Below are 288358 nucleotides of genomic sequence, written 5' to 3' on the forward strand. Positions count from 1 at the left end.
GTCCCACTATTTTTACTTCATCCTTCTCCCTTCTTTTTGTTTTCATCTATAGCTGAATTTCCTTTCTTTTTCGTTCCGCACGTGTTCTTTTTCTCTCATGGCCCCAGATACAAATTTGCTCACTGTGCATATTTTATTATATCTTTTCTTGATGTCACTGAAAAAATATCCAAAACTGAAAGGCATCTGAATCTCTCTCTCTCTCTCTCTCTCTCTCTCTCTCTCTCTCTCTCTCTCTCTCCGTGGTGATGGATGGAGTGAGGTGCTATGTGGCCACCAGTCCAAAACAGCCTCCTTCCCAGAATGCATTGCAAAGAGAGAGACAGAGCAAATGTGTGTGTGTGAGAGAGAGAGGCGTATGAAGGCGAGGGGGAGCTCAGCTGAGAGCTGCAGACTTAATTCTATGCATCATTAAGCAGTCTCACTCAATGCAACATCCCCTATACATCATCCATGCTCAGTAAACACAACGATGACATTACATTAGCAACTGCAAATGAATTTTCTTTTTATAGGGAAATTGAGAATTCTCTTTCACACACAGACACATGCACACTCGCAAAATTCAAACATAGCACATAAAACCAAAAGACATTTAAGCAAAACAAAAACACTGGCAATCATCACTTCTTCCCTTGCTTTCGTGTTCTCTCCTCTGTTTGTTTTTCATTTATATATATTCAAACACTAAAAACATAAACAACCATGATTTCCTAAGTCTCGCTCTCTCCCTTTCTCCCTGTATTCAATTATATATAGACATGCTGAGCTAGAGTCACAGTTCTCAGTGTAATAGTACATCACTAATATAGCTATTTACACTAACCATATCTAGGAAGCAGTTTATTTCAAGATGGTGCAAAACATTTCTATTAAATAAAATACAATAACATGCACATTGATTTGAATGAAGTGTTTAAAGTATATAGATAGATGTATAATATTATGAGTGCATAATGCAGTTTTCCAAAATATGTAGTGTGACTAGAAAATATGCAACCCATGACATTTCCTTTGAATTTAAGAAACAAATCTAGAAACAAAATGATCACATTTTTTGGGATTCTTTTTAATAAAGTTCTGTAAAAAAACATTTTGCTTAATTTGTTACAGTTGAACACAAATTTCATTGTGGTAATTCTGAACCTCGGCACAAGTCACCAGAGAACATAAAGGCACAGCTCAAGATTTTGCCATCTATATGTATTAAAGTGGGCTAATTTGTAAATACTGTATTGAGTCTGTTATAGTGTAGTAAGCTCTTGAATTGAATAAAATGTAATGACCATCCTTACCATGCATTTGTGTGTAACTATCACTAAAAGCTGTCATGAATGATGCTGGTCCTTCTTGTAACACAAAGTCTAACAGTAACATGAAGAAAGGCAGGCAGACAGACAGACAGCAAGAGCCAGGATAGAAAGTGGGGAGTGGGGAGAGGGTGATAGACAGATAGAGAGGGAGGGGGATTGGAAAAGATCAGTCAAGAAATGAGGACAATAAATCAGTCATTGAAGCACACTCCTTTCGGCGTTATAGAGGACTGGGATGCCCTATTCCATCACCATCATCTGTGTCTGCCACGAGTGTGACACAGTGCAGTCTGGGGTTGAGGGGTCAGAGGGGGGTCAAGAAGCAAAGACTTACAACCTCTCCGCAGCTGAGCTCCTAGATCTCCCAGAGACCCCAAATCCCAGAGTCGTCATGATTCCCCCAGTGAGTCCCGACCTCTGACCTGCCTGTGTGCATCCACTGAGAAAGTAATCCACCTTGAGTACCATCGTGTAGCCCAGTTGTTACAGTAATCATGTCAAAAGGTCACGGATTGTGTTAAGTGTTAAACAAACGCTATTCGTTTCTCAACAAAGGGGTGTTTTTTTGTTCTACTGTACTTTCTTAGTGAACTGTATAAATAGTACTTTTCTTTTTTAATTTAACTTTTTATTTTTAATTTTTATAGAGGATAGGTTGACTGAGCACACATGCTCATTTATTGCAAAGCCCTGTTAATGTCCCACCCCCAAGTAGTCTAACCTGCATGTCTTTGGATTGTGGGAGGAAATACCTGGAGAGAACCCGGAGTAGCAGGAGAACGCAGAATAGCCCCGGCTGGCAACAGTGCTAACTTCATCAATGCATATAATGTACCTCAGCACACAATTCATCCTAATAATCCCACAATTCTTCTTATTATTATTATTACTACTACTGCTACTACTAGTAGTTGTAGTAGGTATTATTAGTACTAGTAGTATGCCATTGAGTAGAAACAGACTTTCAGTACAAACGTATAACTATTCTGAGGGGAAATGCATGAAAATCACAATTTGAGGCACAACATCCATGAAAGTCATTTGGTGCACTCCTTACATTGATTGTCCAATATCATGCAATGGCACCGATGTTGAAGCTGCCATGTGTTTTAGAGAATGCTGCTGGTTGAGCACCGTTTACAATGGGTAATCCCCCCAACCCCAGAAACCTTTCATTCCAGAATTGCTGTAGCTGCCAGAAATGAGAAGGCCATAGGCATAGATGGTGTAACTGTCAGTCAGTATAAAGAAGTAGCAGACACATTGGTATACCATGATCACTACTTCATATCTACAAAATGTAATATATGCAATCATATTTAATCCAGGACATTCTGAATCATGTAAATTGGAGATACATAGGAGGGTCTGTGACATACTGCCAACAGCTCTTTTTGTAAATTGAACATGATTCCACAGAAGACATCTACATTCAAGGGGGATATGGATAGCTGTTATTACCAGATGAAAATAAACAGCTGTCCAAACTATTGCACACACCATGTATGATTAATATTGGAATATAATTTATATTTCAATAACTTGCCTAATAGTAATCAAATCCCTTAAAGAGTTCCACTGGGGAAGTGCACTGTATCCTTGAAAATAATGGTTTCTCTTATATATATATATATATATATATATATATGTGTGTGTGTGTGTGTGTGTGTGTGTGTGTGTGTGTGTGTGCGTGTGCGTGTGTGTGTGTGTGTTTGTGTGTATGTACTGTGCCTAACTGTACTGCTGTTGACATTGGCTGGAAGGCCTGCTAGGTGGTGAATAATTTGAGTAAGAATTACCCAAGGGACTTCTATCATCAAATCTCTACAATAGTAATTCCTCTGGTTGATTGCGTGCCTGCAGCCTGCCTGCACTGGCAATACATGAAGTCTTTGCACAATGACTACAAAGCTCAGCAGGTGGACTGGAGTGAAATGTCATCAGCGTATTAGTTTATATTACATAACATTTAGACATCACATAAAATTTTATGTTGAAATAGTTTAGGTTCTTTAAAATGTCCATTTATAGAAATGTCGTGCATTACAGTTATTAGGTCCTCCCTTTTCTTTGTCTATCCTCAAATGGGAAAGCTTCTCCTCCTCAGCCTGTCCCATCAGCTTTCACTGACCCCCCCCCCCCCCCCCCCAATTCTGATGTTAACCCATGGAAGTGTGAAATCATGTCTTTGCTACAGCATACAACTCCCTGCCTGCACCCCCTGCCATGGTTTACTGTGTCTCTCACTTTATTGTCCCCACCCCCCTTGCTATCACAGCTGGCCTCAAGTCCACCACAACACTTCCAGCGATCACATTCAGAGCCGTAAAGGCTGAAGTGCTGATTGACAGCGAGATAAACCTCAAAGCAGCAATGGGAGGAATGCACACTGGCCCATCCACATTATCACCCCAATGTGAATACAGTTAAAAGAGCTCAGTTTGACTAATGAGACACAGTGTCACCAAAGACCAAACAAACAGCTGGGTTCCCTAAACAGATCCAAACATCATAGAGGCATGCAGTGGCCACTAATTGGCATAACATTTTATAGATTTTTGCCTGTTTTTCCACTTTGCATATTTTACTCAATTGCATAACAGAGCATGCATACCATCCAGAAATATAATATATAGTACTTGATCATTTATGTCATCAGCTTAGCCCCAGATGACCTGGCTGTCATTGAAAACAAAACCATGGCTCTTTTAGAGACAACAAAACATTTTTGTAAAAATTATTGTTGTATATCGTACATCACAAAGACCTAAAGGTAAAAATGTATAATATGAATGGTCCATACATATAACATTACATTACATTACATTCATTTGGCAGACGCTTTTATCCAAAGCAACGTACAAAAAGTGCATTTTCATGATCGTAGACAACTGCTGAACACGGGTTCAGTAAGGTACAATTACTTATTTTGTACAGCTATTTCTAGCCGAGAACAATGAACACTATCCTGGTCAAACATCTGCAAAGCCAACTAGGCAGAAGAATAAGCTACAGTATTAGGACAAATACAATTTACCAAGAAGTGCAGGGATGGGGCAACATGCAACAAGTGACAGGAAAAAGGGTTTTTTTATTTATTTTATTTTTTTTATATTTATACAGTGTGGTGGTGGTTAGTCTAGGAATAGTCTGAAGAGATGAGTCTTCAGGCCACAGCGGAAGATGGATAGTGAGGGGGAGGTTCGGCAGGGGACGGGGAGTTCGTTCCACCACTGGGGAGCTAGGGTGGAGAAGCTCTGTGATCCCTTTGGGTGGGTGGGAGGGGTTACAAGACGCCCTGCTGCCGCAGAGCGGAGTGGTCGAGCAGGCACTTGTGTATATAATTCGTGTAACTTGTGTATTTAATTCAAACTGGCACCATTCATCAAAATTTTAATTTTAACTGGAGAGTTCTCTAGCTGTAACATGCTATCTATACATTGGAAACCTTTTCTTTTCGGTACCAGACAGCTGTGATCGAGAAAGTTAAAATCTAATATTAATAAATGGGTTAACAATTATTAGTGAGACTAATAGTGTGTGGAGAAAGTTTTAAGATAAGTTTTTAAGATTTTTAAGATAAACTATACCTGTGACTAGAGAACTACAGTAACAGGACTGCATTTTCCAATATATTGAAAATATAATACACCATCTATGACAAGCATTTTAAATATTACTTGAAAAGAATATAACCTGTATATATACCATTATGAGTAGACAAGGCACTGTTGTTCGAAAATACCAGAGACAAATTAGAATTGTTCATTATCTCTAACAGCAACCTGGAGATCACCTTAGCATGCAGTACCTCAAGCAGATCACCTCAGTGCTGACCATCTGAAAAAGATATTCTGTCACAGATTTAAAATAATTTGCCAATGTCTTATAAGGACAAACAACCAACCTCTTTCCCCTTCAGGCATGTTCAACAGATAAGGCAAGCTCATGATCTGTTAAACTAAGGTCAGTTTTACCAGAAAGTATTTGCACACTGTCCTCAAGAAGAAAAAAAAAATCTGAATCAAAAATCTGAAAAAAGTACCCCAGATTTTGTTTTTCTTTCCCTCTCTTTTTTGGCCAGATAGACATTAGTTCATTCTAATTCTAAAATATATGATACACACATGATACACAGGATTTGATAAGTGACCTACAGTATAGTGAATTGAAGTGAAAGGTGATAACCTGCTCCTTTAATTTGTGCAGGTCATCTAATTTTGGCATGCCTCATTTGTTTCATTAGCTTTACAACATTAAGCAATTAACAGCAAATTACGACTGCCTACATATGCTAATGTCAGCAGCTGCAGAGGTGTATGGCAGGTTATAGTATGGGAAAATGAAGGGAGCTGGGGTAGTGAGATTCACCTGTGGGCGATGGACAAGTAGATGGGTGGAAGGTGGGGAACAAAGTGGGAGAAGACATCCAGAAGTGAGTACCGTTCTTTTTGTGTTTGGTGCTTTCAAATGCAGGAGTGTTTTTTTCCCTTTCTTTTTAGTTGTATCTTGTGCTGTACCCAGGGGTGGACAATAACGAAGTACATTTACTTGAGTGCAGTACTTAAGTACATTTTTCGAGTATCTGTACTTTACTTGAGTATTTATTTTTTTGGAAACTTATGACTTTTACTCCACTACATTTGAAAGATAAATATTGTACTTTTGACTCCACTACATTTCTATGAAGGTTGTCGTTACTCGTTACTTTGAAGCATAGCTTTGAAGTCAACAGTTGAATTTTTTATTTATTTTCTAAAATACGATTGGCCACATGCTGTGTTCCTCACAGGAGAAAAACCAATCGCAGTAGCTTACTCCTAATACACTGTCGGTCAAGTTCAAAGTGCTTGCTTGTTGCACCAGTGGTTGAACAGTTCAATTTGAACTTGGCGGCGGTAATTATGGCGATGGCAGAAAATAAGGATGATTCTTCGCCACCAGAGCGTCCATGGCCATATCTCAAGTCCATGTTTGAGATTTGTGAAATTCAAAAAGATTCATATTGTTTTAAATGTTTTCTCTGCTTACCGTGCACAAACTACATCTCTGCATTCAAAAACTCACCGTCCAACCTGAAAAAGCATGTTGAGGTATGTAAACGTTAGCTAACGGTAGCCCGTTTGCTAATTATGAAGTTGTCTGAGCTTGTAGTGGATGCAGTTTTTACGCTAGGATTGGCCAGATGAAATTTCATGGAATTTGAACGAAGGGTCATCCAACAGTTTCACATTTCAGGCAATGCTATCTATCATCAGGGGTTAAATTGGGGGTGGACGCGGGTGGACAGCGTCCACCCACCTTTGGTAAATAAATAAATAATTTTGACAGGCAGTTTTACAAATAACTATGACAATCCAGTCCATTTAGGCTCCAGTCCATGTGTTCCCTCTAGCCAGTTACTCGCTCAACCAATCAAAAATCCGAAGAAAAAAAAAACTCAGGAGGAACAGTCGTTTATATAGACAGCACAGAAAGAAAAATATCGTTGATTGTCTTGATTGATTGGAAGCGGACACGGTAGGTAATTTCATTAACATGTAATTTCATCTATGCAACATTTTAAAGAGAGATGAATAAACAGCCCCCATGAACGCCGGCTATTATTAACGGCAACTTTGATTGCTTAAAAGCAAAATCAGCACGTTGCTGGTCAGCAGCTAAGCTAGGATTGAATATTTCCCACATACATGACGTTTTATTCAGCGGCGACTGGTGAGCTGAAAATTGGTGGGGCGCAAAACTTTACTTTAAACTAATCATCGATCTCAACCTGTTTTCATTAGTAATTTTCCTTTATAATCAAGTGTGCCAACGATCTTATTAATCAAATGACAAGTAGCCTAACACACAGCATCTTCATACCGTGTTAGGGGGATTAAATCATAAATTCAATTTATCCGTTAAAAATCCGTTTTAATCACCAAGTAGTAGTCTACAGTCTTATCTTAAATAAGATACACCAGTTTGTTATCTACTATGTTAGCTCTCAGAATAACCAGCAAAAACAAAACCTGCACTTCAATTGTGTTTACAATCTAGCCTACGCATTGCAGATATTTGCCATGAATACGAGTGCGGAGAAAGAAGTGTATCCACAAATAATGTTGATTAAAAATGTGCACAATTTTGTACTGCAAATGAACATAAATGTAGGCTATACGGCCTAGGCTACTCGCTAAAACTGCCTATTTGAGGAGAGCTGGCTATATATGATAGTATTGAGTATCCTATTTTGTGGATTAATTGTATTGATACTCAAGGAAAATCATAGGAAGAGTCCGCCACTGCTTAGCGATTAAAACAGATTTTTCTAAATCGCATTTAAAATTTAATCTCCGCAACACAATGCGAAGAAGCTGTGTCCCTTTCCATCCGATTAGTCAGATGTGTGCATGCTTGTTAATCACTGAAAATGAATTAAAACAGTTTCAGATCAATGATTAGTTTAAAGGAAAGTTTTGCGCCTCACCAGTTTAAGAAAGACGGATAAAGGAGGAAAAAGTGAGGACAAGAGGAGGATGACCGATTATTTTCGTGGGTAAAAAAAATTCTCAGCATTAATGACACTCAAACTTGAAATATATTATGTAAAAGTTTGCATCAATAGTATACATTCTTTTTAAAACATTGTTTTCCTTAAGCACAATTATGTGCACAATACATTAAAGATACAACTATTTTGAGCTGAGACATTCATTGGTTTGTACCTTTTTTCACCCACCTCCCACAGTGTCTCAGTGTCAGGGTGGGGCGCGGGAATGGACCCAAGCGCAGAGTGCAGGGAAAAACTCAAAAACTCCAAAAGTAGGGAGAACAAAGACTTTACTGAAAAATAACGGGGAACAAAGGGAACAGAAAGCCTCGCAGGGCGGTTATAACAAACACAAAGAAAAACCTCAAAAAAAAAAACGGGAAAACAAAAATACAAAAATCCCAAAAACGTAGAGAGCAGAGCAGGCGAGGAACAGGCAACAGGCAACGAGCAGGCAAGGAACAGGCAACAGGCAACGAGCAGGCAAGGAACAGGCAACAGGCAGGCAAGGGGCAAGGAGCATAAGGCAAGCAAGGGACAGGCAACAAGCAAGCAAGGATCCAGCACCTGAGTCAGGGAAAAGGGAGACTTAAATAGACCTGACGCAGACGAGACACAGGAGGGCACAATGAACAATCAGGCCACAGAGAGGGAAGGGAACACGAGACAATAAGCAACCAATAATGGGATAATAGAACCAATAAAACAATTAACCAAGACACAAAGCAGAGGTGCCGCCATCTGGCGGCCCAACCAGGAATAACAGGGGGAAGACACAGAACCCTGACACTCAGGGTCCACCCACCTTCCAAATCCCAATTTAACCCCTGACTATCATGTGTTGCTATCTAATAACAGTAAAAATGCATCTGTAAATGAGCTTCTGTAAATGCATCGTAGAAACAATACAACAGTGCGTTGGCATTAAAAATAAAATGTACTTTTGAATACTTAAGTATTTTTAATAGCAAGTACTCCAGTACTTTAACTGAAGTAAAAATCTGACTGAACAACTTTCACTTGTAGTGGAATAATATTTGACCAGGGGTATCTATACTTTGACTCAAGTAATGAAAGTTGTGTACTTTGTCCACCACTGGCTGTACCCAGCATGTGTATGTGCTGCACAAGGTGTGATGGTGACTTTCCTGAACTGAACAGTTTGGCGGGAATCCCAGTCTGGAATGGAGGGAAATCCAGGGAGATCCATCAGAGGGGTGAGCAAGGCTGAAAACGTGGAGCAAAGACAGCGGAGTGGCACCTAGAAGGGACCTAGCCCTACCACTTGACGTGGCTACTAGTTACAGTGCCGCCCTGCTGGACTGAAGGAATCCAGCAGCTACATAGCTGGGCTGCTGCGTGTTTTCTCATTTTAATCTTTATTTTGGGGTGTACATGAAGTCTAGCACAGTGGCATATGCAGGTACCTCATTTTGTGCATTGTACCCAAGTTATTGTACCTCCCCAGTAGAGTGGGGTTAGAGGAGGATTTCCAGTGTAGTATGGGAGGGAACTCTTAAGAGGTGTGGAAGTGAGGGTTTGCATGTCACAGATGTTACTAGAGAACTGGTTGAAGGGTCAGGTCAAAGCTCGGGTCTACGGCGTGAAGCTGACAAATGTGTCCTAAGCCCTTCCGTTCATCACAAGGCCTTGTTTAGGAGGCGGCTTATATTTTGACAGCTTTAGGAGTCATTGTGAATTATATCCCAGGGAGGCCAAAAACATGGACCTCTGAATGCCTTTTGTCACAAAAAAATGTGAGGGCAGTGGAACTTTTAATGAAAAGCCAGGATTTGTGGTCATTCTATAATGGCAGGTCAAGAAGAGATTTGTGCTTAGGCCACTATGTTTTTGCCAAGGGGCAGAGAGAATGTTGGTCAGGAACTGCATGGCCAGTACCAGAGTGGGGAAGTGAAGAGTAGGATACCCCCAGACTGGTTCAGTATGCTGTTGGTGTGGTGATTCGTTAGCAATGTTAATGTTTTGCTCTGGATTCACTGTACTTGCATAATTGACTGTCTAAACTGTATTTTCCGATATTCTGTAAGTTGCTGTGGACAAGGGCATCTACAAAATGAATACATCATAGTGTGAATATGATGAGCAGGTGAGATGCAAGCATACACACACACATGCACACACACACACACGCACACACACACATACACTCACGCACGCACGCGCGTGCACACACACGGTTGTAATTGAGAGATAAGCAGACTGTGGACCATCTGGGTTTTGGGGCCAGAGTTCTGTGCCACAAAGAGCTTTAATTAAGACAGAGGTACTTATATTCTCTCCGTCCCTCTCTGTCAGTCTGTCTTGTGTTTTTGCTGTGTGGGAGGAAAGGGTGCTGGGGTGAGAGCTGGGAAACTCCCATAATTTATGGCTTTCTGCAGGCCTGGCTGCCTCTCTGTTCTGAGAAGGAGGGTGGAGGGACATGAAAGTAGTTAGGGCTGATTCTTTTACTGACTTGAATAATTCATGCATCGTTTACTTTACTTGGTTTTATATCCCTTTCACTGTTTGATCTAATCATTTTAACAAGCTCTTCTTTAAAAGAAAATGCCTAAGCTTAATGAGTTTTCATGAATCTATGGTAATTGTGTAGAGCTGATTTGCTTTATTGCATTCAGGGGATCAGATGTTAATGATTAAGTAATATGAGAGTGGGCGATGTATAGTGGGAGATCTTATTACTTGTCTCGCATGGTAGCCTTCAGTTTCCCTTCCTTATATCATAGGTAGCATTATGTCAGCACTGATGTTGAAAGAATCATATTTCCTCCCATTTTAATTATCTCAACTCACACATTCTCCTATTCTTGTCATCATCATGGCATGAATTCATGTGTGATACAGATTTTAAAACGAGATGCTGCTACATTATTACATTGCTTTTTACATATCAAAACATTTTCAGCACATAAAATGTAATGAATGGTAGTAGGATCCTATGAATACATCTAACAGTTACATACAAATTCCACACAAAATAACTCATTAAATTGTTTCAATTATTTGTTATATTTATTGCTTAACATACATTGGGCCATCAAAAATGTCATAATAATGGATTCACTAAGGGAACTTAGATTTCTGACTTATGGACCTACTTAAGCATTTTTTTTCCTGAAGTCAAAGTTACACTTTGACAGATATTCACACTCACCTTGCACACCTGCTTATCTCCACTATTGAGAGGTGCTTCTTTGTGGGCATTGGAATTTCATTACAATACGTTATGCCTGGTGCACACTACAGGACTTCTAAAATGTTTTGTCTTTCATTCATCAGAATGCACATAACCAATTATTGGTCATGGCATTTGTTTAAAATTTTATTATTTTTCTTTTGTTTGTTGTACCTTATCCTATATTTAGCATATAATATTTCTTATTTATTTATGCTCTATCTATTTTTGTATGTTTTTGTTGAGTTGTCATTTTATTTAGGGTGAGGCCATGTATAAGCCCCTTGGGTTTCTTGCCTCTCCCTGCACTATTTCACAGTTTTTTAAATCTCTTCTGTTTCTGGTTTATATTTTAATTGTGCTAAATAAAATCAAAAATTTGCACCAATCATTGGTTGTGTTATCAGTTTTCTATGTGCTAATTGTCTGAGTAAATCAGGCCCTACGTAAGTATCAAATTAAAGTACTAATGAAATCAAAAGGCAGTGTCTGCACATCTGTGGTAAAATATCACCACACGTTGCCGCCGTTTCACCTTGAAGCTGAAAGTTGTTTACAAAGAATAAAAGACTAAAAAGCAACAATGGTGAAAAAAACATTCAGTGAATAAGAAAGTCCATATTTAAGATTGATTTACATGGGTTCATTTGAAATCTGTTGCATATTAAACAAGTAGCGTCAATAGCTGCTCTGTTCATATATTGATCCATCCATTATCTATACTCACTTATCCTGAGCAGGGTCGTGAGGGGTGCTGGAGCTGATCCCAGCGTGCAATGAGAGAGGCAGGAATACACCTTGGACAGGCCGCCAATCTGTCACAGGGCACACACACCACTCGCTCACCATTCGCTCACTCTCTCAAACCTGTGGGCAATTTGGTGTCTCCAATCAGCCTACCTGCATGTCTTTGGACTGTAAAAGAAAACTGGAGTGCCCGGAGGAAACCCACACAGACACAGGGAGAACATGCAAACTCCACACAGAAAGGCCCCAAGCCAACATTCAAACTCATGATCTTCTTGCTGTAAGGCAATAGTGCTACCCACTGCACCACCGTGCACCATGAGAATGCATTCTTCTGGCTCTCCCTGTGGAAGGCTTGTGTGTTCTTGATGAAGGGAAAATTAACCAGTTTAATAATGAAGCTGTAAGTCAGCTCAGAAAAGTTTATCTCCCTCTACTTTACATTCTGAATGCAAAAATGGGTGAAGGAGACTACAAATTATCAGGAGATAAACTTGAATTATGTGTAACTCAACAACATTTGAATTAGGTAATTTGACTGGTCATGATTATGATCTAACAAATTTCCTTTGCTTTAATAGCTGTGCCAGCAGCAGGTAGTGCTTCAAATGTGCAAGTGGCAGAGATAATGGAGGTTAAAAACTCAGGCCTAATTTTAGTGAGGAGCTGAGTTTATGTGGCATTTCTAGTGACAATTCATTAATCATAAATTGAAAAAACACTTAAAAAACAGTTAAACAGATTTGAGATCAATCATTATTAATTCCAAATGCAATAGGCCTAATATTGGATTTAATTCATTTTGTACTTTAACAATGGCAATATAATAATGTATTTTAATACATAATTAGAAACATATGTAACTCATTAAGCATTCTACATGAAAACAATTTAACCAAATTGTAGTTATGCAGCATTCCATAATGGAGTACACAAAGTATTCCACCTTTTTTGTGAACAAAGGTTGCATGAAAAATTAGATAAAAATTGACCAAACACAAGCGCCTACACCAATATAGTTATCTCGACATCGACAATACTGGTATTTTGTTATTGCAATTTTAATATAAAAGAATACAAGAAAGTGCATCTACAGAGCTTCAACATAGAAGTTATTAAATGATTGTAAGCACATAATATTATGTTCACATAATACTCAATACCATTGGATAGGCCTATAGCCTATTTTAGTTAGGCCATTGGGCAAATTTTTGAATTATTTTTCTTTGCATCACAAAATTGTGCGCATTTTATCAACATAATTTAAATAGATTATTCATGGCAAAGATCCGCAATGCACAGATTTTGCTATATTTACATTTGCAAAGTTATGCTAGTGTGCACCCTCTAGCCTTCCCAATGGGGTTTTTCTGGTGCTGCGAGACAACCATGACCATTGCTCTCCTTCTCTTCTGGATTGCCAAATTTCAACAATTACAATAGATAATCTGCTGTTACATTGTTCCAGCCAGCCAATGGATGGTGAAACAGAAGGGTTGCGATGCTAAGTATTGTCGCCCTGGCATTTGAATCATTCACTGTCCTTATCCACATCAGGTCCCAGTGATATGTTTCAAGGTAAAACTCCCGACTGAGGAGGTTATACCTATACCGTAAGATGTCCAAAATACATTTAATGTCCAGGCACTCCTGCTCGATAGGTGAATACCTGGTCTCTTTGGGAAGCTGCTAATGACTGAGGTAGGGGATAAATTGTTCTCCCCCTCCTTGCCTTGTGTGAGTACTGCTCTAATCCCCATGGCTTGGATCAGAAACCTGGCACTGAAATCTGGGCTCTTCAGGACTGGTTTAAAACAGAGATGCTCCCTCAGGGTGGTGAAGGCTCCCTCACATGCTGCAGACAGCCTGACAGGGTTATAGCTGTCTTAGTGGTATGTTCAATTAATGGGGGTGGCAAATTGAGGAATGAATTGGTGGTACCTCATAATGAAAGACCTCACTTCTTCTTAGTGTATGAGCATGGGCTACTCTTGATGGCTTTGACTGTATCCACCTTTGGTTGAATCAGTCCCTTCCCAAGCTGGTACCCCAGGAATTGAGCTTCCTCTCTTGCCCACTCGCATTTGCCCAGGTTACTTTTATTTGCCCAGGTTGAGGGTCAGCTCTGCTCTGGCAATCTTCCCCAAGATTATGTCAACATGGTGAAGATGTTAGGACTGAAGATTTTTAACCGTAACTCTGGTTGTCAGTTCAATGGTTGCCTCCACAATATTTCAATATGATGCTGCCAGCATGATTTATGAAACCCCTTAGATGTCCTCTCAAACAAACTGTCACATACTGTATATTTGGCAATGTTTCAATCCCAGATTTGACTTGGGCCGAGTGACCCCAGGACAGGATACAGTACCATTAGCGACAGAGTTCTCAAAGTCAGCCTGAGCCCATCAGGACTTGAACCCGACCCGACTCTCGGGTCAATTTTGGGCTGAGAATCTATGATAATTGATTTGGGTCGGGCTCAGGCTTAACAGTGCCTGTGTGCATTTCACTCACATTTTTACATATGAGCGCTATCCATTGTGCTGATTGCTACTTTTTGAGTCAAACACTCAGACTGTCCATATTTGTAAAAATGTATCTATTTTGATCACTCAACAACTGTAACTGTAACTAAGTACAAGGTGAACATGCAGCTTTAGCGCTAATTTCTTTTTGCACACTGTAAATTGCTTTGTGCTCCCTTTGTGTCCAACAAAGCACAGTCAGTACCCCTAGCCAGCCCTGTCCCTTGGGACAAAACAATAGCTAGATAGTTTAGGTTTTATTAGTGGACAGACAGACAATTTATGCCCTGGCTGCTGACAGGAAAAACAGGTTAATGGGTCTTTAGCAGTAGTAACAGACTGTTTGTCACTTCTACTTTCAGCATCTTTGGCCCTCAGACCACTGCCTCCTAACACCTCACCCCCCCCCCCCCCCCCCCCCCCCCCCACAAGAGTTAACTCCGAATACTTTATCCCTGTTCTCTCTGGACATCAATGGATGTCACTTAACAGTGCCCCGCCTGGTGTTGAGGTACTGCTCGGCTAGCTGTGCTGATTACTTCTAGTCCATCCCCTGGGTGGTGTTGCTTGACCTAGGTGCAGATATCAGCAAGGAGTGAGTGCAGTAGCTGTTCCAGTATGATAATCTTTCTCCTTTGTGTGTGTCTCTGGCTTTGTCTATTGCCAGTAGAGGCCTTTGAGTCTTTCCTTTGCATTCTGGAGGTATACTGCCTCTCTTTAAGAACTTTTAATTGTAGGCTAGATTCCTCACAACTTTTCAAATGATATGAAGAATGGGCATATTGTACTTTTTCCTGTAAATAATGAAAGCTAGCCAATATTGCATTTTAGTGACAAGCTCTTATTTTATTATTGCACATTCATAGCCAAAAATATAAAGCACAAATAAAGCACTTCACCACAGGCTAGGGATAGCTAGGAACCATAGCAAGGTCATTGTGGCTTCAGAAAGTACCTGTCTACGTTAGACTACTATCGAATTACTGAGTAACAGACCACCTTTCTATTTATTTCAGAAGTCACCTGTCTATCTTCTTATCTAGTTCTTAAAAACTAAGCAGCTACAATAACACAGGTTGACAGTGCAGGATACTTAGAGTGTAGGTTTTCAATCAGTCCGAAGTTGTGGCTAGCCTGCTAGCTAGCTATAATTACTCATATTACAACTGAGTGCCACCAAATGTTTGGAAAAGTTAGTTAGCTAGATACACTTATAACTTCTGTCAACTAGTTGGCTAGTTGTAGCTAGGCAGTTAGACAGCTCGATAGCTTGTCAAACATAATAGTCATTTAGTTAGCTAGCTAATCACAACTTGCAGTAAAATTAGAAATCACATTAGAAATGTCCTTGTCACAATGAGTCACTTGTTTCCTTCCATAAAATCCTGCTACTAGATACGAAACAAGCATTGTTTCTCCTGAATATTTTTTCCATTGAGTTCAACAGGAAAATTAATCAGGAGAAACTATGCTTGTAGTATCTACTGCATATCTGGCAGCAGCACGGTAGTTTGAGGCTCATTTGATACCTTGGACCCTTGATGACTTAAAGCCATTTAGTCAACAAATGTGTTCCATACTGTATCAACATAATTTACAGCTGAATCTAGTCCCACCCCCCAATTCCCATAGAGATCCATTCAAATGCAAAGAGTTTTTGTATCGCTTATAGGACAACCTGAAAATAAGATATTCAGACTCTGATGATGTTGATAGGTCACAGACATCAGGAAGTCATGGCATGCAAATGATATGCAACCAAATACAAAACATGACTCTTTTATTTGACGTTATGTTAATTTCTCTACTGTATAAGTGAATTTCCATGTTTCTAGCTTTTCCCTGAACAGTTCACTGCAGCAAAAGTAAACGAGTAAATGGTGACACAGGAGGCCTCAGGAGTGCATTTGTTTAATTCTTGCTAATTTTCTGACCAATGATTAGTGGTTAAGACCATTAAAAGTGGTTAAGACCATTTTTTGCCATTTTGGGCTTGGCCCATTTTTTTTGCTCTGGAGTGCAGACCAGGGGGATTAGTGAGTTAGCTGGATAACTGTGCTGAGTAAAACCCGGAACCCCTCTTTTTACTTAAGTCCATGTTCCTTTTTTGGGAGGGTTCTGGGTTTTACTCAGTGCAGTTATCCAGCTAAATCAGTAATCCTCCTTCATAAAGCAGGACCTTAGTGTGTACAGTCTTATCCAAAAAGGGCAGATGTGGGTACTGGTTTTGTTTATAGTACAAAGACTTCAGATTATACTTATCAAAGTCTTGATCGAAGACTATGATTAGATAATTAAGCCCCTTTCACATATGCATCCTATCCTCCTGCAATTTTCTGTGTCGCCATCAATTTTCTATGCAAGATGTTCTCCAGTTTGCTGGGTGAGCACCTAATAAGTTTTGTGGAAATCTTCCACCATGGCTCTAGAGTGAACTAAAGCAGAGATATGTCTGGATAAAGCACGCAAAAGGCTGCAGTGTTCTTATGTAAAACCTTTTGTTTTTGGCACAGATTGGCTTCGGTTGCGCCGGCTGGCGGAGAGCACACGCACCTGGACTGTGTTAGCTAATCAGCCCAGGTGCTTAAAGGTGTGCTGCTCTCCACAGTTTGGGGCCGAGACCGGGAGCTAACACCGAGAGCGAGTTTCTTTATTTGAGTTTTGATTAATTTCAGTTTTGTTTCTTTTAACAAGACAGGGAAAAAGTATACCCCCCCTGAAAAGTTGGAGGAGCTGGTCTGCTGGAAAGTAGTCCAGCTACAGAGCGAGGAACTGAAATAGTTGTCGCTCTGTTTTACTTTCTTTTGTCTTTGTTATTTTAGCTTGTTGTTTTAGTTTAGTGTTTTTGCCTGGAACCCGTGAGGGGGGAGGGTGAAGGTGTCTGTTTATTTTATTTCATGTTTGTGGGGGTGCGCTCTCTCTTTCTTCATGCGACAGACAATGGTGTTCCCCGGCACTTCCACATCTTTCTCCCACACTGGCATGTGACAACATATTTAAAGTATTTTAATTATTTTTAAATACTTATTTAGAAATTATTTGAAATTCAGCATTTACAAATACTGAGTATTTAAATTACAAAATGTATTTGAAAATACATTTAAGGAGCATTTGCATGTATTTACAGTTACTTTCAAATATTTCTTAAAAAACATTTAAAATACTAAATTTTCAAATACAGCACGTTTAATTTAATGGAGTTATTTGTAAATACTTTCACAACATAAGGCCAGTGGTGCAGCATGCGCAATTGCACCAAGCTGTTGAAAGACTTGAAAATCACTGGATATGTAGGAACCTATCAGCCCTGAAAGTTGAGCATTTTGTCTAATTAGAGGACAGTATTTTGATGAGAACGCAGTCCAATTGTACCGATTTCCATTGTTAATTGGTAGTGAATATGCACGACGGAATTCTATTGGTGTCTAACCTTACAAAATGTAAAAGATGGAACTGTACATTGCATGGGTACAAATAAACTTTGTACCCATGCAAAGACATGTACGGGCATTTAGGCTACTGTATATTAGAAGCAGTGCATGTGTTGTTTTAAATCACCAGCATAGGCTACCCTTGCCCATAATCTAAATTCAGCCCCTAGCCCCTAGTATAGTTCCCCTGGAGTGCCCTCAGTATTATAACTCGCTGACATCACATCGAGGGCCACTCACAAAGATTGTACAAAGAACTCTGGGATACCCCATTCAGTATGAAGCCTAAATGTATTGTATTTTAATTTCTTTTTAAAAGGCTCTAAATACTGTTTGAAAAAGTATTTGGTTTCTCAGGAAAGTATTTATTTAAAGGAATGCATTTTTTAAATACTATTTGGGAATGTATTTGGTTTTTGGTTAGCTATTTTGGATCATATAATTGAGCTATACTGTATTGGCGAAAGACGTTATCACAAGTTTTCTTGAAACTATCACTGTTCAACTGTGTTGTGTTGGTAGAATTTACATTGTTGCTAAAAAGTGATATTCAGCTAAATAATCTGGCTGAACAAACATAACCTTAACATTTGTCCTGCATTGCTTCGGATGGTAGATGTCCTGTCTTATCTAATCTATCCGGAACAATAATGTCATTTGTGAACTGACTCAACACAGAATTTTTCTGCATAGAAGACATAAACCAGATGACTAAACCTGTCAACGTTGCGGGTTCCATGTGTGAAAGGAGCTTTAGTTGAATCACGTGACTTGCATGTAGTTATGGGCTGAGACAAAAACCTGTGCCCACACCGGCCTTTTTCAGTTAAGATAGGACATCCCTGTTCTAGACTCACCAAATTTGGCATTTACGTGCTTCTCTTCATAGGAACATATTTCTTCAAGAATTGAAGGTTGAACAAAAATTCAACCTCCCCATTGACAGTTTGACTATGGAAGTGCAAAATTTTGCTTATAGTTGTAGTTACAAACTTTACTTATGGTCCAGACAACGTCTAAACCAGGGTGTCCAATTTTATCCCAAAAGGGGTGGTGTGGGTGTATGTTTTTGTTTTAGCCCAGTACTATTACATCTTGTCTGGACCCTAAGTAAAGTTTGTAACTACAGCAATCCGGCAGAGAAGCTTAGTATTTACATTGAACACGTCCTCAAGAATCCATCAGACCAATTGAAATACAAAAAAGGTGCTACAGAGCTCCAAATGTGGAAGAATTTAAGTAAATTCATAAAACATCTGCAGAGATTTCAAACTTGCTGCTCTGACTAATCACATCAATAAGAACATTTATGTGTGCCTTATGGGTCACCGCCATATTGAGCCAGGGATTGCTACCTTGCATCCCCAACACTGTTCAATATTCTTTACATTTTATTATTCTGTTATCATTTTCTCTGACACACATAGCACTTTGTGGCAATTTCTTTGTGAAAACATCCTATATCATACTATGTAATTCCACTTTTATATAATTGTACAACATACATACATTTTAATATCAAAGGCATAATAATGTTATAGACTGTTTCCATGTTAAACTTTAATTAAATAAGCATGCCTATTTCAGTATATGTTATACCAACATTCTGGGGAAATAAATGGTAAAACATATTTAGTCCAATACTGGACTGGGGCCTTTCTGTTTGGAATTTTCATGTTCTCCCTGTGCCTGCGTGGGGTTTCTCCAGCTATTCTGGGTTCCTCCCAGAGTTCAGGTTAGACATGCAGGTTAGGCTAAATGGAGAGTCTAAATTGCCCATAGGTATGAGTGTGTGACTGGTGTGAGCGATGGACTGACGAACTGTCCAGTGTGTATTCCTGCCTCTCACCCAATGTATGCTGGGATAGGCTCCAGCCCCTCCTGCAACCCGGACCAGGAATAAGAGGGTATTGAAAATACTCCATACCTATTTAGGGCCTGGAGTTAATCCCAGGCATGTGATTAAATTTCAGCAGTTATACTCCACATACACTGGACTAATTATACAATGAGGGGCTAATTATGAGGTATTTATCAATACAAAACAATAAAATACTGTTAAAGGTAAGTGTAGAGGTAGTGAGGTAGTGAATACTGACATGAATAGCATCAAGACTAATGACAGAATAAAACAATAGCCTTGTGAGACAGATGCAGGAGAGGGCAAAACTGCTGAAAAAGAACTATGCAGAGAGCAGAGAGATACAGCATGATTTAATGCATGATTTAACGGAGGCATTTATAGGTGCAGATATGCCTATTGACAGAGTGGAACACACAAATTACATGCATTTGCAAAAAAAGAAGAAGTTTCAAAAAGATGGGCAATTCCAAAATATGGTAAACTACACAAGAAATATCTACCACAGACTGCTGATTTGCATAAAAATAGAATCAAAGAACCTGTTTCAGGAAGCAGGATTACAGAGTTAGCTCAATAATTGAGTAAAACCTGGAACCTTCCCAAATCTGGAACATGTGCTGAAGTAAAAAGAGCTGTTCTGGGCTTTGCTCAGCATAGTTATCCAGCTAGCTCAGTGATCCTACTTTCTGAAAGATCAGGCAGGTCAAAACAGCTGAGAATGTGTTTGCTGTCACTGATGAATCCACAGATTCAAAATAGCACTGTTATGATTGCTAGTACAATCAATAATGAACTGAGAGTGATTCTAGCAGATACAGTTTATCTAAACACCATTAATTACACCTCAGTGGCAGAGGGCATAGTAACATTTTTTGTGCATTTGAATTTGATTTTAGGAAACTGGTTGCATTTGACTCAGACATGGCTTAAATGTCATGCATTTGATTCATCTTGCAATGATGATTAAATCCCTGTTTATATTTACATGCCCCTGCTGAAAAAAAATTGTTTTGTTTATTCACATCATAATATTTGTAAGACTGAAAAGCAGGATGGTCATTTGGAAACAACATTTCTCCTCCTCAAAGAAAAACAATTTTGTTCGCTCTTGACATTTTTAATTGATTGCTGCGTTGCGTAATACAGTAAATTGAGTCTATCATGGGATGAATGTCAATAGACATAAACATTGCATGGTCATTCTTATTTGTCTGATTACATACTAAATAATTAATTAAATACTTTAATTATTGAGGCTATTAATTGATTGTTTGAAACACGGCTGGGAATATAGGGCATGTGGACTACTTGATGATGCAGGACTGAAACACATGGAAGACAATAACCTCAGATTTTAACTGGGCCCTAATTATCGTATTGAAGTCATTTTTTAAATGAAACAAAAATCTTCTTAAGTATGATAAACCACAGACAAAGCATTATCACACAGTCCCCCATCACTAAAGACTAGCAAAGGCTTGTGCTTGATCCACTAACCAGAATATCAGCCTGGATCCAGAGAGTGAATCCATTGCATCTTCTTCCTGGCATCACCTTGGGGTTGTTGGAATGATGAAAATGCCATTAAGCTGGCCATTTAAGAGCTGTTAAGCAGGGTCTGAAATCTATTTATTGTCAAGACTCAGTGCGAACTCACGCTGGAAACCCTCACTTGAGTGAATATTTAAAGTGAAGGCCATAAACATTTTGTTTTATTGTCACTAATATCCATAAGCATGTTTGTGTGATGAGGACTATATGGATTCCACTTGTGTCAAGAATCCCATTAAATAAAGAGACTATGCACGTACCATAGATTTAGGTAGTCCCTTAGTATAGAGGACTGGCTCAAAGAAAGGAGGAAAAAATGTAATTGCTTTCGCGATGAACAAGGTGGAGATTCTCGTAACTGAATGGTAGGGCATTTTAAGGGATTTATTATATGCAAGAATGTCAGATGTTAGCATTATCTCTTTGAATGTGCATTTAGAGGTATAATTTCTGGTAAAAGCAATCATTTCGCATTTATTTAAATTAGCCAGTCAGTGGTGGGTATTCAGATACTGACTCAAGGGGAAAATGTATACACACAAATGAAAAACAGCACCAACAACCATTTTTTTTTTTTGTGTTGAAAGGCCATTATAGCATGGAAATAGCTTGCTTTTACAAACCTGCAGAGGAATGATAATCTTCTCAGACTCTGTACTGTGAAATACTGAACAAACCTTTCTAATTGTTATATATACCATCAAATCTGTTAGAATCCACCAATTGCTAAATCACATAATCACATCTTCCTCAGTCTCGTTACTTGGCCAACTGCTTGCTGTGAGAGAATTTTTTTAGGGGAATAATGGAAATTTGGTGCCCTCTAGTGGCTTTTAAGAAGAGTTATATTTTCCAAACAGAATCATATCATGGATGGGATAGCCTTTTGTATGAGGGATGGAAATAAAAAAATTATTAAATGAATGCTGAATCAATTAAATCGTAATCAAATAATATTGCATCAAAAAAAATGCAACCAAATTAAACGTTGCATGAGATAAAATGCAATTAAATATTTAAGTGTTAACGCTAGCTATCAAGTTAAATAACCCCTCGTGATAAAAAAAGTTATTTACAGATCATTTTATCATTGTATCTGATCTTGACATTTATTCTCTAGTAGTTTAATCAATTCAATTCACTGTAATTCCAATTACTACCGCTTTTGCCAGTTCACTGCTGCTGTCACTACCACGGTTCAATTCGATGCAGCTTTGAACAACACTTTTATAAATTTCAGTTAATTTTCACCATGTGTCAATCAAATCACCCCATTCACCAACGAAGCCTACGTCTATGCACTTGACAATCGACTGTTCTCGTTAGGATTATCTAGCGGGTTTTTTCTGCAGTCAGTGTACCAAGACCGCCGCCCTCCGCAAAAAAGTGACTGGACCTAGGAAGATCTATTACATTACATTACATTACAGGCATTTGGCAGACGCTCTTATCCAGAGCGACGTACAACAAAGTGTATAACCATAACCAGGAACAAGTATGACGAAACCCCTAGAGAGAAGTACCGGTCCAAGTACAGGGAACAACCGCATAGTTCAACTTGGACCCTGATGGTTAAACTGATCAACACTAACAACGAGAACGGCAACAACGCAATCTATGGAAAAAAAAAAAAAAAAAAAAATATAAGTAGTCGTTAAGACAGGCGCATCAACTAAGTCACCTATGAGACAGCTGCCTAGTTACAACCCTAAGTTTAGTCATTTACAGGGGGGAAGGGAGGGATGGGGAGAGGTGCAGCCTGAAGAGGTGGGAATTTACCTATTCCCTATTTACCTATCAGATTCTCGTTTAGTGAGAAAAATCAATCCAAAACGTTCCCTTTTCCATTAGGTTAATTTTTAAATAGATTACAGTTTTTTACGATTGCTTTGACTCATTTTGCACAACAGAGTTTCAATGTGCAAAACTCTTAACACAGAATGCTATACTGCTCATTTTGGGTTCAAAATGTAATAAAGCATGCAAAATAAAAATACCAGTGTCAAATCAGGGAATATTATATGCAAAAGTTTATCACAGCACCAGAACATTAGATATTTCAAACAATGAAGTTAAATCATTGCTGCATTTTCAATATACAACAATCATCATCAAATAATGCTGCCAAACACAAAATCCTTCTGATCAAAAAAGAGTTTGAAAGTATTCTTTGGTCATAACGCAAAATGCTATACTCCTAATCTTGGGCTCAAAATCATATATAGCATGCACAATAGAAACAACTGAACCAAATTAGATTGTATTTCATGCTAAAGTTTATCATAGTGTCAGAACAGTGGATATGTTCATCGTTGAAGTTTAATTATCGGTGCATTTTCAAATACAACGGCCATTATCAAATAATGCGGTCAAACACAACATACTTGTTAGCAAAAAAGACTATGCAATGGTCATTTCCTCATAAGTACTTGACATTATGTACAGAAAGCATCCCCTGTGATCCCCTGTGCAGTATAACACTTGTGTTTTATGAAAGACAAACAAAATATTAGATTAGATTATATGAAGTTTAACCATTAAAGAAAAATCATACAGTAATGCAGTACTGTAAACTCAACTGTATTGTACAATAAAAACAAAAGCAACAGTAAAAGCAAAAACAGTTACAGTAACAACAAACTCTACTGTAAAGTTAAAAAAAAACAACTGCTTCTCGGTGCTTAAGCAGCATTTTGCCTCTCCGCTGCATTTGGCCACAGAATTTTGTCGACGTCGCATGTGATGTCTTCGTTGGCAAGATAGCGCTGGTAAAATCTTTTAGAGTGCCTTATCCACCCCTGGAACTGCTTGGCTGTAATGTCATCACATGCCTCATTTATGGCCTGAAGGAGCGTTGCATGCTTATATGGACGCCTATTGTATACTTTCCACCTCCAGGCCGACGTGGAAGGCCGAGGTGGAAGGTATACGAAAAACTCCTCGATGGGGTTCAGAAAGGGGGAGTAAGGTGGAAGGAATTTTGATAGGAACTCTGGATGGGCTGTAAACCAGTCTCGCACAGCCAATGCACGATGGGAGTTTACATTGTCCCAGACAATGATGAACACCATCTGAGCAGTTGGCTGTACGAGACAGTTGTACAGCCCATCCAGAAAATGAATGAGGCACACGGAGTTGTATGCCCCCAGCAGAGGGTCACGACCCTGTCCTTCGTTACCAACCTCAGCCTCACCGGCCTGCTCCATGTTGTCAGAAACTGCCATTCAGGTTTCTACGCAGCCTTTTATGTAGTGGTGAAGAGATTATCAATTGTGTTGCAATGCTACTCACCTGGGCAAGGTTGTTGGAAGTACTGAGACATGACTACAAACACCTGTTGAATTGATTTAGTGATCTGCATTTGTAGTAATAAGCATTTGAACATTGTTGTAATATTAGGTGGCTGTTTTCTGAGAATGGAGCATATGATTTAGAGTTTGGCACATTGTAGTTTTGCACTTTGTATGTCAGCATAGGATGTAGCGTCTTAGAGTATGAATTTTGAAAGTCAGTTCGGCACTTTGCATTTTGAGTTTTGTACATTGAAATTCTGATGTGCAAAATGAGTCAAAGCAATCGTAAAAAAAAAACTGTGATTGAAAAAGTGATTGCTTTTTTGGAGTTTTGGACAACTTTTTCCCACTAAAACATAATTGTCTAAAATATGATACTTTTGCATGTCAGAACAGATCCCCAATTATTAAATGGAGAGAGAACTTAACTGTAGCCTAGACTAACAGACTTCACATAGATGAGTTTGCTAGCAAAACAAATTGGGGACAAGGCTGCTACAGTTATGTTTTATTAAGTTTTTACTGCCGTTTCTGAAGTGATTAAGTTTTCTTTTAAGAAACGTAGTCTAATTATCTGTCCTTCATTGCGCAAAACTGGGCCAATTTAAAATGCAGCAGCTAAACTGAAATCTTTTGTGAAATATAAGCTACATTTGAAGGTAACCATCACTTAAGCACACGAGGAATTTGGATAAGAAGGCAGTTTGCTATCTAAGTTCAGATTTGTCTTAAAATTCGGATGTAAAGTATAACCAAAACAGAGTCTCGCTAATTAGTTGTCGCTTTACATGTATGTGTAACGTGAGGTCAAAAAATCCAATAGCTAGTTACAATGTTCACAACTTCAACTGCTGGCTGCCCTCCAATGGCAGTTTAGCTAACTTAGTTGCTAACCAGCTCGTTAGATTGCTAACATTAGCTAGCTAGCAACAAACTCGGGGTGTGTTCATAGCCTTATCAAGGAAGGAAGGAAGGGAGCTAGCTAGCTAGCTTTTTTGTGTGGAAAACATGTAGGTACTGTAAAAGTAAGAATAAAGTGAATAATTTTATTTGATTTGTAGCAGTATATCAGTCGCAGTTTTGTGGACCTGAACCCAGGAAAGATGTCGGAGAAGACGCTACGACCTATTTTCTATCTGCTTTACACAGGGATGTGTCTGGTACAGGTAAACGGGGGCATCGCTTTCGGGGTCGGGTACAGTGAACATTTCAGCCCGTGGTTCACAGTTGTAAGAAGGCCCGCTAGTGTCTGTTTTGTTTTGAAATCGCCGGGATAAAGTCATGGCTAGCTAGCATAACTTCAGTTATCCTGCGTCTAACAACTAACTGGTTGTCGAATTATTTAAAGTAATGTTAATGCTTACTTAACGTTATTTAGCTACTTACAATGTTTCCAACTACCGGTTTCCGTAATTTATTTTTTATCCTAGCTAGCTAGCTAAGTATTGAGTTATGTTACCTAGCATATGCAGTTTTTTTTAGGTGGAAGTAATCTGTTGTTATAGCTATCGATATGTAGCTATATTAGCTCGCTAGCTAGTCTAGTTAGTTTTCTTGCTTAACGTTAGCTCTACCTGACAACGATAGCCTAACGTTTTTGCTAGCTTCATTTTCTGCTCACTTAGCTACCAGTTTTTATTTATAGGCGTTACCATTATTTGCTACCGCTTTTCATATAGTGTATGATTACGTCTACTTCATGGCTGAAAATAAGTGGTAGCCTACTTGTGGTATATTGGTACTTGAAGCGGAAAATGAGCTCCCTATAGTTAGTCTAGCTAAATCAGAGTAATAATTCTGGCGCACATTGATCGTTTAACACTACAGCACAACGAATTGAATCATATCAAATAGGTACATGAATAAAATGAACGTTACACACAGCTACGTTAAACCTCTAACATACGTGCTACAAAAGTTTCATTTTTATTATTAGGCTACGTCTTGCGGTTCCGAGTCAATTTCTAACTGCCGTACTTTCGCCCCTTACATTTCATTTTGTTTCTGTTTCCAGGGGAAAGAGTTATGCTTTGGAGTGAACAATGAGAAATATCGATGTGAAATGGGCTACTGCTGCGGAGAGATGGAGTGCTGCACTTACTACTATGAGCTGTGGTGTACGTTCTCTCTCTCGCTTTTTCTGCAAAGTTGACTTTATCAGTAATGTGCGCCCAACTAATGATCATGTTTGATTTATTTTTTAAACATAGAATAACACTATTATTGCTTCATGCACAAATGAATGGCCACTAATTTAGCATCTGGTATGTTACTTTATATCTGATTGTGAATATGGCACATATACATATCTACTGTGTTCTTATAGAGACTGTTGTAGGTTTAGACTTGTGTCAGCCTTTGTTTCTGAGTGAAGATAGTCACTATTTCTTAGGCAGTTTTAACCAGGATTTGGAGTAACATGACTGGTCCCCAATCAGTGCATAAGGGCACTATCCACTTGGAGCTTTTCTGCATTTCAGGGTTCTGGCTGGTATGGACCCTAATCATTATGCTCAGCTGCTGCTGTGCATACCGCCACCGGCGGGTGAAGATGCGTCTGCAGCAGGAGCAACGGCAGAGAGAGATAAGCCTCATGGCCTACCAGGGTGCCTCAAGCTCCTTCATTTTGCCCCCACCCCATAATCCCCGTGAGTGACTCTTTCCCCCCACATGCTGACTCCACCTCCTTACCTGTGTTTGAGACAAAGGCATTAAGCTGGGCGTATACTTGCTGTGGAACCGAACTTCGGCTATTTTTTTTTTGCCTGCAAGTGCTCCTCCTTAGCTTCCACTTTCAAGTTCAGAAGTTGTAATTACGACATCACGCATCCAACTGCTGTTGATCGGAAATTTGAACAAAAATTGGATGCACTATGGAAGCAAGGTTTTTATTGCTAGTATTTTATTTATGAAAGCAGGCAGCACAGTACATGTTTTTTTCAATCAACGTCTCATGCATTTGGGCTTGCTAAAATGTGAGGACTGCATAGAGAGCCTTCGGAAAGTATTCAGACCCCTTCACTTTTTTCCACATTTTGTTACATTACAGCCTTATTCTAAAATTGATTAAATTCATTTTTATTTTCATCAATCTACACACAATACCCCATAATGACAAAGCGGAAACAGGTTTTTAGAATTTTCCGAAATTTTTCCAAATTTATTAAAAATAAAAAACTGAAATATCACATTTACATAAATATTCAGACTCTTTGCTATGACACTCAAAATTTAGCTCTGGTGCACCCTGTTTCCATTAATCATACTTGAGATGTTTCTACAACTTGATTGGAGTCCACCTGTGGTAAATTCAGTCTCATAAAAAACACATTTTCAACATACAAAAATGCCAAGTTGCTCACACAAAGCACTGTCTATAACTCATTCATTCAAACTGGCAAAATCTAGGCCTGCCATTAAAAGTATTGATATCAAAATGACGCCAATTACTGTACTACAAACAATATAGGCTATCTTGCCTCACTTAAATTAAAGAAGCTGGAGTGTCACTAAACGGACAGTTGTAAAGCTGCAGTGAGTATGCACACAGTTATATGCGGCACCGTGTTTTGCTGTGGTTCGATTTCGGCTGAGTTTGTCTTCGTATCAAGTACACAACCAGCTTTCTCATCAGGTGGACAGAACTGTTTGGAATGCCTAATCACTGTAACCCCGTCCTGTCACTGTACTGACCTTTGTACTTTGGTAGTGTGTGCACTAGAATGCATCATCTTCTGAGATGCTTCTGTCCTATTTTGCAGTTTGCCAGCTAAGCAACAGCTTCTGTATGCTCTAATTAGCACTTAAAGTAAAATTGGATTAATGTTGTGTAAAGTTTGTGAATTCTGGCATATTATTCAGACAAATAATGAATCTTGCTGCTTGTATTTTGAAATGTGTGGCATCCAACAGGTTTAAAAAAATTTTATTAGCAAGGAATTCTCTTTTTCTGCTTCCTCATCATTAGGATTGTGGACAGACTTCAAACTCCCAGATTATGAAGAGGTTGCTGATCACCCCCCGACTCCTCCCCCGCCTTATTCTGAGGCTCCAACTGTGACTCTTCCCGCAATCCTGCTGCCGGCTGCCTTCCCTGCGGCGGGCGTGATAATGGAAACGCCCATGGAGGAAGAGCCAGGGGCGGAGCAGACCTCGGGTTCACCGGCAGTAGCGGCTGGAGCGTGCCAGTCAGAGGTGGGGGCCAGGCGGCCCGAAGCGCCTGCGGGGGATGAGCGAGGAGAACAGGATGAGCCCGGGCCCCGGCGGAGGCACGTTACGGGCGACTCAGGGATCGAGGTGTGCGTGTGCCGGCTGGACATGGACGAGGAGGACGGAGAGCAGGGAACACCGGGCCAGGGAGCTTGTGGGGACTGCTGCTCCGAGCGCCATGCCAACGGGCACAAAGTGCAGCCCTCTCAGCCCTCTCAGCCCCATCCTACTGGCAGTAACCATGCAGGAGGCCTGGTCTGAGGAACACCACCTGTGGCTTCAGCATCTGCGCTTGAGGAAGGCGAAGGAAAGGTGCTTCCGTCATTGTTTTCGTTACTTATCACTCTGTGACGATAGCTGAGCCGCGCAGTCCATCAGCCTATCAGATGGCTGTATCGCTTCATTATGATACTCGTTGGAACGATGGTGAAAATGCAAATGCTGTTGCTGGTGTATTTAATTGCAATGTTTTTTCTGCATTTTCCCTGGGGCTCAGTAGCTGTTGAGTCTCAAATATGGTCACCTTGGTTTTATCCGGTGTGAACCTGAGTGAAAAGCCATAGGTGAAATACTCAGTGGAATCGTGTGGTTGGAGAGAGGCGAGGAGTGACTTTGTGAAAGAGATGCTGTGGACGAGCAGGTGGGCAGGGGATGTAGGATTAAGACACTGAGGAAAGGACTGAACTCTTTTTTTGCACTATACACCCATGCTTACACTTGGGCAAGCTTCATTCTGAAAATACGACTCATTCCACTCCCAATCCACATTTGATGTTAATAACCAAAAACACAAGCTAAGCTTGAATTTAAAATGGAGAGGAGTTTTTTAAAATTTATTTTCCTTTGTAATTTTATAAACCTTGTCAGTGAGCGTCACTAATTGGTAGGTTTTGTTTTTTGTTGGGGTGAAATGGGGCACAGATGTCAGTGCTGGAGGCTTGGTTTGCTGCACCTGTTTTCCATGATGTGAATTGCTGTTTGGGTTTGCAAAATGTCACCCCCCCCAGTGCAGTTAAAACTCTCCTTATATTTTGCACTCAGACACTGGGCATGTGACATTATGCGAAAGAAACCAGCCCCCACCCAGGTGGTTGTGTGTAATGGAGCCTGCAAATGAGGTGGCCTACGGTGTCAACCTACAGTTGGTGTAAGCCTATAATTTCAAAATTCCGTATCTCAAATGAGTGCCTAGACTGTTGGACTTCTGTGTACCGATGGAGACGAGTTTTATAGGGAGAGTAGGATTCAGGGGTCTAATGGAAAGAATATTATTATTCTAGTTATTCTTGTACTTTTAGTTGGTGAAATGAACTCAAGTTGGGTTCACAAATTAAAGTGCTTTATGATATCAGATTAGAGGTTTTTTTTTTGCTGCATGAGGCATTGCTGCTTTATCACTGTATGCCTTATTATTACTATTGTTTTCTCTGCCTTGACTGATACTGATATAATGGTCTTTTCAAGCAACAATGCCCTTGTCTGGGCTGCTGTGAATTTTTTTTTTTTTTTTTAAGGAAAAAAAGGTTTGTTTTTTTGGTTCCGATGTGTTTTCCATTCTGAGCAGGTTTTCCCAAAGCTCAAGGGATTTTTCTTGGTTGTGCGTGCAGTGTGACCATGTTGCTTTTTCCATGGACACTTCTGGATAGCTCAGCCTGTTAAGGCTGTCGTGTGACCAGGCTACACAGGCGGGCATTTGATACGGTTTCTACCGGTGCAGGTTTCGGCTGGCACAACTGACCAGAGTGTTGTTGGGAAGGCGGGGATCACAGCCTGTGGGACATGCTCGTCTCATCACACACCAATGAATCCCACCCACCTCCTGCTGGGATTGGTGCCTACAATATGCCTGTCAAATGTCCTCCTTGGACAAAATGTGTGTACTAGCTGGAGAACTGCAGTTAAATTAAGAAGCGGCTTGGCATCGCATGTTTGGGAGGAGAGCTCATATATTTGCCAGTGTTGCGGCATAGAACACAGACTCACAGAAATTGGCTTTCCTAAACGGGAGGGCCTCAGAAATTCAGGGGATATCTGAATTTCTGAGGCCACCATTTAACAACCCCAGGACTGTACAAATATAATTTAATACCACTTTTAAGGTGACAGACCAGAGGGGTGAAACCCAAAGCATGGAGGAGATTGGGTGCATTGAGGGTGGAAAGATTTGCTTGGGGGAACCGGCCGAATCTCATCTCGGACATTAGAGTCCGAACACCTGTAGCGTAAACCACCGAGCCGCGGCCAGGGCTTGACCACTATGGTTGCCCCTTTGTTTTCCGTGCATGAGCTTCAAATCAACCACGCTTCAAATATTCAGGTTACTCCCGTTGGTTCTACAGTGCACTGGTGATGCAATATGCACTGGGCCTGTGATGCGTACGTACGTGACTACTGACAGGTGATTGTGAGAAACGAGAGAACAGTACAAGTTGCGGCTTGTAGTGTGGTGGCTGCGAAGACCAGCCTGTCAGCTGCATGCTGCAGAGCAGGCTTAGGAAGCCCTACTTCAGGGGAGTGCCGCTGCATTGTAGGTTTCTCAGTTCTCTCTGAAGGCTGCTACTCAGCTGTGATACTCGGGACTGTGGTCGTCTGGCTCTGCAGCAGAGCAGATCAGTAGAGCTGGCTGGTGGGAAAATGAAAGTGCTGTGCTGTGAAAATATGTAGTGCTTGGAATAAGCTCAGCATTCTAGTTGTTTGAAAAAATAACTGCGGCTTTGTCACCGAGTTAGCATTTACTTGTGTTTATGTTGTGGTGGCTTGTCTTCGTTTCATTTTCAAATGAGGAAAAAAGGTGAATTACATTGGGCAAAACCCGAGACATGCTCAGCCAGAAACTCATAGAATTCATGAAAATGAAACTGGGCGGCTTCCATTTTCTACAGGCACGTTTATTGTCAATCATGAGGCACTGTGCTGTCTTTGAGGGTTCCTGGAAAACATGTAGCGGCCACATATTTATATTGACTTGCAAAAATATCCAGGCAAAAGTTCTGGCTGCTGCATCCGCGATCAAAGGTCCCTTTACAAAGGTTAGGTTGATGATTATAAAAATCACCCAAGGTTTGAGGGGAGAGGTTGAAACCCAAACAGTAAACTGGTGGATAAACAGACTCGGTGAGATTTTCTCTTTCCGTTGGTTTGACAATGTGGCCCCATAGCTATATGTTCACAGAAGAAGAGTAGACGTGTTCACATGCAGTTGGTGGTGGTTCCATGTTAAGAACAGCTTTGTCCTAACCTGTGCCCATAAATATGATGCACCAGGACCTTTGACAGCATGCATCCTCAGTTCTGTCTCTTTAAGATCAACACCTGTCCCTTTACGAGAGGATTTCAGTCTGTGCAGCAATAACTCCAGCTTTAAACGATTAAGCCTAATGGCAGATCACTGGGACAATGTGTCTTCCAGTAGTTTTATTTTACTTCAGGACAATTCGACCAAACTGGTTATGCTTCAACTATGATCATCCAGAAATCACCATTTCCTGTTTTGTTGAATATTTTGCGCATTTGGCAATGGTGAAAAAAACTTTATTTCATGATCAGTGCATTTGGTTTTTGTGAAGTTGGTTTGATTGTGCTTAGACAGTGTGGCTGGATTAAGCTATTTGGTTATTGAAAATAAATGGTTAGTATAGTCAGAAACATTGAAATGTCTTCTGGCCTAAACATGTTCCACCAGCAAAAAAAAAAAAAAAAGGAAAACTAAGGGCTATTTAGCGCAAATGAAATTGTTATTTTATTTTTCTCTAAAACTGTAAATGTCAATATAACATTGAGACACGCAAGTGATGAATGTCTTTTTTTGTACTAAAGCGAGAGTGATTTTTGTTATGTGAGTGTCAGTTTCCTTATTTGTTGATGTGATATGATTTAGTGTACGTGTGGTTCAGTCCCCTCTCCTGTGCTCTGTTGAACCATTGCCCCATAGTCCCATGTGTTTGTTCTCAGGAATCCCATCTTACAAAAAGTTCAGGCAGCCGTAGAGGGGAGGGGGGCAGTGTCCTTCTACATTCATTATCTGTCTTGGCCCTTCTTTTCCCCTGAGCTTTAGTTTCAGCTTTTCACGTATGTAAATTTCTGTGGTGAATTTATCAGCTCACTGTGGGCAGGATAATTGTCAGTTTAGTCACTGTAAAATTAACCTCAACCCTGGGGTCCTCAAGACACACTTACCACTGGCCCCTAATTCCTCTCTGCCCTTACGCCCTGAGGACAGCATCCAGTCTCATATGACCCATCCACCCTGTCTTCTTGACCACTTATCTGGGTTGTTGCATTATATTCCTCAGTACTGTATCATACTTAGCTATGCAACAACTTTGATCCTTTGGTGTATGCTGCAGTGATGTCCTCTTTTTATGTAACGGTTTTCACTAGTTGTCAGCAGAAGCAATACTATTCTCAATGCAGTTGGTAAACTGCACTGTCGGGGTGTGCACTCCTTTTTTTCAAAGAAAGTGCTAAGCTTACCTGTTAAATAAAACTACCTATTTCCATAATTCTGTTCTGTGTGCTTCGTAAATGTTTGACTAAAAAATAGTTCTTTTGTATCCTGAGTGGGGAGAACAGTGAAAGCCAGAATGTTGTTGATGTTCTTTTGTGGGAATTACATTCTATCCCTTGCCTTGTTTGTCAGGTTTGGAGCTTCTATTTTCAATTTAGCGTATGACAAAGCTGGAAACATCCAAGCAGACAATCATGTTTTCGACTGGCTTCCACCAAATAATGATCCTTATAAGGACTGATAGTGTGGCTATCCACTATATAGCTAAATGACTGTAACTTTGTTGTAACAAGTTGTAAAAAGCATGTCGCTGTACAGCAACCTGTGTCCCACAGTTTCCTTTTCTAGGGGCGTGTATATGTCTGCTCTTAGTCGAAATCTTGGTTATGAATGCACCCATCTTAGTGAGCTAAAACAACTTTGGAAAGTCTTATGAGGTCCCGTAACAAAGCCAAATACACAATTAAAACAGCTGTTATACTCTGGTGTCCCCTGTACAGTGACTGAGATCTGAATGAAATGCACCAGGGATAGGAACTGGACCTGGGCTGTTTTCAGTAGGCCCTAACAATTTTGTGTGCAATGAAATACATTTTACAACAGTCGGACAACCTGCAGACTTCAAAGTTTTTGCAAGAGCATTCGAGGGTTTGTGATGTAAAGCAAGAAAATACACTTAAAATAACTAGGCTTGTGCTTTGACATTATGTCTCCAGAGGTTGTATATGTCTAAAGAAACAAAGAATATGTTCAATTTTACCTTCTGTTGGAACCATTTCCTGTAGCGCATGCAACTTGCAAGGAAAGAAATGCTAGGACAATATGAACACTGATATTTATGTTTATAATTGTGAATAAATGCTATAAAATTAATCTGTGCCTATGTACATCCTCTGGAAATATAACACTGGTACAAGCTGCTCTTGAGTTGTTTGTAGTGTATTTTCTTGTGCTAGACCACAGTTCTCTATATGCCAGCCATTGGAAAGGCAGCTGGTTGTCAGAAACCTATGTTGGTATCTAAAGAGTCCTTCACTGCACAAAAAATGGTCTGGGCAAATAAAAAATGTGCAATAAAACTGAAATACCATTCAAAACCCCCAGGAAGTTCTCTTTAAGGAGGGTGCTGGTCTGTACCTAGCAGATGGCAATCTCTGTAGTCTTTCACTTGTAACCAGTCTCTGAGCATTTGTTTGCAATTCAAAGCATAGTATAATTGTTTATGTGCTTATTAAGGACTGTTTTAATTGAAGTGATATATTTTTCTATGCTCTTTGTTTAAAAAAATCCAAAAACAGATGTTAAACCTCATTGGAAAAGGACAAAGTGTATCTTAGTCCAATACTACAGTTCAGAATTCTGCTCTTTACCCATCTTCATTTGTATTTTATTTTTATAATAAAATGTATGGACAAATGCATATATTACTAGTTGAAGTATTCTGTTGTCTGTGGTGTCGTTTTTTGACTGTTTGTTACATCTCAGTGGACCTCATAAAATAAGAGGATTAAACCTTGAATTGAAGTAATCTGTTCTCAGTCCTGAGTCACAGCAATAAAAGAAAAATTGTGAAGTGTAAAACTCAAAGGACCACTGCCAATTTGGACTAGTGCACCTCTTCCAAAAAGACAGGGAACAAGTTATATACTGGACAGTTCTGGAGGCTTTTATATTTTGGGATGCATATGGACAAATGATCAATCACTCTAGGTGTAGGCTGTGCAGTACAAATTAATATTTAGGTATTCAGGGTTTTCTCTAGGTTTTCAGAGGGCTTAGGCGCTCTCAACTATATTTTGGAACAGCGTTTTTTAATATATGAAAAAACGCTTTGACTAGCGGTTTTCGCCAGAAAAAGATGTTACGTGTGAACACAACCTAACTTTGTTTATCTACCAAGCCACGTTACATACTAACGTTAGTTCAATCGAGATATCTTTTCGCTATATTCTGTAAATGCATTGAACCTACCATGCATAAAAACGCTTGTCAATCACCCACTTCTATTTATAATGCCATCATAGCGCAGTGTTTAAAACCATAAAGCCACCTCTCCGTTTTTTTTTTTGTTTTTTGTCAGCGCATCACCATACATTCATTCTGATACGTCGCCTAAATGCCTTTTTACGTTCATTCGGCTTAAGGCGCTCCGCAAAATCACTTAGGCGCTGCGCCTAAGCCTTTCTATGGTAGGGAAAACCCTGGTATGTATGCATTCTTGTGCAAGAAACTGTAGCACGACAAAGTCCAGTTTGCCGATCATGAGCCCACTTCGTAAAAGCTCATTATTGTGTCTCATGAAGGCAACATACTTGTGGCTGCTTTTAGAAAAATAAATCAAGAGAAGGGATACCACTTATTCAACAGCTGTATTTAATTATTATGCAATTGTAAGAACTGGAACTAATATAGACTTTGCAATCACAAATGGCACAAATCTATGAAGGCTTCAGAATTAGTCACCGCTCAAAAACACAGGGCATTACCATTTACATCGTGGGTGTGTGTACAAATGTTTCCATCCAGGCTCATAGTAATTAAAGCTGTACAACAAATGACTAACAACACAAACATGACAGACAATTAGTACAATGATATGTCTTTACACAGGTATAAATGTTTAGTAGATGTCTCCGGTTTTCTTCCAAGCCAGTGTCTGGGATGGCTTCTACAAAATAATCATACATCCATGTTGATTTAGACTATAAACTTAAAGTCACACATTGAATCAGCATCCTAAAAATATTTAACCGCTACTAGAATTTTATAATTACTTTCTATTCAAACATTTATGAACCGCCTGCTAACAGTTACACTCCCCCTGCGAAAAAAATAAGCATGTACACAACCCTACTGCGTGTATTGTCCTTTAGATTCCAAAGAATTTTATCCTTTTCAGAATAAATAGAGAAAATGTTGCACCCTGTTGACATGACTTAAAGTGGTGTCTTCTTGTGGTTTTAAAATGTATATTCCTGCAGACAAAAACTTCCTGAGTATCACTGTGCAATTTGTGCTTTTTTATTTGGAAAAAAAATCACATTTCTCAAAATCACGTTTCTTATTTCCTCATTCATTGTAATAAAATGAATCATAAATAGTTTAGCAGAGTTTTGACCAGGCATAGTGCTCTTTTGGGGCAGTGGTAGACTGCAATTGAGCTCATTTGTAGAACTCAACAAATATCAAGAAGGCAACTTGAGTACAAAAATATGACAGCCTTCTTAACTGCGGAGTTTCATTTGGCTATGTAAATTCCAGAGGTGTTTCTCCTTGAAAATGTCTTTCTAATGATGTGAATCCTCTGATAAACTGCACAAGAGAATTCACTTCAAGATTTATAGGGTACATTTTCTAGTTTTCATGAAACATGCATTCAAAAATGCTCAAAAACAAAAGCTAAGCATTAACAATCACAAGAATATCACATGGTCAAAACTCAGACATTGTAGATCAAACTCAACTTATTTTTACACCCATTTTAGGTTTAATCTTGGTGAACAATTCATCCCTGTTTACCTGTTTAGCTGAATTCACTCAATTATGCATGGTTTTAGTAAGCAACTACATCAACAGTTTCATTCTAAAAAAAAATGGTTAAGCAGCATCCATGTGTCAGAAAAGATTAGCAGGTTTAGGCGTGACGCTCAAGACTGGTCAAAGAAAAAATAGTTCTTTAGGGATCTGGTTTTGTTCTACTTTTCACCAAAACAAAACCCAACTTAAATGAAGTGACCACAACGGAAGCAGGAAGGCAAGTAGGAGTTGATTCTATGGTGAGTTTCCTGTATTCAGGGAATACATAGTGGTATACCCAATGCGTGCACACGTACACACGTGCACACGCACACGACAGCAAGGAGCAGTTCTCACTTCTACCCCAATCTGCAGCAGAAACCTGTGCTGGTCTTTGCCTGAAATGAAACTGATGAAATCACTATAGGATTATTTTTCTATAACATTACCTTTCTCTTTTGTAGCTTATATATTACTGAGAGTTTTACAAAAGAAAATCTCTTAAAATCATGTTTTGTGGATACAGTGCCCTCCAGAATTACTGGTACCCTTGGTAAAAATGAGCAAAAAAAAGAGAAAATGTCTTGTTTATCACCGTGACTGTACACTGAAAACATGAGAAATCTAAAAATTTGAGGTAAAATTATTCAATTAAAAAAAAAATCTTTATGAAAAAATAAACATTTTCTCAAAAGCATGTGTCACAATTTTTGGCACCCCTAGAAATGGGGGAGGGGCTCTGGATCCCAGGCTGTTCCCTCCTGTTTCCATACTTCCTGCTTTCCATCACTTTGGAAAAGGTTTATTTTGGTCTCATTTGTCCAGAAAAACTTTGGCTAATTCTAATCTGGCCTTTCAATTCTTGCAATATTTTCACACTGGCCCTCTGGAGACTGCTCACTGACTAATGGTTTAAGGTTTTTCTTCACAGCTCTTAGGATCTGTCTGTGATCAACTGTAGTTGTCCTCCATTGCCTACCAGTATGGTATTTATTTCCTACTCCACCAGAGGTTTCTTTCTTTTTCAAGACTTTCCAAACCACTGTACTTAATATACCCAGTTTCTGTGCTATCCTTCCTCTCAGTTTACAGATTAGTCGATATTCAGCCACTCAGTTCTTTAAGATGGTGTATACCTCTGACTCCAAATTAAATCTTCAGAGATGAAAACAAAGGCTAAATCTAGGACTAGACACTGGCTGCTCTTTTATATGTGATAAATCCATGCAAAAGGAAACACCTGAGCAACAGTTAACACCTTCCAGTCATCTGTTCATTTTGCACAGCTGAAAATGGGGGGGACTCAACACAAAAACAGCTGTTTCCGTAAAATGGTAAAACATACTTGCATGTAAATACCATGAAATAAAAGCAGATAATCTACTTTTCTCTCATATTTGCCTCTCTTGATCTCAAATCAAAATGCCTTAAGTATATAGCAAAAATAACATTTCACTCCACCACTACCGTACTTTTGGAGGGCACTATATTATTTATATTCATGAAAGAACCCACTTCCGGTATATAAAAAATAATAATCTTGTAATGGTGTAGATTTAAACTACAAACTTTTGGAAAACATAGCCTACTACTTCATACTACTCCATAGCTGCTTTTTCAGATGCCACTTATGGAACCAAGGACCACCTGCATTTGGTGGTTAGCAAGGATTTAAATCTTTTGATTAAATTCCAGCCTGGATGCATTTTGCAACAAGCGTTTAATCTGGCTTGACTGCACCTTAAACACTATATATACACTACACTTCACAATGGCTACTGGTAAACATTACAGGGTTCAATGCAGCTGAATTTATAGTGAAGTTTACCAGATCGGAAGGCCCCTGTAGTCTCCCCAAAAAAATTAAACATGAAATACAAGAGGAGCTATTGTCATTTCACACTCAGCTTTAGTACACACAGCATCAAACCCTCTCCTTCACAATCACCTAAGATTATTATTTGATCAACTGCAAAGGACACTGATGCTGAAATTTCCCATTCACCAACACACAATTTCACAGGAATCATGTTACACAGGACATACAACCACGTTGAATGTAACCACTGTTACATAAAAAAATAAAAAAAAGATTATGATTCCAGGATTTCCAGTTACATTTAAAAAGGAGAGACAGTTCTATGTGAATCTGATGGCTTTTATAATACACATGGTTTCACACAGGATGAACTCTAGGAGAGATATGAGTTAAGATTATGATTCTGCCAGACCAAATGAGGTGGCCCTGTTCAGCAAAGAACATTCAGTTTAAAGTGGTGTATGTCAATATGGAAGCTCTCAGAATAAGCACACTTCTATGTTAGTATCACCAGTAAATGAAAAAGACTGTCTTAAAAAGGGCATTGAATTATGCGTTTGTTGTACCTCCCCACTATTTAAGACGAAACAGAGTGTCTTTCTGACATGTTAATTTTGTGAAAATGGACAGTGCAAAGGGGAAATAAAGGGAATTAATGTGGCAATAACATTAATTTCTACAGTAGTCCTTTGAAAAAAATGCAGTCACGTACTTATGCCAAAACATGAAAATGAAAAAAAAAAAATCCAGCATGGTATTTGCAACCAGAAAAAATTAGTATGTTAAAGAAGAAACCAAATGACTGGAAAAATGCCATGGGTCTTGGCTATTCAGTATGTATCAGTGCAGATCCACCCTGGCACATCCCACCCTGTAAAAAATCAACAGTAACCAGAAGAACTGGATGACAGCAAATGATACAGACATAGCAGAGAATAACCAAGGCACTTATTCTGTGGTGGCTTTACTCTCATTTGGAATAAAATGCACTAGTATGGCTGGCCAAGCAGGGTAGGGAAGAGAGCTCCCCCCTAGCTCCACCCCCAACTCTAGCATTTAAAGGCAATTAAAGGCAGGGATTAAAGGGTGCAGATTACAAATGGGGGGGGGGGGGGGGTTAGGGTGTCAGTTCTCGTGGTGAGGTTGGTGAGAGCAGTATTGCTTGTCGTGTCTCAGTGCTTCGGTCAGAGGTTTCACATTTTCTTTCGTGCCGTAGAACAATTCAAATGTTTTTCCCTCCCTCAATAGAAGCGCTTGCGACGGTTCTCTTTCCAGCGGCTGTAGAGGACGATGGAAATGACCCCCAGCACAAAGCAGCCCAGAACAGAGAAGAGGATAGTGAAGAACAACGTGACTCCACTCATTCCTTCATCCTCAACCTTGACTGAAAGACAAAAAGAGGGGACCATGAAACATAAACACTATGATCTTTCACAAAGTTGATTTACTCTTGTTTTTACATCTACCATAATTCACTACCTAGCAAATAATGACATTTTTACTGTAACTACAAGTACTTACAGAGATACTGCTGGTCCTATGGTGACCAAATTAAGAAAAAGGATCAAATAATACCTAATGTGTGTACAACTGATGATATTACGGCATCGTTGATGAAAATTCAGTGATTAAATGTCCAAATTTAATTAAACCGGGCGGTCTTGTGTGACTGCCCCATTGACATTTTAGAAAGCCTACAGCAGGTGGCATAGGATGCCTTAAATATGATGATGGATGTCTGACTAGTTAAAAGAGAAGAATGCAAGTTGCTAATAAAAGAGGCCAGTCTAACGTGTTTGCACATTGACAGCACAATAACTTATCCTCAATGTCCAGGTCAAATTAACTTAGTGTTACATTAGCTAACTAGATATAGTAACAAGCAAGCCAATAAGTTTTAATATAACTATATTAGAGGTTATAGCAAACATAAGCTAGAATTGTTGGAGTTTTGAGTTTATTTGGAGTTTTGATTTGATTTGCTAATTTTATAGTAAGTAACCAAGTTAATTAACTAGCCAGTTCAAAATAAACAAACACCTTGGCCATTTCATTTACTGAAATAGTGCATGTGTGTGTGGGTGTGTGTGTGCATAGACACGTGTGTATGTGGTTAACAGACTGCCTTACCACTGCGTACCACCATGTTGTCCACACTGGGAACTGTGAACTCCTCTTCCTCCTCCTGCTCACTGTGTGGCACTGTCAGTTGGTACAGCTTCAATGAGATCAAGTCATGGTTGTCTAGAGCAAGACAGAAGGAGCATGAAAATGATAAGAACAATGGTGAGCAGAGAAACATGGAAACAGTGCCAAATTAAGAAGCTATCGCTAAATGATGCAGAAAAGCGTATTCATGCCTCTGTATGTTCAAGGTGAGACTACAGCAATGCATTTTATCTGGCAAACTATATTTTGTTCCCCCTTCAGCTGGTCCAGAGCTTTGTTTGACATTAGAAGTATACTCTGTGCCCAGCCAAGGACAGATCACAAACGAACTGTTCCACCAGGATCAGCTCTCTCAGTTGTAATACAAACCCTAACAATTTTGAAAAGAATGTGGATTCAGAATGGCTCAAGCTGCAACGGTGAATGAGAGTCCAGTTGAACTCCTTCGGATATAAAATGCATCGCTATCAATGAAAACAGTGACATGTATCGACAGGGATGGACAGAGTCATGAATACTAAACCATACTTTTCCAGAAAAGGAGGTTGCCAGGTAGCAGGGTATGCTATGCCTCATCTGCTGGATGTGTGAGTCAGTGTGTGCTCTCCTGAACTGGGAGGAGATGCTGCAGCCGGGACGCTAGTGGGAGTGGGACGCTACCTGAAAGGTCTCCAGTGATGGCCGAGGCACCGAAGTAGTAGCCCAGAGGCAAGTGCACTCCCGGCCTGTCCAGGCAGTCCCGCCACTCCTGCTTCCCATCAATGTTAGTCATGACCTGGAAGATCATTGGAAGACTAAGCTGGAACATCTCACAAACAACTGATCAACACACATGAATGAATAAATCTGCCTTATTCCTCCTGCTCTGATATGCTGGAAATCTGTAAATAGTGGTTACTAAATTTAAAAACAATTCAAGTTTTAGCATTTCATTTAGTATTTACGTGGCTAGAGTTGTCAATCAGAGCACATAACTGCAAGTGTTTTTTTTTTTATCTAAAAAATGTATTAGTGTTTTCATTTTCCCTAAAAAAATGTATTTAGGGTCAGACCGTTATTATGAAAGTATCAATACAGAGCCTACAGTGCCCTCCAAAATTAATCCCATCCTTGATAAAAAAAAGAGAAAAAAGCAAGGTATAAAAAAAAATACATAATGGTGTATTGCATGCAAAATATGAAAATTACATTTAATTATCCTAATACAATTACTCAGAGAGTAATAATTGAATTAATAATTCAATTATTTGATTTCCTAAAAATATAAGCCTAAAAATGTTTGCATTTTCAATACTTTGAGCACCCTCCCTCCCAAAGATAACACTACAGAGATAACAATTACAATATCTCAAAACCAACCAGGATGTGACCTCTATATTATTGTTTTACAATGGCCAGCTCAGTCTCCAAATTTGATCCTGATTTGAATTAAAGAGGACAGTCCACAAATACAGACCAAACAATCTTGACAAATGCTCTACGCAGGAATGGTTAAAGATCCCCTAATATGTTCATCAACTTCATAAAACACTCTAGTAAAAGCACACAGTACTTAAGTACTGAAAATAGGGCACCAATAATTTTGACACATATTTTTGAGAAAGAAAATTATAGTTTAAAAATGAATAAGAAATTTTTTTTTTTTCTGAGAGCAACATTATTTCATGATTACAGTGGGCGGGTGGATATGTCCTAAACCAGTGTTTCTCAACCCTGGTCCTGGGGACCCACTGCCCTGCAGGTTTTAGATGTTTCCGTGCTCCAACACACCTGATTCAAATGAATGGGTCATCATCAAGCTCTGCAGAAGCCTGATAACAACCCATTCATTTGAATCAGGTGTGTTGGAGCAGGGAGACATAAAACATGCAGGGCAGTGGGTCCCCAGGTCCAGGGTTGAGAAACACTGTCCTAAACCACTCAGTCAGAAGTTACTAGCCACATTGCGTTAGTGTGTGCGATCTGTCCCCCCCAGTGACAATACGTGTAGCCCAGCCACTCTCACCGTCAGTCTGTGCTGCACATATCGCACCAAAATGAAGGTGTCGTGATCCACGTTGCGCAAGATGGCGGTGCAGCCCCCGAGCTCTGTGGGGCGCCCATCGTGTTCGTGATCGTATTTCACACTGCCGTTGCCCACCATTGCCGACACGTATGGGAAGACCCGCTATGAGACAAGAGGAGAGGCAGATGCAGAGAACAATAGCAAGATTTGACTGCGGGCCATTAATTGGTTCAACCAGTGCAGCCGTGGCGTTCATATCAAGTTCAGCCAGTGCAGCCATGATGCAAATTGCAGCACAACCACAATATTAGCAAGGCAAACACAACCGTAATACACCAATGGCTGCCGAGCACCTATCTAGAGGCAGCTTGTGATATGGACCTGAACAAAATTAACAGCCATGTTAACACTAGATGAAGAAGAAAACAGATGTTGGATGCCACCTCCAATATAATGGTAGGGATGGTAGAGGTGGTGATGCTCCTGATTGTGGACTGGTCAGAGGAGGGATACCTGCGTGTGAGAGATATACCTCGTCTCCTGCGCCTGTGTCCACATTGATGCACAAAACAAGAGGAACATATGCAGGACGATCCTTTTAAACTGCACTGAGATCTATGACATCCTCATAATGGAAACTACACTGTGGTACACATTACTTCACATCCTCAAAATGTAAACTGCACATAAACACAGGACTTCACATCCTCAATGTAAACTACAGAGACACACAGGACTTCACATCCTCAATGTAAACTACAGAGACACACAGGACTTCACATCCTCACAATGTAAACTACACTAAGACACACAGGACTTCACATCTTCACAATGTAAACTACACTGAGACCCACAGGACATCATATCCTAACAATGTAAACTACACTGAGACACACAGGACTTCACATCCTCAGTGTAAACTACAGAGATACACAGGACTTCACATCCTCAGTGTTAACTTCACTGAGACATGATGCACCTTCAGATAGGTCATAAAATACAAATAAAGTACACTACAATAAAGAAACAGTGTCCTAACAAGAAGCAGTCCAAAACCCAAAACTTTCTGTTTGTTGCTTATTTTTTCTGCCGTGTAAAAAAGGGCATCATGCAGAAAGGGATGGCTGATAGTTATGACCCATCTCCACTAACCACGGGAGTCCCAGTGGAGGCACAAAACTTTCCTTTTAACCAAACAGAACACATACACTTGCCAACAATGAAACATGCTTTAATCGATTTGTATCAACTTCCACATAATCAAGCTCAAACTTTAAAATGAGTAAAAAAATGGTTCTCACCATAAACACATTGAAGTTTGAGACATTTCATGAAGTGGATGCTGACATTTTATCATCATTCCTATCTTAAATATGTCCTACGTACATATAGTCCTATATTATAAACAACAGTAATCAGCAAAATATTCTTCTGTTTTTTAAAAAATGGTAAGCTACTTTTGAAGGCATATTACATCACATTGCTGAAAATATACATCACATGTATTCCAATGGTACTTCCAAATAAAGCATTCTGTTAGCCCTGTTGGCTAAATAGCAAACTAGCCACTAATGACGAGCGGGCTTCTCCGTTTACCATATACAAAAAACGGTAATATTTGATGGTCCCTGGGTCAACCTCCATTGTCAAAATCCATGCTATCTGATAACGGTGAAAACATTCACCGACATAAGTAATTTAGTAAGTGTACACTTACTGAATTTGTTTTGCACACGGGCATATCCTGAGAGGCAAAGTTTATTGCCTTTCCAATGCAAAACATTCCAGCTCAGTAAGCACAGTACGTTTTCCCAGCTGGAATGACACACCTTTCCACCCCCCTCTGTCTCAGTAAGTCAATAAGGTAGTCTGCTAGCTAATCAGGCAAGTTGGCTTTCTTGACTGTCACTGTGTTGCATATTGACATATTAAGTATAATTACTGCTATTGTTCTATTGTCCCAAATGATCACACTTTGTAATACACACATTTTAATATCCAACATATGAGCAAATATGGCAAATATGATATTCTATTCAGTCAGATACCCATTTATTAAAATTGCTGTCCCAAAAAAGGACAGGAAGGAATATGCTTACAAAAACAAAATTAGTGCTGGACCATTTAAGTAATTAATAAAAATAATGAACTTAAATGTTCTTTGGCTGACGTAAATTTCACAAATTAAACAAAACTGAATGAATCCTCTCTTTTTGCACCGAAATGACATTCACTGATTTGGCAATAGTAATGGCTGAGCCCATCTTGGTAGTACATAGTGGGGTTGGGAAAGATATACTGCCTGGTGCAATGCACACAGAGTGAATGGAAAGTGTCCATACCTCCTGGTGCTTGTTGTCATTGGGGTACGTGTCCAAAAACAGCCCAAGTCCAGTAAAGAGGTCCATATTACCAAACACTGGACCTGCAAACACACATAGTGCACAGAGGCATACAACTTCATAGGCAAGTACTATTTAAGTAAGCACCTGTTCTGATTTAATGTCAATTTACTAAATTATATCACTGTCCTTATATTGAAGACAGCGTTTCAGCTATAACTACCAAACTGTGTGCTGCTTAGCTCAGAAAGTTCACAGGGCTAGATCAGAAAGAGGCACATCTCTGCAATGAGAATAAAAACCACTACAGCAAGAGTACCTTATCTCTTAACTGCAACACTGCTGTTCAAAAGTGGTACAATACATTAATTACAGGCCAAAAGTATTAGGCCTCCGGTGGTTTTTCAAATAAAATTTAAAAAAAACTTAGGTAGAGAAGATTTCTGTTAATATATGCTCATTTATTGAATAACAAAGTTTTGAGGGGTTTTACCAATCTGCATGCGTTCCTTTGTGAACCACACTGCCAGACCATCTCCATTCAGGTTCTTCTTCCCCTGCCCATGAATCCTGAAGTGAATTTGGAGCTCCCAGTGCCGCAGATAGCAGGGCTGTGCACACACAGGCCCACACAGGCACACAAAACAAAAAGGAAAAACAGTTAAGGACAGCAGAATAGAAGAGTGGGCAACCTGTTGCCCACTCCCAAAGTACTTGACCTCAATTGTTTCAGTAAATATTCAGCCGTACAAACTGTGAGCCCAAAAGAACATGTTGCCTAAGAATCCATCTACATAAGAACACCTACTAAATACCAAAATAGAATTTATAGAAAACAAGGGCATACAGTGATAAATTTGCATGCCATGTAACCTGAAAAAAACAGTGCTTTTGCATTTAAAATAGGGCTCTGAATCATTCCACATATTGCATGACTTGGTAAATGATCTGTCTCACACAAATACAACTAAAAATGTTAACATTTACAAATGAGTTGACCTGCTTTGTGGGACCTAATTCAGTGTCACATTTAAACATTTTAAAGCTTCAAAAGATGGCAACATAAGCACACTGATATTTCATTAAAAACTGGTTCTTGAAGTTCTTGAAGATGGCATATATTTAGCTGTTCTGGTCCTATATTCCCCATTCAGTATAGACCCGTACTAATGTCCTGGACTTCAGGATTAATGAGGTCAACCTTGCATAAAGGCTTCTGTGGAACCTAAAGCCTCAAGCACTTTGAAAACTTTGTTCAAGAATCTCATCAGTAAATCTAAACATCATTGAACCATGGGAAGTTCTGGAATGCAGGATTCTAGTGTAAACTTTCACCTTGATACGATGTGATTTAAATTCTTCAGATAATTTGACGGTACAACAAATATTCTTCAACATGTGACAATGTCACAAATTCTGGGCATATAGGGTACAACGGCAATGTCCTATCGGGGTATCAAATCTGTGACCTTTAGGTTACAAGACCATCTCCTTACACGTTATACTACACTGCCGCCCGGGGTCAGGTTAAACAAGAAATATTGCAAATGGAATGCATTTCGACTCATTATCTAAAAAGGATTAATGACAAAATGACAAAAATGTGGTTATGAGTAGCGATATAGCCTAATCCATAGATAAAAGTTCTACCTTACCTTCTGATCCCATAACTTTGCAGTCTTACATATGAGACACTAAAAAATTGCATCTCCCTGCTCCCCACTCATAAAAAGAAGCTTTTTGAATCTTGGGTCTAAGGCAGATGCTGTATTCCCACATACCATTCTGGCCATAGCCTGCTTCATCTCTTACCAAAGTGGAGTCTTCCTCTGACCTACAGAAATGCTCCAACAATTTAGTTCACAGTAGCGCAAAGATAAACAAAGTGGGCTGCTTCTCCTTGCACGTGATGTTAGTGGTGGTTTTCACAGTGATTTCACAATAGCGATGTCACTTTCGTTGAGTGTATACATGTTGCCCCTTTCCTTAGTTTTTTGTCCAGGAGTGAAGAATGCACTGCAACTTGAATCTTCAAAAACTCTTCCAAAATGTAAAAAAAAAACCTTTAAACGAGTGATCGCACTCATCAGAAAACCTCTCCAAAAAAGAATAAAATTCTTTTTGTCCATTATAAAGCATTTACATTTGCTTTACATTTTTAACCAGAGTCCCATTTGGAACAGGAACAAATTGCATAATCAAGCAGTTCCCCAAGTGCTGGCTGTTGGATAAATGGCTTTTATTTGGGTTTTCAGTAAAAATTATAAGAACAAATTGTCTCTCCGCCATAAACAGTCCTAGCTGGCTACTTTTCTCAACTGGCTGGTGACAAAAAAATTTGGGGAACCCCCAGCATAATCCAAAAGCATAACACACTTTGTTACATAGACCTGAATACTGTTTCCATAAAACACCACTTTTTCTGTACTCTACAGTATGTAATCTTTTGTTGAATGCCCAGGGGTGACTCTTTCACTGTAGTGTTTCACAAATGTTGCTATTTATACTCAGTCAATGGGAAATTTTACATTGATCCAGCACATACCAGCACAGAGTAAATTTGAATAAGTACTTTCCATGCCCATGGGGAAACTAATACCCCATAGTCTACCTGATATGCAATAAAAAGATAACATTCCACCATCTGAAAATGCTGGCAATGTTGTAGCTTCAGGGCAAATCAGTGCATCAAACATAACATATGACTGAAGCACCCACGAATGCTTACACTACAGTATGTGAAATGTTCTCATTAGAGAATATTGCTAACCTCTTGAAAGACACTCAATTTCATGGTGAGTGGTATTCATTCTGACAAAGCTGCCAAAACAAGCCACTACGCTAACTCTGCCACTACACTAACTAGCTAGCCCCTGCATCTTGTGTATACTTAATGCACTCATTTACTTCCTTGTGTAAAACGCACATGTACATTAAGCACATGTATATTTCTCAGTATTGGACTGAGAAATAGCCAGTTAGATTCTGTGCTCTGTTGTGTCAGATATGCATTATGAGCTACAAGTTGGGTATAAATGGAGCGTGCAGTCAGCGTTCGCGGGCCTGAATTCTGCCAGTTCTGCTCTTCTTGTGCAAATGAGTGTAATCTCAAAAGCACAATTCACCTGGTTGGTCACTTGTAGAAATTGCTACAGTATGTATCCTCCTCGCAAGAATCAACGGCATCGGGCTCAGAGGTGCCTCCCTCACTCTCCACTTCAGTCTCACTCCCCCAAATCCATATCAGCTACACGAGTCTTTTGTCATGCTGAGAAGTCCTCAAGATTAATGATATTCTCCGCAAAATAGAAGGAAAGCAACAATTACGCCTCACCAGATGTGTCTTTTCCAGCATGGCTGAAAATGCGTAAAGCTGTGACGATGTGACCAAACTTGCTGTTACGCTTGGCCCTAGATTTTGCTGTTCCAAATGTCCAATTAGACACGTCATACATTGTTGGAAAGTTCATACGGTCCTCTACAGGATAAAACAATCGTCGAACAAACCTGAGAAGGGCCACAATGGCATAGACAACATGTACAGGCGTTGCAAATGTGTGTATATTTCACAAACGAGTCATCCAAGACAATGAATGACCACTGAATTTTGAAAGGGAAATCTGTACGTGTAAAAACAATGGTAGATTGTGTATTTTTTCCATATTCGGTAGCTGATATTGATTTGTACAAGTACTTCACTTGTTTAGTTTGCTATTTTGTGAGCAGAATTTTTCACCGCTACACCGCATTTTTCATTTTTCGGCCTATTGTTGGATTTATCTTGTTGTTATTACGGAATACCAATTCTTGGTGGTGAAAGATTGTCCATTTGGCCATGCTTGGTCAGTATCGTTGCAGATGACACTAAGCTGGGGGTGCTCATTAAATAAACAAGCTACATGACAATGCAACTTAGAAACTCTGTATCTGGCTTTGTGCACTAATAAAGCTATTACACAGAGTTTGTTGTTTCCACTCATAGGCTGCAGGAGCAATGATTGTTAGAGTTGAGTAATCGCTGGACACTGGCGTCACGGCCACTAGAGGGTTTACATGCAGGGGTTAAATATAAAATGCCTTATTTAACTTCTGGTCGGAGTCAGCAGGCGAACTGCAATTTGAGATCAATGCTGCCACCGGTCCACACGTTGTAATAACTTTAGTTTGCGTTGTCGTAATTCCACTACAATATAAAAAGACAATAATATCGATTATCACCATATCTCTTAAAGGTATATCAACAAGGACAATCCTAGTCAGCACAGAACATGACTAGCTCTTCAGCCTTGTATTTGTATACCAGCCATTGGTGACACTTAGTTATCGTTAAGCTCCCACTTCTCATTAAAATAGTCGTTTTTAACCTTATTTTGTTAGTCTTCGACATTATCATTTGTCTTCTTATCATTTTCCGCATCTTTTGATAGCTTATTTTAGATCATTTTGGCAATGATTTTCACAAAAATGGCTAATGTTTAGGTTACCACTTGATACCACCTTACTGGCACGACTGGCAACGAAAGCAGACCACATACACATCCAATAGGAGTGGCCTAATGAACAGGAGGATTTGTGGGACATGAAGTCTCGTATTCTGAAGCTTGTGACGCCAGGAAGGGAATTTGGGTGCTGTGCACCAGGGGGCAGCACTGGCCCACTTACAGTTATGGCCGCAATTGCGGTTCATTGTAATCATATCAGCGACGGCAAATTACCTAATCATTGGGTTTAATAAAAGGCCTGGTGGTGAGTCATAGTATGAAGGGTTTTTAGACTGTGTGGCTGTCTTCTTGGACCATTCTTACATTTTTATGGCTCTTTTCCTTTTGTGATTTAGTATTTTCGCCTGCCTTTGCCTCTGAAGTTTTGGTTGCCAGAGTTTTGGTTGTGGCCCTTATTTTCAAAAGGCACTCTATTATTTTCAGTTAGAGGCTTAAATAAATGGCAAAAAGCCAATTATCCCCTTTTTGTATTTCTGTCTGTTCACCCTGTGATATGGTAACCCCCAGCACTGTATCACAAGCTATGCTTGTGACTGTTGTAACCGCGTGAACTTTAATGTATGTTTTGGGGATTTTCTCAGCAGCTTGATTTCTACACGGCAATGTGTTTGGTAAATAGGTCCTGTTTAATATAACATAATCTACCTGCATTTGGCCGATGGTCAGGTGCTAGTTTCCCTGTGTTTGCATGTGGCACGTGTTTTGTCTGCTGTCCCGTCATTCTTAAAAAATCGTAAATATTTCCACACTGTGGATTTATGCCCAAGGGGTGAGTAAAATAGAAATGCCTTCATTCTTCTCTTTGTCTTGCAACTGCTCGTTATCCATGCTGCTTGGGGACAAAAGACTTGTGCAGCACACCAGGTTGATGTTGACAGCAACAGTGCTTTGGGTTTTCATTTCACAAAAAAGTTTTTTCTTTTTACAGAATAAAAGTGTTTTGCAATACAATAACAATCTGAACCGATATTTTTGCTTTGCACTGATTAGATTGGATCCTGCCAGTTGAATTGATCCAGATTAATGGATTGTTACACTTCTAGAAGAGACCCACCTCATTCGTCATTCAAAGAACTGGAGGCCTTCCTTCTTGAAGATTGGTGCAACTACATCCCACTACAGACAGTTCAGAACTTGTATAACAGCATTCCAAGAAGGTTTAAAGCTGTTTTGAAGGCAAAAAGTGGCCCTACTACATATCACTATTTTGTCAATTGTTAGGTGTTTACATTATTTTGTCCAATGTCTGTATTTACAATGCAATGTTTACTTAACAGTACAATGACATAAAATGCATTAGGCAATGCAATCTATGATTGCTTGTGATCTGCTATGGTGTTTATGTACACAAAGTTTACACAGGGCTTGAATTCTGCCATTTTTAAAGCAAGGCCAAAACTACCAAAAGCCTCCACAAGTAAGCTCCATAATGTCAGGGACAGATAGCCTACTTTATTATTTTTTATTTTTTGGCTCTGTAGTTCACAATTGTGTATTTGTAATCAAACAATTCATATGTGGTTAAAATGCAGATTCTCACATTAAAAGGTATATTTTATACATTTTGGTTTCCCCATGTAGAAATTACAGTACTTTTTAAACATAGTTCCCCCATTTCAGGGCACCATAACGTTTTGGACAAATGGCTTGACAGGTTTTTCTGATCAGTTCAATTGCTTCCTTAATGCAGGTACAGTATAAGACGGCATTCTGTATCTAGTCTTGATTCTAGGTTTTTGATTGCCTTTGAAGCCCGTTATTGGGCAACAAATTGATGAAATTAGGTGAAACGATGCAGGTCTGTTATGGTACAGTTGACGCCAAAAGTTTACATACACCTAGGCTAAAGACATTCAAACTCAACTCCACACATTTCATGTTACCGTACATTTCCTGTGTTAAGTCAATTAGGGTATGTACTTTATTTCCATAAGAGGTAGGCCTAATTTCAAAATAATAGCTAAGAGACATAGGCTATTTATTTAAGCTTTTATGTACAATATCAGATTTTCAGGGGATAAAAAGTTTACATACACTGTTAGTATTTGGTGGCATTGCCTTTTAATTGCTTAACTTGAATCAAACACTTAGGGTAGCCTTCCACAAGCTTCTCACAATATTTTGCTGCAATTTTTGCCCATTCCTCCTGACTGAACTGGTGTAACTCAGTCAGGTTTGTGGGCCTCCTTGCTCAGACACGCTTTTTCAGTTCAATCCACAAATTTTTTATGGGATTCAGGTCAGGGCTTTGTAAAGGCCCCTCCAATACTTTCACTTTGTTGCCATTTTGTTCTAACTTAGGATCATTGTCCTGCTGGAAGACCCAGTTGCGACCAAGTTTTAACTTTCTAGCTGATGGCTCAATCCGACCTGTCTGCCTACCAGTCTATGCTAGCTACATTTTCTACTGCTGTAACCTCTGCCAAAATTAATTATTATCAAACAAAAATTCATAAATCTGCCTCTAACCCTCATCAACTGTTCTCCATTTTCTCCTCTCTCCTCAGCACTCCTTCCCCACCTCAGTCCTCCCGCGCTGCAGATGACTTTGCAGTTTTCTTCGATGAGAAAATTGCAGACATCCGCAGCTCCTTCACGTCCACCACCACCCTTTCCCACTCCCCCATCTCTGTTCCCTCCCCTTGTTTCTCCACTTTCTCTCCCCTCACTGACTCTGATGTTTCCCAGCTCCTACTCTCCCACCGCTCTACCACCTGTGCTCTTGACCCCATCCCTTCCTCTCTCCTCCAGACTATCACACCTGACATCCTCCCGTTTGTCACCTCCCTTGTGAACTCCTCCTTGTCTTCTGGATGTTTCCCCTCTTCTTTCAAGCTGGCCCACATCACCCCACTGCTGAAAAAGCCCACTCTGGATCCCTCTGTCATCCAGAACTACCGTCCTGTCTCCCTTCTCCCTTTCCTATCCAAAACAATTGAACGAGCTGCTTCTAACCAACTCTCCTCTTTTCTCTTACTAAACAACCTCCTGGACCCCCACCAGTCCGGCTTCAGACCTGGCCACTCGACAGAGACCGCACTCCTCTCGGTCAGTGAGTCGCTTCACGCCGCACAAGCAGCCTCCCATTCATCTGTCCTGATCCTCCTAGACCTTTCTGCTGCCTTTGACACAGTCAACCACCCTATCCTCCTGTCCTCCCTGTTAGCTATGGGGATCTGTGGCACAGCACTAGACTGGGTCGAGTCCTACCTCTCCGGTCGCTCCTTCCAAGTCGCCTGGGCTGGTGCAGTATCGGCACCTCGCCCCCTTGCCACAGGAGTTCCCCAGGGCTCAGTCCTTGGTCCCCTCCTATTCTCCCTGTACACCCAATCTCTTGGTCCTGTAATCTCTGCCCATGGGTTGTCTTATCATTGTTATGCCGATGACACCCAACTCTTTCTCTCCTTCCCCCCCTCTGACACTCAGGTCTCTGCTCGCATCTCTGCTTGCCTGAGGGACATCCAGAGCTGGATGGATAACCACCATCTTAAGCTGAACCCAGGTAAGACAGAGATGATCTTCATCCCTGCTCCATCCTCTAACCTTCTTGACTTTTCTATTTCCCTAGGGGACACCGTGGTGTCATCATCACCCACCGCAAAAAACCTTGGAGTGGTGATGGACAACAGACTGTCCCTCTCCCAGAACATCACAGCGTTGAGTCGAACGTGCAGGTTCTTCCTGTACAACATCCGGAGAATCCACCCCTTCCTCACCACCTACGCAACCCAGCTCCTGGTTCAAGCGATGGTCCTGTCCCGCCTGGACTACTGCAACTCGCTGGTGGCTGGTCTGCCAGCATCCGCCATCAGACCCCTGCAGCTCATCCAGAATGCTGCAGCGCGTCTGGTCTACAACCTCCCCAGACATTCCCATGTCACCCCCCTGCTCACTGACCTCCACTGGCTGCCTGTTATGGCTCGCATCAAATTTAAGACCTTGGTGCTTGCATACCAGGCAGCTAAGGGGTCAGCACCAGGGTACATCCAGAGGATCATCAGACCCTACACACCAGCCAGACCTCTCCGTTCTGCCACCTCTGGACGCTTGGCACCTCCCCCTCTTCGCGTCTGTACTTCCCGCTCTTGTCTGCTGTCTTTCCTGGCCCCTCGCTGGTGGAATGACCTCCCCGTGGCGGTCAGAACAGCAGAGAATCTTACCACCTTCAAACGCAGACTGAAGACTCATCTCTTCAGGCTGCACCTCTCCCCACCCCTCCCTAGCCTATAGTTTAGCTCAATGTACCTAGTTAGGATAATACGATTACGTTAGTTTATTTGGCAGGATTGTTGTTGTTGTTGTTTTTTGTCTGATTAGGCAAATGTGATTCCAGTGCTAGTTTGTACTTGGTAGGATTGTTGTTTGCTGAACAGGTTACTCTACAGGGTTGGAGTCCTGATCGATGTGGTCACTTCTGGCACTACGATCCTTACTTCACTCTAGTGTGTTTCTTTTGCACCTCTGCACCGTGAACTAATGCACTTGTTGTACGTCGCTCTGGATAAGAGCGTCTGCTAAATGCCTGTAATGTAATGTAATGTAAATGATGTCTTGAGGTGTTGCTTCAGTATTTCTAAATAATCCTCCTTCCTCATGATGCCATCCATTTTCTGAAGTGCACCAGTCCCTTTTCCAGCAAAACAGGCTGCTGCCATCCCCATGCTTCAGAGTTGGGATGGTGTTCTTTGGATTAAAACCTCACCCGTTTTCCACAATTTTCTAAAAAGTCATTACATCAATTTCTGGAATCTTCCAGACTGTTTAAAGAGACAGTCAACTTGGTGTATGTAAACATTTGACCCACTGGAATTCTGATATAGTGATTAGAGCTGAAATAAATCAGTCTCTCATTAATTGTTTTAAAATGACCTCTGATGTGAACAAAGCAGATGCCCTAATTGACTTGCCAAAAGAAATGCATGGCAACATGAAATGTACAGAGTTGTGAAAAACTGAGTTTGAATATCTTTAGCCTAGGTAGCCTATATGTAAACCTTTGGCCTCAACTGTATGTTAACCAAAACATTTTTCCTGTCACGTTCATTGTATGAATTAAAATAATTAGTTATTAACTCCTCCACGCAAGCCCCCTAATGGGCTATACTGAGACTGTTCCAAACATTTAGCACTCCTGCAAACAAACTACGAGTGGAAACAACAAACTATGTGTTCTAGCTTTATTAGTAGACAACACACAACAACTATGTAAATACAGAGTTTCTAAGTGCCACCACTGTCATGTAGTTTGTCCATTTAACAATCACCCCGTCCCTGCAGTCTCATCTGTAACTATATCCCCCATGCATAACACCGCTATCTGGGAGTTCATAAAAATATTGTTCCACCACCAAAAGAATTCTCTCATACCAACAAGATAAAGCAAATAGCCCAACGTGGTACATGCCAATACAGCAATGAAAAAGGCAGTTCACAGTATTCTTTTGTAACTATACCACACCATTCTACTGTCAATATCAATATCTATTTTTAAGCAAGGTGTGGAATTCGGTCCGCCAGAGAGGCGGATTGGTCTCGGCTGCGCTGGCTCTTGGATAGAGCGCACGCAGCCCAGGTGCTTAAAGGTGTGCTGCTCTCCACAATTCGTGGGCCGAGACCGGGAGCCCACTCGAGAGCGAGTTTCATTATTTGAGTTGCGTTTAATTTCAGATTTGTTTCTTTTAACAAGACGGGGAAAAATGAACCCCTGCTGAAAAGTGGGAGCAGCTGGCCAGGTAAAAATCTGGCCAGCTACGAGCAGGGAACTGAAAAGTTTTGCTTTGCTTGCTTTGTTATTTTAGTTTGTTGTTTTAGTTAATTGTTTTTGTCTGGAACCCATGAGGGGCGAAGGGTGAAGATAGTGTTTATTTTATTTCTTTATATTTTATTTTATTTATGTTTGTGCAGGTGGGCGCGCTCTCTCTCTCTCTTCAAAGCAGTTAATCGCAACATCCCAAATCATATTAAAAATCGTGATATTGCCAAATACCAAACTGTTGCCTCACAAACTGAAATCATATCCTATCGTGGTGTAGCCTGAGATTTACACACCTATTGTTGAGCAAACATAAAACCAGACTATCATGTCATAACATACAGTTAAATTCATGTATTGCAGTCTAGTTCATTGGGATGGCAGGTATGCCCCATACCTATACAGCACCGAGAGTTTGGCACTTTTCAGGGTTCCCCACAGAAATAACCACAACAGCCACAGACACTCAGCCCTTAAAAACATTAAATTCTGTACATTCTGACCCCATTTCAACAGACAGAATTCATAAACAACTTCACATGTCCACACAATAAATGGACTGCATTTATATAGCCCCAAACTAAGGGGATTTTGCGTTTTCTCCTTCTTCTTCTTCTCTTTCTTCTTCTTCTTCTTTTTCTCATTCTTATTTTTCCTGCCGCCTATCCCACTAACAACATGTCTCCCCATTGGACATTTCACTGACACCAGCCAAATCTTCACCTACACGACCCAATCAAAAACTCGCATACACACGCAAAATACCCATACCTTTTTACTCTGAAACATTTCCAGTTTAAACAGCTAGTCCGCCTGTGGCCTAGTGGGCAAGGTTACAGTCTTGGGAACACGGGATCGTAGGTTCAAGCCCAGCTAGGAACACGTTTCTTTAACCTGCTTCGACCCTCACTAATAATTGTCTACTACTTATCAATTATTGCTTTTGCACCATATCTACCCGCCGTTCACCGAATGTATACACTGCATTATGACGTACCGTCTGTACGTTCAGTTATTAACCGGCTACAATATTGCTAAGCCATATGGATTCAACGGGAGCTCTTCTGTGCTTACTGGCCTGTGTTCTTCTTTAAAACCACGGACAGGTTTGCTAATGATATTTCACGCATTGCATAGCTATGTCATGGTGCTGCACTAACGAAGTCACAGACTGGTAAACCTCCGGTTTAAGGCTTGAATCCCGCCTCGCCCTCAGGCAGATCATTTCCTCTTTTACACTAACGTTTTCTTACGCTTATATTTGCTTTACCAAAACTCACTCACGGCCACCCATATGCATTTCATGACGGCAGATGTATTCTTTTTATTAAAAAGTTACACCAGTTCACCACTGTGCCATTTCTACTAACTATATTTCTTCACTTGGCTACCGTACAAAACCTTCTTATCAGCAAACGCCACGTTTCTACATTCATGTTACCTCGCCCTGTTCTCCATCTAGCCACATACAAACAATTACTACGTATGTACGTTCTGCAACTCCGCATTAAAACATTACATTTAAAATCATGATTCACTCATAATTAGCCTATAAATACTAGCACTGAACATGAGAAAAACACAGCAGTGCAATAGATTTCACATGTTATTTAACCCTCCACTTTAACAACTAACGTTTAATACAGACTGTTATATATAGCCTAGGCCTACCATTTAATAAGGAAACTAAGCTCGCTCATGGTCACTTCATTTACTTCGCACTATAGTCTGTCATCATGTCAACCTTCACCTACATGCCCATTCTGCTAAAAACATATTGTTTCAACTACGCAATTTCATCATTTCGCCTAATTTATCTCACACTGTTGTTATTTTCTCATATGCAAAGCCTGCTGGGACATATGCGTCTGCTCCTATTCTCCACTATCAACTTTTCCGGTTCTAGCTTAACAAAACAGCAAAGAGGATTCCTACCTGCAGATAAGCCTATCAAAATGCCTTATAAATCTTACAAACACTAAAAGTGCATCTTCACGAAAAACAGACAACGGAGCAGGACAGAAGGGTACACAAGTTCCGACCTAGGCAGCTCTAATTCTACGGGCTTGCTGATTCTTTTGTCAATCAAGGCTCGTTGGATGCCCGTCAAATCCGTGAGTAGCCTACATACACTGGCCATATTTCACCTTTTCTGATGCGTTTACATTTACGCCACCACACCCTTTGTCACAGCCACTGTTTTACATATATAGCAAACTGAAACTGCTAAACGGTACACGCTCATCAGACTGTACAAATTCACACAAGGATAGCCATAATCCACAACCGTTTCTTACAGGGTCACTTCACATTTCTCACTCTCATAATAAAACGCTTTGCAAAAATAAATGATCTCTCATAAAAAACACGTTTTCAACGTACAAAAATGCCAAGTTAATATAGGCTATCTTGCCTCACCGAAATTACATAAGATGTATTTCAAAGCAATGCTACCCAATATTTCCTCAATTCTTTCAAGTCACTTGGCCCTGTGTTTTGTAATCTTACCATTTCACAATGTCATGCACACTTTGTGTCAGATCAAAGTGTCGAATATTTCGAATTGCCTCATGGAACACATTGAAATTCATGTGGGAAACTGCTGGTCAGTAACTTCAGGAAGCATATTTCTCCGGAAAACATATGTTTACACTTGCTTCTGAACTGAATTTCAGTAAATGTACAAGTGATTGTATATTTGTTACGTACAATAAATAATGCATGTAAAATACATATTGTACATACATACATACATACATAGAGAACTTATTTATCCCCATGGGGACATTTCCCTCACAGCATGTTACATTCACATTTACGAGCAGACATTTATACCAAGAAACATACAATTATTCACGCAACAGAAAGGCTGGGCAGCGAAATACATAGCCTACATACCAATATAAATTGGACATATAGATGCCTATTCAATCAATCTTGACTTTGAGAAAGCCGTCCACACATATGTTTGGCCTGTCCATGTACTGCATGCTTATACACACAGGGCCAAGTAACTTGAAAGAATTGAGGAAATATTGGGTAGCATTGCTTTGAAATACATCTTATGTAATTTTGGTGTGGCAAGATAGCCTATATTGTTTGTAGTACCGTAACTTGGCGTCATTTTGATATCAATACTTTTGAGTAACTTGGCATTTGTGTACGTTGAAAACGTGTTTTTTATGAGATGTATTTTACATTGTCAAGAAAAGTCATGATAAACAGTTCTGTTAAATGTGGCAGCCTGAATTAGCAACATCCTGTCAAAGATGACATGAATTAGAGGTAGGCTAAGTGCTGCAGTTTTTTTTGTTTACAATGTTCACTGCTCAGGAAAAACCATGCTGTGTGAACAGAAGGGCCAGAGCACAGGGCATGTAGAAAGCAAGGGGTGTATCAAAAGCAAAAGATGTGTGTAAAAAGCATGTTTATATTGGTTGATAATGCACTAGGTTGCACATTCTACCCAATCCAATGAATTCTCCAGAGAAGTAAGGCGTATCAAAAGCATTTTTGTGAGCATATCGAAACCATGTCTTAGAACCGTTGCAATCATAGCAAACCACTATATTCATACCAAACAAAAGCTGTTCAGCAAGCAGTAATTTTAGCTGAGTGTTAATAAAGTGCTTGAATGTTTTACATTATTTAGGCTAAATTGTTGTTACTGTTGTTGTAAAGCCTAGAAATAGCATGAAATGATGACTGCACACCAACCAGCCAACTTACACTACATGACCAAAGGTATGAGGACACCTGACATCCAAAATCTCATCCAAAAATATGGACATTAATATAGAGTTGGTCCACTCTTAGCTGCTATAGCAAACTCCTCTCTTCTGGGAAGGCTTTATACTAGATGTTAGGGATTTACTTCCATTCAGCCATTAATGAGGTCAAGCACCATTAGGCCTGGCTCATAGTTTCCAATTGATCCCAAAGGTGTTGGACAGGGTTGAGTTCTGGGCTCTGTGCAGGCTAAGGCTGTCAAAAGTGCCATGAAATTGAGTTTGAATATTAGCTTTTGTAATTAGTTAGAGTTTGAATATATTCAAATAGCATTTGCCTATAATTCACAAAAATAAGCTGCTTATTGTCGGGTGCAATATGCACGTGACGCTCCCTCTAAACTGGCCTGCGCGTTATTTTCCACAAGCGGGCAGTAGAATAGAGGACATCGGTGAACTTTAATACTAGGTTACTACATCTGGGGCCTCATTTATAAAACGTATAGGCTATTAGATCAACTGTGTGGCGCGTGCGTAGAAAAACACGTCAAAGTAGTGATTTATAAAATTTCAACATGACTCGATTTGACCGTGGAAACGGTCGTGGCTCTACATCAGGTCTTCACTTGACGTATGCATGCAAGTTCATTTTATAAATGAGCCCCCTGCACTACAGCCTAATGCGCAAATGAATAAAGCACTTTCTTGTGGATGTAATTTGCCACAAATCGGCATTTAATAATCATGGGGAAATGATTGTTTATAGGAAATCGCTGTTTATTTCTTAACACAAAAACTATTAAAACGGCTAATACCTATAGCCTAAAACAACATAAATTACTTACTCTGTTTAGTTTGTTTAACTTCTTTCATCATCCAATTTTATCAAAATCTTCAGAAAAGAAAGGAAACATAGCCTGCCATGGGAATATTATTTAGCCTAAATTATTAGCTGACCAGATCTGTTGAACGAATTGAAAAGAGAGACTGGCTCGCGAGACTAGCTGACCAGTAACGTTCGGTGTCCATGGAGCTGAAAGTATCACCGGAGGTTATTGGCAAGGAAAACCAGACGATCCACTTGCTCTGGGTCCAGGGCAGAACGTTTTTTGTTGACAGAGGAAGTAACGTTAGCACAGGAAATGAACTTTGCGTGCATGAACATGATTCGCCGCATGAAATTAAAGCCTGCATGTTAATTACAATACGTGGGATCCAAAACTAATATTCGAATTCTCAAATTTAGGCTCGAACTTTAAAAAAAAGTAAGATTTTTGAATAGTTTTCGAACTTCGAATATTTTTTGACAGCCCTAATGCAGGCCAGTCAAGTTCTTCCACACCGTTCTCGACGAAACCATTCTTGTAAGAACCTCGGTGTGGGCCCTAGGGCATTGTCATGCTGAAACAGGAAAGGGCCTTCCCCAAACTGTTGCGGAAGCACAGAATCATATAGAATGTCATTACATGCTGTAGCATTAAGATTTGCCTTTACTGAAACTAAGGGGCCCAGCCCAAACTATGAAAAACAGCCGCAGATGAAGGGATGTCCAGATACTCTTGGTCATACAATGTATCTTTTGTTCATACAATGATTCTTTTGTTGAGTAACTGCACATGTATTTTCTTTCAATATTGCTTTTTATTTTGAGCCTATTTATATAAAGACATAGCCATGAGACCAATAATATAAACTGACTTGTGGATGACATCATTCATATTACCATATAACCACATTACCCCAGCAGCAAACATTTTGGCAAGTTCAACATTATATTCCAAGCATGAAATTACTGGAGCTTTCTTACAAAGTACAGCCATGACTGCACTTTCTTTATAATGTTGATGGTCTCCTCTTTCCTGTTTATTATGAATTTCTTTGGTTTGATGATGCTGATAAAAATTAATTTGATGTCTGAAACTTAAGCATTAATCAAATAGGCCTAATACGACGCATTGTTCAGAATAAAATGTGCATTGTCGCCTGCACCTATTGCTCACACCTGTGAGTACCCCCTGCAAGTGTACAACTAGTTGCATGGATTACTAAAGGAAAGCTTCAAAAGAAATGTATAGTATAGCACGTAAAAACAACTAATCCATTTGTTCATCATTATGAAAACCCAGGTCCTCATGACTTGTAAACCAGTATATTCATTTTAACAGATTTTATAACCTTGGTGTTTCATTCATGATCTATGTAACTTACTTGTTTAGTTAATCTTAATAGCCTAGGTATGTAGGATACACCCTAGTGTAATTACAGCAAGTATTGCATTCGTTGTGTGAGCCCACTGGCCATTACATAATGACACTGTTGAGGAAACAACAGGGTACTTTGTCCCAGAGCCCAAGGCCATCTTTTAGATAAAGGCATGCCTTACAGGTCTTATTGTTTTAGCATCATGATTTAAAGACAATGATTGGCCCCGTTTGACTCTCTGTCCACCCCTTCTATCCTTTCCTAGCATTCCAAAATCAGTTGCGGCTGTCACGTTGAACAGATGGATCATGTTGACTTAAGAGCAAATGGAAGTAAGCTGGATCAATAAGATAATATTGTAATATTTCCTTTTTTTTTTATCAAAGTAAATGTGAACCTGAAGAACATGATACAGCCTAAAACGTACAAATCAAATACAGTAACTAGCTAATCCCTGCTCTTGTTTCAGAATCAATGTTGAGATTTACTTGTGCATCTGAATGAAAATGAACATACGCTGAATATAAAATTGAATAAAAGAATACCAAAACAAAACAAAACAAAACAATCTTTGCAGTAGTATGCCTCCAGTGGCCTGTACCACAAAGCAGGGGGTATTTGACAAAGCAGAATTACAGAGTTAGCTGGATGAGTAAAACCCGGAACGGCTCATTATTTCAGTCCATGTTTCAGATTTGGGACAGGTTCTGGGTTTAACTCAGTGCAGTTATCAAGCTAGCTCAGCAATCCTGCTTCGTAAAACAGGTCCCTGATGGCTTCAAATTCTTCCCACACTGGGAGAGTAAACTAATAGTCTACTGATTCAATGCATTCTGTAAGAATAGCAGCTCCAGAAATGACCAGCCATCCTGGTGTGTCAACAATGTGCGCCTCTGCTCTGGCTAGGCTGATCATTGGACAAAATGAGCAAGCGGTACCACCAAAGCAGAGTTTGTGTCAATTGTAACTGGTCTTGACGTTGAACTGTAATGTGTCTCTATCAATGAAAATAACAAGAGTAACGTTTCATTAACAAATAATCCCTTAATAATTTAAGATAAACGGAATGTGCCATTTAATTTTTCTCATGCTGATTTATCGATCCCTGTAAGCTAGCTTGCTCATATTAGTCAGCTAACGCATTGCCTGAGTTTCAATACAGTTTTGACTTTGCTACAATGAGTAAAAAAACACATACCGTATCATTTACTTATGATCAAACTGAATTTTCAAATAATAGCCTAAACGTTGGCACAAATACTGACATGTTTTCCAGCTTGCATGACAAGGAGTGCATGGGTGGGCTTCCTCATTCATAAACGTTTGAACGCTTTTGATATACCTTGTTTTTTAGAAAATGCCTTTGATTGGATAATGCGTGAAATCAACAGAATTCTAAACCAATAGAAATATGCTTTCAACATGCTCATTTTGCTTCTGACACGCCCCTTGCTTTCAACACGTCCAACCTTATTGGTTAGTAGCACCCTGCTAAACAAGCACGAAACCGTCCAGACCCATGGCGCAACTTGGCAAACTAGCCTATATTTTTTGGTTGATTTTACACGCTCATTTATGGCAGTTGGTTCTCTCAGAATTCTGAGTGACAGGCAGGTCAATATTTTCACTGGAGACTTGATACATCCTGCCTTATAACTTCAAAGTCCCAGGTCATTTGTGAATGGTTTAAATGGATTTTGAAAATAGACACTTCATGCTACAATCATGATAACGGCAATGTATGTTATGAGTGCTCACAATGTATGTTCACAATGCTGTGAAGTTTAGGTAGCAAACAACAAGGCTGAATCCTTTTGACGTAATTTACATAGAAACTATACACTCAGATAGCCTAGTTTCCACTCACTGTGGCCAATCAGAATCGATAACGTTTCAGAAAATATATAACTTTAAAAGATTTAATTCAATCTTCTACTGGGACTTTTGCCGTTTATTGAGGGTGTGACAGTTACTTTACATTAACCTTGTATGGCGATCAATAAAGGCTAACAGCACAGTACCACTTACTTCTTGTCACTTCCATCACCATTGTAATGAACTAAAAAAAGGCTACAAACTACCTTTTCTATGAGAAATGTGTTGTCAAGCTCACGCGCATACACTGTTGGCGACATTCTAAAGCTCCGTTTTGCCCGCCGTACTATATAGCTAGCTAGCTAGCTATGGCACGTCCTCACCTCTGTAACGTTATTTGTTGTCCTCCGTGTGTCCATACATCTGTATCGGTGGTTGTAGCTGTGTGTCCTTAGCTCCTACTCATGCGTGCAGGATAGCATCCGTACTCACGAACTAGGTTAACTGAAGTAGGCGATCCATACGCGCCAACTAGGTTAACCTAGTTAGCGTGACACCTTTATCTGTCTGCATCTCCCGAAATCACCACTTCGAACGGCACAACATTTTTAAGCACAGCTTTATCACCTAACGTTACTTTAGGTAACCCTAACATGTTCACGTTTCGCCTACTCCTACAAAACGAAGCACTACCTGCGCATGCGTCCCGTTTCGCCTACTCCTACTAAACAAAGCACCACCTGCGCATGCGTCCTACTAAAGGTCCCTCTCAGATTGTCCGTGAGTGAGTGAGTGAGTGAGTGACCACAATTTCCCATGCATAGCCCACGGCAGCAGTTCCTGCGCGCCTTGGGAAAAACAGCGGTCAGAAATAGCTAGCGAACTCATAGCAACTGCTTTGAAACAAGCTTTCTGATTAAACTCCAGAACAGCTAAACAATAGCTGGGTAAATTAGCAGATTACCAGCACAACAGAACCGTAACTAGCGAGCTCAGCTCGCTACGTAACAAGCAGACTCACTACGTACCATGATCAATTTATAATGTTTGTGTAGCATTATCTAGCTTTTCTTTAGGAAACAGGTGTTGAATTTAGGAATTTTTGTCATTTATTCTTGACAGGAATGTACTATTTAATACGCAATGAATTGTGGGAAAAACTTTGATGTGAGAGAAGTTTACCCAACAAAGAGCAATTTTTTTTGTACCTGAACTCAAATTGCTTGCCATAATTCAAGCCAACACAATAAATGACCGATGCTGTAGCACTGGTTAATACATCATAGTACCAACCAGACCGCAGTATTTTTGCATAAACCAATTTCAGACTGTGCCTATCCCTTTTCTAGACATTCTACAGTTTCTAGGGATGAGATTTGACAGAAAGTGGAGGAGGGGATGCAGTTGACTGTGGCAATCTCAGTGCATGACATTTCAAAAGGATTAAGAAAAGCAAGGCCCTATGAGCCAGCAGCTAAGAAAGGAGTGTTTTACTCACAATGCGGCTCCATACCGCCCCCTGCCTGCTCTGCAAGTCTGGTGTCAGACGCACATGCTCTGTAGTTATCATGGCAGTACCCAATAGGTCCCAATGAGAAGAGCTTGAAGAGCCCAGACCTAAAAACATGCAGTAGAGGTATCAAATGTAGTCACAAGCAAGAAAAACATTAATATCGTACAAGGCAGTGAAGATGTGAAAGTGAAAAAGGTGCACAATTTTAGGAAGCTGCATGCTTTTTCACATGATGAAAATTATAGGGTTAGTACATAAATTTCTCCTCCACTTTTCTACCCTTTCGACAATCGTTTCTATTTGTGATTTTGTGAAGAAACATTTACAACCAAGAGTTTATCTAATGTCATATTATAACTGCCATTTTAAAAAAGCGTTAAAGTGATGAAACACAAAAGCAACTAATCAGCTCTTAATTAGTTATCTAAACCCAGGGTGCAGTGTGTTTAGCTGGAGTTTAAACTCAGATTTAAACCTCTACACCACAGAACTTCATTTAAACTGGAAGCTAATCCTTATGCCAGTGTTGGATAGCTGGCCCAGTCGTTATGCAGTTCTGTAGCCCAGAGGTTAAACGAATTGACTCTAAGGTTTTGCGTAGCCAACCCGCAAGTGATTAACGTTAGGTGGGTGTAAGTTAACTGACTTGTCAACAGTGACTGGCACTGAAATGCTAACTGTCATCCAGCGTTAGTTTTGCAATCTGATGAACAAACACTAACGTAACGTTAAGTTAACGTAATTAACTAAGTTTTACAGATGCAGACCAATGTGGGAAATAGCGGATAAAGTAACTTGATAATTAATAAGTTCATGTAGTGCTAATTTAAACCCTCCACATTAGGCACAAAATAGAATTAACTACAGCACAGTAACATTTCGACAGGTACTTGGCTGCTAGACTAAGCTAATTACCAAAGATAACGTTATAAAAGTGTGAATGCAAGCGGGAAAACCGTACAAAAAGCAAAGGTCCGGGGTTAGCACTAGTTAGCTGCCTAATAATAGATAGTCTAGCTCAAGTCAAGCAACCGGCTCAAGTCAAGAAACCGCTCAGGCTACCTTGGTAAGGCTTCATCAGCGAGTATTCCCTCTTTAGAAATTCTTCCCTCTCGTAACCTTCATCACTCCAACATTGGCTCGCTGTGAAAAAGAGAAAAAAAAATACCCAGCGTATTTGACTAAACATGCCGCAACAGTAAACGGTGTCGGAAAACAATGTACTACTCCAAACTAAATCTTTCTTGGTCATGGTGGCAGCCATTTTACTCCTCCCACTGTTGAGAGTAACCTCCCCTTTGACCAATGAGTTTCTTGGTTCAAGGCCTCTGCTCATTTGTTCAATCGACTATCGAGCAAGTTTTATTTCTGGGCTCCACCAACAGATATTTCCATATACTTAAAGAAGAAGTAAGTGGATTTAAATTGCGACTAGATCTGATAAAATAATAAATAAAGAATACATACATTTTTTTTAAATTAATAAATGCCTCAGTAACTATGCCTACATAAATAATGAACTATGTTCAAAGAAATGTAAAAATAAATAAATATACAAAGAGTTGCCTGTATATATATATATATATATATATATATATATATATATATATCAAAGTGTCAAATTAAAGGAAAAACCAACACAAAGTGTTTTATTAAATTTCTGGGCCACCACGAGCCGCCAGAACAGCTTCAGTACGCTTTGGCATAGATTCTACAAGTCTCTGGAACTCTACTGGAGGGATGGAATACCATTCTTCCAAAAGATGTCCACTCATTTGGTGTTTTGATGATGGTGGTGGTGAGCGCTGTTTAACACATCGGTCCAAAATCTCCCATCAGTGTTCAATTGGGTTGAGATCTGGTGACTGCGAAGGCCATAGCATAAGATTCATATCATTTTCATACATCAAACCATTCAGTGACCCCTTATGCCCTGTGGATGGGGGCATTGTCATCCTGGAAGAGACCACTCCCATCAGGATAGAAATGTTTCCACATAGAGGTGATCATTCCAAATAACTTTGTATTGATTTGCAGAAATACTGATTTTTAGGAGTAGCTTTTAGATGAGCTTTATGACTTTAGAATGTGTCATAAATTAAAAATGGGGAATTCTGCAGAGCAGGCCACCTTGCTCAAATGTATGTGGGAAAACAGGTAGGGTAGCATTGCTTTGGAGGTTTGGACCGGTCATTCAGCATTATGATTACAGTGAAATTTCAGTTTAACAAAGAAAAATGTATATGTGTCATTCCTGACTCATTTAATGGGTCTATTGTTGGAGTGTTGCTCTAGTTCTCTAAAACAGTATGACATGATTACATCATACCCAAATCATGTCATAAGCACATGATGACAGGGGTTGCTGGATGGCTCATCGTAGGCACCGCACAGTCTCGGCTCAAATCCAGATTGTGACAGTGCCGACAAAGGCCAACAGCAATCCTCAGTTTTATCTGGCTACCCAGCGAGGTGATTGGGTGCCCATAGTCTGCACACTAGCTGCATATGGGTGGTCTTCCTTTGACTCTGCTCTCTGCGAGTTTGGCAGCGGTACAAGGGGCTGAGCCACGCGTTTTGGAGGAAGGTTGTGGGCCTACACTCTCTCGTGAGTCCGATGCAATCGGGTTCGCATATGAATGCAGCTGGGATTAATTGTACATTTCATATTGGGGCTGGAATTGGACATACACTGAGCAAAATTCCCCACTAAACACACGCGCTGCTTTACGAGCGCCCTTTTTGATCTCGGCACATGTGCGCTTCTACTTGAGTTTGCTGGTTATTGTCTATGGTGTTACATGTTTTCTGGGTTCTTGGTAGGAAGAAGTGTAGCACGGAGTGTAGCACAGTGGGTAAGGAACTAGACTTGTAACCGAAAGGTCGTAGGTTCGATTCCCGGGTAAGGACACTGCCGTTGTACCCTTGAGCAAGGTACTTAACCGAAATTGCTTCAGTATATATCCAGCTGTATAAATGGATACAATGTAAAAAGTTGTGTAAGTCGCTCTGGATAAGAGCGTCTGCTAAATGCCTGTAATGTAATGTAAAAGAATGTGGATAATACTGTTTATATTCTGTGTTACTGTGCGTACCTGACAAAGTGAGTTACCAAAATCAACTTCTGACAGATCAGAAGCACTCTTCAGGATGCAGGCATGGATGTGTCAGTGACTACTGTTTGCAGACGACTTCACATAGAACTACAGAGGCTACACTGCAAGATGCAATCCCCTAGTTCGCTGCGAATATGGCCAGGTTACGTTTTGCTAGGAAGTACATAAAAGAGCTCTGCAAAGAGGTCTTGTCGACAGATGAGACCAAAATTCAATTGTATCAGAGTGATAGCAAGAGCAAAGTGTGAACTGCCGAAGATCCAGAGCAAGCAGGAGGTGAAGATGGCTGCAGTACAGGCCTGGCTGAGTCTCACCAGTGAAAATATTCACCACCTGATGATGTCTATGGGTGACAGACTTCAAGCAGTCATTGCACAGGAGTACTAAACATGACTACTTTCATTTGTATGACATTGATATGTCCCAAACTTTATGATGACCTGGATTGGGGGGGGGGGTGCATGTATAAAAAGTGCTGTAGTTTCTACATGATGAAACAAAATGTATAAAATACCCTTAAGTAAAAGACTGTCCCAAACATTATGGAGCTCACTGTATATTATTTTGGGCAATATGCCTCTGGGGGGATATTTCAATGCTAACAGGGCCATGATCCAAAACTTATGATGTCAAGATCACAGGACTTTTTTCACAGGACTCAGATTTTTTTTTCTTTTCAGGTTGGATCATGATGGTTTTTGATCAATGACTGGATTAAGAACACAATTATGATCCCCATTAAGGGCTGAAGAAGGTCTACAGAAGAGAGATATTTCTTTTAACAGTTGATCATAAAAGGAACCTGAAAAATATTTGGTGCACAGACTGATCCCAACATGAAAGAAAGCTATTGAAAAACTGTTATAAAAATAAATTTTATAAACAGGTTATCTTGCGGCCGCCTAAGCAGGAAGAATATTATTTAGGGATGAAATTTATGAATTAATACTTGAATGACAACTATGAGAAATAAAATACAACACAGTTTAAACACCAATCACAAAATGAAAAGGAATTATTAGTTCATATACAGAAAAAAATTTCTTTAAAAGTTCAAAAGATGATGAATGAACATGGTCACATGACATGAAAAGAATTAGAATCACCAAAAGACAACATGGCGGCCTTACATGCTTATCATTTCTACACACAGAAAAGAAATTAAGAGAACCACAGCCAAATCTTGAGCTGGTTTCACAGATGGTCCACAGGTGTAATGTGGGTGCCACTCTTTGGGGGTGGGTTAGATGAGTTCTTCCCAGTGTTCCACCTGTTCTACTGTTGTTGATAAACTTTGATGTTCCTCCAGGACCTGCTTGACCGTGTTTATTATCCTCCAGATGCTGGAGCTCTATGGTCTTACACCTCTCGCTTGGGGGACACTCTCAGCAGTCAGGGAGGACCGTGGCAGCAACCTGTTTAGGGAGACAGAGGAGATTGACTAGACCAGGGTGCCCCTGGCTGTACAGAAGTTTTCTAACACCTTGTTAGCAGTGGTGATATTCTGTGCTGAGGATGGTGATATCATCCATATATGGCATCACCCCAATTCGGCCTCCTTGGGCACCCTGAAGAGGATGAACAGCGATACCTGGGTTAATCCTGATGGCCTGGAGAAACGGCTCAAGATAAATGACATACAAGATGGTCACTAGAGGGAATCTTTGCATTGCACTATATCTTTAAAGGGGGTAGAGAGGTGATTGTTAATTATCACTCTGCTCAAGATGTCTGTCATACAAAGCCGTGTTCAATGCAGGAGGGAGCCAGGGACCTTGATTCTCTCCAGCACCCTCTCCAAGTGCACGTGACACCCAGAGGAGTAATGAAAAAGCCTGTCTGTAACAGTACGGGTGCTAGGACCCAGGCGCAGAGTGGAAAAAAAAAAAACACGAAACTCAAAAAGGGGAAAATTAACAAAGACTTTACTATAGACAGGCAAACAATCAGGGAACAGACAAGGCCACGATGGGCAAAAACACAAACTCAAAAAAAATCTAATGAAACAGAAAACAAGAGGAACTCACAAACACGGGCAGGGCAGAACACGGTCAGGGCAGAACACAGGCAGGCAGAGCACAAGGGCATTACAAACAAACACTTATCAGGAACAAACACAAACAGGTAAAAAACGCAGGCAGGTACAATGGGTCTGAACAAACGCAAGTCGGGAACAAACACAAGGAACCAGCACCCGAGTCAAGGGGACAAAGAACTTAAATAGACAGGGGGTAACAAGACACAGGTGAACTCAAAAAACAATCAAACCAGAAGGAGGGGATAACAAGACACAGGTGGGAACAATGATGGGATAACGAGACAATTGAAAACAATCATACAATTAACAGGGGGGGAGCAGGACACAAAACAGAAGTGCCGCCATCTGGCGGCCCAACAAGGGAAACACAGACAGGAAAACAGGACCATGACACTGTCATATGCAGGTGACCACTAAGGGGGGTTTCACTGTATTTATGTATGACCGACACCCATTTCTGACGGCTAACCTCTACCCATGTGATCCCATGTACGGTTAGATGCACATGGCAATACATGCAAAGCAACAAGGGATAGCTATGACACAAGCGAGCATCAACAAACATGCTGGTGCACAGAACTTTAGCCAGCCTATGGCTAACTTTCAAGAAAGTGCTGAAACCTCAAGGATAAAAAAGGATTAAGGTGTTTCTCAGAAATGGCAAATGACTTGAGGCACACTAAGACACCTGATTCTACTTATCATGGTCTTGATTAAAGACCATGATTAGTTAATCCAAAAAAATCAAAATCCACACCAGTCCTGTCTAATAAGGTATTAAAACAATAATTTTTTTGAGAAACCAGCTATTTGTGTATCGTTTTTCAGCACACATAAACACACACACATATTTAGAAAAGTACTCCCTTTCAAATTTCAATTCTATGGTTTTACTTTGTCATTATTTATTCAACCAAAAGTAAAGCAGTATGCAATTGTAAACCAGCATGCAAATGCAAAGAACCATTCGCTTGTTGTTGTTGGAAGGTTGATGGCCCCCCCTTCAGGCTAAACAGAATGACACTGAAATGGTAGCCTATGTTGCATGAAGACAGTTTGCTCTGTGACTCTCAACCATTATAATGAAGGGAACTAAAAAGTATATTTCTGTGCCAGCTGTCAAAGATATTATTCATCATTAGGAATGTGTTTGTGGTGGTGACCACATTCAATATGTAGTAATAAACTAATTATCATGCTAAGTAGCTCCATAGTATGATGAAATTCCCAGCTTGTGAAAATGTGCATTCTGGATTAAAAATGTATGCAAATGCAAAACAGCAATTACTTTACCCAAAATTGTAAAATAACAATGTCTAATGTCAAAGTCTTCGTTCTTTCCCTTGTGTTTGTTTAGGTGCTGAGCTGGGTAGGTTTGAAAGCTGTACTTGCCGTGAGCTTTCACAGTATTCTAACATTTTCTTTTACTGGCAACAGCAAGCTGTTTTGAATATGTGAAATATTATACTTGATTTTGTAGGAAGGGTACTTGGGAGAGGTGAGGCATACTTGTAACACCATTTGGCAAATCTGAGTGTATTATATACACATGCTTGTATTATGTTTGGCATAACAGTATAATTGGATTGCACTGACAGTGTATTCTATCTCAATTGAGTAGTAGCTGATTTATAGTGTCACTGTGCAGCTAAATTCAATTAGTGAACAGGGGTTCACATCCATCTTGAGGTAGGTGTTTCTTGGCCACCACCAGTAGTCCCTCCTCTTCTGAGTGCAAGAATTTAATTGGCATGTACAATTTATGGAGGCTCTTTCCCATTTAAGGCCTTATAAATGATAGCTACCTCACAATATATGCACTATATAACAGACAGCCAATACAGAAATCCTAAAACAGGCATAATGTGTTCAGTCCTTCTGGTATGAGTCAACAGTCAGGCAGCTGTGTTTTGGACAAGCTGTAACTCCTTTAGTTTACTGTCCAGTAAGGAATTACAGTAGGCCATAATAAAGGAGTGGACCAACATTTCTACAACTTTCCTGCTCAGACACAAGATGTTCACAAATAATAAATAGCTGTTGTAATACCTGATTGTGCCAAATGACATCTCAGAGTATAGAACAACACCCACATTGTTCATCTGTGAGGCAAATGAGATTGAATTTTTTAAAAAAAGCAATATTTTAGGCCCTTCAAATTTTGATAGGTGACTTTTTGATCCAGTGAGGAGTATTCCCACTTTATCAGGGATTGTCTTAAATTAAATTGTTGCCTTCCATGTTTAAATTTCAATAAAGGCATTATACGTGCAGATACTGCTAAGTCGGGTTTGGCTGGAAGAGACACAAATCCGTTTGTCAACAGTAATGAAATGGACAACAAAATTATACTTTTGTACATTTCCCCCCCCATTTTCGGGCAACAAAAATATTGGACAGTTTAACATAATGTAGAATAGAGTAATCATTTTAAATATTTGGTTGCATATCCTTTGCATGCAATGACTGCTTGAAGTCTGCGATGCATAGACATCACCAGACGCTGGGCATCTTCCCTGGTGATGCTCTGCCAGGCCTGTACTGCAGCCAGCTTCAATTCCTGCTTGTTTCGGGGACTTTTTGCCTTCAGTCTCCTCTTCAGCATGGAAAATGCATGTTCAATTGAATTCAGATCCGGTGATTGACTCGGCTAGTCAAGGATTTTCCACTTTTTGGCCGTCAAAAATGCCTTTGTTGCTCTAGCAGTATGTTTTGGGTCATTGTCTTGTTGCATGATGAAGTACCGTTCAATGAGTTTGGAGGCATTTGGTTTTATCTGAGCAGGTAAAATGTTACTGTAGACTTCAGAATTCATTGTTCTACTTCTGTCTGCAGTCACATCATCGATGAAGACAAGTGAGCCTGTTCCACTGGCAGCCATACACCCCCTCCACCATGTTTCACGAATGAGGTGGTATGCTTTGGATCATGGGCATTTCCTTTTTTTCTCCACAGTTTCCTCTTTCCATCACTCTGGTACATGTTAATCTTTGTCTCATCTGTTCACAAGACTTTCATCCAGAACTCTTGGGGCTCTTTTAGGTGCTTTTTAGCAAACTGTAATCTCGCCTTTCTGTTCTTCAGGCTTATCAGTGGTTTGCATCTTGTAGTGTACCCTCTGTAGTCCTGCTGGTGTAGTCTTCTACGTATGGTAGACTTTGACACATCTACATCTGCATCCAGGAGAGTGTTTTTGATCTGTTGGGCTGTTGTCAGGGGGGTTTTCTTCACCATAGAGAGTATTCTCCGGTCATCCACTACAGTGGTCTTTCTCGGTCTACCGGGTCTTTTGACATAATTGAGTTCATCAGTTGTTTTTTTCTGTTGACTTGGGCATGCCCAGGGTTTTTGCAATGTTCCTGATTGATTGATTTTCATTTCTGAGCTGTATGACGGCCAGCTTAATTTGCATTGACATTGCTGTCTTCCTCATGTTGTCACACCCCAACAACAGTCTCCAAAGGGTATTGCAAAGTCTAGAATCAAGACTAGACATCAACAGCTCTCTTCTGCATTCACTAACGACACAAATGAATACACCTGCCTAACGAAACGCATCTGTGAAGCCAATTCAACAAATACTTGTAGTACCTTAAAATGGGGGGACCATGTACAAAAGGTGCTGTCATTTCTAACCAGTTCATCCGATATGGATGAAAATACCCTCGAATTAAAGCTGACAGTCTGCACTTCAACCTTGTTGTCATTGTATCCTTTCAAACTCAAAGTGCTGGAGTACAGAACCAAAATAACAAAAAAACTTGTCAATGAATTATGGTGCTCACTGTAGTATATACTATAAGTTGACTGCACATCTTATATCTTTATTAAAGCATTAAAGCCATCACACAGTTTCTGTGGTCCTTACATCTTTCATGTTCTGAAACATCACTGAGTAATTCCTCAACATACACACTTGTATGGATGAAAAGCAGTAGATATTTCCCTTGGATGGGAAGCAAAGCAAAAAAGCCCCTCACAGGATGTACTTTTGGAGACATTTTTGTGGAGAATTGCTTTATTTTAGAAAGCTAATGAGCCTCTTTAAATGAATGAACATCTTTAATGGTTGTTGGTGTCATCTCATAGAGTAGGGTCACTAAAAATGTACTGCTGGACCTGGTTGTTTTTTACCTCCTCCATAATTTCTGTCTTTGTTGTCATTTCCCATAGGCAGCCATTGTTCCTCCGGGCCTTCTCCCTGATCACTCTCTTGTGTGCAAGCAGCTAGGAGGCCTGTGGCGTGCTAATTAAGATCCATATGATGCAATGCTCTTCTCACTGTGTCAAAGACCTGCAGTCTCCTTATGAACTTTTCCTATTAAGCAGTTGTAATTAGATTGGACTTTTTGTAAAAGTGATGATTGTTCAGCTTCTCTTAAGATGCCTACTCAATCAATGCTTACAGTTAACCAACAGGGCTTTAAAATTCATGAGTACTATGCATTTGTTGGCTGCAACAGTAATAAGCCTGTTTATTGAAAAAAGATTCTCTTACAATTGAACTAGTCTAAACAGACAGATTAGCTATTTGGTATCACATCCATGATGATCTAAGTAAAAAATTATAGATTAATGTTGCAATATATTCTTTCACTATCTTTGTGTGCAGCAAAGGCTGAAATCCTGGACAGGCCCTGTCCTCACATGCCAAGTAAACCAGGCCTTATATTTGACCCTAAATGACTACCATCTACCTACAGCTACAACCTAAGGGCATAATAATTTGACCCTGACCTCATGTACTGAATTTTATGCAATGGAAATGATGCATAAATAAAGAATAAAGAATAAGGACAAGCAAACAGGTGTATCACTTGGAGTCCTTCCACAGAAACAGACTGCCCACAATATACTACAGAATACAATACTTGGGGAGCAACCCTCTCACCTAAGCTGTTGATTCCACTAACTCATCTGTAAGCCTTGAATCAAAACTTGAAGAAAATGTTACAAAAGTATATGTCAGAACAGCCGTGCAAAAATTTCCCCACTCTTGATTTCTTTCCACTTCCAGTTCCCACCATTTTGAGCACCCCTGAGAGAGAAGAATCTATATCATGCAGCCACATGTCAAATCAAAGAGTAATAACCAAATATGTCTAAATTGAGTGTATACTTGACTGTACACCAGTAGGAGATTCAAATATTAAGTGTGTATTTTTTTCTACCAGAAAAGTTCTTTTTTTTTTTTAAATATTGAAATGTTTCAACTCATCAACTACCTCAAGGTCTAGCTGGGTAAAAGCAGCTAGCCAGGTTTTTTCTAAGATCTCTAACTAGTTAATACTAGGTAACACAAATATTTTGAAAGATAAGCCTATGCATGGGATAGATTTATGCATTAGAAATGTTCCCTATTTTGCTTTGTGCTATGAGATTTTAAGATTCTCAATCTTAAATTACAGTAAATTACAATTATCCCACACTTTGTACTGCGACACCCATGTCAACAATCAGCATCAGGTAAACAGTTCAAATCAGTGATCAGTTCGGGTCCTAAAACAGGGTAATTCATTTTATTTGATAGGATTAAGGTTGGTAAATAAATGCAATGCACTCTGACAAAATGCAATACATGCGACTTGCATTGAGTTTGAGCACATTTCACATTTTTCATGATGTGGATTGTTTCAAAGTGGCATTAAGAAAACATACTGCAAAAATTAACACTTTCTTAGAAAAACTGCATGAATACACATTTCAGTTAAAAGTGCATGTTATTTATAAGGTGCAATAATATGCATCTCTGTGGAAAACAATGCAATAATTTGCATTGCATTTAATTATATTTCATTGCTTGTATTTCATACATTTAATTTAGCCATGTTTAATCTACCATAAAATACATTATGTGATGAGATAGATGTCTTACACTTGCTTGCTAAATACCAGTGATGTTACTTCCTACACAGTGGGCCAATTTCACTTCAGTTAAATAAAAAAATTAAAAAAAATGTGCATTCCCTCCCATTGTAGTCAGAAGGCCTACTGTTTTCCATACTGACTCTATTTCCAAGCAACCATTTGCTGTGAAATCATGAGCATGGTTTGATTTTTGTCATCTCACTTGGCAATTTACAGTTACAATTTAGTATGTTACAATTTAGTATGATTAATATCCATTTATCTCTATTTTTGTTCATACCTGCACATGTGTTTGCATTACTTGTATGCATGATTTATGACTTGAATTAAATATATATTTGCATCCTTCTTTCTTAACACATGAAATTAACTTTAAAAGTGAGACGAAATGTATACTGTAATGTATACTGGATTTAGCCATGTTTTTGAGATTAATATGAACATTTAATGAAATGTCCACAAGAGGGCCCCACGTGCCACACTGTGTGAGCATTAGCACATTCTTACATGCTGCTCAGATATCAACAAATGAGAGAAAGAAACTGTAAAGAATCTTGGTGTGAGTTTGTTCTTTTTAGAGGTGCTGGAGCCTATTCCAGCATGTATTGGACGAGAGGCAGGAATACACCCTGGACATATAGTCAATCCATCACAGGGCACACACACCATTCACTCACACACTTTTTCTGTACTATACAGTATGTGATGTTTTGTTGCATTGGGAAGGGATGACATTACAACAATACTCCACTGTCAGAAAATAGTTGGCGATGTTGCAGCTTCACATCAAATCAGTGCAGGAAACATAACACGACTGAGCCACCTACAAATGCATAGGCTACAGTGGGAACTGCCCTCATTAGAAAATAGCACAAACCTATTGAAAGATACTCAATTTGAAAAATAACACATAAAAACCAGCATATTATGAACAGTTTTACTTTACATTACTTTACTTTACATATTGAGGAGGAAATATTATCCTTATTCATAGGCATTCACCTCCTCCAGAAAATCAATACTAAATGCCTGTAATGTAATGGTTTATTTTGTTGCTACGATGGAATACAAAATTTTTGTGGTGAAATATTTTTTTAATAAACTCCCAAATACAGCAAAAGCTCCTGTCCAGTGTGTCGTAATTTGGGGGTAGTTACAGAAGAGACTGCAGGGAGGGGGTGCTTAAATGGACATCCTACACGACAATGGTGACACTTCGAAATTCTGTACTTATCATAGTTGTCCTGTATCATCAACTAATAAAGTGAAAATACAGAGCTTGTTGTCTGCAATTATAGTTTGATTGCAGAAACACTGATGTCTCAAAGTCTGAGTTTAGCAATCTCATGACGCCAGCATCCTGGTCACTAGGGGGCTTACACAAAGGGGTTAAAGGGTGTAAAAGGGGTTGTATGTGTTCGACTGAGTCATTTCTCTTATGAAGTAGGAGAAAATGGTCTGTGCAACAATCAGCATAGAAACAAGATTGCTAGAAATAAATCTTGCGCACAGTAATACAAGCCTGATTAGTTATGTGATTCAGAGAATAATCGATGCTTTAGGCAGGTGTCCTGTATCCAGAAAGCCCCACTTTAAAGTCCTCAATGGCCTAAATAACCAGGGACAGAGCAGCGGGTGCATATCCACCACCTGGCCGCGCCCATCATCTGAGCCACAATTTGATCGATGTAAACACTGACTGACTGGCCATGTTGGTCACCAATCTACACCCTAAGCCGACCAGAGGAGGATGGGTTTTCCCCTTGAGCCTGGTTCCTTCCGAGGTTTCTTCCCACCTGCCACAGGGAGTTTTTCCTTGCCACTGTTGCTCCTGTGGGGATTTCGGCCAGGGTTGTCTGTGAAGTGTATTGTGACAATTGCTGTGGAATGCGCTTTACAAATAAAATTTGATTGATGAGATTGATTGATTAACAGGGAAAGCTTTTCCTGACACTAGCAGGTCCAGGGGGCCCCTAGAGGTGTTCCTCAGGTGGCATTCAATTTGCATCAGTGAAAATACTGAAGGAATCTGGCAAAGGCATTTCAGGGATGTTCAACCGTGTACCACGAAATGTCATATTTGGACATACACAGGAATTGGAAGGAGCCAGTGAAATGGAATTACAGTAGATGGTATCCCTTCTATTATCATTTCATTCCCACATATTACCTCTTAGTCTCTATAAGCCTAGCTCCCCCTCCTTTAACACTACTAAGGATACCTTTTTCCTCATTAGAATAATTGGAATCCTGCAACTGTGCACAGAATGGCTAAAGTGAAGCTTGACTGAGGCTGTTCAGTACCATTTTAATTTTGTTGTAAGGAGGCAGCCCCATAATCAAATACAGACTATCTATTAGGAGGTTCCCGTGAGTGATATCAGGCTGCATTAGGAGGCCCGAGGAAGCACAAGGCTGATGAATTGAATTAATCTGGTGGCCTGATGATGGATGGGGTGTTTGGAGGGGGCTGGGAAAATAGGGACATTGTTCATTTGTCACATCAATGGCCACGTCCATCCTTGACCCACGCCTTGTACTGAAGGCCACAAGTACATGAGCAGGACACCCACCCCCCCATACACACACACACACAAAACATTATGTCCTATAAATACACACATACAGCTCTGTTTATATGGGGTTACTGCTTAATAGCCTAGTTCATGCTGAGGTACGTACGCAGTGAGTTTTCCTGTCTGGTTAGATCATAAATCAAAAAAGGTTTTATTTGCATCACAAATGTGTACACACCAAAAAAAATCCTCTTGACATGATGCGATTGTGAAACTAGATGGAAAAAAATAAACAAGGCAACATTTATGAAATAAGGTGATAAGACTGATAAGAAGCATGATTGCCTAAAGCATTGCAAAATCTTTCACGTTCTGGTTCATGTTACAGGTGTGCTGCACCACAACAGGACCTGTCAGTGTCTCCAGCTGACTCAGCTGTTTCACTGATATGAGCACCATTGATGTGCACACAAAACTCTGTTGCTAATTAATCACTGCTTCAGGTGAAATTTCCCTGTACAGTAATGTGGTATTAGACAACCTGTTATGAGAAGCACAAGCCAGCTGCCTTTCAAGTGCTGGCTCATATGCTCCAGACTGTAATGCTTTGTGGATTGCTGGCATGTACCTCCTGCTGTCATTTTCTGGGGTGTTGGGAGGAGCTTGATTGATGGGCCCATTACAATGTAGACCATCTATCCCTTACAAACCAACTCTCCATTCTGCAAGAAACAGCCAAGCCCACCCTGCCCCCTTGCAGACTGCAATGGGTGGGATTGCTGACAGAGACAACTGAAGGAGGGACACCCTGTGGACATAGTCATGTCTCCACATACTGTACTACTGTGATCTATTTGACACAAGAAACAGAATAAATCTGCTTTTTCTACGTGTTGCTTGCTGACTGAGGCATACAACAAGAAAATATTCTGTAAAATTGTTTTCATTTCCCTACAGGATGTTTATGAAAGGCATAAAATTGGTACTGTCATTTAAAATGTCTGAAGTGATATACATTTCTATGAAGCCTAATTCAAATGGTGTAACCAGTTGACAACTAAATATGTCAAGGTTTTGTGTGCACATTCAATACTAGAGCAGACACAAGATGGCACATCTGTCATTCGTACTTGTGAAGCTGTTCGTAGGTAGGCAACAGTAGGCCAATTGCAACTTTGTGGAATTATAGAAACAAACTTAGTTTTTTTTTTTACATGATCACAACACGTAAGACACTGAAAAAAACTCAAATGAAATTAAAAGGCCACAAAGAACACTAATGTTATGCTATACTAGCTAGCTAAACTGCTTTGTCATCCAGATTATGCTTATACATTACTTTAGTGCTTCCAGGTCGTAACAAATGCAAGAAGTCCGGAGTTCAAATCCCAGATGAACCCCCAATCTGTTACAACCTTAAAATCCACCAGTATTTCAATAACTGACCCCGCGTTCACACAGTGAGAAACACGGTTGACCAGTTGCCAGAAGTCCATTCATTCTCTATGTAGCTGAGCAATGTCCAGCAACCCGAGCCACTGGACAACTGAGCAACCAAAGTTTCCTGAAAAAATGTTGCCCACAACATAACTTTTTGCAAACATTGCCCGTCAACAGAATTAGAGTTTCAGGCTTCCTATTTCTTCAACCAATATCATACCATTTTGTGAATTATTGTTCCGCTCAGTGAGGAAAAATGGTGGAACAACTTATCATTATGGTACAATCACACCTGGTGTTATACAATGTTGTTTAAAAAAGAGTACAGGGACAAGCATCTAAAACATGCCTGGACAGCAGCAGGCCTGGGTCAAATACATATTTAAAGTATTGTATTACTGTCATTTGCATCATTCAAAAGTAAAATTTATTGACCTTTGACAGTTTTTTTATTTTGAAGATATGTGCCTGATGTACAAATTAATTAATGATCTTGCGCCACCACCACTTAAACAATGTGTGTCATTCTGCAGGAACAATGCTAGGGAGACCAGAGCATCAGTCAGAGGTGACTGCTCAGTTAAATTTAGGAAAACCTGTTTTCAGACAATTAGCATGTTCAGTCAGAACAGCAGATAAATGGAACTCAATTCCCACCCATATCAGAGAATGCACAAGCTTCAGTATTTTTAAAACAACACTCAAAACATGGCTCAAGACAAACCAATCAAGCAATCACTGATCTAAACCTTTGTATGGAACCAACCGTTTTCCAACATGAGGAGTATGTAATGTATATTTTGTATGATGTCGTCTTATATGTGATGTACTGTTTGTAAATTTTGCTAATTGTATTGTTTTTAATATCTTCCTGCCCAGGGACCGCAGATGTAAATTAGCTATATAGCTAACTCTGGCCCAACGGTTGTGTTGTGCATGGCCCCTGTTAAATAAACGAATAAACTAAACTAAACTATTACTTTTAAATACTTTTAAATAAATTATTTGAAACTGAGTATTTAAATTACAAAATGCATTTGAAAATATATTTAAGGAGCATGTTAATTTGCATGTATTTGGAATTACTTTTAAATATGTCTTAAAAAGACATTTAAAATACAGAATTTTCAAATACAAAGTGTTTGATTTAAAGAAATTATTTGAAAATACTTTCACAACATGAGGCCAGCGGGGTAACATGCGCAATTGCACCAAGCTCTTGAAAGAGTTTAAAAGCACTGGATATGCGAGAACCTATCAGCTCTGAAAGTTGAGAATTTTGTCTAATTAGAGGACAGTATTTTGATGAGAACACATCAAGTGACTGCTGACGGTCCCCGTCCAATTGTATAGATTTCCATTGCTAATTGGTAGTGAATATTCCCGGGTGAATTCTAGTTTATCAGTGCCTAACCTTACAAAATGTAAAAGATGGATGTGTACATGTGGCTGTTGAATGATCTGACAACAGAAAAAAGAGTAAAAGGCTCCTAACTTTAAAAATATTGCATGTGTACAAATAAACTGGCAAGTAGCTTATCAAGAAATCACAGTTTGCCATCCCCCCATGCAAAGATATGTATGCGCATTTAGGCTACTGTCCGTTAGAGGTTGTTTAAAATTGCCAATGTAGGCTACCACTACCCATAATCCAAATTCAACCTCTAGCCTCTAGTAGTTGCCCTCAGTATTATACCTCGCTGACATCAAATTGAGAGTCACTCATAAAGATTGTACAAAGAACTCTGGGATACCCCAAACAATCAATAAGTTTCAGACATCAATTTGATTTTATCAATATCAAACCAAAGAAAATCATTATAAACTTTACAGGAAAGAGGACATACAGTCATGACTCTACTTTGAAAGACAGCTTGAGTAATTACATGTTTGCAATTGTAGGGTGGTTTACAAACGTGTGCCCCTTATCAGACCCTCAAAGGGCATATGTTTACAGTGCTGACAGGGTGTCAGCAGGTTATGATGAAGAGACAGTGCTCGGTTGAAAAATATCCTGCTAGATCAGCATTATGTAAACCTTAGGTTCTCCGTAATACAGTGCAAACATGTTTGGTATTGTTGCAAAGCTGATGAAAGTTGATGTCATAAGGAACAAGGAGGTGTCTTTGGTAGTGTGGTACAGTGGGCCCTGACTAAAGATCTTGATACCTATGGGTGGGCACCCAGCCACCTGCAAAGGTTAATCTGGTGTGATAGGGTTACAGAGATGGCACAGGATCATTGATATACTGTTTTGTTATGATTGTGTCTTCATTTGATGACTTAGGGTTTTTCTTTGATCCTTGGGTATGTAAGGGGAAAAGTGGAATGATTTGAAGAGACTCATTAGCATGGTCTCCTTTGTGCCATTTGTGTATAGTCATTCCACTACACACACAGTTTTGCACCACTGCATATTGTCATTATTAACATACTGTACAATAAATTGCATTCACTTTAACCTTTTTGACTCTTACCCATTGTGCATTCTCTGGTGCCAGAGAACCCCAGTCAAACATGGCAGCCTCCATGAGTTGGCTTCATGTGCTAATGAGCAGCTCCCGTAGGAATCCATGGAACCGGTAAGTAGAAGCTGTCTCCAGTTCTTGTATATCTCGATGGCATCCTGTGCCAATGAGAAGTGCCCATAGGAATCCATGGAACCGGTAAGCGTAACTGATCGTATAATCGATCAATAGAAACACTTTTGACACGCCTCTTTACTTTTGACACGTCATATACTCCGGCCTGCAGATAGCTATTCCGGGAGCATTCCCAACTCGGAGGAGATTACTAAGAAAATAAGTATTTTGTGAAATTCATACTACCATGAACCTGGAAGTCATCTGCTGTATATCACACAACTTTACCTTTTTTATGTATACCCATTAATGCAGGAATTTAACAACAACTGCTGTACACTTTCACTGTGCTTATTATAAATGTCTATGATCTGCTGGATGTTTCTTTTCCATTAATCATTTGGAGCATTCAGAAGATGATGCTATGACAACGCAGCAAGCAAATTAGCTGAACACATTTAACATTAAGAACTGAACTAGCTTAAAAAATAAAACATGTTGATGAGTAAAATGAACTTTAATAAATATTAACCACCATTTAAAATGCCTGAAATATCCCAAAAGGACATTACATGTAGATGGTTTTCAACACCATTTAGTGTTCCTAATCTCCAAATCTGAAACCCTCTCCATGACCTCCTTGGGTATAAACCCTCTTGTTTTTCCTTTAGATGTCATTTTGTAAACATATAACAGCAAAAAAGGACATTGTTATTGTTTGCAACTCAGAGGTGGGATAACTGTAACAGCTCTCACATTTATACAGATGGCGCATTGTTTTTTTGAAACTAAAGACTACTGACACATCAAAGCTGTTCAAAATTAAATTTCGTAGCGCTAGGCTAAATATATTCTGAGTAAATGAGGAAAATTCAAAAACTGTTACATTTAGACAAACTCTCAGATATTTGCTGTGATTTTGCAGTTGCAGACAAGTTTTCAATATTGAAGAGAAATCTTCACAGTTATAGGTTGATCTGGATGCTGAAGGATCAGTGATTTAGAAAAGACTGTTATCAAATGTAGTAGTGTATCTACATTAATTTTCTGAATCATGTGCACAGTATGGGAGGCATTAGAAAGCCTTAAATATTGCTTAATTGAATGCAAAATAGCTTGTCCGGTTTGACTGAAATGCATATTCCCTTAAACTGTTTCATTGTGTGATTGATTGATTTTTGCCTCTGGTGTGTGGTAATGTAGTTCACGTATTGCATTGCCTAAATAAAAGCAGTTTGTGAGCATCATCTGATGCATATTTGTCATAATTTCTTCAGCAAATGTGATACACCATGTTTATTTCTTATTTCAAGTTCTTTCAGTTCCAAAGAATATATCTATATATATTGAACAAGGTGAAAAGCTCAAACCTGTTCTTCGAATACAAGGAACAATAGTTGGCTGCTCTTCATCATAGGGGTCATCAAGCCTGGTCCTGTTTTTTGACCAGGGAATGTGGATGAAAATGAGCTCAAAACAAATAGCATAAAGTTAGTGAACACAAAATAAAATTAATAAAATCCAGCTTTCCTAGTTATTGTGGTGAGTGCTGACAGCGAAACAAGTAGCCATATTGTAACGGTACGGGTGCTGGGACCCAGGCGCAGAGTGGAAAAAAAAACATGACTCAAAAAGGGGAAAATTAACAAAGACTTTACTTACAGGGCAAACAAACAGGGAACAGAAAAGGACACGAAGGGCAAAAACACCAACTCAAACAATATCTACATAAAACAGAAAACAAGAGGAACTCACAAACATGGGCAGGGCAGAACACAGGCAGGTAGAGGACAAGGGCAGGTCAAACAGAGCACAAGGACAGGTCAAACAAAAACACAGGCAGGTATATTCGGTCTGAAACAAAACATAAGTCAGAACAAACACAAGGAACCAGCACCCGAGTCAAGGGAACAGAGAACTTAAATAGACAGGGGGTAACAAGACACAGGTGAACTCAAAAACAATCAAACCAGAAGGAGGGGATAACAAGACACAGGTGGGAACAATGATAGAATAACGAGACAGACAATAATACAATTAACAGGGGGGAACAGGACACAAAACAAAAGTGCCGCCATCTGGCGGCCCAACAAGGGAAACACAGACAGAAAAACAGGACCATGACACATATTGGCATTTGCAGTTTGTGTATGTCCAGCAATCAGTGATCTAAGCACTTTCATGGCCAGCTACTTGTCACTATGATTTACTTGTGAGTAGCAGAAACAATTTCAATATCTGATATCAGATAATAAGTTAAATATTATTAGGTCTTCATGTACTCCATGTTACAGGTAAATTTTGCCATATCTGGCTAAACATAAATTTTGTTTGAGCAAGTAGATTTCTTACCAACTCCCAGTCTACCTTCGTTACTCGCTATAAAATAAACTAAGACAAAACATTTGCATAGTCTACAAATATAGCTTTGTGGAGTGAGAAAATTAAGCACATAAAGCTAACAAACGACCAGAGACTGGTTCCTAGTCGTACGACCACCACCAGCACACCAGCCACAGTATTGGTCATTCTGTCTGGGTGCCGTCATGTTTAATTATGCAAAGTGAGGAGTGTTACCATGTCTGATTATAAAATGCGACTTTGGGCTTTTTTTCTGAAGTGGACTAAATAAATAAATACATAAATAAAAAATCAGCAGTCACAGGTTGTGCTGTTCTGGACTTATTTAAAAATCTGGGCACTTGTTTTGAAGTGTAAAATGAGTCTCAGTTTAAAATTTTTTTTTTTATAATCACATTCGTTGTTACTGTTGCTTAATGGCAAATGCTAACTTGTGGCCAAATACCAGATAATTTAAGACTTTTACTAGTTGTCACGGGTTGGTGAGGGAATGGACCCAAATTCAGAGTGAAAAAAAACCCCAAGAACTCCAAAAGGGGAATACAGACTTTAATACAAAAACTCAAAAACAGAAAACAGAAAATCCAAAGGGAAGCTAAATGGGCAGGGCAGAAACAGGTGGACAAAAACAGGCACGGGGAAAACCGGGCAAACGCTCAGGCAAGACACAAGGAAACACAGGCGAAAACACAAGGAACCAGCACCCGAGTCAGGGAAGAAGAAGACTTAAATAGACTAGACCCTAACAAGACACAGGAGGGCACAATGCACAATCAGACCACAGAGGGAAGGGATAACTAGACACAACTGAAAAACAATAGAATAATTGGAACCAATAAAACAATTAAGCAGGGAAAAGGAACAAGACTACCACCATCTGGCGGCCCAAAAAAGGAAAAAGAGAAACAAAGACAGAACCATGACACTAGTAGTACTGGTAGGTAGTACTGTAATTAGTGACTTTCACTTTCTTGAGTAGTTGTCCAGTAAGGAATCGGTATTTTTATTTAAGAAAAAATTTTGATTACTTTGTACACCACATTGGTGAACCCTGTAAACAGTAAATTTACCTCACCAGTGACCTGGAATTTGTGTGGATTTCACACCAAATGTGAGAATGCAACCACTTCCTAAATTCGGCATATGTGATTTATAAAATGAGCATTACATTTAAAAAGTTGGATGAGTGACATAGTAATATGCTTCTTTTCATAAATCATGAAATCCCCCAAATATTGCCTGTATGAATGAGCTTTACATTACTGTACAATCATACTGATTCATTTACATTGTCTTATTTGTACACAATTTATGTTATTCTAATATTACACCTGAGACACCCCCTGAGAGATTGGTAAAATGTTTCTTGCCAGTCTGCAGTACAGCTTCACTGCCACAAGGAACAATTTATGCACTTATTGTACGTCACTTTGGATAACAGTGTCTGCCAAATAAATGTCATGTTAATGTAATGTTTATGTCAATTTCCATGTAAACACAACTAATGATCTCATATTTATATGTATTTATTTAATAAATGAGACCCTGGGTTTCTTAATTTGTTTCTGATTTTTAAACAATGACAAAAATCAGCATACAGTGCTGTCCTCTAGGCTAGAAGTTCTCAGAACTGGTCTTGTACGCTTTCATGTGTTCGTTTTTTTTCCAACCACAATTGGAACCCCTAAATTATAACAAGCTGTTTGTTGTTTAATGTCTATTGAGGTCACACTGAAGGTGACTTCATGTCAGAAAAATGTATGCATACCATATTACATGTACCACATTCACCTCTGGATTTTTAATCAGTAAGATCAACTAATGCTTTCTTTTCTGAAGTGTGGAAAATTATTCCTTTATAAAGATGATACTATGTTTTGTGATAGACTGATCAGTGAAATCAGTGGGGTCCTATTTGCTGAAAGTGTGGATAACTGAAACAAAACCATGTTTGGAGTTCAAAGCTAGTAATGGCAACAAGTTAAACTTGCATTTTGTAAATAAGTAAGGTGAAAAATATAGAACGTATATTCAGTATGTGTTATCACATGAGGATGCCCGGGACCACGTTTGAGAACCTCTGCTGTTGCACCCGTCCACAGCTGAGGACTCCAGCACTTCAGGCAATGACAGTTGTAAACATTTTCTGAGAAACTTTTAAATATAAAGATATTCTAGTACTGTCACAGCTGACAAAATGCAATATATTTTTTGAAAATGCTTGTCAAGCATTACATATAGTAGATTTCACTACAAAACCCACTCCACACACATTTCTGAGAAGGCATAGATATGTATGGCCTCTAAGGCTGTGAGTCAAAAATGGTGCTCCTCCCAAAATATTAATTTTGCATATAATTAAAAAAAATTTCACATATGACTTTATGGGTGTACGGCATAAAATGGTTGATTTATTTTCAGGAATTAATTGTTCATCTTTCTGTTGACAGAAATGGTATGTACACGAGAAATAGGATAACGTAATTAGAATTTATTTCACAATGAAAGCAATGCAATATTGTAATAATGCCTTGTAATTATTTAGTACACAGGAAGGCGGTTAAAAACAATACTATCTTGCGAGGATAATGGTGACTGGTAGTGAGTGTGAGCGCCTGTAGAAACTCGCGTGTCAGATGTACTGAAATACTGCGGATGTAATCCTTTGCTTTGATCACGTGAGCCCTCTGTGCCGAACGGGAAAGTGAGTCTCTCGGAAGCCAGCCGCCATTACATTGCTGTGCGTGGTGGGCTGCAGGAGTTAGGTTGCTGTGGGCGCAGGCTGTCACACACAGTGGGAATCACACATACACACACGCACACACATTCACTTACGAATGTAACAGTAAAGACACTTAGACAAAAACAATGCCTGAAAAAGGAGACGAGGCTTCCCACAGAAGCCCGTTGGTTACGTTAAATAACCAGTATCAGCGCTTTCTTTCATTTTAAAAGACCACTTCATAAAGGGCATATGTTTTTTCATATTCTTGGTACATTTTGAAGGGCACATAGACGTAATTCTGCGAGCTTGCCGTTTCATGTTTTTTTAAACGCCTATTATGTATTTATTAATCACGATATCAGACAGGGATAACTGGCGTCATTGTTGAGATGATTGTTAGCTAGCGTAATTAGCTACCAACGGCAACATTGGGTTCATATTGCTGGAGTAGGACGTTTCGTCATGATATAAAACAGAAAGGAAGGAAGGATTTTTTTAGCCCTCGTCTGTTGTAGTCTACTGCCGTTTTCCTGATGATGGTCTGGATACTTTTTCGTTTGAGGAAGAAACAAGATGTGAGGACATTTTAAATCGAAACTGAAATTTTAACTTTAGCCTATCTTGTACGAAATCCATCGCTCATTTTGTACAGTTGGAAACAACCTTCGATATATAGCCTAGCTACTTTAGTATGCAGTCTTATTTTAAAAACGAGGATGGAAACATTGCTGTTCTCCGTTGCCTCTTGTGTGCTACACACTGTCAGAGTATGGCGGTGGTAAGAAAGAAATACTATAAATAACCATTACAATTCGCAAACTATCACAACTGGTGCATAAGGTTGTGGTGCAAGCGGTTTTGATTTTTTAACTCTTTCTTGTATTTAAGAAACATCAGTACGTATCCGTATCCGTTTTATATAGATATTTAGACTATAACTCTACCATTCTATCTATTGAATAACATCGTTCACCTCTGACTGACTCCAGTCATTTGACACTTGTCGTATGTGTTAATTTTCAATATAATGATGAGAATCATTTCCATATTGCCAGACTAAAACTGCGCTTTCGTACATTAAGTTCTGGAATCCGGGCGATTCCACGTTCATTATCGATACATTTTTAATTAAAATTGATTTTCGCATTAGAAGAAAGGAATACATCGTTTGGATTAAACTGTTATTTAATCAATATAATAACCGAAGAGACTGGCGTGGCTACAGTGTGACATTTTCTGCTGGATGCAGCCTATTAAACCGAGGATCTGTTTTCTTTTTGTGCGTGTTTAGTAGGCTAATGATTTGATTCGGACACCCATGACCTGGATTCCATGATTATTCGCATCTCCTAATAGCCTACGTTTGGATTTACAACATAACATCACAGTTTTCTTTGGAGTTCATGTCGTAAACGTTGAAGACAAAGGTTGTAAGTGATAGCTCGTTATTTTAAGCCCTCCATCACAGTTTGGATTCAGCGCGTCTTGGGGTAACATTTAATCGTCCCGCAAAATCAATTCATTATTGATACATTTTCCTTGGGGAGCAGGGGTGGGGGATTTAATTTTAAATCGCGCCCCTGTTCTTGCTGTCAGTAATTTGAGTATTGTCAGCGTATGGCGTGGATTTCTTGAAAAGGAACTTTACAACGGCACGGTCTTGGTACCGACCCAGGATTTCGACATGCCCAGCACTGACGACCCCGGACGATTATGACTGCAGCAGCGAATTGGGTGGCTAACGGGGCGAGCCTTGAAGACTGCCACTCCAACCTCTTCTCCCTGGTACAGTAACACGAATTAGTACTTAAAGCGAATGAACTATGCAAATTCAAAATCACGAGAAGCCTCTTGAACAATTATCCGATGAGGTACCCTAAGCTTATAGGCGAGTATGTGGTCATAGTACAAAGGTGAACTAATTACTGGTACCGCGATTCGCTAATAATTCACATTCATAAGGCAGTAGGCTACAGCAATTCAAAGAAAGGGGTTTGTTAAGCCGTGTTTAGAAAGCATAGACCTACTCAAATTTACGATGCCTAATGCATTCATGAATTTTCCAGCAATATGTGCATGGACCAGACATAAGGTGTAAAGAGACACTATTGTCTTTATGGTCGGCCTACATATCAATTGCATTTGTGATTCTTAATTTACATAACAGGGACAGTTTGTGAATTCTGTGTGCAGTATGTTTGTACATTCGCGTGTGGAAAAAAATTGTTAAATATAGAAGTTGAGACACAAGATAGTGGGTTGAAAAGACTTTACTGTCTTCTGATTTGAAGACAGTAAAGCTATAAAGCAGTAACATTCTGATGCTTTAAGGGTAAAGGGTGCTAATTTTCAGAAACACAATGCTAATGTGGAAGTAAAAAATGTCTTTCTTATTTCTTTCATTTTGTCAAATTAAGATCATTTTATCGTGACAGATGTAGCTCACACTAAAGAAATGAGACTTTTCAAGTGACAACATTCTTTTATAGTAGGTTATTGGTCATTTGTGTAAGTCATTTTACACTACTGGCACCTAAGAACAGTATGTGGGCTCAGTTTTTAAGTGCGTCCTTTTGTGACTTTGCAATACTTAGGCTGAGACATAATGAGACTCATAGTATGCTTGTAGGCAGTAATGATACCTAGGGGCTTGTGAGAAGCTATTAAGATCTGGTGTAATATGAAAATAATTGAGAAGTATCAAAAAGCAATTTTCCCAGCACTTTACACTGGGGACGTAATCATGGAGTGAAAATAAAGTGATTCAGATGGAGAAAGAGTATGAATCCTCTCTGGTGGCTGAGTTCAGTTCAGAAGAGATGGGCATACCACAGTGCAACTTAAATCATTGAGAGATCGGCCATTGCCCTTGTGTTATGAATCACAGTGAGAATTCTTTGGGGGAATATTATTCATTGTTGCGAACGGAGGTGAAGAGGCTTACAGGTAGCTGTCTGACCTACATGCTAGCCTTTTCAGGGTTGTCTTCAGATAGTTTGTCATGGATTGCACATGGTAAACTTGTTGGCCATTGGATTTCACATGTTAGTTATATTCAAAGAATCCAGCAATAAGCACAATAGCAAGCAGTCAAGTCAGCTGACTTTTACTTTATTTCTTTTTATTTAAGTGTCAATGTCATGGTCACTCACCTGAATTTACAATGGATGTAAGCTGGCTCCAAAGGAAAAAATTAGTATCATGAAATTATCGGTGTATTACGGTTTATTACGATTTTTTGTTTACATGCACTTTTTTGTGTACAAGTGTTTATTTCTCTTTCCACCTTTTTCGAGGTGCTCAAAAGGGGACAGAATTTGGTAAATGCCAGGGTTCTTGATGTCCTTGTAAGCCTCCCAAAATGCCATGGCCTCCCTCAGAAAGACGGTCTCATTCACAGAAGGCAGAGCAGGACCAACTGGCAAACTTCCATTCTTCTTTCACCGAACAGCTTCATCTCTACGGGGTGAATGGCTTTCTCTGGCTGTGAATATTTATAAGTGGAGTCACTTCACAGCCAGCATTTGCAAACTTTTAAATGCTGTCTGAAAGGGAATCAAAGCAGAGTAAAATATAACTGCAAACAAGAATCCAAGGGAACAAGCATCTATGGCCAAAACGCCACAGTCAAAAATGGACTGCATGACATACATTATAAAAGGAGCAAACAGTGGAGAGATTCTGTGAATAATGTACAGTCAGGTCCATAAGTATTTGGACAGTGACACAATTTTCATCATTTTGTCTCTGTACGGCACCACAATGGATTTGAAATGAAACAATCAAGATGTGATTTAAGTGTAGACTTTCAGCTTCAGTTTAAGGGTTTTGTCAAAAATATTGTATGAACAATGTAGGAATTACAACCATTTTTATACATAGGGGCTCAAAAGTAATTGGACAAACTAGCATAATCATAAATTAAATTGTCATTTTCAATACTTGGTTGCAAATCCTTTGCAGTCAGTGACTGCTTGAATCCATACACATCACCAGACACTGGGTTTCTTCCCTGGTGATGCTCTGCCAGGCCTCTACTGAAGCTGTCTTCAGTTCCTGTTTGTTCTTGGGGCATTTTGCCTTCAGCTTTGCCTTCAGCAAGTGAAATGCATGCTCAATTGGATTCAGGTCAGGTGATTGACTTGGACAGAACATTCCACTTCTTTACCTTAAAAAAGTCTTGGGTTGCTTTCGCAGTATGCTTCGGGTCATTGTCCATCTGTGCTGTGAAGCGCCGTCCAATCAGTTTTGAAGCATTTGGCTGAATCTGAACAGATAATATAGCCCTATACACTTCAGAATTCATCCTGCTGCTTTTGACAGCAGTCACATCATCACTAAATACAAGGGAACCATTTCCAGTGGCAGCCATACATGCCCACGCCATAACACTACCTCCACCATGCTTCACGGATTAAGTGGTATGCCTTGGATAATGAGCAGTTCCTTCCCTTCTCCAAACTCTCTTCCCATCATTCTGGTACAAGTTGACCTTTGTCTCATCTGTCCATAGGAGGTTGTTCCAGAACTGTACAGGCTTTTTTTAGATGTTTTTTGTAAAACTCTAATCTGGTCTTCCTGTTTTTGTGGCTTACCAGTGGTTTACATCTTGTGGTAAACCCTCTGTATTTACTCTCGTGAAGTCTTCTCTTGATTGTTGACTTTGACACAGATACCTCCTGGAGGGTGTTCTTGATCTGGCCAACTGTTGTGAAAGGGTTTTTCTTCACCAGGGAAAGTATTCTTCTGTCATCCACCACAGTTGTTTTCCGTGGTCTTCCGGGCCTTTTGGTGTTCCTGAGCTCACCAGTGCATTCTTTCTTTTTAAGAATGTACCAAATAGTTGATTTGGCCACACCTAATGTTTTTGCTATCTCTCTTATGGGTTTTTTTTTTTTTAGCCTAATGATGGCTTGCTTCACCAACAGTGACAGCTCTTTGGACTTCATATTGAGAGTTAACAGCAGCAGATTCCAAATGCAAATGGCACACTTGATATCAATTCTAGACCTTTTATCTGCTTACTTGTAAATGAAATAATGAGGGAATAACACACACCTGGCCATGGAACAGCTGAGCAGCCAATTGTCCAATTACCTTTGGTCCCTTAATAAGGGGGGGGCCACATATATAAAGTGCTGTAATTCCTACACCGTTCACCCGATTTGGATGTAAATCCCTTCAAATTGAAATTGCACTTTGAGCTCATATTCATTATTTAATTTCAACTCAAATATGCTGTGGTAGACAGCTAAAATAACAATAACTTTGTCAATGTCCAAATACTTATGGACCTGACTGTATGTCTATACAATAACATTGGCTAATTTGTGCATTTGTTTGCATTGGACGAGATTTATTACAATTGCCTGGCTTTTTCACCAAGAAATGATTTCTTTGAAATTGTGAGCTGAACAAGTCCAAAGGAAAAGGAGAGCAGATTTAGAACAAATCAGTGGAAAAATGCATTGGGAAATATTCATTGAGTTAATGTGCACGTTACAAAATCTTCAGTTAAAATTTGCTGCAATTCTTTGAATTCATATGTTGATTCTTATGTGTATTGTGGTATCATGTTTGTTATGTTATAAATCATTCAATCATTCTTTTTAAACTGTCATGTTCTGCAAAAGTAGTCTACTTTTGACATTGTAATATAATTAGCATCAAGCTTTTCACTAACATCTCATTGACATTGTTAACATAGACTCAAATGAATGGTGGGAGCTTGCGCTGAGGGAAACATGATCAACGCAGTCAAGATACAATTGTGAAACTCTACTGGTAATTCATGGTCATGGCAAATTAAAGTGTGTCCAACACAGTTTTGGGAATTTTGTGGCTAGAGACTGCAGGTCACCTGTTGGTTTTACAGTATTAAATTGGTTGTGATGAGAGGTTTGGAGTTATTATGGCCAATCACTGGCTATGGCTATTGTATGAAGACTATAGCAACTGGCAGTTTCATTATGCCTGATACACTTGACGCAGGGTCTCCAGATGAACATTTATGACAAATGTAAAAGCCTCCTTCTTTAGGCTATGTTGAAAAGGATGTTTTAAACATAGCCTAATTACTAGAGGAGGAAGGTGGGTCATGTATTAAATGTTCAGTTTATGTATTTTCCTCTATGCTGGGTCTCTGCATAAACTAGTAAATTTATTTGTCATTTGTAATAAACTAAAATTAATCACTTGCATTAATAAGAAATTAAATACTTACAAAATCAGACAAATTTGTATGTCTACACACTATTGCTAACGAATATAATTTGTGAAGGTGTGGAAGTGAAATAGTAGTATTTAAATGCAAGATGTTCTCAAAAAAGCCATAGCTTAGGATACTTGATCTCTGTATCGGCACAGCGTGCTGGTGGGATCAGTGGCCTCTGGGCGTGCAGGGCTTGGTAGCGTCCCAAGACTTTGCTATGACAAGGCCCAAGGCAAAGAGGGGTGTCACCTGGTCCAGGAGGAGGTGCGAGCAGGGGTGGAGAAAGTTCGCTCCAGCAGGATCGTGGGCATGCGGCAGAATGGCGCATGTACCAGATGGGAGGGACTAGAAGTGCAGAAGAGCAGAAGGTCTCTTTGGTGTGGAAGGCTGAGCTGCTCCGGATCAAGTTCCTGATTCAGTCGGTCTATGACGTTCTCCCCAGCCCAGCTAAACTCTAGTGCTGGGGTATGGCTGAGACACCAGCATGCCCTCTGTGCCAGAGAAGAGGATCACTCAAACACATCCTCAGCTGTTGCCCGAAGGCCCTGGGAGAGGTCCTGAAGGTGATAGCAGATACCATCTGCACTGGGATCAGCTCAGCCAAGCAACATGACCCAGAAAAATGGGCATTTGTGTTTGTTAAAGCACGGGAGAAGCCCCAGGCTCAGCCAAGAGTGCAGGGTGGGCTCCTTGTCACAGCAGGGGACTGGCAGCTGAAGGGTGATCTGGGGAAGCAGCTCAATTTCCCAGACACCATCGCATGGTCCTGATGTCTGTAATATCAAGACAGGTGGTCCTGCTGAAGCTGACTGTTCCCTGGGAAGACTGGATGGAGGAGGCCTATGAGAGGAAGAGGGCCAAGTATGAGGACCTGGTAGCGAGTACCAGAGGCAGGGATGGAGGGCACAATGTGTTCTTATAGAGGTGGGCTGCAGAGGCTTTGCAGGCCAGTCTCTCCACAGGGCCTTCAAGCTCCTTGGCATTACAGGACTGCACAGCAGGAAAGCCATCAAGAACACCACTGAGGCCGCAGAGAGGGTGTCAAGATGGCTGTGGATCAAGAAGTGGGATCCGTGGCAACACATGCTACATGGACACAAACTAGGGCCTGATCAACCCTGGCTGGGTCGCATGGGTGAGGGTGTATGATTGTTGAAAGACCCAAAACACCCCATGACCCCAGGTTACTGATGATGTGTCCAAGTGCTCCACAAGATGTGTGAAATGACTTGCAAAAACAGTGCAGAATTTATTAGCAGCACAAACAAAGCTTGTTACCCAGTAGACCTGCTCAAATGTATGCAACACTAAAATAATTACCCAGACACTTACAAATGCATAAAACAGTAGAGGAAATGCATTTCAACTGTCGTAGGTGATCTGAAACCTGAATCCACTGCAAGGTTGCAAAGCATTACCCTTGCTTGATGTATTTATATGCATCTTTGTATTATTTGTATTTTTTGGTGCACACATTTGAGCCTGTCACTATAATCTTACAACTATTTAACTTGCACTGCTTGGTGATATAAAGAACGACATGAATAAAATAAAATAGATTACAAAGAAACCAAAGCCACTCATTGAAAAGAGTATAATGTTGAAAAAACAGTCCTGATTACAGTTCTGCTGTATACACATACATTTATTTATGCGTGCCCAAAAAACAGCATGGCTGCCACATCATGTGATCTATCTATACAACACTCCACAGTATGACATACAATGCTAGAATTAGATTTACTCATTGAAATAGGTCGTTAAAAATGATTACCATAAATCCCTATTAATAGAAGGTCAAAGAATGTCTAGCAGTTTTTTTTTCATAATTTCACCTTTAAAAAAAAAGAAGAAATTATAGACGACATTCACAAATTTTTATATTTTAACATTTTTCCTGTAACACATTTTAGCCTGACCCTTTAGACCTTTAACATTAGACCCTTTAAACAGTTTATTCCTTTTTTATACTTGATAAAGATGTCTTTGGCCTGAAAGCGTACCATCATTTACTATGGCTAGGTACACACATCTGAATATTTTGACATACACTGCATCACATGGAATTTCTGCTTTAAGATCAGGCACTGTTTGATGAATTAAATTATTTATATAAACAAAATTGTCAAAAAAAAATTAATTCCAGGTATCATTATGACATTTTAACTATGGCTAGTAACAAACATCTGTGTACATTTACAGTGAGCTCCATAAAGCTTGGGACAATGACATGATTTATATCTGTACTCCACAATTTTAGATTTGTAATCAAATAATTCACAGGTGGGTACAGTGCACATTCTCAGCTTTTATTTCAGTGTATTTTCATTATGATTTTACCATGTAGAAATTGCAGCAGTATTTATACATGAGCAAAGTCTGGAGGCCAAAAGGAACCGCCAAAGATCTTCCCCACATGGGGGTGCGGGTGTTATGGTTTTAGCATGTTTGTTTGCCATAGATACTGGCTCACTTGTCTTCATTGATGATGTAACTGTTAATAGCTGAAGCAGAATTAATTTTGAAGTGTACATAAGCATCAGCTCAGACACGTGCTTCCAAATTTATTGGACGGCGCTTAATCCTTCAGCAAGATGATGATCCCAAATGTACTTCTAAAGCAACTAAGGAGTTTCAAACCTAAAAACTTGAAACTAGAAAATAGGTAAAGACAAAAATAACTAAAATCATATTTATTTTAGTCAACGAAAACAACCATTTTAGTCACATACTTAATGCCCTGCATCCAGTAAATGCCATGACTGTAAAATACTTTCTAACGTGCTTGTGACAACGCATCAGTTGTAACAGTGCATGTCCCTTCTACATGACTGAACACTGCTTCACATGGGCATTCAGAAATGTCCAGCTGCAGTGTGAACATCTTTACTTTTTTGAAGGCAATAAAGACTTTAAAGATTCATATAAGACATGTATTTGTTTTTTAAGAAACTCAGCTTTTGTTGATAAACCTTTGTTGATTTTAATAAATATAGGTAATTGGACAATGTAACAGCATGCATTTGTTTGGGCATAACATGTTATTTCAACATAAGTCATTACTTCTATCCAACTGAGTAAACTGCGTATGTGTGTGATCTTTTCTCGTGAATATTCTCCAAGTGTCAGTGTAGAGAATGAAGAATACATGTATCCACTATTTTTCATAGTGTTGATAAAACATGCAGTTTTGTGTTGCAAATAAAAAATATTTTATTACTCGCCTACAGGCAGCTGAGGAAAACTGGCTGAACCTTATGGTATTGTGCATTATCTGAATACATTATCTGAATGTGCAACGCATCGTATGCCACCAGTTAATCCAAACACTGCGAAAAGCCTACTTTCTTCTTTTCTTTTTTGCAGCACTAAATAAACTAAAGCGACTTTTAAATCATGGACATCTGTCTATCCAAGTCACAGAACTGTCTGTGGATGAAGTTTATACTACTTTACCAAACAATTGTGGTTTTCTATGTTTGATGCTGCAATCCTTGTCACTGCCATGTTTTCTGATCAGTACAGGATAATCTGAAACTGTACTCTCCCTTGTTATAGAGTATCACTAAATAAACACTTTGAAGCCACAACCAGAAAAGGAATACACACTTTTGTATACAGCGAGAGGGCGAAGTGCATGGTTAATGGGATGAGCACACAGCGTCCACACAGTGCTCATGGGAGTTGTAGTATCATGTAGTATCATCATGACTGAACTATTTCAGATGCTTTTTTATTAACTACGATATTTAATTTTTCATTGAAAATGCTGTTGACCACTGGCCAACGAGGCTAGCAAGAGTGAACAAGTTACACACTGCCGAATTCTATGTGCATTTGGCTGGTGGTGGGTTTTAATGTCAACCCCTGGTTGTGATATATTTATTATTTGCAACACAGCAACTTCAACAAAAATTATCTGAGTCTGTTCTCATTATTTCATATTTTATTAATTTAAAATGCAGAACAAATTAGTCATCGTCATTGTACCAAAAAAGCATTTTCGTCACGTGATTGTCTTCATCATCATCATTAAAAAAACTGGTTGTTGAAAAACTTCACTGCTCATGGTTTTTTCATTGTCAAAGTCAACTCTACCGAACAGTTGATTTAATCAAAATTGCCAGAATTATGTGTTAATTAAGTTATTCTCGTTCTGTCGAACCATTTGAGAACCTGCTATGTGCTAGATTTGGCCACGTAATATTGACACCTTTCTCACAGGTTTTTTGACACAACAGTTTTTTCTGTGCAAATATGAGAACATACTGCACAGACTTCATGTTTCATGTCAGTATGTGTTGCACTTCATGAGAAGATTTTGAATGTATTTTTTTGTTTTTTTACCTCATTGCGTTCAAACTCGTGTACATTGCTTATATTCAGGCATTATGCCTGGCTATCAAGAGTCATTGAATATATCTCAAGCAATGCTTCCCTTTTTTCTTTAGGGAATTTACTCTATAACTTGTACTGACACTTTTTCAAATGTTTTTGGGATACATCTCACTCCATAAGCATACAATCTGAGGTTTACTGTCTGAGGTTCATACCACTCTCTATCCAGTACTACATTACAATCCTCTGTCTCTTGTCCTTCTGGTATTTCCTCCATGTCTGTATAATTGACATTTGAATGTGGACTGCGGTGGAGAGCCAATTACCCCTCATTGGTATCTGTATCCTAAAAAAGATGCACCTCTAGGAGATCCATTGCTGAGGTTGGAATGAGTGTCAACTGATGAAGCAGTTGATTCTGAGGGAACTCCCTGTTGACAACTTATTATATCATTCACATTATGCTGGTGTAGTTCCTATAGATTCTCTCTGCATATACTCACTGTTTGTTGTTTTCAGATTTTGGGTTCTATTTTCACAGAAAAGTTCCAGTTCTCAAATGCTACTGGGAACTCAAAATGCTGGCAAATTAGGTTGTGTCCATAATTTCAGGATTCCAAGCATTAGTGCAACTCTGGTGCAGTTGTAAAATAACCTGGTTCGATAAGAAAAAAATAACTGCGGGTTGGTGGGGGTTTGGCTTTATTATTCCCAATCAGATCACCCCTTTTTCTTCCCTTTAAAAACAGTGTGTTCGTTATGGCCAAAGAGAAACCGTGTTATGAAAGGTCCTGTTATGGGTGTCTCTACAACCCATTACTTGTGATATTAAAAGAAAAGTGAAGCTAAATAGCTTTCATTTTAACATTTATTTTCCCCCTTATTTTCCATTTATATTCCTGTGCTAGAAACTATAATAAATAGTTTCTGTGAAGAATTGTGCAGGGTGAATATTCCCAGACTGGCCAGGAGCTGAAGGGAGCTGGCAGAGATACCCTCCAGTTGGCTTCCATTGTGCTGCTGCCACATGGCAGGCATCGTGCTAGTGCACCAGGAGGACGAGAAGAAGTGCGTTTAATTTGAGGGTGCTTTCTAACCTAATAGTCCAATTGCTTAGTCCAAAACCAGCATTATGTTGCTACATTGTTATGTTTTAATTGGTCTGCATCACTTTGTCACAGTTCCAAATTCAGCAGACCATGATTTGTATATGTTTGCAAATGTTTGTTTATTGGTTGGGAATTGAGCCAGTACACGGAAAAACCAAATCCATTTCTACCCCTACCACAGAAAATCATGGATTGTGAAACCACATTTCATTGTTGAGTTTATAGCCATTATCCTCCTTTGGTGTTCTTTCCAAAAGTGGAGTTATGAAGAGGATGAATATGAAAGACTCCGGGTAGCAAACATGCATGTAATAACATGTACATTCTAAAGCAGATGCGCTACTATTAGACACAGATATGAGCAGAGAAGACTGTATGTGATTCGACGATATTCTGACCCATTGCCTACAATTTGACAAATGAAAGGATTACAAATGTGTGCATGTAGGTAGTGCTACACTATTTCATACAAATGAACTCACAACATACAATTTATAAAATATGTCTAAGGTAGACTTTTCAGGCTACACAAATGAAAATACAATAGGGTACATTTTATATTTAATAAATATACTAATGCAATGCATTGATCTTAATGAAAGAAAATATGTGGCGCGAACAGACGTTGGTAGGCTACTATCGGATGATAGCCCTGATGCGTTCTCACCTCAACTTGTTTACATGTTTGGAGTTACAAAGAGGAGAAAGGTAAATATTCTGAGCAAACAATTGATAATTCTGTACAGAGAAATTTTCATTACCTTTTGAAACAGATGTTTTCAACTGTTTGCCTGCCGCCAAAATGTTTGGATCGCTTCCTGCAATTGAGTCAAAATTGTGTTCTCCATTCAATCAAACCACTCTAGTGTTCACTTGGAAGTGGCCTAAGAACACCTGTCGCAGGTGATATGAGAATCTGTTATTTGGGTCACACACCGATTTTGATTGTGAGTGTTTTCACCTGCCCAAATTTACAGAATGAAACGACAAAATGCTCCTGGATTTCATTAAATCAAAGCAAACGGCAGGTGTGAAAGCATCCTGAATTTACTATAGCTTTGCCTTTTTTGTTTATTTGCTGTCAATTTTTGGTTAATAACACTATTTAAAATAAATGCGCTTGAAATGATGAACGTAGTCTACACTCACTTGGGAAGCAGTTCCGTAGCCAATCAGTCGCTGCTCTCTTGTGCACTCTGCACACTCTGACTCTTCATAGCAGATTCCACCTATTTGCGTCATAAAACACTACCTTTAATCTCTTAGTCCAAAGCCCCTAGTGGTCGGCACATCGGTGTGCCGAGATTGCTGAACTGAGACATTCAGTGCTACTGCAACCAATGTATGAGTTAAATAACAGAAATGCTTTATTTTAGTTTCATTAGTAGATGATACACGACAACTATGTCGAATATGGAGTTTAGCAGTGCCATCATTTTTGCTCTGGTTGTTCATTTAACAAGCACCCCCTCCCTTGAGTCTCATCTGCAACTACATCCCCCTCCCATGGACAGTATTGTCTATCTGAGCTTTCATAAAATTATTCTTTCACCACTGAAAAATTGTATTTCTTCATAGCAACAAGATAAACCCAACAATAGCCCTAAGATTTGGCAATACAGCACTGAATAACAAAATAAACAAAAAATATACCATGTCATTCTACAGTCAATATCTGGAACTGAATATTGAATAAGTATACAACCTTACCATTGGTTTTACGCGTAGAGATGTCCCTTTTGAGCCTGAGTGGTCATAAGTTGTCTTGGATAATCCGTGCATTTGTGACGCCTGGGTACCTTCCAAAATAGCTGTGCATAATACCACACATGCTGTTTACGATGTTGTCGCCCTTTTTAGTTCAGTCTGGCTTCATCAACAATTAATCAATCCAATAAGTGACAGAATCAGCTTTCTAACAATGTATAACATGTCTAATTTAGCTTTTGGAATAGCGTTTTACAGCTCAGACAAGCCAAATGTTTTCTCATCATCGCATTCACTTACACATTCACTCTGTGGTAGCAGTAACAGACACTGCACCCGACTAAAAGTTATCAGTGATTTTCATAATTTCTTGGAAAATATTATTATTATTGAGGACTTTTGAGCATAGCTAAGCCATATGTTTGCTGATATACCTAGCTGACATAGTTTTCTGAAGTAAGACGAGAGGAGAAGAGGACAGGATTGATTTACTGTCTCTACTGAACACAGATAACATTTCATCATCGCTATGTAAGTATTACTGCTCAAAATATTTCGGTTATATATGTTATTTTTGAAATTGAGTGTCTTTTTTGAGGTTAGTGGTATTTTATAATGAAGGTGTTTCACACTGTAATGTAAGCGTTCGTTGGTAGTTTAGTAGTTTTGTGATGCATGCAACAGTGATGACGTGAGAGTTGGAACATTGCCAAAACGTGGTGGATGCTTGAAAATTGTTTTCATGTCGTCCCATCCCCTTACAAGAAAACATACGGAGTACAGAATATAGAAATACATACAACAGTTCATTATTACACATTTAGGTACTGTACCGCATTGTGTGACAATGTTTTTGCATTATTTTTTAATCTAATATCAATGTTTCATCTTAAACCTTCACAAGGTGCTCATGCTTTATAATGGAAAAAAAGCATTTTATCCATTTTTGGAGAGATTTCGGATGTGTTTCTGGACCCCTAGAAATTTTAGACCACTGTACTGATGGAAAGCATGTATTTCCCAGTTGTAAATGATGCATCAGTGAGTTTCTTGAGTCAAAACAGTTGATTTCTATTGAAATGCGTGAATATGTTGTGATTTACAGCAATGCATAATTTAGACATTTTGGACAGATTTGGAGACACTGGGTACACTGCTACACTTTGCTTCATAGAACTTTAGTAGTTCTACATATCCACCCTTAGATTTTATGAACTTGTGGTCAAGGAGTTTTTTTCCTGCTGTATATGGTAAATGGACCGCATTTATATAGCGCTTTTTTTATTATGTATTTATATATCCAAAGCGCTTTACAATTGATGCCTCACCCACTCACACACACACTCACACACCAACGGCGAAAGGCTGCCATGCAAGGCGCCAATCAGCTCGTTGGGAGCAATTAGAGGTTAGGTGTCTTGCTCAGGGACACTTTGACATGCCCAGGGCGGGGGATCGAACCGGCAACCTTCCGACAAATGTCTTGCTTCATTTAAGCCAGTTTACAAATCTGTGTGATGCTCACATGTAGAGTTATAGAGCTTTAAATAGGGTAACCCCTAAATGAGCAAAGATTGGCCAGATTTGGAATGTATGCTAAGGGGTTAATGTATAGGCTATACTGTACGTATATAGACACCGCACTACACTATTGGGAACATTAGTTGGTAGATAGATAGTTGCTTATTCTTATCAACAGCTAAATCATTGAAGGACTGAAAAACTGCTGATCCATATCTGTGTAAGCAGTTGTTTATCCACAGTACAAAATATAGCTTTGTAGGATGTCTAAAAAATGTAATTTCACAATAGGATTAGGAAATCTTACCTCAAAATTTTTTTTATGGACGCTCTCCTGTCATGTTAATGTAGCTATACATGGCAGCGTTACAGTATGGCTGACATGAATGTTTGAGAGTGTGATGTACTGTAAAAGCATGTGAAGACAAGCCTGCCACCATGAGGCTGGCATCTACTGTAGGGTATGCAAATATGGGAAAATGTTGCCAAACAACACCACTTTGATGTGCAGTGAAAAAAAAACCAATAAATAATTATTTCCATGAGCTGGGACAGAAAACTTTTTTTTTTTCTCCTGAGGGCACCACGGCCATATAAATTGTAAGGTGAGGCACAATTGACCATCCAGGTAGTTATTTTTTAAAGGTCATTAAGGCCAGAATGCAAAGCATCTATGGCAGTGGTACCATGGTGTCCTGTAATTTGAGTCCTAGGCATGTAAATGCAGCTGTCCTTCTCTGCTCGTAGGGCATTTCAGTTTTGTGCATTCACCATCTGTGTGCACTTGGTTTGGTCATCAGATGGAGACCTTTACCATAATTCCAGTTTAATCTGTCATTAATTCAAACATTTAGTTTAGAATTGCATCATTCACCTCTCATGTTGTAGCTCTCTTTAGTTTTAACACAAGTTCAGTAAGTCTTGAAATTTGAGGTGCAGTGGAAGACAATGTTTCCCATAAATCAATTATTGTGCGCACATGCTAAAGAGTTGAGGTGTAGAGGAGAGGGTACCCTTAGAAATGTAAAGCTGCAAGTTCTGCAAGAGCAGTCAATGTTTTTAGCCCTTTGGATCTTGGTCAGGTCGAAATGCTTCCAACATACCAATATCGGCTTTACATAGCTTGTCTGCTCAGTGTGAAGAAATACACATGCCACCTATTTCTAAGCCACTACTGTGTATGGTATCATTTTTTATAAACTAAAGTATGAGCCCAAAAAAATAAAGAAATAAAAATCAGTACTATAGCGCCACCGTGAGGGCTTGTTAATGCCATATTGTGTGCCTGAACTACTGTTATAGCCCCATACAGACGTTTTTAATTATCATGTGTTTCTGCAAAGCTATATGGTTTTTATAGCCATGTTGGCTATAAAATCTGATCAATAACAATACAGTGCTTGCCCCATAAAAATAATAAAAACCAGAACAAAAACAATTGTGTTCCAGCACATGTGCTACTTGGACCCAACATAATAATAAACAAAACAAAAAACATCTACCATGGCATTGTTGCTGTTTGGCTGCCTAAAAACCCATACAGTTACAATAGAGTACCTATGCACCTGCGGTGCCTGGTCCCTTACTAGTAAAAAGTTGTACAATTACAGTAGTTTCTGTGCACGTGCGGTAATTGCCCCCCTAATAGTAAATACCTGTACAGTTACAATAGGTGTATAAGAGATGTGTACTGTAGGCACTAAATTGTACCCCATATAAAAGCATGTTGGAATGTATGGAGTATGTAGGCACCATATTGTGCCCTATATAAGAGTGTATTGGGATGGATGGAGTACATTGGCACCATATTGTACCCAATGTAAGAATGTTTTGGGATGAATGTAGTATGTAGGCACCATATTGTACCCTATAGAAGAGCATGTTGTAATGGATGGAGTATGTAGGTACCATATTGTACCCAATGTAAGAATGTTTTGGAATGAATGTAGTATGTAGGCACCATATTGTTATTGTATCAGAGTGTATCACGTGGAACGTGAATGGGCGTACTGAAACATGTAAGCCTAAGGACTCTGTGTTTATTGGAAGTCTCTTGAACAGAAAATTGATGGCCGTTGGCATTCCCTTTGCTCTTGAAAAAGATAACCAGAACTAGTTAAACTTGTTTTCTGCAAACAACAAAAAAACACAAGGAAGAGAATCTTGACAAGTATGTGTCTTCATGCCATCAATTAAAATATGTAAACAACAATGAAAGAAACCTACCCTGAGAGGTACATGGCAAAGCGAACTAGAGTGGGTGTTTTAAGATGTGTGGGTTGTGATACCTTACGTCCAAACAGTCATTCTTTTCTGTTTCAGTGGGAAGCTCAAAGCAGTGCTGTCTTTTTGTCCAGTGGTTAGAGTGTGGTGTTTAACTGAGCTGCTGTGACAGTGTAAAAGAGAGCAAGGGGGCAAGAGGGTGGGCGGAGAAAATCTGTTTTTGTTTTAGAAGAGCATTGTGTGTAATTGGCATTTCCTGAGCTTCAGCCGTGTGGAGAGTGTAGAGCGAGAGTTCTTTGTCCTGACTCATGCTGTCATCATCACATCGGAAATATGTAGCAGACTGAATACACGGTCTGTGACACGTGGAGGAGTCTATGACCAGTGGACACACACACACACACACACATACACATACAGTAGTCTTGTGTTAAAGGTATACTATGCGGGATTTTCATTCTTGATAATATTTGGCATATCTATGATGCACTGGCAATCTCAATCTTTATACACTTCATGCAAATTTGTGCACCTTTTTCCTGTATTTGTTATTTTGTATTTGTTATGTGTTTGGGATGTTTCTGGGCATGGTGCTCTTTTCTGTGTGTGGAGGGGTGGGCGTGGGTACAGAGCCTATGGTTTGGGATCAGATTCCATCAAAGTGTTTGCTGCTAGTTTGTTGCAATGGCAGATGCTAGGAAGCCTAGGTACAGCGATCCAAAAAGACAAGCCAACAGGGCTTGTTCAAAAACTAGAGTCAACCTTGGAATTGGAATTACTTTTCTTCAGTGGCGTCAGCTAAAGTTTTCCAAGGGGATGAAAAGCGATGCAGAGTTGGCCTGTTTTCTGTTGGACCTGTAAGTAGCATTACTTTTAGCTAACTACCTTACGTAGCTAGATGCCTGAAGTTGGGTAGATTTTGCATTGAATTCTGTTTTTCTATTAAGATGTCTTCCCTCCATGGGAACCGCTGTTATAAAATGGCTAAGGTCACCCCAAAATTATAGTACATGGTTTTCAACACCATCTAATGTCACTAATCTCCAAATCTTAAGACTTCTTCTTCATGACATCCCTTTGTACCAACCCTCTCGTTCTCTCTTTAGATGGAATTCTGAAAGTATATAACAGCAAAAAGCACTTTGTTATAGCATCTCAGAATAACTGTAACAGCTGTTAAATTTACACAGATGGGGATATAATGTTTTTTGGTAACTAGCCTCTAATTCCCACTAGAGTAAACTCTGAAAACCATGCTAACTCTTTAAGGACAGAACTTTTTAAAATAAGGTATGATTTTATTTATTGCAAATAAAAATTATGCCTTATTCCTGAAAATTACAAAAAAAAAAAAAAAAAAAAAACTTAGCTCTCTCAAAAACAGTTTTTTAGAAATACTTCCTGCAAACGTTATTGCATTGCTCCGTTCTTTTGAGAGACGATAAAGGACTGAACTGCACATGTACAAACTTGAAACTGCAAGGGTATCCATGTTGTACATTAAGTTTTTGACTGCATTATATTTATCAAGCGTTACATTTATGGCGACTCTGTGCTACGTTTGGGAATGTAGAGAATCTTTCATAATTTTTTTAAGACACATGACTTTTACTTTAAGAACAGTTGGTTGTTTGAGAAGTGCAGAGATGTTGACTCTGGAGATGGTTGGCTATTGGGTACAGAATTTAACAACTTGAAATATTAAAACTTGGTTCTGAAGTTTTTACTAATAAGACGTGTTAACATTTAAAGGTGACAGTGCCAATCCATTGTATCCATGGATCCTGACACCTGTCCAAAATCTGACTTCACCGTTGATGGAATGGTACAATAATGTTGTTTCTTGCCATGTGCAATGCATCTTAAATACCAGCAGTGCATTTAAATGAACTCGCTGTGGTTGTGCTCATTTACATAAACAGTCTTAGTAAATACCCTGCAACTTTGAATACTTGCGGTGATGCAGAATTTTGCAGCATGCTTAGTAAATATAGCCCTGATTGTGTAACTATGGGAAAGCTAAATTTCTCGAAAAGTTTGACTATTCTAAGTGTTTAAGTGAATACACATATATGGGAAAGATGTAGTGTCTCATGGTTTTTCTTTATGTGCCCTGAAAATTGGAGATGCTGTGGAAAGCACTCACGTATGACCTGTGTTTATCACTTTTTATCTTATTACATAATACATATAAATACCATTAATAGTTTTGCTCTGTGTTGATAGAATATGTGGTCTTATAAGAATGTTTTACTGACATACTAAATTATAGAAAATCAAATTTGTTCTCTGTGATAAATAATCTTTGTAATATATCTGATGATTTAGTGATGTTGAAATATTTTTGTGAAAAAAAAAATGGAAACAAAATTCACTTTTGTAGTGCTCCCAAGTGTCTGATCAGTGCCATTTTGTGATCCCTTTGGAATTACTTGGATTTCTGCATTAATTACTCATTATATTTGGTCTGATCTTCATTTAAGCCACAATAGTAGATGAACACAATTTGCTTAATCTAATAACAAACAAATAATTGTACTTCTCATCAATACAGAATGCATAATTTAAACATTCACTGTCTGGGTGGGGAAAAGTACCCAAAAGAACCTGTTGGTTAATGACTTCTCCAAAAGCTAATTGGAGTCAGGTGTTTCAATCAATGAGATAAGATTAGAGGTGTGGGTTGGAGGTGTCCTGGCCTAGAAAAAAGGCACAAAATCTGCTCTTTTAAAGAAACATCTGTTCATCTGAACCATAGCGAGATCAAAACAATTTTCAGAGGACCTTAGAAGAAGAACCGTAGTGATTCACAACGCTGGAGAAGGCTACAAAAGTAGTTGTAAAGGCCAGGCCTCAATAATGCACAATAGGACAGATATTATGGAGGAAATTCTATACTGTTGCTACTTTACCTTGGATTGAGCATCTTACAAAGATCAAGAGTGCAGTGCACAGTGCTGAATGAGGTCAAAAAGAACCCTAGGGTAACAGCAAAGGACCTGCAGAAACATCTTGATCTTGCTAAAATCTCTGTTCATGTGTCCACTGTAAAAAAAAAAAAACGATAAACAAGAATGGTATTAGTTGGAGGACACCCCAGAGAAAACCGCTGCTCTCCAAAATAATGTTGCTGCATGTTTGCAAAAGGCCACCTAGATGTTCCACAATGCTTCTGGGCCAGTCTTCTATGGATGGATGTGGCAGAAGTTGAACCTTCGTGAAATGGAAAATGCTATGTTTTGAGGACAAAATCACTACTCACCAACACCAAAACCTTGTTTTTGGGGCTAAAATGATTTGTATCTACTTTGCTGCCTCAGGACCTGAACAGCTTGCAAACCTTTAGGGATTAAAGAATTCAAAATTGTATCAATAAATTTTACAGGAGAATGTCAGTGTAGAAGAAGGGTAGATAGAAGCTGGGTAATGCCACAAGACAGAGACCCAAAAACGCATGAGTATTTTGTACCCTAATACCAGAATAGTTTTATCAGGATAAAATTTATGTTTTGGAATGGTCAAGTCAGAGTCCTGACCTTAACCCTATGATGTGACATGACGAAGAGGGCTGTTCATGTCAAGAAATCTGAGAAATATCAATGAACTGAAGCAGATTTGTGTGGAGGAATGGTCTAAAATAGGAAACATTTGGTGTTAGGTTGTTTCCACTAAAGAGGTCCTACCAATTACAAGATACAAGGGTTCACATAAATTTCCAGCCTGAACTGTGAATGTTTAGACAATGTGTTCAATAAAGGCATGAATAGTGCAATTGATTGTGTATTATTAACAGAATGTGTTACTTAAATGAATATCCGCATTTAATGAGTAAAATAATGCAGAAATCCATGTAATTCCAAAGGGTTCGCAAACTTTCTTGCAACTGTATATGATCCAACAATTTGAATTGTAAAGTTATTTCCCCTATTTCAGAGGTGGCACCACAGGTATAAAACTGGTGGGTGATTGTTAATAGGTCAAGACTAATTATGTTTCGGTGGGTCTGTAGTCTTGACCTAATAACAATTTACAGCCACAACTATATGCATTGAATGGCCAAAAGTATTTGGACCCCCAAAACATCACACCCGTATGTACTTGTTGAACATCTCATTCCAAAACCATAGGGATTAATATGGAGTTGGTCTCCCCTTTGCTGCTACAACAGCCTCCACTCTTTTTGGAAGGCTGTCCAGTAGATTTTGGAACATGGCTGCTAGGTTTCACTTCCATTCAGCCACAGGAGCATTAGTGAGGTCATACACTGATGTTGGGCGATAAGACCTGGCTTGCAGTTGGTGTTCCAATTCATCCCAAAGGTGTTCGATGGGGTTGAGGTGAGGGCTCTGTGCAGGCCAGACAAGTTCTTCCACACTAAACTCAGCAAACCATTTTTTTATGGATCTCGCTTTGTGCACGGGGGCATTGTCATGCTGAAACAGGAAAGGGCATTCCCCAAACTGTTGCCACAAAGTTGGAAGCGCACAATTCTCTAGAATTACATTGTATGTTGTAGCATTATGATTTCCTTTCAGTGGAACTAAGGGGCCTGTCCCAAAACATGAACTGCCCCCGGTCATTATTCTTCCTCGACCAAACTTTACAGTTATCACTATGCATTTAGGCAGATAGCGTTCTCCTTGCATTCGCCAAAGCCAGATTCATCTGTCAGACTGCCGTATAGTGAACCATGATTCATCACTCCGGAGAATGCGTTTCCACTGCTTCAGAGTACAATGGCGGTCTGCTTTACACCACTCCAGCTGACGCTTGGCATTGTGCATGGTGATCTTAGGCTTGTGTGTGGCTGCTCGGCCATGGAAACCCATTTCATGAAGCTCTCGACAAACAGTTTTTGTGCTGACATTGCTTCCAGAGGCTGGAACTCAATAGTGAGTGTTGCAACTAAATGGTAAATGGTAAATGGACTGCATTTATATAGCGCTTTTATCCAAAGCGCTTTACAATTGATGCCTCTCATTCGCCAGAGCAGTTAGAGGTTAGGGGTTAGGTGTCTTGCTCAAGGACACTTCGACATGCCCAGGACGGGGTTTGAACCGGCAACCCTCCGACTGCCAGACAATCGGTCTTACCTCCTGAGCTATATCGCCCCAGGACAGGTGATTTTTACGCACATGTGTTTCAGCACTCCTGTTCTGTGAGCTTGTGGGGCTTGCGCTTCACGGCTTAGCTGTTGTTACTTCCAGACGTTTCCACTTCAGCATAACAGCACTTACAGTAGACCGGGGAAGAAATCTAGCAGGGAAGAAATTTGACTGACTGGTTGGGAAGATGGCATCCTATGACATTCTCACTTTGAAAGGCACTGAGCCCTTCAGTACAACCAGTTCTACTACCAGTGTCTGTCTAAGGAGATTGCATGGCTGTATGCTTGATTTTATGCACATGTTAGCAATGGGTGTGGTTGAAGTAGCTAATTTTTCATCTTGAGCCTATAGCTAATTTTTGTTGTTAAGACAATAGATCAGTGCACTATTTCCTTATAAAAGTCAATGGCATTTTGTATTTTTATGCTTTACCCTGTGTTCTTTGTGTATGTAGGCTACTATTGAAACACATCTTATTTAGTACATCCCCTCTACAAACTGGCCAGGTTACCTGCGTTTTTGAGAAACTGAGTATATTTTAGTCTTTACTCATTTTGCATAATAAAAAAATGATATCAATGATTTACACAGCTACATATTGTGTATGCAATACATATATTATTCATATATTTTATGTGAATTAGGGAATCGGATTCTGAGTTGCAGTTCTGTAAGATATTTCAGAAAAACTCTTGATGGCAGATGGTCAATTAGTGTAAATTACAAACATATTGTAAAAATAAATGTAAGATAAATATATTTTCTTAACATTTTTTTGACTTATTTTCATTTTTTTGACACTAGTCGTAATTGAAAAATAGTTTCATAAAGTAGGAAACAAAACACATTTATTTGTGAAAATTGTAACAAAGCAGCTGCAAAATTATTTGAGAAAGGGTGGCCCAAGGGTATGAGATGCTGTACATCCCTGGGAAGTGCAGGGATCATGTTTATTTTTAGTGTTTCATTTAAGGTGTAAATGGACATACAGATTTGGCTGAATAAGGTATGGCCCACTCCATCTCTGTTAAATATACAGTGAGCTCCATAATGTTTGGGACAAAGATATTTTTCTTGATTGGCTCTGTTACATAAATGAAAGTAGTCATGTTTTGTAGTTTGTCACATCCTAATTAAAAAACTCAGACTTTTTGGGCAGACTGACGTTGGGCTCAGGTTGTGCTGTGGGGTGCAACCTGGAACAATGCCATTTCGAAAATTTGTAAAAATACATTATTTAACTTTGTAACCCCACTAGGGAATTGTGAAACAAATTGCTTGAATCCCTGCGATTATTATAGCTGGTGCTTGCCCATTGTTACTTCGTATTTTTTAGAAATAACTGGACATTGTTACCTATTAAAATGTAAGTCCTGTAAAAATACACATAATAAACTGTGTAAATAAAGTTGATATGGTAAATAAGGCTGTATTAGTATTACTAAATGTGTATGTATGAAGTAGGTTTATTTAAGACAAGCAACACGCTCGTAATTATCTCATTGTGACCCATTAAAGCCAATGGTGCAGACGTTACTTCATACTTTCAAACTGCTTTCCCAACGGCTATTTTGCGTCCTGCGACTTGAGTTACAATAGTGAATATGTACGAATTCCTATACGTGCTGATAGCGACCACCCTTTCTCATATTAACCTCAAATACACAAGACAGGACACTTATACAGTATGCTAGCAAATTTATGTTAAGTTTCATTCATTTATATAGGGTTGTGGATACACGTCCCCTTAGCAACCAAAAGCTAGCGCTGGACCACCTCCGGCACAGGAAAAAAATTGTGAAAGTGTTGAAAAAATAACCACGGGAGGGTAACAAGGACATTTTTTCATACTTAACTAGGTACAGGTTGTTACCGATATTTCATCTATTTCATATATAGCTGCAAATCAGTTTACGTTTTCCTGTCTGTCGAACGAAGGTGGTCGAATAGGTGCTCTCACTGTAGCACTGACTTTGTTTTAGGTAACAAACTCATGATAAGCGATAGCTAATAGCTAGCTGACCAGTAACAAGCCTTCAATAGTTATGAACAATTAGCTAACTAAATTGATTGTAGCTAGCTAGCTAGCTAAACGTAGCTAACATTGTATAAATTATACACAGAAACGTTAGATCAATGCTTGTAGTTGATACGCTATAGCTACGTTTTGAATGAACGTTATGATACCTCTTTCCAGTGACTTGACAATGTTACATTGCCTGATCATTTTTTGTTGTGGTAACCTAGCAAGATGACCCAAACTATTAGAGCCACGATGTTTTTCCATCAATGCATGCTATACAAATAAATACCTAGAGTAATTGCATCGTTTTTAAGCAATGTAATAGAAAGAGTACACTTTTTACACAAGAATGTGCATGTAACCAGAATACTTATGGATTATGCAAGGAATGTATGATGCTCCGCAAGGTGCAATACTGTCAACAGTTATCTGTTTCTGTCGCTTGTTTTTCTGGTAGTGTAACGTTATCGCATTTGAGTTTGGCCAAGTAACGGTTCTTTTCTTCGACTGGTAACCCCAAATAATACTGGCTTGACATAGTTTTAACTAACTAGCTAACATAATTTACTTGTTATTTATTTTGGTTGTTATCAGAAATAGTCTAAAGGGACTCTGTTGATATTGATTGTTTGCGGAAGTTTGCCGGAAGTTAAGTTAGGGCCAGAACAACGCACATGCGCAGTAACGTTTGTTTATGTTGTTACCGTTGAAAGTGTCTATATACTTTTGACCCACTGAAAATATGATGTAATACATAAAAGCTGAAATAAATCTGTCTCTTATTTATTATTTTGAAATGACCTTTTATGGAAATGAAGTAGATACCCTAATTGACTTAACACAGGATATGTATGGTAACATGAAATGTATGGAGTTGTGAAAAATTGAGTTTGAGTCTTTATCCTAGGTGTATGTAAACTTTTGGCCTCAAATGTAGTCAGAAACACTTGAGAAGCCACTTGTCCCCACCATTATGGTTCTCTGAAATGGATGGGCTATGCATAAAAAGTGCTGTAGTTTATCCAACGTATAACCATAGTGTATTCATTAAATGTACCCTTTAATAAAATCTGAAAACATGTACTTTCACTACATGTGAATTGCGTGATTACAAAATTTACCTTAATCTGTAAGATTAAAAATCAAGGAAAATCAGATCCAAATCAAGGAAAAAATATGTCTTTGTCCCAAACATCATGGAGCTCACTCTGTATTTGTCAATGACATTACTTATTGCATATGGCAATTTGATTTGCTTTTGGCAGCCACGTCATTTCACCTAAATATCTGAGAGACCATAGACAATGTAATTGTCAATTGAATTTGAATTGTCAATGTAATTGTCAATTGAATCAGCTATAATACTAACATTATGATTATTCAAAATTATGGATCCAGGTCATGGAAAAGAGCAAATACATATAATACAATAATTTATTTCACAAAATATGTCAGTCAGTTTCAACAACACCACTATCTATCTTAATAATATTCATACTGATGGATGGGTCTTTGGAATACATCCCTACCTGCCTGCCAAGTTTGGTGAGTTTAAGCAGTCATTGTTGGCTTTAAGAAGCAGAAGAGGAAGAACACAACCAACAAATGCATATTTTAAGAAATATGTGCATAAAAGAGGTACTAAGAACACAGATAATTACACAAAACCTATATCTAGATCAATTTACTAAATCTCTGTTGTTCAGCTTACTGAAAACTGAAATATAAAAGGAGGGATATATTCTTTCCTTTGAAGTATATATCCTGCAAAGTTAAATTTACACTCATTCTTGTAAATGTTGGCCTATTCTGGAAAATACTGCTATATTTTTTCTTTGTCTTTTGTTCTTTCTGACCTATTGTGTTAAACAGTTATTGTGATATAGGAGTGGTGTGCAAGAGTGGCCAACCCTGGTCCTAGGGAGCCGTAGTGTCTGCTGGCTTTTGTTTTCACCCTAAATGCAACCACTTTAGACCCAAGAAACCAGGTGAGTTATCTGTGTAATAGAATGTTTTAATTGATCAATTAAGTGCCGAGTAACAACAGATACCAGCAGACCCTTGTGGCTCTCCAGGACCTGGGTTGGCCACCTTTGCTCTTGTATGTTAACAGACTATGCTGACTCTGGTTACCATGATGAGAGAAATAGAAAGCCACCCAGAACTGGCAGGTTTCATCAAACCGCCCACTACTTGCAGCTGGGTTTTTTCACCGTTGTAAAGGGTAAAAGAGCTGCTCATTAGGAGTCAACATTGAAATTGGCTGCTGCAAAAGTGCTAGATTACAGAGGAGGGATAGATTGGGAATGATTACTGTCTCATTTCACACCAGTAAAATGGGCTCAAGCAGGGTTGAAGTACGGGATCTTTGGTACTATATGACCAGACTCGAGTTGGGCTGTGATTGCAGCTTGGGACCCTGGCTAGTCTCTAACACCATTTCCCAAACCCACAGACAGACAGACAGACAGACACACACACACACACACACACATACACAGACACACACACACACACACACACACACACACACACCTTTCCTTAGCTCCATTTCCTGACCTGAGATCAAACCCCTGTGTTTCAGAGTTTTAATGGGAGGTCAGGGGAGCAAGGTGGTAATTCTGTCCAGTACACAAATGGGTTTGTTTGATCTGTTCTGCAGTTGTTCACCAGTGTCTGCCCCTCTGCCATTGTGTGATGTATAATACCAAACTGTGTCCCCCTTACTGCAATTGACCTGTTAACCAGACTAACTTGCTCTGATGGCTGAATGGTGGATGATTAAAGAGATAGAGAGGACAGGGACTGTAATGAATCCTAAAAATCAATCTGTTCCATTCCAGGGATAGATCTTGAGAGTAGAGCTTGTCTCGTAGATGAGGCGTGGCTAGATAATGGGTGGTTGTTCTGGGTATTCGTGGTGGCAGGACCTATGTTAGAGATATTTTCAAAGTGGGCAATATGAGTGTGAAATATGTGAGTACTGTGTGCTATTCCTTGTATGTTCTCATGATGCGGGACTACTGAGGAAAACATTTACTTATCATCAGTGATCATAAAGGTCCTCACAACCAAGGCAGATATTAGCAAGGTCTTCACAACCAAGACAGGGATCAGCAAGGTCTTCACAAGCAAAGCTGCGGTGATGCTTGATGACTCAGTTGCACAAGTTACTAAGCCCTAAATACCTTCTCTGTTGGACTGGTTTGGGATCAATATTAATAGATATGAAATTACAGATAATATAAATATTGTTCATGACTCTAAGACAAATTAATTAATAATAGTAATAATTAAATGTTTTACAATTACATCTGTTCACTTTATTGGAAACAGTCATTGAAGGAGTGTAACTGGCAGCAGTTACAGTTCATAAATATTTAGTTCTGAACTTTTGTGAAGTTCAATGTTGTGGCTTGGCACAATCAGGCCAACTAGCTGATAGATCATATGGTACCAGTATTTTTTGAATAGGGTAATTGGGGGTTTCAGAATAACACATATGCACTGAATTCTTTATTGCATTTACATTATTAGTGTGACTTTAATTTTAAAATGATGAATGGAGCTTTACATTGTGTCCTGAAATAACACACCTACCTAGCAGGGATGTAAACTTTTCTTCCACTGTGTGTTTTTGGACCACTATATAATCCAGACAAATATGTAGACTCAGCAGTAAGAATAAGTACTTCCAAAGTCTGCATATGGCCAATGACAACTAATGAAATGGCTTGGAGAAAATGTTTAAATGTTTAACTTTTTATATATTTCAGTCCTCCACCGACAAGGGGTCAATGTAGCATTTCTTTCAAGCTAAATGTCAGTTAATTATTCACTTAATTGCAGCACTCTCAGTTAACAGTTCAGTTATGACTTAATCAGGAAGATAAGAAAAATGACAGCTTCTATGTCCTTTGACACTTACCATGTGTCAGGTTTGGGGTTTTGCAGCAATAAATTAAAATATCCAGAAAGGGCATGTGTAAAATAGTTTTTCTTTGACGCAAGACATTGTTTTAAAATGAGCAACATGCTCTAGTGTGAAAAATATTGTCACAGTCACAGCAGACATGCTTGCTGTCAGCGCGGGTGACATAGCTCAGGAGGTAAGACCGGTTGTCTAGCAGTCGGAGGGTTGTTGGTTCAATCCCTGCCTTGGGCATGTCGAAGTGTCCCTGAGCAAGACACCTAACCCCTAATTGCTCTGGTGAATGAGAGGCATCAATTGTAAAGCGCTTTGGAGAAATGCGCTATATAAATGCAGTCCATTTACCATTTTACCATTTAGCTGTCTTCATCAGTTCTTTTTATGCAAATCAACATTTGGGGCAACTACTCCTTGCATGGTTGAAAAACCTATCTGCATAATGCTCATTAAAGCTACATTGCAAGATGTGCAAGATAAATATACTACATTGGTATGCAATGTAAATGTCATCAGACAACACATTGTGTGTACCCTTTGAAGTCCTCCACGCTTATCCATATCAATATCATTTTATTGTTTTGTGCTGATGAGCACCTCATAATCATTACCTTGTAGTTGTGCCGATTGATGAACCTACAGTGCCTACAGGGACACCTAGAGTACAACTACTGAAGTTCAGGTTTGCAGTCCTGATGCTCAAGATTTCCTGGCCCTTTCAATGAAGGTGAGAGTGAATTAGAGGCAGAAAATCACATTTTCGTACTGAGCAGGTGTCTGCATTTTAAAGAAAACAGGCAGACAACTGTGACAATGGAAAAAAACTGAACTGGTTTGCACATTTCTTAAACAACATTTTGAAGTTCACATTATACTGTTTTGTTTACAAATGCAGAATAGACATCTTGCACAAATGTGTCTGCTATGCCTTCTTCAGCCTGCAATGTGGAGCCTGCACACTGAAATAAGCAATAAAAACAATGAACAAGCACGAAACCGTCCAGACCCACGGCGCAACTCACTTCCGCAAACACATTTTAGCTGGCACCACCTACGCATGCGTCCTACTAAACGAAGCACCACCTGAGCATGCGTCCCACAAAATGTCCCTCAAAGGTTGTCCGTGAGTGAGTGAGTGAGTGACCACAATTTGCCATGCATAGCCCACGGCATCAGTTCCTGCACGCCGTGGGAAAAACTGTATAATATGAACTTTAAAGGCTTGGAAAATTCATTTGTGAATACAAACCAGTTAATTTTTTCCATTGAGGTTGTTTTACTGGTTTTGAGGCACTAAACAAAGAAAGGGGGAGTGTGGTGATTCCTGCTGCAGATAGACAGCTATGACTTCAGTATTTTATATTGTTTAGATATTAACATTTTTGCTCACAGATGATATATACACAAGCAAGGAATATGAATAAAAGTTATATAGTCAATATATAAGTCAATATGTTAAACAAAATGTGTTATTTGCTCATTGTGCATTTCAGATGCTTAGCATAATTTCTGCTGGTCATAAAAATGAGCGGTGAACATAAAACAGTCAATTTTACATACTTAACAGGAAGACATTTCATGACTGCAAGATAACAGGGTAAGTTAACAGTTTCTTTGGGATTGTACATTTGTGTTTATTAGTTGAATGATTTGACATTGTATTGCAATCACTTTGCAGATTCTCTCATACAAAGTGACTTGCAAAAGTGCAGAACATCAGTGTTATTCTCGGGAATAAGAACGTGCAATATCACCAAGATTTATAGTGGAATCAGGGCCTCTAATAACATGAAAACAATTGAGCCATTTAGCATACCCTCTTATCCAGGGTGGCTTGCATACCTCATATACTTTACATGCAATCTGTTTATACAGCTTTATATTTATTAAATAAATTCAGGTTAATTACCTTGCTTAAGAGCATCTCCCAACCCAGAAATCAAACATATAACCTAAAGGTCACATAAACTATCCTGTTATGATTGTGCTACATTGTAAATGTATCCTGAAATATATTATGTTTCTCAAAATAGATAGTGGTGATGCTGTTTACTTGGGCAATGCCGGTCTCATCAAAATTTTGTGACATTGCTGTGTCAACATACAGGCATGCCCTGTGTAATATAAATAATACACGTTTTCTGTTCAGTTTGCCATGTCATTAAGTGCTTTGCAGAGTGTTCAGCATATTGAGTAATGGCAGTGAGCTAGTACATTCAGTTCTGTAGTGAAAGTCTTAAGGAGGATTCTTGTAAGCACATTAAGCTATTCCAGTGAGAGATGCATACACGCATTCACAAAGCACAGGGATAAATATATTCCATAAAGCCTTATTTAAAAACTGTCCCTCCCTTTTAGCAACTGCAAATGGCCATCTGGAGCGGTTTCATGTCTACTTCTCTCATCCTTTTCTAAAAATCTCAAGCCTGCAGTCTGCAATCAGTTGTCTCTTACAGAATAACCTCCTCGACCCCAGCCAATTGAGCTTTAAGTCTGGCCACTCCACTGAAACTGCTCTCCTTGCAGTCACGGGGCACTTCACTCTGCAAGAGCCAAGTCATTGAGATCCATCCACATCTCTCTTGACCTGGCAGTTGTGTGCAACACTGTCAACCACCAGATCCATCTTTCATCCCTTGTAGAGATGGATATCTTATGCTTTTGATTGCATAGTTTTCCTTATATCTTGCTGACCGATCCTAATACGTGGTCTTGAGACAATCTGTCTTCTCCCCCCAAGCCCTCTTTACCGGAGTCCCACAGGGCATATTGCTTGGCCCTCTCTACTTGTCTTTACTCTGAATTACTTGGTCCAGTTATCTCCTCCTGGCATGTCATATCATTGCAGTGCTGATGACACTCAGCACATCACTCATTTTCTCCCTCGTAACACCTGAGATAAGGCATGTATCTCTGTATGCCTAGCTGACATTGCAGCTTGGATGTTCACCGCCACCTTAAGCTCAACCCAGAGAAGACAGTACTTCTATTCCTCATGGAAAAGGGTTCCCTAAGGGTTCCCCCGTTCACTGCTGCTCACCTGGTCTTCAACCTGCCTAAATTCACACATACCATGGCACTGTTGAATGCCCTTCCCTGGATTCCAGTGGCTGCCTGCATTCAGTTAAAATCTCTCACCAATTCAAACTGTGAATGGTACTACCCATTCCTATCTTCAGACAATGATTACCCTATACACTCAAGCCGCTCCATTCAACATCCTCTCGCCAGCTGGCTGTCCCTTTGCTTCAGGCACTTGGCTGCTGCTCCTCTCGGTTCTGGCTGTTCTCTGCCCCCTGATGGTGGAACGACCTTCACCAATCAGTCTGAAAAGCAGATTCATTGGCAGTCATCTGCAAACCTTTAAAAACTCACCTTTTCAGACTATACCTCAGTGTTTGACTATGTACCTCACTTGTATGAATGTAAGTTCCTTTCTCTAGTTCTTGTGGTGTTTGCTCACCATATGAATTGCATTTTTGGAAGTCTGGGTCACAGTATATTCTAAATCACTAAATAGTAAATTGTAGTGGGGTGGGGAATTTGATGACTGCTGTACTGCTGTACTACTCTGGCTCAACTGCAGTGAAGCGACTCAGTATACAGCAGTATAGTGGACCTAAATAGCTTCCTTCCTACTACTTTCCAGAGGGTTTTGCATGTTGACCCTCAGCCTTATTACAGCATATTCAAAACACATTTAGTTGTGATTTAGCAAGCCATCAAGTTCATTGCCATGAATAATAGTTTTCTGAACTGCTTGTATTCATTGCATCAAGCTGACACTATATCACTGTAGAAGACTATATCAGTTGAATATGAAGTGACAGTGAAAGGTCTGGCATTTATAGCATAAAATCTCTTTTCCTAGCACAAAAACGTATTGCATGGGGGGTAAAAGGTGAAACTTGGCTTATGCATGGCAGTGAATGGCAGAAATTTTATCTTCCCTCTGTAACCCTGGAGACAAAATCTTGGAAATTCATTTCCAGAAGTCAAACAAATATTTTGTGTTGCCTAGCAACTATTTATCCCCCTTCCCACCCTTTGCCCTTTCCTTTTCTTGCTAGTCTGTCTGAGTTAATTAAGCTGCATTGGTAACAAGCTGGTAAAGGAGGACTTACAAAGACTTGTTTATTTATCTGAGCATTAATAATTCATTTGCTTGCTGTGGCCAGTGTTTTAAATTTTCCATTCCATTAACATAAAGCAAAGGGCTGTTCATCTTTTGATGTGATCATTTTTTTATGACCCCCCCCCCCCCCCCCCCCCCCGCACCAACCTATACAAATAATCATAACAATGCTAAGAGATAACTGCATAGGGAAAAAAAGAAAAGTATGTTTTAATAATGTGTTATAGCTTATGAAATGAATGCATTAGCAAACCCTGTCCCCACTGAACTCTGTAGGTACACCGCATAGCTGTAAATTAAAAAAGAATGAAGAGCAAAATTCTAATTGATTGCAAGTCATGGAACTGCCGGAGACGCATGGAATCTTCTCATGTGTCCCCTCTGCTGAGGAATAGATGAGGCTGTCTGTCTTTCATGAACAAGCTTGAGTTGTCAAATAAGGGGTTAAGTTAGGTTAATGGATGTGCACCACAGTGTGAGCACACTGAGTGACATATCTACCTATAATTCTGCTCCTTGGGGGAGAGCCACCGCCCCTTCAGCTCTCGTATTATGATGCAACTAGAGAGTAGAGCAAAGACATTGAACAGTTCTTCATTCTCTTAGAATGCAAAGTCAAAGTGCCTGTGTGGTGCTGGTTACCAGGAAGCTCCCTTTACATAGCCCTCTGCTTCCCCAGTCCACTTGTCAGCCTGATTCATGAATGTGCAATTTCAAAACCAAGTTCACCTGCTTCCCTGAGATTGTTCGCATCTGTTTTCAACTGACAACCCTTATGGATGGAAATTACTTTTATGATTTGCATAGCAATTATGACAAATTATGGTTCTCAGGGAAATACATAGTTTACAGAGTACATTTCAATATATATAATACTTGCACTTTAGGTATAGTAAAAGTAAAGGTATAGTACTGTTACTGTTAGAATTTGACAAAAACAACCCTCAATGACATGAACTACGAACATCAACCTACCTTATACTAAATTGCCTACCTTATAATTACCTACCTTATACCATAAATAAATGTTGAAAATGGGAAGATATTTGATATTCTTTTTTCAGTATTTTTAATGAGCTAATGTTAGTTTATGAGCTAATGTTATTAAACATACATGTTAGTTTTCTAAACAAAAATTATATATGTTATTGTTTGTTCATTTTAATATTGTGTTTATACTTTAAAATTGAAAAAATATAAATAAAAATGAGCTATCACCCTAAACTGATACTGTATTTACAATATCTTTTATCGGTCAGTTGTTAGTCTTATATGTAAATTTATGTTGTGTAATTAACTTTTAAATATGCTACATTTCACTGAAAATTTTACTGCCAATTTATGCTCATACAATTTTTCAGTTTCATGCAGTTCATTTTAATTTATGGTAAAAAAAGAAGTTATTTTTCATAAATGGAAGATTTGGCTGAACACTCCTTGGAGACGGTATGAATTAGCCCGGAGACTGAGGAGTTGTGCTCTGCCATGTGACACAAAGTTTGAACAACCACATTCTGTTCAGATGGTAAGATGAAAAAAATACACAAGGCCTCATTTTGATATCACTACTTTTAACGGCATGCTGAGATTTAGCAAGAATTAATGACTTACAGACAGTGCTTTGCATGCATGAATAATGTTTTTATTTAAAACATGTTGAAAACATGTTTTTCTTGAGATATCTTTTGTACTGTGTTTGTTATGAGTAACCTGAAATAAAATATAATGTGAAGTTTATGAATATATTTTAGTCCGGTTTCTTCAGCAGTTGTGTTGCTGTTACCAGATGAAAAAGTTAAGAGAACTGTAGAATCCTCAAACTTTACCAGTGTAACCAAATGGGATTTTGTAGACTATCAAATAGTGGCACTATTGTGTGGCAGGCCACTCAAAATAAATACTCAAAATAAAGTGATTAATCTCTACTTTACAATTAGTACAAAGCCTCTGATTGCATGTTATTGCACTTTTAATTGTATGATAATGTGTATTTATGCATTGTTGTGTGTGGTACTGTAAGGTGAAAAACAGGTCTTCACTACAGAAAGACAAATGATAGGCTATGATGACCATGGTGAACTGGGTATAGTATTGTAAGGGTTAGTTTAGTTGGCAAGATATCACATGGGTTGGTATGATAAATCAGCCAAAGGTTTATTATTATTATTATTATTATTATTATTATTATTATTCATCCATTCATTGTCTATACCTGCTTATCCTGGGCAGGGTCACGGGAGGTACTGGGGCCTATTCCAGCATGCATTTGGCGAGAGGCAGGAATACATCCTGGACAGGCTGCTGACCTATTGCAGGCCACACACACCATTCACTCACCATTCACCATTCACCATTCACTCACAATAGGACGGAGTGTAGCACAGTGGGTAAGGAACTAGACTTGTAACCGAAAGGTCGCAGGTTCGATTCCCGGGTAAGGACACTGCCGTTGTACCCTTGAGCAAGGTACTTAACCTGCATTGCTTCAGTATATATCCAGCTGTATAAATGGATACAATGTAAAAATGCTATGTAAAATAGTTGTGTAAGTCGCTCTGGATAAGAGCGTCTGCTAAATGCCTGTAATGTAATGTAATGTAATTATGGGTAGTTTAGGGTCTCCAGTTATCCTACCTGCATGTCTTTGGACTGTGGGAGGAAACCGGAGTACCCGGAGGAAACCCACGCAGACACAGGGAGAACATGAAAACTCCACACAGAAAGGCCAGATTGGAACTTCTTGATGTGAGGTGACAGTCGGTAGGACTGCATCTGCGTGCCGGCCCAATAATAATAATAATAATGTATTAATGTATAATGTCATTAGATTACATTAAAACAATATTAATAATAAAGAATAACAATTAAGGGTTGGAATACAAACACATTTGTTAGGCCTATGGCAAAGATTAATAGAGGAGACAGAAAATGGAAAACCCGCTCATCCTGATGATAATTCTATCTAACAGAGTAATATTGTGTTGTCTGTCTGTTAGCTCTGTCTTGCATTATACTAGCTGACTGGAGAAGTCATAAAGCTAATGTTACATTGATGTAACTATGCACAAATTAAGTTCTGTGAATGTTTGTGAGCACCCGTGGCATTATATTTGAAAAGAGACGTTGCTGTTGAGTTTTTTCAATGTAAATTTGCGGTACATCGAGTGTGACAAACATCGATCCCTTGAGGTCGTTGTACCAGGGTGAGCTGCAGATGCTCTTCAAATCTCAGCGAAACTGGATGATAGAAAGTACCCTGGATAAGTGGAAACATACCCATCTCCTACTGCAAAATTGGAAATAAGGATGTTTCATCGTTATGAGTTGTAATAAAATTGATCATTTATGTGTGATCACAACAGAGCTGCGATACAGGAAGTGCTTTTGCGATGCGGCTACTTTGTCTGTAAATCTCACCATTTGTGCATCATTGTTTCTCCCTTTTCTTGTCTCAGCACGGTCAGTTAGGCGATTAGAACAAGGAGACCTAAGGCAGAATGTCTGTCAGTGCTGTTCCCATCCTTTCATGTTCTCCCAAGAGATCCATGCTGTGATGGAACAGAAGTATTGCTGATGGTCATTTTTCCCTCCACAACTCCTCCATACACTTTGCATCGCTCCTGCATATCTCAAAAATAGCCCTTAGTTATGGCCTGTGTCAGGTGTGCTGTGTTTGTGAGGGGGCCTGTTACTTACCCTCAGCATCCCAAGCAGTTGTTTTTTTCTAGTGGGAATGTGTCAGCCTAGGTTTTATATTACACGTGGAATGAGAAAATGCTAGAGAGATGATATTGAATATGTTTTGAGTAAAAACAGGGATAGAGAAGCTGTGAGGCCTGCACCTCCAGAGCTGGCCCATCTGCACAGTCTACTCTTTTCTACTTCAGATCTTCGATGCACTTATTTGCCGACTTACATTGCCAGTGCTGTCATGAGCTGATGCTTTTCGGATCGGTTTGCACATATAGCCAAGAAAAGCTTTTACCAGGCCAGCAGAATTGGTTGAAAAATAAACACCTATTTACATGTTAAATGTTTGTAAAAGGACTTGATCTGGCATTATGCAGACCAGTCAGACTTGTAAAGGTATCAAAAATGTGTACAATTCAATGCACATTTTTGAAAAGAGAAAAACCTTCCAGATTCAGCAATGATAATTCATAACGATAATTCATTTCGTAACCATTTGTTATTTTAATGCTTATCTGCAGGCATGCTCCATAACTACCAATTTATTGGTGTCATAGACTAAGATGATCAGGTATATGTCTTTACAGTATACAGCTCATTAGCTAACTTGGCTCATTAAATTATAGAGTACATTATATTCACCTGAACTTTGCCAGCAATTAATGCTAATATTTAATTTGGTCATTAAAATATTTTATATTAATAAACCAAATAAAATATCGGCCTTCTTTCCTTATGCTTCTGACTTCTGTAACCACTCTAACTCAGGCAGAGATCTATCTCAGCTATCTCTATCTCCAAAGTGCAGTAAGACCTACAGTATATGTAGCAGTGTAGCTTAGGGCTATTGAGCAGTCCAATTTCATTCTCAGCAGAAAACTCTCAACTTTTTAGGTTCTCCTAGAGTAAAGATTTAATGTCAGTGACATTTTTTGCTAGCTAACTACATTTTGTTTTCAAATAAAAAGCCCTTGCTGGGATCAGCAAAAACAAGTGCAGGGTTCCTCTCAAGTCTTTGACAAACCTTTCTGCCTATTGCTTTGCTCTTTCTTAGCTGTTGCATATGTTAGTATTTATGGACATTTTATTACAGATCATTCGACTGTTCAACTTGAGAATGACTTATGAGGAGTATCAGTATGAGAAATACATATGAGCTTATTCAAGATACACTACATGGCCAAAACTATGTGGACACCTGGCATCCAACATCTCATCCAAAATTATGGGCATTAATATGACGTTGGTCCACCCTTTGCTGCTATAACAACCTCCACTCTCCTGGGAAGGCTTGATACTAGATGTTGGAGCATTGCTGCAGGGATTTGCTTCCATTCAGCCAGAACAGCAGTGAGCAGTAGTAGTGAGGTCAGCCACTAATTGGGTGATTAGGCCTGGTTCGCAGTTGGCTTTCCAGTACCTGGAGTACCTGGAGGAAACCCAAAGAGAGAACATGCAAACTCCACACAGAAAAGCCCAGGCCGGAATAGCAATGGACAACGGTGCAAAACTGTGTGCGTAGTGAGATGACTATATGCATATGATGTGTAGGAGACTGTGTTGATGAGTCTCCCGGAACCATTGCACCTTTCCTCTTATATACTCAAAGATCAAAGCAAAATACCAAGTCATAAAATAAAGACACAAACATAACTAAATGGTACATTAATGATTTTGCTTGTGCTATCTCTAAGCATACCACATTGGGTTAACCTTTGTATCTGGCTGGGCGATGACCCATATGTGTCAATATCTTTAGTCAGCACCCCGCCATAAAAGACACAAACTTGTTTCCCATGACATTAGCAATACAAAACATGATTACATTGTATTATGGAGAACCTAAGATCCAGTAGGATTTTTTGCAACTGAGCACTGTCACTGTCACCTGCTGACTCCCTGTCAGCACAGATAAGTCTTCCTTTGGGGGACTGAAAAGAGGTAGACTTCTGGGAACAGCCCTACAGTGATATATTCCAATTAATTAAAAAAGAATGCCATCACTCAATTGATTAACTTTGTTTGTTGGGTTCAAGAACATACTGTATCAACAATATTCTTATGACTTCACAGAAAATATAATAACTATTCAGCTTCTTTAACAGCATCACATTTCATAGTTATTTATGCATGTGGGTGCATGTGGGAGAGTTAAATGAATTAGGTTGCTTTTCTAGAGGGCATGTCATTATTGAAATGCACACAACCTGCTTGACTTGTCACTTTAATAGCATAAAGATAGAAGTATGTAGGTCTGAGGTTTGTTTTCAGTATTAACAGTTCTGCTGCCATTTAAAAATGAGATATTTTCAATGTAGGGTTTTTTGTCATTCCATGTGTAGTTACACTGTCTACAATGTAATTTTGTTGCAAGCATGGCCATGGCAAGGTTTTCAGTAGTTTGTTAGTCAAGTCACTGTGTTGTTCTTTTTATCCCTTTGCACGCAAGTTCTAAAATATATCCAATGGCCACACAGTTTTTTTAAGTATATGCTCCAGCTGTCTTTGACTGTTACATCACACTAGCCTTTCCATGGCTGAAGCTGCCCTTGAAATGAGTGCCCTTGAAATGAATTATGAATAATAATAATAATAATAATAATAATAATAATAATAAGAATAAGAATCAGAAGAAGAAGAAGAAGAATCAGAAGAAGAATAATTGTAACCCACTTTTGCACCATTGTATATTGCCATCCCAGCCTGGACATTTTTTTCACTGTTGTTTGGATTGACTCAGGAATAGCTGTTTTGTTTACATGTTGGTAACTGTGTGCCAGAACTGGAAGTTTGGCATGATGGACCCTAAGCAAACTGGGTCGTAACAGCCTTTTCTGTGTTCTCACCGGCAAAACAGTGCGCAGACATCAGTATAACAAAGAATTTTAGTTTTTTCATTAATTGTGATAATTATGATTTTTTTCTCTCGGACCCTGTAGGCCCCTTGACAGTTTGTGCCCTGGGGCTTGAGCCTTGGCATGCCCATGCATTAACACGGGCAGGAGGTGCCAGATCCATGCAGACAGGTCCCAGAATGCAGACATTAGCCGCAACAGTGAACATTAGACATATGGTTCACAAGATTCTCAATTTTTCATCGTCTTCCTTTCTCATCTCATCCCTTTTTTCTCTCTGTGCTTACCTCTATCTATGCATCCCCCTTCCTCCATGTCAGTCTTAAATTAAGTAGTGATGGCTTCTCTGTTCAGTTCCACGAAATGTCGTGATCAGACCGATCAGTCTCTGTATCGTTCTTCCACAGGCGGAGCTCACTGGAATCAAATGGCGGCGCTATAGATTCCGAGGTGGTGGTGAATGCGGGCCTGTGATTTCGGCGCCGGCTCAGGATGATCCTATCCTGCGCAGCTTCACCCGGTGCGTGAAGGCCAACCTGCTCTGCGTGTGGCGGCGCGATGCGAAACCCGATGGCAAGGAGCTGTGGATCTTCTGGTGGGGGGAGGAGCCGAACCTGGCCGACATTATCCACAATGAACTGGAGGGTGAGTAGTGACTCTTCTGCGCAGCATCTTCCTCGATTTATCCCCCAGATTCAGTCAAATGCACTGCAGTTTATGGGCAAATGGAACTCATTTTCTTTGACACCGGCATCTTGCTTTTGGTATCTATTTATGGTGAGCAAAGTAGTAATGGAATAGTCCGGAAGATCTGACTGAATTGTACATACCCTTAAACAGTGCATTTGATTGCACTTTGCAAACCCTTAATCTCCCTCTGGTGGATGGTTTAAATCAGGGAAGAAGCAGTTTTGTTTGACTGTAGAAGGCTCACAAATTAGCATAGTATGCCTTAGATTCTATCAATCCTTGTTCTTTTACTCACAATTAAATAAGTGTCAGCATGGCAAGTTTGAGGTCAAGATTAATTCAGCAAGCTATGCTTTTGAAGAAAATGTGTGACAAGCACTTATGAATCTTTTACTCTATAATAGCAGCGTTATATTTGTGCAATTCTCATTTATTTCTTTGGCTGACTGCCGGTGCTACTATCAACTGGTTTGTCATGGTCTGTTTTTTTTGTTTGTTCTTGAGTGTTGGTTTAGTGGCTATACACAGTGGTGTTATGCCAATTTTCTATTTGCTGTCAGTTTTTCCTTTATGTGTACAGCACATGGAGATACTTCACCTGAAGAAGTGATTGGCAGTATGGGTTCTATTTATAGGAACATTTGCATTATCTGACTGCACATATGCAAGGATGTTGACCAGGTGGTTAGGAAAGCAGCTCTTCTAGTGTGTTGTCAGCTTTGGCATACTGGATTTTGAGCATTGGATGAGATTGAGATCCACCTGAGAAGCTTGAAATAAGCACAGGTAAAGGGTGTGTGATATGGTTCATACCCACAAAACTAATACATATGTGCATGAAATGGACTTCATGAGGTCAGGCATTTTACATGTCTCACTAACTGATCAGCTACTGGCCAGCTCTCTAATATCAATTGCTTTTGGAGTATCAAAGTAGTGCGTGGGAGCCAAAGGTGCCTTGACTAAGTGGTCTCACATGCTGTCACACTCATATGCATGTTTGCAAATCACACACAGATATACACATGCATACATAAGGACATACAGTACTGTGCAAAAGTCTTAGGCACCTGTGAAAAAAAAGCTTTACAGCTAAGATGCTTTCAAAAATAATGATATGAAAAGTTATAAATATCAAAAAAATAATATAAAGAACAGTAAATAGTTAAAAACTAAATAAAATCAATGTTTGGTGTGACCACCCTTCACCTTTAAAACTACATCAATTCTCTTAAATACACTGTCCGGCAGTTTTATAAGAAAATCGGCTGGTAGGTTGTTCCAAGCATTTTGGAGAACTTGCCACAGTTCTTCTGCAGATTTTGGCTGTTTCGCTTGCTTCTGGCTCTCCAGGTGATCCCAGAGACCCTTGATCAAGTTTTTATCTATTACTTAAAATATTAATTTATTTAACAAAATACAAAAATGTGTCTGTAAAATTTCAGTTTTTGGAAAATTCATGTTTGGATATCTCAAATTTGCTCTTTTCTACTGGCACACTAATGCAGAAAACAAAACAAAAAAAAACATCTACGACCAAATATATACTATATATTATATTTAAAAATCTAGGGTGCCTAAGACTTTTGCACAGTACTGTAGATACGTGTGCGCACATGCACATCCACACACAGAAACACACCTGCACACTCACAAACATGCACACACACACACACACACACACACACACACACACACACATGCAAGCACCATCAGACTGGCTGGTGAAAACGTAGTGGGAGACGATGGGTAGTGGGTGGGATTCTGGTATCTGAGATAAAAGACAAACCCCACATTTCTGAAGCATAGGCAATTTAAATATGGGGTGAATCATTGCAAGAAAACATGAGAGGATGTTGTGTGTATATGTGTGAGCAACCAAAGATCTTGTCTGACCCCAACCCACTTGTGTTGATGGACAGATGACCAAATCATGAAATAAAAGTGACATGACAAAATGAGGTGTTCCATTAAATGGAAAAATTGAATATAGAGCTACTTATATGTGTCATTTGGAAAAGCACCATTATAAATGTTTTTAAATTTTTTTATAAAAAGCCATTTTTAAATAAATTGAAATTGAGGATGATGAAAAAAGTAAGGGAAAATCCACAATGAGCTGGTCAGATCTGGCTGATCTCTAGCTGAAGAATCCCCCAAGGTGAAGCGGTCTCTTGTGTATGAAGATACAGCTGAGTATGAGCTCAGTGTGGCCAAGATACAGCTGAGCAGCTAATTCTCCAATTACTTTTGGTCCCCTAAAATGGAGGGACTATGTATAAAAAGGGCTGTAATTCCTACACAGATCAGCCAATATAGATGTAAATACCCTCTGACTTCATACTCATTGTTTTATTTCAAATCCGATGTGCTACAGATCCAATACAACAAAAAATGTGCCACTGTCCTAGTACTTTTGCATGTAACCTTATATTTCCGCATTTTTTCATATTATTATTTATACCCTAAAGGCATATTTATTTGTTTAATTTTGGTAAAAATAGGACTCCATACTACAATAGCCTATGAAGAAAATGAATCCAATTGAACGGAATTTCTGTACATTCTGTACAAGCTTATTCACTTTCTGTCATAGTAAATATAATGAATTGCATCTATGCACATAGCCTTTACCACTTCTATGTGATGAAGAAATCTCTCTGAATTACAACTGTACCTTACTTGCTCTTTTTTTTCTCTGACCCATAGCGTTCCCTCTTTTTAGACTTTCTTGTGAACCCAGGGATAAACACGCTGTTCCCACACATTCTGGGCCAGCTCACACTGCTCTTCTGACCAATGTGGTTCATTCATACTTTGTATTATGTTGTATATGCATGGAAATAGACAACTGACATAGTGGGATCCTAAAACAACTGCCATGGGTGTTATTAAAGTTGGTATTTGGCCTCCCTGAAGTCCTGTTTCTGTTTTGGGACCACAAGGAGAAGACCTGCTCACATCAAGCTGGTCTGGAAACATAGGGCTGAAAGTGCCAATGGGAGCTTCACTGAAGTTTCAGCTTTCAGTGAGAATCAGTGAATCTTATTACAATATTCACACTGCAGGAGAAGTGTGAACTTACAGCAGGCTTGCCGTACTATGGGAGCTGCCTTCTGTGTGAAAGCAGTTTTCTGGCAAATAAGGAGTACTTAGCCAGCTCGAGTCATCTTTCAAATCACAACTGATGGCTTATTGCCTCTTCTAAGCCATTATTTATTGTTAATAGAGAGGATGCATTTCCAGCATTTTGTCACATGGGAACTGGTAAAACAATTTATCACAATGCAGCACCATTATCCGAAGGCTTTGCCAATCATAGCACTCAAAAAGGGTTTCGTGCTTCCTTAACAACTAGTATTTCCCTCATGAGTGCTGGAGAACCGTGTTAGCAGCAGCAACAATGATATTCTATTATCTGTAGTTTAACTGTATCTGATTGCATCTTCATGAAACATCCTGCTCCTGTATAACCATAGTGCAAGTAGCAGACTGTATTTCCTGTGCTGTATTATCTGTTGCAGTATGATTATAATCAAGTGAACCTGAAATTCAGATGCAATACACCAAAGTTGAATTTAAATAATTAACTTAATAAGTAAGACAAGGTAAATCTAATTTAACTTGTTCTGTTGTTGCTAGCTCTATTTTTCTAACTGACTTTGATGGTTGTTGTAGGAAAAGTTTCACTGCATAAAGTCTGTAAAATTAACGACATGTCAGGAGAGCTGACACAGACTCTTTGGAAACAATAAAAATGCAAATGTTTATAAGGTTATTATTTATGAAGAAGGGTCTCTTAGAAATCCATCATGGGTGACATTCTAGTGGGGGGATGGGACATATGCTTCTTTTAGCCAAAATATTGTTTCTTTCTCCTGGTTTGTCCAGGAAAGACAAGGAAGGTAACCCAGGAAGGTAGTTTTTGAAAACTTAATCTTAGTCAATACAGTGCAGTCTATAAAAATTTGGGCTGTGACACTGTTTATTTAAATTAAAATTAATTTAAAATAGAACAATGAATATTATGTTCTATTATGTATTATGACTGGCTATGACAATCTGCACAGATAGACAAAAACAGTGTAGCTTAATACAGTAGAATCCACGTAATTGCATAACGGATAATACAGGTATTTGCATAAAATTTCCAAATCCTGAACTATTTCTCATTCATTCAATTGTGAAGAGATTGCATATTAGCATAAACCATTGGCACATATTTAGGATATTTTCATTGATATATGTCCAATCACATTATGTGATTGGACATATTTCTATGTATATGTAGTCGGCAGATGTGGCAAAGATAAACAAATATTTGCCCTAAAAAGACATAAAACCACAAAAATTAATGAAGGTAGATGGCTTCTTTTTGAAATCAAATGTGGCATGCGCAGTTATCTGTACTCTGGATGTTTCATTCTTTTATGCAATTAAGCGGATTCTACTGTAGTTAATTTACCATGTCTAAGGTTGCATGTAAACTTGAAAGCAGTCAAAATTTTATAACATGAAATGAAGTATATTCACGAAACAATTATACAAATAAATTCATTGACCATTTCTAATTGTCTTTTAGGTTTTTTGCACAATTTCTCCCATAGGCAGCTTGAAAAAAACATTTAGGCAGCCTGTCTAAGACATTTCAAAGCAGGAAAAACCCTGCTTATAATAGAATTGTGGTCTTAATTATTATAATTTTTTCGTGATTGACCCATAATAATATACAAAGGTGAGGTAGACAAATAATTAGCCAATCAAAATTTAAGCAGCTAACAGTATTCTATACCCATTGTTGCCAAATTAAGGTCCTGTTTCGAGGACAATGGTAGCCTAGGGACTGGAATTGCTCATTTTGTTTGCGCAAGCTTTTTAAAAAAAAAAAACTTTTTTATTTTTAAACTTTCACTCAGTTTGATAATTTTGTAATGAAGCCATTTACATCATCATTGGTTTTGTAAATGGCATACCATGTAGGATTTCTTAGCTTGTGTTTACAATCAAAGACTTCTTCTCTGTTTTCAAACCCACCCACTGATGCCAAGTAATTTACCCCACCTAACGTAGCTAGCTGGATAGCTGGAGGTAACATTAGTACCATGAAACAAGTGAATGTGAGTAACAGTAATAAGGCAGATTTGATTATAGCTTAATTATTATGTTGAACGTAATGAACGTAGTGATTTTGTCATTGTATTTTGAATTTGAAATACACACAGGAAAGTCCATATTGTCGGCAGCTTCACATTGCCACTAACGCTACTTACAGGTCCAACAGAAAAACAAGCCAACTCCACATAGCTGTTAATCCCCTTGGCTAACTTCAGCTGACGCCACCGAGGAAAGGCAATTCCAGGGTTGACTCTAGTACTTGAACGAACCATGTCGGCTTGTCTTTTTGCTTTGCTGTATCTGTACTTCTTTGCTAGTTAGTTCTGCGGCCATACCAACCACTCCATACACAGAAAACAGTGCCACACCCAGAAATGTCCCAAACACATTTTAGAATAACAAATACAGGTAAAGGTACATGAATCTGGCAAATGTGTGTGAAAACAGAGAATGCCAGTGCATCATAGATATGCCTTAGCATTGGTAATTTTAGATTTTCAAGGTAACAAGACTAGAAAACCTAGTATATGGCTGGACCTAACACACCAATGGTGTAACTTCATAACTCGGCCGACCAATGGTGTAACTTCATCACTCAGTTACTCAGTCAGTCACAGACATTCGCGTTTGTAGGGTTGGCCCCGCTGTTGTGGTCCAGCCAAAAATCCTGCATAGTATGCCTTTAATAAAATGTAAAAAAAAAAATGCTGTGTACATTTTGGTGTCAAATAATTATTTTACATTTTAATCCACCAAAGTCTTAACTCAAACCCAGAAGCTCTGTCCTATTTTGGTGGCTTTAACAATGCAAATATATGAATGTTGAACATATGGGGCAAACACAAATATGTTTGATGAATGATTAGAGAGAGACCATCTCTACAGATGCCAGATTGTCTAAGATGCATTTCTTTTATGTACTGTAGAACCTCTAAAATATAGAAGCAAAGGGAATGATGGTCAATTATATGGTAATGCATGCCAATCTATAGAATTAAAATAATTTAAGAAACAATTATTACTCACATTACATATTATTTTGAAATAGGCCTGTCTTATTTTGTAGCCCTGCACTTAAAAAAAGAAGAAAATAATCTTGTGGCAATTTGTATCTCACTCAAAATCAGTTTTTTATAAGGGTGTGTACTTTTCAGTGACCCACTATTTTTGATTTTATTTCAAAGTGTCTGATTGTATTTTGATTTTTATTTCTGGAAGTAGGACAGAATTTACTTGTAGTGCCCAGTCTTGTGGTACCTAACAGGCTACGCAGTGATGAATTTGAGACGCCATGTTTGGATCTTCTTTAGGAAAACTGACCCCCACCCCTCTTGCTGTAAATTACAGTTACAGAAGCCCTGCAATGGGCAAAACATTGTATTACATTAAGTTAATTTATCTGGCACTTTTCCATGACTTACAATTTAGGAGAGACACTGGAGTGTTTATATGATTAATATCAGCAATAGTGCCAGACTTTGCTTACAATATTCTTAGATCAATGAGTTAAGATGCAACATCTGTACTAACCAAGAACCAAAATACAATTCTAAATACATACAGACAGCATCAATAACAATCCCTAAGAAGAAAAACAAACCATAAAAGTAAAAAACGTAGAAATACCATGAACGAAATTGGTACTAAAGGTGAGAGTGGGGAAGGGAGGGGAGCCAAAATGCAGTCTGAATGTGTACATCTTCAGTCTAAGTTGGAAGATGACCAACTATTTGGGTTTTTAAAGAACTTTATTGATTATATAACATTTCACAATACATCAAAAAAGAGCATACACAAATATTCCGCCATTGTGAGGCCAGCACAGATATGCATTATGATCGACATGAGCATGAGTTTCCTCTAGGGTTTTCTGTTTTTATCCTGTAGGTATTTTTTGTTTTTGTGTATATTTTTTCATATCTATGGAGTAACCATGTTAGGTGAGTGTTACTAATAAAGTCTACTCCCTTTGAGACATTCTTTTTATCTGACAACAAATTGTACTCTTCAGCAATAGCTCTGCAACATGCCACTATGTCTGATCCGAGGCTGCTGTCTACTCATTTTGTATTTTGTTTTTTATCACATTGAAAGTGATTTGTTGTGGTTTATTGCCCCTTTTTTGCATTAGACTTGGGGGTTTCATGTTTGGTTTGGCTGGGATGGACCTGTTGGCAAGGGATCATCACTGTTGCATCAGTGAAATGTCATTGAAGTGAAGTGTTGTTAATATTACATTTTTATTACATTTAATTAATATTACAAATTGTGATAAAGGGAATCAAATCATGAATCAAAACTTTAGATTTATATCCCAGGAAGATGAAAGACCACAAACTTAAAAGCTATCGCAGGCCTCATCTTGCTCTTTCAATTCGCAGGCTATCATGACAGCAACTTGAGGCTTTTCTGAAGTATGAAAAATGTACATATGGAGACTGCATTTTCTGGACATTATATTAGACACAACATGAATACAAAAATAGGTCCCGTGGTGACCTTGTTGTTCCATATAGCAACTTTTATGAACAACACAGTGACCTTTTTTCCCCTATATGTATACACCGATCAGCCACAACATTAAAACCACCTGCATTTTTCTGTTTTTTTCTGATTTAATATTTTATTTTTTCTGTTTGTAATCAAACAATTCACACGTGGTCAAAGTGCAGACTCAGAGCTTTTATTAAAGGGTTTTCTTATACATTTTGATGTCACCATGTTGTAATTACAGCACTTTTTATACATAGTCCCCCATTTCAGTGTTTCTAGACAAATTAACATAATGTTTTGTATTTGGTTGCATATCATTTGCATGCCATGACTTCCTGATGTCTGTGACCTATCAACATCATCAGAGACTGGATATCTTATTTTCAGGTTGTCCTACTGTCACGTAACGGGTAGGGGGGACCCAAACGCAGAGGGAAAAAAAACACAAACTCAAAAAGGGAAAATTAACAAAGACTTTACTTACAGGACAGGTAAACAAGCAGGGGACAGAAAAGGCCACGATGGGCAAAAACACAAACTCAAAAAATATCTAATAAAACAGAAACAACAGGAACTCAAAAACACAGGCAGGGCAGAACACAGGCAGGCAGAGTACAAGGGCAAACAAACACAAACAGGTCAAAAACGCAGGCAGGTATATACGGTCTGAAACACACGTCGGAAACAAACACAAACGGGTCAAAAACGCAGGCAGGTACATACGGTCTGAAACACACGTCGGAAACAAACACAAGGAACCAGCACCCGAGTCAAGGGAACAAAGAACTTAAATAGACAGGGGGTAACAAGACACAGGTGAACTCAAAAAACAATCAAACCAGAAAAGGAGGGGATAACAAGACACAGGTGGGAACAATGATAGAATAACGAGACAAACAATAATACAATTAACAGGGGGGAGCAGGACACAAAACAGAAGTGCCGCCATCTGGCGGCCCAACAAGGGAAAGACAGACAGGAAAACACAGAACCATGACACCTACAAGCGATACAAAAACTCTTTGCATTTGAATGAATGGGAATTGGGGGGTGGGACTAGATTCAGCTGTAAATTATGCTGATACAGTATGGAACACATTTGTTGGCTAAATGGCTTTAAGTCATCAAGGGTCCAAGGTATCAACTGAGCCTCAAACCACTGTGTTGCTGCGAGATATGCAGTAGATACTACAAGCATTGTTTCTCCTGATTCATTTTCCTGTTGGACTCAATGGAAAATATATTCAGGAGAAACAATGCTTGTAGTATTTACTGCATATCTGGCAGCAGCACGGTGGTTTGAGGCTCATTTGATGTCATTTGAATGTCATTATGTGAAACTCAAATTCTGCATTAAGTCATTTAGCTACTATACAATTAGCCACTAAGGTTCTAACAACAAATCAATACTAGCGACGTCCAATGAAAAAAAAACGTTGGTAGTATTATATGCTGCATAGTCAATTCCATTGGAGATCCACCACAATGGTGGAATAATGCAAATGACATGGCACATGCTATCATTTGTTATCATGGTACTTAAACTTTGAAGGGCTAGTGAAGTGCATTTTGGCTCCAATTTCAAAGCATTAGGATTTTATGGAAAAAAAAACATTTTTGTATTAAATTTAAATACTAAAGATTGCTCCACCCTGCAGATCAATAAAAATAGTTTGACAAATACATAACAAAATTTTAGTGAAGTTTTTAGTGGTACTATGACTTGGACCACAAAAAAAAAAAAAAAATCTTAGAGCATGGCACAACACAGTCCATGGTCAATATCAGTTGTTATTGCTTTCATTTTCCATAATAAATGGGAATATATCTGTCAGTATGCTATTTATAATCTGTTTTTGAAAAAGGAGTAAATAACAATGACAATGACAAAGTATATGACATATATGTTGACCTATATTTAAAGATAGTCTTCATTAATCTTTTGGAAGGGTATGGCTGATTTTTCAAACATAGAATACTATGCTACCAGATCCCAAGGGCATTACTGGGAAATGCTGACACAGGACTTGCATTGTCGCATTGTAGCTTTTCCTATTCGTTTCTCCCTCGGCTGCTGTCTACACAATGCAGCTTCAGAAGGGGATGGAGCATGCAAGTGTTTCCCACAGCTGTCTGCTGGCAGGGGGAGGGTTTTTTTTGGATCAGCGTTATTCTGAACTCCTCTCAAAGACAGAGAAGGGCGTCCTCATGAAGCCAGCTGAGAGTACAGTTTGTGGAGGATTTCATGTTTCACTGCACAGCATGGCTGAAGCGCTCTCTGACCTCCGCCGACCACAGCTGTGATGAGCGCATTGTTTGCCCAGTAACAGCATGACTGAAATCAGTGCATGACAGCTTTGATTAGAGCTAGTCAAGATTTCTAGTATTACAATTTCTAATTTGTCCTTTAAAAAAATTCATATGTGTCTGCTGCTTAAACAATGCACAAATACAAGTAAACTCAGTGTATTCGAAAATAATTCTCCACCAAAGCATCAGTGTAGCACAATGGTGAGGAAACTGTGCCGTTGACTCAGGTTATATTGTACTGTAGGTAGGGTGCATCAGTAACAAATAGCTGTATAAATGGATTGTACATAAAGAATTTAAGCTATGTAAGCCGCTCTGGATAAGTGGGTCTGCAACAGTCCTCTGCAAAACAACATTTAGCTCATTTAACAGATCAAGGCGTAACTGATTATTTCTTTCTGTGTGGCTGGCCAAAGCAATCTCTGTACAGAGATATTTGGTGGAGGTGTAAGTAGGTACACCTCTACCCTTCCTCAAGAACTACAATGGCCGGGTAATTTGAATTTGGAAATGTCTTCGACATTGACGAAGGGGGCGTTGACCATACTCACATCAGAGAGAGATTCTGGGCAACTACTAGCTTTGGATGAGGTGGGGATATAGTATGGATACAGGAGCACATTAGCAGAGTAGACCAGAGACTGAAATCCAACATGTGACACACTGACACATGTGTAGGCCAACTATTGTTCATTTATTGCTAGATAGCATCAGATTCCACATTTGAATCAGAGTCAAGTTGGCTAACTTACTGCTACTTGCTTTTGCTGCTGCTGCAAATGCTATGCCATGCTACTATGTACTATTATTAATTACATTTGATAAATACTTAAGAATCTTACCCAGAGACTGTAAGCCTACATGCAACCACCTGTGCCTACAATGAACATTGGGCTATTTAGCTATAGGCTTTGGTGTAATGGCTACTCAACCATCAGATGCATGTATTTTAAGAGCACAGAGGCTTGACAGACAGTTCACTGAAAATATTTAAGTCCATGCTTGCCGTAGAAGGACAGTATGAAATGAGTAACTGACCCAAACCTTGTAGACAATGCAACTACGCATGAAGTGGCTAAAATTCTGCTTTCAAAATACATTTTTAACTGGCAGTTGAACAGGTAAATTGACTCCAAATTGATTTCTCAGGCCCACATAGGCTAATTCTGTCTTTAAAATGTCAAGCAGGTTGTGTTGCTGTTGATGCATCGTTTAGAAAAGCAATGAAAAACTGCAATGAATGAACAAGAGGCAAGCATGATAGATTATTTTTGTTGTTTAAATGCGTAGATGTGGAGAATATCCATATCAGCTCTCATGTCAACCATACATTTTGTCTGGCTTAATGCCTTCGTATCGTCACCCGATTCTCTCTCACCACCGGAATTCTTCAAAAATGGCTGTTTTGCCGTATTTATTTTGATAACCAAATATTTTACAAGTTGTGACCGTATCTGAAATAACTTGCTATGAGTCAACTGTATAAATCACAATTATTCAAATATTAGTTACTCTATGTCAAACCCATGCATTTTAACCTCACTGAAGTGGCATTTTATTTTTATTAGATCTTTAGCAGTAAAACAAACTCAATTGAACACATACACCTAGATTTTTTTTCTTTAGTGGCCAGCTTGCTAGTGAGTAATTTAGCCTCTCTCTAACCAAGTAGTAATGACCAGCCCTTTTGTATTCAGTAGGAGTGGCAACCTGTGACTGCCGTTGTCTCACGCCAGTCTTTAATATGGGAGGTTCTGAGAGCATGCACAGTAGCTTGGGGCTATGTCTCTGCACTCACTACAGGCAGAGAGCTGGTTGTGAGCTCATTTTAATTAGGAGGGCAGCTACTCTTCTACAAGTTCAAGTTAATTTTATGGTGGAATTCTCCTTTAAAATATGTGTGTCGATTGGTGATAATCAGAGTAATTGCATATATGTGGAACTCTGATATCTAAGGGGCTATTAAGTATGAATATATCATCCAGTTGTTGAGATGTTTTCAGGGGAACCACAGAGTTAAAAGCATGAGGAAAGCTAATGCTTGCCTGACTCTCTAAGTTCTCTTAGTTCTGCCATCGCTCTCATGTTGGACTGCTGCCTTGACTTGGCCTTTGCTTCAGTGATCTCACCATCATAGCCCGTGAACTAAATTTAAATCTTGAGATAATCCATGGTGGAGAAAAAAAAATACACAAATAAACAGGAGGTTTACATTGTCTGATTTGACAGATTTTTCTTTTGCTTTCATCTGTTGCCTCATTTCAAATGTTTCAGATGAATTCAATGGTTTAATTACTCCATGAATCCTGTGTGACCTAAAGCAGACAGGATGGATTGTTTTTTTCTATTATTTTTGAGAATATACTGTACCTTCTTAGAGCTTAAGGAGCTCTACTAATTTATTATGCAACAGCAAGAACTATAGATGTTGTGCCTACTATGCAAATAAAAGAAAACAAGGCCAACACATGTTTGGCAAATGCATGTACCTGGTGAAACTGGATATTCTTGCGGTCGAAAAGGGGAAATACATTCAGGATAACTTCTGATGGTGTTCAGCCAGTTCTGTAGATTTATTTAGGAAAAACACACACACATAAAAAAGAACTGAGTGACACAAGAACCAGTTGCATATGATATGTTTGAAGGAGAGAGGCTTTCATGCTGTAGGAATGGTGAGGGTATGGTTGTGTGATTTCTGGTTATATTTAATCAAGTCTCTCTTATACTCTTGAGCCTGTCTGGCTCCACATCTGTGGATGAAGTATGCCTTTTCTTGGCTTGGCGCACTGTAATCCAAACATTGGTGCATTTTTCTAACGGGTGTTGCAACAACAAAATTCACCCACAGACGGTGAAGTAGAGGAGAAACCGTTATCTTTAGGCTTTTTAAAAGGGGGAAATGTGTTTGAAAATTTTTATTTTAAATTCATTCGGTGAAATTCATTTAATTTGTTGGCACATTCAGCACACTGAGGTAGGCTTAGGCCAAAACGTTTGTGCATGTCGGGCCTTCATACGTGGATGCAATAAAACAACAGCACTAATGGGTGCTATCCATTTCTCCCTTTCTTTAATTTTAAAGGATTTAAAACAATTCCTGCTCTCTAGTAATTTGTTAATCCAAACGTCAGCTGTTTCTGGGGTCAGAAATTTCCCTGCTTGAATACAGATGGTTTGATCCAGTTTAGGGTGTATTTTTCCTAGAAAGCTGAAGAGCTTGAATCATGGGAGGGCGTATGTCTTATCTGAACTAGTATCTCTTGTAATGCAAAGCTTGAAATATTTTGATATTATTTACGGACATATGTAAGATGGATTTCTTTGCCTATTCTTTGAGCAATAATTACAGCTCTGTGCCAGTGGTCAAATGCCTGATTAAGAGGCTATTTTCCTGCAATTCCAGCTAGCATTATAAATCACATTAGATAGTTACAATCAGGCTTGTTACATCTTTATACATAATTTTTTTACCTTTTGTCTTTTTCTTGTTTTTTTTTATTTATTTGGAAATATATAATAAGGAGGGGGACACAAATTCTTCTTGTGATCCAAAATTATTTCAATGAATCATTGTAGGCATTGGTTTACCATAATCTCCTGATTAATTATAGGTGTAGTGTGAAATTGTGACATTTATAAAAGCAATTAGTTGAAGTGATACACCGATTAGGGGAACAAATGTCTTTTGAGTGACTGGGTGCTGTCGTAACTAATGTGGTGGAGTCAATTTATTGTCCCTAGCCTGCAACAGATCCATTCAGGCACAAAAAACAACTACTTGACATATTAATTTTTGAGTGCAAACATCCCACTTGAAAAAGTTGACAAATCATAAATTATGTGATTTGTTTTTTTTAATAAGGATGTAAGAAATGGCAGAGTTGGTCAAGTCAGCTGACAGCATGTCTGTGGTCAGATATGGGTTAAGATGGCTCAGACAATACATTTCTGCACTTTTTTAACCATACATGTGTTGTTCTGCATGGGAAATTAATTACTGATTTAAGTCATTGTAGCAGACAGTGTACCTAGTTGCTGTAAATTACAGCTTAGTCATGCTTAGCATTAAACAATGGCTATTGAACTTTGAGGATGAATTCTACAATGTAACTGCATTTGTCTCAGATAATGCAAGATTGCCTCCACTTTGAAAGCATGTAATCAAATCCTCAAAGGCTTGATGGCAAGTGCAGTTCATTTAACTTGCAATGTTCACATTGTGGAACTTGCAAGAGCCGTTTTTGTTAGTGGTTTCCCAAAAGTTGACAAATTTTTCAGACTAGTTAAAATGATATTCAAGCATTATCCAAGGAGAAATTGCGCTACGTGGTACTTTTAAGGAGTGTGACAGAGCAAAGCAGATTTGTGGACATCCTACCGAATATTTCTGTGCTGCAAGGTATGAAAAGCACCTTAAAGTATATTTATTTATTTATAATTTTTTGCATTGGAGCGGCATATCTGTTCATATCCTATTACATTTTATGTCCAAGTTTGACTTGCTTGATCACTTATACCCTTATACATAATCATTAGACATGGCATTAGAATGATTTTCATTGTATCTACTAGGAAGAACATTCTGTTGTCCTTTGAGACTATTATTCTAAAAAGACAGACATCACTTATGGGGCCCTGCAGAAAAGGTGGTCTAGGTATTCATTTTCATTGTTAATCAAATGAACTGCACATCCCTGTGTCAACTGAGGATACAGTTAGCTCCCAAAAAATGCCACAAAGATATAAAACTCAAAGAGCTTTGGTAATCTTCTGCAAATAACCAATCAGAAGTAAAGTATCTTGAGGCTATCATGGATGTTCGAGCTTTCAAGTTTATATGACAAGTGGCCTTTTTCCATCTGAGAAACATTTCTAGCATCAAGTTGGAGAATTTTTGAAATAGGCCAATTCTGGAAAATGAATGCATGCTTTTATCACTAGCCAGTTAGACCACTGTAATGCTTTGTTCTTGAGTCGTCTAAAGAAATGAACAGAACAGCTGCAAATTATACAGAATGCAGCTGCCAGAAATCTTCCCCATATGAAAAAAGCTCTCATTTATCCAGTATATACTGTAAGTGCTCAGGTCACCTGTTAGTTTTAGAATTTAAATTGGTTGTTTTACTTGTGTAAACCCCAAATGTATTAGCATCTGAATACATTTCCAATATTTTTTATTCCATTTTATCAGCCAGTCAGATCTACTGGAGCATGGCTCGTGTATATTCAAAAGGTGAATTATGTAGTGGTCCTTCTTTCTTTGTATGCACAATACCTACAGTAAGGGACAGTTTCTTCTTCCATTAGCTTCTTACATTGCTTAACAAATGCTTTAGCTGAAAAGGCAATTGTCCTCTGTGTAATTGTTCTTGATTTTACCTTTGTAAAATCCTTATAATTTTTTAGCACTTTGTATGTATACTTTTGTTTGCATACGTTTTATCGATATTTTAATGTGCTGTATTTTTTCTCCATTGGAAAGCACTTTAGACTTCTTGTTTTCTTGTGTGAAAGATACATTGTATTCTGATGATGATTATTATTATTATGATTATTATTATTATTATTATTATCATGAACGTCCCAATTTCTGGAAATGAAAATGTGTGTCTTAATGGCTAATCCACAAAAACCAGCAGCCCCGTTTCATGTGGGCTAAATGCAGCAGCAGCAGTTCAGTAAATGTAGAACAGGACGTCATTGCATTTAATAATGCATTTACATGCATTTTGCAATATACAAACACTTTCAGGTCAATAAAAGGATTAAATCTGCCTGTTATAGGGCCTTTATAGGGGCAGGATCTCTGAGGAATGGAATCAGAGGTGGCTTTGTAATTATTTAACAGCAAATGACAGCTGTGTGAGCAAAGAGCAAACTAGTAATACAAGAAGCTAGCCATGGGGATAATTTCAGCCGCCAGTGTACTGCATATTGTTGATTCTTTTGAAACTGCCTGAGTGACCTGGAACAAAAGAAAACCCTTCCTGTAAAGGTTCTTTATAATGACAAAACATGATTAATAATGACAAAAATGCCTCATTTTGGTTACCTTTTCTAGTAACTGCATAGTTTGTATTCGTATTCATTTGTATTTGTATTTGGGAATTTGCAAGAATCTTGAATCTTGATAAACGGATAGCTGAGAAATCCTCTCTAGGCTCTCAAATGGCTTAGGCTTGGTATATAGTGAGGGATGAAGGCCTAACCAGTGTGTTGTCTTTGTGAACTTGAATTCATGAAGCACTATGTCTAGATTATGCTTTGAGAGCATAGCCAGCCCAAAAATAAAACATAAAAGTGATCAGATCAGCCCAGAATAAAACCGACTTGAAGTATTTTAGAGCCCAAAGAAAGAATGTTCCTGGTTAAAGAGCTAGATAATCTCTGCAGTGCAGCCCACATTTGTGAATAAAATGAGATGCATATGGTAGCGTTTGGTAAAAAAAAAGAAAAAAAAGAAAGGTTTGAATGAGATGAAAAGAAAAATGGTACATTGTTAATTATAAGTTATTTTGTGAGGAGAGCTGGCCACCCTTCAGGCAGTATGGGTGTGGTCCATGACACCATGACCAAAAGCAGAAGTGTGTGAGTGCACATGGTGGTGATGAGGCAGAGGGGAGATGTTTACCAGCTGCACGAATGTGGAGTGGGGAGTGCATGAATGTGCTTTTCCCTTCTCCATTTGAAAAAAAGAATATTGAAAGAATATTCTGTGATTTGTGTGTGTGTGTGTGTGTGTGAGAGAGAGAGAGAGAGAGAGAGAGAGAGTGAGCATAAAAGACAGAAATAGACAGATAATTAGAGACAAAGGTTTGTAGTCGTAGGCTTGCCCATGGCAGTCTGTGCATATGTGTGGTCTACCATACGCAACTCTGTACTTTTGCTGTTCTCACCTTGCCCAGTGTTGCATTGTGTGTTTGTTTGTGTGTGTGTGTGTGCGTGTGTGCATGGGTACGAGCGGATGTGTGTGTGAAAATATGCATATATGTATCTATTTTTTGATAGTAACTTTAGTTAAATTAGGGCTAAGCTGTTTTTATACAGTTATGTTTTTCCACACAGAAGCAACAACAGACAAAATGCCAAAATGTGAAGTTTGTAGGTTGTCGGGCGGATAACACAAACAAACAGGAAAACAATTTTTTAACTTGTCACCAATGTCTCTTATCTTTTCAGGCCAAGTCAAACAAAGGTAGTTCAATAAGCAGTAGTCAGTTTGGCACACACTTAGTGGGGTCAATTCATTTAAACCATTAAGACAATGATATTTAAAACAATTTAAATATCATTGTTTTAAATATCGACATGCAAAGCCAATTGAATGGTGTTTGGAAATAAAAGCCTTCTCAATGTAAAACAGCCAGATTACTCAAATACAGAAAACAGACACAATAGAGCTGTAAAAAAACACAACTCCAAAAAATCTGCGTGCCAAATTCCTTCACAGAATCTAAACAAGCCGTATCGCCAAACTAATGCTACCTGTGTTTTCCTATATTTTTAGCAGCTCTATCTGTCTGTCTGTTGGTCGGTCGGTTGGTCCACAAAAAGTGTCCCACCCAGTAGCGGCCACAGTTTTCGCCCCAGGAGCTTGAAATGTGGCATGGACGTTGGTCATGACTGGAAGGTACAGCTGAGTAACTTTCAAGGCCGATTGACCAAGAGGGGGCGTGGCGATGGGCGTGGCTTATCACAAAAAGGCACATAACTCCTGAATGGATTAACAGATTTGCACAAGATTTTGTGGGAAGGTTGGTCATGAGCCAAAGAAGAGGTCACGTGTTTGTGTGAGGGTGTGTGAGGGGGCGTGGTGATGGGCATGGCCTATCACAAAAAGGCGCATAACTCCTGAATGGATTCACAGATTTGCACAAGATTTTGTGGAAAGGTTGGTCATGAGCCAAAGAAAATGTCACGTGTTTGTGTGAGGGTGTGTGGCGATGGGCGTGGCCTATGACAAAAAGGCGTATAACTCCCGAATGGATTCACAGATTTGCACAAGATTTTGTGGAAAGGTTGGTCATGAACCATAGAAGAGGTCACGTGTTTGTCTGAGGGTGTGTGCATGGATGCATGCACACATGGATACATGCACGTGTGCAGTCGCAGCTATTGCGGATTTGCGCTTGTTTTGGGGTAACTTGGGCCTGTGTTTCATCATCTTGCCATCTCAAGAGAACGTAGTCTTTATGTGCATGATCAATGTATGCAATCTTTGCTCATGCCAGCAGAAAGTCTGTGTGATGAATGTCTAATGGAGTGGTTGTGGTAATGCATATCTGAACAAAAACACGTTTTCAGCATACAAAAATGCCAACTTACTTACACATACAAAGCACTGTCTAGAAGTCATTCACACTTGCAAAATCTAGGCCTGCCACTAAAAGTACTGATAAGTTACAAGAAATAATATTGCCTATCTTAGCTCACACACATTTAGCATGCCATATTCCAAAACAATGCTGCTACAAAATGTTTCCTAAATTATTTAAGGTAACTTGGTTACCATCTGAACACATTGTGGTCGTGTTAACGTAGGATTCCTAGGATTAACACCCAGAGTAAGGTACTTGCATAAGGTACTTATTCATTTGAGCAAATATCCAGTAATGTGCATGGATGTGAATGCATATTTTGGATATATTATTAGCATATTTATAATGAATAATACTGTGCATAAGAATTAATGCCTTAGCTATGTATCAGAATGTGTATTGCTTAAAAACCGAACCACACAAGGCACATTCTGTTCTCCATTATGTTACAGCATTCGACCGGTTTGTAAATGCAGGGTTGTGGTTTGAATCATCTCTGAAATGTGAATTTAGTTGTATATTTAAGTAAAGGTTATTAGGAGCAAAATACCTTTCGTAAATAGAACGATAGTGAATAATAAATGTGCATCCAATAAATTAAAGAGGTGTAGTGTCTGGCACTGGGATGGGTCAATTCAGTAAATTCAGGAAATTATTTTCTATTCATGAATTAGAAAATTCCAATGAGGACTTCTGAATTAATGAACTGAATTTACATTGATTTCCTGAATTTACTGAATGGCTGGTTCTGCTGGTGAGTGATCTACATGTAAACACTGGAGCAGGGAAAGGTTTACTAGACAGGAGGTGGCTGTTCTATGGGGTATTGGTGGTATTCCCCTTGATCCTTTTGTAGGGGCAACAATTAGGGTTGTATGCTTTACAGTTAGGGCACATTAATTCAGCGACATAGGAGTGAGTTTGGGGGGACATATTTGCTATCCAGGCCCTACCCCTGCCCATCACCACATTAAATCTTATAGTTTTTTGGAAAGCAAAAACTATTACTGGAACTAGGAAAAACAAAATGCTTTTATTGGTTATTTTATTGGTTAAAATGAAATTATTGGTTAGTTGACAAAATCAGAACATGTTATGACAATGGGGAAGCTTTTAAAAGTTGTCCTGAGTTAGAGATAAAGTTAACTAGCTTTAGCTGCTAAAAAACAAAACAAAACAAAAAAAAAACATCTTAAACAAGCTTGAGTTTCCAATATAATGGGGGCATGCCAGCATTAGTTAATGCAGTAATCAGCTTGTAATCATTTACTAATGGTGTGCATGTTCGCTAAGATCAAATAAGTCATAAAGATTTTAGATAGTGTTTGTTTTCAACTTTACAATAAGGCATTAATTAATGATTAATTGTGGTTAATTAATGCCTATTAACCACTCTTATGCATTTATGAATGTTTTCATATCCCTTAAACAATAAGGGTCACAAACAGCATTAATTAGTGGTCAATTATAGTTAAGTAATGCTTTTATAGTATACACTACAAATTGTAGGCTGAATAATAACAAAACATGCTAAACTCTGTATTAACACAAAGGAACAAGAAGACATCAACATGAAAACCATAGAGGGTGTCCGCTGTCCACAAAGTCGGAGGATGGACAAATAAGGTGGACAATTATTACCATTTTTAAACATCTATAAAAATATAAGTGGTGTCCCCTATTATTTGGCTGAGCTAATTCTGAACTCCACAGTTTGCATGCATTTTAATGAACTCTTACTAATATTAGTTAAAGTTTTAATTAACATATAAACAATACACGTTAACAAGAAACATTCGCTAACTGTTACTTAAGTCTTGTTTATTAATATTAATAATAAATGTGTTCTAATTGTTATGTAACATTATGTAACATCTTTATAAATTATTTAGCATTATATATAAATACCTTAGTTAACATGCACACCATTACTAAATCAGTACCATAGACATTAGTTAACAGTGAATTAATGCTGATTAATTGCATTAATTAATGTTTAAAAATGTATCCTTATTGTAAAGTGTTACCCAGAATTCTAATCGCTCCACACTCCATGCTTGGCACACTTAAAGCCGTTGCACAAGAGTGCAATGCAAAAATGGAATGCAAAAATGCAAAAAATTTGCAGCTGGATTGTAAAGCCCTGGGACCCTGCCAACTGAGTGTAATACAAATTTTTGTGTTCTATTTTATTTTCCTGTCGTACCACTGATGTAATAAAAAATGGATTCACCATGCTCAATTAGCATCTAGCATCCAGCCTCATTTAGCATGAGCTGCACATTCATGTTGTAAACCTCGCATTCCACCTGAAACCAAAGGTGCTCCACTGGATTGACATCTGGGGACTGTGGTGGCTATTGGAGTAAACTGAAGTCATTGTCATGCTCATAGAACCGACTTGAGATGTGTTTGTGATATGGCATATTATTCTGCAGGAAATATCCATCTGTAAAACAGTATACTGTGGACAAAAAGGTATGCACATAGTCAGCAAGAATGTTTAGGCATGATGTGGCATTCAAATGATGCTCTCTTATTATTAAGGGGCCTAAACTGTGCCAAGAAAACATTACACCACCATCACCAGCCTGCACTGTTGACAAAAGACAGGATAGATCCATGGCTGTTTACACCAAATTCTGACCCTGCCATCTACATGTTGCATCAGAAATTGAGAATCGTCAGACCTGGCGACATTTTTCCAATCTTTAATCATCCAGTTTTGGTGATCACATACCCACTTTAGCCTCATCTTCCTGTTCTTGACTGACAGGAGTGGGACCCGGGGTGGTTTTCTGCTATTGTAGCCAAACCACTTCAAGGGTTGACATGTTGTGCATTCAGAGTGGCCCTTCTGCGCGCCATTATTGTAAAAAAAAAAAGAGCTGCTATTGGAGTATTTGTGGCCTTTCCATAAGCTTTAACAAGTCTGCCCATTCTCCTATGACCTCTCTCTTAACAATAGGTTTTTGGCCATAGAGCTGCCACTCATTGATGCTTTTTGTTTATAGCACCATTCTCTGTAAACTCTAGAGACTGTAGCGCATAAGAATCCCAGGAGCACCGTTGTTTCTGAGATGCTGGAAGCCCCACATCTGGCACCAACAATCCTACCACAGTCAAAGTCACTTAAATCATGAATCTTCATCATTTTAATATTCAAACAAATAAAAACTAGACCTCTTCAGCATGCTTTGTTTATTGAGTTGCAGCAGGTGTACCTGACAAAGTGGCCGGTGAATATATATAGGCTGTATCTCTATCACATAATGGGTGAGGAGTCTGAGTCTGCAATACCATAGCTGTACCGCTCATCACTCTTTCTGTATATCCATGTGATTAAGTTATTTGGTTATCTAGTAATACAGTAATGGAAGGCACCTTTCGTTTGCATTACAATAAACAGACTACATCATTTGGAGAGTGTGATTCTCAGTGCATTTTAGGTACAGGAATGGACTATTATATGTTTGGCCAGATGATTTAGCTTGGTGAGTTTGTGGCTTTTGATTCATCAAACAAGTAAGTGTTAGAAATGTCTTGTGTCAGACATGGACAAGTGTCAGTCAGTGGTTGCCAATACAAGGTCATTAGTTTTTAAACTGAACAATGTATGTACATTCATGAGAACTCATCTTGAACATTTCTGCCCTGAAATCACCTTGGGAAAAGAAACGTGTAGTTAAATGAACTGTTAACTGAAATCCATTTTCATGTTATTTAAAGAGGGCCTGAGCATAAAAACAGTGGCGTTACCAATGTCTGACACAGCCCATAGCTGGCCTAATTTATGTTTTTTCATGAAGTCGCCTCAATGTAGTTTTCTACTTTTTACTTTTCTCTTATTGGTACCTGTGCTGTAGTTTAAAGGCATACTATGCAAGATTTAGTTGCCTGTGTTTACAATCAAAGAAGAATCCCCTTCCCCATCTTCAATCCCGCCCACTCACTCCTGAGTACCCGACCGAGTCACTGACGCACGGGTTCATTAGATAATACAACTAAATTTCTCCCATCAATTACTCGGACCGGACGTTAGTTTGTTTGATTGGGCACAAGAATCAGACATGTACAAAGAGTTTAAAAACAGGACATTCTGGTGGAAAAACTGGTCATCTGGCAACCCTAGCTGGATAGCTAGAGGTAACGTTACTTACAGGTTCAACAGAAAACAAGCCAACCCTGCATCACTTTTTATCCCCTTGGCGAACTTCAGCTGACACTACAGAGGAAAAGCGATTCCAAGGTTAACTCTAGTTCTGGAACAAACCCTGTTGGTTTGTATTTTTACTTCACTGTATCTGGGCCATTGCAGTGGCTAGTTAGCTAGCTACAAACTCTCAGAAATCTGATCCACAGGCTCTGTAGCCAAACCTGCCTCTCCCCACACAGAAAAGAACGCCACGACCAAAAAACTTCCTGAACACATTTTAGAATAACAAATACCGGTGCACAAATTCAGTGAAAGTGCATAAAGACAGAGATTACCTTATCATGGTTATTTTCAAATATTTTCATTACCTTAACAATATAGAAACACGGATTTTAAAAATAAAATGTTTTGCTCTGAGGTTTTTTGAAGAGCAGAGGAGGGTCTCAGCTGTTCACAATAGAAGTCCCTTAGTCCAACATTTTGCTCATGTAGCTTCTATTTATTCCTCTCTCCCCTCACTCCTTCCTGTTCCAATGGCTAATATACCTTACACACATGGGTATTAGCATTCTGTTCCCTCTTCCTGCTTTGCTGCCTATGCGATGTGAATCCTCCAGGATAAAAGGGGGTGGGATTACAGTGTCAGAATGCTGAAGGCTTATTAATTGCACTGGACTAGCCGCTGTTGCGTTTTTAATGAAGACGTGGTGTGTTCCTTAAACACACTGGCCATCAAGGCATACTTAAAACTGTCTCAACCTGCCTTTTCTCCTCTAATTGGGAGTCTTTTGTTATGCCCTGTAGGATCCAGATAACTGTTTTTGCTGTTAAACCGGGAAATCTGTCTAATGTGGAGGCTCTTACTGGGAACCCAGGTGGATTTTCAGGGGCTATTGATGATGAGCGGCTTCTGAAGGTCTGCCTGAAAGTACCGTTAGCCCTGAAGCAAGCTTGTGAGAATTTGATACCATAATGTAAAACCCAGAAAAGATTTGAATCTAGTAGCATTGGATTGGGCTGTAGCATTCAGAATACTATTAACATGACCATCACCAGCTAACAGTCCTTGGACCATTATCACATGATAGACACATGCCAAAGAAATGTGAGGCTTGTCTAATAAAACATTATTCTCTATTTAACAGTAGTCCTGTGTTGATGTAGCCAGAGCAGCCTGTAAATTACTGTACATTGAATTCCTCTGATTTCATGGGCAGTTCTCCTATATATTATCAAGTCACCCAAGCAATTCTGGAGGCCTTGGATCCTTCAGATGTGATTCATCACTTTTTGGGAAACCAAGTGGGCTATAATTGGCCATACAGGACATTAAAAAAAATTGAACAAGCCTGTCGTGAGTAATGTCCTGCCAATAGTTGAAAACAGCAGCATAGCTCAGCGAATAACTCTTAGAATTGGATGTTTTGATTACTACCGTCTTGTTTGACCATAGGTGCATATTTGTGTCACCATTTCTTATTTTAGTGACTACTACTGTGGAAACTAATGGAAATTAATATATTTTCTTTATGACACCCACGTCCTGCAGGTTTATTGGTTTTTTTGAGAATCTAGTCTCACGAGGGAAGCCTCCACAAATTTAGTTGCATTGGAGTTTCGGCCTCTCGGGATGGCTAATCCCATTGACACAGCCAATAAATGTAGGTAAGCTGATGGTTGTCAGCTGTTGTACCGTCCTCTCGAGGCAGATGAAATCACTGAGTTACCAGAGATGTGCAAATTGAACTTCATGCCTTGCCGAGGTGCAACAATGAAGAATGAACCGGTCCCTGTGACCATGTAATGCATGGTAAGCCTGTCTTCTTGAATATGTAAATGGTGTTAAGTGTGGAGGCCTCAGGAGAGATCCACTGTAGCGATGCATGTAGATGTTCAGAAAAAATGACATGGAGGAGCCTGTGTCAACACCAGTTCAATAGGATGAGGGGACACCTCAAGGGAAACGAATGACACTATACAAACTATTTTGTCCCTTTACAGTGTCTGGTCCCATGCCAAAATATCTCAGTTTCAGACAGCGGCCCCTTGGCTTCAAAATTCCATTGCAGTTTGACTGGAATCGACCAGGCTCATGTCCCCATTTTCATCCTAATAAAAAAAACACCCATTCGTAAAACTAAAATCCTTTATATCATACTGTAGACACGATCTTGGAGGTCTTTCTGTGACCTAGCCACCAGAAAACATGTACACTGCCAACAGGTCATAGCTAGCTGTGAATTACTATTCAAGCTGCTGGGGATTCGATTCCTGAGGGTTGCGCATATCACCTTTTCATCGTAATTACAAAAAACACCCATTCATAAAACTCAAATGCTTAATACAACACTGTAGATAAAACCTTGACGAAGACATACATGTAAGGGTTGTGTTGTTCAAATGAGTTTTCCAGGTGATTTAGCCACCATTAAACATGTACACTGGCGGCAGGTTATAGCTGGCTATGGAATGCTATTCTATCTCTTCGGGATTCGGATTCCTGAGGGTTGTGCATGTCTCCTTTTCACCGTAATTACAAAAAACACCTATTTGTAAAACTCAAATGCTTTATACCCAGGGGTGGACAGTAACGAAGTACATGTACTTGAGTACAGTACTTAAGTACATTTTTCGAGTATCTGTACTTGAGTATTTATTTTTTTGGAAACTTATAACTTTTACTCCACTACATTTGAAAGATAAATATTGTACTTTTGACTCCACTACATTTCTATGAAGGTTGTCATTACTCGTTAATAGTCAACAGTTAATATTTTTTTATTTTCTAAATTGCGATTGGCCACACGCTGTGTTCCTCACAGGAGAAAAACCAATCACAGTAGCCTACTCCTAATACGCTGTCGGTCAAGTTCAATGTGCTTGCTTGTTGCACCAGTGGTTGAACAGTTCAATTTGAGCTTGACGGCAGTAATTATGGTGACGGCAGAAGATAAGGATGATTCTTTGCCACCAGAGCACCCATGGCCATATCTCAAGTCCGTGTTTGAGATTTGTGAAATTCAAAAAGATTCATATTGTTTTAAATGTTTGCTCTGCTTACCGCGCACGAACTACATCGCTGCATTCAAAAACTCGCCGTCCAAACTGAAAAAGCATGTCGAGGTATGTAAACATTAGCTAACGGTAGCCCGTTTGCTAATTATGAAGTTGTCTGAGCTTGTAGTTGTTGCAGTTTTTATGCTAGGATTGATCAGATGAAATTTTATGGAATTTGAGCGAAGAGTCATCCAACTGTTTCACATTTCAGGCAATGCTATCTATCATCAGGAGTTAGGACGCGGGTGGACGGTGTCCACCCACCTTTGGTAAATAAATAAATAATTTTGACCGGCAGTTTTACAAATAACTATGACAATCCAGTCCATTCAGGCTCCAGTCCATGTGTTCCCTCTAGCCAGTTACTCGCTCAACCAATCAAAAATCAGAAGAAAAAAAAACTCAGGAGGAACGTTGTTTATATAAACAGCACAGAAAGAAAAATATCGTTGATTGTGTTGATTGATTTGAAGAGGACGTGGTAGGTAGTTTCATTAACATGTAATTTCATCTATGCAACATTTTAAAGAGAGGTGAATAAACAGCCCCCACGAACTTTGAACAACTTTGGTTGATTAAGCAATATCAGTAGGTTGCTGGTCAGCAGCTAAGCTAGGATTGAATATTTCCCACATACATAACGTTTTATTCAGCAGCGACTGGTGAGCTGAAAATTGGTGGGGCGCAAAACTTTAAACTAATCATTGATCTCAACCTGTTTTTATTAGTAATTTTCCTTTATAATCAAGCGTGCCAACGATCGGATTAATCAAATGAAAAGTAGCCTAACACACAGCGTCTTCATACCATGTTAGGGGGATTAAATCATAAATTCAATTTACCCGTTAAAAATCCGTTTTAATCACCAAGTAGTCTACGCTTAACAAATAAGATACACCAGTCTGTTACCTACTATGTTAGCTCTCAGAATAACCAGCAAAAACAAAACCTGGGCTTCAATTGTGTTTACAGTCTAGCCTACGCATTGCAGATATTTTCCATGAATACAAGTGCGGGGAAAGAAGTGTATCCGCAAATAATGTTGATTAAAAATGTGCACAATTTCGTACTGCAAATGAAAATAAATGTAGGCTATACGGCCTAGGCTATTCACTAAAACTGCCTATTTGGGGAGAGCTGGCTGTTTATGATAGTATTGAGTAGCCTATTTTGTGGATTAATTGTATTGATACTCAAGGAAAATCAGGGGAAGATTCCACCATTGCTTAGCGATTAAAACAGATTTTTCTAAATCACATTTATCATTTAATCTCCCTAACACAATGTCAAGAAGCTGTGTCCCTTTCCATTTTATTAGTCAGATGTTTGCATGCTTGTTAATCACTGAAAATTCATTAAAACAGTTTGAGATCAATGATTAGTTTAAAGGAAAGTTCTGCGCCTCACCAGTTTAAGAAAGATGGATAAAGGAGGGGAAAGTGAGGACAAGAGGAGGATGACCGATTATTTTTGTGGGTAAAAAAAATTCTCAGCATTAATGACGCTCAATAAACTTGAAATATATGATGTAAAAGCTTGCATCAATAGTATACATCCTTTTTAAAACATTGTTTTCCTTAATTACAGTTATGTGCACAATACATTAAAGATACAACTATTTTGAGCTGAGACATTCATTGGTTTGTACCTTTTTTCACCCACCTCCTACCGGATCTCAGGGTCCACCCACCTCCCAAATCCCAATTTAACCCCTGTCTATCATGTGTTGCTATCTAATAACAGTAAAAATGCATCTGTAAATGAGCTTCTGTAAATGCATCATAGAAACAATACAACAGTGCGTTGACATTAAAAATAAAATGTACTTTTGAATACTTAAGTATTTTTAAAAGCAAGTACTCCAGTACTTTAACTCAAGTAAAAATTTGACTGAACAACTTTCACTTGTAGTGGAGTAATATTTGACCAGGGGTATCTATACTTTGACTCAAGTAATGGAGTTGTGTACTTTGTCCACCACTGTTCATACCACACTGTGGACAAGGTTTTGACAAAGAAATACATATAAAAACATTGTTTAATGATTTAAACAATTTTTAGCTGTCTAGCTGTAAGTTTAGCTGTCTAGACATGCCAGAAAACGTTTTAAAGGGACTCTTCCGCAGCATAACTTGGACGGTGCTATACAGGTAAAGTTTAATGTTATTATTATAAGTCATGACTCAATTCTTTAATCACCATAAAGCAGCAGCGAACATTCATTTTCCGTTTAGTACTTCCTTCTTCCAACCAACCCTTACACTCACATAAAAGTCAAAAGCAGAATCTATCAAAACTATCTATCAGTTGGAGCAATCTGAGCCTGTTTTCTATGATAATGACTTCAGAGGTATTCAGTATTGTTTTATGTTATCAAAACTAAGCAGAATCACCTATTTATATGATTGGAGCCTGAAGTGTCAGTATTCTTTTAAACCATTGACCGATGATTTGGGACTTTTAAATAATAAGGCAGAATTTGTCAAAAGTCCTGTTTAAATACTGACCTGTCTCTTGAATTTCTCTTGAACATGAGCCAGATAAGACTGCCAGATATGAGTGGGTAAAATCCTACGAAAAGAGGCTCGCAGATCAATGTCCCAGAGCTCTAGAGGTCTAAATAATGGGTTACTCTGCAATGACTATCTGCTGTCAGTGCCGCCTGGGTTCTTGTTATTGATGGAACATTGGGAAGCAGTTATTTTAATAGTCACGAAAATAGTCACATTAACTTCTATAGTAAAATCTAAAAATCAAATTGAATTCTATTTAAATATGCTTTTTGTTCACTGAACGTTTATTTAAGGCTTACCTGATACTGTAATCATAATATTTATCTTGATTTTCTAAACTAAATTTTTTGGTTGCCCTTCCCAATGGGTAACCAAAAACTACAAGGTTGTAAATGTGCAGGGACTAGAATCTGCTAAAACTGCCTGCTCCTCCATCCCTCATCATTTCCCTGCTCTTTCCTTCTCCATTTTTTTGTGAGATGTGAAATGTGCAGAACTCTTAAGATCTGGGAATGATATCAGGTTTTGGAGATGTGGTTCACTTTGCCATGAAACACCATTTGTCTCACTCAGGGTGACAGATGTGAGTTGTGGGCTTGCTGCCTGCAGCTGATTGTATTGACAGCAATGTAAAAAGCGTGACCTTGGCCTCACTATTTGCATTTCCACCTTTGCCATTATGAAATTGCTTTTATCCTTCAAGCGTTTCCTTCTATGTGTGCGTTAATGTGTGCGTTTGTGGTTGTGCTTGAGTGTAAGATATAAAGAACATGGTTGGTAATTTGTATGCCTGCATGTGTGTTGTGTGTTTGATAATATACTTGAATGTGTGTCTGGGATTGATCAGATATCTGGGATTGCCACATTATGTAATAGTCTCCTCGCTTCCTTATAGACAGGGCTGGCAGGGCCCCAAGACCCAGCGTCACTTTATCATTCCTTTTCTTCTTGCTCTCTCTTTTTGTTTGTTTGAATTACTTGCTCTTACTCTCAGTCTCTCTTCCCATCTCTATATTAGGATAAAATTTGACCCTCTGCTAGTTTTTTCATGATTGCTGAAGTGTAGTTGTACTTGTAGTGCATTGTATCTGGTTGTTTTTTAAAGTGTGTTCATTAAAAATGGCTTTCAAATCCTGGATCAAGAAACTACATAGAAACTGGTGATTTGAAGGAGATAGATGTATAGTTTTGTTTTCTTCGTTTGTTTATGCCGTGTTAGGTGTAACACTATACTATAAGCTTAAATATCAACATGCGAACAAAATGATTTACCAAAATGCTACTGCAAACAAAAAGAAGCCCCACTGGTGGAGGCTGATGGAAGCTTCAGGGCTTGTGAAAGTGGCAGCAACAACTCTCTCACTGCTTTTATTGAATTAGCCCAAGAGAAACTTTTCAATCTTGTAAATACAAAATCCAAAGAATGATTTAACAGCCTAGAAAATCACTATGATTCTTTGCGATCCACTCTGCCTCAGCAGTTAGTGTAAAAAATGGAAAGAGTTTTTCTCTGATATGGTACCACTTCAAGAAATGACAGCTATTTCTATTTATCCTGCAGTTGAGTCCCTTGCCTGCACATTACAATATACTGTAATCAGCAAGGTGTTGTTTGGCAAGTAAGGTGTGGAATAAAGGGTGTCCCTTTGTGCAGATGATCTCCTTTATGTTTCAGATCCAGCAAACGCACTGTCTCATTATTTTGGCAATTTTTGATAAACTCTGAAGATTAGAAATGATAAATGTGAGATTGGAAATAGAGCCAGACGGATATATCCGACGAATGATATATCGGGCTGATATTTGCATTTTTGGGCCATATCCAGTCAGTGATGTAATTTGTGCAAAACAATAGAGTGCCCTGAAATATGGAAGGGGAGCTATGTATTAAAAGTGCTGTAAGTTCTACATGGTGAAACCAAAATATATAAAAATACGCTTTAATAGAAACTGAGAATCTGACATTTAGCCGCATGTGAATTGTTTGATTACAAATATAAAATTCTGGACTACAGAGCCAAATCAAGAAAAAATATGCCTTTGTCCCAACCATTATGGAGGGCACTGTATATATTCATATATAATTCTTTTTCAACATTTATCTCCTCACTTAATATTATTTGAATGTTTTTTATTTTAATTTTTTTTATTACCCTGGATGGGATAGATTGCAGTGCAGGGGTGGGAAGGTGGCATAGGGGTTTGGAATGATGGGGGGAACTGATATTACGATGAGATGGTGGTTGGGAGATCTCAGTTTGTAGCCATAAATATTAGTATATGCTCATGGTAATCTGAATCTCTTCAGAACAGGGAAACTCAAGTCTGGCCCTTGATAGTAGTAGTACAGTTAGTTTTTATTCTTACCCTCTAATTAGGGACTGATTTTGACCTGGGGCACCAGTTGAGTGAGATCTCTGCCTCAGTAACTAGACTTGAGTATCTTAGAAAATTAATTAGTTTTTTTTTTTCGATACCCTAGCTATGCTTTCAAGTGACCCACTAACTTTGGTCCCTTTTGCGTACTATTTTAAAGTTGCATGAATGCCGAATTTCAGTATGTTAAAGAATACATGCGTCCATTTGTTAAATTAAGTACCCTTTTTTGTTTCATTATGCCACTCACTTGGAAACATACTCACATCAAATACTTTCTGATTTCATATGAGCCCTGACATAGTATAGAGGGGGATGTATATTTACAGTTTTTACTGATGAAAAGAGAGAATTGTTTCTGTATGCTTCTTTTGGTTTCATTCCCTATTTTGTCGTCTGGTCGGTTTGTAATTGTGTATGTCTGAGATTCTATTGTAATTAATATTATTGCATTTATCTATTGCTCTGAAAATGACTGATACAGCTGTATGCTCTCAAGGCCCTGTTCTAGAAGCTCCAACACTTTCTTTAAAAAAAACAAGAGAGAGAGAGAGAGAGGGGCTTCTTGCAGAACTCATTAGCATTCCTGATGCATGTGTTGAAATTTGCCAGAAGCTTTTATCTTCAGCCCTGCAGTCTGTTGCTCTGTGCAGAAATGATTATGCCAGTGTGCTTCGTAATGTAAACAGGACAACACTGGCTCTTGTGAGGTGTGCGCTGATGTTTGCAAGGCAGGGAGTGATGGATCCCCAAAGTACTTCCAGAGTGGCCTGCATTGTCAGTGTTCCATAAACACACTTCAGCTAACAGTAAAGAACACTGCACATCTTGGAGGTGCCGTGATGCTATGCTGAGAGTGTTATCGATTTAGATGCTGTATGCCCCTCCTCCGCCGCTTGCTCACCTTCTCTGTGACCCCGCGGCCAATTGTTTTTGCCGTTAGAGACTGAACAGCAATACTGTAATGGTGTGAGGGCGTTCCCCCACCATTATAGCACGACTCCTCCAGTTCCAGAGTGACCCGCTTCTTGCGCTGGCAAGAGCAAGGAATTTGAAGAGCAACCTTGTCTGACTCACCCAGCAAACTATGTAACAGGCTCACTTGCTGTAATTGACTCCAGGTTTTTCTCTCCCCTCCCCCTGCGCCCCCGTTAAATCTGTGCGCTACACAGTGTGCATGCACTCATGTAGCACTGAGATCACCAGGGAGGCTCAAGGAAAACAGCGGTTGGGACAGATGGAGCCGAGGCTGCAATCGTTGCATCGAATCGAGAGAAAACCTGTGCCGGGTTAGCGCCTCCCCAGATCAATGCTACTTCAGATTGGCCCTGGCTTTCTGGGGGCCATATCTACAGTTATGATCTGCATGCTGCTTGCACGTATGTGACAGTTTTTCATGCACATGCAGGGTAAAGCTTTTCCATAGCAGAATTCTTGAAGTCATCCCAAGCCCATTGGGACCCTAACCCGCCCCAGACCCTTGGAATTTATGATAATTAATTTGGGTGGGCACTGGGGTCAGGCATGGGCAGCACATAAAAAAGTCTGTCTGTGTGTATTGTATGTCTATTGCATTTTTACTGTTCATTGTGCTTACTCGGAATGTGACGGTATACCGGTATGATGGTATACCTTAAAATTCAAACATGAAATAGTACTATCATAAATGTAAGGTAATACCGTGATAGTAAATCATGTGACAAAAGCTATTTTCATGCGGGGAATTTTTTTTTCAACCAGTGCCCAAATGTACGATAATTTCGCCATTTCAAAAAAAAGGGGAAGGAAATGACTAAATCCCCTGGCTGCTGATTCAGGATCCAGTTTGCCTTTTCACAAATCTGATCCTAGATCTGTATTTAGAGGCAAAGTTATTTGAAAGCACAGGTTGCGTCTTTCCAGCCAATCATTATGCTTGATGCATGACGTGCGTGCCCCAACGGGAGCGAGCAGCTGCACGGCTGCCGTTCTCCCGCTCGTTCTTTCTGATGTAAAATGTAAGCTAGCTCGCTACCTACAAATTACCAGCGATATTATTTTTTTCATTCATTTAAAAATCGAGTTAAAAAAACTAGCAAAATGAGTGCCGAGGAGTCAGGCGAAGGCAGGGGAGAGGCAAAGAGAAAGTCGTTGGAAGAACTGTGGTTTAAGTTGAACTCTAGGTAGACTAGGTAGGGCCAGTTCTGCACTGAGAGACTTTTTGGGCGTTTTGAAAAGAGACATGCTTTCGAACAAACAAATATTGATACAGCATATAATTCTACACTTGTCACGATACGGGGGGTGGGACCCAGGCGCAGAGTGGGAAAAAACGTAACTCAAAAAAGTTGATACAAACAAGACTTTACTAAAAAAAAAAAAGCAGAACAAACAAAGAGCCACGAGGGGCATAAAACGAAAACTAAAAAAAAAACAAAAAAAAAAAACAGAACTACACCAGTACAGAAAACAAACGGCAGAAACACACAGGCGGAAACAAAGTCAGAAACACAAACAGGTCAAAAACACAGGCAGGTACATACGGTCTGAAACAAACACAAGTCGGAAACAAACACAAGGAACCAGCACCCGAGTCAAGGGAACAAAGAACTTAAATAGACAAGGGGTAACAAGACACAGGTGAACTCAGAAAACAATCAAACCAGAAAAGGAGGGGATAACAAGACACAGGTGGGAACAATGATAGAATAACGAGACAACAATAATACAATTAACAGGGAGGAGCAGGACACAAAACAGAAGTGCTGCCATCTGGCGGCCCAACAAGGGAAACACAGACAGGAAAACAAAGAACCATGACAACACTGATGACTTATACAACTGTTGTTTCCATGCTGATGAATTGTAACGTTACAGCTCTCAATTATAAGGATTACATGTTTGAGCGATTGCGATTTAATTGTGGGCTATTTGACATTATCCGCAGAACAGGCTTTTTGGTGAGTCTCATTCATTTGAGTAGGGTCCAGGAAGTTGCCTGCTTCCACGCAGCGTATGTGGTGCGCAAATGTTTTTCTCCCCTTTGTGGCTGTTGGTATTGCACTCATTGGCTGAAGTATGTGAGCAGGCATGTCAAACAAGGTTGTTGCTTACAATAAATATGCTATTTTTGTGAAATCACATATTTACACCTGTGATTTCTCTTTTTTTGGCTGTGTACGATAATTTTCTTTAAAATCCGATAATTTTAAGCCTCCGGTACGATAGTTTAATATTTCCCATCTGGCAACACTGGCTAGCTAGCTGTTATACATCTACACTCCGTTTGCAGTCCCTTACAACACTTGCGATGTCTGATGCTGATTCTGTTACCGACCGTAATGAAGAATTGTAGAAGAATTATATCCCCCCAAATATATTTTTATTATTTTAAATATACAATTACAAGGAGCGAACTATTCAGCTGCATTTTTTGTTTTATTTTTCAATTAAAATGGTTTTTAAAAATCTGCAGAGCCATAAATAAACAGATCGAGTTGTAAACTTTGTGTGATTTTTAAAAAATCTAAAAACCTGATACCGTGATATACCAAAAATTGTGATTGTTGTAGTCTGTATTCCCGGTCACTTGTCTCCCCAGTACTGTCTCTGTGTCTGTGTTCCCTGAGCTGCTTCACTCCCCTGTACTTGTGTGATTTCACTATTCGGGTGGTTCCGGGTTTTCGTGGTTTCCCCCCTTCTTTCCAGTCTCGCTTTACTTCCTGCTTATTTCTAGTTTTACTAATTTCTACTAATCCCTACTAATTTATAGATTGTAAAGTACTAACCTCGCTAATATACTAACATGTGAATATTACTAATGGACTAACACACACTAGTTTTGGGTTTTTGATAGTTTAGATCACTATACTAATACATTAACCAGTCTCCCCTTTTCCATGCTGCGCTGTAGCTCCGCCCCTTTTCTTTCTAGCCTGCTCTAACGCTGAGTTCTGCAATTGCCTGCACCTGTCTCTTGCTCTGACTGCACCTCTCTCTCTGCACGTGTTCTGCCTGCTTCACCCAGGCCGTCTATTATCATTGTCTATGTGATTCCAGTCCACGTTTTGTCGGTCCCCTGTCATTGAATTAGTTTTCCTAATGTTCTTCACCTGGATGTTGTTTGTTACTCCTCCCTCACTCACTTAACCCCTCCTTGATTGTTACCTTCCCCAGTGTATAAATGTCAGTCTTTTCCACCAGCTCAGAGTCAGAACGTTGATCGAATTCATTGTGCCGATTATTAGTAAGCCTTTGTCAATCGAGATTCCTGCGACACCCCTTTGCCCGACTTCGAGTTTGCCTGCCCCTTTTGGTTTTGTTTGCTTCTGGTTTGACCTTCGCTTTGCCTTGACTTCTCTTTTGCCTGTCCCTTTGTACCTTCGCCATTCTGATCTCCTGGTTTTTGATTTTTTGGCTGTCTTTTCACTATTCTTTTGGAAACTCGATTCGGCACCGTCCTCTCTCTGATTACCTGGCTTCGAACCTCGGACTGATTAAAGACAACGTTTTTTGGATTTCCCTGGTCTGCGTGTGGGTCCTTACACAGAACATCACAGTGATATTGAGTAGTACGATTATCATACCGTGAAATTTTCATACCGTCACATCCCTAGTGCTGACTGCTACTTTTTTAAGTCAATCAAATGCTCAGTCTGTCTCTTTTTGCTAAAATATACCTATTTTAATCACTCAACATCTCCCATTTGCTGTAACTGACTACAAGGTGAATATATGAGCTTTAGCAGGAATTGCTTTTTGCCACTGTGCGTGCACTGACTTGACTAATTGAATTCTGATATATCTGAATGGAACAGAGGTGGGGGGATATCATATCAATGATAAGTTTACTAAAACATAAGGTCATAAAGAAAAATATGTGACAAGATGGACGCGGAATCACAAATAAAAAATAATAGCCACAGGTGAATGTGTTCTGCGCTCTCAGGAGGGCAAGGGGAAGTCAGATGTGTGGAAGCCGTATCGTATGTGTGTGATGTGTGCTATGGCTATGCTGGGTATTTCTAATGGAAAATATTGGCTGAAATCACGGAGCAGTCACAGTAACGTTGTTGAAAATCACAGAAAACTGAAAAAATATGAAGAAATCACTGAGTGAAAAATAGTTTATTAAATCTTGTGTGGGAATAATTGAAATAACATGCGCAACTGTAGCAACGGTAACTTGCGCAGAGTTTAAAAACAAAAAAACAGGCAGTAACTGGCCACAAGGAACAAATATTTTGCGTTTCATTTAACGGAACGTTGTTAGAAATAGAGCATATTCAAATTGCTTTACTAAAATAAAACACTGACTTTACTTCTTTAAATTTCGCTTTGGTACAACTTGTTGTACATTGCTAGGTTTGGTCTTTTATGGAGTGCCTCTTGTCACTGAATGTTACCATAATGTGGGGATGGAGCCCTGGGCATCAACATTGTTAACAGGGGCCGTCAAACATAAGATTACAACAACTGAAACAGAAAACAGTCTTAATCCCAGCACATTACAGAATGTGTATGTATTGTCGTTTATCCCAGCATTTGACATTATTGTTAAAATGCATATGCCTATACAAGTAACACTGCAGTCTACATTAAGGTTAATAGTTATCAGCTGCCGAAAAATGAAGGAAGGAACTAAAAACAGAGGAAATCGCGGGAAATGGCAGAAATTGGGAAAGTCATGGAACGGGAAAAAATCCATGACACCCATGACTTCTGTGACAAACACCCAGCCTTAGTGACTAATGATGATACGCCAATAAAAACCATATGAATACAAAAATTATGCAAGAACAAGCAAACTACACAACAAAAAACAATTTTAATCCCGTTCTAATAAAAAAACTTATTTTATATTTTATATAATAAAATATATTTTATTACGTCACGGCAAACTTAAAAAAATTTAGAAGTAAAATTGCTTGCTTTCGGCAAAACCACTTTACTCCAGCTGTGAATGCTCAAATTTGTTAAACAAAAGCAAAAGCACAAAACAGAAAAAGGATGATATAATAGGCCATATGGATGTAAAGCAGTTTAATGTAAATCAGTTTATTTTTTAGGGCATCCTCAGGAGCTTTTGATGATGGGTTTATTTTTGGTCAATCTCATGGCATTCCTCTCTCCCCTTTGCGCTATTTGTGTGCTTGTGGTCTGAGCTGCCTGTGCAAGTTGCGCAGCCATTATTAAGTTTTTTTTTTGTGTTTGGTCAGGCTTGGGCTTAGTAAAATACATGAGATCTTGGGCTGGTCCAAGCTTGAGCTTCAACTCACTTAGGTCAGGCTTGAATTTTCAGGCCCATTGAGAACTCTACTACATAGGGATGTGACTCACCAATGGGTTTAATTTTCAGGAAGTGCAGAGTTTTTTTTCGGAGGGGGGGGGAGTGTGAAGGGTGGTGGGTAGTAGAACAGAGCCTCTGTCTCTTGGCTCAGGGAGAAGTGCTTATTGCACAATGCTTCAGAGAAAAGCAGCTTTTGGGTGGGGTGGTGGAGGGGGCATTCAAGGCAGATGCTAGTGGGATGTCATGTGCCAGGAGTTGTCGAGGGCATGGAGGGGGAAGGATGCTGGCGCTGATCGCTCCTGTGACATGACCATGACCATGAACTCGGATTACAGGGAGTTACGAGGGGGGTGGAAGTTTACACTACAACGTGACCTCTGACCTCATGGCCCCATCTGGCTGTGCTGAGCGGGTCTGCTGCCTGAGGGCAGGCGGTTGAACGCTGTCCACATCAGTGTGCGTAGCATGCAAAAGCAGCTGGAGAGACAAGTTAAAAGCCCAGATGGAATCTGCAGACTTTTTTTGGGTTTGGGCGCTGTTTCAGGAGCAAAATCTGTGGGGTGAATTTTTTTCCACAAATGTTAGTCGTTCGCTACTTCAATGAATGTGTTTTGAGCAAAATATGTTACTGCAAGCTGAGAGGGCCACAGTGTTACAGGATGTTTAGTCACAAACTTTAGTATAGTTTTTGTATAAATAGTGCCTTAATTTCTATAAATATAAATGTACAATAATACCCTTTAATATAAACTGAGAATATGCTATTTTACCACATATGAATGGTTTGATGACAAATCTAAATAAAAAATATGGATTTATCCCATATGGTGCTCATTGTGTAGAGGTTTTATATATATGCACATAGCATTTGACTGTTGTTGGTCTTATTAATCACGACTGCCTACATGGAGCCCCCTACCCCATCACCACCCGCCTTGGTTTAGAAAAAGAGATGCATTTTATTGATGTTGCAAAACACAGTGGGCAGACAACATCACACTGTTATCACTGAATAACTTGGCATGGCTATTACAGCGGCATGACGAAATAACAATGTTAGAATTGCTTTCATATAGGAAAATGACAGGGGGAAGTCCCGTTGGAAGAGACAACTATCAAATTGCTCACAGCAGCACAAACAAATCTGTTTAACTCCAGGCATTTGAATGTTATATCCATTCATCCATTCATTTTTGTACTGACGCAAGCTTATATTACCAATAACAAACAGCCTTACAAGCTTGATCATTCCTTAATATTTTTACTGACTGACTAACGTCTCAGTCGGGTGGACATAGCCACTCTTAGGTAAAACAGCTAGGCTATAGCTATAAAATAGAAACAAAATAACATTAAAATAATAATGGTAGCCAACTCATCTAGACTAACAAACTAACTAGCCTATATATATATCAGCTGACAACACTACTACTGGTATAAATCTTTTATCATTGGTTAAACTGCAAACATCAGAATCCCCAGGCAACAGAGAATAAATGACAATTATCAACATTTCACATCAACATTCCACATCTGATTGAAACCACTCTGAAAGATGAAGCTTGCCCATAATTTGGCACCAGCAATTGGCAGATTTTCATATTTAATAAGGACAACGTTTTTCATTAGTGCTTTATGTTACATCTCTGGCTCCAGCCCATTGAAGTCCCTGTTTATCCTTACCTTGTTCCCTTGTCGCTTTGTCCTGTGTTTACCTCTAGTTGACCTACCTCAACCTCTGTCTGTGGTTGCCCTCGAAGGCAGACCTCTAGGTTCAGGGCCGGTCCAACACTTATTTAAAAAGTTTTAGCAGTTTTTAATGAAAACTGTCTGGAATCTCTTTTCATTCATCATCTTAAAAAAAAAAAAAAAAAAAAAAGTCATTTATTTTTGGCAGCTGGGCCAGTGAAAATGTACACAAAACTTTTGTTAAATTGCATGGAATTAAAAAAATAATGTTATTAACAGTTATCTAAATTTTCACTTAACATTTTTGCTTTTGTTTCAGTACTGTTGATTTTGTTTAAGTTTTTTTGTCCCTGCAAAAATGTCTTTCTTGTCTAGTTTTCATTTCTGTTTTAGTTTTTAAGCCCTGATATACATAAACACATAAAAAACTTCATCCTTCCCTCCTCACTAAAATAAGAAACTAAAATAACAAATTTAAAACACAGTTAAAGCTTTTAATAATAATAATAATAATAATAATAATAATAATAATAATAATAAACTTTACTTATATAGCACCTTTCATATTATAAAATACAGCTCAAAGTGCTTTACAAGAGAAAGAATAGAAATCAGTACCACAGGTATTAAGATAAGATAAAAATAAATAAATTGATAATGATAATAGCAGAAATTACGTTAATTAAAAATAAAAATAAATAAATAATAAAGAAAAAATACTAATAAAAATAAAATGAATAAAATAAAATAATAGTAATAAAATAAATTGATAATGATAAAAACAATCCTAAGATATAAAAAGCATACAACAAGTATAAGAAATATAAAAGAAATATAAAATAATAACAATGGTGTTAAAATAAAAAGGTGAAATTAATTGAAAGCATGATCATAAAAATGGGTTTTGAGCTGTTTCTTAAAACTATCAACAGAGGTTGCTTGTCTTATTTGTAATGGGAGTTTGTTCCAAACCTTCGGTGCATAAGAACAGAAAGCTGCTTCACCATACTTTTTGTCATTCATTCATTTTCTGCTGCACTCTTCTTTTCAGCAAGGTTGCTTTACTTTACTTTGGTTTTACTTTTACTTTGTTACATTACATTACATTCATTTGGCAGATGCTTTTATCCAAAGCGACGTACAAAAAAAGTGCATTTCATGGTCGTAGACAACTGCTGAACACGGGTTCAGTAAGGTACAATACTTATTTTGTACAGCTATTTCTAGCCGAGAACAATGAACACTATTCTGGCCTAACATCTGCAAAGCCAACTAGGCAGAAGAATAAGCTACAGTATTAGGACAAATACAAATTACCAAGGAGTGTAGGGATGGGGCAACATGTAACAAGTGACAGGAAAAAGGGTTGTTTTCTTTTTTTTTTTATTCTAAAAGAGTGAAATATACAGCGTGGTGGTGGTTAGTCTAGGTATAGTCTGAAGAGATGAGTCTTCAGGCCACGGCGGAAGATGGGTAGTGAGGGGGAGGTTCGGAGAGGGACGGGGAGTTCGTTCCACCACTGGGGAGCTAGGGTGGAGAAGCTCTATGATCCCTTTGGGTGGGTGGGAGGGGTTACAAGGCGCCCTACTGCCGCAGAGCGGAGTGGTCGAGCAGGCACATAGAATTGAGTCATGTCCTGCAAGTAGATGGGGGCTGTCCTGTTGGCAGCAATGTAGGCAAGGGTCAGGGCTTTGAACCGGATCCTGGCAGCGACCGGTAGCCAGTGAAGTGATCGCAGCAGAGGAGTGACGTGGGAGAATTTGGGGAGGTTGTAGATGAGTCGAGCAGCGGCATTCTGAATCATCTGTAGTGGCTGTATGGCACAAGCTGGCAGGCTTGCAAGGAGAGAGTTGCGGTAATCAAGGCGAGAGGTCAGCATAGCCTGGACGAGCAGCTGGGTGGAGTGCGTCGTCAGGTATGGTCGAATCCTCCTGATGTTGTACAGGAGGAATCTGCAGGACCGTGATGTTGCCTTGATGTGCTCCTTGAGGTCCAGTTAGTCATCCAGGACCACCCCCAAGCTCTTGGCAGAGTGAGAGGCAGTCACTGTGGTGCCATCAACCGTGATTGAGAGTTCACGAAGCAAGGAGGTCTTGCACGGGAAGAAGAGCAGCTCAGTTTTGTTGAGGTTGAGCTTCAGATGGTGGCTGGCCATCCAGATGGAGATGTCAGCCAGACAGGAAGAGATCTTATCATTGACCTGGGTGGCCGAGGGGGGGAAAGAAAAGATTGTTGTGTGTCATCTGCATAACAATGATAGGAAAAGCCATGTGAATTAATGACTGAACCAAGAGATCTGGTGTATAAGGAGAACAGCAGAGGACCCAGTACAGATCCCTGCGGCACTCCCGTAACAAGTGGTTGAGAAGCAGAGGCAGACCCCTTCCAGGTGACCTGGTAGGTCCTATCTGCAAGATAGGAAGCGAACCAAGACAGGGCAGTCCCGGCAATTCCCATCCCAGCCAAGGTGGAGAGGAGTATTTTATGGTTGACCGTGTCAAAAGCTGCAGACAGGTCAAGAAGGATCAGGACAGAGGAGAGGCGTGAGGCTCTTGCAGTGGCAAGTGCCTCTGTCACAGCTAGGAGCGCAGTCTTTGTTGAGTGCCCGGATCGGAAGCCAGACTGGTGAGGGTCTAGCAGGTTGTTCTGATGGAGAAAAGAGGTTAATTGTTTAAGAACTGCTCGTTCAAGGGTTTTGGACAGAAAGGGTAGAAGCGATACGGGTCGATAACTCGTTACATCGGAGGGGTCCAAGGTGGGTTTTTTGAGAAGTGGGGTAACACGAGCCATCTTAAAATCAGAGGGAACATGACCAGAGGAGAGAGAGGAATTAACAATGGAGGACAGATAGGGAAGGAGCTCGCTGGAAATGGATTGGAGAACTTTAGATGGGATGGGGTCGAGTGGACAGGTGGTTGCAGAATGAGAGGTGATGAGTTGTAATACATCGGAGTCCTCCAGCATTTCAAAGGAGGTCAGTGTGGCTGTGGGTTTGTCCCGGGGGGTTGGGGGGCTCACTGGATGGGCGAAGGAGTTCCGGATTGTAGCCACCTTTCCTTCAAAGGCGGCCAGAAAGGATTTTGTCCTCTCGTGGACTCATTCTCTTTGTCTGCGTGCATGTTCCCAGTCTCAGTCCCATACCACTGAGAAGAGCAGTGGCATCATGTCCATACAAATTAATGGGGCATGTATCCCCTCAGATGTTTAAATTCTGGCCTCTCTCAGATATAAAATTAACATTTTTTTAGATTTGTCATTTGTCATATTCATGATGACGCAATATGAGTAGGCTATTCTGAATATAGCACAGAACGTACTACAGTAAACACCTAATTGCCTTTCCCCCTTGTTGCCAGTTCCTCCCACATGTCAGTTGGCATCAGAGATGATAAAACAGTCAGAAGATATTACCTCAATGGGACAGGGTTTTACATTAGAACCAGATAGAAATGAGAGGATGTGGTGATATCTTAGCATAAGAAAATCTTTGTTGGTACCTGAATCAGCGCATATTGAGTTACAGTAGCTCTGTCAGTCAGTTGGCAAGCTGGAGTGGAGAGTATTTCAAGTCGCTGTCTGAAAAGGTGGCAAAATAAACAAAAATAATTAATTCAATCATCTTTCAGTTACCTTTGCAAAATATCTTGTTAGCTTGATTGCTGGTCATCTAGTTAGTAAAATTACCTTTCTGTTGTTTTATACTGTTCATTCGGCTATACCGTCAATTACTACTAGCCAGCTAATATTTGCTATCTAGTCAGCTAGTGTGGCAGGACAGATGTTTTTAGATGTTAGCGTGCTAATGCTGCACTTGGCTCCATCTTTTTTGTCCATTTTTTCTGATCTTATGGTCATTGCAATTGAGGCAGAGAGGACAGAATCAGTGAACTGAGAGAGAATGAGGGATGCCTTTTGGAGGCGTTAAGGTAGGCACCTAAGACCCTTTTCGTAACTCCTTCACATGACATAAAGCAAGAACATTTGTACTGTTTACAATACTATCATCTATATTAGTTTATATGTATAACTTGGGTAGAAATAAAGTGCCACAAATGCAATTATTTTGGCAAACAACGCAAAAATTAAGTTGTTCTCCTTTAGTTTGAGAGATCCCATAGAGAAAACAGGTACAACTATACATGTCCTGGATCAGAAACATCTTGCCCATAAGTATGCTGAATCTGAGGATGATAAGCAGAACTACTAAATATCTTTGAAGCAAAGAGTAAGCAGTGTACCCTGGTGTCCCTTAGTGTCTCCAAATCTATCCAAAATTTCTAAATTGTGCATTTCTGAGAATCAAAACATGTATTTCACTACAGATCAACTGTCTTTCCATCAGTACAGAGGTCTAAGATATCTATGGGTCCAGAAACATATCCATAATCTTTCTAAAAATGAATAAAATATTTTTATTATATTATAAATGATAAAAACTGCCCTTTATGGTGATTTAAGATGAAACATTGCTATAACATTGAAAACGTAATGAAAAAAGATTGTGACTCACTGTGGTAAACATACCTAAATGTGGAATCATTCACTCTCGTATATTTTTCTATACTGTACAGTGTATAATGTTTTGTTACATGGGGATGGGACGACATTAAAACAATATTCCACCATCACAAAAGTTTTGGCGATGTTCCAGCTTCATGTTAAATTGGTACATGAAACATAACACGTCTGAGCTACCTCAGGTTGTGTTAACTTAGTGAATGACTTGCAATATTTGACTACTTTTGAATTAGCATTCTGCAGAGTTCTCGTCGGAGAACTGCGGGCGAAGATTTTGTGTGCTGGTCATAGTCAGTATTAAATGCAGCTCCCAATTCTGGGTGTGAGCATGTGTTGACAATACTGTATACAGGCTGTGAGAATGTATTGGGTGCTGTTTGTTTAGGTACAAACTTTCTTAACTGTGAGCTGGTGAATGTGCATACATGTACATTTAAATGCATGCTCATGTTTGTATGTGTGTCAGAGCCTTGGGGGGAATATTATAGAATGCAGAGGGGTTTGAGTAGTGACTGGGGTGAAACACAGCACTAAACCTCCATGAGCCAAAGGCAGAAATTTGATAAAATCCGTATTTAATTCCTGCTGGAAATTAAAGAGGTGAATGCTGGATTTCCAAGGCCTGAGGGATCCAAGAACAGTTGGGCAAGTGCCAGTGGCCACCATGCTCTTCCGCACAGGGTACCCAAGCTGTTTTGCTCTTATTTGCAGCAGGTTTATGTCCTTTTGCTTTCACACAATCTCCTTCGCAGCCAAACAAGTCTACTTCAAAACAGACTGTTGTATGCACACTGGATGCAGTAGACTTCCACACTTCTGTCTGTGAACAACACATCTGTCTGCATCGATAATAAGGAAGTGAATGCCTGTATGGAGCATGGAAAAATTAAGAATATTGTGTGAATTAACAAAGTTATTAACAAAGTTAATTAATAATGTAAATGACATGCAAAGTAATGCTGCATCAGATCAGTCCAGAGATTACAAAGTGGAGAAAATAGGTAAAGTATTTTTTATTTTATTTAATCTTATCCATGAATGCTGATTTATAAAAAGTGTCATGATGGATTAGGTTTTCAGAGGGGCAGAAATGTAAAAAGCTGCCCTACGAGCCAACAGATCACCTTCAAAATCACACAATTAGCAAACTGATGCATAATGTATTGCCAAAAAACGTATCTAATTATCTAAATAAGCACGAAAAGATAGACTGCCCAAGCCAGCCAGTTCTGTCATAACGGTGTTATGGATTTTGTTGACTTAGGATGTCCAACCATAATAGTTGAGGTATATATAAGCACATCTAAGGGATAGATGGGATGGAGGCCACTAAAATGCACTCCCAGAGGACCTTCACTAGGATTACAGATGACACTCTGAAAATACACAACTGGAGCAGGCTATAACTATTCTGTGAAAGCTAAATTTTTTCAGGAACAGGTAGCAGCAGGCCATGAAGTTAGGCAACCAGATGAGAAGGATGAAGTGGCGGGGTTTGCTTGACACCACCAAAATCAGCCTGACTGCTCATCTGGGACAGAAAAAACTTCATACTTTGGCTGGAATTACAGGGAAGGTGTGAGTAGAGATGAGCTTCAGTGACTCATCACTGCATATGGGAAGAGTGGATAGAGCCAAATTTCCTGTCAGTGGAGATAGACCCAGAGTTATGGAAGAAAGGGGCAGGTGATGAGCACCTGTGCTAATGAGGATGGTTTAGCAGATGTGTGGCACACCATGAATAGAGGCGTCTCCCTTGCGCATTATCTAGCTGGAGTGGGAGGGTTAGGGAGGAAAGAAGAGAATCGGAGGAATGGGGGGTGGTGGATAGATGTTGGGAACTGTTCTTATAGCCAGTGTTGCCATGGTTACTCGGGAGTTCTGGAGGGTAAGTACATTTCATTCACTTGACTGAGAAGCAAAGGGAGAGAGGAAAGCAACAACAAAACAAACCTCAGCCGAGACCTGCTTCTGAGTCTCCCCACTTGCCTTTTAATCCAGCCTGTGTTTCAGTTTGATACCTCTACTTCAGCAAACAGACATCCACTTTCCTTTCTTTATAAAATACTTCAGGAAATAAATAATCTCAGTGGCCTACTGAGCTATATTGTAATGTTCCAACAAGTGAAATGTATGTATTTGCTTTATTAATGTGGAATCAACTAAATTTCTAAACGGATATTTTTATTTCCAAAAAAATTGTAAATTTTGTAAATTTAAAAATTATTGACACCCTTTTTTTAGCGCTTGGTGGATAACAGTTGCAAGGATAACAGTACCAAGATTTTTCTATGAAGTCTTTTGAAATTGGAGAACACCAAGTAGGGAAGGGATCTTAAACCTTCCCTCCATACAGAGTCTTTCCAGATCCTTGGTATTTTTTTTATCTGTGCTTATGGACTGCCCTCTTCAGTTTAAACCACAGGTTTATCATTGAAGCCCGGAGGCTGAGATGGCCATTGAAAAATGATTTTCTGGCAAATAAATCATTGTTTTTAAAAATTAAAAGTGCTTGGGCTCATTGTCTTCCTAGGAGATCCTCTCACAGCCAAGTATCAGTCAGAGGCCTCCAGGTTTTTGGCTAGATGGTTTTCTGACTTGTCGTTAATAATACCATTGGAAGCAAAATGGTCCCATGGCATCAGAGATTCATCACCATATTTAATAGTAACTATAAGGTTAATCTCTGTATACACATCTTTATAACATCTACTACTGTTGAAAAAAGAGCTCTACATCTAGGCTACATCTCATTACAATCCAAGTGGCAATTTAACAAACTACAGGGACTGCCATCAGTAGAGGTTTGTTTATGGTGACCCTTCCAAATAGCACTATTGACATGGAGAGGAGATAGCATTTAATTGTACATTTAGAGACTTGGTGACTCTAAGATGTTACTTTTTCTTTGCTTCCTGAACCTTCTTCCTCACTGTGCATGGGAGTAAGATAATTACACTTGCACTTACAGTATCTAACTGTAATTACACTTACAGTATCTAACTGGCAAGTTTACTACTGTTCCAAAGGTTGTCATTTGTCTGATTTTTATAGGTCAACAACTATTTTTTTTTCTTTTCATATATAAGTTGTCTTGTTCCAATGTAAATGGACTGCATTTATATAGCGCTTTTATCCAAAGCGCTTTACAATTGATGCTTCGATTTCACCAGAGCAATTAGGGGTTAGGTGTCTTGCTGAAGGACACTTCGACATGCCCTGGGCGGGGGATCGAACCGGCAACCCTCCGACTGCCAGACAAGCGCTCTTACCTCCTGAGCTATGTCGCCCCAATGTGATGGATGACAAATGAACTTTACATGCATGCTGCCTTAGATTTATATACCGGTGAAACTGGAAGGCTTAAACAGGTATGATGGCACATTTAAGGTGCTCACAAACTCTAAATGCTCTCAGGGTCTGTCACAGGGCTTTTTGGCAAACTCCAGCATGACTTACTGTTGGCCTTTCACAGGAGTGGCTTCTGTCTAACCATTGTCCCAAAGAGGCCATATCTATGAAGTGCTGAAATATTTCCGATCTCTGCACAATTTATCCCAATATCGGTCAATGAGCTCTGCAACTTCATTGGTGTTATAGCTGACCTCTTAATCACTCCTCTGACAGTTGCTCTTGCCTCTAGCCTAGTCTGGGTAGTGTATGCTTATGCAATGTTTAAAACATTTTATTATTTTAATTACTCTAGTGCTCCTAGTAAGGTTCAAATGCGTGCCAGTGTTTTAAGAACATTTGCCAGCTTTTTGCCTCCTAGCAAATTCATCTCAAAGTTCCACTGAAAGTTTGTTGGGCTTCATGACCGCATGACTGATTTGATTTACTGTTTCAGTTGTGAGACCTCACAAAGTTGGTTTTATTCAGCAAAACCAACATTCATGCAGTCATTATTCTGCAATCATGCAGTTTAACAAGTGGGGACTTGAAATCAAGATAGGTGGACCTTCCAGGTCGTATCTCCTGACAGTTTTGGCCCCCTGGTGGTAGAATGTGCTTCCCACTGCAGTCAGAACAGAACAATCCCTCCCAATGTTTGACATAGACAGAAGACTCACCTCTTCGGATTGGGTTATTGCTCACCTGAGCACTTTTAGATATTCTTATTTTTCACTTTCCCTGGATTTCCCTGGATACCTGTCTCATCATCTTTTTTTTTTTGTTCAATAGAAATTTGTGTTTCTTAGGTTGATATTACACTTTGTAGGGCTGTCAACATTGGCCAAAAATTTGAATATATTTTGCTGAATTACAAGCCAGAATCTTTGGGCTGTGTTAATTGTGCATTATTTCCACAAGATGGCAAACCAATAGGAGAGGCATTGAAAAAATTGTTAACATGAACATTCAAAATGGCTTTTAAGACCTACTTACAGCACATTTTTACGAACATTTTCTTTAAATTCATTTAAGGCACACAATTTTGATAAATGTGATGAAAAATTATTTTGACCCTGACTGATAATTTACAATAAAGTGCTATTAAAAACTGGAGGCATAGTTTTAATGTTATCCTGCCAAAATGCTATAACTCCCAAAACGCTTGCATAGAAAAAGAAGAAGGTAAACATAACTTAACTGGTTAAGCATTTTGTGCCAATTTGCAGCCTGCTGGTTATTTGCCAAAAACACCAGACAGTCCACTTGCGATGAGGCCAGTGCCAGTCTGCTTTTTATTCACTGTATTCCCAGCAGACGAAAAGATGCATGCCAATCGCACCAAGAAATCATCAGCCATCATTTGACAGGCCTAATGCATAGTGATTATACTATAAATGGGTAATACCAAATTATTCCTGAGGGCAACACTAATGCTCTCCACTACTTTGCTGTATTTTACTCTGGATAACAGTGTTTGCTAAGTGATTGTAATCAATTGGGGGTGAAAATTTGTGAAAGCACCATATATGCTGTATATATATACATCACAGGTGAACTCCTGCCTGGTACTTACTTACAATCACCTGGATTGTGGATATATAGTGAGTTCCATAACGTTTGGGACAGATTAATTATATATATTTTTTGAATTGGCTCTGTACTCCACAATTTTAGATTTTAATCAATCAAACAATTGACATGTGGTTACAGTTCACATTGGTTTCACCATGTAGAAATTGCAAAAATGTTTCTACTTGCCCCCCTCCCCTTTTTCAGGGCACCATAATGTTTTAGGACATATTAATGTTATGTAAATGAAAGTAATTGTGTTTTGTACTTTATCGCATGTCCTTTGCAAGCAATGACTTCTTGAAGTCTGTGACCCATAGACATCACCATGTGCTGAGTATCTTCTCTGGTGATGCTTTGCAAGGCCTGTACATCAGCCATTTTCAGCTCCTGCTTGTTTTGGGGGGGGGGGGGTAGTTTCCTCTTCTCTTCAGCATATGAAACACATGTTCATTTGGATTCAGATTAGGTGAATGACTTATCCAGTCAAGAATTATCCAGTTTTTGGGTTTGAAAAACTTACTTGTTGCTTTAGCAGTATGTTTTGGATGATTGCTGTAGGATGAAGTACCACCCAATGAGTTGGAGACATTTTGTTGAACTAGAGCACACAAGATATTTTTGTACACTTCAGAATGAACCCTGCTGCATCTATGAGCAGTTACAGTACATCATTGATGAAGACGAGTGAGCCGGTGCCTGTGGCAGCCATATAGCCATGTTTCACAGATGGGGGGGGGGGGGGGGGGGGGGGGGTGGGGGTGATATGGGTGTTTCATTAAGTGAAAAAATAATTTAAAAATATGTTTTGAGTTTACTCAGTTTACCTTTGTCTAATATTATGTTTTGTTTAAAGATCTGAAACCATTCATTATGACAAATATGCAATAATAGAGGGAATCAGGCAAATAAGGGCACTGTATGGTTGCTTGGGTGCATTTTATACGCTGATGTATCTTGATCAAAAATTTTTAATCAACTAAAATCAACTAAATCATTGATTTTTTACATTTTATTGAGGTTCAAATCATTTTTTTAATAGGTCTTTCTTTTTATGATCAACTCAGCTAACTCCACTCTGAAAAATAATATACAGTATATAATTACAGTATTTTAAAACATCAAAATTTATTCCTTGGCAAAGTACTCAACCTCTTTCCTTTGGAAAACATAAATTAGTTCAGGTGCAGATTTTATTATTATTTTTTTTTTACATCATAATAACAATTAATTGAACAACTTCTTTCTGTATAGAGTAATACTAGATCACATCATTTCTGGAGAATAATATGAATGAAATATTCCTGTTTCTGTATTATTTCTCAGGCAGCTGATGAATTGCAAGCAGTTTAGTGGACTGGAATATTGATTGATATCAACACTTTTTCCATTTCTCAGGATTGTATAGTGTAGGTCTATCAACTACACTGTTGTGACTAAAATTCATAATGAAATGAATAATGTATTGCAGCAAAATGTAGAAGTTATTAATATGATTATTAAATGGATAAGCTTGGGTATGATTGAGCTTATAGAAGGTTGCTGCATGTTTATGATGTTGGTATTCCTTAACTTGTTCCTATGTTTCTATTCCTATTTTAGAGCCGGAAGAAGGGGTATGGGAGAGTGGATTAACATACGAACGCAGGACATTGCTCTTCAAGGCCATCCACAACTTGCTCGAGAGGTAAAACATCTCTTAGTTATCAGTAAAATTGGTCCATGGGGCAACATCCAGGGGTCAAAGATCAATCACTATGCACCATAGGTTCTCCCAGGTTCTCTCTTTTGTGAAACATGAGCTGGCAAATTTTATTGAATTCAACTGAAACTATACATTGCACTTAGATATTTTGTACTTTTTCCTGTCAGTGTTGCATACCATGTATATAGTTTGGTAATTACAGGAGATAGTGAGCTTAAGGACTATACTTTCCTTACTGAACAATATCTGATTAACTCAGCAGACAGCTGGCATACCTTGTTATAGCAAACTGCTAAAGCTAAGCAGTTATGGACGTGGTTAACACTTCGAACAGTGACCTGGAAAAAATTTGGTTGCTGCTGGAAGAGTTACAGGTGTGCCAGTAGAGGGGCGTTCTTCCCTCTGGACCAAACAGACATTCAATGTCCCACCATAGGTGACGTTCTTCAGATGAGACCTTGAATCTCTGATTGGCTATGGTTATTAAAGACCTCATGCCACCTTTCAAAACACTACAGGTTTTAGACCCCGAAATGCCTACAAAAAGTGTCTCTCTACATCTGGTCACATTAGACTGCATTGCAAAGCAGAGTGGAGTGGTTCTTGGAGTGACCTAAGCTCCACAAAGAAAGTTGTGACAAAATTATTATCAATACCGATCAGCATTGTGAAATTAGTTTGGAAAAATGGGCCCAAGCCCAAACCGAACTTTAATTGATCAAGAGTCTGAATGCATTGGGGGGACTTGGGACTGAGAACACCTGGTCTAAAGGTCACTCTTATCTCGGCAGATGTCTGATGGAAAAGGACTTCGTGCGGATTGGGAAGTGGTTTGTCAAGCCCTACGAGCCAGAAGAGAAGAACCTCAGTACGAGGTGAGACAAACCTGGTGCTTGTTTAGACTCCACAGTCTGCGCTCAGATGGGAACATGGGAAGTCATTTCTTGGATCTTCAGGAAGTGAAATCATTATTGATTAGTCCCTTTTTCTCAGAATATTAACATATGAGCCTACAGTTCTGGCAACAGTGGCCCTCAGATGCTTCATTTCATGTCATGGAGTACTAGGGTAAAAACACACTCTCCAGAAAGGCAATGAGTGTGAGCTTATGCTCTATGACACAAGTAGGAAATTGTGGCAGCTTATAATGGTAGAGCACTAGTATGTTGATGGAGGTGGGGGCGCCAGATCAGCTCACATTCCCATGAGACAGCTTTAGAGATACTGCCATATAGTCTCCACTGGACCAGGTCTGATTGTACTTCATGGGTGTGGATTCTACTGACCTGAATTACGTCTACATTTGACGTGGCAGTATTTCAGATTCCATGCTTAGTAGGGTCTCGGCATACTCAGAATAAATCTCAGCAGGATGTGAGCTTACTTCAGTTTGGTGATTTATGTTTTGCAAAGATAGATACAGTGACATTCAAAGTTTGGGCACCCCTGGTAAAAAATTACTTGCTTTTTTGAGTCTCTGCAGTGTACAAACTTACACGTGATATATTTCTGAAAATTCACAACTAGCAAAGATACACAATATGAAAAGTATCTGGACACCCCTTTGTCTGGTGCTGTTTTTCATGGTTTAGGCTAGGCCCCTTAGTTCTAGTGAAGGCAAATCTTAATGCAATGACATTCTATATGATTCTGTGCCAAATTTGTGGCAAAAGTTTGGGGGACGCCCTTTCTTGTTTCAGCATGACAATGACCCCGGGCACACAGGGAGGTCCATATAGAAATAGCATTGTCAAGAGTGATGTGGAAGAACTTGACTGGCCTGAATAGGACACTGACCTCTATCCGATCCAACACCTTTGGGATCAATAGGAAAGCCAACTGTGAGCCAGGCCTAATCTTCAGAGCCTGACCTCACTTATGCTCTTCTGGCTGAATGGAAGCAAATCCATGCAGCAATGCTCAAACATCTATTATATAGCCTTCCCATAAGAGTGGATGAAAACTGTGGAAATATTTTAAGAAAGAGCAAAGAACACCTTGCCAATCATTATGCATGGGGGTGGATCTATTATGTGTTCGGGTTGTGTGGCAGCCAGTGGCACAGGAAATATTGTGTGTGCAGAAGGAAGAATGGATTCCACTAAATATCAGTTTATCTAGAAGCTAATGTCCTAGAGTCAGTGAAGAAATGTGGTTGGATATTTCAACAAAACAAAACAAACCTCAATCAACCATGAACTACCTGAAGGAATGAAAGTTTAAGGTATTGGAATGGCCTCCACAGCCCACAGACTTGAATATTCCTGAAAATCTGATCTGTGGGGAGATCTCAAACATGCAGCTCATGCAAGAAGACCTATTAATATTTATGAACTAGAAAAGTTCTGCAAGGAAGAATAAAAAAAAAATTCCTAACGTAAGAATAAAAAGTCTGTTTGCTGCCTACAACCTTTGGAAGTTGTGATTTCTGCCAAAGCAGGTGTTACTCAGTACAAACTTTTTTACAGGCCACATTTAGCTTTATTTTTTCAATCTGTTCAATTCAGAAAATGATAATTCTGCATAAAAATTTACAGACACATATTGTGTTTCTATTTGTTCCTTGTAACAGGTCATTTTAACTTCTTTTCATGTAGAAAATCAACAGAACTTGCAGTTTGAGCAGGGGTCCCCAAACTTTTGCAAACCACTGTACGTCTATTTAACTGTATCAGTTCAGTCTTATATTTTTGATAATATATGACTACATTTCAAAATGAGCTTCATATTGAAGGTGTTTTAAGTACCTCTGTTGGTAAAGGTGCTCACCACAAGTGTGGGTTACAGTATGTGTAATCACAGGTTCACGCATCCGTTGCCAACTATGACTCATTACTCTGAATTGGTGAGAGAAATTTGATCGCATTTCACTGGAGGCAGGATTGGTTTACCATTCAGTTAGCTCCTTGTGATGATGTGGTATGTGACCACTGGTGAACCGTTCTCACCTGTGAAATATGTAATATGTCTAACCTGTGATAGTACTCCAGTGTTACACTGTACAGTGTTTCCCCTAGTAATGCAACTGGGGATAAGCCCACCCCTGAAATCAGTAGGACCTCCCATGAAGGAATTCATCACAACCTGCTCTTAAGAGAATTATTGTTTTGGAACATTGGTATTACATACACACTGCATTTGCTGCAGTGATTGTATTGTAATGGAAATGATTACTGTACATTTCTAAAGTTATTATACAAAACATATGAATAGGTTGCTTAGTTATGGAAATACTTAATACTGATATCAGCAGCATCAACTTCTTGGAGTAGTTTGCATAGGTTAATTGAAGCTATGGTATCTTGCAAGCTAGCCAGTGTTACTGAAAATAATATTGAGTAGTTTAGAATGGCTACATTGTTTATTGCTATAAAATATCTACCATTACTACAAAATAGCAAAAATGCTAGAATTCAGCTTTATTATCCAACTAAAGTTGAAAAATAGTTCAACAAAGAAAACCAAACAGTGTGGTAGTGGTACTGATTCTGCAAATACCTAAGCAAACGATGCTAAGACTTTGACAGTACTGGAATGAACAACCTTTTTGTTTGTTCCATCTGCATCTTAGGGATTCTAGTTCTGTTTGTTTTTAGTTGCAGTTATGGCTGTAAGTTTTTGAGTTTTCTTTCTATATGATTGCATTCTGGCACTTTTGTATGACTGCAGGCTGATTTTGTTTTTTTATTTTTTAGTACAGGTACAATTAGACTTGTGACTTAATTTTAGCACATATATTTTCAAAGATACGAAAATAATAATTGCATGGTGTTAGTAGCTGATTTTTGTGAAACTATAATTGTACAGGAGATTGCAATCCAATATGCCCCTTTTTAAATAGGCTTGTATTAGGCCTACTCTATTGGTTTATATAGACAGTTTGGAGTGTTATTTTAAAATGGTGCAGTAATATTTGAGATGTACATGAGTTCCTGTTATCTCATATACATGTGATACAATGTTGAGACAATTAGATTTAAGGCAGAAAAAAATATGTGTACTGATATATGTGAAGTGGGATGTGATTCTATGTATTTGTTTTTAGTCTTAAAACTCTTTCATACTCCTTTTCACCTATGCAACCTGTGAAGCAACTTAACTAAAAGTGAACAAAGCAATCTCACATCTCATCTTACACATTCTCAAAAAAATCTCTTCTCTAAAATGTTGTACTCTGTTCCAAATGCAAAATATTATTCTGCACAAAGAAGGCACATTTTTCTCAGGAGTTAATTGCAATATTTGATTCCATTATTCTTCTCCATATTTCATATCTTACTTAACATGCTAGTAGAACAGAATTGCCATTAGAATATGAGTTGAGAGTGAGAGAAAGAATGAAAAATGCAAGATGGAAGCTGGAAGGGAGAAAGGTCATAAGCCTCTCTATGCAGCAGTTTAGATAAGCACACATTGAACATCACCTGAGAGCCAGAGTGAGATAAAGAGAGACACACGAAGGGCATATTGGCCTGCTCTGCTTGAGTTACTAAGTCAAATGGAGGCAAAAGAAAGAAAGAGGGTAGAAGAGCCCCACTGCTGGGACTAGTGAGGCAGGCAGGCAAGCAAGGGTGCAATTTACAGGGGGGGTAGGGGGGTTACAACATGCAACAACCCCCCACCCCTCCGTATATTTCAAAACAGGCCAAATAACCCTCCAATAACAAATAATTAATTTCATATAATAAAGATGGGAATTTAAAGATGTGATTAGTATATACTGATCAGTAAGTAGGGGTTGATCATGGAAGTCGCAGGTGCCACGGATATTGTAACTTTCTTCGTTTTTAGAGCTTTCCGTGATTTTTCGGCAGTTTTGGCTGCCTATGGTGTTGTCATTTTAACAAGAGGCTATTGCCTGTATTGTGTGTTTGTGTGTGTGTGTGTGTGTGTGTGCGTGTGTGTTTGTGGTGGAAGCTGGGTTATGTGGGGGCTGGGGTTAGCTTGCTGGAATTCCCCAGAGAGATATGATTTAGCATGCCGCCACTGTGGAAACTGTCACTGAAGCCACCTCATACACTCACACGCACAGGCACGCGCTCACATGCACAATGCATATGCATACACAATGACCATGCATTCGAGTGCACTCACATAGGTTAATAATTATGAAAGAGGGAGGGAGAGAGAGAGAGAGAAAGAGAGAGAGAGAGAGAGAGAGAGAGAGAGAGAGAGAGAGAGAGAGAGAGAGAGAGAGAGAGAGAGAGAGAGATCTAGTAATCATGTTAGTCCTGCAGGTCGCTCATGTCAGTTAAGACCTGATGCGCAAGTGTAAGGTTTCTGCTTGTCAGTGCACCTCAAAGCCCCGTACTCACACAAGGTCAGGTTTTAGCTTTTCTCCATTAATAGATGGCTGGCTGTCAGAAGAGAGCAAGATTGCTGATGTCCTTTTTCATCTTCAGCCGGAGCGTTTGTTGTGACTTTGCAGGTGAAAGCCTGTGTGTCTATAAGAGAGGGAGTGAGGTATTTTCTTACATGACCCCCTTTGGCTAGGAGAGAGAAGGGAAGTGGGAGCACATAAAGGAATGTTATCTCCACCCCCTAGACACTTGCTCTTCTGGCTCTTTGTGTCTGTGAGCAGACTGTTGGTAAGGAATACGATTACATCAGTGAGGGGAAGGAGAGGGAGAAGAGAGGATGAATGGAAGAGTGAGACTGCAATATAATCTATCAATTTGATTTAGTGTAAGGCTTTTCACAATGAAATTGTTTAAAAGGTTTAACTCAAATATAAATGTTATGATTACAAAACATTTGATAGTATCAATATTAAAATAAGTGATATAAATTATTATGTAATTTGCCCAACATGAGGATAAATTATGCAATACAGGAGACCACACAGGAGATTTTAAACAGATTTCCTTCTCAATAGGATTAGTATAATCCTGGGATATTAATGTTATTGGTATGACTGTGTAAAGATAGCTTAGCTGTGGTGTTTACTTTTGTTTAACTTTTTGATTATAAATGGGCCGTCTGTGCCTTTTTGGTGATGGCACACAGTTAAATCACCACTGCTAAGTGATTAGAACGTAAAATCGATTATGTTGGGGGCATTTGATGTTTATCTGTTTTGATTCCATGGTGGTTTGGTCACCAGTGAACCTAAAGTGAATTGATAACTCAGCTGATATTTTACAATACATTGGCTCAGATCTCAATGTACTTTACAGAAACAGCATATAAGTATAGCTGCAAAGCAGCAATGTCAGGGGTCTTTGAATAAAAAATGACCACAATTGCTAGCAAGTGTCTGATCAGCACTATGTTACTGGGTTGGGAGGTTGTTATGAGAAAGAACCTTAGTGGTATGTTTTGAGAGCTTGCATACAAATTACTTTTAAATTTTTGAAATAAGCAAGTTAAAAGGCCTGTATTGTTTCAGAGTGACATGCTGGGTTCCTGGAGTAGGTTTTTTTGTATGTTCATGTGTTGATAGCCCTAATATATTTTATGGACTACCAATGAGGATAAATATACAAGAATATATATTTATCCTCATTGTGGAAATCATATCTTAAATTGATCATTAACAAAATCATTAACATATTAACAAAAATTGTAAATGTAAAATATGTGCATAATATATCTAATATATGACATCTGACCATGTTGAAATAAAGCGTACTCAGATTATGAAGACAAAAGGCATGCTCTTTCTTTCCGTGATGGACTTAATTAAGTGAGTAACTGCACCAGCGTATCAATATAGCTATTTCCTTCGTAGGCTGTTCATAGCAGCTGGCAACTGCCCATTGTTTTTTTTGAAAATTTAAGCAACTTGTAACTGTTTGTACTGTTGTGCATGTTTTTAAAATTGTTTCCCCATTGACATCTTTAAAAATTATGATTTTTTATGCTTTTTTCAGTTTTCTGTGATTTTCAACAACATTTCTGTGAATGTTCCATTACCTTTTCATTCAAATGAGCATTTCACAGCTGATCTTTTAAAAAACGTTCTAATTTGCAGGGTCTATGCAACTAAAATTACTCCCTTGCATTTATTGCAGTGCAGCACTGTTTAAAGTGGACTCATTTCAGACCTCTATGCTCAGTTTCTGTTGTCAGGCTGAATCACAGGTTGTAGGCCATCATTCAGAATCCACAGAAATTTTTTTTATTTTTAGACAGAGCACAGAGGAATGTTGAAATGTTTGTAATGACATGTTAATTTTTTCACTTTACACGCTCGGACTGATGTCTTCGAGCTCATTCCTACTGCTTGACCTTGCTTTGCATTTGAACTTCAAGGACAGTCTGCCCTCCTTTCATTTTATTTAAAAGGAGGAAAGAAGAAAGGCTAACAGATAAATGGCAGTAGTGACTGCAGGACAGAAGATGCCATGGCAGGAATGGAAGTCCCAGTTTCACAGGGGGAATTGCATATGGCTTGAGAGTCAGCTGTCCTACTGACTAAGGTCATGCAGGTTATGGCTGTAGCAATACTTGTTGCCTAGCTAGCTGGCAGGCGATCTCCTAGCCCAGTGATGAGTTGGGAAAACTGCAAATGAATAACATATGCATTGTAGGCCTATACATAACCTAGCCTGCTACACTCTGAGCTGCTGTGCCCAACCATGCCGTGTGTTATGTAGGCCTAAGCCAGCTATTGGCCTAGCAAGTTATGATGTTGTTTCCGTGACCGTTTAGTAGTGTTTTCCACCAGCGCTGTTCGTGATTTTGATGTCTACCTTGACCTGCTTTCCCAAAAACCTAACTCGTACAACCCAACACATTGTCTGTGAAATGTCTAGGCATAATGGTTTGCACGTGTTCATCAGAGGGTGAGAGGGAACCCATAAAGAAATTGTGCACGGGGGCCAGTCATAACTAGCTTTCACCACTGAGAGTTCCATATATCTAGTTTTGGGTACAGCTACTAGCTTAACTACATTTTCCAGTACCGTGTATGTAGCTCACTATTTACAAAATCAAGTACAAGTGTATGTATTGGCTTAAAAAGTATAATTGTTTGACTGGTATCATATCTGGACATTAGGCTGTTACTAGAAGGCAATTCCCTGCCTAAAATAGACCAGATGTATTGTGTCACCACCAATTTCCATATACAATGACATGCATTGGAAAAGTTTATTAGTATTTATCACATATAAATATAAGCAAAATTGTATAGAAACCAGTGTACAGAGATATATTTTATGTCATCTTTGGCAATGTGTAGAAGCAGAAACAACTGTAAATATGCAAAAATAAAATAAAATAAATAACAACATGTACAGGTAAATATGTATATCTCATAAAGTATTGGGGCAGTAACATAATTTCTGTTTGGGCTCTGTTCTCAAGCACATTTGATTTGAAATAAAAAGTACAGGCTGTAAAGCTTTAATCTGAGGGTATTTACATTTACTGTATATCAAGTGATCCGTGTAGGAATTACAGCCTTTTTAATACATACTCCATCTATTTTAGGCGAGTAAAAAGTCCTCAGAATTTTAGCTGCTCAGCTGTTTTTTGGCAGTATGTGTCATTGCATCATTAGTTGTTGCACAAGAAAGCTAAAAAAATTCAAAGGCTGTATCTTACACTCAAGGTTATCAAGGTTACAATATGATTGTCTAATTCGGATCAATATTATGACCATCCATTAGTTTTAATTTGGTATTTTTATATATTATTATTGTTTATATCAAAAATACACAATAAAAATAAAACATGTCATAATGGATGGTCATAATTTGGTGGTCATCATTGATCTGAATTTCACAACCGTAGTACTGATGATTAAACTGGGCATATAAATTATAAAATAAAATATAAAATATAAAATATAAATCATATTATGTGAACCATAAGGGAGCCCACTCCATCAGCATCCAGGTGATTTGGGACGCTACACGTATGTTCGCAAACTATCCTGGATCAAGACATGATTCCTTTATATTGGCCGCCCTGTCATTCCTACAGTCTTCCAGGGGGATCCCCCCTGGATGGGTGGCTGTTAGGGCGACAATGGCTATCCGTTAAAGACATGGCTGATGGCACGTATATTGTGCGTGAATTGTAATTCAATCAAAAAATCATAATAGAGAAGAGTTTGGAGCGCTGAAAACGCGCTTCAGATGTTTGCATGAGTCATGAGTAGAAAATTACAATACAGCCCTCAGAAGGTCTGAATATTTTTTGTGGCATGTTGTGTGTTGCAGAACACTGCCAAAAGTCATGGATGTGACAGACATATTTGAGGACACATTACAGGACTTTAGAAGGTGTGATGGTAAACTGCATGTGCCGATACCAAATAATGAACCAAGGTACACCAGCAGCACAGGCGAGAAGGAATCAGCTGGCAGAAGAGCTACTTCATCTTTCCTAAAGACCTGTTTTCACTTTGTTGTTATGGGGTATTGTGTGTAGATTTATGAGAATGAAAATGAATTTAATCAATTTTAGAATAAGGCTGTAACGTAACAAAATGTGTAAAAAGTGAAGGGATCTGAATACTATCCGAATGCACTGTATATATTGTATTATAGGGCTTTCAATTGGACCAAAAAATGAAAATTGAATATTGTATTTCAAAAGCAGAGATTTGAATATATTTGGATATTTTCATGAAAACATCAAAAATGCATTGCCATGACATACTCTTGGGCACTCCCTATCATGCGTGTTACATTGGCAAGGGTAAGCAAAAAGGTAGGAACAAAGGCAAAGAAAGGTATATACAGTCCCCTCCAAAAGTATTGGAACAGCAAGGCCAATTCCTTTGTTTTTGCAATACACTGAATACATTTGGGGTTGAGATAAAAAGATGAACATGAGACAAGAGTTCAGAATTTCAGCTTTTATTTCCTGGTATTTACACCTAGATGTGTTAAACTACTTAGAACGTATCAGACCACCCAATTTTTAGGTGAGCAAAAGTATTGGAACAGAGAGTATTTAAGTAAATGAAAGCAAATAACACTCAATATTTGGTAGCATATCTCTTGCTTGCAATAACTGCATCAAGCCTGCGACCCATTGACATCACCAAACTGTTGCATTCTTCTTTTGTGATGCTACAGTCTCTTTCAGTTGTTGTTTGTTTCGGGGGGTTTTTCCCTTCAATCTCCTCTTCAGGAGGTGAAATGCATGCTCAATTGGGTTAAGGTCTGGCCAGTCTAAAACCCTCCACTTTTTCCTCCCTAATGAAATCCTTTGTTGTGTTGGCAGTGCCTTTTGGGTCATTGTCTTGCTGCATGATGAAGTTCCTCCCAATTAGTTTGGACGCATTTCTCCGTAAGTTGGCAGACAGAATGTTTTTGTAGACTTCTGAATTCATCCTGAATTCATCCTGCTTCATCCTGCATCATGAGTTACATCATCAATAAAGATTAGTGAGCCCACTCCAGAAGCAGCCATGCAAGCCCAAGCCATGACAGTTCCTCCACCGTGCTTCACAGATGAGCTTATATGTTTTGGATCATGAGCAGATCCCTTCTTTCTCCACACTTTGGCCTTTCCATCACTTTGGTAGAGGTTAATCTTGGTCTCATCAGTCCATAAAACTTTGTTCCAGAACTTTTGTGGCTCTTCTCTGTACTTCTTTGCAAATTGTAATCTCGTCTTCCGATTCTTACTACTGATGAGTGGTTTGCATCTTGTGGTATAGCCTCTATATTGCTGCTCTCTAAGTCTTCTTCGAACGGTTGATTGAGATACGTTCACCCCTGTCCTGTGGAGATTGTTTGTGATGTCACTGACTGATGTTTTGAGGTTTTTCTTCACAGCTTTCACAATGTTTCTGTCATCAACTGCTGTTGTTTTCCTTGGTCGACCTGTTCGATATCTGTTGCTCAGTACGCCAGCGGTTTCTTTCTTTTTCAGGACATTCCAAGTTGTCGTACAAGCTATCCCCAATGCTTGTGCAATGGCTCTGATCGATTTCCCCTCTTTTCTAAGCTTGCTTTTCTCCCAAAGACAGCTCTCTGGTCTTCATGTTAGTTTATCTTTTATAACACAAATGCAGTTTTCACAGGCAAAAGTAAATAAAATATGAAATTCGAATCTGTCATCTCATGTACATCTTTTGACCTCAAACTAAATTGTCTTCAGTGTATAGCAAAAACAAAGTAATTGACCTTGCTGTTCCAATACTTTTGGAGGGGACTGTATATATATATATATATATATATAGTATTGGCAAAAATAGATTCTACCACTGATTGCACAAAACTACATAATCTCGTAAAACCATATACCTGTTAACAACATTGAACTGCGTGGACACTTGAGAGTATTGAGAGTAGTATTACACAGCGAATGATGAAACATTTAGATTTTTCCCGAAGTAGTGAACGAATGACTGAGCGAGCCAAACGAACAGATACGGCTCACTGAAAGTGTAACATCCTGAATGGAACTGAAATGGGGAACTTTACTACACACATGCAATTACATATTTGAACATTAATTTCAACTGTTTTACTGTTTATATTCTTTCTATTGAAAATATATTTGAATACTGAATCTAAATGTGAGAGCCCTACTGTATTATAATTAAATTTTGTAGCACTGAATAATGGGTTTTATAAACAGGATGAACACTCCAGGCAAATTCATTTTTTTCCAGTTGGGTATGTTAGGACAAGCTAATTGAATTGTTTTCACTGCAACCAAGGATGAACCACACAGTTCAGGGTTAGATGAGTGTGCATCTTAGGTCTGAATATGCATATCTGTGATGCCTTTGTTACCACGTGTCTGCTATGCATCCGCTCAAGGGTGTGTACAGCATTAAGTACTTAAGTACCAATAAGGTTTGGTGGGCAGCTTTACACGTAAAAAAATAAATGTTTGTGAATTTCAGCAGAGTCAACTGGCTCCAGGATGGCCTGAGAGTGGAACTTTAAATGTGTTGAGGACGATGTGCATTACCCCACCGAGTGAAATAATGCTGGTAATTATGCTATAATGTGTACACATACACGCTCAGTCCTCCTAGGACAATACAAACGGGATGGCTGTGCGCAAGCTCTGGCTCCTGTTACAAAACTTGTGATTGATGTTTGCATAAAAGCATTAATTGTGCTCGAAGTTAGCCCATTAAACCGTGCTGTGATCTCAGCACTAGGCGCACAGGAATCTGAGAATATGCAGCACTGAATAATTCACCACCTCCCTTTCTCTTCAGCCTCAGTCCTTCAGCTCCCTGGCAAGGCTCCATCTCCTCCCCATATTATTTTATTAATACCAGTGCATACTCTGTGGCCTGCTGATGTACACAAACACCACACATGCTCCAGTGACTGGAGGAAACAATCTGTTCACCATTTATAGATTTTTAAAATATATTTTTTTTATTTACAGTTGCTAAGAATTCAGTTATGGTGGTCTTTACAATTTTAAGGGGTTGTTATACTACTAAAATGTACCCTCTGCCATTAGATTAATTCCCTTGGGTAGCTATGTTCAGGTTGTTGATTTTATGTCTGGCAGCTTTCCAAGGCTTTTACGTTCTTTATCTAACACAATTGTAGTAACCTATGCTATCAGCTAAAACATTATTCGGTTCAAAATATATATTGAAATGTCACTGTCCTTATGAGTTCTTATGGGTCATGGGTTTCTTCCAATCACAGGACTCCGGCTAATGAATTAACACTAACAATTATTAATAATTTTGGAAGAACTTACAATTTTCCTCCAACACAATGATTATCTTACAGTATACTGTAAACTGTTATACTGTACTGTACTATACTACAAACAGTATACCGTTTTACCACAGATTGTGAGGCTACATTCACACGACAGGCCTTAGTGCTCAGTTCTGATTTATTGCTCAGGTGCCTAAGATTTTAAAGTTCCACCCCTGAATACAAGTCATCCAAAATTTCAGGATACCTACGGTACTATTTTCTTAGCCTATGTCAGTGCCTGTATGCTAGATTCTTGTGGCAAAACACACAGCTGAGCACTGGTTACAAGAATGCTGATTGGCTGAGGATGACAAAAGTCCATCCCTCATTCAAAGCACTTCGTATGGAAGAAGTTTTGGGTCTCCTCTGTTCAGCAGAGGTTTGTTGATTCCCTATTTTTCTCACTCTGTTTGTGGAGAGGGTGCCTGCCATCACATGCCAGAATGGCAATAAAACAAACACCTGCCTCTGCTGATGAGAGAGGATAAAATGGTAAGACAGATGGAAAGAAAGTTAAATTACTTGAAACTAAGTTAATCAATGAATGTAAGGACTAAATGCTACATGTGGGACAAGCAAGGATTAACTACACAGGATGAAAGTAAACCAGCTAAAACACACAACGAAGGAACCACCACCAAAATATAAAGAAAAAAACTCTTCTTCTTCAAGGCTCCAAAACCAAAAGCAACACAACAACCTTTTTCCTGTGGCTATCTTAAATACCTTACCCAGCATGGCTTGAGGACGTTTTGCCCTGATTGGGTGGTACCGAGTTAAGGTGTAGGAGGGAAGGGAAGAGGGGGTCAGACTAATTTATGCCAAGAACTGGCCTACCTAAAGATTGAATTCAAACTTAAAGAGGACATGGAAAATTGAAATGTTAGGCATGTAGCTATGCAGGGTCTCTGACCCCCGATATGGTGTCCTGTCTTCTGGTTTGTCTCTTCTGAGGAGGTGAGGAGATTGTCTGCCTAGAATAGGGTATCAGTGGATTTTAAATTGCCCCAATCACATTTGCTTTGATGCTTGTGATGGGGTGGTCAGGCCACATTCTTATTCGCTGTTTCCCTCTCTAAGGCCATAATCTAAATACTACATATCCTACATACATATAGAAAAAATATTCTTGTGTTTGTCATTGGTTTATGATTCTTGATGATTCATTGGTTTAAAACTTAAATAAATATTTAGCAGTGTGGTGTGTGAAAGCCACATAGCCACACTGAAAGAGTGGTCAGCTAATGTCTCACCATCCCGACAAATTATTATTATTTTTTTAAACAAAGAAATAACTCATGCTAATTTGACAAATCAGATCCACTATATAATCTCTATTGGTTTGGTCCCACCTACTTGACTGATAATAATGTTAAACATGTTGAATATACAGTAGTACACGTAATTGAAGATTTAAATTAAGAGGATTTTGGAGAGTTTTTGAACAGCCTCTTTACAACTACCCTGCCAGTCATTTTATAAATATCAAATTGCCAAACATTTCTATCACTTGTTTCAGAAATGTCTCTTCCCTTGTGTGGATGTGTGGGATGAGACTTCTCTTAAAGGCCAGATGTGGTCTCCGTCTTGAGGTCTTGTTATAACAATTCTAATGATTGCTGTACATGACAGCTACATTTATTTATTTCCCATTAATCATACATTCTCAGAGCATGTGTGACCTTATTTATGTATCATAAAATCTTGGAAATTCACTTACTCAAAAATGGCAAAAGAGACAGAATTTGATACTAAGAGACAGCAAGGCAGTGTACTATTTCTATTCACAGAATGAAAAACTGGGAAATATGAAAGTTGGAAAAAAGATGAACAAAAAGTTTTCCATGTTCTAAATGATTTACATGCTGAATCCTGAAAACATGAACTGCCTATATGTTTAAGTATTTTCGGAAAATAGAATGACATAATTGAAGCGTAGAGAAATCAGCAGGCGGGTCATTTGCAGAGAACATAGGAATAGCAAAGTTGAATAAAAACATGATTTGTTTGTTTTTACTACTCTAATCTCTCACTGACCACTTTCCACCAGCTCACAGTATGTATGTGTTGAGTGTTTGTGTGCGTTTATACGCATAGCCATAACGAAGCATGCTTTTTTAGATTGTGGCTGTGATGGTGAAGCTGGTGACTGGTGCTGTTTATGTGTGAAATTTCTTTTTTAAGAAGGGATTCTAGGCGAAACTGCAATATAGAGTTATGTAGTGAAGCCCCTAAAGGCCCTACCCCCCCAGACTATTAATAGTTATGGGTTTCTGTGGTAGTTTAGCCAAGAAAAGTGTGTCTGTGTCTGTTGTTGTGTGAGCATGCAAATAATTCAAGGGTGAGGTAGCGTGGGACCGGTCGGAATTTCTTTCCCTTGTCAGTGCAAATGCAGTGGGTTTGCATGACGTGTACCACTGCCTCTGCCATCACTGCATATGTCTGTGTCTATGTGTGTGTGCTACATTTATCTCCATTTTAGATATAGTGTGTGTGTGTGTGTGTGTGTGTGTGTGTGTGTGTGTGTGTGTGTGTGTGTGTCTGTGCTTGTGTGTTTGAGCTCAAGGAATGTTTATGTAACTTCAGTCTTTTGTTTATTGTGTGCATTGCACCCTCTACTGGGCATAGCAGGCTTTCAATTATTTTCTCTGTTCTTTCAGGGTACTACACCCATTATAAAACAATATTTATCCAGTGATTTTTTATAAGCCATCATAAAATAATATGTCTATCTATGGCATATGAACTGCATATTTGTCTAACGAGTTGGTTGAAAACAGATAAACGCATTGCTTTTTTATTTTGTTTCCTAGGCTCACAGAAAATTATTAGAACAAATTTAAATAATGGTTAGCATGGTTCAATATAACTCTTACCACATCTGTGTTTCTATATAATTACATTCAGTTTACATTCAATATCAGCAAGTGCAAGTAAATAAAATCAGTAAAACAGTTTTTATAATTTTGTGTATTTACATATGCTAAGTGAGTAGACTTACACTATGCATGTAGTTCCTATAGCAGCTTTTAAAGGACAATATCTAATGATACAACATAGATGCTCATGTAATAACCTGGTAATGGACTTGCAATGCTACCCATCCTGAATGGCTTTCAGGATTCAGGACCATGGAGTAGATGGACTATTGGAACAATGAGAAGAGTCCTTTTCCCCCAGGAAACTGGACTTCCTTGTAATACGTGTGGGAAGCTAAGGGACACAGCACCATGGATCACAGAGTAACTGGTAAAGCAGAACTTTCTCAGGAAATGCAAGAGAACTGATTTCCATGGAACCACAGGCAGGCATTCGTAAAGTTCTCCTAGTCTGGGGATATTCTGCTTAGGAACGCTGGTTATAACTCCATGGCAGAATGCACGTGTTTCTCATATACGCCAAGATCAAAGGGTGCTGCTGACATAGTAGGAGGTAGTACCTTTAGAAAATTAACTGTCCCGTCTCCATGTATTAATTATCGACATTGTCCTGGAGTGTGCTATTACATACATACATAAGACTTGCAAGTTTGAATGAGTGATATGCAGGTGAAATATGTCTTTATGTCTTTATCTACAGTGAGTGATATTTATGTGCCACTCCTGTTGTTACTAGGTTGTAAGGTCCTTGTTCCCACAGACACAATACAGTCTAACATGTGTTACCCATGTCTAATATTCGGACCAACTCTATCATTTTTTAATTTTATTTTTTTATTACATTATGTCTGAAGAATACGCTATTATATATTCATTTTTGTTTCACTTCTATCTATCCATTTCTAGCAAATGTTCATGAAAGGCAAAAAACAAAACTCTGATGAGGCTGGTCTAAGGCCAGAAAACTGTATTTTGGTGAATCTACACGAATAGAGATTTTTATTGGTGTGTCTGTGTGTCTGTCTGCAGTGAGCACCTGTCCTGTGCCTTTACCTTCTTCCTGCATGGAGAGAGCAATGTTTGCACCAGTGTGGAGATTGCTCAGCACCAGCCAGCCTACCGCGTCAATGAGGATCACATCACCCTGGCCCAGACCTCCTCCACCCCTGTGCGAGGTAGGAGAACCACTTCAGAGCAACAGCAGAACTAGACAAGTAGATTTAATCCAGCTAACATTTTTTGGTTCCCAGACTATTTCCTAGTAGTTAAAGTAAACATTGCTGACATGTATGTTTCTCCAGTTTCTATTATCTTTAAGTCTTTCAAGAAACAATACATTCTATATAACAATATAGAATGGTATTCTTTATTTTTTTGTAAAATGATCAACAAATTTGGCATTTCTGTGCTTATATTCAGAACATTCTTAAAATGTTATGGACATGTATCCTCTGTGACTAAATGATGACTATCAGTGAATGCTACTAGTAGGGTTGTGTGTGACATACCTGACCATACCTGTTTTTTTGTGCGACTTCGATTTATTTTGTTGGGAATAATATATTCTAAGGCTGTGTGGCTAATGCTTTTCTCATAATGTTACCTCAGAACCAAATGCAAGTCAAATTTAGAGTCATTTAATAGGGTTATGGGTCATTGTATGTGGCCAGGATGTCATGCTTACACCACAGACTCTACCAATGTCTGGAATTCTGCAGGAAAGTACCACATCCAGCAGTCATACCCCCTGTGTCTTTATCATGGCTAGCTGTGGAAGCTAAGCAGGTGTGGGCTTGTTTAGTACTAGGATGGGAGATGTTTAGTACTAGGATGGGTAAAGCATGGTTGCTAGTTGAAGTGGTGCTAGTGGGGCACTGTTCCCTGTGGATCAAGCAGAGCTCAAATGCTCCTCTGATGGGACAATGCACTGTAGAAGGTGCCATCCTTTGTATGAGATGTTAAAACAAGCTCCTGTTGTTTTTAATGATCCTGTGGCAGTGTTAGTGAAGTGTTAACATGATTGGGCTGGCCGAATTCCCACAAAAACTGGCCACCTAATTGCCCGCTAAGTCTGATTGGCTACACAATCTCTTGCATTCCTGCCCACTTTTGATTTACCACATAATCACTGCAACAGAGAATTGAGTTCTCAGTTGACCTACTGGGTTAAATATACAAAGGACACATCAAAATCCAATTACACTTTCCAACTCTCTGATGCTTTATGAATTCAGATGGGCCCCCATCTGAATCTAGTTGTCCAACTCTGTGACCCTCGGATCCATAACACCTTAACTCAGTTGTCAGCCTTTGGGCAATGTTTGCTAAGGATTTGTGGGGCTTTTGTGGACGCTAACAAGACAAACATGGGACAGATTTTGTCATATTTACTAAGGTGCCACACCGGTGATTTGCACTGATAAAACAAGAGAAGTGCGGCACCCCACCAATTTTCTTGTTTAGGTTAATGCATATACGTATGTTTTAGGGCATTCCGACGGTAGACTGAAAATATGGGAGGAGAGAATGGAAATGCATTTAACCTTCTACTGATGATTTATCATGGCTGGTGGCCCTTGCAGTAAAGGTTACTTTTAACTGTGAAAAGCATGTGTTAACTTCTTTCTGGCACAAGATCAGAATGGCCAATCTTACGAGAAGACATTGTCAGCGTGTTAGACTGGGGAGTTTCCATAAATGTAACAGTTTTCGGATTTTACTTCAGCCAACTTTGACATGTCAGTAGTTATTAGTTGTTTCAATTACATTCATAACTTATAACTTAGTCTGATGTTATAATAATAGTAGTCCTTATGATTGTATCAGAGATGTAGAATAATTGTAACAGTAAATTAACATGCCTATAATGTGCATACACAGGTTTTTTTTGCACATACTAATGCTAATCAAGGAAACACCTTTCCATTGGTAACATGAGACCAGCCACATCCTCAGATTATGAAGCACCTTATGAATGAAAAAAGACTGTACTGTACGTAAACATTGATGCACAAGCGACTTCGTAAGTTGCCATGAAGTGAGCAGTGGTAACATCCAAATAGATGACGAAAGCTGCTTTTATTTGTTTCTTAACACCCAGGCAAGCTTTTATGAACCAAATCTCATAAATTGGTTGGTAAAATAAATTTTGTTGCACTGATGATAATTCTTGGCATGCTTAGTAAACATAGCCCTTTGTGTATTCTAGTGATCCTGAGCCCTTATGGATTGGCTGGGACCTTGACAGGCCAAGCCTACAAGATGAGTGAGCCTGCAGTGCGCAAGCTGATGGAGGAGTGGAGCCACTTCTACCCCACAGTGCTGAGGCTTCGAGAGGATGAGCGCCAGGACGGAGACCCCAGCTATGACCCCCACAGCCACGTGGCTGTTGAGGTCATCGTAGGTACAGAAAAAGCCCCTGAGAACCCCTTCATCTCCTCCTGGGTTTCGACTACGAAGCTCGCATTGAGCTGCTTCATTTTTTAGTCTTCAGCAATGGCCACTATTATTTGGTATGTTATCTAGTTCTGAGGCAGGTACTTACAACAGGTCAGTGGGGGGACACACAGTAAACTTCAAAAGTCAATATTATGTTATCTCTCAAATTGCTATGTTTTTATATGTGAAATGTCTGTGATCAGTTGGGAAAACCGTCTATATTCATGTGCGTACATCTGTAGCTTATCTGTGAGTCAGTTAATCTTTTCAACCTCAGGTTATTTTAGAGTTTTGATTACAGGCAGTCAGGCAAAAATAGATGCGTGTGTTTGGGATTTCTGGTTCTGCTAAATAATTCATATGGATTGGGGTTGTAAAAAAGAATGGAAGCTCAGAAGCACCCATCAGAAGCACCTTTTAATCGCCTCATTGACTCCATCGATTCCATTTAATTCAAGTCAGGCCTCTGGCATGATAAAGGACTCATCAAGATGACAGTGCTGCAGATGAGCCTTTGGTACTGGTCAGGAAGAGGGGGTTGCCGCTTTTTAAGTCTGGAACAATGGTTGTCTGTGTGGCAGGAAAGGGCTATCCTGCAATCTTTGTCAAAGTGTGAGTGTGACAGCCTGTTTTTCCTTGTAGGTGGTGTGAGAATGATATACCCAGCAGCCTTTGTGCTCATTGCCCAGAGTGACCTGCCAATGGAGCAGGTCCCTTTGGCTCCTGGGGCCCAAGGGATTAGCAGGGACCCCTCCAACTGCAGCATTCCACTCACTCCTCCCTCATCACCTGAGCAGCCCTGTACAGGTAACCCCCAAAATATTCCTAGCCCTAGTCTAGCTCTTCATAAATTAATGAGAAATATAGATAAGACATAGTGTACCTTTCTCATAGTTTGTGATGGTTTGCCATTCTTAATATCTTGTCCTGTTGATTGCATCCTGCTGTATTAGGTGACAGCGGTTTCCAAACTTTAGTCTCAAGCATCCCTGGACAGGAGAGTGGCATGGTGGCCACCAGCCCTAGCCCAAAGCATTCTGGGAAGAAACTGACTAGCCAGGTGGTGCACCAGGCCTGGAAAGAGTGCTACCTGAGCCAGACGCAACACATGTAAGCTGTTGATATCCAGATATGTCAATGCCTCCGGACACAACTGGTCAGAGCAGGCAATAGAAGTGTTATTATTGATGGCAGAGGTTAGTGACCACCCCCCCCCCCCCCCCCACCCCCCCGACCCTGTTTGTCTGCAGGCACAGTCTGTCCGGCATTATGACCCCAGAGGAGGAGATGCCAAACAGGGCACCAGCATGGGACTTCATTGACCCGGCAGAGAGAGCATCTTGCAGCTGCTCCAGGTACAATAAGTCCAAACTGCATTTTTGTTCTTCGAGGTCATGGACAGACATGCACTGCTTTTTGTCAAATCCAAGGTTTGAGTTTGAAATCGATCCATGTGTGGGGTTACCTGGATTACATTGAATTCTCTTTTTTCGGGCCCCCTTTGGCTACTAAATGTGAGTTGTATTAAGTTAGAAGTTTTCCTCCTGCCATCGTTTAAATCTCGTAACTCATCAAAACTGTATTCAGAATAATGCCTCACTGGAGAGGCAAAGAGTGGCGGAGTGGGTGGAGAGGAAGGTTTTATATGCGCAACTACCCAATACCAAACAACTAATTTATTTTAGACTGCGACTTTGACAAGGAAACAGCAGGACACCATTTATGTGACATTACTGTATGTGGCATTGAATCTCTTATAGGATATTCTCCTATTTGTCTATAATTTGGGCATGACTTATTGAACTTTACGTACAGTCTCCTTTTAATGATACCTACTAATTTGGCCAAGAACAGTAGAGACATGCAGATGTGAACCAAAAAACATAAGCACGTGAAATCACGTACCCCTACTTACTTTAGCCAATGAACGGACTTTAGCCCTCAAAAATATCAGTGCGACTGAATTACACGTCCTGCAAGCCACAGTGTCTGCAAGTATGTGCTCCAACCATGCACTACACTACCAGATTTCACTGATGAGCTTATGTCCTGATGGTGGCAGTAGATGAGCTGAAAATAGACAGGACAGAAACTTTCCTTCTAAACAGATAATTGGTTTCAACCTGTTTTTATTCATTTTTAAGTGTGCCAATAATCTGAATAATCAATTGGCAGGTAAATACACAACTTCTTTCTTCATATAATTTCAGGGAGATTAAGTAATAAATTCAATTTAGAAAAATTCATTTTAATCAGTAAATACACATCACGAAAAAAGATAACTGCCGTGTTTGCTTTCAGCACAACCTTCAATGAAGGCTACAAAACCTGCTAGAACATTTAAATGACTAAATCTGTGCATTGCAGATCTCATTAATATTCTTTGAGTTTGGTTATGGAGAACGAAGAGTACATGTATCCACAATTTTAAATAAGTTGGTAAAATGTGCTAAATTTTACAACGCAAACAAAAATGATTATTACTTACCAAATGGCCTAATCCAGGAGAACTGCCTATATTTGATTGCAGATTTAGTATTTTGTGAAAGTTCTCCACCCCATCAGTTTTCAACTCAGCAGTCGCCCCTGCTTCCTGAACTAAGGTGGTAAAATAATTTGTGAAACAGATGGTGTAGTGCATGGTTGGAGCAAGTACTACAGGCACTGCGGCCTGCTCTGAATAGCGCTGCTATGAAAACATTGTGATATCAATATCCCACCATTAGGGGGCCACAGTGGATAGGGCTAGTAGGACGATGAGCCACTACTGTTTTTCCATCAAACTGGCTGCTCACCCTCCAGGTTTAAATTTGCAGTGAACTCATCTCATGGCTGCTTTTTTTTTTTTGTTCATCAAATGAAGGTACAGACACCACTGTTCAGGAGCTTGTGCTTACATCCATGTTTCCCTTTGCACATGTTCTGCCAAGTTTTCTGTGTCCATGCTGACATCACATTAGACATTGCTGTTTGTGAGCATCAGGGGATTGAGCGGTGTTGTTCAATATTTTAGCAAAATGCGCCCAATGGCCACCCTGCTGGTAAAGTAATGCTGGTCACCTCTTGCTGCCGTGCGAGCCATAATTATAGGCACCCAGGCAGTTCCAGAATATTTACATGTCTCTATATTTGCTGGGATCTTATCTGCTTAATTAATGGATCAGCCAACCCTGTGTTGTAGCCAGTGCTTTGCATATGTTTGGTTTGTCCCTCATTCACCCAGGTGTTATAAAATTTTGTACACCACGAGGATTATCTTGGCACAACTATTTGTTTGGCTTGTTTGAGCTGGTTTCAAGAATTTTATAGTGGAAGCCATCATTGAGTAATGAAAACTATTGCAGTTTTATTAGAAATCCCTTGAATCTGGCCTTACTGCAAGATGATACCCCTGTGAAGCAGAAGAAAAAAAAAGTTCTGCTTGTACGATACGCGAGACTGTAATTGTATGGTTCACAGTGCGTACTGAATTGAAGGTCCCATACTGAATGGTTCGGTATGCATAAATATACCATTCCACACCTAATATATTCAAAATATGAACTGCAAACTGTTTCTCTGGTTTTCTTTCCCAACAAGGTTAAAGCAGCACAAGCAGCAGCGACAGACAAATGTGGCAGGCCGCCCCGCTTCAAACCCCCAGCTTGGTGGCAATGCTGCAACCATGGTCACACCCTCACTACCCCCGCCAGCCCCACCAAAGCACAAAGCAGCTGAAAAGCCAGACAAGCAGCCCAAAAGACCAGCCATGATACCCTTCCATCACAGACTTTCTGTGGATCCGGAGGCTTGCATTGAGCCAGAGTCTGCTGGGGCCCAGAAACTGGGACTAGTGGTGCTGGAGACCCCTCTAGATGTGTTGCCTACCTGCAAGTATCCCAAGCCCCACCCTACAAGTGAAAAACCCCCAGAGTCGCCCATCCAATCTCCTGTCTCCCCTTTGCCCCCCACTCTAAGCCCTCACCCGCGGGTACAGGAACATGAGTTGCTGGAGCCCCCCATAGGTCTGCCACCTTGTCCAGAGATACCCATGGGTCCACGGTTATCAGAGCCCAGTGAGACGGCACTGTACATGGCATCCCTCCCTCCCGTGGAGGCTGCGGGTGGGTGGTGGAAGGGTTACAAGGCCCCTAGCATGGTGAATCCTGAATTCCGGCCCCCAGAGCTACAGAGTGATCGAGTGGAGAATAAGGCCGAGGCGACCAATGAGGGGGCTACATTGAAGAGGTAAGAGAAGCCAATTCCTCACACACACACATGCACATGGAAACTTGGAAACTAAATCAAGTCATCAACTCTGGACTACTATTTACATGTGGATGTGAGTGCCTGATTGAGTCTTCTCCCTATCAGGCTGTTCATGCAAACCCACAAACGCTTCAAGATCTCAGAGGAGAGGGTGAAAGAACACATTCGCACTCTGGGCCTCCTGCAACAACCAGGGGCAGAGGGGTTGACCGACTCCAGCGATGATCCCTATGCCTTCAAAGAAGGGGAATTTGAGTACAGCTTCTCTACTTCCAAGAGACTTAAGGGGCAGCAGAGGGAGCCTGGAAGGAAAATTAAGGTACCTCGCCTTTTCTTTAACATTTTAGCAAAGAGGTGGAATTTCACGCATACTATTTACAATTCTGGCATATAGGGGCTTTAATATTAAGCCACTATTAGGCCACTATTCCAAGAGGGTCAGCCTTACTTGCTGTTCCAAAAGTATAGTCCCTGGTGTGCACAGCTAGAATGTTTTCCATTTGAAGAGTATATATAAAATACATCAATAGAATATTGTTTCTCTTTTAATTACTTTCATATGAACATGTGTTTATACTGGGGACCTGCAATTTGATGAAGAATGATAGTTTGGAAACTATTTCGGTGGAACTGCAGAGCAGCTCTTTTGGTGACAGTCTCATTATTTTTCTTCCTCTTTTATTAGGGAGACACCATAACCACAAGTAGCTCTGGAGCAGTACCTGATGGGAAAGATGCCATGTCCATTTTCAGCACAGCACCAAAATCTGGTGACATTTTTTAACTCACATGGACCCTTTAATAGTTCTTTGCATTTTGAATTGGGCCTTTGTGTCCTCATTATGAATGATCTCTTTCTCTTATACAGAGGAATCTCAACAGGATGGTGCGGCAGCCAAGGCCAACCCACCCCTGACCAGGGAGACAGATCTAGTGGTCCTCATCTCTGACCTGGAGAACATCTTTGACAACTCAGATGAAGATGAACTAGGGGTAAGTGAGCGCAAGTTAGAACTAAACCAAAAGCACATTTAATGGTGGCTAACAACAATCAACTTTGTAAAATACTACAAAACTTTCAGGATCTGCAAATGGTTTATACTATTCTAACCAGTTTGTTGTGTTTTGCCATATAAATCCGTGTGAATGCCAAAAATGTTTTTTAAAAGTGCTTGAGGAGACTCTCAACCAGGGCTGTATTGGAGGGTAATCACATGTGAATGCTGTTTATTCATGAGGTGGAGCAAATAAAAAATAATTTAATTAATAAATTGATAAATTCATTAATTAAAAACTAACTACCAAACATTGAAACAGCCAACAGCTAAGAACCATCACAATGTGTATTTTCCATTCAACTGGACTTTTATTTCAATATAGAAAGACACATTATGAATAATTAAATCAATTTTCCCACAGTTCATAGAGGAAGTTACGATGGTAGTCCTAGCTTGTTGGCTAAGCTAGTATGCTAGCTTGCTAGATACTGTTCTTCCTTTCATGATCTGTGACTATGGTGTGAAAGAACGAGGGAATAAATGTGCTATAGGTGTGGTACAGTTTGTTGTCCTAAAACCTGGAAGTGAGTTAGGATTTTCCCATAGGTTTTTTGATTTCTGCAGAAAATATATTTTTCAAGGTATGTGGTTATTGTAAGCTTAAGAGAGTTTCATGTTTTGTTCTATGACATAAATTTCATCCATAAATATCTCAACCATGAATTTTGACGCTGTTATGTGCTTTAAGAAAATAAGTTGCTAACAAGCTGCTATATTGAAACTACAACAACGGTCACATTTTGCCAACCACCACAGGTTTTCATATCCAGAAGGAATTGATGCTAGCCATGAGGTGAATAGTAACTGAACTGTCAATCTTAAAAGAGGGTCAGCTTGTTTTTGCAGTGCTGTGTAAACAGCTGGAAAATGTGCAGGCCCAGAGTTTATTTTTTATTTTTTTAGCACTACAGCACTGCTCTCAACCCACATACAAATTCTCCTAGGAGGCTGTAGGATCAATTCCCCTGTACAGCACATTCTGTACAGTGAAATCTGTATCCATCTCTGCTTTCCCTTGTCTGAATAACTTAAAAAATATAACAGGAGGGTGAACTGTCTGTTCTCATTTTTACAAACATGCTTTATACCAAAAGCAACAAGTATTCTAATTCTATTCATTCTAATGTATGAAATAATGTACTGTACAGTGGCCTCCAAAAAATATTCACTCTCTTGATAAAGATAAGTAAAGAAGCCTGGTTAATGTAGAAAAGACAAATAATGGGAAAATTATTTTAATATATTTGCCCAGAAAAAAAGATTTTGCTTTAAAAGTCATATTTTTTCAAACAAAAATAAACCTGCATTTACAAGCCACATTTTCAAGTTAAACCCCACCTGAAGAAACTGTGTTGTGGCCTCCAATTGTAGTTTCACTAGGGTATAAAAATTAGGTAATACTCATGTAAAATCCACGTGTCATCCATCACCATGGGCAGAGGCAAAGAACTCTCAAATGAAGCAAGACATAGAGTTCTTGACCTTCACAGGAGGTGGTTGTATTATATTATTTTTATTTGGCAGACTCTTTTATCCAAAGCGACGTACAATGAATGCATACAGAAGATCAGAACAATTACAGGACACAGGTCAGAAAAGGTTCAATTCTCATAAAGTATTCATAGCTGTGAGCATCATGTCTAGTTCACACAGTAATCATTGGTAATGTTATGGCAAGTAATAAACTAAAAGTGAAGCATGATTACAAGAGATATGATAAAGAGCTATGATATTAAGATGAAGATACAAGTGTTACGTATAAATGATATTCGATTGGGGGTAGCCCTGCAGAGTAGTGTTAGAGTTAGTCGAGGTACAGTCTGAAGAGAGGTGTCCTCAGACCACAGCGGAAAATGGGCAGTGACTGAGTGATTCGTAGAGGAATTGGGAGTTCATTCCACCACTACGGAGCAAGGGTGGAGAAGCTTTGTGGTTGGGACGAGGGAAAATCTTTCACACAGATAGTTAGGAAGTGCAAGTCACTCAGCTGCAGCAGAGCGGATTGGTCAAGCTGGAGTATAGGGTGTAATTATGTCATATAGGCAGGAAGGGGCTGTCCTGTTGGCTGCAGTGTAGACCAGAGCCAGGTCTTTTAACCTGACCTTGGCGGAAATCGGCAGCCAGAGGAGTGACCTCAACATGCGAGAACTTTAGACAACTGAAGACAAGACAGGCAGCAGCATTCTGAATGAGCTGTAGATTACAAACAAATAAAAAATTAAGATACCACTTTCTTCTATTAGGTCAATAATTCAGAAGTTTAAAACCACTGCAACAGTGGTAAGCTTGCCTGGTGGTGATTACATGTGCATCTTGCCCCTTTGCACAGTGAGGCAGATGGTTTGGGATATAAAGAAAAATCCAAGGGCCACAACTGGAGATCTACACATTTTTGTTGCCTCTCAGGGACGCAAATACACCATCTCTACACCAGTAAGGTTTATATTGAGGTCCTCAATTGAGGGCAGTCAACAAAATAAGCATCTGGACCTTGCAAAATGGCACTGGAATGTCAATTATAACCAGATGTTATGATGAGCTGAGACCAAAATTGAGCTTAATGGCCATGTACCCTAGTGAAGAAGGACACTTAAGTTTAAAAGGATGTCATACCTACAGTGAAATATGTTGGTGGCTCATTACTTTTATGTATTTGTTTTGCATCTATGGGCCCTGGTGCTCTTGGAAACTTAAATAAAATCATGAGCTCCAACAAGACAGTGATCTTGACGCATAACACAAAATTACCATTTGCAGTGGCAATCTTAGTCTCTAGATTGAACTCGACTTTGATTACACAGGGTCTTCAGTGAAATATATATACATTGAGTATGTTACATGATACCATGCCATAATTAAAAATAATAAACACTTTCCGAGCCACTTGTTTATTCCCTTTAATGCCCCTTTCTCTCCACTGGCCATCTCTCACTTACAACAGAATGAAAAAAAACACCGCCTGTTACACCAAGACAACATCAACACAACTTATGCCGCAGTTTCTCATGCAGATAGTTAAATTGACAGCCTTGTTTGTTGGTTGCATTGAGTAACATTGGGGGGCCTTTATATATTAAATAAGTCACCAAGAAATATGGGCTGGTATGCCTTGGGATGAGAGCTGAGTAGGCAGCCCAGTTCATCAGTTGACCTACAGTATATTGGCACTGGTTAGTGATAGAAAACTATGATGTGCAACAGGGAAGGATTTGCAATTGCTACTGCACGACACGTATAGAGCATGTATTAGCCGAGGGAAAGAAAAGTGAAAGAGCCATGAATGGACATGGGGTGTAGATGAGGAGACCTGCTATTGGGGTAGACTCAGGTCTTCCTGGGAGCAAGTAATTAAAAAAAGAGTTTTTTTTTTTTAGTTTTTTTTTTTTAGTGACACCAAGGATTTTACCAGCAGAAAATGTTTTACCAACACTGAGTCCATACAGGTTCCTCTCATTACTAACCTGATCTAATGCATACCTGACATTACTTTGCATTAAATTACATGACTGGCAGTTGGCAGAGTGACTTGCAATGATAAAAGAAGTGTATACTGGAATCAAACAGCATATTTATATATGAAAACATTGCCTGCCATTAATGAAATATTTAGAACTATAGATGACCAAATTCAGGTGTATTTAGTGTTTTGCCTGACTTTTTTTTTTCAGGCAATGGCTCTTCATCAGCAAACACCCAAGGCCCCTCCTGTTGGGGCCGAAGATCGGCCCCTGGGAAAGGATGGCAGGACTGCCGTGCCATATCCTCCAAGTAAGTTGGAGTTTTTTCATGCTCATGTGCTTTTTGCCCCTGGTAATTCATAAATGTGGCTGATGGAGTGCTTTCTCCTCTCAGCAGTTGCAGATCTCCAGCGCATGTTCCCCACTCCGCCCTCCCTTGAGCAGCACCTGGCTTTCTCTCCTGTCATGACTTACCGAGACACGCTCAGCCAGGAGCCCCCGACCCCTGCAGCCAACACAGACCATTCTCTGGGGCCCCTGGTCACCTCCCAGCTCACTGAATTCAGAATGGAGGTGGAAGAGGGCATGGCCAGCCCAAAGGCAGAGAACGTCAAGGTGAGGGGGCTATTTGGGACTGCTATTTCGGGGGCGACATAGCTCAGGAGGTAAGAGCGGTTGTCTGGCAGTCGGAGGGTTGCTGGTTCGATCCCTCGCCCTGGGCATGTCGAAGTGTCCCTGAGCAAGACACCTAACTCCTAATTGCTCCCAACGAGCTGATTGGTACCTTGCATGGCAGCCTTTCACCGTTGGTGTGTGTGAGTATGTGTGTGAATGGGTGAATGAGAGGCACCAATTGTAAAGTGCTTTTGATAAAAGCGCTATATAAATACAGTCCATTTACCATTTGCTTGTCGCTGTGTACACTTTGCCAAAATAGATAGGTAATTTAGGGAGCTCAGCAACGTCTAGCAGGTTTTATACAGCAAAAACCTCTTTAAAGGATAACTTTTTTTACTTTTTACTTGGACCCATGTTTCTGAACTAATTCTACCAAGCTGATCAGGATTCATAATAATTTTGTCATCTTTCTTGAACTTTGGTCACCCTAAGAACTGATCCACTCTGCATTGCAATGCAGTTTAATGAGGCTACGCAAATGAGCTTGTGAAAAAATGATTAGCATTACCGGTCAGCGTGGTGAAAATAGTTCAGAAAAATGGGTCCATGGCGAAGAATACCAAAGTTATCCTTTAACAAGCATATGTTTAAAGCCACTCTATCAGGTCGTTCTAATTTGTTCAGTCACATGTTTAGAAACTTGTTTTGACTTAAAACACCAGAGACCAACACCTTGCTGGCAGAGTTGGGGTCAATTCGATTTCCAGTTTAGCCAGTGCACAAAATGAATTGAAACATCCTCATTGAATATAATAGGCATTTGTTGATTCATGAATTGAATATCAGTTCATTTTGTGAAATGCAAATTAAATTTACCCTAAACCCTGCTTGGTGGACAAGATGAATTACACCTACACATGTGCTGTTTTTCATTTTCAAATGTATTTGTTATTATGAAGTAGAATTAACTTTTTTGGACTGCACCCAAACTATTGTCTCCGCCCACCCCAGGACTTCTCATTTGTGTATCGTGTTCCTGCTGTTCAACCACACATTGGCTGCTCCATGTTTGCTCCACTTCGAGCCCTGCCTAGTCAATACTTGCCCCCCCTGAGGATTCCAGACAACTGTTACTATCGGCCATCCTGGGCCCTTCCCCCCAAGATGGAGCAACTGCATCTCCCCCCTCAGTTACCCTTCACCCGGGATGGTTACATGTAAGTGTTCTTTACAGAAGTTCCCCCTGTTGAGTCTTGGGAGGGGTTGAGGTGGGTTATGAAATTTTTAAAAAATGTAAAAAAGAAAAACAAAAGCATATTCCATGGACATTCACACCAGTCAAATTTAATGCTTGTACCTGTCATTTGCACTTTATTAGCTGCAATGCACATGTAGTTGCACTAGTCACATATTTTTATATTTTTTAAAGAATATCAGGCTATATTTTATTAAATGGTTGTATTCACTTTGTCAACGGGGTCATGCACTGAAATGTTAATGTGACAAACCGTGCGTTGTTTGTGATTCAGTGAATGCTGATGTGAAGTTTAAACATGTGCTATCCTCCTAGAAATGTGCCAAGTGTCAACAGCCTGCTAGACCAGGACTATGCCCAGATGAGTACCCCTCAGATGGGCACACCGGTCGCCGTCCACAGTGCCGCTTCAACGGGCAACACCGGTGGGGGTGGTGTACTGCCCTCTACTTCTCCTGCCACCCCCCGCTTCTCTGTGCCCACTCCTCGGACCCCCCGGACCCCCAGGGGAACAGGAGTGACAGGGAGTGGGCAGGGGTCCGTCAAGCAAGACGGCACCGAGCTTAGCTCGCCGGCATCCTCCACCCCCACCACCAGCCGGCTTGGCCTGAGCTCCGTAGAGCCCCTTGCCCCGCCCGCCCTTCCCGAAGCCCACAGCCTGTACGCCGTTCTGCTCCTCTCCGACTCGGTGCTGGATGTCTTCAAAGACCGCAACTTCGACAGCTGCTGCATCTGCGCCTGCAACATGAATGTGAAGGGCGCAGACGTGGGCCTGTACATCCCCGACTCCAGCCGCGAGGACCAGTACCGCTGCATGTGCGGCTTCAGCGCCATCGTCAACCGCCGGCTGGCCCACGGCACCGGCCTGTTCCTAGAGGACGAGCTGGACATCTTCGGCCGGGGTTCGGAGGTGGGGCAGGCGGCGGAGCGGCGCTTGGCTCTCTGCCGCAGGACGGCCCCCATCGCCGATCCCTCCGCCGACGTGCTGGTGCTCCTGCAGGAGCAGTGCTCCCGGCCCATCTCCTTGCTCGCCTCCCTCCAGCGGACACCTTCCTGTTCCTGCCGCGGCCGCCAGGAGGCGCTGCTGCAGAACTGGATGGCTGATAAGCTGTGGGCGGACAGCAGCGACGCGTGCGCCGAGTGCTACAATGCCCTGGTGCAAGGCCAGCAATACGTGGACAATCCAGCAGGGGGCAAGGTGGACCCAGTCGTTGTGAGAAGCACTGCACTGCACAGTTGGCCACACGCAAACGGTAAAGCGCTCAGTGGTGGATTTATACATTTTTGGGGCCCAAGCAAAGCTCAGTTTTGGGGCCCCCAAAACTCTTCATGTGTATATTGTTGGTAGCATTGTCTTCATATACATACTACTATTTTAGCACTTATTTTAGCTTTCGGATGAGTGAGCCAAGGGCCGTACTGTAGGCCAAACATCTGCAACATGTCTTAAAAGTTCTTACTCTTAACTTTCTTAACTAAATATGAAGACATTATGTGTTTGGTTTATAAAATTATATTTTTCATATTATTTTAATTTATCTTAGAAAATGCTTAATTTGTAGTTATTTATCAATTATATATTTACCTAAGGGTGCCACTGTTCTTGTTGAACATGGGGGGGGGGGTAATACGCAATACTAGGGTAGGGGAGAGGTATGTGTGCAATTGTTAGTGAATAGCAAAGTCTATTGCACAGCCTATGTAAGACAAGGAGTTTTACATGCAACAGCATAGTACTGGTTTTTTGTACTGAAGGACGCAATAACTTTATCTTATGGAAAAAGCATCTCATTCGGCATATACAAGTTGCATGTTATTATATTACAGATTTCCTTACTTGATCAAAGGGCAAGGAGATCACTAGCCGCCTAGCTATATAGCAAGTATTACTACAGTCAAAAACTGCACAGAGTTTAACCATAATAGCTAACTAACAGTCTAATCATCTTACAATAAAATACACCTGTTACTACCTTGATTTTTACTGTCCTCAAATACTGAAAAGTTACAGGGAGCAATGTGTAGGTACTCTCAAATCTAGGACACCAAGATGACAAAAAACACACAATTGCCAAGATTGCTCTAATGTGGGTATCATAAAAATGTAACCATAGTATGCCCGTCTGCAGTGGGCTTATCTGCAGTAAGCAATTTTTAAGATTAGAAAGATCATTTACTAAACACACCCTCACCCATCCTACTTATAGTTTTGGAGCTTGGAAATGATCTGATGCATATTTTTAAGAAACAGTGCATGTGGATTAAGTTAACTGAAATTTCTTGATCAGGTCTTACCGTTACAACATGGCATCTTTGCTCACTCAAATTGAAAACAAATTATAAAAGACTGAAATGGCAGTTGACCAGAAACCCCACACTATTCGACTTGAAAAGCACTTTGTCTATTCACTCATTTGAAGGGCATCCTTGCGTTTTTCAATATCATCAGTCTCCTTCAAATTCAGCTCCCGGGCTCTGACTCTAGTTAGAAAGTGTAGCCAGTCCATTCCATCTCTCCTGCACTATACTGCCCCTCACATATGCAATTGCAAGAAAAAAGTTTGTGAACACTTTGGAGTTGCTTGGATTTCTGCATTAATTATTAATTAAATGTGGAATGATCTTCATCACAATTATACAAACACAGAAACAATCTGCTTAAACTAATAACAAACAAATAATTGTACTTCTTGTCAATACTGAATGCGAATGCATCATTTAAACATTCAGTATAGGTTGGAAAAAGTATGTGAAGCTCTAGGCTAATGACTTCACCAAAAGCTAATTGGAGTCAGGCGTTGCAATCAATGAGATGAGATTGGAGGAGTGGGTTGGAGGTGCCCTGCCCTATAAAAAGGCATACAAAGTTTGGTCACTCACAGAGTCTGCTCTTCTGAAGAAACATCTGTTCATGTCAACCATGCCCTGCTCAAAATAATTTTCAAAGGACCTTAGAAGAACTGTAGAGCTGCATAAAATATGGAAAATGCTACAGAAGTATTTCTAAAGGCCCGGGTCTTCATCAATCCACAATAAGACAAGTTGTCCACAAATGGAGGCAATTCTGTACAGTTACTACTCTCCCTAGGAGTGGGCATCTTGCAAAGATCACATCAAGAGTGTAGCATGCAATGCTGAAGGAAATCAAAAATAACTCTAGGGTAACAACAAAGGACCTGCATAAATCTCTTGAGCTTGCCTAAAGTATGTTTATATGTCCTATATAAGAAAAACTCCAAACAAGAATGGTATTCATGAGAGGTCACCACAGAGGAAACTGCTACTCTCCAAAAAAAACATTGCTGCATGTCTCAGGTTTGCAAAAGATGGATGTTCCACAGTGCTTCTGGGACCATGTTCTATAGATGGATGGAGGCAAAAGTTGAACTTCTTTCCAGAAATGCACAACACTATGTTTGGAGGGAAAAAGCACTGTTCACCAACAATAAAACCTCATGCCAACTGTGAAGCACGGTGGAGGGAGCATCATGGTTTGGGGCTGCTTTTTTGCCTCAGGGCTTGAACAGCTTGCAATCATTGTGGGAACAAAGAATTCAAAATTGTATCAAGAAACTTAACAGGAAAATGTCAGGGTATTGGTCCGTCACCTGAAGCTTAATAGAAATTGGGTGATGCCACACGACATTGTCCCAAAACTTGAATAAATCAATGAATGGTTTAAACAGAGAAATTCATGTAATGGAATGGTCAAGTCAAAGTCCAGACCTTAACCCAGTCGAGATGTTGTGGCATGATCTGAAGATGGGTCTTGAAGAAATCCAAGAAATGAACTGAAGCAGTTTTGTAAGGAGGTATGGTCTAAAATTCCTCCTAACCATTGTGCGGACATAGGATTGGCAAACATTTGTTGTAGGTTGTTGCTGCTGAAGAGGTCCAACCAGTTACTAGAAACAAGCGGTCACATCCTTTTTTTTTCTCCTGCCTGAACCCTGAATGTTCAGAATGTGTTCCATAAAGACATGAAAAGTGAAACTGATTGTGTGTTATTAGTTTAAGCAGGATGTGTTTGTCTATTATTGTGATAATATCAGAGAGATCCAGGTCATTCCAAGGGTCCACAAACTTTTATTTTTGTGCAACTGTAGTTCTTGATTCATTTTACAATGAGTGCTGCACTGTTGCGACTGTAACATCATAAATAATAGCAGTGCAGTAACTTTAGCTATACACCTCAAAGGTAGATGTTACGTGGATGGTGTTCCACTATAAGCATTATTGTGAGTTGGGAGACTGACTTGTGTTGCACGATCTCAGCTCTAAAACAAGTCCAGAATGACAGCAGTTGGACAGCACAGGTTTGTGATATATCCTTACTGACAGTAGTAGCCTAACTTGTTAGGGGTCACACAGTTTTTGCCGTGGTTGAGTCTTGGTTTGTGACTGCTTTTTAAAAAAGCCATCTAACTTTGGAAATTTGGCTACCTTCTCTGCCAGTCAGTTTTTTTTTTCTCTCTACTGAGATCCACTTTTGTGTTTATAAGGCACTTCGATTTACTTCATTATAGCCGAGACTCTTTGCTATCTTCCCCACTAGCTAACTAGCATCATTCTGCATCATCATTATAAAAAATAGACACTTGGCATAGGACCACAGCATACACAGGTATATTGCCCAACAATCTTTGCTTATCTGAAAAGACAACTGCTGCCAAATAAAGTATCACAAGTAATTTAATTAATAGTGCTTGCAATACGTTTTCTGCACCTCTGATGTGTTCGGAGATTAATGTACATTTTTAAAAAGTGAGTAACCATGAAGGCAGTATGTTTTTTGAATTGAGGGCATGTAATACACATGCTAGTAGTGGTTCAGATATTGAGTTCTCTCTGTGTTCGCGTTTGGTTGTGAACGTCGCGTCCCCTGTGGAAACGAAGTCTATGTATTTACCTATATTAAACGTTAATATATAGGCTACCGCTTCCAGCCAGCATGGGATCCCCAAGTGTTCAGGGTCCCCACGCAATTGCGTGGTTTGTGCGGTGGCAAAGTTCACCTCTGAAAGCGCTACCCCTTACATAGCTGCTACATTTGTTCTGTACAGTTGACATCATTTTTATCCACCAAAAATTTGTATATAGCTTATTTATAACTGAAAACCTGGTAGAACACTACCCCCCATGACCTGACTGAGTAGTCCTGTACTGGGATATATCTCCTAAATACTTGTAACCAGTTCAGAATAATCACTGCTTCATTTTTAAACACTGGTGTTTCATGATAACTGGAGTTTTAAATGTTCACTTTGTTGTGTGCATTTCTGTTTTGGTTTAGGCATTGGTCACCACAGTATAGACTGTACATTGCATTGACTTAAGCGTTGAGGAATTATATCTTGCTTACAGTGTGATGCCTGTCATTGTGTGTGTGCGTGTGGGTGGGTGCGTTTGTGGTTGTGTGGCCGTGTCTCTCTGCAGTGCTGGACATCAGCATGCTGTCCTCCCAGGATGTGGTCAGAATGCTGCTTTCTCTCCAGCCCTTCCTCCAGGATGCCATCCAAAAGAAGCGAACGGGCCGAACTTGGGAGAACATCCAGCACGTTCAGGGCCCGCTCACCTGGCAACAATTTCACAAGATGGCTGGACGGGGCTCCTACGGTGAGATCCACAGAGCTAACACATCACCCAACCCATCCTCCTCTCCCATTCACCTATATCATCTTACACACTGTGTGTTGCTTTTTCTAGTCCTTTGCAAAGCATTGTTTCAAATAACAGCAGGATCCAATTAAATTGTTTTCTGTCCTTTTCCTTCTTGTTTTTGATTCTCTTAAGCCTGTTAAAACCAACATTGTGAAATGACGCACCAAAGCTTAATTATGCAACAGTGCAGAAAGGATAGATTGCATAGATTAATATGGCAAACTATTTTTCTGAAATACTGAAATATTGTCTTTGCATAGATGAATATGGAAAAATATTTTACTGAAATTACACTGAAATATTTAAATACTCCCTCAGAATATTTATGTGTTCTCATCTACTCTTACTAACAGTTATCTTCCTACTCTTTCTTTCCTGGTTTCTTTCTGTCTCTCCATCTTTTTTTCTTGCTTTGTTTCCTTTGTGCTTCTTCAATTATATCCCATGCAGGCTCAGAGGAGTCTCCTGAGCCCCTCCCCATACCTACCTTGTTGCTGGGGTACGACCGGGACTTCCTCGCATTGTCTCCGCTGGCCCTGCCCTTCTGGGAGAAATTGCTTCTAGAACCATACGGAGGACAACGGGATGTTGCCTTCCTGGTGATCTGCCCTGACAACGAGGCCCTCCTGGCTGGGGCACGAGTCTTCTTCCGGGAGCTCAGTGCCGTGTACGAGGTGAGCGTCACCATGTTAAGTTCTAAACTGGCCTTTTAGGGTCAGAGTGTGAAACAGCCAGTTTTGTCTTGGGCTGATTTCAGTTAGGCACATGCAGGCTTTTATTGGCCTCATGCAGAGTGTGCATGATGCTGTGATTGCCATCTTTTTCTTAAATGACAAATACTTTGTAGTCATATCGACCTGGACAGTTAACAGCTGTCTGAATGACATGGTCGTAATGACTGCCTATTTCTCAGTGTTACTGTGTACACATTAAGGAATCATCACATTGCTGACACATATCACCCAAGTTTGCTGAAGAGTCAGTGTTTTTTATTGTTATCACTGCTTGTTCATGACACCAATGTTTACATATTAGTATTTTATAGCAGTTACTTGTGAATTCATTGATTTAAGGGAAAATGAATTTGAAGTAAACAAATTGTGACAATGGAACTATATATTTTTTTTTAAATACAAGGATATGTGCCTTGGCATCTATAATTCTTGGTTTCAGTTCAGTGTATTTTTATATTTATTTAAAGTACTTCAGTAATGAAGTACTGTGCTAGTATTGATTATGCACTGCTATTTTAGCCTGAATGAATATTGCAATACACAGAAAATTCTTTCTGAGGTATACAGCTTTTACATCTGATTTACTTTTCTGCTGCAATTTATTTTGGTTACATACAGATGGGTGACAAATTAAAGGAAAACCAACATAAAATGTCACTGTTCTAGGGCACCACGAACCACCAGAACAGCTTCAATGCACCCAAGCATAGATTCTACAAGTCTCTGGAACCCTACTGGAGGTGACGGGACACCAAAGATATTTATTAATTTGGTGTGGTGATGTTGGTGGTGGAGAGCGCTGTCTAACATGTCAGTCCAGAATTTCCCATAGGGGTTCAATTGAATTGAGATCTTGAAACTGCAAAGGCTATAGCATATGATTCACATAATTGTCATACTCATCAAACCATTCACTGGCCCCTCCTGCCCTGTGGATGTGGATATTGTCATCCTGGAAGAGACCACTCCCATCAGGATAGAAATGTTTCATCATGTGATAAAGGTGATCACTCAGAATAACTTTGTATTGGTTTGCAGTGAATCTTCCCTCTAAGGGGACAAGTGGACCCAAACCATGCCAGGAAAATGCCCCCCACAACATAACAGAGCCACTGGACACCCTCACTGTAGGGGTCAAGCATTCAGGCCTGTACCGTGCTCTTGGTGTACGCTAAACATACCCTCACCCTCTTGTCGAGAATATGGTGAAGGATGACTCATCTGACCATATCACATTTTTCCACATCTCTGTAGACCTGTGCCAATGGTTTTTGCACTACTGAACTGTCAAATGTGCATTCATCTTTGTAATGTGGGGTTTATGAGCTTAAACCCTACTATAATATCCCTCTCTGCGTAGTTGTCGCCAGACTGTTCTTCACATTGACATTCTCAGTCACCTGAGGAAGAGTAGCTCTTCTGTTTTTCCTTACGTATCGCACTAATGCACGACCATCATGGTCATCGAATGTGCGCTTTCGATCACAATTTCCGACCCTACAGTATTTGTGACTGAAGCTTCTGCCATCCATGCCCCATTAATGAACCCTTTTTTCCTCTTGCCATATTGATCCAAAATTGCAGTCAACTGGGCCTGCTCAAGCATTTTTATACATGCCACAGGGCGTGATAGGATGTTAATTGCTTAATTGTATTGTGCAGTACTCTAATATAGAGGCATCTGCGTTCGTCATGTTTCTCCACTCATTTATTCAGGTTTTTCCTTTAATTTGTCACCTGCCTGTACATGTAGGTCAGAAAAGAAGGCTGCTTGTATTTAATTTAGACTTTTTTACATGATAAATTTATTCTTCCTGAAAGGGAGTAATCCTGTTGGCATGTTTTAGAGATTAACTCCAGTCGAGCCCCCACCCCTTGTCTTTTCTCTCCCCCTCACATTTTCCAGACCTGTCGGTTGGGAAAACACAGACCCCTGGCCAAGGTGTCCCAGGATGGGATGGTCCTGGTTGGTGCGCTGGAAACCCAGGAAGTGACAGAAGACCTGGTGGATCAGTGGCTCTCTGAGCCGTGGACTGGCCAGCAGCAGGATAATAATCTCACTAAGTTGAAGTGCTATGCCCATGTCTGCAAGCAGCTGGGTTAGTATCTACCTGGCCATCAGTCTGTCTGTCTGAATACCCTGAATACTTCTTTATGGCTGTTCTTACCACCTTGATTGCATATAGTATGACCACCATGACTACTTAGCCTACCTGTCTACTTGACTGCTTCCCTGTTTCTCTATTTACAGTGTTTCTATGTTATTTTTTTTACAATAAAATGTTAACTGCACCTGCCACAGTTTAAAAACAGTTTTTCAGGTTTCCTGTTCCTCATCGAGAGAGAGGAGAAGAATAAAAGAGTGTATACATTATAATAAAGTGCGAGGGAGAAAAGAAATAAGGATAAGTAAATTGAGAGTAGAGATGGACAGGCCATCAGCAAAGTGAGGCAGATGAGTATGAATGGAGGGATGGGTGTGTGTGTGTGTGCTTGCTTGCGTGTGCACCTGTATGCGTGTGTGTGTGTGTATGTCTGCGTGCATGTGTGTGTGTTTGTGTCTGTCTGCGTGTGTGTGTGTTTTTTTTTTTGTGGGGGTGGGGAGGTGGGGGGTTGTGAGTGATAATAGAGTGTGCGCAATGTGAGTACATGTGTTTGGAGTCTGGGGAGTGTATTCATTTGGTTTTGAAGGAAAGATTCTTTGTGCAGGTGTTTGTACTGTGATAAAGTTGTGACTGATCTAAGAGAAAGCGGGATACCGTTCCATACTGTAGTATATGTATTGAAGACCTTTGGCTATTTATTTATAAATCATGTTAAGGTATTGAGTTTGTTGGAAGTGGAACTTGTTTCTTGTTTCATATTTCAACATAGAGCTTGATGATAAGGTACGTGGTGTAAGTTTGGAAGTTAAGGGCATTAGCTGTTATTGATAGGGCAGTGCAATGCTGGAGCCAAGGGAGGCAGCAAGTGGATCAAGTGGAGCCTTTGTGATCAAGCCTGGCTGTGGGTTCAGTGATTTCCTTGATGTTAAGGGCCCATATGGGAGGGCAGTAGGGTATAGTTGAGAAGTTGTCAATAGTTATCAGTTATATATTAGGGATGCACCGATATGAAAATTTATGTTCGATACCGATTCCGATTACTGATTGGGGGGAACATCAGCCAATACCAATTGTTTGGTGGCTCTGCTTCTATAAGTTTTATGGACAACAATTTAAAATCTTGCCATTCTAATAAACGCAATTTCAGTTACAAATCCAACTATAAATGCCTTCTTCCTGAAAGTAAATTTCACTAGAATTATCTAGTTTTCACTAGGGTATTTTTTAGGCCTTGTGGTATGCACTGAAGAACCCCTAAACAGACGTGACACGCAGGGTGGAATATTGACGTGGATGTTGCAGCAGGCAGAAATTTATATTTGCTTTCAAATTTCAGTTTTCTCTGTATATTCAAGGCTTAAAAGGAAAGGATAACTTAATACTCTGCGTTTATTGCATACAAATAAGCTGTGTGACCTCTGCCACATTATAATTAAGACTCCACAACTGCATACAGAGCATCTTTAACAATGTTACAAACTTGTGACAAAGAATATTTTCTAGAACATTCAGTAAAAATATGTTAAATCAAATTAATTTACATTAGATTAAATTAAATTGCCCGGGAGTTGCTGGGTCTGAAGCATTGCAATCGGAGAAAAAAATAGGGACACACCTGGCATTACCTTGATGGTTTACCAAAGTTTTGTGCATCTTGTGCATTAATGCTTAACAAACATAGGAGAAAAAATAAGCCATGCTTATGTTGTTGTAAAAATGATTTCTTTCGTTCAGGACAGAGGTAAATGCAAGCGAAATCTATTGCTGTTACATTACAGCACTTTCAACACAAGAAATGCAAGAAGTGCTGTCCTAAAAAAGAAAGAAACCATGAAGAGTGCCTGACCCGCAAGCAAAGGAACAATTATATAGAGAGATGCCATTTTGGAAAAAAAGGCTATGTGCTATCACTGTATTTAGATCAAACTTTCCCACGCTGCTTGTGTTGAAAGTGCTGTGAGGGGTAACAGCGATAGGTTCGCTTGCAGTCACATCTGTCCAGAATGTAAACTAGTCAGGGATTCTTCACTGTAAGAAGATATTTCATACAGTGAATAACGTTCAACCATACCGACACAATGCTTTGATGTACAGTTGACGGTACAAACAAGAGACATACAATGAGATTGCAGGTACACAAGAAAATATTAAACATCAAAAACTTACTTTCACTTCACTCAGCAGTAAAGTAAAGGGACTGACCACACAGTTTAGTGGGACTGACAGCAGCATACAACACAATGAACTGTATGAACGAAGAGGTTCTTATATAGTTCATTGATAGACTGCACTGCACTGCAGTGACACTCATATTACGTCAAGTTTCCTGGGCAACAACACAGGTTGATTCATATTTTGGAACAGTGCCCAGCAGAGGCTCCCAAGCCAAATGATTATTGATTTCCAAATGAATAGATATTTGGCGTTGTTTTCGGCATTTTAAAAAAGCATTTTGTCGCCTGGCAGCCCACCAGGTCTGTACAATTATTGGGGAAATGCCGAATATGGAAAATGAAATGCAATTATTTTGTATCTGATAGGCAAATGAAAGCCACATCTTGAATTACAAATAAACAATAGACTATTTTTTCCTTTTGATTGACAGGACATAATCGGAGCTGACCATCGGCTGTTTTCAAACCATCGGCCAATGGTTATCAGTGGCCGATCAGTCGGTGCATCCCTATTATATGATAATTGACCTTTTTACTGTGCTTTTGCATGTGTGCTTGTGCAGATGATGCGAGAATCAATTGTTTACATTCAATACAACATGTTTATTTCTCTTATTGGCTGTGTGGCTCATCTGTCTCATCATTTTCTTTTTAGTTCCACAGTTGGCCGCGCTTCCGCTCGACAGCAGTGTGCTCCTGCCCTTTAAACCTCAGCCCCCTCTGTCCCCCGCGCCCGCATCCCAGCCGGCCCCCGGCGGCCAGCCACCTGTTACGGTCTCGGCCCCTGACAGCAGTGCATCGGCACAGGGGACTGGGGCCACCCCCATGCCCTCTGGGTCTACACCGGGCCAGCAAGGTGGAGCAGACATGCCACAGGGGGGCAGCGCAGAATCTGAGAGCACTGCCTGCCCAGTGCAACCCCCTGATTCATCTGCTGAAAACCCAGAGAGGTGAGAAGGAGATATGCTCCATTCATAACATAAGAATTCATAATGATGAAAATAGGCTATTTAACCTATCTATGCGCATCATATATCTATAAATTAGAGCAGTTTTTTTTCTTTTTTGCAAAGTTGTGCTAGAACTTTTTGTGATTGCCCAAGACGTCTAATGTGTTTATAAAACACCTGTGCTTTTGCCTCTTGAATAAAAATTCCATCAAAACATGTGCAGATGTTACAGGTCTGGCAAGTATGTTGTACTGATGCACACCTTTATGAGACTTCAGGCTAATTCATTTATAGAGTAAATAGTTATGAATTCTCAGTTTCTCCAACAAATTTCATTTTTGTTGGTTGGTGTGTGTCTGTATAATTAGCAAATATAATTGTTGCATCATACCCTCTTCTCGTTTCTGTCATAGTAACAATCATGGTACTTTTGTTTTAAGGATATTAAAACATTCACAAACCGTTCATAAAAGAATTAAGCAAATTTTGTACTTTTTTAAAAGGATAATTCACTTTCTGGGGTTTTTGATATTATTTCAATTTTAGCTTTTGTTTTCAGTTGGTCCAGACAGTTGTTATACGTCAACCTGCTTCCTGCATCAATCCGATACTACTTATCGGTATTGGCCCGATATTAGCCTAAAATGCTGGATTGTGTTTCGGTGACAGTGATGGAATTTATTCAAACTGATCCAGAGATGTAATTTGCTGTAAACTTGTGTGACGCAATCGACGGCAAAAGAGTGCTGCACATTTGAGGAATGTGACCACCAACAAGTGTGGAGTGTTTGTGAAGTTTACTTCAGTGACTGTAATTACAGACTACATAGGGCATATTGAGCATTTACGTCTTTTCACTGCCTGGCGATATTGTTATTCTAAGCTACGCCATCGTAAAAAACCCACATTTGTATCGGTACATAGCATAATGATATTTCCTCCAAACATTTTCATACAATCACAAATATATTTTACCTCCTAGAAATGCTTAACAATAAAGAAATGATAGACATGTGGAGTATATCTGCCGTAAAAGCTACATGCTATTAGATTTTTAGTTGTTCCCAAAGATTTTTTACAGTATGGTATATTACTACTTAAGCAATCACGGTGTTAGGGACCACGTACACAAGACTTCATTTAGATTGCCAACCTTCATTTAGATTAGCATTTTTTAATTTGCAGAAGAATAACATGTCTGTTGTAAATGTATGCCGTGTTGTTCTTTTGAAGCCTGATAATTATCTTGCTATGGCTGATGGAACATCAACGACCACGATGGAAATAAGTCCAGGACTTTTTTATGTTATCCTTGACAATTTCAAGTCTTTTGATACATGTGTTTTAATTTTGTCAAATAAGCTAAACTAAACTAAACATAGACGTCTGGTTATCTCCTCTCCCCAGCTCTGCGGACCGGGAGCGCATCGGCATCCCGACTGAGGCAGAAGCAGCGGACAGTCACGCCCACCCGCCGGCTATCGTGATCTACATGGTGGACCCGTTTCTTCGCGCCGACGGCAGCAGCCGGGAGGAGGAGGAGGAGGAGGGGGAGGGGGTGGAGCCGGACAGCGTGTGGCTGCTGGGGCTTCTGCGCTGCTACACGGAGCTGCTGCGCACCCTGCCCGCCGTCCTGCAGCCCGCCATTGTCCTGCAGGTGACCCGGCCTTCCACTGCCGAGTGGACGCCTGTGGGGACGCCAAGCCTCTTTCGGCCTTGCGCTTTCTTCTTCACGTTCAGTTTGCGGAGTTCATCAATCACCAAAATAAACTTCCAAAACTTTTTCAGAAAAATGTAACACTGACATTATAGCATTTATTGTATAGTTTTTCCCAAAGATTTTTTACGGTATGGTGTATTACTACTTAAGTAATCACAGTACCAGGGCAGGGCCAAGTACACAAGACTTCAGTTAAATTGCCAACCAAATTAACATTAGATATAGACACAGCAACACAGAATAAGATATAGGCACAGCAACACAGAATATTTTTATTGAAGTAATATCTTACATGAAGCGTTAGTTAGCCTCACCTCTGTGAATAAATTCTTTGGTCTGGGCATTTCCCTGTACTGGGAGACAAGTGTCAACACAACGCAAAGCTAGTTTTTATTGTGCATCTCCAGCTGTGTCGCCTCCTGCGACATTTAACTGCATGCATGTTTTCCAGATGTTCTCAATGAATAACTGTCCCTAAATGCATAAGGAAGCCGATTTCTCCCACGGTTTATGACTTGACTCTTGTAACCAGGGTCATTCTATAGGTAACGGAAGTGGTGTGATATCACAGTAACCTGGGGCAGTCTCACCTGTCATTTTTGGAAACACATCACAAACACTTGAGAGGATGCAGCTGGTGGCACGCTTGATCAGCTTGTCTATCTTGACTGGCGTTCATCAAAATTATTTGTTCAAACAAACCTACCTTTGTGTATTTTGTGTGTTTTCTGGACCCCCTAGTGTATGGTGGGGCTGCCCAGTAATAACGACAATAAAAAGGGTGAAGTGAATGGCAGTGTAAATAATGTGAATGAAATATAAAGGGGAATCTATTTTGCAAACTTTAATTATAGTCTTGCTTCCTGTTACATAAATTATACAAGACATCACCTTAAATCTGGTGGTTTTTGCCCGATCTTACACTGTCATGATCCTGTAATAACCACAGAATTGTAAATATTTATTCAGCTTAAGTCTTCTCCATCCTCTTATCTAAGTGGTATGAAATGCTTGTCCATTCTGTTCTTCCTCTTTGTGCCTCCCGTTGCTGACAGCAAATCTTGCTAATGCTAAACTCAATTTAAGTGATGATAAGTTGTTTGAAGCAGTGTTTCCTTGAATGACCCATATAATATTTGCCCTTTGCGACTGAGGTCATGCTGGTTACCATTCCTGTTAATTCCTTGAACATACCCATCTAGTATAGCTCAGATGGTGCTTTTTCAATGGTGCTTTGGCTAGTAATGCTAACTGTGTGGTTGTGGCCTCTGCTTTTGGCTGACACGGATGTTGTCCCCAGGTGGTGCCTTGTCAGTACCTGCTGCAGCTGGCCTGTGGGGAGAGCCCGATGTACCTGCAGCACCTGCGCTCCCTGGCGTTCTCAGCGTACTCCCAGTGCCGACGCCTGCTGCCCACCCAGACGCACATAAAGTCTCTGACAGGCTTTGGGCCCGCCTCCGATGTCAACACCACCCTCAAGGCCTCAGAGGTAGGCCTCAATGCCTGCACATAACCAGCCACCCCTCACCCTTTACACTAGATCTTTGGAGAAGGAAGTGAAACGGTAGCAAAATAAATAGCTACCATTTCTCTTCTCTGACCTGAATTTATTTAGCCCTTACTAAGCCATTATCCAATGAGAGTAAGATGTAAATATGATCCACAGTATCCAACTTGACCCTGATCCACTCAAACATCATACAATGTTATATTATATTATTAAGAAATTGTCTGTACCATGTGGCATTCATAAATATGAGTGGGGAAGTCTGTATAAGACATCATCTTATTGTGAGTATTACTATTGGTACTACAACTATTTTCTTCACTGTACAGCTAGTTGCTTGTGTGTCTTTTTAATTAATGAAGCCCCATGCTTCATAATCCAAGGATGTGGCTAGTCTCTCTCTACCATTGTAAATGTCTGTCCTTAATTAACATTAGTATGTGCAGAAAGAAATCTGCGTTCTTGCATTACAGTGTGTTTTCATTTACTGTTACAATTATTCTGCAACTCTGTTATAGCCCTACCAACTAGGCGATATGAATGTAACATCAGATTGCCTGTACTGTGGTTTTCGTTGTATCCGACTCGATTAAGTTAAAAATGCAATTGAAATGGCTATTGGCTACTGACACGTGAAAGTAGTTTGAAGTAAAATTTTATAGTGCCATGCTAATTGAGCTAAATCCAAAAACTGTGACATTTATGGCGACTCTCCGCTACATGTAGTCAGCTTTAGGTGTTTCCACAAAGCACAGGTGAAGACGTGTTTCAAAATAAATTTGGTGAGTAGGTGGGATCATTGACCTATTTTGGAAGCTAAAATACCATAGAGTTGAATGTAAGCCAAGCTTTGAGTGGCTCCACTTGCAGCAAATTAGAGAAAAATAAAGACCACGTTAGCAAGTCTGCTGTTATTTTATATTTTGTATGTATTCACTAAATCACAATAATTGTAAAAGGGGATTTGTAAAGTGTTTTTTAAATAGGACAACATTTTAGATTTCAGACAAGTAAATTCAGGTACCGGACAAGTAAACAATCTGCGAAACTTGTCTGAAGAGCAAGTGGCCCAAAATGTTAATGCCAAGCCCTGCCCAAGATATTACAGTATACATTGATAGTCTTGAGTATTTATGTTAATTCTGCTGCCTCATTACTACTACAACGGTGGTGCTGATTTTGTATTGACTGTAAGTAGACTTGCTGAGCCTGTGGATGTCTTTAACTCTCTTTCTTCCTCCCACCCTTTCTTTATCTGCATCTTTCTTTCTCTTCCATGTCCTCTCAATTACTGGCTTTATTTTTCTCCTTATTTTCCTCCAACCTCCTTTTCTTTCCCTCTCTGTTGTCTGACAGAACCCCAGCTCTCTGCAGCTATACTCCCCGACCTTCATCCTTGGCCCCACGCGCACTAAGCAGCTGGAGATGGGAGAGGCCTGGGGGGAGGCCACCCCACGCTATGGCGTGCTCTTTGTGGGCTACTGCCTCTCCCACGACCAGCGCTGGATCCTTGTGTCCTGCACTGACCAGCAGGGGGAGCTGCTGGAAACCTGTGTCATTAACATTGACGTGCCAAACCGGTATAACGTATACATAGACCTAAGCTGGGTGGGCTTAAAGGGTGCTCGATGTGTACAGTAAGACTTGCAGAGGGTCTTGTGGGTAGGCAGCACTTCTTAGATGCTTGTTTAGTTCTGTTTCCTTAGCCACTTTATTGAGCTTACGGAGTTTACAAAGTGGGAAAATGACTGCCACCACATGCTGCATCAATGTATAGGAGACATAAATAGGTTTTTGTGAAGTCCGAGGTTGTTCTAAGCAAATTATTACCTTGAGTTCAGCTTTCAGCTGATGACAGCACTTTCAGCTGTCATTTCTATTAGTGAAGCGACAATGGTTTTTTATTTTTTATTTTCTTGTTTTCATTGAGACCCTGCTTTTTCCTGTTTTAACTGCATGCATATATTTGGCCCAGCTAAGCCAAAAGTATTTCCCAGAGTCCTCATTTCTATCTGTCTGAGATGACGTGCACAAGAAATGCCTCAAGAAATTGCACTAGAAATCTCTCTTTCTCTCTGTTTCTCTGATGTTTAGTTATCCATTATGGAACAGGTAACGTTACTCATAGTCATATAAGAAAAGCACATTAAAAAGTACCCTTTTAATTATCCTCGTCATAAGTAGTCATGACACCATGTTGGGAAAGCTACTTTAACAATGTCACTTAGCTAAGCTAATTGTTACTCTTCGTAAAAGCACGTTCACTACACCAGGAGCTACACTAGCCTGCATGTTATTTCCAGATGCAATGAATAGCTTGCCCCATTCACGACTTCATGATGTTGCTCTAAATTTGATAAATTAGACATAGGCCTATCCTTCCTGCCCCCTAGTGGCATGGACACCAGCGTCCACTGGCAGTAGACTTTCAGGGGGTGACAGCCATAGGGTCTTCATAAAGTAATTGAAGAGGTCAAAGCAGCTCTGCCTGGAAACCAGAAAGGCTCTGTAGGGAAAAACTTGTATTGTCCACCTGTTAGTGTCGTTGCTACCATGGATGATGTACAGTAAGATGATGTTACAAAACATTTATTTCCAAACCCCAGAGTTTGGGAACTTTAAGGACATCAAAAAGAAGGCCATATGCATCACCTTAAGGTGAGGTGGCTCACGTGTTGTTGTTTGGACCTCTGTGAGGACACTGCCGGGCCCTGTATAAAACTCACATAGAGAAGTGTACAGTTGACCTAAAAAATCTCTCTCTCCCTTCCTCCCTCCCTCCCTCACAGGGCACGAAGGCCAAAGGTCTCACCTCGGAAGATGGGCTTGCAGAAAGTATGGGAGTGGTGCATTGGCATCATTCAGATGACCTCGTTACCATGGAGAATTGTGATTGGCCGACTGGGCCGACTGGGTCACGGGGAGCTGAAGGGTAAAGCTGTCTTGTGTTTCTGGAGTCGTCTGGTTGTTTCCTTTCCCCTATGGTATACCAGGAAGCTGTCTGTCCTGAGAAATCGGTTATGTTCAGATTAAAACAGTTCTCTGATAATACAAATCATTTTTTCTGTAATATACTCATTGACCACATTTGTAGCCACATCTCCAGTGTCTAACAAGTTACTGCTGTGCACTGCCTGTACCCACGGAAAGTACATGTATGTCCATTGACATGTACTTACTACAGTGTAGATACCTGTAAATAAGTTATAATTTATTATGATTGTTTTATTTCCTTATATCAATGTTTTAAGAGTCATGGTAGGTCATCTGGTCTAACTATACAGTCACTATACTGTCAAATGGACAGTTGTTAGGCTTTTGTTGGAGTACTGAAAAATACCTTAACGTGTCTTTTTCTCCCTCCTCTTCCCCTTCTTTTTCTCAGACTGGAGCGTTCTTCTGGGGGAGCACTCCCTCCACTCCATCAGTCGGCAGCTGCGCGACGTGTGCCGGATGTGTGGCATCTCTGCCAGCGACTCGCCCTCCATCCTCAGTGCCTGCCTCGTTGCCATGGAGCCCCAGGGCTCCTTTGTGGTTATGCCCGGTATATATGGCATAGCTTGAATTTCACATGTATTAACCTGAAATAGCTACTTTCACAGCATTATACCTAATGTTATTGCCCATGTTACATTTTTGGTGCGTTACATTTATAGTGAATCTCCTCTACCTAAAAATACAGTACTATTATACTGTTTTTATCTTCTTGCTGTGGATGCGCAAGCTACTTGTGCAACCTAATTGTTGCAAATGCCAGAGCTTATTTAGCACATATTCACATTTCATATGATCTCTAATTTCACATGATTGGTGATCTCTGACACCTGCGACAGACTTGTAGTTTTATCCATCAAGTCGTCAGGCTGTTTCAGTAAATAAAAGATGTTCATGTGTGTTTTGTTTGTGCGTGTGTGTGTCTGCGCAGACGCGGTGACGATGGGCTCCGTCTTTGGTCGCAGCACAGTCCTGAACCTACAGACCTCGCAGCTCAACACCCCACAGGACGCCTCCTGCACACACATCCTGGTCTTCCCCACATCTGCCACCACACAGGTGGCCCCTGGCACCTATCCCACTGAGGATAACCCAGGTACCCCATTCCTACCTCAGAAAGGCCTGAGCCGTCACCATCAGTCATTTGGACTTTAAAATTACTCAAACACCACAAATGCACATTCTTAAAATAATTAATTTAAGAAAAACAGGCAGTTTCTTCACCAACCCCAATGACAGTAGGTAGCAGGTACTGGTACCCAGATATTAATGGGTTGCTCTGTCCTCCAGCACGCTATTCAACAACTGAATCAAGTGCTATCGAACGTAATTTCAAACATATAATCACACAAAATTAATTCCTTGCAATCATGTGATGAAGATGATTTATTTAATGATTGACTTCAGCATGGAGATCAATAATTGTGGGCATTGTAGTTATAGAAATGACAGGTATCCGCAGAAATAATGCCTCTGACATACTTTCAGTTTTTCACTGAAACTATGACTTTGGCTCAAGACGACTGTGTGGAATGCAGTCAATTTGTGTGTGGTCCCTGCTCACACAAACAACCAAAGCTGTGCGTTCCCTGTGAAATTGATGACTATGAGGAGAGAGAAAGTATGTATGTAAAAGCACACTCCAATTAGCAGGAGCAGGGGATGGGAGAAGCAAACTGAATTTTTTATGACTGAAGAAATTACTTATTTTAAATATAGCACTTTTAACAATTTTTTACATTTTGTGTTTTGCCTTGTTTTGCACATGTTAGCGTGCACTGTGTGCCTGTAATATGCCTTGACATATATTCCCTGAGCCTACATAACAAAATAGCTGTAATTTAGAAATTTAGAAAATGTTGAAATTGATAGCTGTGTCCTTTATTTCAAGTAAATACTGTTGCAGTGTATGGTCTTTATGAAATTTGGTCGCTGTGGGTGCTGAAATTAATGCTGTAATGCTTGGTCAGCCTGAAGCCATTGGGCGTCAGCCTTGGTAATAGAAGGTAGTGAAAAATTGTGGCAAATTCAACTCACCCTTGAACACTGTCCCAAGCACTCATACTCAATATGTTCTTGCTCTTGCATTGGCAAAATTACTTTTCTCTCTATAATGCTTAGTATTCAACATGTGCCTGATTTGAAGGAAACAAGGGTTTACGCTCTTACAAATCAACATGTATTATTTCACATAGTTTATTGATATCCAGCAGAATCGATCCTTTCGGTTATGTGCTATTTTTCTGAGTGGCACAGGCATCATGAACTTCAATTTCACTACCTTCCTTCACCAGCAGAGGGTACAATTGGCTCAGGATGAATGCACACGGCACACCCATGTCTGTGGGAAAGTAGAGGAAGCAGCCGTCCGGTCCAGACATGCTGTAGCAGTGAGCGGAACCCCAGTGTTGTGACTATCTCTCTCTCTGCCCCCAGATGACATGTTTGACCTCCCTTTCCCCGACGAGCTTGAGAACGACATTGGGAATGACATGATGCTGATCACAGGGAATCTCCCCCCCTTCCCAAACACATCCCCTGTGCCCTCTCCCGGCTCCCCATCTGGCATGGGAGGGGGGGCTCACTTCCAGCACGCCCGGGTGAGTGAGGCCATGCTGTAGGTTTTGTAGTGCAGGAGGTTATACTACGAAGGAAGCTTAGCATACCAAGGGTTCCTTTGTGTTAGCTGGTTTCACAAAACCTAACAACCGCAATTGGGCTTAATCGGTATCGCGAATGTGGTTATCAATATTCTGAGTGAACACAAGCTTTGTTAATTATGCTCTGTGTACGTTTCCATAAAAGTGGCAGTGTATGCATTAAGGAGCCAATAGCAGTGCAAAATGGACCATACTCCAGCAGCGTATTTCTCACATGAGGAAAAAAGGCTGATATGGACGGACATAATGGATGGATATGAAGAACATACAGAAATCAAAATGTTGAAAAGTAACATTGTTTCCCCCCAACAAGGCAGGAGACAAAGGTTTAAAAAATAGTGTAAAAATAGTGTATAAATTAATTATAGTTAATATCATATTTACTTTGCCACTAGTAACTAATATATTTACACTCTCAGTAATTGCCCTTTCTGATGTGACAACTGCTCATTGTAGAGCTCATAAACCTTAAATTTGATACAAGATGTTTAAGATTTTGCCTGAAGCAATCACACCAAATTGTTTTCATAAACTCAACAATAATGGGACTCACACCATTGTCCCATATTTAAAGGAAGTAGATATGGATGCGGGTTCAAGAAGCTTGCATATGTACTGTATTCGTTCTGATGAGACTATATGATTTGTGTAGTGTATCCTCAGAGAACACCAGCGGATTAATATGTCTCCAAATAATCTCTGCCTTGCGAAAATACCCCAAGCTCAACTGGATCCTATAGGAACGGAGACACCTTTTTCCCAGGAGCAGGCTAGTCTAAGAGGCGGTGCTTTTGTATGTCTCAATCCGATAGCCTGAACAAAGCCTGCCCGGACAATGTTAGCTGTGCAGCTTAAGTTACAATGGCGATATACCCCTATTTAAAGTCAGTCTGCTTTGTGATACGGAAACCCCAGGGTTAAAGCTTAAGTTAGCTCACTAACCCCGCAATCTCGCTTTGTGGTACACTCCTCTGTTTAGGGTGTGTGTTTGTACACATTAGTGCCTGGATCAGGAAGGCTGTAATTATATTTTATATTGGTAAACTACTCTGCCTGCATTAACTGAAGCTGATTAGGCTGTAAGTAATCATGGTTTTCCTAATCACCTGTTTACATTCCATACAAAAATGGATCTTTAGAATAGTATCCACAATAGAGAACTTATTGAGTGGGCATATGTTTTTTTTTTTTTTTTTTTAAAGAACTCATAATAAGCCCATTGCTCCAGTAGCGCACTCAGGTTTAAATCCTTGTTGTACGGTTGAGTTTCCACAGAAATTCTCCTGAATAAATTAGGCCATATTATAGCTCATTATTTTCAATGAGGCATATTACATCTAGCATCTGTGCCAACTCTACGCAATATAAGGCTGCTGACAAATAAAATTCTCCTACGCTAATGTTGTAGGTGCAGAGAGCTCCATAATGTCTAGGACAAAGACATATTTTTTTCTTGATTTGGTTTTGTACTCCATAATTTTAAATGTAAACAGTTCACGTGTGGTAAAAGTACAGGTTCTCAGCTTTTATTATAGGGACTTTTTTACATTCTGGTTTCACCATGTAGAAATTACAGCACTTTTTATACATAGTCCCCCCTGTTTCAGGCCACCAAAATGTTTTGGACAAATGGCTTCACAAGTGATTAGTCAGATGCATTCAATTGCTTCCTCAGTGTAGGTATTAGAGAGCTTTCAATATCTAGTGTTGATTCTGGGATTGTCAATGAAAGTCAAGAGTGCCGTTATGAGGTTGAGAATTAAGAAAAATACAGTCAGAGCCAAACCTTAATCTTAACACAATATTAACTGTTTGGAACATCATTAAGAGAACTTAATGATTAAAAAGGGCCTTTTAGGCCAAAGAAGACCTCTACAGTTGATGAGCGAAGCATTCTCACCTGTCAGACAGATCTGAACGCTCTTTAGGAGGCAGATGTGGATGTGTCAGTGACTGCTGTCTACAGAAGACTTCACAAACTGAACTACAGTGGCTATACTGAAAGATGCAAACCACTAGTTAGCCCCAAAAACAGGATGGCCAGGTTACAGGTTGCTAAGTACCTTATTGAACCTGTGTTTTGTAGTTGTCCAATGACCATGATACGCACTTTTGTTAGTCCCTTTGGATAAAAGTGTCTGCTAAATAAATGTAATTTAATGCTAAGAAGTACCAAAAAGAGCCTGCAGAGTTCCAGAAAAAGGTCTTGTGGACAGATGAGACCAAGATTCATATATATATATATATTAGTGATGGCAAGAGCAAAGGGCGGAGGCCAAAAGGAATTATCCGAGATCCAAAACACCCCCCTCACCTATGAAACATGGTGGTAAGGGTATCATGATTTGGGAATGTATGGCTGCCACAGGTACTGGCTCACTTGTTTTCATTGATGATGTAACTGCTCATGGAAACAGCAGAATGAATCCTCAAGTATACCGAAGCATCTTATCTAACCTGAAGTTCAAGAAAATGCCTCCAAAATCATTGGATGGCACTTCATCCTACATCAAGACAATAATCCCAAACATACTGCTAAAGCAACAAAGGACTTTTTCAAAGCCAAAAACTGGAAAAAATTTTAGGTCATTCACACGACCTGAGTCCAGTTTAACATGAATTTCATATGCTGAAGAGAAATCGTAAGGCAACTAGCTGAAAATGGCCGCAGTACCGGCCTGGCAGAGCATCACCAGAGAAGATACTCAGCACCTGGTGATGTCTATGGATCGCAGACTTCAAGCAGTCATTGCATGCAAAGAATATGCAACACAACACTAAAAATGACTACTTTCATGTACATCACACCAAAGAGGTGAGAATGTGCACTGATTATACATCTACAATAGTTGAGTACAGGGCTAAATCTAGAAAAAACCTCTTTTTCCCTAGCATCATGAAGCTCACTGCGTGTGTATGTATGTGCGTATGCATATGGGCATGTTTGTGTGTTTGGACATGTTTGTGTGTGTGTGCATGTGTGTGTGCATGCTTGAGTATGTATGCCTCTGTGTTTGTGAGTATGCATGTGCGTGAATGCATTAGTATGCCTCTGAGTGTGTATGCAGGAGTATGCCTCCATTTTGTGTTTGCGTGTGTGTGAGTGTGTGTGCATGACTCTGACTCCATTTTGTGTTTGTGTGTGTGTCTGCATGTATTTGTGTGTGCTTGTGTGTCTGTGTGTGTGTGGTGTGTGTGTGAATGCTGACTGGTACAGACATGAGTGCTACTGCTGCTCTGCATCCAGGCACACTGTGTTAACACTACACCTGTCGCAACCGTCACTGAATGCAGGAAAGTTTTCAGGATGTTCTGGACTCTGTTTTCTGTGTGTCCACAGAGTCAGGGAGAGAGGCTTCTGTCCAGAGAGGCCCCAGAAGAGCTCAAACAGCAACCCTTAGCTCTGGGATACTACGTGTCCACTGCCCGTGCCGATGACCTACCGCAGTGGTTCTGGGCCTCCTGTCCGCAGGCACAGAATCAGTGTCCACTCTTCCTGAAGGTTCTGACCACACCTTGTTCCTGCTGCACTCAACCGCACCAGTCAGAGTTCAAATAGTTTACTGTTCAGAATCACTGAGAATTGTGACTGTGTTTTGACTAACTTTATTACTGTATATCTAGTTCTGTCAACCTGCAGTGCTTTGTCTTGAACTTTTTACATTTATCATGAGTATATAGTGACACAAAAAAAAACTGTCATCGTCAATGTATAATACTCAACATAATTCACCAAACTCATTCCAGTAATTTAGGATATTTCTGTGTGAAATTGTATTGGTCTACATTTTGTCTACTTTTCTGGTGATTCCACTGTGTTTCTTTTTCAAGGCGTCTCTCCATCACCACATCTCCATCACTCAGACTGATGACCTCCTATCCAGCAAGGCCTCACAAAGAAGCCCCCATCCTCTGGACTCCAAGACCACCTCTGACGTGCTACGGTGAGTGTAGCACATTTCATAAAATTGAAAATTCTGCCTTTGATTACTTTTTTTTTAATGTATACTGAAAATCCAACCTATATTTTAACTTACAAGATGTGCATACATACCTGGGTGAGGAAGTTTGTACATCTGAAAAATTACCCCACAATTGTTTGGAGAGTATAACGTATAAATAAATATTAAGGAATATAAACTGTTTCTTGCATGTTTTATATATTGCCATGCAGAAAAGTCCTAATGTTTTGGGAGGCAGAGCATTGAGAGCATATCCACGATGAGAAAGTGGTAGTTTCACATGTATTGCTTTTTTAAGGGCAGTTTGTATTTCACTACAGCCTTCTTCTTTATATCTTCTTTATAGCAACTTTATATTAACTTTATATTCCCAAATTAAGTTCTTTAGCTATAGCGCTAAATAGAAGATGACATTTGGAAGGGAATCCCATGGGAACAGGTGAAAACTTTTCCCTGTTTCTGCAAGACCGGGCAGTGCAGGAGCATAACCCTGTGGGTATTACAGGAATACCTTTTACATTAAGCAAGCAGGAACAGGCAACAAGGAATTTTATAAAGGCAAAACAAAATTTGATGCATTTTTTTAAATTACTTCTTGCTGCATTCTAACATGGGCCTACTGGTACAGATGACATGTGATGCTGCCCCAAATCACCTCTTGTCTGTGTGTGGGTTAAATTCCTTCAAAAACAATGCCAAAGACTCTGAAGCTTTAAAAGTTCAAAAGTCAGATAATTATTGAAAGAAAATAAGTTTAACTGATTCCAAAATTAGTAGTTAAGTCTTATTAAATGAAAAACTTTTTTAAACAAAATTGCATTTTGGCATTCCAAACTTTTAAAGTTATACGGTTGAAAACTGTTTGACCTCCCTCCATTGCCACACATACCCAAAAGCTGCGAATACACCTGTATTTAAAAGGAGCCGCACACAAGACCACCTACCTTTACATAATCACAGTGAGAAATATAACATTAAATAAACAATACCCAAATAATTCAACCCAAGTATTTTTTCTGAATGCGAAATAATATATGAATAAATCACATCCTATATACATTTTTACCTGACCATAATTTTTTTTTACATTTGGGCTCAAACACTGTGCTTGTCTGTGTGCCTTCAAATTCCCTGCAATTTCTGCATTGACAGCTTTTACCAATATTTAGTTCATGTGGAATCAATGCTCTGCATGACTAGACTTAAAAGTGAGTGAAAAAAACACAAAATATTTATGGGTAAACTACAGCATGAAAAGCAAAAAACAGCTACACAAATTTAATGAAATTTAATCTTATGATAGAAACTTGGTGAAAAATGACATAACAGCTCAATTACTTTCTCATGAATATTTTCTTCCTTGCTGTCGTGATATGTTATTGTATTTCCAGAACTGTATGCACTTTATCCTCTTTGAAACCCATTCCAGCTGTAGAGAAATACTTGTGTCTGTTCCTTTTTTCAGTGTTCAGAATTGACTGTCACTGTGTTTGTGGGCTTATCTGCCACTATAACATTTAAGTTTCTTCATACGACTCCAATGTGCTCTGTAGAGAATCCCTTGCCCGATCAAGATGACCAGAGTTTGGGTGGATATTTGAATGTAGCCATATCACAGCATATCACAACCATATTCCTTCTTTTTCCATTCAGCGTGTTATCTGTTTCATCAAGCTGCTCCCCTCTCCTCTCCCGCCAGGTTTGTTTTGGAGCAGTACAACGCCCTCTCCTGGCTGACGTGCAGCCCTGCCTCGCAGGACCGCCGCTCCTGTCTGCCTGTTCACCTGGCCGTTCTCACACAGATGTACAACGCAATCCTGAAAATGCTGTAGAGTTTGGTGAACTGATCCCACTGATCAAACTGTGTGGGGGCACTAGTAGGGACAAGTACAAAGAAATCACTTCTTTCCACTTAGAGCCAGATGCATTGGGCTAAAGTTTTTATCCTGGTGATCTACAGTATTCTCACAATACCCTCAGGCGAGGCTGTCTTGACATATTCTGAACCAATGAGTTGGCGAAGAAGACGACTGTTATCATGACGGTCTGGCAGTGGTTTGACCTGCTTGGCAGGGATGTCAGGGTGCAGGACTGTGGGTCAGTCCTTCAACTGTATCAGCATGGCATTGGTACATCTGAGCTGGCTTTCTGCTGCCTCATGTTGCTTCAGTGCCATGCAGGCCCCTCCATTACACATTACTAATAGGCTTTGTGGTCAGCCGACAGTCCTGTTTCACTTGTGCCAATTTCACAGTCCAGGCCTTCAAGGACAGCCAGAGATGCAAGAAACCATTCACCTTGATGGTAGCTGCTTTTCCTCCTATGAGCCATGTCAGGGCTTGCCAAAGCTTGATCTTACAAATGCTAGTAGCCCCCTGAAGGCAGCACAGGCAAAGGTTCCCTTGGTTTCCTGACCTCAGGACACCTCAGACTTTTTGGTTGCCAAAATCAAACCAGGTCCTGCTTAGGGGTCTCATTTATAAAATTGTCAAAGATCAAATTGTATTTTGAGTAGAGGCTTACGCAGAAAACCATGACTAAGTGTTATTCATAAAATCCCACTTTGACATGTATATGATTGTACCTCTGTAAAATTTGCACTAAACATACTGGAAGTTAATTACCTGCTGGTTCTGTGGAGGTTCTATAGCTATACACAAATCCCTAAAGTGGGTTGTGTGCTTTAAGAATAACATTTACCTGATTTAATTTTAGGCATGAAGACGGCAAGAATCATGAACAACCCCACATAAAATGCCATATAAAAAGTGTTATATTATCAGGCACACACAAAAGCAGTTCCCTCTCCTTTGAATTCCCTGGTGTTACAGGTGCTGTGGACTGCACGTGTTGCCATACAGGCACTGTCTGTAAATTGAAGATTTATATCGGACATGTGCGTATATGCAGATACACTAATTTAAATAAACTTCTTTCAGTCTCAGTTATTTTTATAAATAAAACATAAGCTCAACTTGGGAAATGAATTTCAAATTTAAATTAAGTTTAAATACAAGAACATTTTTATAAATGAGACCCCAGATCTATTATGCAGTAGAAGATTTGTATATGAAGAGAAGCCAGATGCAAGTCAGGTAATTAGTCGATTAAATACAAGAGATTTGAACATCCGTAGGTACATTCAATCAGTATTATGTCTCTTCTTTTGTTAGAAAAACATAAAAATGTTCTTACTATAGTATTAGCTATGAATAGCTTTGGATGGTTATACTATTATAAAAACTGTTATATTTCCACTTAATAGTTAACCAACTTTTTGCAATACGGCAAGCTGTCTGTATACACAGAATATCGATTTCCAAAATGCAAACAATAACCCTGAGAAGAAAAAAAAAAAACACACACACCCATAGCCTTGTTGATAGGACAGCCCGTGAGTTCAGGGAAATGGCATTAAACACATATATAGTGGCTCCCCTGAGGTCTGAAAAGACACTGACAAGCCCTTGCATGGCCCAATGTTAGAAAAGAAGCCAACACATAAGTCACATGATGAATGGCAAAGTATTTACTGGTTGTGTCAAGATGCTGGTCTTCTGATTTATTTTCCCTGTAAAAATGCATAGCTCCAAAAATGCTGTTAAAACAGTATTCAGTACACATATCAGTGTATGTGCATCACATAGCCTCAACATCACACCTTGGTTCACAATTTATTGGCCCTTTCCCTTGTTTTTTTAACAGGTAAAATGGGCTGTGGCGGCCATTGTGAAAACATATTGTGTTCTCCCTTGTGACCCTTTTGTGAAGTGAAAACATGTATAAGGATATAAAAACTTGACTGTAGTCTATCTTAGGAAACACAGCCATGGAATTCTGAGTTTGGTTACTGCCATAGGCCTATTCACTAAGAGGATGACTCAGTGACCTTACAGTGTACTAAAACCGCACTCTGCAGGCCCAGAGACACACATTGCACTGACCATAATTCATGATAAGGGCAACATTATGAGACATGCAGGCGCATACTCACTCCAGCCGAGAGGGATGAAGTGTGCAACCAGGATAGAACCCATGTCTGTACTGATGCACAAAATCCAGTTCCCTGATAGTCCATGAAGCCACTGAGATGCATTGTTTTTTTTTCTTTTTCACAATGACATTTTGTCTTTTTTCTATTTAACTGTACCGTCATCATGACATTGTTTGCTAACAGCACTCAATTTTGTGGTGACATCTGTCGGAGGGTGAGGAACTAAGACATCCCATAAAGACACTTTTTACTTTCTTTTTTATTGTTGTAGATAGAAACATGATGGAGACAAATGTAAGTGATAAAATTAAACAAAAACAAATGAACCTGTGTATAGTGTAAAACTGACATTTACAAAGAATTGAGATTATTTTTATTAATTAAAACACAAAATGAGAACAAAAAAATGTTTTGAGGCCTTTTCAAAATTTGACTGAGAGCCTTGGTATGAGACATGTAACAATTGTTTTACAATTAAAAAGTAAAAAATAAAAAACAGAAGAAGATTGCATATTTATATTATACAAAATGTTATTATAAATACCTCCTGCATCAGCTACATATGGGGGATTTTACTTAATATTTCACTTTAAAACAAAACAAATCAATTATCTAAAGAATTTTTCATCCTATTTCTTTTTGTATTCTATATTGTTTTGAAATATTGGCCTATTTTTATTTAATGATTTTAAGTTAAGTAAATAAATACTGCAGACAAAATATATTTATAAAATTTGTTTCCCTTTAGCTACATATTAAACTTGAAATAGATGGCAATAGATTTAATAACACATATTTGAGCATCAAAGAGTATTGTATATTTGACTAAAATGCATTAATTTAGGGGTGGTTTTTAAAATGCTTTAGGATACCATCACATCCCCTATTTCTTCAACTCCTCCACCAAAAAACCTTGCATGCCTGTATATATGCATATTCAACTGAAATGTTGGAGGCTCTGAAAGCTGTACATTTCATGCTGGTTTTTATTTTCCTTTGTGTGATTCATATGAAACATTTTGCTGTGGGCTTTAGCATATATATGAGCTCCATGACTTTTGGGACAAAGACATATTTTTTATTTGAGTTGGCTCGATACTACACAATTTCAGATTTGTAATTTTTGGTACACATTCTCAGCTTTTACTTGATGGTATTTCTTACCTTTTTGCCTTCACCATGTAGAAAACAGCACTTTTTACACAGTCTTGCCCATTTCAGGGCACCATAATACTTGGGACATATGAATGGTATGTAAACGACAGTAGTGATGTTTAATACTTTGTCATATCCTTTGCATGCAATGACTGCTCAAAGTCTGTGACCCATAGACATCACCAAGTGCTTCTCTGGTGATGCTCCGCCAGGCCGGTACTGCAACCATTTTCCGCTCCTGCTTGTTTCAGGGGCTGTTTGCCTTAAATTTTCCCTGCAGCGTGTGAAACGCATGTTCAGCAATGAGTTTGGAAGCATTTGCTTGAATCTGACCAAATAAGATGCTTCTGTACACATTAATTCTGCTGCTGATATCAGCAGTTACATCACCAATACATTGCATCACTGAAGACACGTGAGCCAGTACCTGTTGTAGCCAGAAATGCAAGCATAACACTTCTACCACCATGTTTCACAGAGGATGGCGGTGCTTCGGATCTTGGGCACTTTCTTTTGGTCTCCGCACTTCGCTCTTGCCATCACAAATAATTCTTGGTCTCATCTGTTCAAAATACCTTTTTTTCAGAACTCTGCAGGCTCTGGGTACTTCTTAGAAAACTGTAAATCCTGTTTTTGTAGCCAAATACTAGTTTTCATCTTGCAGTATAGCCTCTGTAGTTCTGTTCATTAAGTCTTCTGCAGACAGTAGTCACTGACACGTCTCCTAAACAGTGTTTCTGATCTGTCAGACAGGTGTTTGGGTTTTTTTCTTCATTATGGTGAGAATTCTTCAACTGTAGAGGTCTTCCTTGGCTTACCGGGCCCTTTACATTTACTGAGCTCACCAGTGCTTTGACAATTTCTTTCTTATTTCACAGTCTCATAATGGCTTCCTTAACATTCATTGGCAGAACTCTGGTCCTCATGTTGACAAAGGAAATCAACAACCTAGAATCAAGACTAGATAGAGAAAGCTCTCTTATGCCTGCAAGGAAGCAATTGAACACATCTGACTAATTAAAAACATCTGTGAAGCCATTTGTCCCAAATATTATGGTGCCCTGAAATTTATGGACTATTTATTAAAAGTGCTGTAATTTTTACATGATGAAACCAAAATGTGTAAAAATACCCTTTAATAAAAGCTGACCACATGTGAATTGATTTATTACAAGTATAAGATTGGAGAGCACAGATCCAAATCAAGAAAAAAAAAAATTGTCCCAAACACTATGGAGCTCGCAATATATATATATATATATATATATATATATATATATTATAATGCAACCATGGATATATAATATTCAGCTTTGGAAGCATTACTGGGAGGTTTCTTGAGGTTGTATTACCAAGAAAAGTACACTAAAAACCAAGAAATAAAATTTGATACAGCTGTTGTTATTTTAAATATCAGTCTGATCTATCTTGAAAAAGAGAAATCTGTATCTTTTACACTCTTTTTTTAGTAAATTATTAAATTATTGAAAAAGCTGTTTGAAAGTCCATTTCTGATTATTTGTCCTTTGTATCTTTTTGAGGGAGTTGGAGGAGGGCGGTCACAGGTCCAACTTTCTCGTGGTATGTTTTAGACATAAAGATTGTGTCAGTGTGGGGACAAGCCCTCAGAGGGAATTGAATATGTATAATGCCATTTTATTACCAAAAGTCAGTGAGTAGTACTCAAAATTGCCTTCAAACACATCACATAAAGCATTAAGATCTGAGTGGCTACTGAAAGTATTTCAAATTCAGTGTTCAAAGATGCTATTACAACGTTAAGTACAATTTAGTAAAAGTCAGCAGATACTACATGCATTTGTATATATAAATACAGTATGTAAGTAAATTGGTGTGTGATTACTATTGTGAATAATCTGGATAAAAATCTTACATAAAGCAGTTTGCAGACATAAGTGTCAGGAATAGATAATGAGCTACAGGAAGGACAGTCCTGTATTTGCTTGTGTGCTCATTTGGAAGGATGGAGACTTCATTGGAGCGTAGGGCAGCTGGTAGCCACCAGCCACATGTGTCCTCAAAATCTTGGGACAGGAACTGGGGGAACATTTGCTAAACCTTATGCAAATGATGAAGACCTGCTTGCAAATACCCACTTCGCTCTCTATTGAGCCAGCTTGCCGTCCATCATTCCATTCAAGGATATGCTCCAGGCATTGTTGTTACCTATGAATTAGTTTGATTACACACATTGCATGATGGTAAAAATACATAGCCCAGTAGATAACCCTTACACGTACATTTGGGGGAACCTGATTAAAAATGATACTTTGGGGTAACATATGAGGTGTGTTAGTAGCAGGAGATGAGGGACAATAATGGCAGACTATTTTCAGGGTTTGCCTTTTCTTTTTGAAATGTAGGCATTGGCCTTGTATGGGGGATGTCAAGTGCACATTTGGTGGAGGATTAAAAGCTGGTGACACTCAGCTGAAGGAAATGCTCACAGGCGTATTAGGTAAGCGCGTAATGACACTTACCGAGCCAGGCGGTGGACAGCCACGAAAAGGTCCATTTGAAGATCAGGGTTGAGTGTTGAGGCAAAAGGGGGCCCTCTTTCCGGAGAGAGAGATTGAAATGGAAATCAAATGGCTTCAGAATGACAACGCAAAACAAAAAGTCAAGGTTTGTGCCGGCTGTCCCTGGGGTCACAGGCTGTCTGAAGTGTCAATTCGAAAGAGAGTCACTAATGTTTCTCGCCTAATGGACGCAGAGATGGGGGAACTGGAGTTTAATTGAGTCACTTGGTGACCACAGATGGCCTATTAGGACAGTGGCACTCACCTGCCGTACTTCTGACTGGTGCTCTTTAGCCACCAAAGAGCCAATGGCCCAGACAATGGGACAGAGACTGCTCTAACAATGAAGTTATTGCATTTGCTGCAGTGCCCTGAGCTCTTAATACTTTCTCTTTTTGAAAATGTTTGCTTTTTTATACTTTAAGTGTATCTGACCAGTAGCTCACAATACAACTTCAAAATGAAATGGAAATATTCTGCATTTTCAATGATTTTAATTGCATCAGTGTGTTCAAATGGAGTTCTTATGTGTTTTCTGTACATGTAAAGAAAGAAACCTACCAAATTAATAGGGAGTTTAAATATTTGCCTTATATTTTCAAATAGTTTCCAAGGTTTCTTTCCGTACTTGTTGAGGAAACTCAGACCTTTACTTGAATGTATTTTCAATGCACTTAAAATCTTTGAAATTGTAGAACATTTCCATTTTCAATAAATCACAAAATTACAACTAAAGACATATTGTCAAAATTTTCTTTCTATAAAACCACCAAATTAAAAAAAAAAATACATTGTTTGCTCAGTTGACTAAAAGGCAAAAAAAACAAAAAAACATGTTGGATTCATCCTTATTTAAGGTGCGAATGCATAATTGGAAAACTTGTAAAATTCCTGTTCCTGAAAATAATGAAGATACTAAAACATTTTTTAATCCATTTATTCATGCTGTTATTTTCATTCAAAATAGCCATAAACTTGCATGAAAAAGAGCAGAACATGCATTTAAAAAAATTCCACTGACCTATTTGTCACAATTACATTTTTGGGCATAATGAGACATTGTTTTCAGATTGTTCAAGTGTCATGATTAAACTCTCAAAGCTTAGCCCACACACTGGCTGCAAGCAACAATCACAGATGAATGTTCCTGACACAACATAAAGGATTTGTGAAATCTTGTGATTAAATCTTTCCACAAAAAAGATATTTGAATACGCCTGTCTTGGTGCATACCTGTAAAACTATACATTCACTGAAGAAAATTTGCTAAACCCATTTTAGCAAGATCTAGTAAGGTGTGAACTGACTGCACATTCCCACAATTGGGTCTCGGTCAACTGGTTTGAACCTATACTCACCACTGCCAGGCAACCAGGGAACCATCAGAGTAGCACAGAATAAAGCTTCACCTGCACTAACTTGTGGTGCAAAGTTCCAGAATGTATTGCATCCAAATAGTTGAGGTGATACCAATTCCTGGTTTAGAAATTGTTGTCAGCCTATTGGAAGGTATTTTTTTAATTTTTATTTTATTTTAAGGGCATTGTGTTGTATTCTGATTCAGCATGGGTTTTTTGTGTTTTCTCAGAATTTCTTTCTCACATACCACTTTCACATACAGGTATTGTTTCTACTGTCATACCACATTGAACCACTGCTAACAGTCCTATGTCTAAAAAAAAAGCTACATCATTTGCTATAACTTGGAGACTGCAGTTCATTATTTAGTAGACTACAGTAGATCAGGTCTGTAGCTCAGTGTTCTACACTTGCCATTGTTTTGCAGGTTACTGAGGTTGTTGAAGATATCTTTTTGAAACCCAAAACAGAGTATGTCTGTTACGTCTATACACAAAGAAAATTTTTGTAGCATTGTAAAACAGATACAAACAGTTGTCTTTCACTATGCCTTTGCAGTTTTAAATACTCATGTAATATCATATAAGAGCTATAGCGCTGTAGAAAAACTATAGATAGTTAAGAAAAACTTAACTCTGACCAGGTGCTTGACTACCAGGCTGATAATTTGAAGGTTTATAACCATGTCTTACAAAGCAGGTTACCATTAGTTGTCTTGAGTATTTATTTTATAAAGATGATGGAAAAAGATATATAGTTGAATACATTGACTAGTACTATGTACTATTCAAGATTTTTTTGCCTGGTGGGACTATTTTTCAGACTAGCCTCACTGACGGAGCACTGAACAGGTCATCTTGAGCACATAGGTCAATTTGTCAGAACGCCATGGAGCCTAATTTATAAAATGGTCTTACAATGAAATAATATCCTAAATGGTGGCTCACGCAGAAAATCATATCTAAGTAGTTATTTATAAAATCACACTTTGATGTGTTTATGATCATATCACAACGTAAAGTTTACACTAGACGTAAAATAAGTACATGCTGGTTATAAGGAGGTACTCCATGTTTGAGGGTCGAGCGCAAATCCCCAAAATGGCCTGTGTTTGCGCTTTAAGAATAACAATTAATTGATAATAAATTTTATGCATGACAAATACAGTGACCCATTGGTAAGCAATTCCTTTTCTTTTGGCTGTAATGCTGCTATTAAGGCTACAGTGTAGAATATACTGCCTTTCCTCCTGCTTAGATAGGAGTGCAAAAAATGTTGTCCTCCGTGAAGTAGGCCTTCTTTTTGTGGTCCATGCTTGCTATGATGAAGCCAATGTTACAACAACAACTAAAAATTAGGAGAGTGATAAACCAAAAATAAAACAAACAAGCAAATAAATAAATAAATTTACAAAAAAGCAGATGCATTTATATTGCCTTATGGTTACAATATTTATTGTTTTTTCATAAAATGCATATTGCATTGGCTAGAAGGATATGTGCGTAAACCTATCCCTCATGTCCCTAGTGGTAAATTGTAAATATCAGCAATTTATTAAAAATTGGAGGAGGGGGGTGGCTCTGTGTCACAAAGTCTGTGCTGATTATGAGTGAATGCGTACAGCCGAAAAGCCAGCTACTGTAGTTCTCCTAATGACTTGCCATTGAGCTATAAAATGTATTTATAATTATGGCAGATAATAAGCTGTGACAAAGGAATTCGAAGAGCATGAAAAAGCATATCTCAGTTAGCTTCCTTTTTATGTTTATAAATTGGATGTTTGCTCAAAGATAGGGTCCTAGTCAAAGTTATAGCCCCATTGGAGGGCATTTAAGTTCACTGAAAAATAAGTTTAGTGTTCTCCTTATTATTTCTTCTTATTCCACATCAACATTCTGTACGCTACTTGTCCAACAACTTTTAATCAAGACCTACCAAGTTTGGCTAGTAGATAACCTGGTTGCTTGTGTTTTTTGATATCTTATTAGATGTCTATAATTTCACATCTGATAGTTTCCCATTGATTAACACGTTTGGAATGTGAAAAACACACTTGCAGATGCAAGCTACAATCGGTCACCGCCGCTGCCATTCGTACAGGCCGTCTACAGACTGTAACCTTGGCAACAGCAAAGCGCGTTAAAAATGAACTGTTAGTTTTCAGTTATAGTTTCTGCCAGCTAACACACGTATTTCAGCATTGAACATAATGTTAATTCTTGTAAGATGTTGACACTTAAAACATGCTGGAAATGATTCTGTTCAATATATGTGATTTTGAGTGAAGAAAATTGTTTGTGGTGTCAATTATGAGTTCAAACCATTATACAAAATATGCAATTTGAAGAGGTTTTGATAGATCTTGGAAAAAATCTTTGTAAAATTTTACTGCTTTTAGTTTACACAGTTTGTTTTGCTGTGGTGGGAAAGAAGTTTGGGGAGAATATCAAATAATTTTGTCAAATAAACAGTACAGTTGCATTTTTATGTACAATTTGTGTATACCATGAATAATTCTTCAAATATATCCTAAAATTTGATACATAGTCTTGGTGGCACACACATGATGCCATAAGCTGTCTGCTTTGTGTTGCCACAAAATTGGAAGGCTTTTTAGAGTAGTACACACAGGTGAAAATTGCCCGTATAAATTCTTCAGGAGAAAATGTTAATAGGATTTGTGCCTGTAGTTCGTGTTGTGTCCACAAAGTGGAGAAAGAAGAATACAAAGGAAGATAATGTGTCCCTGAAAATTTATTTTTCACAGATATAAATCATTCACAGGTGGTGACAAAACAAAAAGCAGTGTTGGTTTTCCCTTATTTATTATTTTTAAAATGACTGACAGTGTCATCATTTAATCAAGTGACCCTGATGTTTAAAAAAGATAAAAAGATTAAGTAATTTGAAAACAGTATAGATCATGAAATGACAGTCTAGATCATGCATTTCAACCTAACTGTGAAGCCACACTGTATGCGGCTACGTCACCTGGCGCCGCTCCCGCATGCCTCAATCGGCTGCTTGTGGGTGTGCCACTTATTTTTCACAGACAGTTGTGTTTTTTATATGTTGACCGGGTTTAATGTCGTGTTTCATGTCCAGTCTGAATAAAAAGCATTTTTGCAGTAACCTACATCTGAAAGATGTTAGTCAGCTGCCTAGCTAGGCTGTCTAATGTCTAGCTAATGTCAGACCTAGGTTACTGCAAAAATGATTTTTATTCAGGCTGGACAATGATAACTAATAGTAATGGCTACATAGCAGAGCCACCGACAATTTCAGAGACTTTCCTCCATGCTGCGTTCCTCTTATCAGTGTCTCTGTAGGTGATCGTATGAAGTTGGGAAACCCGATAAAGGCAATTACGAGTGGGTCCTCCATTGTGGAACTATGGCCTTAAGTGTCAAGCTGGCCTTAACCTTATCTTCTCTGTTGCTGTTTCCAATGGGCTCCCGCCCCTAATCTCGAGTTCAAAGACTGCTCCAACCTGTTGTCTCTTAACATAAGTTCCAGTTAAGTGTCAATGCCAGTAAAGCAAGCCATCATGAGACTGAAAAATCTGAATAAATTGCTCAGTGACATAGCCAAAACATTGGGTGTGTCAAAATCAACTGTTTGATACATTGTTAGGAAGAAAGAATGCCCTGGTGAGCTCTGCATTAACAAATTGCCTGGTAGACCACGGATGAACACCTTAGTGGATTACCAAAGAATACTTTCTATTTGGAAAAAACCCATTTTCAACTGCCAAACAAATCAAGAACACTCCAGGAAGTAGGGATAGGTGTGTCAGAGACTGCACCAGCATAACCTCATAACATTCATCACAAGATGCAAACCACTAAAAAACAGAGTTGCCAGGTTCGACTTTGCTGCAGTACACAAACAAAAAAAACTAGAGATCTGGAACTTATGCAGAGATGAGATGTATATTAACCTGACCAAAGTGACAGGGAAGTAATTGAAAGAGGAAAGTGTAGAGAAATAAAGGAACTGCTCATGATCCAAAGCACCCCTCCCCCCTTCCTCTGTGAACATGGTGGAGGTAGTGTTATGGCTTGAACATGTATGGCTGTCACTGGAACTGACTCACTTGTCTTAATTGATGATGTGACTGCTGATGGCAGAAGCAGAATGAATTCTGATGTACATAAACGTCACATCTGTTCCAATCCAACCAAATTTCCCAAAACTCTTTGGACAGTCAGTTTGCCTTGCAGCGGGACAATGACCCCAAACATACTGCTAAAGCAACCAAGGAGTTTTTCTGGGCCAAAAAGGGGATTGTTCTTGTCTGGCCAAGTCAATCATTTGTCCTTTATCCAAATGAATGCGTGTTTCATTTGCTGGGGACAAGTCTGAAGGCAAAACACCCCAGAAACAAACCAAAACTGAAAATGACTGCAGTATAGGCCAGACAGAGCAATACCAGGTAATCACCCAGATTGCCTAGTAGTCTATGGGTTGCATATTTCAGGTAGTTTTGCAACCAAGTACAAAATATGACAACTTTATTTCAGACTATGCTAATAAATGGGAGGACTATGTATAAAAAAGGGCTATAATTCCTACATGGATCATCTGATAAGGATGTAAATACCTCTCAAATTAAAGTGGAATGTGTGACGGTACGGGTGCTGGGACCCAGGCGCAGAGTGGGGGAAAAAAAAAACACGAAACTCAAAAAGGGAAAATTAACAAAGATTTTACTCACACAAAAAAAAAGGCAAACACAACCAGGGAACAGGCAAGGCCACAAAGGGCAAAACAACAAACTCAAAACATTAAGAACAAAACACAGAACAGAACACAGGCAGGCAGGCAGGGTACAGGCAGGTGGAACACACAGGCAAACACATAAAAGAAACACCAGAAAATACATACGGGTCAGGAACAAACACAAGTCAGAAGCAAACACAGGTAGGAAACAAACAAGTCAGGAACAAAACACAAACGGGTAAAAAACGCAGGCAGATACAATGGGTCTGAAAATTCATAGGCAACAAACACAAGGAAGAACAAACGCAAGGAACCAGCACCCGAGTCAAGGGAACAGAGAACTTAAATAGACAAGGGGTAACAAGACACAGGTGAACTCAAAAAACAATCAAACCAGAAGGAGGGGATAACAAGACACAGGTGGGAACAATGATGGGATAACGGGACAGACAATAATACAATTAACAGGGGGGGAGCAGGACACAAAACAGAAGTGCCGCCATCTGGCGGCCCAACAGGGGAAACACAGACAGGAAAACAGGACCATGACAGTACCCCCCCCCCAAGGGACGGCTCCTGACGTCCCAGGAGGCCGACCCGGGGAGGGAGTCAACAGAGGGTGGGGGCTAGAGACAGGACAAGACTCAGGGCTGGACTGGACAGGACAGGAACAAGACGAGAACAAGACTCGGGGCTGGACTGGGCAGGACAGGAACAAAACAAGAACAAGACTCGGGGCTGGAGGGGAACTCGGGGCTGGAGGGGAACTCGGGGCTGGACGGGAACTCGGGGCTGGAAACAGGACTGGACAGGAACAGGACTGGACAGGAACAGGACTGGACACAGGACTCAGGGCAGAACCAGGACTGGACAGGAACAGGACGGGACTCGGGACTGGACTAGGACGGGGGAACAGGACTTGGGACTGGACTCGGAGAACAGGACTCGGGACTGGACTCGGACGGGGGAACAGGAGGACGGGGGAAAACAGAACAGGAAAACTTGGGACAAAACTCAGGAACTAGGAAACAGGAGACACAGGGCTGGGCAGGACCCGGGCGACGAAGACACAGGGCTGGACAGGACCTGGGCGACACGGGGAGACTCAGGGCTGGGCAGGACCCGGGCGACACGGGGAGACTCAGGGCTGGGCAGGACCCGGGCGAAACTCAGGGCCCGCACTCGGGCGACACGGGGGAAACTCAGGGCCCGCACTCGGGCGACTCGGGGGAAACTCAGGGCCCGCACATCGGGCGACTCGGGGGAAACTCAGGGCCCGCACATCGGGCGACTCGGGGGAAACTCAGGGCCCGCACATCGGGCGACTCGGGGGAAACTCAGGGCCCGCACATCGGGCGACACTGGGAGATTCAGGGCCCGTACATCGGGCGACACGGGGAGATTCAGGGCCCGTACATCGGGCGACACGGGGAGATTCAGGGCCCGTACATCGGGCGACACGGGGAAATTCAGGGCCCGCACATCGGGCGACACGGGGAAATTCAGGGCCAGCACATCGGGCGACACGGGGAAACTCAGGGCCCGCACATCGGGCGACACGGGGAAACTCAGGGCCCGCACATCGGGCGACTCGGGGAAACTCAGGAAACCAGGGGGACTCAGGAAACCAGGGGGGACTAGGACAGGGGCAAGGCAGACATACAGGACTGGACTGGGGCGAGGTGGACAACACTGGACTGGGTAGGGCAAGACTGAGAGGGAAAGACTGACAGACACTGGCACAATAGGGAGACCTACAAAGACAGACACAGGGACAAGCAGGCGGGGAGGCACACGGCGACACCGATGGACACACAAAGGGACAGGCAGACAGGGAAGGCGAGGGGGGAACCCAACAACTGACATAGGGACTGACACACAGGCAAACAAGACAAAACACACGCGGACTGGCACACAGACAGACAGGCAGACAGGCGGGCAAACACGTTGGCCGATGGGCTGACGGCCTGGGGGGCAGACAAACAGGCCAACAAACTGGCTGACACACATACGGGTAGACTAACAGACAAACAGGCGGGCAGACAATTAGACAGGGGGGCCGGGGAACACACGGACACACGGTTGGGAGGACAGACACCAAAGGGAGAATGGACACCAGGGGGAGCGACGAGACCGGGGGAGGGACGACCACTGGGGGGAGCGACGAGACCGGGGGAGGGACGACCACTGGGGGAAGGACGGACACCGGGGGAGGGACGACCACTGGGGGGAGCGACGAAACCAGGGGAAGCACGAACGCCAGGGGAAGCACGAACGCCAGGGGAAGCACGAACGCCAGAGGGCAAGGTGTGGACACTAGGGGGAGCGAGAACACTAGGGAAAGAACGGACACTGGGGGGCGCGAGAACACTAGGGGGAGCACGAACGCCAGGGGGAGCACGAACGCCAGGGGGCAAGGTGTGGACACTAGGGAGAGCAAGAACACTAGGGGAAGAACGGACACTGGGGGGCGCGAGAACACTAGGGAAAGAACGGACACTGGGGGGCGCGAGAACACTAGGGGGAGCACGAACGCCAGGGGGAGCACGAACGCCAGGGGGCAAGGTGTGGACACTAGGGAGAGCAAGAACACTAGGGGAAGAACGGACACTGGGGGGCGCGAGAACACTAGGGGGAGCACGAACGCTAGGGGGAGAACGAACGCCAGGGGGAGCACAAACGCCAGGGGGAGCACGAACGCCAGGGGGCAAGGCAGGTGGCTTAGCCTGCGGGGCGGCCAGAGCAGTCTGCGGCGGCCCCTGCGGGACAACAGAAGGGACCGTTGTCCTCTCCGGGGCTCTGGACGGCTCCGGAAGCCTCTCCGGAGCTCTGGACGGCTCCGGAAGCCTCTCCGGAGCTCTGGACGGCTCCGGAAGCCTCTCCGGAGCTCTGGACGGCTCTGGAGGCCCCCCCGGGACTCGAGGCAGCTGCGGAGGCCCCCCTGGGGCTTGAGGCGGCTCCGGAGGCCCCCCCGGGGCTCGAGGCACAAGTAAAGCCCGAAACTTGGGTGTAGCAGGCGGCCTCCGCGGAAGGGTCAGAGCAGGCGGGACCTCCGGGGCTGGAGGCGGCTCTGGGGGCCTCTCCGGGGCTGGAGGCGGCTCTGGGGGCCTCTCCGGGGCTGGAGGCGGCTCTGGGGGCCTCTCCGGGGCTGGAGGCGGCTCTGGGGGCCTCTCCGGGGCTGGAGGCGGCTCTGGGGGCCTCTCCGGAGCTCGAGGCGGCTCTGGGGGCCTCTCCGGAGCTCGAGGCGGCTCTGGGGGCCTCTCCGGAGCTCGAGGCGGCTCTGGGGGCCTCTCCGGGGCTCGAGGCGGATCTGGGAGCCTCTCCGGGGCTCGAGGCGGATCTGGGAGCCTCTCCGGGGCTCGAGGCGGATCTGGGAGCCTCTCCGGGGCTCGAGGCGGATCTGGGAGCCTCTCCGGGGCTCCAGGTGGCTCTGGGGGCCGCTCCGGGACTTGAGGCAGAGCAGGCCGTGAAGGCCGCTCCGGGACTTGAGGCAGAGCAGGCCGCGAAGGCCGCTCCGGGACTTGAGGCAGAGCAGGCCGCGAAGGCCGCTCCGGGACTTGAGGCAGAGCAGGCCGCGAAGGCCGCTCCGGGACTTGAGGCAGAGCAGGCCGCGAAGGCCGCTCCGGGACTTGAGGCAGAGCAGGCCGTGAAGGCCGCTCCGGGACTTGAGGCAGAGCAGGCCGTGAAGGCCGCTCCGGGACTTGAGGCAGAGCAGGCCGTGAAGGCCGCTCCGGGACTTGAGGCAGAGCAGGCCGTGAAGGCCGCTCCGGGACTTGAGGCAGAGCAGGCCGTGAAGGCCGCTCCGGGACTTGGGGTGGAGCAGGGCGAGGGCCCTGCCGTCTGGGCTGGGCAGGGGACAGGAACACAGACCACAGCTGTAGGGAACCCGGCTGGGCAGCCGGACGGGACCGGCGGGACCCCCGCGGGCCGGACCCTGGGAAGATCGCCAGTCGAGACCCTTCAAATGATGCAGGGCCGGGAACCGCTGGCTGGGCAGCTGGAGGTCTGGCCAACCGGGAGGCAGCCCGCCCACGGCGCCTCCGTGACCGTCCGCCCCGGGCGCTGGGAAGCTCAAGGGCGAGGGACTCCCAGTCGCTGGGTGGCGAGTCCTCCGGGTCACTCCACCACCCCGGTGGCATGATAAACAAAAAAAAATAAAAATAATAAAATAAAAAAAATAAAAATAAAAATTAAAAATTAAAAAAAAAAACTCTGCTGGGTCCCAAACTGGCTGGTTCCTTCTGTGACGGTACGGGTGCTGGGACCCAGGCGCAGAGTGGGGGAAAAAAAAACACGAAACTCAAAAAGGGAAAATTAACAAAGATTTTACTCACACAAAAAAAAAGGCAAACACAACCAGGGAACAGGCAAGGCCACAAAGGGCAAAACAACAAACTCAAAACATTAAGAACAAAACACAGAACAGAACACAGGCAGGCAGGCAGGGTACAGGCAGGTGGAACACACAGGCAAACACATAAAAGAAACACCAGAAAATACATACGGGTCAGGAACAAACACAAGTCAGAAGCAAACACAGGTAGGAAACAAACAAGTCAGGAACAAAACACAAACGGGTAAAAAACGCAGGCAGATACAATGGGTCTGAAAATTCATAGGCAACAAACACAAGGAAGAACAAACGCAAGGAACCAGCACCCGAGTCAAGGGAACAGAGAACTTAAATAGACAAGGGGTAACAAGACACAGGTGAACTCAAAAAACAATCAAACCAGAAGGAGGGGATAACAAGACACAGGTGGGAACAATGATGGGATAACGGGACAGACAATAATACAATTAACAGGGGGGGAGCAGGACACAAAACAGAAGTGCCGCCATCTGGCGGCCCAACAGGGGAAACACAGACAGGAAAACAGGACCATGACAGGAATGTCAGAACTCTACCCTATTCATTTTTTATGTCCAATGTGCTGATGTACAGATGATGCCAAAAAAATAATTTCACTATCCTAATACTTTTGTATTTAACTGTATCTAGTAAAGTTTATTATCATATTGTTCTTAAGGAAAGTGTAGCATTTCAAAACTGATATCAACATGCTGATTCACAGAAAGTTCACTACAGTGTAAAAGTAGATATTACAAGATATAAAGATTGAAGTGAGATTGTGTTATTCAAGTGAACTTTGATTCTTTCAGAACATGGGATGTACTGTAAATAGAAGGCAGTTGTACAGTTGAGGCCAAAAGTTTACATACACATAGGCTAAAGATATTCAAATTCAGTTTTTCAACACATTTCATGTTACCATACATTTCTGTTGGCAAGTCAAGTTGGCAAGTTTATTGGGTCGGGCCGGCCCTGCTAAAGACATTCAAACTCAATTTTTCGCCACTCTGCACATTTAATCATTTAATGTTACCATACATTTTTGTTGGCAAGTCAATCTACTTTGTTTACATCAGAGGTAATTTTAAAACAATCGATTAGAGACAGATTTATTTCAGATTTAATTCACTATATCAGAATTCCAGTGGGTCAAAAGTTTGCATACACCAAGTTGACTATCTCTTTAAATAGTCTTGAAGATTCCAGAAATTGATGTAATGACTTTTTAGAACCTTCTGATTGGCCAATTGTCATAATTAGGAGTTAACTGGGAGTTAATTGGCACTTGTGGCCAGGGCCACAGGTGCCAATTGATGCCTTTTTGCCCTTAATGCCATGGGAGAATCCATGCAACTCAGCCAATAGCTCAGAAAAAAAAATGCAGACCTCCACAAGTCCAGTTCCTGCTTAGGAGCAATTTCCAAGCAACTGAAGGTACAACAAGCATCTGCACAAATACTTGTATGCAAATATAAAAATCTTGGGACCACACAGACAGTACATTGTTCAGGAAGGAGGCACAAATTAACTCCCAGGGCTGAACAAACTTTGGTCCGAAAGGTTCAACTGAACCCCAAGACAACAACAAAGGAACTGGTGAAGGAGTTCTGTCAGGAGGAATGGGCAAAAATTCACACAAAGTATTGTGAGAAGCCCGTGGAAGGCTACCCCTAGCATTTGATTCACGATAAGCAATTAAAAGGCAATGACACCAAACACTAACAAAGTGTATGTATACTTTGACCCACTGAAAATCTGATATAGTACATAAAAGCAAAAATAAATCTGTCTCTTAGCTATTATTTTGAAATTACCTCTTATAGAAATAAAGTAGATACCCTAATTGACTTAACACAGCAAATGTATGGTAACATGAAATGTGATTGTTTGTGTTTGAATGTCTTTAGCATAGGTGTATCTAAACTTTTGGCCTCAACTCCTTGAACCTGGTGGGAGGGGGCTGCAAGGCTAAGGAAACAATGCATAAATGGGGCAGACAGTACTCTTCTAGCTACTGGTCTAGACTGCTTTGTTACCGGGGGGTTGATTGTTTTGGGAAAACTGAACTCTATTTTGACAATTCTGGTGTGAAAAATTGGTTACAGCTGATACTTCTACTCATTTTGTGTTGTTTTCGCCACTCCTTCCTTGCCCCCTTAAAATTATTAGTGGAATCATTCAAATGTGTTAAAATCACATCCATTAAAAGGATATGTCAATGCCCACTGCCCGTGAACTCCCATTCCTTCCGTTGATGTGGTTTATGGTAATTTAGACATTGGCCAGACTCTGATGAGGGTGTCGAGGGATGGGGAGGTGTGCTTTTGGACCTGCCGGTGGAGTGAAGCATCCCCTTCTCCTTCAGTGAGTCCGCCTCCAAGGGTCTGCACGGTGTCTGTCATGACCACGCTTTGATGTCTGGGCGATGCGGTAGGTCTGCTTGAATCATCTGACGCCTAAGGGTCGGGGAGGGGTCAGGTGAAGGGGAGGAGATGTGGCGTCGGGGTTTGGTCATTCAGTGTGGAGCCAGCAGATGACATCGGAATTAACATGGACCCCAAACACAATTAGGCTGCCAGGTTTATGAGGTGACAGGTACTGGGCTTTTTATCGCAGACCTCACACAGTGCTGCTAGTCCAGCAGCTGGGGCATGTGGAGGGTAAAATGGCTAGGAGAGCAGGCAGCTATGGTTGACACATAGTTTCAGATGTCACGGGGCTTTGTTTCTCCTGGAAGAAACAGCCAGTCTGTCACCTTCTCTGAAGCTGTACCTGAGTCTACCCATGTCAACATTGCAAAGTAACTTGGCTGTGTTCCGACGTGGGACCCCCATTGATTTACCATCAGTTGGCAAAAAGACTCCAATAACTGAGGGGAAAAGGGGGCAACAAAGTCTCAGCCCTGGAATATGGACTGGTGTTGTTGTTCATTGTATTTAGTCAGCACTGGCCCATTTAAATTATAATTAAGAAAGAGTTTCATTTCAGGGTGACAATTTGGGGTGGAATACAGATATATATATATAATTATGTAAACAAATATATGTATAATTTTTCAATATAATGAAAGATGGGTTTCATATTTTGATATGGCAGATTGGAGTAAGCCAGAATTATTGAACTACAATCCATTTTGTTGATACTACTTTTGACATCTGTATCAGAACCAACAAGGTGATCTGTATTTGTAATAGGATAGAAAGCCAGAAATGAATGCAACAAACCTGAAGTTGAAAGAGAGAATGAGGGAAATACCATTTTTCCAATCGAATCTTCATTGGCATTGCAATTGTTGCGCTTGCAAAGCACCAGACTCAGGATCTAACACTGGAATATCATTAGCCTTTAAACTGTTTATTTATTTATTTTTTTACAAACAACATTAAGCAAAATGTTTGAAATGATTAGCAATTTCATAGCCTACAACTGAATACATTTTATTATAGTGTTAGCTTCATTAGACAGGAAGTGTACTATGTCTCTTCAGAGTACAATCCACTGAATGTCACCCATCATTGTAAAGCCAGCAAGTTGTCATCTGTAACTAAAATATTATTCATTGCAAAACTGAAATAATATAACAGAAACTCAATCATCAAGAGAACTATCCCTTTAAAGATGCATCCGTATTCCCATTAAAATGATTTAAGTTGCATGGATATATGTTTCACCTAGGCACAGACATATAAGCTTATTCATAGTTTATAATGGTGCTGTGCCTGAGAATAATAAGAATTTATATTGTATATAAAATGTTATTTATGATACGTAATGACTGTTTTGAATATGTATGGATTTCATGAAAGTGGTCTTTGACTTCATTAGGTAATGCTATCCTTCTTGTTTATTTCCCCATTTTTATTAGCTGCGACCGCAGCTCTATAGCTCTGTCTGTCGGTTGGTCAGTGTCCCACCCCGTAGCAGCCACAGTTTTCGTCCCAGGAGGCTGAAATTTGGCATGGACGTTGGTCATGACTGAAGGTAGAGCTGAGTAACTTTCAAGGCCGACTAAGAGGGGGCGTGGCAATGGACGTGGCCTATCACAAAAAGGCGCATAACTCCCGAATGGATTCACATATTTGCACAAGATTTTGTGGAAAGGTTGGTCATGAGCCAAACAAGAGGTCACGTGTTTGTGTGAGGGTGTGTGAGGGGGTGTGGTGATGGGCGTGGCCTATCACAAAAAGGCACATAACTCCCGAATGGATTCACATATTTACACAAGATTTTGTGGAAGGGTTGGTCATGAGCCAATCAAGAAGTCACGTGCGTGGATGCATGCACACACGGATGCATGCGCGTGTGCGGTCGCAGCTATTTTGGATTCACACTTGTTTTTCCACAGTTCACTCCTTCTATGTACTTGCCTGAAAACCAATTACGTCTTTACTTCCTGCCGGCTACATAGTACGTGTTTATCACATAGGTGAGACACTGCACCTGCACTGTCTCACCTATGGGATAAACCTGCAGTCCTTACAATTAAGACACTTGAGAGCCCCCTCTGCTCAATTATATTAGCTCAAGTCATTAACCATCAGTATGCATCCTTAAATTAAAACAAGGAAAGGGATTTAGATAAATAGAACATTCTTAGGTTACTTAGTATCACTGATGATTCTCAATCAGCGACCAAAACATGCCTTTCTGATTGTATATTTTATACACTTTCACTTGCACTTTATACTTATAATTTACTTGAAGAGTAATTTATCCATCATTTGTTCTTTTTTCTAGTCTACATGTCATTTCCCTGGTGAATCTCAGATCTACTTTTTCAAAATTTGAACAGAATGATCCTGATTTGTTCATTTCCTGGGTTGTTTCAATTGGGTTTTGATTTTAAATTTTGCTTGATATTTGATATTAAAGTTTTTATTATTTTTTATATCAATTTTTTCCATCCTCATTTTACTTGCATTCAGAGTTTTCCTACTTTTAATTTCACCCTCCTTGTTGGATCAGGACTAAGCTAATAATTTGGATCAAGACCATTTCAGTCTCTACCTTCAAATTCTGTTAAACAGGACTGTCACATTGTGAAGCTTGAATCAGACTAAAAATCCTAATCATTTTTTGAGTTTTGACTCAACTTAATTAAAATACAGTTCTAATAGACAAATATGATTAGGTACCATTGAAAAATTTGGTCCAGGATATAAGAACACTATAAACAACATAAGGCATTTCATTTCTCAACGTAGTATTTTGTCTTAGCGTAAAATAAATGTTCATCCAATCTCTCACCTACATGGATTGGATGAAATACCCTTTTGGGTAATTGACAATTTTTGTTCAAACATCAGTCAAAGCAAATGGAGGTAGTTTCAAACTTAAAGAGAGATTAGCATGATTACTCTGATTGGTTACATTCTGCACTAGTTATATGCTGGTCCCAAATGCAGTAAATCCCTGCAATTTTATCGTAGATAAATCTGCCCGGCTATGTATATAATAACATCACAAAGAAAAGGAAATTGCAATTTCAAGAATCAAATAGCCTGAGAACTGAATGTGCTAATTTGTTCATTTTCAACTTAAGTAAGAAAGACTTTTCATCTCCATGAAAAAAAAGTATTCTAGTGCAAGGAATAATGATTTATTAACCAAACTCAACTGGACTGGATGTCCTTGCAGACAATATCAGTATTGGCACTTAAAAGGGATCTAATGCACTATAAGGGGTAAGTTAAAAAGAAAGTTTTAGTGCTGGTCCAAATTTGATATTATTATTATTATTATTTTTTTTTTTTTTTAATTAAGCACCCACAGGTTTTTTTTTTTTAGTAGAGCATGTTTATTCATTTTGAAAAAGAGGCATGATACAAATGTGTGGTTTATTCAGTGCTGTCACATGGGCTTCTACCATTCCTACAGGAGGAGCTGTTGCCCAAGATATCACCCAGAATGGAGTACTTCTCTCTCCATTCATTGTCAAAGATTTAAAGAAAATACCAACCCTCCCCCACCCCCAAAACACTTCGTACACCCCAATCACCTTCTTTTGCCTCCTCACTAAGGCTAGTTTTACTTCTTCAGAACAATTAACTGCCACATCGACAATAAATACTATTGCTGGATATTAATAATTGTCTTTAAAGGCATTAGTAATGTATGCCATATAGATGATTTTTACAAATGTTTATATATGTACCTACATATACACAAAAACACCTGCACTGCATGTATATGTGTATGTGTGTGTGTGCATGTGTGTGTGAGTATGTGTGTGCATGTGTGTGTGTGTGTGCATGTATGTACATGTGTGTGTGTATATGGCCATACAAGCTAACCTTTTTATCATGCATAAACAAAAGGGCTAGCTGCAATCTGTTAGACAATCTGTTATCTTATAAAAATACAGTTCTCTGCTTTTCTAATTCTCCACTGTAAATCAAAGACAGAATGTCCCCATAAGTCATTAAAGGACTGGTGAAGCAGGAATATTTGGTAATATTCCATTAAGCACTTTTATCTGTTCATACACACCATTATCTCATTTTTAAATGGGTAGACAGGTTCCTCCCAGTTAAAATAGACACATTAAACAATGCTTTCCTGTTTTGTTTGGTCAATTCAAATTATATATCTCAGCAAAAAACATTTTCAATGTCCAAAAAGTCAAGTTACTCATACAAGGCACTGTCTATAATTAAAACGTGCTAAATCTAGGCCTGCCGTTAAATGTATTGATATCAAAATGATTACAACAAACATTGCCTATCTTAGCTCTCACAAATTAAACAAGCTTTTTTCCAAAGCAATGCCACCAAGCCAAATGTTTCCTAAATTTTGCCGCTGTGTTTTTTTTTCATCTTACCATCTGAAAAGAATGTTCTTAAGGGCTGAGAGTCTGTGGTCATTGTGGTTATTTCTGTATTTCTGAAACCCTGAAAAGTGGCAAAAGTTAACATACACCTAGGCTAAAGACCAGGGCTGGCCCAAGGTTTTTGGGGGCCCTAAACAAAAAGTCTATATGGGGCCCTCTGTTTTGGTCGAAAACCACCCCCCAAGCCCCAGCCAGCAAGATTTGGCACCAATAGAAATGTATTTAGATTAATGAAAAAGCCATTGCCTTAGCGAACACAAAATGGAAAAAATAATAAAAATAAAAATTATTATCTTGGAGGGATGGGGCCCGAACCAATCGCGGGGCCCTAAACAAATGTTTATTTTGTTTATTGGGTCGGGCCGGCCCTGCTAAAGACATTCAAACTCAATTTTTCGCCACTCTGCACGTTTAATCATTTAATGTTACCATACATTTCTGTTGGCAAGTCAATCTACTTTTTTCACATCAGAGATAATTTTAAAACAATCGATTAGAGACAGATTTATTTCAGCTTTAATTCACTATATCAGAATTCCAGTGGGTCAAAAGTTTACATACACCAAATTGACTGTCTCTTTAAACAGTCTGGAAGATTTCAGAAATTGATGTAATGACTTTTAGAAGCTTCTGATTGGCCAATTGTCATAATTAGGAATTAACTGGGAGTTAATTGGCACCTGTGGCTGTATTTAAGGGCCTACCTTCAGAGCCACTGTGTTTTTGCCCTTGATACCATGAGAAAATCCAAGCAACTCAGCCAAGACCTCAGGAAAACAATTGTGAACCTCCACAAGTCTGGTTCCTCCTTGAGAGATATTTCCAAACAACTGAAGGTACCATGAGCATATGTACAAACAATTGTTTGAAAATATTAAAATCTTGGGACCACACAGACACTGCATCGTTCAGGAAGGAGGAACACATTAACTCCCAGGGCTGAATGAACTTTGGTCCGAAAGGTTCAACTGAACCCCTAGACAATAACAAAGGGACTGGTGAGGGGTTGTAGGCATCAGGTAAAGTACCTACATCCAATATTAAGAGAATCCTTCATTGCCATGGCCTGAATGGCTGTCGTGCAAGGAAAAGCCCAAGACTGGCATAAAAAAGCCAGAATGAAGTTTGTAGGTGATCACCAGCATGAAGATCTGGGCTGCGTTTCCCAGAGTCTCCTTAGCGCTACGTGCGTCGTAAGGTATCCCTTAAGCTCTTCCTTTAACTCTCGAGCTGTTTCCCAGTGTCTCCTTAGCTAAGGTATACCTTAACTAAGGTATACCTTTAAAAGGGTGGTCTGAGGCACTCGTAAGCTGTCCCTTAACGATGCGCTCCGCGGTTTAAGCCTTATTATGCCAACATTTTGCTTTTCAAATCGACAGTTGTACTACAGTGCGCATCTAGTAGCACATCGGCATGCGAAAATATAGCACGTCGTGAGAATGTTGTCGTTTTACCTGTCTATCCCCATCATGATGGTAATTAAGTATAGGGCCTATCCATAATAATAATCCAATTTGTGAAAAGAAAAAAAGTTTTTATTTTTTATTTATACGTAGTGGCGCTAATTTAGGATATGGCTTTTCTGACTGCATACCCTGTAGAAATTAGTTCGTTTGTGTGTGAGTCAATGATCACACTGACTTGGAACAAACCGCCGGTTTATTAAGAATATAAAACCTGTGTGTGCAAAAACAACGTTGAGTGAGTCTACTTGCATGACCGAACTAGAGCACGTTGATTGGCCTAGCCATAAACACACATACAGGTACAGTGGCTAATAATGGACAAACATAGCCAAATGATCTACATCCCCTTCCTTTAGCTCACACCTCCTATATAAAACAAAATAGCACTGGGTAAAAATCAACATTACGGAACATTTTTCTTACCATGTTGTTTTACGATTTTCGGTAAACAACCCAATAATGATATTCTTGCTTAAACTTAAGATTATCCAACAGCAAATTAAGGTGGATGAACAAATCACTTTAACAGGTAGACCTATGCATAAGGCACCCGGTATAGAATTCATCATGATCAATTTCCACAGACGCGCTTTTGCCTTTCATCTACGATCATTTTTGCATTGCAGAGAAAAGTTCGCGGGAATCAGTGCAGTGCAGTGATATGCTGCTACAGTTGCCTATATATTGTGTGACAAAAACAAATTAACATTAGACCTTTGTTTCAATAAGAACAAAATAATTCACCCATATGTAGCCTATATCCTTTTCCCTGGGCTTCCACGAAGTCCCAGACTATGGCTTATATGTCCCGATTGATGCTTTTTATTTTATCCTTTGTAGCCTATATGTACGTATTTATTGAAACTATCACAAGGTCTCGTTTTAACGGACTTAAAGAGATTAGCAGATGATCTCTAGTAGGCATAGCTCCCTCTTCTGCAATATTAGATTGATGTAAAATGATTATGACAACACTTATATTAAAACGTCATTCACAAGCCTTTACAAGTGAGACAATCGATTCGCTTGGCATCGATTGATAAACTTTTCAGCACCACAGTGAAGGCCAGCTCCAATTTACGATGTACCTTTAAGTTGTCCCTTAACCGTTGCCTTAAGGTATAGTCTGGGAAACACTCGTAAAAAAGCGGTTTCCCTTAAGAAGGTATACCTTAAGAACCTTCGTAAAACGTTAAGGTACATCGAAACTCGGAAACGCAGCCCTAGTCTTTTAGAGGAGTGTTCTCTGGTCAGATGAAACAAAAATTGAACTGTTAGGCCATAATGATCAGCGCTATGTATGGAGGGAAAAGGGTAAGGCTTTTAATCCGAAGAACACCATCCCAACTGCGAAGCATAGGGGTGGCAGCATAGGAAATGTATGGTAACAGAAAACGTGTGGAGCTGTGAAAAAATGTGTATGACTGTCTTTAGCCTAGCTGTAAACTATTGGCCTCAACTGTAGGTATGGAGCATGCCCCACCAAGCCATAACTTGACGGATGGTGTACCTGCCATCCTAATTTCATGCAGTTCCATAATGGCAGTTATTTCAGTTTTATTTTCCTGCAGATATGAAAAGTGAAGACTAATACATTATACTAAAGGGGCATTCAATTGAATCACTACAGTGCTTTATCCTTAAATGTGACCTGGTATAATTTTTTCAGTCTGTTGCTGAGGACAAAGATTTAGGATCAATTATTGATCAATGTCCTTTAAATATATCATTAGGGAACATTTGAACGGTGTATTTATTATATGTATTACCCTGACCAAAAATACTATTCAGTGCACCTGAGCACCATTACCCATGTTTGTGTCTCAGGATTATATTGTTTGGGTACACTCTGTGCCCATTACATAAACAATGAGAACATTAATCTTTATTAACCTCATTTTAATAAGATCTTAAGACAGAAACTGATTAATCTGCAAAATAAATAACACAACCTGTAATAAAAACCTTCTATAATGGTTTGTTTTCAGCACAGCTGCTGTAGGCTCAAAGTATTGCCGGTCACTACCCTGGTTCGTATTTTCTCTATCCTAATAAAGAAGCAAGCTGCAGACAAAATGATCTGGGAGCGACATGAAGTGTGCTTACAGTAAAGAGTAGCCGCATAGTGATTCTCATTAGCTTTGGACTACCAAAGTCCAATTCAAAATGAACAAAAATATCCATCCAAATTAAACATTTGGCCTACTTACAATTAAATGATAATAGACTGCAGTAAAGTTAACAAATTGTCTGATATTCATCTGATATTTTTCTACAGCTTTCTCAGGAGTGGTCAAATATCTATCTCAAATATTAATGCATGATACTGAAAATTTTAAGTTTATCCATGAACCCATAATGCAACAGGCACGAGGACGATCCCCAACCTTTATATTATATTTGTTGTCAGTTGAGCTATGAATCACAGCCAAATAAGGTCAGAAGGTTTTTTTCTTTTTTCATGGTTTGTGGTTGTGGGAGAACACTGGCTTCACATATAATACAAACCAGCATTTTTTTTAAATTCTGTGTTTCTGTGGTATGTGTCACCTTACTTTGGTACAGTAAGTGCAGCTGCCAAATGAACTTCAGCAGTTTAATTGTCATAGCTGTTGGGCTACTTTTCATGAGTTTTTTAAATTCCTTTGTGAGATTTCCCCACCAAATATCAGGATTGTATGCGTCCCACAAGCCCAGAAAGCTGAAGTTTGTTCCTGTGTGAGTTGGATCCTTGTAAGATCATTGTTACACTCCCACAGGAGTTAAGTGCCGTCTTAAAGACAGAATGCTCATCAGATGTAATGCAAAAGTGAAGCAATTTGTAAAGCAGATTTTAAGCAATGATGGCAGCTAGTGTGATGACAGTATAACAGTGAATGTATCAGTACCATGAATCATTTTTGATGTAACTACAGTATTTTACCAATGGGACCACGAAGGGTTCATAATACATGCTTGCTTTCAAAAAGCAAGAATGTTCAGGAACCATTGCCTGAAGTAGTTAGTTACCTTGGTACTGGAAACCTAGCTATAAGACAGGCCTTTGACATGCCTTTCTTTACAACAAAGAAAAAGGGAACTACTGGCCAACTGTGATCTGATCTCCGCATTCAGAGCTGTGTGAGGAAGAGTGCTGTCTCCTCCCTTCAGTGCAGCACCTGACAAATAAGTACACTGACACATGACGGAGGGATCCCTAGGACAAGAAGACCTCAATCCACACACTGTGTCAGTGTAGCGAAATGCTGAACCTTTTACCTGTGCATTATGTTCATTTTCATAGGCGTCACCTCCTCAGACTGGTTATAATTTTGTCATCAGGCACTAGTTTTATGCAGCAGATGTTTCCCTCTGTCAGTAGAACTTCTGACAAAGGCAGACGGAGAGCCCCACGCCTTAAACAGTTGCACATGGTGAGCTCCCTCTTTTCACCTGACTTCCTAGAACTCCGGCAATCATTGGAGAATTACAGCCTGCATGTGTAGGGCATTTGTTGGCCTGAAGTTTGGTGCCATATCATTCATAGGAACATTAACTTGTAATTGCATTTGGAATCTTATGTGACCCAAAACGAAACACAATATTTCAATGAATTAATTCAAATTAGATTCCAAAGACAGAAAGAATAGGAATAACAGCCAAGAAAGCCATTTTATGGTTTAATCCATTGCCCCTTTTTTCTGAATCGGATATTGAATGAAGAATAAAACCGTAAAATATCAAGTCCCCATAAATATACCATGTAGATAATTTGCTTTTTCCAGCAAATGTGGAATCTGAATTTCAATAAATAAATAAATACATTTAAATATTAATATGGGACACATACTACAGGTCAATACTTATGGGTGTATGTGTGACGTATGTCATCTTCTCTATGCCGTTAGAAGATATTACTTACTAATTGTCTGTACTTATTTATCGTGAGTGTGGGCGCGCGCATGCACATTTCTTTGTGTATATGGGATATGATATCCGAGTAATTTATTTATGTTGCTGCATTTCATATCTGCCGTCTGATGTTCAGTGCTGTACTTTGCGAAGGAAACAAAACGAAAGTAAAAATAAAATTAAACAATAGCATTAAAATAGCCTAACTTTTCTTTCTCAGAGTCTCCTTTCTCGTTTTTGTAAGACGCTTCCTTATTATGGGCATTTATCAACACCGAAAGATACTGCAGTAGGCTAACTTACAATTACGTTAATTATTTTTGCATTTATACATTTATGAATTGCAATACATATGAATTGCGAGATGTGTCTCTGCAAAATTCAGAATGAAACATAATCTTAGCGGTAATTAACAGTTCCTTTACTGTTCCGGATATTTATTTTCAGCGATTTCATAGTAGGCCGATGCTTGGAAACAAGTACAACTCCACAAGAGCAGTATCGCCATCGCTGAAAAAGCCAGAAAATAAATTCTACTGTACTCCATGGAGAACTATATATAGCCAGCATGGCTGCAGGTCAGTTGAGAAGGCCCGTGCTGTTTTGGTATCGATTGTAAAACTGACTAAAGAGGGCAATATTACTGAGATCGATAACAAAGAGAAATAATCTAGCATTTTGCAAAACCAAAACCATATGATTTCTAAATTCAGTGAGAGGCAATATTTTGTTTTATTAATTTTTTTATTTTTTTTTTACTGAAGAATTGGTTTGTTTTAGGGTGCGATTAACACCTGAAATAACTAAATTACCCATTGCATGACAAATATAAAATGCACAAGACGTTTAGGCCAATGTCAGAATTGAATTTTAATATTTTGCTTTAAACATTTTAGAGATTACAAACATGGTCCTAATTTTTCCCTCTTTCCGTAAAAAAAAATATATATTTCTTTATAAACATTACAATTTCTTTTTTCATGTTAAAGTTTATAGAATTTAATGCAGCTTATAATGTAGCCTTCATGGTGAACTATCTAATGCTTGTGCTTCTGACATCTGTTGTAAATTTGCAGTTCAATAAATATGATAATATATAAAGATAATTTGCTAATTCGTTTTTATGTAAATTGAAAAAGGGGATGTAAGTGAATATTTGAACCATGAATTATAACGGCATTTTAGAATTTGAATGATCTTAGGCTTCTGAAGACTGTTCCCAAACATTGTTTTCTCCTGTCGTTAAATGCGCTAGAGATAAAAAGATAACAGAAACTCGAGGATTGAAGCGGATTGTTTAAGCCTTCCCTTTGAAAACATAAATTAAGAGGAAATGTTAAACCACCTGTCTGTCGAGACGTCTCGCGTTTTTAATTGGCAAAGACAGGTTTTCAAACATAAGTGAAGTCTCGGAACTTGTTGAAACCATTTGAGAGTCAAACTTTCTCCCCACAAATGGTCCCATTTAACATTTCCTCTCTTTCCCCAGCAAATTGCTCATGCCGCTGGTCGGGGTGATTGAAAACGGCCAGGGTCACAGTCAAGGAGTCGGGGGTCTCCCAGTTTTTAGCAATCGGCGGGGTGAAAGGAAGTTATTGAAGCAATTTTCCTATGCAGTGCTACAGTACATATATCTGATAAATTTGGCTTGGAATATTTATTTATTTTAATATTTTTCCATTCATTCTCTCAAAAAAAAAAAAAGTTTTATTTTTTTAAAAATTGAATTAACATACATTTATTTATGCATGGACATTACCAATTCCAATGCTAGGAATTACGTTTTTAATTTAGTTTTTTTTTAAATTCCAAGTTATCACGCCAAAACACAAACTTACGTTATATTTATTTATATCTTAAAGCCACAATAATTTTTTTAATGCATTTCAAGCATTGTGTCAAATGTGATTTGAGGTGGATAATGACGATGATCATGATGATGATGAGCATGATGATGGTAATATTTTTATTTTTGATTTCGATAATGAATGCAATCCCATATATATTAGTTGATAAAACGATACGATGCTGCCCTATTAACCACTGCATGGCGCTAAAGCACTACAGTACCGTTATCTTGGCAATAGTGTGCGCTTGCTTAAATGAATACTTCCTTCATAACATCATAAATCAATTTATTATCTCTTTGTGTTTTTTAAAATTATTATTATTATTATTATTATTATTATGCTATGCTTATTTTGATTGTCGCTTTGTAAAATAAAGCCTATTTGGATTTTAGTCGATGCCAGTTTTCTAGACTACGAGTAGCATGGAGAATAAAGTCATGTAGGTAGACCAATTATCATTAAATTAAATTATAAACTATTAAAAATGTTATCATTCTATAATGGGCGTATACGGTATTGCCTCGTCATTGTTTTAATGTCAAATACCGTAAATATATTATCCCATATAAATGTATCTACTACCGTTACTGATAATTATCATGACTTTATTCCCCATGCTTGCATTATTATTATTATTATTATTATTATTAATAATAATAATAATAATAATAATAATAATAATAATAATAATAACTAGAAAATAGAAATAATGACACATATTAGGGCAACTACGCTAATGTACAGTATTCATCAGTTTTGTTTCTACTACTATTTATGCCAATAAGCCACTGTGCCACTGTCTGACCAGATGACAAAATGAGCAGTCGTTTTCCTCTTTCGTTAATTTAATTTTCGTTTTTCTGATACATATGCAACCCCCATATGCATTGATTATTATATCATAAATTAAAATAGCATAATATATATCGACATGGTTCCGTTTGTATTTTTAATATTTAAGCGATGCACACCATTTTACAGTGCAGGGATTTCATTTTTACTGAAGCTCTGCTGCTGTTTTTCCCAATTTCGGCTTACGTTACATTCATTCAGGCCTATGAATTTGCATTTTAGAAGAGAGGCCCAAATGAAATAAAAACGATATTTATCAATTAATGCGTAAACAATAACTACTGCTCTAGGAGCTTTTCGGAGACGACAGTATTGATCTAATCTTCATTTAACCGATCCACTCAAATCCATTCAGCATTGAAGAAAAAGTAGGATAAAATTTGGTCTGAAAGCCGAAGGTGAATCGAGATCAGAGTTATATACATTTGAGTAACACTTTGCAGACTCACGGAGCACGGTTAATAGTCCCCGGGACTTGAACTCAGAGTTCGTCTCAGCCCTCACCGCACAACACCTTATCCTGACGTAGAGAAACAGATATAGTCCATTAGTACAATCACTAAACCTTGTGCGAGTATACTGCTGGGTTCATTAAAAAAAGAGAAGTGCGTAACAGCTAATCTTCACGCGCAGCCTTTACATTCCCATTCCTTTATCTACGCTCCCTTTACGTGACAGAGAACTCATGAGAATGGATTTATACTTAATAAATGTATACAAGACAAAGTATATACAACCACTAAAACACATGCTACTGCTGCATACAAGTATTCCATTTTTCCACTAAACCCTATTGAAAAAAGGCTACCACCAGAAAGTATGTTTATATTGCTGCCATATTGATCCGCTTGATATTTCTTTAATGATTAAGGTTGACCTGGCTATTTAATTACCTCTGGTGAATTAGTGAATGTTCTGTTTACTGAAGACCGAAACGACCTTAGCGGTGTTCTTATATTGAAAGTGACAGATGCCCCTCTGTCCAACTCTGATTACAAACACACTTCATCGCGAAGGATATTTGTATTTCATTGAACACTCAAGCACGCGAACACAGGCACACACACACACACACGATGCAAGTAAGCAGGCAGATCATCGCGTTCTGCTAAATATTGAAGCAGCCAGCACTGTAGTGATTGAAGGGGTGAAATTAATAGTGTGTAAAGTCATCTTTCCAAAGGGTTTATTAATGATAAACATCGCCGCTGTTACTCAAGTTACTGTGGTCTGGAGCCTGGAGTCTGAGTATTCACCCCCCCCTTGCCACCCCCACCCCAATCTCGACCCCAACCTCCTAACTAGGCAGGGAGGATCAATAGAGTCTCTCTTTACAATGCACTCCACAGATACGCTGTCGGCCCTCCACTCAGACTAACAGTTGAAGGCTCTCAAAAGACTAGGTCAGCACTTTATAACCTTATCTCAGCCCCCTCTGTCCCCCCTATCCAGGCCCAGCAGTTCAGGCTTCACCGTTTGCATGTACTTCATAAGTGCTACTTTGACTCCTACTTCAACATAACTCTCTGTTATTTTCTGTTGCCTTCTGCAAACATGATCGTCTATGTCACTCCCCACCCACTTACAGTATGTAAGTATTTACATTAAAACATTTTCTGTACCCTGATGTTCAGTAATATCCATGTATCAGGGTGCTGAATTCAGTCAGTCACCAAGAGTGCCACTTCCTGCTCAAGGCCAAAATCTGCACTACCTGAAATACAGTTTATTGTCAGTCTTCCAGAAATGTAATTGGAAATTTTGGTTCAATTGCTTTTGTTTAGACTTGTGTTTGTCTTTAATATTATAATTACAACTTACCAGATTTATTTTGTTGGAAACCCAATTGTTTGTCTTTATTAGTCTTAACCTCTATGAAACATTCACTCTCACTTAAAACTTTAATTGTGGGAAGTGTTATTTAATTTTTTTTGTTTGTTTGTTTAAACAAAGGTTGTTCCCCACAGTTACTTTATCCTACGTTCAAATGGCAACATAAATACTGCAGGATTTATTTATGTTCATCACATTGAGCTATTAGCATGCAATTCCTGTTGAGTGGTCTGCCGTTAAACCCTGGTATCTTTTTGTGTTTGGCAGTGTCCACCTTAGAGGACAGCTGTAGCGCAAAGCGTGTCCAACCGCTCCAGCACGGTCCTCTAAAGATCAGTGAATATGTCCAGATATTGCACAGTATATGTGCCGAGCCATTCAACGTCCAGCGTCTTTGGAATAAAGGTGCTGGAGGAGACGTTGTTGCACACTGTGTGAGATTCTCAGATAGGGACCAAAAGCCATTTCTCACAAGAAGAGATTCACTCACAGGCTGGCAGTTCTCAAAGCGTTCTGGGTTATCGATTCTGGTGGCCCGGGGGGTGATAGTGAAGCAGACACTCAGCACTGTTGCAATGAGATGCTGTCACTCACAGGCGGAGAGAGAGAGCAGAGAAAGAGTGCTCCACAAGGCGACAGTGGTGAGGAGGCGAGGGAGGGAAGGACAAGAGACACAGGATCAATTCTTCCCTGGCAGACAAGAGAACAGCAGAGCATTTGTAATTCCACTTAATGTCTGTAAACCTCACCCTGATGCCCCAAGGGTTGCGCAAAGTGTCTTCACTTTGTAGTGCCACAAATCTTCACCACACATGCACACGCTTACTTTCGCCCATGTGCACACGTACTACAATCTCATGTTTTTACACATGCATAAACACTTTGCATAAAATACTTGCACTTGGGCAGCATCTCTTGGGCCAATGGATATAAAGAAAAAACTTTATAGGTTCATTCCTGCATTTTAAAACCCGCTAATTTTGATGCACAGTCCAGTACTGCCACATTAAGAACGATAAAATAACCTCAAATGCAGTATTATCGTGTACCCTTCAGCACTTTTCCAAGTTACAGTACATTTTCAAAACTAGTTCTGATGCTATTGAACGACTCCTCCTTTAGGAAACTAAACCCAGCTCCTAATTGATCTCTTGTATTTTAAAAGATTTGGACCACTAATCCCTTGCTGATTCTATCAATTAATTTGTAATTGGAATAGCTGAAATCCCAATCAAGGACATGGTACAACTTGCACCCTTCAAGAAAATATACACTCAGTTATTAGTTTCTATCAAATAATAAGGGACTTTTTAAAAAATTGAGCTTTTAGCACTCTGGATCGAGAACTGAAACCCCAAAAAGGCCCTTTTCATAATCCAATTATTTCTCCGCTTCATCAAACTGAAATATCTGGCTCAAGGCATATTGGCATCTCTGTTTTTATTTATAACTGGTGCTTAACTTCACAGCTGGCATCAATAATACAAATAGCTGTTGTTTCATTATAACACAATATCTATTATGCAGAGTACATCATAGTTTTTCCATTTCATATTTTGTTTGAGGCCACAAATCAGTTTTCCCAAGTGGGCTTTGCGTCACCTCATGCCACGTGAGCCTGTGATTAATGAGTAGGGTGAGGGCAACACATCTCTGCCCAGCCCGACTGTAAAGAAAGCACTGGCATATTATCCTATTTTTGCCCTGGTAGCACAAGGGCCTTTTAAATATTATTAATTTATAATGTGGAGGCATATACAGGTATATTCTGGAAATAGAATCTATGAAAAATAAAAGCCTGGATAAACAGCCTCCAAAAGGTAACTGACACTTTCAACTAGGGTTGGTAAGTTAAATTTTTTAAAGTGAATCACTACATTTGAGTCAGTACATCAAAATGAATTGAACTTTCCAGTTTTCAAGTTACTTTCTCAGACTTCCCTGTAAAAAAAGAAACCACTTTGCTGAACATACTATTTACTTTTTATTTCTGGCTGGTTCAAGCTCGAATCACTGACTTTCTGCTCGTGGCAGGACGTAGGTGCCCAACACAATGTATGGAAATTGAAAGGCTATCAGAGGTGATGAGGTCCCAGGTGTGGATAATTGTAACATCTGTGTAACTATGCTGTTGGAGCGTATTTTCTCAAAAGCAGGACAGATCATTTCAGAAAAGAAGAACTGCATCAGTGCATAAAGTTAGACAGCAGGTCTTCTTGAAGAATGAATTACTCAGTAAAATATATAGGCTATGGATTTGGTCAATGGCAGGATAATGCTACCTGCCTGTATGGATAGTGACAACTGTAAAGTTTAGAGGTATAATGGTCTGGGGCTTTTTCCATGGTTTTGGCAAGGCCCCTTTCTCCTTCCAGTGAAGGGAAATCTTAATACTACAGCATACAGTAACATTCTAGAGAAAAATGTGCTTCCAACATTGTGGCAACGGTTTTGGGAAGACCCTTTCCTGTTTCAGCATGACAATGCCCCATGCACAAAGCAATGTCCATAAAGAAATGGTTTGCTGAGTTTGGTGTGAACTTGACTGGCCTGCACTGAGCCCTGACCTAAACCCTATCAAACACCTTTGGGATGAATTGCTGACTGTGAGCCGGGCCTTATTGCCCAACAACAGTGTCTGACCTCAATAATGCTCTTGTGGCTGAATGGAAGTGAATCCCCACAGCCATATTCCAAAATCTATCTCAAAAATATTATCTGGAAAGCCATCCCAGAAGAGTGGAGGCTGTTATAGCAGCAAAGGCAGGACCAACTCCATATTAATTCCCAAGGTTTTGAAACGAGATGTTCAACAAGCACATATTGGTGTAATGTTCGGGTGTCCACATATTTTTGACCATGTAGTGTACATTTGTACTTCTCTTGATTTGTTGTTGCTGACAGACTTTTGCAGTGAAGTTCTAAAGGTCCTTTAATTGTTCAATATCAAAAATTTAACAGCTACAATGTTTGTATTATTTTGTTAAAGATAATGTTATTTACTTAAAAGATAAATAATTGGCTGCTACAAGCAAAAATGGCATCAAAATGTAATCTTGCCCAGGGCTCAAAAAAACTGTAGAACCGGGTCTGCATGGAGTTGCACACAGCACACCAGCACACCAGAACTACTGGGGGTCAGAAGTCTGGCATGGCAATAGAATGTTCCTTTTGATTTTAAGTTTGTATGCTATCCATGACATTTAATTGAAATCATTGATTAAAAATCTTCAGCCCTATGTAGATAATGGTTGTTGAGGCAAGTGCTTCAAATGAAGCTAGACAGTTGTGCCATTTACAATACTAATTTATATTAGATTATATTCATAATTTGGGTAGAAATAATGTGCCACAAATGCAATTATATTGGTGAAAATGCAAAAAAAAAAAAAAAGTTCTTCAGTTTGAAATAAAATACTGAGAGATCGCTAATATATAGCAAGTACAACTATACATGTCCTGTATCAGAACGTCCTTAACCACAAGCTCTGAGGGTGATATGCAGAATTACTACATCTATGAATCTAGATCTATGAAGCTAAAGGTAAGCTGTGTACCCTGGTGTCCCGATAATCTATCAAAAATACCAAAATTGTGCATTGTTGTGAATCATAGCATAATCATGTATTTTACTGCAATTCAACTGTTATGACTCATGAAAATTACTTTGAACCTGATCCTGACAGCAAATGGTAGCTAGTAGAGTGACCTCAGTGGAGGAGTGACGTGAGAGAACTTAGGAAGGTTGAAGACAAGTTGGGCAGCAGCATTCTGAATCATCTGTAGTTGCTGTATTGCACAAGCTGGCAGGCTTGCAAGGAGGGAGTTGCAGTAATCAAAGCGGGAGGTCACCATAGCCTGGACAAGTAGCTAGGTGGAGTGCTTGGTCAAGTATGGTTGAATCCTCCTGATGTTGTACAGGAGGAATCCGCAGGACCCTGATGTTGCCCTGATGTGCTCCTTGAGGTGCTTGAGATTACCTCCTAACATATTCAAGTTGGGTCTTGCTGTAAAGACAGTAAAACCATGAATGTTTTGAAAATATCATAGTTTAACCCTGCTTCCAACAGCATAATGTAACTTTAATATGTAAATTTGCCAATCCTTGTCTGACCCCACTCCCACACCCCACCCTTCCACACTTCATCCAATCAGTTCAGCCATGTTGCCCCTCCCCCACCATCCCCCCTTCCCTCTTGCAGAACAGAGAATGTGGACCTCGCTTTACCTTCCCGGCTAGGCAATTTTTGGATGCATACTATCAGCCAGTTTACATGGTGGACATTTGGGGGTTAATTGCAGAATCTGAGCCTTGCATCTGGGCCCAGTGTTTTTTTTGGTATTTTTAGTGTGAGCAGGGTCTGATATGACTTTGATCTTGGTTTTCTTGGAACTCCTTGGGAAAAGCAAGTTACAGTTTGTTTTTTTAAATCTTTTGTGACTGTAACCTGTCCTTGTCTGTAACGTGTGTTATTTGTTAAGATAGTTTGAGCCTTCGGTTTTAGATTAGACATTGAATAACATTTTTTTGTAATTTAATCTTAATAATTTTAATCTGGTTGTGAGTTACACATTTTGATAAAGGTTGATATATGTATATTACAAATAATTTACAAATATACAAATATATTTTATTTTGGACAACTGATACGTTTTAAAAGTTGATACATTTCAGTATTCAATGTGCCAAATGTTAAATGTGGGTGTTAGCTATTAAAACTGCTTGATTCAGAGCATAAACATATTTTACACAATCCCACTGTCCTGACATACACAAATAGTATTTGCAATGCCTACAGTGTAATTACCAAAAACCCTTGTTTGTATAGTGATTGCAAGCACGACTTTCATTTACACTTTAATAATTTAGTGAAATGTATTAACATATGTCTCTATTACTAACAGGAATGACCAATAGGAATGGATGAGAGTTCAGCTCTTTCAGTGAAGTGAATCAGTCCAAGAGCTGATTCAGTACATACCACTGGCAGTTTGTGGAGTTTAAAAAGTTTAAAAATAAATCATTCAAAAAATTGTTTGTACAATTTAAACAATGCTATCTTTCTATGGCACACCTGCAGCAACAATGTCCCCAGCTCCAAGTAGAATATGTCTGCAGGAAATGGAAGCCTCAAAAGATTATGGGCACTAGCAAGTTTTCAAGCCAATATTTCAGAGGCAGCATGAAAATTAACATAAGTGATTGAAGAGCTAGCGAATGCTTGAAGCCAACCTGATCCATATCACACTGAAGCACTCTATCTCTTGCCGTCACTTCTTACTCCTCTTATGTAAGATGTCCTTTATTCATTTTTATCCCGTCTTCTCGCGAGCCCCTCACTACCATGGCAAAATGCAATAACATTGTGCTGAGGAACCAAAACGCATTGTTCTGACGCTACTCTCCAGGCCCAGACGTGTGTTGGGGTGGGGAGGGGGGGGAGGAGGGTGAGAGGGTGTTAGCGTTTAGGCAACTCAGCAGATCCTGAAATCACAGTGAGTCCACTTGTACTCCACCATGCTGTCATTTCCACCTATCCCTAAATCTGACCACATCCCCAAACCAAACAAATATAACCTTTTATGTGTCATAATTTACAGCTTTGACTCAATTCTTTGTGAAATCGAATGCTCTCCCACCCATTCTTGTTTCTCCAGATATGGAGATCAAAGACAAAAAAATGCAGAAAAATGTATAACAACACCTCTTGCCAGCTAAACCTTGAGACCTGTTTCTGCGGCATGCCTTTCATTTAATCAGAGGAAGACCTGCAGTTTGTAAGAACCCTACTAGGTTCTGTGTTTGGACAGCGTTACAGGAGCACAACATGGGTTGGACCAGAATTTTGAGCCTTTGCTTAGCGGATGAATGAAATAAACTGGAGGACACTAAATCACTGAAAGCCTCTTTTTCATATAGTAAGCAAGGAGGTCTAATATCCATGTACATTTCCTGCTGCATTTCCATTTTTTTACAAGCTTAAGATGGAAAGGCCACAATGCCGAGGGAGATCTCGTACAGATGTCAGTTTGTGTTTGCGTACAATGTACAACGCAAGCACGAAAACAAGATGCCTCTTAATGCCAGTGCCACTGCCCATATAAATGTCAGCAGACACCCAACAATCCATCTTAACAATGTTTTCTACCTACATACCAAGTGAGTTACGTGATAGCCAGGGGGTATGGAAGCCTTGATAGACACTTATGAAAGAAGAAAACTGGCTCATTGAAGGACAGTGAAATTTCATGATCAATTTTCATAGTTACAGCGATGAAAAATTGAACAATGGAACATCAGCTACAGTTGCCATGCAAACAGAGTTCTGCTTCTGTAATGCTGAATGGCAGCTTATGGGCACAAACATATAAACAGAAACAAAAAAATAAGGACACAGACAATGATAAACATTTGGCCTCTGTCATAGCACAAATGATATGATCTTGCCTTCCATTGTGATGTAAATGCATCCATATTCTTCTCCAGAGATGCTGTGGCTAGCGTCGCATTTTCAGGGAAATTGGGCCTGTTTCGGAGCAATTCACGAACCATGCAGAAAGTGTTGTCAGCCTCCCGCCCAGCATCTCTCGAAATGGCACAAAAAGGCATTGTGTTGTCAGAAAGCATACACGCAATTAGATTTCCCCTTGCTGTGTACGCTTTCATACAAGAATAGGCAGCTATGTATGCCATTTATATTTGAAAAACTATTTCCTGGCTGAATGGCTTCTCCCTGCCTGTCTAAGCATGTTGTGTCTTGAGTGTCTTTTGTAAAGAACTCAGGGATATGCATGTTGTTCAGTCCCTTTGGTCTTGGTTGCAAATTGCAACAGTCAGCATGTTGTTTCCTATTTGTCACCTCTTTCCATCTTATTAGAATTTATCTATTATTTCACCAATGATTAGTTATTTCTTAGATTAAGCATAGTGAATATTGAAATGATAATGAAAAAACACTGTCTTTTCTATTAGAACTTTTTCATACCATTTGTGTCATTCAAAAAGCACATTTTGCTATTTCACACTTTGATAGTTCTCATCCCGCAGTATGTATTGTAAAGAACTCAACTAAAGTTTATTGAAAAGCCCATGTTACTAAATAAGAGTTGGAAAATAGAAAAATAACCTAGTGATATGGAGATGAAGGTTTTTGCTGGAGACTCATTGATATTTACACAATACAACATATTAGAGCAATAAGAATAGTATACTTTAAATTTTGCCTGAGTGATTCTGCCATTGCTTTTCATGGCAATAATTGTTAAAATGAATGTAATAATGCAACACGACACACAGGTGCCTTCTGTGTATTGTGCATGTACGTTCACAGAGGAAGACAGGTGAGTGATGAAGATAGACGGACCATAGAGAACACACTGCTAATACTGCTGAGGCTGCAATCATCAACATGGCTAATTGTAATAGTAATTCGCTAAAAATCATAATGAGGATGTCAGAATGAGAAGAGAATGAGAAGACAGAAACAAAGGAGAGGGACAACGATGCAAGTGGTTGAATTGCCGTTTGCCGGGGAGGCCCTCCTGAAGCTAATGAGGGTCTGCACTTTGGGGGAAAGATAAACATTATTTCTGCTGCATTGTGCCTGCCAGAAGCTTATTTATGGCTTGGCTTTTGTGTGCAGAGAGCTAATAATGCCGTGCAAACTGCTGAAAGATGGAGCCCTGCAGCCCCCCACAAACACACTCTCCCCTGCCCAAACTGCTCACCCTGCACCCATCCACCCACTCCTCAGCATGGCAGCCACTCCAGGGGCACATCAAACACAGCAGCTCCCCTCTAGCCCAACCTGGGCCGAGCTCACGTTAATTGCACGCCCATTGTTCCCATATAGCACTGAGGAGCGCAGAAAAGAGGGAGCAAAGCAAAAGGAGAAAATGTAGTGAGAGAGAGAAAGAGAAAGAGCCTTTCTTAATGAGCGCCATGCAGCTGAAATATAGTCCCGTAAATGATGTGAACTGTTCCGATACTACCCCTTAAACTCACCCCCCCGCCACCCCCCGCCCCCACTACACACACACACACACACACGCACATGCGCACACACACACGCACACACATGCACACACACACACACGTGTGAAACACAGGCGGTTACCTACTCTTGCCTAATGTCAATATTTCTCAAAGACAATGTTTCAGTTCCCTGGTATTGTGGGAAAACAACAAAGCGCATACGCTACCCATAAATTCTGTGACAGTGTTCTCGTAGTCGCAGCCATGTTCAGGAACACTACCCTGCTGGAGAAAAGTACTTATGCTGATAGCTGGTAAGCAGCATTACCAGCAGAGGCAGATTTGTGAAAAATTGTAGCTGTTAGTTGGTAGCTGGTGAGCAACTAAAGCTGGAAACTGGTAACAGGGTTTGTGGCAACAGAAGGCAGCTGCTGTCCAGCTAGAGCTATGTGGAACAGCTGGGGTCAAGGTCAATTACATTCAGAAAGTACATTGCAATACTCTCAATAACAGTCAAGACAACTACACCTCCATATTTTTTTGGAAAATGTATTACTAAGGTTTGAAATGCCAGAGCTCAATAGTAAGTGTTGTTCAAACAAGCCTTCAGGCACAGAACTCTGACTAAATATGTGAACATATGGAGCTCAAGATGTGAAAAATTTCTGTTGTGACAAATTTATGAACTAATAAATGTCATTGAAATGCAATTCATTGAAACCAGAATATGTTCTAAGCTACAAAATGAATACTTGTGTCGAATACTTATCGCCAAATTGAAAATTGTTTATGACAAAACCAGCTCTATAACATCATGATATACTATTAATGTCATCATCATATTAATTTTATGGTGTACAGTAATTCCAAATGCTCTGTTTTTAATATGTTGGCACAAGTACCGCTAAATTTACTTTGCTTTGTGTTGACATTGATCTGTATCTGGCAATAGAATTATAGTACAAACCCTAAATACCAGCTCAGTCCAGCTTGACCAGGCTATTACACCAGCTCAGTCCAGCTCGACCAGGCTATTACACCAGCTCAGTCCAGCTCGACCAGGCTATTACACCAGCTCAATCCAGCTCGACCAGGCTATTACACCAGCTCAGTCCAGCTTGACCAGGCTATTACACCAGCTCAGTCCAGCTCGACCAGGCTATTACACCAGCTCAGTCCAGCTCGACCAGGCTATTAAACAAGCTTGGTCCAGCTTGACCAGGCTATTACACCAGCTCAGTCCAGCTCGACCAGGCTATTAAACAAGCTTAGTCCAGATTGACCAGGCTATTACACCAGCTCAGTCCAGCTTGACCAGACTGGTCTTGACCTGGCTGATACACCTGCTCAGCCCAGCTTGACCAGATTGGTATACCCACTAAAGCCTGCTTAAGCATCTAGATTTCTAAGCTGGTCTTGAGTTTTAGTTTTAGCTAGAATTTACAGCAGGGTACACCTGAATTTTGCACGCAGGGCACAAAGGCATTGAGATTATAGACTTGTCTGTCTGTTACTAAGGTTTTATCCTCTTTGTACTTGATGGCTCTGGCTGCCATAACACTACTTTGAAATTATTTAGTCACAACAGGACGGAGAAAGAAATATAAGAGTATGACATGCTCAGTCCCTCTCTGTTGACTAAACTGTTATGGTGATGGTCTGCTGCCTCTTTTTCTTGTCCGTGACAAGACTACGAGGAAAGTGAAACATGAATTAGCATGTCACGTGTGTTCATTTACTGAAACTAAATTCCCCCTACACACAAAGACACACACACACACACACACTCACACCGTCCATACACAAGCTCACACATAAGGCTATATTACCCTACAGAGACCCCTCTTAATGTGTGCGTCTCAGTGGTTCCCAAATGAAATTTTCTATAGTCTTGTGATGGATGGCTGTGTCTGGGTGGCCTAATATGCTTTTTAGTGTAATTTTTGTAATCTATATGTGAACCTCCGTGAGGAGAGTGCGGGGGACGGGAAACAGCTGGGGAGCGGATAATTACTAGAGTGCTTCTTCCGCACTGAGTCACATTGTCAGCGGCACCGATGGCAGATCCTGATAATGCTGTTTTTTCACTTCTTATTTACACTTCTCCCCTGGTCTCTTGTCTCTGTTCTGCACATCTCATCTGTGTGGTAGAGCCCGACTTCCTCCACCCACCAAGTATCTCTCAATTCTTACAGGTGATTAACAGTAATTATCCCTTGTTTTACACTGTCCCTATTTTTGAACACTTTAAGAAGTTAATAGCTGTTTTCATTCAATGGAGAGTAAAAAGAGCATGTTGTAATTAAGTTCAGACTCAATTGCTAGTGCTTTGCTTAAATATTGTATGCCCATTCTATTAGGGAATGAGCTACATAGAGGGAAGATAAACCTATGTGTGTCATCATTTAGTGCATAATCCATTTTTACTAACATCCTTCCTGCCCCCACCATCTCTCTTGGTGGAAACAATCATGCTGTATCTCATACCTGGAGCTTCTGTGAGAATTTTACTTTTTTTATCCATTTGTGCAGTAAATTATATTATTTATATAAATCATTTTATTATTTTTTGTTTTATATTCTTTATTGTATTTTATTACACAAAATTGTGTATTTTATATTATGCCAAAAGCTACTTTACTACTTTAAAAACGCAAAAAAGCAAATTCAGTCTCTTCTTTCACTCATGTATGGCATGATCTTGGTTTGGATGTTTTTACATTAAAATTCTAAATAAATAGTTAAGCAATCAGAGGGAAAAAAACACTGTTCATAACCATCACAGTTCAGAAACCATGATGGTCAATTAGGGGACAGCAGGGAAATACTGAGGAAAAAAGGAGTTTTAGTATTTGGCTCAATTCTGAAAATATTACTTGACATAGATTAATATTTTTTTAAATACAAACAACCTACATCCCTTGGCTTTCTGGGACATACCATTCACTAGCAATATGACCGAAAGCACCAAGAGTGAAATCCCACACCGCAAGGTTAGGGAAAACTAGTGTGTGGAACACCAAACATTCTTAATAGCTTTAAAAGTAAACACAAAGTAAGGCAATTCAATACAATTCCATGTTATAGGATGCAAACGGTCTTTCATTAATTTTTTTGATAACATTTATGTTTTTCGTGGCCTACCGATATCGGTGAAAATCTATCACAAGAATATACATTATTCTCTGCTTCCTGTCTAATGTCTCTTCAATCAAACAGCTGTATCAGTCGATGTCACGTCACCATGTAGCCTAAAATTAAAGTTGAATTAAATACATTTACGAAGATCTGGTGTGAGTAGAACAAATCCAATCAATTGGTTAATTAATAGTCTACTGACAACAGGCTAACAATCCCATTCGGTTTGACCCCGCAGGGGGGGTCTCTGCACTTTTTTCCTGGCTAGCAATCCCAGCAACCTAGCATGCTACATCAAAACTATGCAATCTGTTAGTCACTAAAAGACTGTTTAAGATTACACACATTTGGATCTCTTGATATATACACACCATACAGTAGCCGAAAAATACTTCCAGGAAAACAATTCACTTGGATATAGCCAAAACAGACTTTGGGAAATATCTCCCAAACTATTGTTTGGGACAAAGATAGGGTAATTCTGCATGTTTAACCTGAAATATGTCATTCAAGCTTGATGCATCTACCTAAAAAATCTGTGTTACAATTTATCCCGTGACAGATTTTGCCCTGCTCTCCTCAACATTTAAGTCCAAATGCAATTTTCCAAAAAAGAACTGTAACTGTACTTCCCTTTATTCATTGAATCACAAAATCGTTCATGGTGGCTCATGCTAAATTCAGTGACATACTATTTTGGGGTGCAAAAATGCCATGCAGTGTATCCAAAGGTAAATCCAAATAAAAATGTGTTTTTGAGATGTCACTATAAAGCCGTTAATTAAGCACTCTGGTATGATTACATGAGGTTATATAACAATGTAAGGCAATCTGGACAAGAAATAATTACATGTACAAATAGTTTTTTGCTTGACACAATTTTGTTGGAATTTAGAAATTTCACCAGCATAATTTGGGTAACTGATGAGAAAATCCCTACATTGGACCATATTACACGGCTATATGTGGAAGAACATAAAAACCCAGGGAAAAACCCTCTAACTAATCAGAAAGGTTAGTAAGTCTGTTAAATATTTTACAAATTTACATTCTGAAGTCTTGGTATGCTTTAAACACATCTTGCTGCTTCATGACCTATCTGCTCCAAAGTCACTGACATGTAGGAGCCTCTCCCATTTCTAGTGGTAACGCCAGTCAGAATTCAGTAATGTCCCCTATTCTGACTTATTGTGAAGATCCTGTTAATCTAACTATGTCTATTTTTTTCAAAATAAAATGAATAAAGTGCATTTACAAGATATAGCATTTATGTGAGATTTGCAATATACATAACAGCACTAAACCTAAATTGTTCCTTGAATCACAAACTTAAATGAATGGATTACACCTGATGTCACTTAGTGTATATTAGCATTGTCATATGGTGAAACCAATATTTTAAATAGTACAATACAGTGATTTAGGTTATCGACTCAGACCAGAGGCAGACTTTGCCACCCGTAAACCAGGCAATTGCATGGGGCCCTGGACACCAGGGGGCCCCCTGCTGGTAATAAGCGGTACTCTACATATTATCGGTGATACTTTTCTCTGGCAGCAATTGTCTTCTTTTCTGATATGCAAAGATAGCTAGGAAATATGCCTGTGCACGCTGTTGTCCAACGTCAAGTGTTTATTTTTTATAGTGTGATGATGCAGTATGAAGCAACAACTAGTTTGGCAGTGAAATTTGGCTAGTTAGCTAGTGAGGAAGATATTAAAGAGGAGTCTTAGCTACAATGAAGTGAATAAAAATGAATTATAAACATAAAAGTGTATCTCAGTAAAGAAAATGGAGTTGCAGCCAAGCAGCCAAAGTTGGATGGCTTTTTTTAAAAGCAGTTGCCAACCTGCAACTCAACTCAACTATAGTTTGGCTACTACTGTCGGTATTAATAATAACCTTCCTGCTCAATTACTGTCATTCTGGACCTGTTTTTGAAGCCACTCAACACAAGTCAGTCTCCCAACTAGCAACAATGCTCATAGTGGAACACCATTCACATAATGTCTACCTTCGGTGAGGTGTGTAGCTGAAGGGACTGCACTGCTATTATTTATGACATTAGCTGTCACAGTTGCAACAGTGGCGCACTCCTTTTTAAATAAAAAATGAATCAAGAACTATGTGAGAAGCAGTACGGCCGGAGAGTCTGAATGGGCTGGCTACACTTTTTGTCAAGATCATCAGTCCGCGAGCAAAGTTGCCATGTAAAGTAAGCCCCAATCAAGGAATTTCAATTAAGGATTGTAATCTACATGTACTGTTTCTTAAAGTGAAAGCACTATATAATGTTCAAGCTCCAAAACTGGAAGTAGGGTAGGTGAGGGTGTGTGTGCTATCTGGAAAATTGCTTACTGTGGATTAGGGCTGTCAAACGATGATTCGATATTCAAACGTTATTGGAATTGTTTTTAAAAAATGACATTTGAGCGTGAAAATGAACATTCGGATGTGAACGAAAAAATGAAGCATGTTTTTATTGCAGTCTTCCTTTCATCTTGGGTTGTATTGAAGTGCCTCCTCTGTTGAAAGCGTAAATCGCTGGGCCATACGGTCCTTGTTATGCTTCTACTTGACAAAGACAACATTTTCATGTCATCCCAGGTGCAACATGTCTTTCCCTCCAATGGAAATATAGCAAATAAAACGATATTGGCCTCTTCATACATGAGTATGTGTTTTTAATATAATAATGTGGAGTCCTGACATTGGAATAAAATGCTTAAGTTAATTTTACCTTTTACTTTTTTTTACTATGGCGTTTTAGGAGTTCTGGCATTTTGGCAGGATAACTTTTAAAATATGCTGATCTCCAAAAGGTCTAGCTTAAAAAAAATTTTTTTTTAAAGTTTTTTTTTATTGTAAATTATCCATCAAGATCATTATTCTGTTCAGTCACATTTCTTTATGCGCCTTAATTTTACTTAAACATCATTATAAACAAGAGTTGACTTAAGTTATATAAAAATAGGCTATGCATGCACAGCAAAAAGATTCAAATGTGCAACTTTTAAATTTTATTGAATGTATTTTTAGGTATATAGCCCTGCCTATTTTTTTGTATGCTTTTCGTTATGACATAAGATTACTGCACATTTAAATCTTTTTGCTGTGTATGCATACTTGTGTATCCCCCACCCCCCTCCCCCCCAATGTTCAACCAGAAAAGTGGCGTCCTTGGGTAAAGAAAAAACATTCATAATGTAAAACATTTGATTTTATAAACCAAACACATCCTGTCTCCATACTTACTAACAAAAGTCAAGGGTTAGCTTGATTTTTTAAGACACATTGGAGATACGTTATGCCCACAGTACGGTTCTTAACTCACTCCCCCAAAAGCTAAAATAGGTGGAAAAGAGTAGTACAGTATGTATATGAAGATGAGACATAATGACACCAACAATATGCACACGACTAGGTTGCAGTTCTCCCCTCCTTTCTTCTTGTGTGTTGTCAGAATCCATTTGCACAAGTGAAGGAGCCTTTCCACTAGCAAGCAAAGAAAGGGGGTGGGGGCCGGTGGTAGATGTGCCTCTTAGAAAACACAATGGTTAGACCAATATGACAGAATTTATGTAGCCTACTGTAGCTTTTACAGCAGGCTGCTTTGTCAGCACACTGTCAGGAGTTTTGGCCATCGCAAAATTGAGCTCTGCTCGGGCCACAAAACTGATAAATCCACCACTGACTGAGACATGCAGCAATAACCACAGTGAGAAAAAGCTTTTTTCCCTCAATTACAAGTTTACATTCTCTGTTAGGAGTTCTTGTGAGGCACGAAAAATACATTTTGCAAGGTATTATATAATTATATATTTTTAAATCCTGGTGGTATGCAGTCTAAATATTAATGTGTAAACAATTTTGCTTATGGGTCATGAATATAAAAGATTTATTCCATAAACTTTTATGGTAACACCTAATAACTACATTTTGAGGGGAGAAAGCATATTAATCTTATTCAAAAACACATAATTATTATTTTGTTAAAAAATAATTTGTTATCCATCATAGACCACAAACAGGATTTGTGAGCTAATGAACAATAGATAAATCTACTCCAAATAAAATAAATTCTAAAAAACTTCTACATTCTTATGGATATTTTTAAGTGCTATACATATTACATTTTTGTGTAAGGTCTTCATCCTGTTTTCATCAAAGTTTTAAAAAAATAAAAACATTTATTTTTCATCAAGTACAACAAATTGACATTTGTCAAGTCAAAACAGTTTTGGAAATGTGTAGCATGCAATGAATGGAGGGCTTGTTTAATCCATTTGATTTCTGATTAAAATCACTGTAGTTCATGCTGACAGCAACTTATTAACTTTCGTTCTGAGGGCATAGAGTAGCTTGGACCTCTTTAATGATACAGAAGTCAAAGGTCTGAGCCATTGCATTTCAGTTATAGCAATACCAAACACATCTATGGTAATCTGATATGATATTTACAGTTAACGAGTCAGCTTTGAGCTGGAATGGATCTTAGCTCAAAACAAAATGCTCTGAAACTGTGTCTCAGATTTCCTTCTTACCAAATTACATGTAATGCAATTCTTCACTTGTTCACTGAGAGAGATTGAATCTATTTTATGAGACGTGTAGTTTTGAGTGGCGACTAGTCGCCCTCAGAAGAATCAAGCAAGCTAAAAAAATATGTATTGTAAATACAAATGATAATATACTCAGCTGACAACGCTGTAAAAAATTTATTGAGCATTGTCAATGGATAAAAGGTGCATCACCGGTGCAAAATGTGAAATATCACCTTGTTTTGGGACAATGGAACAGGCCTTACAGAAAAAATCAGTCAAAGTCACAGGAATGACATAATGTTGCATTTTCATTCCCTGACAATTCTCATAAAATGCACTGTAAGTACTATAATCGTTACAATGTCCAGATAAAATACATTAAAAATGACAGGTGAGATGTACATTAAATTGCAGTACATTTACAAATAGAAAATGTAAAGATATGGTAAATATATAAATATATTGTTTAGGTATTCTTCAGCATTATTGTGTGTTTACCTGGAAAAACCTTCTATAGTGGCTTAATGGATTCCATTATATACACACTTTCAGTGGAGAGATTATTGGTCTTTAATGATAAATTGCACATTCTCATTCATCTTAGGGCATGCCCCCTCCGTGGAAGAAAAACAGATGATTTCAATAACAAATTATAATGTAAGAATTTCTACAGAAATCCATTCATCTGATTATGACACGGTTAAAAAAAATGCAGTCTTCTTCATGCTATTTGAAGATACATTGATTTTATTTTTATTGTGTTGGTAGACATTTTTGTCCAAAATAATTTCTAAGGTCATTATGCTACATGACATCAAATAACCATGACATCAGGTCTCAGAATTAAGTGGACAGTATCACTATAGACACTTAGAATAATGTTGATAGAGCAGGCTCAGCCACTACAAAAGTACATGAAATGTACCCAGTGCATCCATTGCAAAAATGTAAAACGTCAATATACTGGAACATATATAATGGATAATCTCCATAATGAACTATATTATTGTAAAGAATATTGCACAATGAAACTATATATGGAGTCAGTAAAGACACTCTGGGTAACTTCACTTAAAAGGACTAACCCAGAGAAAGGCACTGGAGCACACGGATCTTCTTTTAAATATTTAATGTGCAAACACGACCAACGTTTCGACGCTACTGCGTCTTCATCAGAGTCAAAATATATATGGAGTCATTATACATTTCTGAGCACTTATTCAGGCCATTATGAGACATATTAGGTTTATATTATTTACATTTTTAAAAATTTACACATTCATTTGAATGTAACAGATGGTTCTGGAGCTGGTATTACAGTATGCCAGTCCAGAAGTATGTGCTCATATATTCATAATCATGGAAAGAATACCTTCTCTTACATTAGTGTTAATTAAAGATAAAATGTTCAATAGGTATAGACATAGAAAGTAAGAAAGATTGTGGAGTATCCAGTAAATTATACTGTCTTCATAAAAATACTCAACACATGAGAGTGTTGAGTCAGTGCGGCAGTGCAGTATAATGGGGACCTGATCTTGTAACTTAAAGGTCACATGTTAGATTCCCAGGTAGGACGCTGCCATTGTTTCCTTGAGCAAGGTACATACCCTGCATTGCTTCAGTATATATCCAGCTTTATAAATGGATGCAATGTAAATGCTGTGTTAAAAAAAAATAAAAATAAAAAAATTGTGTAAGTCCCTTTGGATAAGAGCATCTGCTAAATGCCTGTAATGTAATATAAGATTATTTAAAGAAAGGTGTATTATGTGTTGGGTACAATAGATTCCCACACAAATACTAAGCATGAGACACTGCTGTTCATAGTTGAGTGGTAGGTGACCACAGTCCATATGAGGATTGAATGGTTCTGACTGGTGGTTCTGTGCAAGGTCTCGCTTACTCTGCACCTGCATGTAGATTTAGCTTCCTGTTGAATATCCCGGGCCATTTGTTGCTGATCAGGGACCTGAAGTCTCATCACACAGCCTGTTTTTCTTTGAAAGGTCTGGGGCTAGAGGGGGTGCAGGGTGAGAAGCATGGGTCTAGCAACCCATAGGCAACCCCTGGAGAGGGATATTTATGGAGTGTTGCTTTTATGAAGCGCTGGGCAGTAACAAGTTTAAGAGGGTCGCTGCAACCTCGCTGGGGCAGTGGTCTGACCTGGACAGAGGTGCACGAGTCGCCCAAGGACATAATTAGCAAGGAGGCTACACTGAGTCAGGCTTCCGTCAGGACCTCTCAGCCCTCCCTATGACTGAGATCCCATTCAAATAGCACTGTGATTGACCACTGGTTTTACTGGGGTAAATGTGGGCCAGGTTTAGCTGGTTTTTCTGCAGGCTAAACATGCTAGGATGCTAACTACCATATTAATCTTGCATCCTTCATACAACCAGCCCTATGAGGGGTAAATGAGAAATGGAAACTTCTTCAGTTGACAGTAGAGACTCCATAGGGGGCCCATCAGGGGACCAAGGGGACCTTTGTTGCCCAGCTTCAATTGGCAAGATGGCTGCAACTGTTCCAACCAGCTATCAACAGAGGCTATCTACAGTGCCCAGTGCCGACACACACACACACACACACACAAAAGAGACCATGGCTAGCCTTCCCCATGTGCTGGGTAATGCCTCCGCAAGCTGACATCTGCTGCTATCCACTTGGACGGGGTGAATGTGTAGCAGGAGCGCACTGGCTCCAGTCACATAGCCTGTCACCCTCACTCACCATCAGCCTCCCAACTAGCAATTAACTCCCCTGCCCTACTCCCAGAAATGCCCTCTTTGCCCCCTCTGACTTCTGGGCCTGGGGGCAGGATGACTCCAATTCGGCTCCCCACCCAACACACACACACACACACACACACTAAGCCCCACATCAGGCCTCTGAACTTTACAATGAGAGGATAAAGTAAATCTTTGCTTTACCCTAAAACCACATACGTGCTTTGGTTGCATTTGTTGCTCTAACAAGGACGGACCCCAGCTTGCTGAAGGGTGTGACCATGTTGACAGATTTCAGTGTCTCTTCTCTGATTCCTCTGTACATTCCAGTGGTTTGCTGCTGCTCTCTGGGCTCTCAGCAAAATGTAAACCCTTCAGTTTCAAATAAATCATGGATTTGTAAAGGCAGTTTCAATATACCAAAACAATTTTTATATGGTATAAAAAATAATCAAACTTCTGAATATGAAAACCTAATATCACTATTTAGTTACATTTTGTAAAGATGCTTCTGATTTTTTGTAGAAGATAAATTACAAATTACATTTATTAACTAAATGACATTTATGGTTTGCACTGAGAAAATGACAATTCTGCTTTTGAAGGTGAGCCCCACATATTGTAAGTGGTTTGACTAACGTAGCATGTTGTCTTGACATTGCAATAACATTTAAAATGATCTCTATGCCTTTGTAAGTCTGTTACAAGGTGTAATGTAAAACTGTGTAATCACTTCCTGCAAAAACTGACAGCTGGCAAGGCCTTTTTACATATAAACAATGCTAAGGGGAAAAAGGGTTCTATGAAAAGTACAAATGATAATTATAACTGCAATGACCAAAGTTGCTAATTTTATTACAGCATATTTGCCAAGCAGATGCTTAATCTTTGTCTTGTCCTCACTGGGCTTTGTGTCTGCCAGTGTTCAATGTTTTCTAGACAGTATGACTGACCACATACTCCACAGAACCTTAATATTGGCCTTTTCAACATAACACCATCAATAAAAAATCCCAGTCAAACAGCCATATTTGTAACATCCTCTCTGCATTACTAATCGGAAATACGAAGGGAGAGGGTGGTAGCGTGGACCCAAAGCCTGTTTAATCTAAAGATTGGGGGAGTCCTGAATCCTTGCGTGAGGAAGATTAGGCTTTGGGGTTAGTAACTTTGATCAAAAGCAGGCACAATGCAAAATCTTACACACTTATTCACTCACAGTTCACAGTCACAGTGCCTATTTCAATAATGCGCATATTACCCAGCAATGGGCGAAAACTCTAAACCATAACCAAACATGAAAATAACTGGTTTTTGTTAACAAAACAGATCGAAATATGGTCAACTGCAATGTGCTGAGTTCCCTTTTTGCAGACCTGTGAATGTGCTTTAATATTTTTCCTTTCCAGGATACCAGTGCTTTCATCAGATCTTGCATTGGATGTGGGACAAGTTCACAGAGTGAATTTGGCAGGGGGTATTATGCCAGTTTGTTTTCCATGAATAGATTCGAGGAAGGCATAATGGTTTTACCCATTATATATCCTATGAACCAATGAGTCAGATTGATTTCCAAAGTAGAGTAGATTATACCCATCAATATGTCCGGATCGAGCAGTTAGCTTCATCAGATGGAGCTTTTTTCTGTTTTGTCTTGGCAAGGTTATTCCTTTGTGGTCCTCTTTGCTCAGATGCCCATCAGAAAGGGTGTTCCTCCCTCTGCAGTAGACCTAGAAGGCTGTTGATGAGCAATGTGACCCCCCCCCCCCCCACCAGCCAGAGGCCTGCACGGTGTCAGGGTCCACAGTGGCCCATGAGAGCCATTACGTCCTTCCCCTGAGACTCCTCCCAAAGCGGGATGACATGGAGCCACGGGGCCTCTGACGCCCTCTCGCCGTTTCGTCTGTGGCCTTAATTAAGCCCCTGTCACGGCCGTGCCCCACTCACCTTAATTTTTCTCTCATTATTAAATCCCAGCCCGGAGATACACTCTGGTTCTGTGTTTATCCCTGGCCCTTGTCCACCTCCCCAGAATTTGCATTTTGGGTTTCATCTACTTCTGAGTCAGAGATGCAAATGGAAAGAAAGAAAATGACAACACAAACAGGCATACACACACTTGCACTCGCACTCACACACACACACACACACACACAAAAGTTTTTCCACTTGGTAGACTAGAGTCACACATGAGGCTTTCGTGACATTGCTCATTACCAGCTTTATGTTCCCATGTTTGTGCGCCGCGCTTCGGGAACAAAAGCCTAAATGAAAGAGGAACGAACCACTTGAAAGGGCTGCTCTAAACAGATCATGATGTTTGTCCGGCTATTAAGCCTACTTGCTTGTTAGACCAATGAATTTAAAGCATAACGGTCTAATTTACCCTTATTAAACCTACAAGAAAACTCAAGCTTTGCGGAGCGGTAAGCCTATTGTCCCTCAAAATCAGGGAACAAAAACAACGAAGACTTCCTTGATGAAAACCATGACCCCTGAAGCGGAAATGGTTACTGGCCTTCTGTGAGCTGTTGCTTGACAGACACACACACACAAAAAATATAAATAAAAATCACAAAAGGATGCTGCAGTTGATGCCGACTTTCCATAAGGCTGCCTGACCTCTGTTCCACAGATGCTCATATCTGCAGTGAGTGAGATCCTGCCTGGCTAACACACCCTGATTCAGTCCTTTTTTTGCTCTTTTGATACCCTTCTCACAGCTGTTTGTGGCATGCTGCAAAAAAGAGAGGGATTGGTTAAGGATCCTCCTCCAATTCCCTCTATTTGTCTGTAGCCTTGTCATTCCAGCCTATGAATACTGTACTGTTTACAGATTACAGTACTAGGGCCCATTTTATGCCAGTTCAGGGATGAAGCAGAAGAAGCATGAAAGAATGGCATGGTAGTCACAGGAAGAAGGAATGAGATTTTGGGACGTAAAGAAGGGAGTGTATAGTTTGAGGGTATGGTGGTGGAAAAAGTCAAGGCACTGATAGCACCACAAAAATAACACACAAATCTTAACACATACCATACAGACACGAAAATTGAACGCTACATCAGCAGATTTAATATAGCTTGAGGAATTTTTTGTTAATTGTGCAGTTAAACGCAGGGACAGGTACAGTACAAAACATTTTGCTGCGAAAGGGCATTTTTCATGAAAGAAGCATCCATTCAAAGGCATAAAATCTCCAGTGCTCAGCTTTGCTGCTCACAAGAATCAGAAATGTTTATATGGATACAATATCTTTTTTTCCCATTTCAACCTCCCTACCAGTGTATGTAGTAAAACTGGGGTTGAGCTCATATGTTAACATGTATAGTTGATGGGGTGAAGGAACAGGACTTTTCTGCGTATGTGATGTAGAGGTTGAACTTCAAGCCCCAGCCTGTCTTTGGACTCCCATAACTCACCTGCTCACAGTCACCTGAAGGTGAAAGGCTCGCTTTTCACATTCACACATCCCACTTCGCAGTCAGCAGCAGAGTGAAAGCACTGGGGCTAGGGTGGACAGATGGAAAGACAAACAAATTAACGAACAGGAGGCGAAAAGAAACAACAACCTTTTTCACTGCTAAAATGGGAAACAGGAAGTAAGTTAAAACAGAGGGGACCTTTGAACCTGTACTCAATGGTTGGCTTCCTTTCAATGCAATGCATTGAACGTGAAAGCGTCTCTACCCTGTGCTTGTTCCATGGCTTCAAATAATGGGCCTAAATTTAGCGGACAATGTTAGGCAGGCGAACCACACTTGCACCCAGCCAAGCACAGGAAAGGAGAGATTGTACGATTGTATAAAAGTGAGTGATTCGTTGCTGCAGCCGTACAACCCACCAGAAGGGATGACTGCCCCTTCTAGAAATGGAATATACCAAAAATATACTGAAATAAAATATTTCATTTTCAAGATATTGCAACAATTCCCAATATATAGGGAAATATAATTATAACCAATTTTTAAGATGCACTGTTGCGAAATATATTTTAAATAAAAAAATTCCACATATGTACAGTGTATTTCAGTACATTGAATTTTGGTGGCTTTCTGTGTTACAGACTGCAAGGCAGCTTGTGAAATAGGAATTGTCCTTATAGTATGAGTATGTTTATGAGGAGCTCAGCTTTTTGGTCCGGCTCATGACTGACCATGTACATAAATGTCTGTATGTACATAAAGTTAAATACATAGTTGGACAGTGGCCTCATACTATGCCCTGTTGTGCCATCCTGTGAAGGGCTGATAAAATCTGGGTTTGCTGGAATGGGATTAGTACACTAGCGGCAGAGAGGGGAGGGAAAATGTTGTGGCCTGTTGACAGCGATGCTCTGCAACACTTCACTGTGATTCCGGTTATGTGAAGGGTACTGACATTTACACAGCTCTGATGGCCTCTGGAAAAACAGAGAGAATTGGTGTGCCATGGATTTACAAGGCCATCAGGAAAAAATGGAGTCCTGTTGTGCATTAGCGTTGTGGATTTTGGAGAATCTTTCCCAGGTGGTGAAGAATTCCAGGCACTCAGGTGGGAAGATGGGGGAGAGAAACTTGGCAGCTTCGCCTAGTGAGTGAACAGGCCAGAATGTCAAAACTCCCAATTTATATGAAAAAAGAAATGCTTTGCACATTTAAGAGAGCAAGAACACCACTGCTGTCTGTTCCATAAAAAAAACCCTTCGCTCAAAAACCTCCATTTGGAAGAATGGCTTTGACAATACAGAATGATTTTTGTGCAGAACTTGTCACCAGAGTGCTTATTTCACATTATTCCAAAGTAGACAGAGAGCTTCTCCATACTTCCCTGAAATCTTAGTTGGAGATGTGCACGCACAAGCACAATTTATGATG

At 39.7% G+C, this 288358-nt stretch overlaps 3 protein-coding genes and 1 long non-coding RNA gene across 5 annotated transcripts; 2 read left to right on the forward strand and 2 right to left on the reverse strand.

Annotated features, from left to right (window-relative positions):
• The first annotated feature begins 25182 nt into the window (after positions 1 to 25182).
• LOC118237095 (WW domain-binding protein 1-like) lies at positions 25183 to 34607 on the forward strand. Its single transcript, XM_035435532.1, has 4 exons — positions 25183 to 25621; positions 26470 to 26572; positions 26936 to 27103; positions 28423 to 34607. Exons 1-4 carry the CDS (start codon positions 25559 to 25561, stop codon positions 28923 to 28925), a joined length of 837 nt encoding a protein of 278 aa, XP_035291423.1. The 5' UTR covers positions 25183 to 25558; the 3' UTR covers positions 28926 to 34607.
• A 916-nt stretch (positions 34608 to 35523) lies between these two features.
• On the reverse strand, positions 35524 to 65826 carry LOC118237094 (VIP36-like protein). Its single transcript, XM_035435531.1, has 8 exons — positions 65597 to 65826; positions 64520 to 64638; positions 45516 to 45633; positions 45023 to 45105; positions 42681 to 42842; positions 41336 to 41450; positions 40637 to 40750; positions 35524 to 39890 (listed from the first exon to the last, which is right to left on the reverse strand). The coding sequence occupies exons 1-8, from the start codon at positions 65796 to 65798 to the stop codon at positions 39748 to 39750; spliced, it is 1056 nt and encodes a 351-aa protein (XP_035291422.1). The 5' UTR covers positions 65799 to 65826; the 3' UTR covers positions 35524 to 39747.
• A 21410-nt stretch (positions 65827 to 87236) lies between these two features.
• On the forward strand, positions 87237 to 234592 carry LOC118237086 (mediator of RNA polymerase II transcription subunit 13-like). Of its 2 annotated transcripts, none has more exons than XM_035435512.1 (31): positions 87237 to 88965; positions 126436 to 126673; positions 176099 to 176183; positions 176993 to 177076; positions 192760 to 192905; positions 194939 to 195133; positions 195811 to 195975; positions 196122 to 196278; positions 196419 to 196523; positions 198748 to 199395; positions 199522 to 199735; positions 200102 to 200186; positions 200285 to 200409; positions 204143 to 204242; positions 204327 to 204547; positions 205562 to 205767; positions 206121 to 207058; positions 211242 to 211421; positions 211917 to 212140; positions 214107 to 214299; positions 217135 to 217429; positions 218837 to 219086; positions 220450 to 220638; positions 222013 to 222236; positions 223446 to 223588; positions 224042 to 224200; positions 224582 to 224746; positions 226087 to 226250; positions 229651 to 229812; positions 230142 to 230254; positions 231972 to 234592. In XM_035435512.1, the coding sequence occupies exons 1-31, from the start codon at positions 88894 to 88896 to the stop codon at positions 232102 to 232104; spliced, it is 6378 nt and encodes a 2125-aa protein (XP_035291403.1). In that variant the 5' UTR covers positions 87237 to 88893; the 3' UTR covers positions 232105 to 234592. The 2 variants fall into 2 exon arrangements, with proteins under 2 accessions (XP_035291403.1, XP_035291404.1); XM_035435513.1 differs by having other exon boundaries at positions 204330 to 204547.
• On the reverse strand, positions 116800 to 126441 carry LOC118237098. Its single transcript, XR_004767120.1, has 2 exons — positions 126316 to 126441; positions 116800 to 118674 (listed from the first exon to the last, which is right to left on the reverse strand). It is a non-coding gene; the product is annotated as an uncharacterized LOC118237098 (long non-coding RNA).
• Positions 234593 to 288358: the final 53766 nt, after the last annotated feature.

Source organism: Anguilla anguilla, chromosome 10, assembly GCF_013347855.1.
Source record: "Anguilla anguilla isolate fAngAng1 chromosome 10, fAngAng1.pri, whole genome shotgun sequence".
NCBI lineage: Eukaryota > Metazoa > Chordata > Actinopteri > Anguilliformes > Anguillidae > Anguilla > Anguilla anguilla.

Coding starts and splice junctions, on each gene's coding strand:
- LOC118237095 (XM_035435532.1), top strand. CDS start 25,559: ATGTCGGAGAAGACGCTACGACCTATTTTCTATCTGCTTTACACAGGG. Junction 25,622..26,469: donor CAGGGATGTGTCTGGTACAG/GTAAACGGGGGC, acceptor TTCTGTTTCCAG/GGGAAAGAGTTATGCTTTGG. Junction 26,573..26,935: donor TTACTACTATGAGCTGTGGT/GTACGTTCTCTC, acceptor TCTGCATTTCAG/GGTTCTGGCTGGTATGGACC.
- LOC118237094 (XM_035435531.1), bottom strand. CDS start 65,798: ATGGCTGCCACCATGACCAAGAAAGATTTAGTTTGGAGTAGTACATTG. Junction 45,106..45,515: donor AAAGGAACGCATGCAGATTG/GTAAAACCCCTC, acceptor GTGTGTTTGCAG/GTCCAGTGTTTGGTAATATG. Junction 41,451..42,680: donor ATGTGCAGCACAGACTGACG/GTGAGAGTGGCT, acceptor ATGATCTTCCAG/GTCATGACTAACATTGATGG.
- LOC118237086 (XM_035435512.1), top strand. CDS start 88,894: ATGACTGCAGCAGCGAATTGGGTGGCTAACGGGGCGAGCCTTGAAGAC. Junction 200,187..200,284: donor CAGCACAGCACCAAAATCTG/GTGACATTTTTT, acceptor TCTCTTATACAG/AGGAATCTCAACAGGATGGT. Junction 207,059..211,241: donor CAGTTGGCCACACGCAAACG/GTAAAGCGCTCA, acceptor GTCTCTCTGCAG/TGCTGGACATCAGCATGCTG.